This window comes from Gavia stellata, chromosome 2 (genome assembly GCF_030936135.1).
Source record: "Gavia stellata isolate bGavSte3 chromosome 2, bGavSte3.hap2, whole genome shotgun sequence".
Lineage (NCBI taxonomy): Eukaryota > Metazoa > Chordata > Aves > Gaviiformes > Gaviidae > Gavia > Gavia stellata.
The window spans coordinates 29,715,148-29,968,979 of NC_082595.1; the positions used below are offsets into that span (position 1 = coordinate 29,715,148).

General features: G+C 42.8%; 1 protein-coding gene across 1 annotated transcript; it reads right to left on the reverse strand.

The window, feature by feature from the left end:
- Window positions 1-4,828: 4,828 nt before the first annotated feature.
- Window positions 4,829-194,591, reverse strand: SLC35F3 (solute carrier family 35 member F3). The gene is made up of 8 exons (XM_059835593.1): window positions 194,539-194,591; window positions 194,019-194,248; window positions 56,432-56,756; window positions 16,644-16,863; window positions 10,343-10,468; window positions 7,898-8,090; window positions 6,249-6,338; window positions 4,829-5,073 (listed from the first exon to the last, which is right to left on the reverse strand). Exons 1-8 carry the CDS (start codon window positions 194,589-194,591, stop codon window positions 4,829-4,831), a joined length of 1,482 nt encoding a protein of 493 aa, XP_059691576.1.
- Window positions 194,592-253,832: the final 59,241 nt, after the last annotated feature.

Consider the following 253,832-nt stretch of genomic DNA (forward strand, 5'->3'; position numbering starts at 1 on the left):
AGGTGCAGGTTGTTATGGAAATGCCCTAGAACATGCCAGCTAAAGAAGAAAATCTAATTGCATCTCTTTTAATAACGATGAGCTAATTAAACTCATCCATTAAAATCCATTACTCCTGGCAGTTTGTGCAAAGACAGCTTGCACAAGGACTGGACTGTGAAAGAAGCTTCTCAGCCTTGGCCTTTGCCAAGGAGTAGCTCAGGTTTGGAGGCCTTGAAGGACTCTGTCCTTTCTGCAGTACAAATCAGGGACATGGAGCCAAACTCCCCATAGTTTATGACTTCACAGCATGTGCACATACCCCATTTCTTCAAACTGGTGTTGCAGCAAGGGGCAGGTGGGCATCTTCCCCTGGAAAGTGTTTCCCAAAAGGCATTTCTGTCCTGATCCCATCAGCAGCTCACCTGTGCTCCTGCTTCACGCCAGCTGCATTGTTTCTGGCTTCTGTTCTTTCCCCATTCTTTGAAGAAACCCCCAGTCCCAGCCTGCTTTCTGAGTCTGTGTAGCCCCCCAGAAGCCCCAGCCTGCTTTCTGAGTCTGTGTAGCCCCCCTAGTCCCAGCCTGTTTTCTGAGTCCACGTAGCCCAGGTGGGTGACACGTGCTATTCCTAGGGCTTGTGAAGTGCTGGAGACCTATGACATCCTTTTCAGTGAAGAGGAGGGGTCTTTCACATACGTGTTTCTGTTGTGCAGATTTGTGAGTTTATTGGGAATATGATGCGAGTCAATTTAGACTTCTGTATTCACTGCACAAGGAAACCTTCATTTTCCAGTGGGTTTGCAGCCCTGCAGGCACAGTAGCAGAAAGGTTTTTGGCCAGAAATGGTGTCAACCTGGTGATGTTACCTTCCCTATAGGTTGAAGATACTGTCTGTATTAACACTGACCAAATCAATATTGCACTAGTTTTGTTACAGAGCACTCTGGAGAGCTGGGGATGAGTGACTTGTCCCTGAGCTTACAGGAGACATTAATTTAGCCCCAGAACTTGGTGATCTACAGGTACTGCTAGTCTACCCTCAACCCCCAAAACAGTTAAGTTGTGTGTTGGTTTCAGTGTCTTCAGTTCATCTGTTGAGTATTGTGGTTGGATTTCTGCCTGTCATAGCTATTTTCTGAAGACTACTGATATAAATACAACCATCCTAGAGAGAAGAACTGGAGAAGCTTTTTAAAATAAGCCCAGCTCTGACTCATGTGCTGATGAAAGGCTCATGCAGTCACTGTGGAAAGATGCAATAAAAAATTACGATAAAGGTAGCAGCAGGAGACAGCTACAGACAACAGGCCCAGGAGAAAGACGTGCAAGGGAGGGGGAGAACTGCTGTTCCTTCCTCAGATTCCTCACTGCTGTATTGTGCGGCAGCAAAAGCCGGCAGCTGCAATGGGGCCTGGTGATGCTATTTACTTTCCTCAGATTTTTTTTGACTTGCTGTTTTAACAAGCCCACTGGATCATTACTGGTTTCCTCCTTTGCTGGAGGAGCCAAGACACCTTGTAAGGGCTAAGTTGGGGCAGAAAGCTGAGGATCCAGGTCAGCCCTTTAACAAGAGTGCACACTGGTGTCTGGCAGTGCTCTGTGAGGCCAGGAGCCATGCAGTGATGGTGTTGGAGACCAGCTTCAAAGACACCAGGCAGCAAGGCCTGATGCTGCGGGGACGTGCAGGTCTGCCTCAGGAGGAGATCTGAGGTGGCCAAGGGTGGGCTAAAAATTCTGGTTCTAGGCTTCTGTTGCTGTCTTCTGCAGAGCAGGTACAGCCCTGCAGAGCTGTGTGGGGTCCATACAGGCCAGCAGTGGGTCTGACTCGCAGGGTGCTGCAGACATTGCACACAGTGCTTTGGCCTATGAGGACAAGCAGGGGAACCTGCCACGAGTCAGCCCTCTTCTCCAAGACACTGAATTTGTCCTGGGAGTCCTTTAACAGTCCAAGATCAGGAGGGTTCCATCTTGCCCTCACCTGAAGGGTGGCCCAGTTACATTTAACACCTTCTCAGAAGGATTTGCTCTCTGCCTTGTCCTTCTGGTGGGAGCCAATGACTCCAGTTCCTTTCATTCCTCAGTTTCAGATCTGGGAAGCTCTGGCACTTACAGGTGCACGCATGTACCCATATGAACATGCTGCTTTCTTGCCATTCTCCTAGTCACATCCTGGGCTGCACTGTCTGGAAGGATTTGCTAAGCAGCTGCTTGCTGTCAAATCAGGTGTTCATCTGTAGGGCAAGGTGTTGCGGGGAGAAATATAGGTCACTTAATCCGATTAATTTGTCTATGTGTAGCTTAGAATTGCTTACCATGGGTAAATCTAGTTTACTCAGCTCCCACTCAGGAGAGAGATTGTAATAAAGTGCTGTTTGAATCCCAGCCTTTGCATGTGTTTAGCCTGTTCTCAGGAAGGATGAGCCAACAGAAGCAATGACAGTTGCATCCAGTAAATCACAGAGTTTTACTGATGCTGCTATCCATTCTGGTGCATAAATTACCCACGATCTGTACTGAATGTTAAAAAATCTGCTGCTGTTTTAGTAATAAACACATGTTAGTTGCAGTTTTTAAAGTAGCATTTAGAGCCTTTTGGATACCTACCAGACTGCATCAAACACACAGTAAAATGGAGTGCAGACATGACAGAAGATGCCACTGGTTGGGACTATGGAAAATGGAGGGACTGTTTGTACATTATTCTCTGGCCTTGCCTCAGACAGAGGGCTTGGAGAGGGGTGTGGGGTACTTCGAGGATGACAAAATGATATGCTTGAAGATGGAGTAATCTCTAAGTTGGGATCTTTGAGATCAGGTCTGTGTGTGTGCCCTTCAAACCAGTTCTTAGTGTTGTACCTGTGCGCCTGTCCTGTGCCTTACCCTCCCCTGCTTCCCAAAGAAATAGATTTAAAAATTCAGGTGTGTGACACTGAATGCGACAGTGGTTTCAAGCAGCTTCCCACAGCCTCAGATTTTTGCTTGTGTGTGTACTCTCTGTTAGCAAGTCTTTAGTGTCTATTTTGCCATGAGGAGATGTAGGGAACAACATACAGCCTGGACTAGGGCCTAATTATTAATGTGTAAACTCATGTCCCATCCATAGCCCCTAAATACCTATTAGCATATGCATTTATGGCTGCTCTCTGGTAGTTTCAAAGGAAGGTGAGCTTTTCCTTTGGTCTGCTTCTGCTGGACGTGTTTCCTGACTGATGCCTAATATCAGCTCTCCGGACAGATTTGTCCAGGAAGTCTAATGCTCCTCCTGTCGAGGACAGACTGGCAAGCAATGCATCAGTTGCAGCCTTGGTTGCTTTGATGATCTTGTCTGTCCCTTCTGATCGCTTTGGCCAAATACTACCCACAGTAAAACTGGAATAAAGGTGCAGTCAGGAGAAGGAAGCAGAGAGCATTGACAGAGGCTGAATTTAAAATCTTTTATTATTTAGCTTTTGCCAAACAGATAATGGAATCTGAAGTTGATTTGCTAAAATGTTTTGAAGTGGGTACCACCCCTGCCTGAGACGAAGAGCGCCTCGGTGGCAGCAGGGACCCTTAGGCTATGGCAGCAGTTCAAAAGAACACTTTTAATTTTGTATGCAACAATGTAAACTTCAAAAATAGTAAACTATAACCTTTCCCCCCCCTTTTTTACATAGCATGTGATCTATCACAGATAGAAATTTAATGGCGAACCAAAATCGCGTAAGTAAACATCCTGGTGCTTACAAGTTTCATAAAAAGTGTTACATTTGATGTAAATATTTTACATTTTTAACTCTTAACACTCACAATTATGGAGTAAAAGCAACTGGCGATTCACCCCCTTAGTCCGTGCTCTCAGACTGTACATCAGCAACCACGCTCTTGCCAGCCCCTTTGATCATTTTCGGTCGGATTGTCCCACACATGACCAAGATTTCCCCTTCTTCACACTGGTGTTAATCAAGCGCAGCTCCACACAGGGGTAAAACCTGTGCAAGTGAGGAGAGAACCATGTCTCCTGTGCGCAAACTTGCAGTCCCCTGGGCCCCGCGTTCCCACAGAACCCATGGCACATATGGGGGGGGCACATCCTGATGTTGGTGGGAATTTGGGGTCTCCCGGGGCTGCAAGCCTGAGCCCTGCCATGGCAAGTGCCTCACGTGGGACCTGGTCTGCATGGATAAAGACAAGAGTTCTGTAGAAGGCACTGGATTTCTCTTGCATGATTTTAAACGTGGACTACAGTCATGTGCAGAATAAGGAGATTTGGGCTCTATACTGCTTTCTCTCTAGTGCTTTAGTGCAAGCATTTTTAGCACTTGAATTTTGAGCATGTTGAGCAACATGCGCTCATCTCCATAGAATGATTTCCAAACCTTCTTCCTTCCACTCTTCCCCCCATCTTCCCATTCTCAAAAAGATTCCCTTTTGGTTCCTTGAAAACTTTCAGAGTACAGCTCTGGTCAAAAATAAATGTGTGATGTAGCATAGCATTTGTTTCTTTTAAATCACAGTGTGCAATGCATCATTCAGTACCTAATGTTCAAAATATCTGCCCTGCTTTTCATGAAAATCATTCTTTAAAATAACCTATGCAAATATATTTTGACTATATATTACATTCATTTAAAAAGAGAAGAGAGGTTCTTGGTTTGCAGGACTTTTTCAGTGTACTACTTAAGTGAAAGGGCTGATGTGAAAAAAGTACAAGCAAACTGGACATGCCAAGACTCGATGCCTTAGATGGTGATCATATCAAAACTGTACAGGTATGTACACCGTGTTTGATAGGTGTGCTTCTTCCCAAGAAAAGACCTTTGCATCATCATATATAAGGTTAACCACAAAGTTTTGGTAAAAAGAGCATTTAATGAGCAAAGGATGACATGGACGGGCGAGTTCTCCGGCTTTTGTTAGGCAGTCCTGAAGCAATGTCTCCATTCCCTTCGGGGATTTCTTCCTTCTTCCGGACTTTGAGACGTGTGAGGAGCTTTATTACCCAGACGTCCCATTCCTCTGGCAAGAGCAACAGGAGGAAGCCCAGCCCAATAATGATGATGGCGATTACTCGGACACTGTTGAAGACAATTTCACTCGTGTAGTGATCAACAACTGTGTGGGACATTGAACAGGTGTTATTACGTGGGACAAAGCATTAGGGCAGTATCCCTTTCCCTCCCCCTTGCCTCCCGAGTTCTGAAGGCTGGCTGGGGCGGGAGAACATGGCCATGGAGGAGATGATGGTGGCAGGGAGACTACCCTTCCTGCTGGTTTAGCACACAGCAGGGTACGGCCCCCTTCAGAGCAAGCAGAGCTGGCCTGTGGGCTCAAGGTGCAAAAGGGGACGTTGCCTGGAGCTGCACTGGTCTGCAGCAGCATCTCGTCCCTCGCTTGCCGACAGCACAGGAGCTCCTGCTGAGGTTTGGTACGCAGAGGAAGGGGCATTTCCCTTCCCGGGCACGGCAGCTCCTTTGTGCACGTTCTTCTTCTCAGCCTGACTGCCCTGCTGAATAAGAACCTCTGCACACCCTGAGACGCGCACACACTCTGGTGGGGATCACACCGTTCGGTATGAAAATCTGCCGGGGCAGCCAGCGGTGCCTGGCTTTGCGTGTGTGTAGTCAGCACAAAGCTGGGAGCTGCCGCCTGCACTATGGCACCAGTTCAACATGCTGGATTTCAGGAGCCTGGCTTGGGAGAGGTGGCTCTGGTTTGGGCCGGGGTTGCCTCTGCTCTCCCCTGCCTAGCCCTCTCAGGCTCTGCAGTCTCTTGGCTTTCGCTACATTTCAGAAAACTGTCACAGAAATGTACCAGGCCATGCCCAAAATGGAACTGTCCAGTGCTCTTGATAAACACCTGCAATGTTATTTACCACGGCAAGCAGAACTACTAGTACAAATTTGCTCTAAAATGTAAGCAAGTTTATTTGTTTCAATTTAATGTTAAGCCTGCCTTGAAGAAATCATTAAGAATTGATTTCTACTTCATCTATAAGTTTTCATCCCAGCCCAGAGACAGATGACTTCAAATCTACTTTGTTTTCCAGTATGCAGCCTTCTTTGGACAGTAACTTAAAAAGCAATTCTAGAGATTATGAATATTCATGTAATATTATACAATACATACTGAACACATGAAGTATATGTTTTTAATCAGTGTTGTCTCCATAAGTCTTTGAGAGAAGATACAAAACGTTTAATAAAGATATTTGCTTTTATCCCTGTTGTGTATTTGAAAGGCCACAGATTTAATGTATTCATTAAGATGCAAAAGGCAGAAATTCTTACCTGCATTCACTGGGACACTCAGTACAATTCCAAGAGAAATCAAGGTGGGGTATGTAATAGCAATCCCAAAATTTAGTAGAATATTGAATGCTGAAGAAGGAAAGAAAAACACCTTTTACTGCAGTGAAACTAGGCAGAGGGAATGTCACTTGAAACATCTATGCTTTATTACTCCTTCTGTATGTTGTTCAAATAGAAGGCGTATTAACTTCCGTTGTTACTCCCAGAAGATACCTGCGGACAGACGTCTGTCTGCTGCATATCCGTCTGCCTGAGACATTGCTCTTTCTGGGAAACTCTATATCCCATGGGAGTCCAGTGGCAGGATTAGGTGGATACAACCTGTCTCTCGGTGTAATGTGCAGTGATTCACACTCTCTATACTAACCCACTTTGCCCTGCTGAAAGACTAAACATTTTTCATCTGGGAGATTTCAGCCAAACAGTCACTTCTGCCTGGATACTTTTTTTGTAGAAAATCTGCCTCCAGCTGCAGGTGGAAGATGCTGTAAATCTAACCCTCTTCCAGACAGGGACTTGTTAAATATAATTTCATGCAATGAAATTATAATATCATTATAATATCATTACAACTGAAGTATTATAATATCACTCCATTGTAATACCATACACTCTTCATGGAGTGTCTCATGACAAATTCGTAATTGCTTTGGACCAAATTCACCCTTGTTTTACAATGATTAGCTTTAGAAAAGTCAGGAGAGCCTTGCCAATACTGAACTTGTCAGCAGCTGGGGCTCCGACTTCTAGTCTTCTAGTAGTACCTATACATTGCACACGCCAGTGATTGCTTGCCAAGTTCTGCACTACTTCCTTACAGAAACCTTCCATTGAGTCCACTGATAAGTAAACTGAAGGTACTTCCAGGGTCAAGCATTGTGACTGTTCAGGGTAAAAGGAGCTAGGACTCAGGATAAGGATGGAGAAGGGATATCTCCAGTAGAAATGAAAGGAACCTTTTAGGAGATGTGATGCTTTCATCCAGTTTAGGGACTAACTGTGGCAGCACAGTCAATACGTCTAGTTGAACAAGGAACAGCATCACATTTCTGATGACCATGAATCATTAAAGCTTAGATTTGGCACCCCTCCCAAGCTGGGTTCCCTTGGTGGCACAGCAGTGGCAGCAGAAGAGAGGAGTGCCACCTACCAAATTCCCATCAGCGCTATGCAACTCTACATTTTCAAAAGTTTCCTGCTCCTTAGGAATAGCAATTAGCTATTACTGAAGTCAGGAGAGGCACTGGAGGCTGGCCTTGACTCAGGGGATGCTGACGAGCCCAAGGTAATGCCCTGCCGGCAGGGCCGCTTCCCGTCACAGCCCGGGCCAGTGCCCCTTGTCCCTGTGAGGCAGAGTTCATGAGCAGGAGTTAGGATGAGCTTTACAGTTTAGTCCCACAGCACCTTCTAATGACGGCCACAATATTTTGGCTTGGTAATAACAGCAGGAGCGGGGGCTACCTTGCCATCTAGGAATGGGCCCTCTGCACGATTTCTCAAGCTAATAATTAGGTTGAGAAGAAGGGAAAACAGCTCCAGTATGTCAGAAGTCTACAGCTTCCCCCAGCAGCCACTTTCTGGCACCCTCCACCACCCCAAGCAGTGCAAGAGCCCCCCAGTCTACTCACTCAATAAGAGAATCGAAAATCCGCAGAGGCTTCCCCAAGGAACGATGTCAAAAGAGCTCCAGTACTCCACTTTGGTAAAATAAAGGATGACAGGAATAAAGGTAACGAAGAGGACGTTGAAGACAGCTAACACGGACAGGAATAAGGCAGCTTCTCCAAATTTAGCACTGCCCAAAAGAAGCTTGAATAAAACCTACAGGAGGAAAACACATGGGTTTAACTCTCTTGCACCGCTTCTCTGGAGGGCTGCTGTCCTGGCTCCAGTGGCTCCCGCCGTCCTGGCCCGCCAGCCAGTGCTTGGGGCCGAGGGGCTGGGTGCAGAGCGGTGTCAGTCAGCACCCATGCAGTGATGCTCGCCAGACACTTGAGGTGGCTGCTCGTGAAGCTGTGGAGAGCAGCTCTTGTGCCCCAGCCTTCTCCCTCCTGGCACCCCCCCGGAGCACAGACAGGGGCAGCTGCCAAATGAGCCCACGCGGGAAGGGGACTCAGCACCTTTGGCTGTGCACCTCCTGAAAGGGAAGGTTGATCACCCTCCTCTAGACCCTTCGGTCAGTTTTCTGCATGCTACCTGTGGGAAAACCTCAGAAAAATTTGACATTAAAACCAGAAGACTTGGTGGAGCAGGGGAGGGGGAGGAGAGGAAGCAATGTGTTGAGATTTCCCTGCATGAGACATCACTGATCCAGATCCCTCTCTGTCGGAGAGGAGGGGGCAGCTCCGAGGCTGTTCCCTCCCATCCTCATTCCCTTTGCTTTGACTGGCCCATCTCCCTGGGACTTTTTTTTTCTGTGGTGTGAATTTCTTCCTCCTCCTAGACACTGGATGGAGGAAGGCTGCCAAAATGGGGCACTGTCGTGGCCCAGGTGGGCTGCAGGGCGTCTGGGTGATGGGCTCATGGGTGCCGTGACCAGCACTGCCCCATGCAGCCCTGGAGAAACTACCCTCTGTGGGAGCTGAGGCTCCCTCTTACATTCCTGACTTGACCTCCCTGGTGGGGTTTTAAAAATTAGATTTGGTCAGTGGAAAGCAGTAAGCGGGGAAATTACAAATACTTAAAAAAAGAAAAAAACCCTTCCCCTTAAGAACCAGGTTCTCTTCTTGTAGATACCAACTTCAGCAGCTGCACACAGGAGCAGCTCCTTTCCTTTGCTGGACACTCACTTCCAGCGTATTTTTTAGGAAGGTAAATGAGATTTTATACCAATGCGTAGCACATCCATTTTCTCTGAAGGAGGGAGCAGCTTGCTGCCCTGCAGATTCAGGCATCGAGGACAGCAGTGTCTGTGCATGTCCCCAGGGTGCCAGCCCAGCCTGGGTCTGTCAGCGGCAGGACCAGCTCACCCCCAGAAGGCAGGCAGCGCAGCAGCAGCCCTGCAACCTAGAGCCCAGCTGCAGCCTGGCTAATGAGACTGTGGGGAGGGATTTAAAAACTTTGGTTTGTAGTGGGAGAAGGGATAAAGAGAGGAAATGAGGGGTGTGAGCAGCCCATCTGGGGAGCCCCCGTGGACTGGGCTGGCTGGGGTCTGCATCAGTTTTCCACTGCAGAACTGCAGAGGATCCAGTGGATCCCATGGGCTCTGAGTACAGCTTTCCCCTGCCATGGGCTGCAAACCAGGAAAGCTGATGGACTCTGACTTACTGGTTTGTGCTGGGATGGCAGGCCCCCTCGCCAGTCTGAGTTGCCTCTTCCCTTTGCCTAACTAGAGCCCTGCAGGCAGGACCAGATGGAGATGTCTACACCTCATCCCGGACTCCGTGTACGAGCCAGGGTGTGTGAACTGCACCCTACAACTGCTTATTCCTCCCTGTGGACTGCGACTCTGAGTGCCATGAGCAGCACAGAGGCAAATGCACATACGTGTGTCACACTAAGTGAAATGGCTCTCTGCCCAGCATAGAAGGCTGTATGTCATCTTACACATAGTGCAGCATGCCCAGCTGGTCAGGATGAGACTTTGATTCATAGGCATATGCTCTGGAATTTAAGCATGTGATTATTATTTCCATGATAAGCAATACTTTAAGCCCAGCGTAGGCTATGTATGCCACTGAAGGAGGACTGGCAAGGGGAATTAACACAGTGACTTGAAAAAGAAGCTAAATCTCTGCAGGGCACTTCCAGAGTGAGTAGTTAAATCCAGCACCTACGGAAAAGCAGCCTCATTTTTCAAGAAGGTGGGGCATCTGGAAGTCCTTCTGTGGGCACTGGAGAAGACTATTCCCAGGAAATAGGAGCTTTTATCCTAGGTGAGGGCAGATATCAAAGCAAATGAATACCTGCATACAGTGTTGCTGTTTTATGCTCTGCTGTTCATGGCAGAGCACCTCAAAGACAGGCAAGTGGCACTGAACTGCATGAAGGTTTGCAAGTAAGAGAGGAGCAGTTAAACTGAGTGACAGGGGTGATTGGCATCTTTCTGGGGGAGAAGACCCAGGTGTGCTTACCTTGTAGAGAGCAGACATTGACGCAGAGCCCACCACCAGGGCTATACCAATAACGGAGTGGCTGTGAAACCCATCAGCGTATGTCATCATAACTATCCCTGCAATAGCAAATATAGCAGCCACGATCTGGTTGGAGACAAAGAAAGAAAGCAAGTGTTACTGGACAACCCCCAACATGGAAAAACATCAGAGCAGCTATAAATGAGAGGGCAGTACTTCTGCATCATCTGCTTATGTAGAAAATGAGTAGCAAGCCCAGGCTGGTACCCGCAGAGCTGATGCTGCCTCCCTTCACATCTTCCCTGGCTGCAGAGAAGCTGCAGGCAGAGCTGCAAGGGAGCGGCTGCCTTGGGGTGGGGGGGTGTGTGGCAAACCAGACCACAGGGCCCAGTGTCTCGGACCAAGCTGAAGGGAGGATTTAATCTCTGTCACTGAGCCTCCCCATCAACGAGTCCCTACAGCCTGTGTATGACAGTAATACACAAGTAATAATTCCCTGGCTCTTGCAGGAAAGGCTTTGAGTCCTGTGGAGGTTTTGGAAGAAAAAGGTTTTTGAAATAAACAGGGCAATAAAACTCATGCAACTACTTTCCAGTACAGACGTGTCATTTCAGAGAGTAGAGGGAGGTTTAGTCAGCCAGCCAGGCTCACAGCAATGCCTGAGGGGAGTTGTCCAAAGGAAGGTAGCATTCATGAAGGCGGGGGACCGGCTGCCCCTGATTCAGCAGGGTCAGGAGGAGACACCTGGCTTCTCTGGGACTGTCCTGCCAGATGCCTCAAGCCTCTCCGGGTGGTAATTCTGGGGTGAAAAGGGCTTTCTGCATGCTTCATGCTTCCTGGCTCTGCAGTGGTGTGAGGGACACCGTGCTTAAACCACATGCCCTTCGGCTCCACAGTCATGGTGATGCTTCTAAGATGACTGGGATAAATGAGTTTATTTTGACCCATATCTGGGTCAGTGCCAGCCAACTGCACTCTCTCCTGGGGCCAGACCGGGATTTTAAGCCCCATCCAGAGGCTGCAGCTGCCTACACATCCAAGAGCAATGGCCTCCTCTCACCTCTCCTGTTCACCACCAGAGCTGCTGGGGCTGCTGTGAGGATGCACAGGGAAAGCCTGTGTGCCAAGCTCTGATGCCGCCTGATGAGCAAGCTGCAGTGGGGGAATCCCTTTACCAGCTGCAGGTGCCCATCCCAGCAGCACCAGCAGCCTCTTCCCTGGGTTGAGCTGGGGCTGGTGCCAGGGGACACCTATAAAGCTTCCACAGACAATCACCCAGCAGATCCCTGCTGCACGCTTGACATTAACACCTGCAATTTTCCCTAACAGAAAAGTGCCCCATTTTTGCAAACAGAAGGGGATCAATTTCTCCAAAGGTGTTGCCGTAGAATGGCAGGGTGGAGGAAGGGCAGAAAAAAGCCCAAATCAACAGAAGCTGACAGTGCCTGGAAAATACAGCTGCTAATAGCATCTCAACAAGAAGGGGCTTAAGTCTAGAAATCGCTGTACTGCTGTTCAAGATGCTGCATGAGCACAGCTTTGGCAGGCTATGGAGGGGCAGGGCTTCCCCCCACTGCTCAGCACCTTGCACGGCCCAGCCGAGGGGCAGCAGGTTCTGAAGATGCTGATTTATGACTTGATCAGAGCAGAGCCCGGTGCAAGCTATAAAGGCTGGGTGTGCACACTGCAAATTTGGGGAGGTTCGGATACGGTATCTTGGCTTACAGCCCTGCATCAGTTTGGCATCAGACCTCTCCATGCACAGCTGTGGGGCATCATTTCTAAAGCGAAGATTGGCAGTGGTGTAACTGGGCCCTACGGTCCTGGACATATTTCTTTTTAAGGCAAGGAGAGAAAAAAACCCGATGCATGGCTCTACAGAAATGTGGAGCTGTTTCAGATAGGTAGGACTGAAGGAACTCAGCAGCCCTCAGCAGTTCTCTCATGTCAGCATGCTGGTGCTTGTCAAATAAAAACTCAGACACTCTGTGTGGCTTCAGAGGCACAAGAGAAAAGGTCATTAAATGAGACTAGCATGGGGCAGGTGCAGAACAAACAAAAAGAGATTTGTCTTCACCCAAAATATAATTCAGCCAAGGAAAGCTTTGCTGTTGCACACTGTGGATGTGAAAAGTTTACAAGGATAAACTCATGGAAGAAAAAAATCCATCAAGGACTATTAACTCGAGGAACATTGCTTCCATCTCAGGAAGTCCTTGAGCCTCATATTGCTGCAGGCTGGAAAGTCTCATCAGGAAATATCATTATAGGCTTTTCCTGTTTAGATGATTTTTCTAGGTGTCCACTCCTGGCAGCTGCTGGAGCCAGTCTCCTGAGGCAGATGCACCTTTGCTCTGACTCAGTATGGCTCTTCGTAGAGCTGCATGCTACATGGCTCAGGCTTATCTGAAAGATAAGAGCAACTCCAGCCCTTCACATCCCCTATGCTACAGCCCAGGTGACAAAGAGTGGTAGATGCAGCACTTTCTGTAGCATCTGCTCCAGGCGTGGCTGTCTCCCATCTGAGATGCGTGGGGCTTGTCCAGCCTTGACTGGAGAACCGGGGGGAGACCACAGCCACACGCCAGGCTGTGGCAACCAGCCGGTACCTCCATGCATATCGGCGAAGGGAGCCTGCCTGAGCCCCCGCTGGCAGCAGCAGCTCTGCTGCAGTGGAAACTTGGAGTTAATGAACTGCAGAATAAAAAGCATCCAGTTTTGCTCTCAGTGTCAGGGGCTGGCTGACTTCAGAGCACCTCCCGGGAGGCTGGGTCTCTGCCCAGTTGGAAAGGAAGACTACGATTTGGGATTTGATAGTATATGTATTTCCAAGTCCCACTGGCAGGGGTGCTTGTCTATACACTACATATGCAGGAGGTACATGCAAGCGACGGCTCTCTCGAATCCTGTTTTATTTACTGTAGCATGGAGAAAACAACGAAGTCCAAGATCAAAGTAAATAAATGCAGTCTGCAAACAGTTTTGCTGGGGCAGAAGTCCTTGCCTGTTCTATCAAGCATGTTATGAGTCTCAGGTGAGTCTTGGCCTGGCCTGTTGACATGTCAGGTGTGTCACATACGCCTTCTCTGTAAGCCTTTCAGCCTGTCTATCAAGCACATCGTTAGTGTCAGTGACAGGTTGCTTGCACCGTGCCGCTGCTTGCACATCTACTGGCCTGCGGTTACTTGTAAATGCCTCAGCACTGGAGGGCTTGCAGAGACAATGCTGCAGGCGCTCACAGCTTCATTACATGTGTGTCTTCTCTGAAAGCAATGTGATAGCTCGCAGCCCAGTTGGACCGTTAGTGAAGGGACAGGGGGAGAAGTGCAACTTCATTACAGGAGATGTAGGCACTTACAAATGCCTGAGCGGCGAGGATGGGATTTTGTAGCTTGCTCTTACATTTAAATTCCAGCCAAATTGTGATTTAAGTGCTTGTAGAGCTACTAGTTGCACTTCTGAAGGCCAAACAGGATACTTGTATGTGCTTAAACCCCACTGAGATGCTGCCTTTCTCACCTAGTCTGTCCTGCAGCAGGTGTGTCAGAGCTTAGCAGCGGCACTATCCATCCTGCTGCGCTGCCGAGGGGATGGAGTGGGAGCGTGGGAGCGCTCCTGCTTGCCGCAGGGCAAGGCACCGTCCCCCCTGCAGCCTCGTCTGCCAAATACCCTCTGAAAGGGTGCTTCTAAAAGGGTCAGCAGCTCTGACACAGCGTGGCCCCAAGGGACCGTGAGCTTTGGGGCTGGGCTGTGTGCTGGCTCGCAGTCCGTAGGTCGCTCCCAGAGAAGCCCTAGGAGTTGTCCCTCCTCCTGGTTGCCAGTCCCAGGAAGATGGCTTTGTTTTGGGGTTCATGCTGAGACTATCCCCCAGCAAGCCACGCAGTGCCACCCTCCATGTCTGCTGTTTTTCACATGAGCTGTACCGAAAAGGGAGATAAGGGGGAAGAAAATGCATCTCACCAGGAGACTCCACACTACATCCCTCTGCAGATAGAAGCGTCCCCAGTGCTCCCACAGTGGCAAATGAAGCTGGGCGGCAGGACTGCTGTGCTGCTGCATGCCCTGCCACTCTCTAGGGACAAACATCTCTTCACTCACATTTTGTCACCGCTCAGGGTGCCACATCTGCCCAAGAGCGAATAGCCCAGTCCTCCTGCAAGCCCCTTCCTGCTGTGTCCAGGCCCCTTGCTGGCCTGTCACCGGGGTGAGAGATGGCCATGTTCCTCCTTGGGCATGGAGATGGCTTCTCAGGAAGCAATCACTGCCACTCCTTCCCAGTGCCAAGTGCCACGGTGAGGGGCTGGGACGGGTGGCAGGAGCATCACATGGCCTCCATTGCCCTGGCCCTGCTCTGCGTCTCTGCTTTGTTGCTGTTGGGTTTTGAGTGAGTCAGCCTTTCCCAAGGCAGTGCCGATAAGAAACGAAGGACAGCTGGACATAGCCGAGACCACCACTCTGGTCTGCTTCCCTGCTCCCTCCATTCCTTCTGCCCCTTTGGGAAGGGGGGGGATCCAGAGCAGCATTCGTCCCCCAGCGCATGTCACCTGCCACGGCACAAGACCTAGCCTGGCCAGGAAGCTACTGGAGAGGCCCTGACCTCCCTGGCTCTTCATGCATGGCCGTGCACCCGGGAGAGCATGAGAAGCATCTCTGCTCCAGCGTGTGCGTGCCAGTGTGGATATCCCTACATGCAGGTCAGCTTCTTTCCCCTCAGACCACAGCCATATCCAGTGGCGAGAGATGGCATGTGCAGACCAAGGAGCAAGCTGCACGCACAAGACAGCAGTGGTCAGCCCTCTACACACCTCGTCTCCTGGCGTCCCACCAGCACTACAGATGACAGTGCCACAAGAGAGCGGAAGACCACAAAAATATGCATTATTTTTTTTTACTTTTATCAAAATGGCCAGCATGTCCAGCTATGATAACAGCAACACTTCCCTGCCTCCAGGATCATTTCAGGATACCCTTGCTTCTGTACTCAAAAACCCCAGTTAATTTGTTTTCAGGGTACGGCTACCTGGGCAGGTGGGTGGGCAAGCACAGACACCAGCTGGCCAGGCCGGGCTTTTGGCAGGTACATTTTGCAACGATTCCCTGAGCAGCCTCTTGGCTGCCACCACCGCAAGGCTGGCCAAGCTCTCCTGCTGGAGAGGAAGGCTTCCCGAAAAGTTAACTCTCAATTGCTCCGTGCAGCAAGGGCTAACAACCTCTTTGAGCACTGAAAGCATTGCCTGGGTGGGTGCGCAGAGAGCTCCTCAAATGGTGGGCAGAAATTGGGTATCAGTACCGTTATTGCGGTTAATATGTGCCTGCTGGTGCAGTGAGGCAGGAGGGCACCACTGGTGCCTTTTCCTCGCGGTTACTCCCAGCCCTGGAAGAGCCCCCTTGGCCCTGGGGTGGTGGGTCCCTGGGGCAGATGCCAGGTGCCCATCCACCCGGTTCAGCTGCCACAGGACACTGCGTGCCAATGGCTGCCAAAACAGCAGCAGGGTCAGCAGGGAGCTGCGGGGGTTTCCTATAACAACCCCCACATGCCGCTCTGTTGCTGCTGTGGAGCAGGCGTTCACGCGGGGTGTAGGACTAAGGGTGTAAGCAAACATTTGGGATGCCACCAGGAGAGCTGCCCCAGGGGAGTGGGCCTGCCGCCCCGCTGCCTGCCGCACTGCCTGGACCCATGCCTGTACCTGCTGACCCGACACAAGTCCCCGCGTGCCAGTGTTATGCCAATCCTCCGCTAGCGACTCACACACACATGCTTTGGCTGTGCACAGGTGAGGGCAGCCCGGCTCTCCTCTCTACAGCTGCTGCTGACCGCAGCCCCAGAGCAGCGTGGGTCTGCTGTCACGCGTAAGAAAGGCAAGGGACCCAGTAAATTCACGGGCTGGGACCAGAAATGCATTGTGCACAGCCAAGGCTTGCAGGAATGTGCAGCTAGAAACAGCTACATCTGGTGCCACAACCTGGGAATTTTCACTCGGAAGGGGCAGGCAAAGGCTGATGCATGTCCATGACAACATGGAGATAGCAGCTACGCCTCGTGCCATGCTCTGCAGCCGGTTACCTCTTTTCTGAAGGAGAACACACAAAGGCACAAGGCTGGGGGAGACGGGGGGCTCCAGGAGCTCGTGTGCGCCTGGGCAGGCTGCAGGGAAGGACGTATCCCACCTCCGTGAGGATTTCTGTGCTGGCTTGGCCGTCTGCATTGGGTGCTGCTTGACTTGGCTGGTGGCAGGGAAGGGGAAAAGGAAAAGCAGAAGGGCGAAGGGAAGAAGAGAGACAGAGATAAGGAGTCACTTACCCTCACTCCCATGAACCTGTCCCTCAGAACGATCCATGAAAGCAAGAACACAAAAGCTTTGTTGCAGCAGAACAACACGGAGACATCCGTAGTGTTTATTTTCTTTATTGCATGTAAGTAAAGGTAGTTTGTGAGTGTCCAAAGGACACCAAAGGGTGCTGCCTTGGTAAAAAACACCTTCAAAGTCAAGCCATTTTCTCCAAAAAATCGGCAGCACTCCCTAAAACAAGGAGAGAAAAGCAGTGTTATTACACAAGCCAGTCATAGTCTGCAGCAAATATATGGGTTTCTTTTCCTTCTTGTTCCACTTCTTTTCCTTTGGGGAAAGAAGGGCACACACCTTAAAGAGGAGAAGAAAAACAAATTTCATCATCTGTTGCAACAGCTGTACGAACACATGGGGGCTGCAAACATGGGAGGGACAGCAATGAAAGAGTGAGGGGAGAGGGGAAGCCAGGAGGTGAAATCTCACCCTTGCCATGAACACCTTCACAGTGGACGTCTTGAAACAGCGCGAGGTCATCCTGCTCCTTTCACCCCTGTGGGCACCGGGGTGCTAAGTGGCCAGGGCTGGCAGCAAAGCCCCTTGCTCCCTGCTCCTGCTGCAGCCACAGGACCCTAGTGCTCATCTGTGATCTGCCACGCAGGGCTTGGAAGGAGCCTCATGGGATCCTGGTTTGGGGTTTTTCCACCCACCCAAGGGGTGGAACTTGGCTCAAGCTCCCTGGCAACAGCAGGGAGGAGGTGGCTGGCAGCTGCCTGCTGGGGCGAGAGCGTGTAGAGGGTGTGCAAAGGGTGGCACCTGGGGCTGTGCTGGGTCAGCTTGGGCAGCAGCTCAGGGCAGGGGAGTGGGGAGCTCACGTGTACAGCGAGGGCTGGGGATGCTGCAAATCCCCAAGTGGGAGGCAGCCAGAGCAGGTACGGCCCTGGTGCAGGAAGAGGAAACACCAGTGGTTTGTGTCCCGGAGGCGCTGGCGGGCAAAAGGGGACAGGAGGTGACGGGTGCAGCCTGGCCCTGCTGGCACAGCTCTGGGGAGGCGGTGGGTAGGGGCTGGTGTGGGGCTGCATGGGTCACCTCTGCAGAGGGGCTGCGAGGGGATGCCTGTGTGCAACCTGCTTCTGCCGGGCAGCAGAACTGGGAGCTGCCGGCTGTGCTGCCTGCATGGAAATTCAGTAACGCGAAGACGAAACGCAGCGGTCTGCGAGGCGGAGGGTGCAGCCTGCTGAAGTGTGCAGGTGGCAGTCAACGGTGGTGCCGTGGCCTGTGCCGGCTTTGCTTGCTTTCAAACCAGCAAAACTCCTGAGGCCCTAAAGCACTTTAATGAGGTGTTTTGACAAGATTTAAGCAAAATTAAATTTTCCTCTGACAATGAAGGCCAAATAGGTTTTTGGTGCTGCCTTGAAATTCAAGCTGTTTCCTGAGGCTGGGCATGTAAGGCTCAGTACTTGGAGTCCGATGAATGTGTGATTTTGATCCCCTTTCTCAGAAGATGGGGCTGTATCAGGTGATTGCCTAAAGAAACCCATCCACACTCTGAGCCTCTTCAGATTTCCCCCATAACTAAGTCTACGTCTGTCTATGCTCCCTCTGCTGCATCAGGTACCAGGCTGCAGGGTAGAGGAAATGCATTTCTTGTGTTTGTTGGCTTTTGTCGCCTGCCAGTCGCTCGTACTGAGTCATGGCTGTGCCGAACTTGCCCATCTCTGGATACGATGACCCTGGGTTTTGTCTGCCGTACAAGGACACTTGCATCTGAACCGCTAGTTCTGCATCATGTCACTTGGTGTCACAGCAAGCACATCAGTGTCCCTCGTCCTCTATGAAACCACCGGCTGGCAGCAGCCTACTCCCTGCCAAACTTGTTAACTGCCTCTCTGTATCAGTAAAAGAACTACCCCTCTGCACCAGAAACCGCGGCCTGACTTCCCACCTGCCGGCGCTGTGCAGGGCCGTTCAGGGATGCGTGCAGCACCGACAGATGCTGCCTGTGCTCAGCATGTGGCCTGGATACACTCCTCCCTTCCACAAAGACTATACCCACTTCAAGTCTGGCCTTCAGCCCTGCGAAACACTGTCTGTTCCAGCCACTTGCCACAGTGGACGCAGGGAGCGCACAGGGATGCAGAGAGACAATGAAAAACCCAGTCCTGAACTTCACTAGAGACTTAAAACCTGCTTCCTAAGACACCGGGGAGGGTTTGACTGCCAGGGTGTCACAGGCAGCCAGTCTAATGCTCTGAAGACAAAAAACGCAGGCACAGTTTACATTAAATAACATTAAGTAAAATTAGTATGACATGGACAGGAAGGCCATAGTCAAATTAAAGGACTAAAATGGAATTTATGCTGGGATTCATTCTGGGGAAAAAAAGCTCCTCCTGCCAAAAATCTGTTCCCCACATATAGAATTGGGTATCACCATTTCATATACAGTAGAAACATGTGCCTTTATTGTACTGTGGGCCTGATTCCTGTTTAGCAGATACCACTGGATCCATATGCAAGCACAGCCTGGCATGTGCTCCCATCCCGGAAGCACCCAATGTAGTGCTGTGATGCCCCAAAGCACAGCCTTGTCCTGGCACAGATCAGGACCCTGAGCTGCATTTCCCCCTTGGGAGTCTCATCTCACTGGCCTATACAATAAAGCCTCCTTTTAGCTCTTTTGGCTGTTTTCACCAAGTCTGAATTTCCTCATGTAGGCTGGCTCCAGCTTCCAAAGGAGACCTCCTTACGGCAGAGGTTTCCCCGTCCAGCATGGGGTTGTAAGGGAGCTTCTCCCCGAGAACACCCCAGGGCTGTGGAAGGTGCTACCAGACGTGCACAGCGAGGGCCATTGTCCAAAATGGGTGCACTGCTGAAATGCAGGCTCTTTGTGGGGGTAGCAGATGGGTTAGGCGGCTTTCTTGGACCTGGCATCTTCAGTGAAGTCTGAGGAGCATTAGGGGAAATGTGGTATGTTTCATGTGCCAGGATGACTATACATTGTACAATAAACCCCTTTAATTAATTGTCTTCCCAGGTTTGCTACTGCTTATTGGGAAAATGGATTCTTCCTTGGTGCCATAACACAGCTTGTGAAGCCCTACGAGGAAGCATTTGATGAAGAGAGTTGTCAGTGAGTAATGGTAGATAAATAGTTATGGGAAGCAAGACAGGACTGTGATATAACCTACACTGTAATCCCAAAACAGTCGGGGGACGAAATCATTCCAGAAAAAACAGTCTTCAAGTTCTAAATATTTTGACGGAACATTTTGGACACAGTTGCTCCTGCTGTCCAGTAATTTCAGTTTTGCCCACAAGGGTACACTGTACCCAGTGAGTACCCTGATGTTTTATGGATACTCTTTGGCAAAAACAGAGCTTGTGTCCTGTGGTGCTCCAGGCATGCCTGACTGTGCCAGGAGAGCCTGCCTATGAATATTTTAACAATCTCATCTGCTAACAAAAATGTTACTTTTTAAGAAAGACAAAAACCAACCTACCTGGAGGGCAGTCTGTAAGCATTCAGAATCCTTTGGAGCCCCACTCAGCACTGTGGACCCTTGTGCAAGATTGGACCCCAAGTCTCCCAAAACCACGGGACAGACGGGGAGCTGGGGTCATTTCCTTGAGGTTTTACAGGACAGACTCTTGCAGGTCTATCTGCCCAGGGCAGGACATGGAGGGAGCCCTCTACTCGCACCGGAGCAAGCTGGCTGCCTCTGAGCTGCTGGGGAGACAGCGTTGGGTGTCTCCTCCTGGGACAAGTGTGCAGTGGTGGTGGAAGAGCTGCTGGGGAAGTGCCCTGCTCCGGCAGGGAGACCACCAGCCTCCTCTGGCTTTGCCTGATGGGGCCAGCAGCCAAGCTATCTCATTTCCAGGATAAAATACGCTTTCTGCCTCAGTTTATCCAGGCTTCCGTGAGCTGGTCCTGCTGCTCAGCTAGCTCTAGCTCATCTAGGGTGAAGAGGGAGGGTTACCAGATAGCTGGAGGCTACAGACTCTTCTCTTTGTTGGGTTCGTCTCTGGGACTAAATCCCTGCTGTTTGCTAACGTGGGCAGAGGTGCCAGAGGCGTGCTTTGCAAAGAAAGCAAGCAGGGATCCTGTAAGGAGGTGCTCCTGGTGTTCACCCTTGCCCTGTGTGCTGGGCAGCCTGATGCTGTTGGCACACAGCAGGCATGGGCAGCCCACAGGCAGCCCAGCTGTGATGAGGTGCCGTGCCCAAGGGGAGCAGTGGTTTTTAGCAGTATGCAGTGTTTGCGAGTGGCTGGTATGGGCATACAGCATTTGCTAGGCGCAGCATCACTACAAATGCCTACAACTGCCGATGGGGAGCCCTGTGCCCAGGCACCGTGACACTGGAGTGGGTTTTCCAGCAAATGGAGTCGAGCAGGGCTGTCACGGTGTGTGCACAACCAGACCCTGCCGGCCACGGTCCTCCGCGGGCTCCCTCTCCCCGCTCACACAGAGCGTGCACTGCTGCTCATCATCCCTTAGACTCACTGCAAAGCTTTCAAAGATCTCCTGGGCCATACACCTATTGAGTGAGAGACCCTGGCCTATCTTAAATAAAGGCACAGTTAACAGCAAGCAACTTTATTTCCTTATAGCGTGTATGTTTTCCATGTACCTCCAAGACATCCAGCTGGAGGAAGCCATGAAGATGCTCTGGTAGTTCCCTGTGAGACGAATGTGTGTGCCTGTGGCTCTAATAACTTGGCAGAGCGCAGAGTCCCAGGGACACAGAGTGGTAGTGGGGAGTTTCTGCCCACTGACCTTTAGGTATGTACAAGCAACTTTTTATGTTTGAGCTGGGAGCCCAGGCTCTGTTCACAGTTGCTGGAGATGCACATCCTTGAGCTGCCTTTGCTGCCCACCTCAGGAGGCACTGAGTCCAGGAAGAAGCTACTTCTATTTCTCTCCTTCAGCTCTAAAAGGGACCCCAGGGTGAGGAGCACAGACATGGGCACCTCCAGCACATGTCTGGCAGGAGAAATCCCACTCCCTGTGTTAAAAGAGAAATTGTCATAAAAGATTGACCAAACCTACTCCTGCCTGCATTACCAGAAATCCTGCGCCTGCCAGTCTCACCTATCACCTCAACCTGAAAGTTGCCTTGCTGCTCGCTTGCTCATAGTTTCGTTTGGTGGGCTCACCCTGCTTTGCCTCTGGAGCAGTGGGACTTTCGGTGTGGACAACAGCCAGAGAGGCCATAGGGAAACACTGATGCAAAGCTCAGGCGTGCCTTGGTCCTGTGCATCCCCGGGTCACGCTGAGCATGGCTTCTCCTGGGCAGGGAAGCCGCCCTGCAGACGTCCTGCAGAGCCACCCTGCTGAGACAATCTTTCCTCAACTCTGTGTCACCCTCCAGCACGAGGAGTAAATTCCCACAGCTGCTGGGCTTTTTCCAGATAAGGTGGCAGCAGGCAGAAAGGAGCTTTGGTGTTGCGGGGCATAATACCGTATTTTTGAGATAAACTAGCTTCCTGCATTATTTTCCTCGATTCTGCTAGAGCTCCATTGTAATCACAGCAGTTGGTTTAAAAAATAAATGCAAGGCATTAGCCAAGGCAACAGCAAAGGCCTGTGTAAGACCGGAATGGAAATGTCAAAGGAAGGATACTGGAAGGGAAACATACTGGCTTAATCGCTGCAGCAGCAATAAAGAAAAGCTTGCTTGCACTCAGAAGTGTCATATCCATGTTCACAGACAATCTGAAGGCTCATGACTGAAATAAAAGGCAGGATTACACTGCTGGGAGGAGGTCTACATGTGGGCTGAGAGAATTGCAGCCTGATTACATGTGGCCCTTGGGAAGTGTTTCCAGAGAGATGTTACACAGCGGACGTGCTTGCTGCGGGGTGTTGCTGAGGGGGGTGCTGCAGCAGGCATCTTTGCTGTGTGTCGAGATAACGGGACGGTGCAGGTGAGAAGGAGGGGCACACACTTGGACTGATTGCTCCCCTCTTCCTCAGGATGCAAACCAGGATGATTGGCATAAAGCCCATAAAGCCCAGCCGGGAGCAGAAGCGGCTGTCTGGCTTTCAGAGCATCCTCTGCATGGGAAGACAGTGGTGGGGACAGATGGAAACCTGCTTGTAGGTATAAAATAAAGCAGGGAGCACCATATGGCACGACTCAACTCACCTTGCGGCTGCTGTGGCACAAGCCCCCGCAGTAACAGCCCCTGAGAAGGGGTTAGCAAGTCCCAAAGAGCACTGGCTGGGCTGGATGTACCAGCGGTCCCCTCTCCCAAATGGGGATTCTGATACCCCGCCGCTTGTCACAGGGTGCCCTAATGGAAATGTGTAATGTCACTCGGGAATGGCATGTAGCTGCTATGGCACTACAGGAACTACGCTGGGATGAAAGATACTACAGAAAAGCCTAAAGCACAGAAATCACAGAATCACAGAATCACTAAGGTTGGAAAAGACCTGTAAGATCATCAAGTCCAACCATCAACCCAACACCACCATGCCCACTAAACCATGACCTGTAATGCCACGTCCACACGCTCCTTGAACGCCTCCAGGGATGGTGACTCCACCACTTCCCTGGGCAGCTTATTCCAGTGTCTCACCACTCTCTCACTAAAGAATTTTTTCCTAATATCCAGCCTGAACCTCCCCTGGAGCAACTTGAGGCCATCTCCTCTTGTGCCTTGTCACTTGGGAGAAGAGACCAACACCCACCTCTCTGCAACCCCCTTTCAGGTAATTGTAGAGAGCGATAAGGTCTCCCCTCAGCCTCCTCTTCTCCAGACTGAACAACCCCAGTTCCCTCAGCCGCTCCTCATCAGACTTGTGCTCCAGACCCCTCACCAGCTTCGTCGCCCTTCTCTGGACACGCTCCAGCACCTCAATGTCCTTCTTGTAGTGAGGGGCCCAAAACTGAACACAGTATTCGAGGTGCGGCCTCACCAGAGCCGAGTACAGGGGCACGATCACCTCCCTACTCCTGCTGGCCACACTGTTTCTGATACAGGCCAGGATGCCATTGGCCTTCTTGGCCACCTGGGCACACTGCTGGCTCATCTTCAGCTGGCTGTCAATCAACACCCCCAGGTCCTTTTCTGCAGTGCAGCTCTCCAGCCACTCGTCCCCAAGCCTGTAGCGTTGCCTGGGGTTGTTGTGACCCAGGTGCAGGACCCGGCACTTGGCCTTGTTGAACCTCATACAATTGGCCTTGGCCCATTGATCCAGCCTGTCCAGATCCCTCTGCAGAGCCTTCCTACCCTCGAGCAGATCAATGCTCCTGCCCAACTTGGTGTCCTCTGCAAACTTACTGAGGGAGCACTTGATCCCCTCATCCAGATCATCAATAAAGATATTAAACAAGACCAGTCCCAAAACTGAGCCCTGGGGGACTCTGCTTGTGACCAACCGCCAACTGGATTTGACTCCATTCACCACAACTCTCTGGGCTCGGCCGTCCAGACAGTTTTTTACCCAGTGAAGAGTGCACCTGTCTGAGCCACGACTCGCCAGCTTCTCCAGGAGAATACTGTGGGCGACAGTGTCGAAGGCTTTGCTGAAGTCCAGGTAGACAATGTCAACAGCCTTTCCCTCACCCACTAGGCGGGTCACCTGGTCATAGAAGGAGATCAGGTTGGTCAAGCAGGACCTGCCCTTCATGAACCCGTGCTGGCTGGGCCCGATCCGTTGGTTGTCCTGCACGTGCCCTGTGAGCGCCCTCAGGATGAACCTCTCCATAATCTTCCCCAGCATCAAATTCAGGCTGACAGGCCTGTAGTTCCCCGGATCCTCCTTCTGGACCTTCTTGTAGATGGGCATCACATTGGCAAGCCTCCAGTCATTTGGGACCTCCCCTGTTAACCCTGTTAACTTACTGTTTGTATTTTTACTCTAAGTTCTTTGCTGGTTTCTTAATCTTTCATATACTAGTTCTTGTTTTTCCTCATAATCTTTTTAATGTGTATCTTCATTAACCCAGCAAATGGCAAATTAGCTCTGCCCCATTAGGCATGTCTCCAGCCAAACAAGACTAGCAAAATACCTCCGTCACTGGAACTGAGCATCCCCGCTGAAGTAAATCAGAAGTAGTTAGTGCTGAAATTGCATACTAAGTAAGAATTGATATTGAAAGCAGGTGTTGCAAGCAAATAAAAATTGCAAATAAAATATGACAGTAAAGCTCCATTTTTTTGCCACTGAGCTCACAATTATATGCTTAAAACTATTCACCTTCCACTGCCTGTTTTATTTTTAACCATTGCTAGGTAGTCTGGATGTTTCTCCACTGCTTTGAACGCAGTGTGTGTGAACGCAGTGCAAATGAACGTATAAAACTCTGCCAAGACTGGAAGGAATGCTTTTTGCTCCCGTTTTGCAAAAAAAACCCACCTATGAAGAGGAAAAGTAGAAAAGAACCAGAAAAAGCACATACAGTGCGTTCCCCCAGGCCGGGGGTTTGGTCTCTTGATACTTACTGCAGAACAAACCTATGCCAAAAAGGTTAATAAGCCACTGAAGCTGCCGTTACATCTTTGGGAAAGATGCAGCAAAGTAGAAAATATCTGGGAGGAATACACATCCTAAGGGAATACTTTGCAGAAGTCAGTTATTTCTCCTTTCCAGACTGTTAACTTCTGTTACAATTTTCTCATTGTCGCGGTGTTCATACTAGAGCCTTTTCCTCCGAAGCAGGTCTGGATCTGCTGTTGCTCCTAGCAGGTGATATTTTTTCTTTGTAGACTGCATTTCTTACTTTGACTTGCAAGGTCCATACTTGCAAATTGAATTTGGCTAAATTGCTCCTGATTTTCAGCAGAGTGACCATCGCGTCCCTGGAGCACAGCAAAGCCACCACTGCACCAGTGAATCTGGCCTCTTGATTAGAGATTGGCAGGCAAAACATGTTTTGCTAATCCCTGCACTGATTAGGCCTGCATGGATAAATAATCTGCAGATGCGCTGTTAACAGTTGTACATTTTCTCTTCAACGTACGAAAAAAGACTAAAATGTCATGCCATGTCTTTTGGGGGGACTTGCAAGCCGGTTGGAGTAAGCAAAAGCAAAGAAGACAGATGAGGTGCCCTGGCTGTTAAAAGGAGGGAAAAAACCTAAACCCAAGTTTAATTTCTCATAGTGAAAAAAAATTCCTGGGACATTTTTTCATAATTCATCTTGTTAGGGCCACAGCATCCCTCATTCATTACGCTCACAAGTAGAGGTAGGTAGAAGACTGTTGTGCACACAAGAGATGATAGAAGTTAAGCCAAAATATTCTTCAAAAATGCTCTCCAGGAACATACATGCTGTGTTTCCCAGAAAACAAGATCATACCTCTAGCTCTACTTCCTCACTCCTTGAGCCAGTGCTGATGTGAATGGCAGTCATGATAATACCAACCTCTTGGGTGGGCAGATTTCAAAGCAGTGTGAGCAAAGGGCAGGCTCATGAACCCCATTTTACAGATGTGCAAGCTGAGGCACAGAGAGGTGAAGTCCCTGGGCACTTGAAAGAGGCAGGATGAGGGCTGCCTGTAGGCTGAACCTTCAGAGGGCTAGGGATTTGCTTTTCCTGCATGTTTATTTTATAGCCAACTTCTGTTACTTATCAAGACAGCCCCCAAGTGCCTTCTTCCTGAGTCACCGCAGGTTCACATGCCAGCAGAACAGTTGCACGGAGGCTCCTGTGGTGTGTCCCAGATCATAAAACACTGCAAATAAATCCGCTAGCCTCAGCATTTTGCAGAGAGGTGCCCGGGATTCCTGCAGTGGGCTTTTGTTGCCGAGGCTCCTACAACAAAACCCATACACCCCTGCCTCCAGCTTTTCTCCCATGCACCCAGAGCAGCTCAGGAAAACTGCTTCCCAGTGCTGGGAGGGCACAAGCTCCTCCTCAGCTTCCACAGGACAGAGGTCCGAAACCTGCCCTGGGTGTGCCAGTGCCCCTCGCCCACACCACTGCCTGCACTGCCTGCTGAGGCATGCCGCAACCTGTGGCCATTAGCCAGAGGACAGGGCCAGGGGAGCAGCCGTGTCACTCCTCAAAGACACCCTGTACTTATCCAGTCCAGTCTGCCCGTGCTGGGTACTGAACTAGAGCCCTTTGGGCTCTTGTTATACCCTGCCTAACGGGAGACTGCAGCCCTGCAGCCGTCAGGTAACATCAGCCCTGGTGACAGCACTGGTTTCTGGACTGGAAGGCAAGGGGTGTCCCTTTTTTTCCTAGAAAATGCCCGGCCTGTTTCAAATGGCTGTTTAACTAATACTGCCCAAGGTAATGGCGGGTGATGGGGCATCATTAGGTTTTTTCATGTGTGATTCATCACAGTCAGGCATTTTTCCTTTACCAGATCTGTGCCTGAGAAAAGCTGAAGAAATGCTTGGCTACTGTCAGAAAATCTCAAGTTTGGAGCATCCTGTCCTCAGAAAGGACAAGAGAGCAAGTGCAGGCTGTCATAAAAGCACCATTTTTGCAGCTGGTTTCACAGGGAAAAGCTTCTTTAATTGATTGCTCCTGTCTTCAGGGTCAGGTCAATTTGAGACCATGTCTACAAATCTTACATGGCAGGAAATTCAAGCAGCAGGTCACTCACGGACCGTGCTGTGCTGTGCCACACCGGCGTGCTGCTCCCAGCCCAGCAATGAGCCGAGGCCCACGCCAAGCACATCTGCTCACAGCCACCACAGTGAGGATTTCACCCCTCCCTGGCATGCCCCAGCAGGGATCCCCCCTCCCGTGCTGTCCCTCCATGTGCCTGGGGCTCACGCTGGAGGGGGGTCCCCAGATGAAAATCAGAGTGGGTTGCAGGGCTGTGCTCTAGCCCCAAGCCCAGCTGTGGGAAGGTGGCAGAGGGGAGCTGCCCTGGGGTGTAGGTGCTGCTCGCACAGGAGGTTTAGGGCTGGATGTGGCCCCACAGCCACTGGCATTGGACCACCTGTGAGGGGGCAACACTGCTAGTGGGGCTTTCCCCCACAACTGGAAATGGCTTTTATGTTCCCTTCCTCTAGCAGAGTTCAGTGGCACAACATGGTTCTCCACCGTAATGTATAATTCAAAACATTTATTTCCAGCTTCATTTAAACTCAAGTGATGGTGCCGTGTCTCAGGGCTCTGCTGTCTGAGGTAACACAGGACCCAGGGACATTGGACCGTGGAGGAGAGAGGGAGATGGGGCAGCGCTGCCCACTTCCAGCTCCAAGTAACTGGGGGCTTCCTTCAGAGGGACTGTAGGGTGGCAGGTCCTGCCATGGCCCCCAACAGCTCGTCCCACCCCTGCTGAGACCTGTAAGCTGCAGCTGATGGTACCTGCGAGGAGCTCTGTGCCTCTTCTGACCTTCCAGCTCTGACTGGCAGCAACGCTGGGGAGGGACTTTTGAGGCTTGGGGTGGGGGCAAGCCTGCAAATCGCACGCCCTTCCCACCGCCTGTGCCCCCTGAGAGCCCCTTGCAGACCTCCCTCCTGAGGGAGGGAACAGAGGCAAACCACAACCCACAGCCCCTTCCCGAGCTTGCAGGGGGTAGAGGAGCAATGACCTGGCCAGGGAACACCAAACCTTGAAACTAAGAAAGGATGGAGAATTTCCTTGTGTCAGGTACCCCACGCCTGCTTTCCTCAGCTCTGGGGGTGAATTCGTGCAGAGTCAGTATATAGAAAAAGGCCTGAACTGAAGCTTAAAGCAACAGGTAGATCTGGGGCTTGTCACCAAATCTACCTGATTACATGAACTGAAAAATAACTGTTCAAGGGATTAAGCAGTTTCTCAGAAATGGACGTTACCTAAAATAGTCTAATGGCTTGTTAATGCCCATCACCCAGTGCATATTTTTCCGTAAGCATGTTATTAAATGCAAGAAATGACCATAGAAGTCAATCCAGCGTCCAGCTGCCACTTTTAAATGTCTGTGTATGATGTTGACCATTACTTGTTTCTACATATGATTTGAGGCTGATGTTCTGCCTATAAATTTTTATCTATTCCAGGAGTTTCCAGCTCATTTGCAGAAAACTCATTCTGACAGGCAATGAAATGAGAAAATTGTCTTCTCTTAAATGAAACAAAAAATCTCCAGGCTGATCTTTCTTCTCTGAACTAGAGAGACAGAAGCAATTGGTTTTGCTCAGCACTGTACACATGCCAAACCAGGCATTTGCACAATAAATGGTCCCAGGAAATGCTTAGCTATGGATTTACATAATACACCAGAATGGCTCCAAAAGAAGCAAATAATACAAATCTTACAAACCACCTGAATACACATTTCCAAGACAAGCCTTAGCACACACTCAGAAGCCTTAACGAGAGACTGTTTAAACTAACATTTAAAAAAAAAAGTTTAAAAGAACAAGACCAAACCACAGGGAAAATTCACGTACTGTAAACTGCCTTAGCAAAACACCAGGGTGGGAGTCTCAGGCTGCAGAAACACGGGGAAAAGTCTGCAGCTTTTCTCCCATCCATTGTGGGATGGTCCTCCATCCCACAATTTGCTGCATCCGAGGCACTAAACCTGTTCACTTTGTCTCCATCCATTTCCAGTGAAGAGCAGTAGGCCTAGGACACACTCTACAGCTTTTACATACAAGACTGCAGCAAAGGCTGCAGGAAGTGGATCGCATTAGGATGAATATTTAATTTAATTTTTGCACCCGAACATACTGCAGAATTTTGCATCTAGGTTGTCTGTTGCAGGAGCAGGATCACCAGCCACGCAGCTGATGGGACATGAGGGAAAGTGTTAAGAAGAAGGTAAAGTTGTGCAGCACCACTACTGCGCTGCTGATACTTTAGAGGAAGAGCACCGGCTCTAGCAGTGCAAGCAGACATTGCAACAGATTTTCCCACAGAGCACCAGAGTGAGCTGAGCTCACTCTGGGGTGTGTTATCGCAGAGACCAGATGGTCCCTCTGAAGTCCCCCTTCAGCTTACTGCATGGGGAAGGCTGGCATCTGTGGGTCTTCCATCAGGCCAGAGGGTATGTGCCATTTTGTCAAATGCAGCAAGCATTGCTGGCAAGAAGCAGCTTTTAATGTGACAACATTAAATTCTGATTCTGTGATTCTGTGTGAACACGCGCTCAGCAATCAGACAGCTGAAGTTAGCACATGGTGTATTTTCCAGCATTTTATGCCTTTATACCTTAGAGGTACCCAGAGCCTGCATTGCTTTATACCCTTCTAGATAATCGGCGTTACACAAATAAATGTAATACTGTTGCTATATGCAAGCTCCAAACACCCACAGGCCAGGTAGACATCACACTTGGACAAGGAGATGAGCTTTTTAGTTACACTCAAAGACTGCTTCATGGAGCAGCTGGTTACTAAGCCTGCGAGGAGACGCAACCCTTGACTTGGTCTGGTGTAGCATGCAGGATCGGCCTTAAATCTTAATCAGAACCCACCAGAGAAGTGTGCAGGAGGTACTCAGACTGGACATTTCCCCTCCGCAGCAGCAGTGGCTGAAGCTGGTGTTGTGGTTTAGTCCCAGCCGGCAACTAAGCACCACCCAGCCGCTCGCTCACTCCCCCCAGGTAGGATGTGGGAGAGAATCGGAAGAGTAGAAGTGAGAAAACTCGTGGGTTGAGATAAAGAGAGTTTAATAGGTAGAGCAAAAGCCACGCAAGGAAGCAAAGCAAAACAAGGAATTCATTCACCACTTCCCGTCGGCAGGCAGGTGTTCAGCCATCTCCAGGAAAGCAGGGCTCCATCACACGTAACGGTTACTCGGGAAGACAAAATGCCATAACTCCAAATGTCCCCCTCTTCCTTCTTCCTCCCCCAGCTTTATATGCTGAGCATGACATCATATGGTATGGAATATCCCTTTGGTCAGTCGGGTCAGCTGTCCCGGCTGTGTCCCCTCCCAACTTCCCGTGAACCCCCAGACTACTCTCTGGTGGGGTGGTGTGAGGAGCAGAAAAGGTCTTGACTTTGTGCAAGCCCTGATCAGCAGTAACTAAAACATCCCTGCTTTATCAACGTTGTTTCCAGCACAAATCCAAAACACAGCTCCATACTAGCTGCTATGAAGAAAGTTAACTCTATCCCAGCCAAACCCAGCACAGCTGGAAAGGGCACTGAGGGGAATGAAAGCTCCACAGGTGCCTGGGGATCACTGGCGTGCCCACAGCGCACTCAGAGGGCTGGTTCTTGCTGTGTTTGGGGCCGGGCTGAAGGACGAGCAAGAGGGAATCGGCCCATTTGCACAGCAGGGTGTGAGGGAGGGAGGTGACGTTGGGACCTGACATCATGCCCAAATAGACTAAAGAAAAAGGACCGTCAACTCCGACGGCGCCATGTAAAGCCACGTGCAGGCAGGCCAAGGCAGAGTCTGAAGAGCAGTTAGCGAGCTGTATTGAAGTTAATGACGATCCTTATGGAGTTATGGAACAAACTGACGAAATAAGCAGCAGCCAGTTGCCAAACACTATTTACTTAAGAGTTCAAAAAAGCCCAACAATGAAACAGGGAATTCCTAACAGGGATCTGTAACTTTGCCCTTAAAACTACCTTCCTGCCCAAAGCGAGTATCACATCGATTCTTTACATCTAATTAGCGTTGTGATTGTGGCTAGCCATCCGTTTTGAAGATGACTATTGCTGCTTAAAGACTGCACCGCATCCCCTCTTCCTCCTCCTGGGTTCATCAAGGATAGATGAGGACAGGGAAGGCCCCATTCCCGGAGTACGCTGACACAGCCGGGGGTTGCAAGTATCTTCAGCCCAGTGGACTGGCTGGTGAGCAGGTGCCCTTAAAGCTTGACTCCAGCAGGACTGTTCCTGCTTATACCACACACTTAATGACTGCCATCTTCAAAAACAAGGCACCAGCTGCTCGGAGCAACTGAGTGCTAATGAATTCAGACCTTCCTGAGGATCTCCTGCTGCATCAGTCAGGTAGAAGTGGCTGCGTCTCCAGAGGGACCGCTCCCCTGGGGGCTTTTGCTCCTCACTTTTATCATGTGCAGCTGCAATGAAAAAACCCCGCAGGGCTCAGTTCCGCAGCCGGGCATCCCAGCGGCACTGCCGCTCTGTGCTGCTGCTGCTGCTGCCGGGTGCCAGCGCACGCTGGCCTGAGGGAAAGCCTCTCGCCTTGCAGGCGCAGCTCTCCCCTGGGCAGGGAGCAGCGCAACGCAGCCCCGCTCCAGGCTGGGGGCTGCAGCACCCCAGTCTCCCCAGCCCCCTGGGGCCATCTGGGGGCCGCACCCCAGCTTTTGGAAAGGGCACCCCAGCTGTCAGAGGAGCTGCTTCAGGGCCCCTTTCCTCACCCAGCGCGGCTGGATGCTGTGCTGAGGAGCAGGGGCTGCGACCAGGGCGGCCCAGGAGATGCACCGGCACCGAAGTCACAGCTAACTTGTGTCCTGCATGGCCCAGGCTGTCACATGAATGTGTTTGCTAATGTTGGCCTTTAAAAGGTGAGTTAATCGAAACCTTTTGGAAAAAAAACCAAACCACAAACCCACATTGTTTTTCATGTTACCTAAGCAGATCAGGCAATTCTCTGCAGGTCCCGGCAGTTTGGAGAGGCACCTCAAGCAACGTTACAATACTTCATCTACTGAAAAGATGAAAAGTCTCCCAGGGAAAGCGCTGGAAGGGGCGTTGGGAGGCAGAATTGGAGGTCCATCCACGGTGAAGATCTATAACAAATTTCCCGTATGAGTGTGGCCGAGTCACCCGGACAGCCTGTCCCCCCTCGGCTCGGCAGCAGGGCGTGAAGGTACAGGCTCGCTGTTATTTTCCAGGGTTGTGTTGAGCTAACTGCGGGCAATCATTTGTGCAGCATTTGGTGTGTGGTGAGGGACAGCATAAACAAACTAAGGCAGAGAAAACCTAAACATTAGGCTCTCAAGGCTTTCACTGCTGGAGTCAACATCGTCACTGCTCTCCGTCATCACCCAAAATTTCCATTGACGTCAGTGGATGTTCTGGGTGTGAAAGGCCTGCAGAGTCTGAAACTGTGCAGCGATCACTTGCGGATATCTTAAGCTTGGCCCGATGTGATTTATATCTGGCTTGTAATCTTTGGCTGTGACCTGAACCACTTACTACTTTTAATAGTCAAAACGAAACTTTCAGGAGAAGCTGGCCAGCTGGCCTCTTGTGAATTGGATTTTTGTAGCGGTTGGTACAGGCAGACAAGAAACATGCAAGAATAAAATGCTTTTATAATAGCTGATGTCTTGGCTTCTGGAAATGGAGGGGTTTCGGATATGCTGATTTAGAAGCACAGTGTTGGCAGGAGGGGGAACAGTGCTACAGTGTCTTGGGAGAGGGAAGGAGCAAGACAAAGGGCAATACAAGGAGAGAAATGTCTCAGTGGTAACACTGGCTATGCAAACACCCTGAGACAGCTATTATTGAAACCCTTATATATGTATGTTGGAACATGTATATGTAGAATACACATACATACATACACTCAGATGCACGTTTACTTTGGACCTTTACGTCTGTGGATTGTCAGAAAGGCTCTGCATGGAGATATGGTTCCAGCTGGGCAAAGCCCTGCCAGCCCATGGCCCTTCTCACTGGCGGTGCCAGCTTTAAGATGTGTGCATGAACTATTGGCTCAGTAAATCCTGACTCCATAGCATCATGAAGCTGTAATACAGAAAACGAGGGAAATAAACAAACCTCACAGCCTAAGTACTGATTGTTCAGCACCGTGACAGGATACTGGGACAGCTGGGAACAGGAAGGCATGTAAGTCAGGAGATACCGAAAGAGACACCATCAACTTGGCAGCTAGTCAATGAAAAGAAATTAATTTATACAAAAAAGAAAGCCAAGAGCTTGCTGACATAACTGAGAAGCTGACATTTACGACGCACAAATTGCTCCTAGATGCATTAAATAAACAGGGATATAGAAAGGAAATAATCTTTTCTAAATACTTGTATTTGTGGTCATTTTTAGAGTACCCTGCATCAAGAACAGGTGAATCTTTTCTGCTTGAAGTTTGTTTGCCTTTTTAATTGCACTGCTGATGTCCATTTAACACAAAACCAGAGCACTCTGCCCTGTGCTCCCTTACTCTCTGTCCTTCAGCAATGGCATCACAATCCCGCAGACAGCAGTGCAGCAGAGAGAGGAGCAAGTCCTGAACTCCCCATGGAAGTGGAGTGAGGACGTCTCAAGACACTGTGATGGCATCTACCCCCATCCCAGAGCCTGATTTAACAGCACCCTTCAGAGCTTAGCATTCTTTGAAAAGCAGCGTGTGAGAGACTGAGAAACTTGGCAGTCTTACATCACATGAAGTGAAGGAGTACAGCTGATGAGTTTGGTGCCAAAAGGGTGGTGTTATGAAATACAATGTACAGCACTTCTGAGATTCATATTTCCAAACAGCTTTACTTGTTTTAACCTTTCTCCCAATAGGCTAGTCCTTCAGAAAACATGTTCTATGATATGTTGCTGTTGCTGGCTGCATTAATTTTGTGCAAGCCCTTAGTATAAATGGTAAAAACAGAGTGATATGTAACACAAATTGAATGGATTCTCTCTGTATTACTGGAACATTTAGGTCTCTCAAGTGGCATACAATAACTGAGGATGGCTTGGAAATCAATTACCTGTTGTCCAAGAGAAATAAGTAATTTTTGGCTCCCCATATAAGCGCTTTCTTGTTTGAACAGTAAACAGGCAAAGTCAAAAATACAGACACCCACTGTGTTTTTAAAGAAGGATTGGATAGCACAGAAACGGAGCCATAGCAGCTGAAACTCCAAGAGACTGTTCATGAAGAGTTAGGCAGATATAGCTCCAGTGAAGAGCTGTGGGAACGCGTGTGGTTTGGGTCTTTGAGGACATGTTCTAAAAATGTTGGTCAAAAAGTTGTAAATTTTTATTTTCATCCAATTTCCAGTGAAACAAAATGCTCATTCACTGAAACAGAAGCTTCTGAAGAAGGGTACAGGTTAAAAAAACTTACAAAAAATACTGAAAGAGGTTTTGAAATTGTTCCATTTGAACATTTTAAGTGAAACTGCCTTTTTAATTCAACATGAATATTCACTGAATCTATAGTGGAAAATAATGGAAGGGATCAAAATCAGCAGAAAATATTAAAAAAGAATAGGCAAGAACGTATTTTAGTTGAAAGGCGGTTTTATTTTCATTTCCCATCTGTGGATGCTCTTGGATTTCACCTTTTATCTATTTGGAATAAGATTTCTTTTGAAATTTCAAAACACCTCCTGGAAAAAGAAAATAGTTGCCTCCCCAGTCTATTAATGACCCTTGATATTATCCCTTAACAACTCTTCAATGTGACTCCATAAAAGGCACTGTTGACCCAAGCTTCATAGCCAAGAAAGAACTATGTCTTGAGGTAGGGGAGTTTTCCCTCCATAGCCTTAGAATATAGTTTATAGTTATCTTCATAAATAAGACCCACAAGAGGAAATATTAAAAGAAACCATAAACCTGACTCTGTTAGAGAGATCATGCACAGGCCAGTTCAGGAGCCTTGTCTCTAAGGAATTTTCTCCTCCCTACTTTTCAGAATTACAAAGAAGTCTGTAAAATTATGGGCAATAATACATGAGGATCCTATGCAAAAGCAAAACTTTCTCTGAAGACTCTTCTCAAGACACAGAGTAGAGAGCATCAACTTAATGTTCTTTCTGAGCACCAGAGGCAGGTCCAGAGGCTGGATGCAAGCCACATTTCTCTTTCAGTCTTCTTGCACTCTGAGGGGTCTACAACCTCGTAGTTCTTCTGTCAAGCTCTTATTATGCCTATGGATTGATGGGCCACTCACTCTTACTTGGTTCAGAAGCTGAATGTCAGTTTCATGCTCCATCATTCTGCAGGCCATGAGCTTTCCTCCTTTATACCCCCCTGAAGAAGCGAGAAGGACAAATGAGTTTCATCCTGGGTCTTTCCTCCGGAGAGGAAGCTGAGTTATCACAGAGCAGCTCTAGGAACACGCTTTGTCTCTTCTCTTGCAGCTCAGAAAATTTCCAGCTCCTTGCAACTTCCCAGACACTGCAGGTGGAAAGTCCTTGATGTTTCAGAATTCTGGAAGACGATGGTCCTTGCTTCTCCTCTGCTGAAGCCAGCAGCCTCCATTTCCAAAGGAGCTACGGCCCCTTCTCTCCCTGAAAGTTGTATCATTTGCATGGCAGAAAGTGCTGCCCATGGGCTGGATATGTAGACAGAGTAAAAAGGTAGCTCCAGAGATCTGCCACTAGCAGCCACATGGCCATACACATCTTCTCTGGGATGTGCCCAGTGAGAGAGGAAAGCTACGAAGCAGTCCATTAGACAGCAACAGATGCAGATGCCCCCATCCGTGCCCAGCTGTGGCAGGAATGATAAACTCCAGCAGAACGTTGCTTGTTGATGCTGATGTGAACTGGGGTCCAGAAGCAGGAGAAATAGCAAACAAACACCCCAGATTCAAAGAGCCGCAGTGACCCCATTATGCATATTGTTGTACTGGACAGATCAGGTCTTTAAAACAGGTGTCAGCTACAAGGCTATTAAATCTTATGCTCATCTGAATTCCAGAATGGTATAGCTTTATTTGCCTCCCCAGTTTCTATTGGAAGTGAGGAGTGGCACATATGTGGGTCACCCTTGTGCCCCCCCTGTTGGCTATTAGAGCAGCCATGTTTGGCATTGACTTTTCTTCCAGCTGCTGTGAATGTCCTACTCTGGACTTTTCAGCCAACATCCTCATTAGAGACAAAATAAGAACATAAATACATAATGGGGTTATTAGCCCTTGATTGCTTCATTCAGAATGAAGTAAAGCAAGTGTGATATTGAAAAGAACAGAGAAGAAATATAAGGGGAGACAGAACAGATAGAAATTGATGCATTCTACAAGTAAACAAAGAGATTATGGCACTGAGGTGATTACGCTGCTTAGCGTTTATAAGAAAATGAGATCTATTTGAAGTCCCTGGAAAGACCAGAAATGAGAACAGTGGTGAGGGATATGCAGGAATTTGAAGGAAGCAGAACTTACGGAGGTTTTAGATGTGCCCAATTTAAAAACCAGACTCAAAGTTGAGATGGTAGAGCAAAACGGCACTTGTGCTGTGAGCACCCCATTGAACGGGACGCTAACCATTATTATTTATGTGTTTGGATGGGATATGTAGCTGTTCTCCAGAGGCCAGGAAGAAATTTGCTTTGAATCTGAAGCCTTCCACAGATACTGTGCTTCAGAGTGCTGATCTGTGTGCTTTAAAAATGCTAAATTATTTATACGAAATATTTCATATTTTTAAGGTTTTTACTCTTACACAATAAGAGATGGTGGAGCATCAAAAGCCTCTGGCCAAAGTCTGGTGCCACAGAAGTGGGAAAATACAAAGCAGTAGGGTCTTGTCATTACTGTGCATGTGTGGGGGGAATGTCAGTGTGGTTTGGATCAGGCTGTTACAGCACACACTGCTCTCCTTCCTCGTGACATTTTTTATGGACTTGTTCTTTTTCTTTTCTATTTTTATTGCCTACTAAAGGATTTCTTTTGGCTCTGCTTTGTGTGATCCTCAGTGCAAAGAAAACAGTTCTGCTCAGAGAAGCACTTTGAAAACTGCCCTGATGAGGAGCAAGCTGATGCCTCGCTAGCATCTAATGTGCCATCCCAGTCATTCGGATTTCAACCCAGTCATCACTGAAGGTACTGATTTACTTTGTGAAAGATTGGAAACCAGAAAGGAGCCCTTATCTGCAACAGTAATAACACAGGAACTTTTTGGAACAAGATGCAGAACTCCTGAGTTAATGAATTGGAAACCCCGTCTGCTGGTCCAAATTTATGCTATACTCAGTCTTCAGCATCAAAATTACTGAAATAATAATACAGCGTAAGCCTTCCCCTCTGCCCGGTCTGTGTCAGTGAAGCATTCACCGAGAGGTGCCTGTGAAAGGATGGACCTGGACCACACAGGAATTACCAGCCTGGGTCCAGCCAAGCCCTGTCCTGTCTCCGGCAGCTGCTGGCAGTGGAGGCACTGGGGACACAGCACACATGAAGAAATCCTTCCCCTGGGACACCCTGCCACTTTCTTGTCTTTCTCTTCCTGCTCTTCCACTTCATCCACCACCTTGGATGCATTAGCCATGCACCCTCACTCAGCCTATAAGACAAGTGTAGCTCCCTGCAGTTCAGGAGCAGTGAGAATAAATTTCCGTTTCATTAATGAAAGCGTGAACTGCTTAGGTGTAAATGCAGAGCCAAAGTACAGCTCTGTTGTCCCTGACAGAATGATATGAAGCACTGTGATAAGCTCCTGATCATCTGCTCAGCTCAGCTTGCACTTTGCCAGCCTTGGGGAGCATGCTGTATGTGCCCGGTCTGCCAGCTGGCCCTGACAAGTTGGGGACCTCTTCCTGTGACAAGGAACCACCCATACTGGGTGCCATGATGGTGCTGAGATTCACTAAGACTACATCTCTGGCGAGAAAACAGTACAGCTACCTTCTGGGAATTAGCAGACAGAGGAAGAGTCAGGATTATCCAGGGTGGAGATACACTGCCTAGCAAGAGCACCTGAAAGACTTGCGAGAAGAGGCCTTTGATGTTTAAGTGGCAGAGACTGACTGCTGACAGTAAACTTCAGGTGACTCAGGAACATGGTATCTGGATTTGTCTCAGAAATGTGACTGTGACATTTGAAACTGCCAAATGAAAATGACAGCTTTTAACCTGGATTTCCCTTAATCGGACTAGAACGTGCACTTCATGCTAGAAATGTTCTGACCATTATCTGCTTCTGTGTTTATTACATTTTGATGTGCCTCTGCTAATGGCTTTAATAAAGTGTCTGGAATAGAGCCTGTTAAAGAGTTTTCTTACATTTAGATGCTCAGATACCATGTGATTGCCTGTAGCACAGATGAACATCCTTTTATGACAGAGGACTTCTAAAATAAAACTTAAGAACATCAGGAAAGACCCTCGCCTACGATAACCTGATTTACGGTCACAAAAGTAATTTCTGTTCTTTGACTATTTTTGACTATAGGAATCAAGCTCCTTTTAATCTACATCAGCAAAGCGTGCAGCACATCCATTTTTACAGCACTCACTTTTGGCTAAAATGAAATGCGCTGTGACATACAGCTGCAGTTTATGGCATCTTCCTGGATTTAATGGGTAGAGGAGTTACAGGGAGTGAGGAACTGTGATTTTCTGAGTGAGACGGTAAGGGCTGTGCAATGAACCTCCCTCCTGCTTGCTGGTTCTGAAAGCCGAGCTGCAGTGAGGAGAGCCAAGTATTTGCCAGATACGAAATTACCGGGTTCATTTATCTTCCACCTTCTACTCCTGTGACATGCTTATTCCTTCCTTCATTTTGGAAAATGACCTTGTGATCCTTACTTCCAGGATTACACTCTGCTTCCAGAGCAGCTGCACAGACAGCAGTGAAAAATCTGCTCCCTGCTATTACAGGGCAAATGCACTGTTAGGGCAAAAAGCATGGGCTGCCCTTGCAGCAGGAGTGAGCTCCTGCTGAAAACTTGCAGCTTGCCACCTAGGAGAGAAGTGGACTTTATCTAGCCATGATTAACGGCTGCCTTGTGGGCGTGACTGCTCTGTCTTTTTTTTTAATAATGGATTTATAAAGCCCGTAACTTAGACTGTAATTGTAAAATGGCTTTTCTGGCCCTCTCCCAGATCTGTGGCTCCAGAGGCCAATATCAGAATGTGCTACATAATTTGGATCGGATACCTTTTGGTTGCTGTTATGGTCAGTGCAATTGCAGCCATGTACAATGGATTGCCTGGGAAATGAAAATGGTTGGGTTTATAGCAGAAAGCACGCAAGGAGGAGGCACGGTGCTGTTCTGAGAGTGGTTAAAAGCAGAGGAGAGGAGCATAGTTAGTCAGCCTGTTTCGGTGTGCCTGCAAATCCTTACACATGCATAGCAGGGGGTGTTGAAAAATTTAACAGAATTACTGCTGGGGATGTATCACAGCCTACATATTCTGTAAGCACGTTCAGACATAGATTAATTTAACCAGGTAACTTGTTGGCATTATCTGGAAAAGCAGGTTTACATCTTTCTAAGACTCTAAGATTCGTTTCGGCTTGGATTTCAAAATGTCTTGGTTAAGTCAGCCCAGCCACACTGGGCTAAGTGCTGCAAGGTTTCTGGGGAGGCTTCGCAGTGAGACTTGTCATTTGCCTACTTCTCACATAGGGCTTCCTCTAACACTGCCATTAATAGGATCTGGACATCTTACATTATATTCTGACATGAACGGGGTGAGATTACAGCATTATGTTGGCAGAAAGCGGATCTCAGGCAGAAGAGGCACCAGGCCTTTTGAAAATCCTGGGTTTATCCTCATCTATAAGTGCATTTGTAATTATTAGCCTTCCTGTTCATCTGCCAGGTTGTGCTACTGCATCACACCCTGTGTTTCTTATGTTCATGGTGAGGTCTATGAAGGGGTGAGAAAAGCATCCCCCCAATGCCCTCATGCTTTTTGGCCTGACTTAACCCTCGGCAGGTACTGTGGGACCACAGCCCTCCTCCACAGGGCCCCAAACAGCATCCACAGAGGTCAGCACTCATCACCAGTTACATGAAAAATAGCAGATTTTAGCAGATACATGCCTCAACCTCAACTGCAAGCCCTGTGGCACAGGCACTGTGTTTGTTTCCCTGTTGGAAAAGGACCTAGCGCAAGTTGCTGGTGTGGATCAGGATTTGCTGGATGTTAATTTCATACAAATATTAAACAATAATGGTACTTACATGGCTGCATGAGCTAGCTAGGAGACACAGGCTTAGATAATGGAGATTTAATCTAGCATGCACGCTAGGAGAGGAAGGGAATTGGAAAAATACATGAATGAATAGTTCAGCAAGGAAAATGTGTATGGGCTTGAGTTAAGCCAATACCTGGGAGAAAGAATAAGACAAAGAAGAAGATCAAGATTAAGGCTAAGTCTCCTTATTGCTCATTTAATCACATGGCATCTGAGGAATACGTAAGATGATGGATGCATTAATTAGCTCACTGCATCTCAGTAGCTGAAATAGTTGGTAGGTGGGCTGAGCCATAAACCAAAATATTCCCAGCATGTCTGAGAGGCTGAACAGGCAGCTTCAAGATTATATGGGAGAAGGGAGTGAACAATGTCAGTTGCCCAACAGGAAAGCATGGAATAATACCTTAAAGATACAATGTGACAAAAAAATCTACCTAATAATTCTTGCTTCTTGATTTTGATGTGATTTTTATTTTATTGCTATGCTTGTTCAATAAAAAGATATTTAACTTTTTCCCTTCAGGATCAGTGGCACATGTAACAACAAGGATGAATATACCAAGTTATGGGTACACGGTCAATGCGTTCTTAAAACATAGTTTTCCCTAATTATAGAGTATAATTTGTGAAATAACAAATAAACTATTATTTTACTAACTGCCCATATCCATGTTTACTCATGTTCACTGCCAGAATGGGGTAATTGTGTTTTATATAGGCTGTTATTAAAACTTAGAGCATCCCCAGAGGTCTTTGAAAACTGAGGTTTACATGTGTTAGGAAGCAGCTTGCAATCACATTTAATGTATACATAAATCATCCTAGGAAGTAAACCAACAGAGACAAATGATTTGGTACTGATGAGATTAATTAAATTTCTCATGAAGATAATATAAAAAGAATTTGACAAATAATCCACAGACGGCACAAATGAGCAAGGAATTACTGGATTTCTCCACCTTCACACTGAAATCCTAAGAGGATCTTACTAAATTAAAAACATAAATTAATATGCAGGTACCTAAACACATTGACTTTTCCAGTGGGCTGAAGACTGTCACCACCCACTGATTTCAAAAGGAATTGTGGGTGATCAAATTTAGATTTTAAAATAGAGGTAGAAAGGTTAAGGCAGCTAAGCACGGCGTCTCTCGCACAGGGCATCTGCCACGGCAGGATTCCGGCCCGTGAGAGAGCTGAAGAACCTTTCTCAGGGGGAGCTTTGCCTTTTGGAAGTAGGGACAGTATCTCCATCTGGCTGTGGAGGAAGGAGCATGTACCAAAAGCTAAGGATTTTTTAAAATCTGTAGGTGCATGGAGAATGAAGAGGGCTGTCGAGGGCATTCATTTTACACTGAACATGGCTGGGATGGGAAGCGGTGTAAACGAGGTGAGAGCCCATCCTGCAGCCCAATGCCCCTGCACAGCCGGGGCTCTGCCTGGGGTGAGGGCAGCCCAGGGTGGCGGCGGGGGGCCGATGGCAAACCAGCCGGGGCAACCTGTGCTGTAGGCACCGACATGCTTGCAGGCAGGCAAGTGCTGGGGGTGCCTCGTCCCCCCCTCCCGGGGCTCCGGCTCTGTTTGTCCGGGGTGAAGGGATTTTCGGAGCAGCACCAGGCAGCGCTTGCAGGCAGATGCTTGAGAATAAGCAGCCTTCCTGCTGCGAGAAGGCAGGTGTCAGCTCCCTCAGCAAACAAGCTGGGGCCTGATCCTGGAGACTGTGCTTTCTCACTGAGATCCACAGGGAAAGGTACACGTTCTGCAAGGGGATTTTTCCCACCCCAGTCAAGGGCACGATCCCACATTTACTCTAAAGCTAGACAGCACAAAATCTGCAGCATCATTTTCCTTTCCTTTTCAACAGTTTGTATTTTACAGAAGAGCTCCCGATCTGCAGGACACTGTATGAAGACTGTCAAAAGTAAAACAGCCTGTTACCCCTCTGGGAAAGCCCTGCTCTTGAAGGGTAAAGGGGCTCAGCGTGTGTATTCAAATGGTGCCTATATTACACACGTATATACACATGCATATATGTACATACATACACACACAGACATATGCACACAACCATAAGGAGACATTTCCAACAGCTTTCACTACTGGTTCACCACTCCTTCCGAGTCATTACAGTTTCACCACAGTCTTCAGTAATAGTAGAGAATCCAGAAGCAGGACCTCAAAAATGCTACCCAAAATATCCTGACACCTTACCGAGTCTCAGTAACAGAGTCATTCAGAGCCACAGTGCCCTGCGATATCCTTATCCAACCCCCCCGATGTACACAACACAAAATCTGGCTCGTTTTACTGTAACTGCGCCCTGGGTAAACTGTGTTAAATTTGGCTCTGTCAATACCACACCTGCACAACTAGAATAAAGAGCTTCAGTGGTTGGGCCCAGCCCTTTCTTGAAACATAATGCTCTGTGATGAAACTAAGAGAGAGAGAGAGAGGTTACTCAAGAAGCTTAAGCCCTTGAGAGAGAGAAAAATGTACTGAACAGTAGTTCATATTGTTACTAATTTTAGTGTCGCGTCTGAATTTCTTTTCAGATTGTTTCCCAGGAAGACTGACAAGAGCAGCAATGTAGTTTCAGCCTCTGAGGTGAAACTATTTGTTCAGAAACCTGGCAAAGGCGATGCCTGTTTTGCTACCCTGCTTTCTTCTGGATCCCTAGCAGCGAGAGTGCTGCTCCTCCTGCAGAGCACTGTTAGTACAGTGAAGAGATCTGAAGAACCTCACCGATGCAGGTGTGCAAAGCACCTCCGAGGTGCTCAGGGCTCTGGGTGGCTGGGGATGCCGGCTCGGTTATCTCCTAGGGTTGCTGGCTACTTTCCCAGTGCTGGAGAGCTAGTCAGCTTTGCCATGCCTGTGCTGGGGCTACTCAAGAGGTACAGCCTCCTGAAATCTCACTACAGTGCCAAGGCTTTATGAGCTGAAGAACTGCAGGGCGAGCTGACTGTGGGGGAGGCAGGCGGCTCTTTTGCTGAAGGGGTCCCACAGCAGGAACAGCAGCTCCTCCGTTGATGCAGAAAGACCAGTGGCATGCAGTGGCAGAAAGCAGGTGATCCTGTCATCTAGCTGGAAACATTTTCCATCCGTGCTTGTTCATTTAGTAGTGCTGGGCTAGAATGAGCAGCTCTAGTCGCTGCACGCGAGCATGGGAGAGGCACGGGATGTGTTGGGAAGACTATAAGGCAGCTATTAGGAATCCGTCAGGCATACTGAGGATGATGGGGACATCAGCATGACTTGTATCAGGTCTAATGGAAAAATCAATTAATTCATTCTCAGAGAAGCGTTAAGATAACAAAGTTGCATCAACAAATCTTGACTGGTCAGTGCTGTTTTGCCTTTAATTGCCAGGAAAAGGGAGCACACCAGAACATGGGAGTGGTTGCAAACCGCATCCCTGTGGAGGAGGGATTGACCAGGTAAGCATGCACTTAAACCAGGACACGTCTTTCAGCTGTCTGCATTTTGTCAAGCATGGAGGGAGAGGGACTGTGTTCAAAGACTTGGGTGAGCTGAGTCCGTGCTAATGAGCTTATCTGCAGAAGCAGGTTAGATCAGCCATGATAAACCTAATCACGATGGGCTTGCATCTCACCTGCTGCTGCCAGTCCTGCTATATCCGCAGCTGAAGCATGGCTGAGACACATGCCCCTTTTGTGGATCTGACACCATGACAAGCCCTGCCCCTCAGGAAAGAGCGCCATCCAGCATCACTGAGAATCAGTATCGGCACCCCTAAACTCCAGTGATTTAGTCAAATTAATTATTAAAGATACACAAAATAACACTAGCAAGGAATCAGCGGGGTTTCCTGATTACTCTCTTTCAATTTTCTTCATAAATGTTGCTGGGGAGCTAATTTCAGGTGACTTACGCTAGTCCATATTCTCATCTTCACCAACCCCAGAGCTGCGCCGACATGAGATATTGTTGCTTTGAAAAGAGTGTAAATGAATTGAGAGTTTGGCTCGTGGGGTGAGGACTGGATAACATGATGACAGAAGGCTTTATAAACATTTATTATTCAAAATCTCTTCTGCAAACACGAATACGCCTAGGCAATTATCTCACTTTAGCTGCAGATGGGCAATTTTGATGCAATTATTATGCACCTTCAGTACTACAAAGCTTTCAGAGCTATTCCTTTTGAAAACGTCTGAATTAAACAGAATGACAAAACTAATGAACTATTGCATCTTTTTCCTGTCAGCTGCAAAAGATCTAGTAGGTGCCATCAGCATGCTTCATGCAGAGGAGCTGCGTGGTCACGGCTGTTAGCCCAAAGGCGTGCAAACACCAAATGCCTGCTGAAGGCAAACCCATCTGTAGCCTTCAGTTGCTGAGTTACTTGGGGAAGAATGATTTGTCATTGCACATTCGTATCATGACATTAGATTGATTCCAGGATGTTATTTGTCATCCCTCTTTCAAATTTCCCTAATGAGATGTTTCTACCTGTGCCTAAAATCCGTGGTTATTTACTGTTCTGTGCTAGACAAAGGCTTTTGGGGTAATGAGACTCCAGATACCAGCAGCATAATAGTGGAAAGTGTCTGAAGCCACACTGACAAAGAGAACAGTTTGTTTTTAGCACAATTGCTATGGAGGAAACACACTTGTCTCCAGTTTCTTGAAACTACTTGTCTCTGGCTTCTTGCAGCAAACATCCGGGAAGCCAGCTGTTATTTTTTTTTTTTCTTGAATCCTTAAAACAAAACGAAGTTCAAGAAATATAAAGCAGTGGACAACATTTTGCAACTTGTCAGCCAAAAGTAAGTTCCACAATTAACTATAGATAAAACTGGTAAGATTTTCAAAAGGAATGTCCTCATTATGATTCCTGTTTACCTAAAAATAAAGCCAATTCAATGCTCACTTTTGAAAAGATCCCAAGGAAATATCTTTAGCAGTTTGGTAGATTTTATTTGTACATTCATTCATGTTAAGAAACAAAACTGTTAACACATGAAATAGCTGTTGTTGGTATGATTAAATCCTCCCTAGATACTCCTGAGTGACTTGACTAGACCCCTATAACTTGGCTGGCTCTGTGGCTGCTGAGCTCTGGAATATCCCATGCTAAGATCCTGCAGCCAGCCACAGGACTCAACATATTAGCAATACTATGCTAAGCATGCTGTCCATTAAAATCATGTAGGATTTACTGATTTAGCTTAGCTCGTAGAAGAGCTAAAAGAACTATATCGTTCATGTGTGTTACGTTTTAGCAGAGCTCATGCAATCTGCTCCCACAATAGGCCGTATTTGCCCCACCATCTCCGGTTCCCAAGCGTGCACTGACCATTCTTTTGGGCTCTTCCTGTTTTTCAGACTCCTGACAGCTCAGTTGCACACTGTTAGAAAGCTGCTCCCTTGTTTCAAACACCTCACTCACTCTGTTTGATGCCACCTAGCTCTTTACTCACCTTCTCCAATCGATACATGATTTAGCTGACCTTTATCTTATCCCCTACAGTTATCCCTTTTACATAATGAGAAGTACATCTCTACTAAAAAAGCCATGTGGAACTTGGTAAGGCAGAAACTAACAGCATTATAGGAATTACCTGGAACTACAGAAGAGCACGGTTGCTTAAGTTGTTTGAAAAATCTATGAAATCGATAGAGCTCTTTGTTAAATGCTATAAGACTTTCAGAGGGTTGGCCTTAATTGCTAAAAATTTCATGAGCAAGTGCAGGTCTGCAGGTACATTAATGGAAGGCAGCTGATCATTTGGCTGTATGTCACTGTATCCTCTTCTGGGATACTATTTTTCAACATCAAGTTTTCCTACTTCAGTTCTCCAGAATCAAAAGACACTTTTTAAAAGATAACGTGGGGAAGTAGGGTGAATTTCAGCCTGGGCAAAGCCCAAGTTCCCCTCTGAAAGAAGGAAAGACGAAACACATCTAAATAGTTATTAACTTGATATTTTTAATATTCACTGAGCCAGACCCTTCTCTGATAGAAATCAGCATGCTGTAATGGGACCCAGTGGAGCTGTGCCAGCTAGTTTCAAGTGCTGACTGGACCCATCACATTTAATATAGAGAACTTCATGAAATACTGAAAATGCTAGGCGAAAATTTGTTTGATTATTAAAAATAAGTTAAAAAGAAACACTTTATAGTGGGTTAATACTTTTTTTTTAATTTTAAGGTTAATACAAAATAAATTAAATCCTCAGGGTTTGAATCAACATGTTCTTACCTGAGGACAGACAATATTTAAGGTGGCTCTGGCAAAAAGGGGCAAACAGCAGCAGAACAGGTACCATTCATGCCAAGGCATTCTGGTATGTGTAATGTTGGGGTATCTAGAGACAGCACATTAAAAGATGCAATGAAGTATACAGAAATTTAAATAATAATAGTTATGTCTCATTCAGTGCCTGCAGATCACTAACCATTAACAAAATAAAAAAGTAGATATGATGTGGCTCTGCACTGAGCAAGTTGATCTAGAGACCTCCCTCCCCAGGTCCCCAGCAGCCAGAATTACTCCGTGTTTCTGTGACCTGATGTTCAGGATCTCATGGTGAGATGGTCTAACAACAGCACCATTTGTTAGATGGTGAAAATATCAGACAGCATTACAGAGCTGTAGCTTCATTTTTATTCTAGGTACTATTAAGAGGTACTGAAAGTAGAGGTGCAATTCTCGCTATTTTCTAGTGTGCTATTTAATAGGAGAGCTTTTCATAGCTGAAAAATCATCTGTCTGTACTTGGAAATCTATATGTACTCCAGCTGAAAGCATAATAAGCCACACTAGTGAAGAAAGCTGTAGGTTCAGTGCAGAAAAAGCAGGATCCAATTTTCAGTTGGCCTGGCTGGCCTCTACAACAGATACAGTGAAGAGAATTAAGTTAAAAAAACCCAGTATTTTGGTGAAGCAAAACATTTTTTAGATGCAATGCAAGGGCAAATACCAGATGACATAGAGGAACGGAGTCCTCCTGTAGCAAATGGACCTGGACTCATACCATCCAAGGGCATCTCGTGTTTGCAACGTACTACATGAAGGTTAATACTGCTGTCACTGAAGGGACATTCTCGATGACTTGAGATCCCTGAGGTTTAAGATTTGCATCTGCTGAAAGAGATGGGGATGCCATCCTTCACATAAGGCTTCCAGAGGCCCATTCCCCGTGTCGGAGTCTCAACGTTTTACCAAGGTAGTGGAAGGTTTTCAAAGATACAAAGGAAACATTGCAGCAGTCTCTACGCGCTTGCGAAATAAGCATCTTCAGCAAACGAGTAAACAATCCCCTAGCTCCAAAGAGAAGGAATGCGATTTATAAATTAACAAACCATGAGCATATGAAACCAGCTCCACGTGGGGAAGCGCTCAGTTGGAGATATGGGGAACAGGGAACAGATGAGGCAGCCACAGTGGACTTGGTTAGTGTAGGCTTGCTGAGGACAAGAGACCTAAATGATGTAGCAATGACCATAAAGGCCATAAAGTAAATGAGGCTCTTTCCTTTAAACTGGCTGAGTTTTAGCCCTGACCCCAAGAACTGACAAACAGACCAACAGGAGGGTTGTTTCTTTTTCACAGCTACGCTGAAGAGAAGCGGTCTTCACTAACTGCCAGCCAAAGCAGGCGAATGAGGTTACAAAACCAGATTTTGTTTGTCTGCTCCATTTTGGATCAGCTTCTCTGGAGGGAAGCTACCATTGAGAAAGGCATTTTAGCACTGGAAACAGAGAAATGGTTGTACATGGGTGTGCGAGTACATATATGAACCTGTCTAGACATCAGCTCATGTCTTACCATGGTTTCACAGTATCACAGAATGAATCATGGAATACACAGAATGAATTTGGTTTCCCTCCAAAAAAATCTATGGATGTTCACAGACAACATTATTTAACTGCTCAACAGGGGTTTTCAATTTCTGCAGCCCTGTTCATGTACCTGTGCTGCTGCCAGCCTTCACCTTTGCCTATTTCTCCCTTTTTACCAGCTATAGCTTTGACTAACAAGCAAGGGTGGCCAGCTCCCGCAGACCTGGATTGAATAGGATCTTCAGCTAGGTACTTGTGTATTTATACGAGGCTGCCTTTTCATACAAACACAAACAATCCTGGGAAACCTGGACGTGGTCCACAACCACTAGGCAGCTGGACAAAAAGGTTTTTTCCACTTCTGTAGTACTGCCAGCCTCCAACACTTCTCACTGTATCATCCGTCTTTATTGAGAGCTGTTAATTATAGCTACAAAGTCCGTTACCATACAGACACTTTCCTTTTTTAAAGCAGCTTTAAAGGTAGCTGCCTTCAAGATATTTTGACACAGATCTGGGATGAAAAAAAATGCAGAATTCCTTATCACTCCCATCCTGAGTTTTGTTGTTTATGTTGCTGTTGTAAACAACATGGGAGAACCTCTCTAGGATAGTCCCCATTTAATGATTTTGTGCACTGGGTGTCAAGACACTTGATAGGATGACTGAGGTAAAACATGTCCTGCGAAAGGGCCAGCTGTGAACTCTGTCTTCTTTCATGTTATGATGACTTGAAAAACAGCATGCCCTTGCTCACCTCAGCTTTCTGCTTCTTTCCCCACACAGTAAACATGATCACACACTCTTTTCCCAATCCCTTTTTATCTCTGCAAGCCATAAAATGCAGTTACTTTTCTGTTTGTGCGTTCAGGTCATGCCTGGAGGCGGGGAAGGGAGGGGGCGACCCCTGAGCTCCCTTCAACCTGGCTTGCTTTGGTTCTGCAGTCTCAGTCAGTGCAGAGCGATCAGCATGGGTAGGGTCTATATAGGTGGATTTGCTCTTGAGGTTTCCTGGGAAAAGCCCTAGCATATGGAAGCTTGGCAGCTACTAACCAGGGGAAGAGCCAGTTAATGAAGTGCAGTTGAGCCAGTTAATGAAGTGCAGTTTAACTACGGACCAGAGATTGTTCAGTGCTACAAGACACGACATTTTTTCCAAGCAAAAGCTATTACATAAACATATTGTTTCACAGCACACGCCCTGTCTGCAGGTAAGAAGAACAATTACTTCTCTTTCTAGTCCTTCCCTCAAGCACCGTTACCTCATAGGAGGCATATAATGTAATTATTTTAGAGCATCTGTTCAAGCCACAGCAGAGAAGACAAAACTAATGGAACAACAAGACAAAATTATGGGCCACCACTTAATTCAATCATCCTTGGAATGATTTTGCAAACCAGGCTCAAGATTGAAGAACATGTGTTTCTCCTGATCAGGTAGTACCCAATTTTTATTCTTGATTAGCATTCCACAAAGGTCCAAAAGCCCAGAAGAGGTGATCCTCAACAGATGAAGGATCTTCAGATTAAGGGAGTTTTTTCACCGGGCACAAATGTTAAGCTCTTTTCAGAACATCATGGTCTGAAATACAGACGCAATCTCCAAGTATAAACTGGGAGGCTAAATTAGAAAGTACTGGTTTCCTAAAGAAGGAACCACAGCCATTTTCTCACAGAAGCTAAGACACGAGCTCTCAAAGGCAGTGTTAGCTGCCTGAATAGAAGGAATTAGCAAACCAATCAAATATAAGTTTAAAGAAATTCTCTTAAAGGTGTTTTCGGGCGATGTAAAAGCTGGGGTAGGTTTAGAAAGGGAGGTAAGCATACAAATGCCACCTTATGTGCCCGAGACCCACATGCAGGCTTTGCATTGTGAAAGCTACCTCCAGAGAAGTTAGGACTCAGGCATTAATTTCGGGGCATTCTGCCACCCACTCACATCATCAGCCCAGCGTAGATACCAAGCTCCCATCTGAGGAACAGGAAAACTGCCAGCTTGAACACGGATCTGGGAGCAGTTTTTCAAGCATTCCAATGGAGAACATCAAGAGGGAGTGCCACCTCAAGTCTAGTTAGGCGCTTAAGTCTGGGATGGTGGAGGGCTCCCACTAACACCTAAAGTTTGGCAAACGGAATTTCTCTCTCTCCTCAGCCTTCCCTGCTGTTTACCTTACATGTCTCACGTTTGTGTCTCCTCTGTAGGTGTTTGCTCTCCTCGTGCATTTTAGGAGGAAACCGGGCATTCAGCTCCAAGCTGGCAGCACTGGAATGTGCAATGTGGCACTGAGGAGCCAGCTGTGGCAAATTTCCTTGCTAATATAACCCCTGGTACTGTCTTCAGTGTGTAGAAAGGACTTACGTGAACAGGAGGCTACTCTAGAAATACTCCGGAGCTGGAGGACTACCTATTTTCTCAAGAACAGGCAGCCTGTAGAGCATATTTTTAACAGCTGACTGAGAAAATTTTGTTTCAGGAGCCACAAAGAGCAGGAAACCATGACACTAATCTTTAATCATCTCAGAAAACAAGTGTCCCCAAGGAAGCAGCTGAAATGACAACTTACGTGATAATCTGGCAATAATGCAGCATAGCTGTATTATGCCAAGGCAGCAGCGAGGAGCCACCTCCAGAACTCCCATGGGGTAATGCACCCCTAGCCCACGTCCCACAGGGACACACTTTCCTTTTCAAAAGGAAAGAGACAGCAGCTCCCACAGGTTTCATCAAGAAAAGGTAATTCTTTAACTTCAAGAAACAGAAGTTAACAGCATCACCCTGAGCTCTTATAGCTTGGGCTTCAGCTGAGCTAAGCCCAAATGAACGCTCCATGCCCTAGCTTGATGCTGTACGCACAGCAGGTTGGACATCGGACGGACACACTCTAGCACTGCCCCCACCACACACACCATGTTGTTCCAGCAGAAGGCTTCACTACTACTGCCACTTGTTGATAGTACAGTTTAGCCTTGTCTTCAGCTAGAACCCCTGGAAGAAAAGTGCAGATTCATTGAAAACAGTCTGAGAAGTTATACCATGGCCCATCAATAACATCACCAACAACAGTTCAGACATCTGCAGGAAAGCTATAGATGACCATGAGTATAATAAACCTCTTGCACAATATCCAGATCTCCTTTTAATTAATCGCTTCGATACCAAGCACAAAGGTAAGTCCTGACAGACTGCTGTAGAGATCAAACTGATTTAATTTGGAGTTACTCCTGGCTTGTATCTATCTAACTCAGGTAAGAATCAGACGCTCTATCTTTTAATTTCAAGGGTTCTTTTTGTTCTTTGGTTGTCGTTCTTTTCTTCCCAACAAGCTAATGGGAACTTGAATTGTAAAGTGATTTTATTTTGAGGAACACAAAGTAAATAGGTATTATTTTAAGGCTAATGTACTGAATTAGACAAATACAGTTTATAAACTGAGGTTTTTTGAAAGAAAACATGCTTCATTGGGTGACATTTGCTAAAAACACCTGCATTCATCATGTCTTGATGCCTTCGTAGCTTATTTATGACTCTGTTAATGCTGTCGGCTCTGGTGGTGAAGCTCCCACCTAAGTAGTAATATAAATCAGTAGGATGCCAAAAGTCAACCACACTGCAACATTTTAATGCTGCCGGGTAAGAGAGACTCATGAATACAAAATGCTGAAAATCAATAGTAAAAAAGCATCCAGTCATGCCAAATCAGGCTCTGACCTCTTCCCCCTTAGAGTTTCATTGTGGCCGTGGGGGTTTGTTACCAGCACTGCACGTCGGGTTCTCTGCCTGCCGCAGAAGAGGAGGCCAGTGCCCATGGTGCAGTGAGTTGCACTTTTGTATGAGTCAGGATCAAACTAAAGGACAGAACTCCTGGAATTACTGGGGATGCTGGGCTAGTGCCTTGTTCCCTCCGTGCTAGCAGAAATACATGTGAAACACATTTAGAAACTGGCCCACATTCTGCTGGACATCATGTGAAGCTATGGCACTGATAATTTCTGGCCACTGAAAAGCTAAGTCTTGATTCTGAGCTCATACACATATAAGGCAAAAGTGACTCTTGTCAAGTTAATATGCTGGTAAATGAGAGTAACTGAGATCTACTACGTTAGTCCTCTACCATTGTTTCCCCCAGCATTTTGGTTCAGTTTCAAAGAAATAACTATACTTTGGTGTTACCCGCAACTTTTTTCTTTCTTTTCAAAGAAAAATCTTCGTATTCTGAAAGATTAGTAGCAGTTAATTTGGGGGCAGTATAGAGACAAAACTCTGATTCAGTGAAAAAGAACATGTTAAAACACGTTCAAATATGGTTGTAGATCACTACAGGTATGTGCGATGATTCTTTCATTCACCCAACACATTAGTTCTAGTTGAGGTTACGGAAGAGATTTAGATTTAGCTTCTGGTGTTTTCTTTAGCTCTAATGCTTTATGAAATAAAAATCAAGATCTACATGATAAACAAATAAATAAATAATCACACAAACCATTCTGGAAAGTCCTGCCCTTTCCTTCTTAAAAAATCGTTAGATAAGACCATACCATCAAAATAGGCAAGCTTTCTGAGGTATTCTCCTGCTAAAATGTGAACACAATCCCCCGTTATTCCCCCAGCTGGCACACACAAAGTCAATCTTTATAAAAGGTGTGTTTTGTCCTGTCTAGAGATACACAAAGCTAAGCAATATCTTACGGAGATTTTAATTTAATCTTCCGTGTAGCCAGGGAGCTTTAAGCTCTAGTGCTTTTAATTTACGTTACCTCATAAATTAATAATGTAGGTATGACGGAGGGTAGCTCATCAGATTGAATGTGTCATTTTATAAAGCAGTTTGGAAGCAAAAAGTATGAAACCAAAATGAAGTAGTCTTAAATGATCCATTAGGCACATAAATCATTACATGTGTTATTTCTGGACTGGACAGTGGCTGAAATGAATGATAATTTAGTTACTGTAATTCTATTTTAAGCTAGTGAGCACTTGCACAAGAAGTAAGAGAGTGGTGCTGACCCGGGTGTGCTCTTCAGTGGCCTGCCAGAGCTCTCTGCGTCTCTCCCCATGCACGCAGTCCTGTGCCAAGTCCTGTGGCATCCTTGGTAGCAAGCGTGGGACAAGTTCTCCCTGAGCGGTCTACACTTGGGCACAATTCTGGCAATTGATGGAGCTGCACAGGGAGCCTAGAGCAGTTTAGACGTGAATGCAGAAGTTTTGGTTTGCATTGAAGAGTGACTCTCTCCCCATGCTGTGGACACAACCGATAGTCTACTTCAGCTTAAACAGAAAGTTCCTTACCGTGCAATATGGGTCAGTCAGAAATCCTTAATACTTAACATTATGGCCTAATACTCAAAATCTTATAAAGAAACTGAATAAACCTGCTCTTAAATTTAATGTGCTACTATAAAATTTTGGTGGCAAATTTATTATAATTATATTTGATATAAAATGGGAAAAAAATCTGTGCAGCTTTAAACTGGTTTGCATCCATGACAGGTATATTCTTTTGTGAGACTACAAAACATACAAGTTCCTATATTTACAGCATAGTATATATACATACTGGTACAATGCAACAGGAATTTAAAACCATAATAAACCATAAAATCTGTATAGGAGGGTCTGTATATCTATTCACTGTTCCTACATTTTATGATTCCCTTTTTGTATATTTTTTCCTAATAGTTGCTGTTCTTTACATACTCTTCAGCTGTGCAGCGGGGTACGCCAAAGCATGCCTGCTGGCTCAGGCTCCGCGAAGCCGCCCACCGAGGAAGGGGCGGTGTGAAGGCACTGCCTGTGTCGTGGTGAGGGGAGGCTGAGCTGCCCAGCCAGCTGAGGAGGAGGTGGCTGCGCAGGTGTCCTTAGGGAGCTTTGCTGCTGAAAAAATTAGGTGCTGTGGATTTTAGCAACCTGTGTAGGCAAGATCTGAGAATCCCTTCCTTTACTACCTCACTGCTAAGGCGACTTGGATGTCGTATTTCCATCTTCTCCCACTACCACCTTTTCATTTATCTCATTGCAAATTCCTGCCAGAGAGCTTAGATAGTATATAAAATATAAATGAAGGTGACGGATGAAAGAAGAAGCAAGTGATTAAACAAGTTGCTTGTTAGTCCCAGGTAAGAATTGTCTTATTTTAATTATCCAGAAGCCCATGCAATGCCTCCCTAACATGTCCAACTGTGCCTAGAATGCAAGCTTTCCTGAAGATGGTAATGCCTCATATAGAGCTGCAAAGTCTCTGTATGTATTTCTCTCTCTATATATGCATATATATATAATGTGCAAAAAGGGGGAATAATTAAGAGGGGATGCCGGAACTCAATGCTTGGGTTTTTAGATGTATGTGCATGCGACATCTCAGCCATGGTGGAGCAGGCAGATGAACAGTAATTCTTTTTACAGTAATTCTTAGTGCAGGACCACTGAAAGGTCTCAGTGTAGCTAGTGGACATGCTGAAGCAGACACTACATAAACACATGGTAAGGGACAGTCCTCCCTCTGAAGGACTGTGTCATCGAAACGAACAGAGTACAAGGAAATCAGAGGTCTGTAGTGACTTGCTCAAAGCCACAAAACAAATTTACAGCAAAGCTGGGAACCAAAGTCATATCTCCAAATGCCCAAGTCTACCCTGACACCAATAAAAAACTCTGCAAATTAACCCTATTCAGTCTGCTGGTCAGACACACAAATGCACGTATTTTACTAAGCCTGCTGCAAGCTTACTTGTAATGATGTACCCCTGCATCCCAAACAAGCTTCAGGGCTTGCACCTGCTCTTCAACTCAGCCATCATTTAATTAAATGGAAGACATAAAACTACCAACCATATCAATTAACTGCAGCAACAAAGAGTATAATGCTCTGTTTTTAACCCCAGGAATCTGGCAAACCACAACTGCTCACCCCAGAATTCAGCAGTATTTAAAACATTATCTGAGACCAGCTGCAAAGAAAAAGTCTTACAAACCAAAGAAACAAAAAGGTAGTTGTTTTGGGCTAGCATTTGTTACTGTTTTAGATTAAGCTGTTGCTTTCTTTGGCCTCCATGCTTCTCACATCTCTGAAGCAACCATGTTTGCTGTGGAGTAAACAACAAATACAAACTGAAGTGCAGGAAACATGGCATCTTACGAAAATGCCTTTAAAACTTCCGGATACTGCTCTAGCACCTGCAGTGAACAGTGAAATTCCTTTATTTGCAGCCCCTGAATGACTTAGAAGATGAAGAAACTCTAATGATGGCTAAACAGCACAATTTCAGCATTTATAATCTTAACCCTAGTCATCTGAGGTAGAGCATTGCCCGAGTACCCTAGCTGCTTAGATTTTTTTCCTGTAGTGAGTTTCCACCTCGCTGCTGCACAGCTGGAAGCTGAGAAATGTGTACTTCTTACTGTTTACTTTCTCAGCTACTTCATTAAAAGGCTGTGAGCCCCACTGTGTAACAGAAGGGGAAAATGTTGTTCACAACCTTCCATGTATCGGGGAAGCTCTCTGACACGGGACATCTTGATGGCTGAGTCATCCCATCTGTCCCAGAGACCTCTCAGGCCAAATTGAGATGAGATGAAGGAGCGCTCACCAAGAGGCCGGCAGTCCTTCAAGCAGCCAGAGCATCCTCAGCCCCTCACAGAGGACGGGCACTCAGGGTTTTCCATGAGCGCCTCAGGCTTTGTGGGTTTGGCTTGCTGTAAAGACAAGGTGTGCTGAAGACAAAGTGCTGCCTTTGGTTATGACTGCACTTCCTCCCGGAAATAAACAAAACAGCTCAAGTTTAACTGGGATCAGAGCTTGGCCTTTGATGTCAGGGGCACAATGCCAGGAAAATACTGCAATACTTTTGACTTGCTATTCAAGGCACTGCACTAGTCCTGAGTTTGGAACAGAAAAGCTTACTTAGCTTACTCAGAGATTGCCATAGAAGTCAGCTGTGGGCAGAGGAAGAAGATATTAATAAAAAAAATTATGTTCACAAGAGGTTTGAACAGAAAACTCTTGAGAAGCAATTGCAGAAAATGTGGACTTCATTACGCGACTTGTATGTATCAGAAATAAACCTGGATTTCTCACTGTTGGACTGAAATTATATTAAGAATAATAACATACCACCTAGAACAGGACACAGAATTAATTCAAAACATCCTTTAACAAACCTGAAGAGGAAAGCAAATGCAAGTTTGATTTAACTGGCTGATCTGAATAAAATGTCCGCTAGAGGTAGAGCAGCATGCAAGAGCCACAGGAGAAAAAACAAAAGCTCCCATACCTGTATCTTTGCTTTGGAGACTGCTTTTCAGCTGACTTAAAAACATGTCCAAGATAATACAAAGGAAAGAATAAAAAGTTCCAGTTTGTTGCAAACCACGTTAGAGTGAAGGGTGCATCGAATTTCTTAAAGGTCAGTTTTGCTAGCTGGGTTGAACCCGACCAGGAGGAGCAGACACCCAGGACCACGGCCACACCCCAGAAAATCTTCTTGAGTTGTGTCACGGAGCATTTCCAGCAACAGCGGTTCACCCTTCCACTGCCTTCCGCCCCGGCTTGCATCTGTGCTTCGGCTGGGGCTGGAGACTCCCGGGAGCGCTCATCCCCTGGGGAGAAGAAAACACAAGGATTACTAAGGAAATCCAGGCTGCATTTTAGTTTTCAAATCCTAGGCCCTTCTGAAGTCATGTGGAGCTTTACCATCAAAAAAACCCCACCAGATCTTGACACAAAATGTCCTTCATTTTTAGATCATTGCAAAGGCTCTGGTTCAATTGATGCATAATTACAATGCAAATAATAATTATCACCTCTAGATTTAGAAGCTACTGGGTAAAACAGAAATGAAAATTGCATGTTGCTCTGATGTACATAGAAAGGCTTAACACACCACTTAAACTGATGCTGTTAGGATGTGTAAATGAATGAAAAATACAGCATTGAGTTTAATAAAGCAGCAAAGGGGATTACAACAACACTTGGAATTGTTATTGTCTTGGAAAATGTGGAATTGAGCAGCTTACTGAATATGGTGTTTCTTAAAAGGAGAGAGGTGACAATGTATTTAATCTAGAAGCTAAGCACTATCACTGCAATGTAAGTAGCACCATTAATACCGAACTGGGATCACCAAGTATTTCGGTGATCCCTAGCAAAACTGCTCTCCTGAGGCTGTAACCAGATGGCAAAAATTAGACCAACCCATAGGCTGCCCTGAAGAGCATCTCAGATTAGGCAACCCTAACTTTTTTTAGCTCAAGTCCTGCACCAAATGCGATGCAGCACATGGACTGGAACTTTGCCCTGGCATAACTGAGCCTGGGATGCTGCTGGAAACCTTGGTTTCACACATGCCTTATTGCTGACCCCAGTGTCCAGAGTCCCAAACTAGAGGCGGCTCCTCAGCCACGCACCCAAGCACCAATCAGCCCAGTTACAGACACTATACAAACCAGGTGATAATTTTTAAAGACGGCATCCACTGTATGTCTGGTTTCAAATCAGCTGCATGACAACCATCAAAACTTCCTTCAGGCTTGTGTTTCCAAAATATTGTCTCTTTCACACATTAGAGCACTTGGTTTAATGAAAAGGTAATTTCTCTCCTAAAATACCTTGCCCCTTTACTTACGTTCTTAAACATTAATTGTTATAGCCCTGCTATAGTACCGCTATCAGCAGATACGGTATCCAGCTTGGGAATGAATGAGCGAAGTGAGGTTAGGTGGTTCAGTTCCTACAGAGACCAAAACATGCTGGTAGACCTCAGCAGCAGGCCACTGCCTTTAGGGCTTTCACCTGCCTTCCTTAAATTCACCACATTTAACATCTGCTAAAGCTGTCAGTCACCTGCATGCAATGCTAAGCAGTGATTTCTGTTCAAGGCTGACTTCAGTTTCGTTGGTCCATTCAGTTGAAGGAGGATGTAATAGTAATTCACGCTGAAAGCCAGGAACCTACAACTTCAAAAGTGTCCAGAGGTCACTGCATGCATTGAAAGGTGAAAAGAGAAGTATAAGTGCAGACAGGACAATGAGAGACTCTATTATTGCCAAACATTTATATATGTTCAAGGCAGACTAAGAGAGATCCACACACAAAAAATCTTTCCTTATCCTGGTGAGAATCAGTATTTGGAATGGAAAATCTCTTAAAGCCTCTTATTTCAGGTTAACCTAAATTTGTATTTATATGAGCTAACACATTATTAAAGAAAACATTTATTCCAATGGCGAGAACTATTTAATTATTTCTTTACAGATAAAAAAAGCATGATCTGAGCTAAGACTACCATTAGTTTGCCTAGTAAAGCTGTATTTTGGAACAGGAAAAACTGTGGCCTCTGTTTGATACCCTGAAATCTAAAAAGAGTGTACAGCAGCAAAGGTATAAACATCTAGTCTTTGTGAGCAGCTTTAAGAGAGACGGGGATGTTGCTGATCTCTCCACTTATTTCAGTTTTCAACAGAAGATTGTGTGGGCAGCTTCCCACGTAATGGGAGATGCACCAGCAGGCCAATGAATTACCTGAAGTTCATGTGGCTTTGTATCAAACATGTAAGGGAAAGGTTACAAGCTACCTGCTAAATGTTAGAATAAGGCAGAATGGAAAAAAAAAAAGGCTGCCTGTGAACCCTTAGCTGATTCAAAATAATTTAAATACCTTTTCTTTACATCATTGCTTGTAACTAATGCTTCTTGCCTCACTCGCCGCACAGACCGGTCAGGGTTCAGTTTACCGAACAACAGTACATTAATTTCTTTTAACTTCACCACGCAATGGGCAGCTGCCAGTGGTCTCTTTGCTGTCCACCACACAAGTCCCTCAATGATTACTGAATTTTTCCTTTCCTCTCAAGCTTTTCTACTGGGCGTTGTCACTGCAACACCAAACACTTCACACACCCTGACAAACTCCGGCATGCTTCCCACAGACCACAGGGAGAGCTGGGCACAGAAAAAACGAATCCAGGCAGCCAGGGTGCCAAGCGAGAGCTTAGAAGGGGTTTGTGCCACTGTGTCAATGCAGGGAAGAGCCTTCCTCCACTCACAGTTTGCATCCCCGCAACTACTTGGGGAGGAAGGCAAAAATGTTCCTCCTTCTAGAAGATAGCTATCAGGGTACCTGCCACCCCCGTCTTCTCTGCAGTTATTCCCCCAGGAAGCAGGAAACCAGGATTTAAACCTCTCCTGATGAAGATACGTAACACTAGGGAACATGCCTTAAGCCACTAGAGTATACGATAGCCCAAGATGAGTAGGTGCTCTGAATCACAACACTGAAGCTGTGTTATTTTTTCTAAAACAAGAATTAATCACTGAGACAGCAAGGTAATATATCTGGCCCTCTGGCCCAGTAGTCTTGACAATCACTGAAAAGGGGAAAAATCACAACTATACCATCTGATGCACCAGACACTCAACATAAAATAATGCAGTGTTTGCAGTGACCACAACAGACACTGGTGAGGATCTTCTCCCCACCAAGGGCTGCAGCTGCCTGCCCTGCTCCCCATTGCACTGTGCACATACACATGAGTCAGCAGTTCATTTGGACAGCTTGCATGAATATCACTGCTTTTTAACTGAATTCCATGGCAACTTTACTAATGCTTTCTCTACTCCACAGGCAAAATTACTTGTCCATGTACGTTTAATTTTGTGTTAATACACCAACAAAGACGTTCACTTTCAGCAAAAGATAATACTACATCTATCACTTCTAAAGAGATCTTGCAGCTCGAGGCTTACATTTCTAGGGGTGTTCATTCTTTGGATGCATTTACCTGCTGGATGCAGTAAAAACTTAACCGAGACATGACAGATTTACCCCATATTTTGGGGTAAAAATCACTGACCCAGTGATCAGCAGTTACAAGCTGAGACTTTTTAACTATCCATCAGTGAAACTGCATCGTGCCCTCATGATTTTCTGTACTGCTGGAGGGCTAGATGCCAAACAGGCACAGCCTTTTCCAGTGGATGCGGCACTGTCCTGGAGGATACCTGGGACGTAATCTGCTCCAAAAAAACAGACTGTCTTTGGAAATGGTGTATGCTACAGATGATGTACACCCCTGTGGTCTCATCCTCTTATTTACTGTGCTGGGGATTTGCCTGCCAGCTGGCATGCATAACACCCAGAGCTGTAGCTTTCCCTGCCCAGTCCCTGTATCCGCATGGGGACATTTTTCCTCACCCAAATCGCAGGTGCACAGATGGGGTGACATCAAACCCAGACATGGATGAGAAGCTCTTCACTCTCTTTCTAACGCTGCACAAGGGCCAGCTGGCAACAGAATACACATTAATTTAAAGACGGCAAAATGACTTTTCAGAATGGATGAGACAGGACATTAAAGAATTTTATTTCTGGACATCTCCTCCAGACTTTTATTGGGTTTCTTCCATTGCTCCTTGCAGCAGACTGCTCTGTATGCTACTGTATCCCCCAAAAGAACAAATCAAGTTGCTGAGATAGAGGAAAAATGACGATCTTGCTTTTACTAATTTTGGCTTTTCATCCTCTCTTTTGTTCATTCATTTTCCTGTTTCATAAATCCCAAATGGAATCACTCCCCCTCCCTGCCTTTCAGCCCAACCTCTCTCCCATGGCATTCAGAAGCAATGGAAGGAAATCACCTCCAGTGCTACTGCCAATGCCATTACCCACAAGGATCCCCAAGCCCAGAAAACAGCTGTCCTTCTGTTTCCTCCGTTATGGGCAAGACCCCGCTCAGCTGACTTCAGATACCTGTGGTAGGGATGTCTAAATCTGAGCTACTCACCCCACTCTCCTGGCTGAAGCCATGGAGGAAAACAGGCACTGGAAGGGACTACACACCCCACGTAAGGTAGATGCCTTAGACGATGTGCCCTTTCTTACTGACTACAGATGGTTGCACTGGGTTAGAGAAAATCCACCCCAGCACAGGTAACACCTTTAAATTGCCTGTCCAGACCACTTCAAAAGTGCTTTAAGGCTTAAGACTCTTGTGCACAGCTAGCCAGTTAAAGGCTTACCATAGGACCACACTGCACCTATGTTAAAAATGTGATGCTGATAAAAACCAAGGGTGGCATTCATCTTTCTCAGTTTGAGACATCTGCTGTGCAGACTTGTATATCTGAGACAGTCATTTACACTTTCTGCATAGTTAGTAGACAGAAAAGACATTTCCATAGCATGATTTATCTCCTCCTAAAGTAGATGATTAAAACAAGCCAGATGAATCACCCTCTCCAAGTGCTTGTTTCTCTCCACCAGCTCTAAACAGTCTGGAGCGACAAGCTCAGAAGTAGGTGTCTCTAGTGTAGGTGTCTGAAGCTGGGTGAGATGAGTCCCACCTCTCCACCGCTGCTGTCAGGAACAGAGAGTAAAGCCATCGCAGACAACGCTGCTAGGCTCAGAGCCGGGCCCTGCCACACAAACATTTAGCTGTCACCAATGAACTGCTTTAGTTGTTGCCATCTAGTCAGCAAATGAGTGAAAGCAGTATTACAAAAGCGCTGGGTGCCCTTGCCAACCCTTCAGAGTGAGAAAGTGAGCCTCACGGACTAAGGTCCTGCCTATTAGGGACTGAAACACGTGCCTAGTCATAATGCACAACTCCGCCAGCTTCTCCAGGCTACAAATATGCTTCAACGTAAGTATATTCTTAAACAGCTCTTTAAATCAGACTTCTGGAAAAAAAATCTGACAAAAGGAAGAACCCTCACAGGTCTCTGTGACAACTACAAATGAGCCATCTTCAGGGCATTTCCATTTTGCCAGCCTCTCAAACGTTTTGTAGCTGCTTGGGCATTGCACAGAACAAGTTTGTAAAGCTTGCAAAACTGTTGCATGCTTATCATAAATAGGGGAGAAGGAGCTGAGGCAAGTCCTGTAAGACAGCACCTGACCTTCAGCGTGGTTAGAGCTCTAGAAACCCATGACTTGCAGGGGGATTGTAGCTGGACACTACATAAGATATATTCTCACAACCTTGAATGCTGTGTGACTTCCTCTTCACCCAATAATTACTACACAGACTGATCAGTGGGAGACCATTAGTTCCAACACAATTACTTACCAGTTACAAACATACCCTAAGAACACACACGATGACTTCTGGTGGTGGTTTTCTGGACACACAATACTATTTGCCTCAGTAGCAGACTCCCAAACTCCTCAAAGTGTTTTTATCCCATTCCTGTCTACCACACTAGCTGTGCATTATTTAGCTGTCCAGGATTTTTGAGCTGAGCTGTTAAAAAACAGCTGAGGCATCATCCTGTGAAGAGAAGATGAAGTACCAAATCCACAAAGTTATTTACGTCTCTAATTGCCACTGTAGTTGTCTAAATCTGAAATTATGTTTATTCAGATATGTTGCCCAGGCACTTTCTTCACAGTTGGTCAGGTTGAACAGTGAGGTCTTAGGGACTCATCTAGCGCCTGGCAGATCACCCAGTAGCTACTGCAGCTTTCTCATGCCGTTGTCCACGACACTCTCTCCTTTCGCAGGCCATCCTGATGTTTTAAGGAACTGTTAATATTTCTTTTCTGAAGCCAGTAATCTCCATGTATCAACCTTTCCAAAAGCCTATGTCTCTGCTGCACAGAGCAGTAATGAGAGCACGCACAGCCTAACTTCTGCATCAAGGGACATTCCCTCCTGCTCCAAATTAGCTTTAGCTTTGCCAAGGCTGCTTGCACCAGCTGCATCCTCCTCCCAACCACACTAGAGTTCCTCAGATGCCAAAGAATCTATTCCTGAGCATGCCTAAGCACCATGACTCCTAAGCAGGTTTGTGCCTCTCTTACACCCAGACCCTGTCAGGATTCAAAGACACATTTGAGAGTTTCCATCTCTCATTTTAAGAGTCATCGCCAAGAAATATTTCCATTCTGTATTTGAAGTAGTCATTGGAAGAAAGCCTAGAGCCTCACTTTTTCTACTCTGGGCAAATGACCTCCTCATTTCACACTTTACCAATAAATAAGGATGTTTTCTATTCTAAGCAGACCAGCTTTGCTGATATCTGGGTTCTCCTGGCCTTGGAAGGCTTGTGGAATAGGGCACCCACTTGGGCAGACAGGATCCCTGCCCCTTCTAGCACAGGAGGTGGGAAGCTGCTCTACGCACTGAGCTACTGAAGAGGAGCACAGACTCCATCTCTACTTTTTGAAGGAAAGGGTTCAGCCACTTAGCTGCCAACTCAACGCTGAAACAGAGTGGTAAGTGCAATAGTGAGTGAGCAATAGTGAGGAATGGGCATCTTAGCATGGCATAAAGGACAGGACTCTGGTCGGCATTACCTACCAGGCAAGCTAGATCACAGAATCATTAAGGTTGGAAAAGACCTGTAAGATCATCAAGTCCAACCATCAACCCAACACCACCATGCCCACTAAACCATGTCCCGCTATGCCACGTCCACACGTTCCTTGAACACCTCCAGTGATGGTGACTCCACCACCTCCCTGGGCAGCCTGTTTCAATGCTTCACCACTCTTTCCATAAAGAAATGTTTCCTGATATCCAGCCTAAACCTCCCCTGGTGCAACTTGAGGCCATTTCCTCTTGTCCTGTCGCTAGTCACTTGGGAGAAGAGGCCAACACCCACCTCTCTGCAACCCCCTTTCAGGTAGTTGTAGAGAGCAATGAGGTCTCCCCTCAGCCTCCTCTTCTGCAGACTGAACAACCCCAGTTCCCTCAGCTGCTCCTCATAAGACTCGTGCTCCAGACCCCTCACCAGCTTCGTCGCCCTTCTCTGGACACGCTCCAGCACCTCAATGTCCTTCTTGTAGTGAGGGGCCCAAAACTGAACACAGTATTCGAGGTGCGGCCTCACCAGCACCGAGTACAGGGGCATGATCACCTCCCTACTCCTGCTGGCCACACTGTTTCTGATACAGGCCAGGATGCTGTTGGCCTTCTTGGCCACCTGGGCACACTGCTGGCTCATCTTCAGCCGGCTGTCAATCAACACCCCCAGGTCCTTTTCTGCAGGGCAGCTTTCCAGCCACTCGTCCCCAAGCCTGTAGCACTGCATGGGGTTCTTGTGACCCAACTGTAGGACTCAACACTTGGCCTTGTTGAACCTCATATAGTTGGCCTTGGCCCATTGATCCAGCCTGTCCAGATCCCTCTGCAGAGCCTTCTTACCCTCGAGCAGATCAATGCTCCTGCCCAACTTGGTGTTGTCTGCAAACTTACTGAGGGAGCACTTGATCCCCTCATCCAGATCATCAATAAAGATATTAAACAAGACCGGTCCCAAAACTGAGCCCTGGGGGACTCTGCTTGTGACCAACCGCCAACTGGATTTGACTCCATTCACCACAACTCTCTGGGTTGGTGATTCATCCCCACTTTGATGGGGGTCAACAGGCACATTGATAAAGGAGATGCATTTCCTCTTTCTAGGTTTTTAAGAGGCTTCTGACAAAATCCCACTCCAAAGGCCCTTACAGAAAACAAGCAAGATAGGGAAGGTGCTGTAATGGATAAAAGGCTCAGTACAAGATAGGAAATCAGTGAGGAGTAAATACAGCAATGAGGGAAGTAGCTGAACCTCTGCAGAGGTCTGCTGTGGGACCCTCATGCTTCACCATCACCGTAGGTAACGTGAACAAGGGGGCGAGCGGTGAGGTGACAAAGTTTCCTAATGACATGAAGTTAGGCAGGTGAGCAGGGGTAAGGGGCAGCTGCAAAGGATGATAGGCTATGTGACTGGGTCATAAATCGGCAGATGGAGAAGTGTGCCGATAAAGAGGTGGAGGCGGGAGTAAACAATTCACATTCTGCACACACAGCAATGGGCTTTGGCCATTGCCACCAGGGATCCTGAGCCCTTCACAGGCTGCTCGACAAAAAGGGTAACTCAGTGTTCAGGAGCAGCCAAAAAAGCAAAATAACTGCCAAAAATTACTAGGAACAAAGCAAAAAACAGAGAAAAAATTGTTTCCTACATCTGGGGAAACTGCAGCTGCCAGCACACCCACACTGCGAGAGATGCATCTCAGGCTAGAAAATACACTTTCCTGATGAATTCGAATGAGCTGGAGACAGGACCAGACGGACCTTTGGTCCATATGGTTGCTGTGCGTGTGATTTTTAAGGAAATTGCTCTTGGGTTCCTATGGGGAAGCTGTGAGTCCCCATGGGTGGCTGGCAGATGGGACTGCAACACTTAGTGCTGCAATGACTTTGGGTTTGTCTGTGCACATTTCCCCAACTTTCCAACCATGGCAGTGCTGAAGGTCTAACAGACCAGTATTATATTTTTTAATGAATACCAATTAATGTATCGTAATCAAAAAATGACAAAACCCCATAAACCTTTATTAAATCAGTTTTTAAATGAGAATATTTGGTCAAAATGGCATTGCACATGTGGATTTTTAGATGCTTTTTGGAAAAGTAAAAGTTTAAAGCACTTTCTTTAAATACTTTGCTTTTACAGGAACAGATAAAAATAATCTTACTTAATTTGATCATGGAATGGCATGACTAAATTAAGAATAAATCAATATAGTAGATAGTTTTAGAATCCACGGTAGAGGTTATTTTAAAGAACAAAAACAGGGTATTAACCTATTAGGTCAGAAGGTCTGAATTTGCCTGAGGCTACAGAATAAGGGATGTAGGTATCAGGAAACAGGGAAAACTGTATGAACACAGATTCAAAGCAAGGTGAACGCAGCGTGAGTTCAGACCCTCTTTTGCTATTGGAAGTCATAATATAAATTAACTAATTATACAAAATAAAGTGTTATGATAATCTATGCAGGATATTCAAACTTAACCGATCACCCCACCTTAATTTCAACATGGTAGAAAATAGATGTATTGGCTCACAGGCAATCAAAATGATTCTCCTGTCCTCTTGCCTGTGGAAATCTGTCCCGTATCACTGATACCACCAGGTCGTCCATATAGCTTAACTTGTACCAAATCAGCATAAGTTTCTCGTACTCCCAAATCCTAAAGTACTACTCACAGATATAGCATTTTCTATCACTATGGTTATCATACATTAATTTCTCTTTCATCCTGTGCTAAATAGTATACCTAAGCTTACTAAGAGTTGGAATTAAATAATCTGCACATATTTGTTGAAAATATGCTAAATTCTCTTCCTTAGCATACATATTTCTTTCTTCCTCTGTCAAATACTCCAACAAACTTCCTGCAAAACATATATTCTAATTCCTATTACTGATACAGAGAGAGCTGAAAAATTATCAACTCCATTCTGCAGCAATTTGGACTTTAATCCATTTAATTAATCTTCAGAGGTAACTGCTTAGGAATTCTATTAAAAGTGCTGCACATGAATGGGCCTCATTAAGATATGATATTCCATGTTGTGGGGTGGGGAGTTCCCCTAAATACTGTCCTTTTTATTATTAATCAGAATGCATGACTGGAGTCCAGAGTGAAAATGGAAGATACTGGGTGCTTATTACAGTATCAGCATTGTGGTACTGGAAAGTAACAGCCATAAAAGCACATAAAGAATAAACCTGATTATGAGATACATATTCTTGATAGTATGGAAAAAGAGATTTTTTTTTTCCCCTCGTTATTCTGCATTCACTTCTTGATTAAAAATTGGACTGAAGCTTACAGTGAGCTACCTGGTGAGGTCACTGGGAGTTTCACCATTGACTTTGAGGAGACCAGCATCTCTGTGGGAGCAGAACTTCCATTAGAACAAAAATAAGGTATGACCAAAACTATATTCTGGGCAAATTTTAATCACGGTCTGTGCAAATTTCACCCTGAACAAAGGTTTGAGAGATGATTGTCAGTTCTGGTGAAAAAACCAAACCGGATTCTCTGCAGGCAGTTTCTGTATTAATCAGCCAGGCGTTTGAGTGCCACAAGTCTTTCTTGAGTAATAGTTTTATCTCCAAGGAAATTCAGCTACTTATACTAATATAAATAGCACATTTATATCACTACATATATACAGGTATTATATTAAGAGGTAAGTGAATTCATGCTAGCTGTGGAGGCTATGCTGGCTGCATTTTATCAAAAACAAGACAATGTTCTTTCTCCCTTATGGAGCTTTCCAAAATTCAGAGCTGCTTGGCTTTCAAGTAAACACAGTTTTAGACAGAAGATTTTGCTATAGCCCATTGGTTTCTTGCATACTGAATGCTAACTCCAATTGATCGTTCTCTTAGAAGCTAAAGGTTTAACCTGCTATTGAACCTTAAACATAACGCTTTTTTTAGATCCTAACTTCAGGACAAGATAGTTGGAGCATCTGTTCTCTGTCAACCAATAACCAGATATTAGAGTGGACTTGACATGGACTTGAGTGTGCTCACAGTCGTTGGAGTAAGGTACATATATCCAGAGAAGTCCCCAAATGATTTGCTGCTCAAGTATCTACCAGAAGAAAGAAGAGGATGTCTCCTCACATCTCACCAGCAAGATCAGCAAAAGCTGGGTCTCCTTTGATAACAAAGCTAGGTTTGGCTAGACCCATGTTGGCACCAAGGCACTCAGTATAACTCAGAGAAAAAATACATTACGTGCAAAAATTCTAGTTTCTATCTTCTCTCTGATACTTGCCTTTTCCTCTTTTCAGTGAGAAAGGCTTTTGCAGCCTGCTATTCCTCACTTGTTTCAATCAGCCACAGAAGACAGACTCATGCCTTTTTCAGCCATAAATGCAGTACTATCCTTGCTGAGACTTGCACTAGGGAATTTGAGGTGATTGTGGAACACGCATTTCTAGATCATACTTCCTCACTTCTCTATTCTCCATGACTGAATTACAAAGCTTATGAAGCTCGCTTTTTTTTTATTTAAGGAGGTTTTTGGCCAAAAATAGTGATACTGAGCAAAATGTATACCTATTACTTCAAGAAGAGTCAACATATAACTTTTGTATAACCAAAGGGTGCTAGATCCCATGGTGAAATTCATGCCTTGAGTAGGACTCACAAAATTTCCAGGCTAGGTACCCCTGCATTATGTCCAGGTAGAGTGGATCCAAGTTCCTGGAACTGGGAAGTTAACATCAGAGGTGGTACCTGGCTCCTCCAATACATGGTGCCAACACAACTGGTGGGCAGCTCTGCTTAAAAGCAAGCCATCTCTGCAGTGCTAAAAACTCCTTGTTTCCTGTTGCCTTTGATCTTATGCTGCAGTGGCCGTCAGCAAAACTCAGTGAAGATTACAAAGTAAATCTACTTTTATTGGCCAAATTCCTGCTTCCACAGGATGCTATCCAGGACTGCAGTGGCATCTCAAGGTTTATAATCAACAAAGATTAACTGGGCTGGGGACTAAAGGTTGGCAATGGTACTCCAGCCAAGTGGAGGGAGCTGTTTCGTACATAAGTGAATGTGCTGTGCCGGGTATAATGTGCTAGGAAAGCTACAACATAAATAATGCTATATATGAGGCTTGTAACTGGGAAATTGCTGGGGAATACATGTTAAGCTATCATAGACTTTTACATTGAACTACTAGTCTTTTCTGAACTCTGGCTCTTATACTGAACTGCTTCTATGCTACAAATCCTACTGTCTACAATTGTCAGCCATTAGGAAAGAGGGGCAAAATTTTTGGCAGCCAAGAGGGCAAACTGCACCCGGGGGTGCATCAAACACAGTATAACCAGCTGGTCAAAAGAGGGGATTATCCTGCTGTATTCAGCGTTGCAATAGCCTCACCTTGAATACTGTGTGCAGTTCTGGGCCTCACAATTTAAGAAGGATGTGAAGGTCCTTGAATGTGTCCAGAGGAGGGCAACAAAGCTGGTGAAAGGGCTGGAAGGAATGTCCTGTGAGGAACGGCTGAGGACTTTGGGCTTGCCAAGTTTGGAGAAGAGGAGGCTGAGGGGCAACCTCATTGCTCCCTACAGCTTCCTGAGGAGGGAACGTGGAGAGGGAGGTGCTGATCCCTTCTCCCTGGTACCCGGTGATAGGATGTGTGGGAATGGTTCAAAGCTGCACCAGGGGATGTTTAGACTGGACATCAGGAAGCATTTCTTTACCGAGAGGGTGGTCAAACACTGGAACAGGCTTCCTAGAGAGGTGGTCGATGCCCCACGCCCTGTCAGTGTTTAAGAGGTATTTGGACAATGACCTTAGTAACATGCTTTAACTTTTGGTCAGCCCTGAAGTGGTCAGGCAGTTGGACAAGATGATCATTGTACGTCCCTTCCAACTGAAATAGCCTATGATCTATGATGATCTATTCTTTTACAAGAAATACAAAATGAAAATAGGAGACAATGAATGACGCATTCTGGTGACTTAATATTTATTTTTTACTAGTCCTTGTTCCAAATTCTCACGGGAGAAATCTGTAACTAAGTAGATGGATTAGAAATCTGCTTATTTTTTGAGAGGAAATGCCTAAATTGATTCAAGATGACTAGAAAAAGCACCTTCCTTCATTTAAGGATAAGTGGGTAAAATGCAATGGCCTGTGACCTACAGAAGGTCTAAGAAGATGATTCAATGGTTGCTGTTATTCTTAAATTCTGTCACTGTAAATGAAACTATTGTTTGTCCATAGTGTGTACATATTGGCTCATTTCAGCCACTAAAGTAAGGAAGCTTGGATGAATCTTTAATAACTTTAATATCCTTCTGCTTCGTGATGCATTAAAACTCCTGCTCTGGCATTAGTTTAGTAACGTCAAAATGCTCTCATTTTATTTTTATATCATTTGGGAAGGGGACATACGGTGCAGAAGTAATGAGTAACCTCCAAACCTATAGCTTATGAGTTTTCACAGGCGAGATGGTATGTGAAATAACCAGTGGGACACGATCAAAGATGAGCTGGTCAGAATCCCCAGTGACTAAGCCTAGCACAGCTAAGAGCAGCCCGTTTTGAGGCTGTTTAAAGCATAAGAAAGCACAGTGCCATTTGGGAAGGGAGCCAGGTGTTATGCAACAAGAAACTCCTCACGCCTTTGGAACAAGATCTTGGATAGCTGCTCAAATACGCTGTTGTGTTAACTGAAAATACCGCAAGGAATAGGAAAATTGGGCAAAAGTTGCCCTGGGGCAAAGCCAGAGTGTAATTACTGCCTATGTACACTGAACACTCAGTACCCACAGTAAACGTGGAAGAGGGTACCGCTTTTCCATCAGAGGAGTAAGTCACATTGACTTTGTGCTGTAGTAACAGAGAGCATGCTGGCAGGTACCATGGAGAAGCAGACACACAGCAAACTTACATCCCCATTCATTCTGGTAGCTGCATGCAAGCCTGTTACCATTACCTTCACCCCTAGATCATTCACTCCACCCCAGCTCCGGTCAGGAGCAAGCAAAAGCTGCTACCACAACTATGGAGAAAGCACAGGGTGAGTTTGATGGTCTCTGCCCTGATAGTGAATGTTTCCATCTAAGACTGTCTTCTGTGCAGGAAGACGGGCTGATCAAAAGCAAACATTCTGAAAACTACTCCCCGCAGAAGCCAGCACCCATTGCTCACAAAGGCCACTTCAGTGGGGAAGCACACACAAACCCACAGCCCTGGCTGAGCTGCTGAACCACCGGCCTCTCCTGCTCTCCAGCTGCTTCCGCTTTCCAGAACGCACAAGCACTCCACATTTCTATAATGTACAGCTCTCACATAAAAAAGACCAGTAGGCACAATTCTTGCTTCTACAAACGCTGACTCCTGGGTGAAATTTTCACAGGGTCTGTCCTAGTGCTCAGTCAAAGTATGAACAAGCGCTGCCTGACTGCCAAAACCTTTAGATGCCACCAGCAGAACACTGCTAAAAGTTACAGAGTATTTAACCGGAGATATATTTATGCAGCATTTCAGCTTATTTCCCAAAAAGGAAGCTTTAGTACGAATTCGAAGTCATTGACTTCAGGAAAAGAAGTCCTCTCACACCCCTATTGCATCCATTCGTGGCAGTGCCATCCCGTGGCCAGAAGACACGTGTGGGAAGTTTGAGGATCTAGTCATATCAACGCTAAGTCTTTTTTCGCCTGCACTGTGAAAAGATGTGCTGTGTTTTTAGACAAGTTGCTTCATTCTGCAGTTTCTTGGCTGCCCCATCTGCAAAATGAGGATAATAAGAATTGTATATCTTAAGGAACCAGACAGCCACTCATGAAAGTTTTTGCTGTGCTTGGGATCTTCAGTTTGTGCTTGCTAAAGAAGTGAAAAAGATTTATTATTAAAGTGATTACAGTGTTGATATGCTTGTGTTGAATTCCCTGCAGGCATGCAATATATTAAATGCCGGATTCATTTCTCATTTGCACTTGTACAAATTCCCTGCAACTCCAGTGATGCAAACAATGTTACTCCAGCTGAGCATGTGGCAGAATCTGGTTCCACAGCAACTCAGCTTAGATGTAAATATCTAAATGTGTAATAAGTGAAAGCAGAAAGGTATCATTTGCATTATAAGCAACTTTGAATATCACCAGAACAGTGCAGAGGAAACATGCTATATATATATGGGGAGGCTCCAGTACCGTTTCTTTGGTGCTGGAAGCCTGGGAATAAGTAGCACTAAGTAGGAGCTAATTAAGTGGAGGATGGGTTTTCTCTGGCAAGGTGATTGTCCTGCAGCTCCTCATGAAAGCTGATGTCAGCTATCTCTGGAAGATCCCAAGATGCAGAGCGGGGATGGAAATATTTACCTTCAAATGGAAGGGAAGTCAGTCCTCGAAGCACACTGTGCTTTCAGGTGCAAATAGGGTGAAACCAGCCAACTGGCTGGTCTGAGAGAAATGGGCATTGCAGCATGGATGGAAACTGGGGAGAAAAACAACATCAGAAAGACGGACAGGCACAAAGCAGGCACCAAGCCTACCTTTCTCAAAACATGAAGTGTATGCAATGGCACCAGGCACAGAAAACACATGGAATGGTTACTGCCTGCCTGAGTGATGCATGTAGATAGAGTTGTCTTGAAAAGCGCTGGTACAGCAGGCTCAGTGCATACCGATGATCCAATTTCTGAAATAATTTGAAATGGCAGTCACGCTTCTGAAGACGCATGAAGTCCTTATCTCCCTTTTAAAGCAAAGAAGCTACTGCACCGACAGGAAAATAGAGGGAATGCTGGAAGGCTTTACAGCAATGCATATCAATGAAAGGCTCCTCTTGGCTAACTATCCTAGAGTGAAACATATTCCTAGTGGTTCTGCCAAAGATCCTTGAAATGCTTTGATGGTGGTTGATGGGGAGAAAATAATCATAACTACAAAGCAGAGGAAAGTTTTTCTTGTCTTGCTCTTGCAGCATTGGCTATGCCTTTGCAAGGGACTTGGGCTACCAGAGAACTTCAGGAAGGCAAATCTTTGCCAGGGGTAAGGCAGATGGACCATGGGAAGCAAGCAGTCCACAGTATGCCCACTGCTTCACTTTATTTTTGCCTGTAACTACATCGTGGCTTTTTCATATGGCTCTAAACACCAGCTGGCAAAATTAGTCAATATTAGTCTGAAAGGAAATGTTGTCAATTGATTTGGAAAGAGAAGCTCTCAAACAAAGCCAGTCTGTTTCATTAAAAGGAAGCAAACAGCAAAGGAAACTCTTACCTGCCTCTGTACAACCTCTGGGCCCCATCATACACCATCAAGGCAATTTAGATTTTGCCATTGATGATAAAGGAAAAAAGAATCTGAAGTAAAGAAGGAAAAGTCCAACTAGGTCAACAAAGTCCCTGGTGGGCGGCGATAGGGTATCTGAGAGCTGGTATGCAGAGCGTTGATGGAAATGCTTGAAAGGATTCAATTTTATGGCACAGGGAAAGATTGTGCTGCTTCTGTTTCTATATAAGGTAGGTAATAAACTGTATTTGAACTGGTAGAAGAGGAATGAGATGACCCACATTTCAAAGCTGGAACCTGGTGGGTTATTATTATTTATGATTCATAAAGCATGTGCAGTGCACCAAAAGAAAGGGAGACGTGCTCCCTGCCCAGAGAAGCCTCCAACGTGAACCTTGAGAGAAACACTCTACTGTGCACGGGGCTAACTCCAAGGGCTTTTTTTAATTCTAATTATAGTGTAATGAAGATCAGGCCTGCTCTTCTTTTAGTCAGAAGACTGAGGTCCTTTTTCTTACCTCTACAGCAGGTGGTTTTTACGTTGGGGGAATGCAACAGCTGTATTCTCCATGAACTGAAATAACAACCTTCAGGTACGCCTGATTTTCTACTTTTACTTGCTGATTTTAGTTCCTTTGCCCCTCTTGGGCATTTCTGCATTTTCTCACTTTCTCTTCCACAGAGCTATTGCTACCATTTTTTTTTTTCCTTTCTTTGTTCCTCAGTTTCTCAATATTACTTTTTTTCTTCTTCATGAGCTTTCTATTGAGTCTCACGTTCATATTTTACCTCTTGCTGTTCAATCATTCCCTTTTTTTGAGTTGTTCTTCCTCTTTGCCTCATCTTGCTCATCCCTTTCTGCCTCTCCTCCCTCCATTCCTCTCAGCCAACCATTCTCCTCTCACCAACACCATTCTCTCAACCAACCACCACATCCTCCAGTGGATCCCCCAAACCAGTGACCTCCTCTTTGCCCTTCCTTCAGGAACTGAGCTCCATATCCATCCCTCTTCCTGACCTGCACCCTCCTTCTGTTCCTCCTGCCACCGTATCACCCCCCCCTCCACCTCACCAGCTCTGCCTCTCCAGGACATGGCCTACAGGTTTCTACCCATGACCACAGCTCCTCGCCCCAGACCTCTCCCCACCAGCTACGTCCAGAGCTTCAGAGCTCTCTGGGAGGCCCTCCGGAGCACTTCACTGCCCTTTTCAAGGTCCCCAGCCATGGTCCCTGAAAGTCCCCAGAGGTCCCCATGGCCCCTGAAGGTCTGCCAACTCCCTACTGCTGTTGGGCTCCTAATGTCCCTCCTGGCCACAGAGCCCCCAACCCCACCACTACCATGCAGCTGGACTGGCAACCAGAGGTGAGGGCAGACGGCTGGGACACGGCTGTGTCCCTCCATCTGGGGTCAAATCTCTCCAGTACCCCCCCTCCCTCCTGCCGGGGGTCTCACCGGGCAGGTACTTGCCAGGGGCCTGCAGGTCGCTCCGGGTCCCCGAGGGGAGCTCCAGAAGAGCTCTGTTTCTGGAGCGTGGGGGAGGAAAGAGCCGGAGCAGAGCGGGGCGGGGGATGGGGGTGGGCGCCGGCGCGATGCCCGGCGGCGGGGGAGCTGCGCGACCCGTGGGCGGGCGGCGGGAGTCCCCGCCGCCCGCCCACGGGTCGCGCAGCTCCCCCGCCGCCGGGCATCGCCCCGGCACCGCACCCGGTCGCCCCGGAGCATCCCCCGTCGCGGTACCCAGTTTCCCCGGAGCATCGCCCGTCGCAGTACCCGGTGACCGCGGAACATCCCCCTCGGCGGTACGCGGTCCCCTCGGGATACCCCCGTGGCGGTACCCCCGTCCCGCTCCCAGCGTCGTCGTTTACCTTCCACTTTGGTGAGGGTGAGGACGGGGCTGTTGCAGGCGCTGAGGGGGGCCACCCTGGCCGAGTGCTTCTTCATGGCGAGCCCGTCGCCGGCGGCAGCTCCCCGCCGCCCCGCGCCTACATCCTGGCGCCGCCGGAGCCCTCCTCGGCGGCGCTCCCCCGGTACGGCTCCCGGCCCGCCGCCCTCTGCCGCAGCACCGGGCGGCGGCGGGGGCTGGGGCTCGCCCGCCCGCCCGCTGCCGCTCGGGGCTGCTGCAAACCCGACGTCACCGGCACGGCCCCCCCCGCCCGCCCCCAGGGCTCCCGGGGCCGCCCCCCGGGTCGAGGCGGGTGGCGCCCGGGCACCGCGGCGAGGGGCGCTGCGGAGCCCCCGGGCGGCGCCGGCCCCGCGGTCCGGCCTCGGAGCGCCGGTCCGCGGCGTGCCTGCGCCGGGGCCGCGGGCGCCTTCCCGGGCACCGCTCCGGCGGAGCACGCAGGGAGCCCGGACCGTAATGCGGCTGCGGCCACCGCTCCTGCTCCCCGCTGGTGTGCCAGGGCTTCCCGGAGCGGGCCGGGCTCCCGGCCCCGGCGACTTCTGCTGGCGCTGGGCTACTGCACCGCACGAAAAGGGCTCCTGGCTTTTCCCGGTCTGCCTCGTGCCCTTCTTAGTGTCTTACTAAAGGGGTAATTTACACTCTCCAAACCAATTTTTTTATTTGCCCTTGTTATATCCCTCCTTTATTTTCCTTCAAGTCCAGTGACTATTCTGGGTCGATTTTCACCCATGCCTTTAGTAATTTCTACCATCCCTTCCGCAGCCTTTCTGTTCCTGCTGTGTCCTTTCTGAGAGGGAGATCAAAATTAGACACAGAATTCAAGATGAGGATACACCGTTGATTTATCGATAATATTCCAATACTTGCAGTAGCATACTCTACAGCTTTCTTAACACAGCTTACCAACTTCTTTTTGAGGCATGAAACAAAATAACCCCATACCTACACACAAGTTAGATAAAATGTGGTATTTTCACAACTGGATGCTGCTCGTATGTAGCAACTTTTTACGGTGGTTTTTTTTTCCCCACAAATAATTCTAAGACCCCCAGTCATGACATACCTACAATGCGTGGTAGATTTACCCTTCTGTCGATATGCAAAAGTCTAACCTGTATTAATTAACGAGACAATGCAAGTGGAGAGAACAGATTCTAATGAATGACTATGAAACATAGAAAAATGATTATATCGCTATAAGCAAAGAATCAGCTCTCACAAGATGCTGAGCACGGTGAGCTCAGCACCCTTTACTCCCAGTGATTTCTTCTGTGGATATGAAAATACTTGGCACAATTACCAGGTTCAAATACGAGATGCGTCAGCAGACAAAGATGCAAATACTCAACATTTCTTCAGATTTGGTCAAATTAAAACGAGTGTACTTTGCAAACAAGACTGGGCAGCCATCAATACTCCACAAACATTCCAAAGTATTTGTTAATTATATAAATACTAGCTATTGAAAAGCAGCCCCGACAGACTGTTTAGCAAACCGTGGGAAAACACCACCTTACTTGTGCTGTCTGGACAGCTCTTACATATTTAAGAGGCGAGCTTTCTTGGTGGGTCAGATCCGGACTGTTAGTTTGCACTGGTCTCATCTGGTGATCCGCAGTCTGATGAAGCTCAGGGTGGTTTGCATTTCCTATGCCTCTTCCATGTCAGCCTTTGGGATAAGCTTTATAAAAAAAATCATTAGGCTCCTTTCAAAGTGATCCTTCTTGAGAGTATATTCATGTGCTCAGTGCTAAGACCACAAAAGCTCGGCTTGGTCAAATAAAAAACCCCTGGCTTTCATGGTTATTCCCAGGCCTTCTCAGTAGAATTATCTGATCCATTCAGCCTCCTGTGATGTTACAGATCATAGGCATGTTGGGAACTGTGGGTTATCTTGTTTCACTGCGCTATTTCATCTCAGAGTCCAATTAGTTTCTGATCTTTGAAAGAAGTTACATAAAAAGAGGCAGGTCTCACCTCAGATGGTTCTGTCCATGAAATATTTTGCAATGTTGCAATGCCTTTTATCTGAGGATTTCAAAGCACGTTATAAAATATTAATTCATTTTACACTGTCTCTGTGAAGCAACTTCAGGCTCACTGGTGGGTAAAATACAGCCACAGAATGTAAGTGACTCCCTCAGATTCAGATGACCAAGTAACATCAGTGAGGAACAGAACCTGGATACCCCTCGCTGGCTTATGCTCTGAGGTAGGCTTCCGGGATCATCTGAGCCTCTGCTATGTAAGCAGGAAACTACTAAATCAGCATTTTACATCCAAATTTAACCTACTTTTCCTAGAGATAAATGGCTGTGCAAGACAGGACAATCAGACTCCTCTACTGGCTATATCTTGCAATCAATGGGACATTCGTAAGAATTAAAAGGATATTTATTAAAAAGTCTTTGTTGCTGGGAACGTATACTCTTTCCTTTCTGCAAGGTTTATGCTTTTTTATGTTTTAAAGGAAAGACACAGTAAGTACATTATTTTACTTGGAGGATGGTGCTGCTCACCTAGAGAATCACATTGAAAACAAGGCAATTTTTTTTTTTAATGGTATGTTATTTTAACTCTGCATTTAATATTGCAGGATTTGTAGAGTTGTTAACATGTTTCAGGCTTGAAATGTTTTATTTAAGCGCAGAACTCTGAAGGTCAAAGACTTGTATGGCAATAACTATCTCCTGCGGCTGGCTGGACCTCTGCTTGCCTAGACGAGGGTGGTGTTCAAGTGCACTGCTCAGCAGAGACTGGCGCACCTCTGCCAGCTGGTGCTGCGGGAGAGCTGGGAGGCACCTAAGCCTTCAAACCTCCTGTCCTCCTTCCTCCTCTGATGATGCCTTGCACGACCACAGCACTCAAGACTCCTCTCCTCAGTGTTCAGTTTAGTCACCCCAGACAAGCTTTCGAAGGCACCAAGGACAATTATTATCCAACTAAGACTGGTTTCAAGTTGGGGATAGGACATCCAACCACTTGCGGGCTTTTGGAAATCTTTTGCCCAATGCCTGTGTGAAATACAGCTAATTGGGGCTGATGCAGTCTGGTACGGCTCTGCTTGACTCCGATCCCAGAGCGTTTTAAATCCGTCAGTCTCCGATTTCTCTTGCTGCCCTTACAGGCGCACACACTTACATCAGAGATCCACACTAGGCCCCTGTCTTACACTGTGCATAAAAATATCAGCCACACATCACAATAACAAAAAGTTGTGTTTATTTAATGAAGACTAGAGTGCCTGAGGACTATATTCCAGTGAAAGCTGCATTTGGCAGCAGGCTTGTTACTTTCTGTAACTTGTATCACACTGCAGCCTCCCCACCTCCCTAAGCCTTAAGACATTTGCTGCTGGATTACATTTAATTTAATTTACAGTAAGAAGCTCACAGTATAAGTAATGCAAAACTGATGCACTCAGGGTAAAATTTCAAGTCAAATTTATGGCTTTTTTCCTTACAACACCACTCCCGTATTCAAGAGGCAACGGAGGAGAAGCTGGTGGATGTCTGGGCTGCAGACAGCTTACAAATGTGGAGAGGAAACTCTCAAAGCTTGAAAACTGAAGAAAAAAGACTTTCATTTCTGATCAAGAGCAAGGATGCCTCATGTGAAAAAGGCAAGGTTGGATTAAAAATCCAGATAGTTAGAGATAGAATTTTCCCAGTTTGAAGAATGTGTAGAATTTGTAGTTTGATGGAACTGGTTTTGTTACAGTCAGTTACCCTTCCTTCCTTTTAGATTAAGAAATTATAGTCGTTGGGTTGGGTTTTTTACACATAAACCTATATACGAGTGTGCTAACACCCAGCATCATACTGCTCATAAGCTCATGCATCATCACCACTTTTCTGAAAGATTTCTTATTGACATAGAAAGGTAAATTCAAGACCAAACTAAATTCTCATAGTTACGTGTGCTACAACCTTTGATTTTTATCCTATTAGCTAGTTTGTTTAACCAACATGAAACACGGGCCCAGTTGGTTACATGCACATTGGTATTTTTCCGGTTCAGACATTTTCGTGTTTAGTGTACTCATTAATAGGACATTTATTAATTTAAGGGCTTGCCTTACCACTGAGGGCAATAATTGTTGTGCTTAGCAACCCTAAAGGAAATGGAGTGTGGACTTTTACTTGTGTAGCCAATTTCCTAACAGGCTCCATCTCATGCCAGAATGAATTCATCTGCCAGGAGTCAAATACATGCATGAAACGTACACTGCCCACAATCTGTCAGGAAGAGATCATCCTTTCCTCTAGTTTATTTGAAGGTATTTGGTGAATATTCTCCACAAATAAGTATTAGTCTGTTTGTGAGGAGCTTGTTCTACTTGAATGTTGTGTTAGTTTTGTTTGGCTACTGTCTAATAACTTTCTAAACTGTTTTTATTTCCCAACTGAAATAAACATAGATGTCAAAAGCACATTTCCAACACAAATAATAGCTATTTTGGAAGTGATGTTTGCTGTCCTACAATCATTCTGAAATCTGCATTTAGATGGGCTGTCTGTTGACCATCCACCACTATTCTGTTTGCACGTCTCCTATACTCACAACCTCCACACAGAACAAATTCACATTTTTGTCAAATTTACATCCAGTCTTTCTCTGCAGTAATAGCCTAGCTGTAAGGATGATGTCTTTTCAATCTCCCCTATTCCAAAACTGTTCATTTACTTTCAGTATCATGTCTTGAATTCACAGAACAAGGCAGTGAAGGGAAGAGGAAGGATTAAAACCTGTCTGGCTAGAGGTCTTCACCAGACCGCACCGAACAGAGACTGCTATGGAATTACTGCTATACCTGAATGCCTTCTCTTCAAATTCGATCAGATATACAGTGCTACAGATAACAGTCAAATCTGAGGTGTCCATAAAGGCTGCTGATTGTGTATATGACCATACATCCAGCAGTTCCTAGACACGGATGCAAAATCCTGGTGAGAATACCTTCCTCACTTTTTTTTAACCTTCTGTTCATAACTGCTATAAGCATTACTGGAGGAGACAGCACTGATGAATTTTATTTCCAAATCTCATAAAATATTATCTGTTTCCAATATTTTCTGAGAAGCTCTCCTGGTTTTGCGCATAAAGAACAGCTGCATTTCGAATAATACTGGTGAATTCCACAAAATGTAAGCAAAAAAGCTAGTTTAAGTCTCAGAGTTTCAATACTGGACTACATAACTTCAATTTTCAGACTTGTGCTTTAGGATTTTGACAGGAAACATTCATGTCTTAACCATGTTTTGGAAGGGAAACATTTTGTTAATTTTTATGTTACTTTGAATTTTAAAGAAAAGTTAATTCAGTGCCCATGGGCAGGTATGGGATTGTGAAGTTTTGTGAACAAAGCCTTACATTTACAAGGGAATCAGATGTTTGCCAACCTGCTTCAAACCTGCCTGACACTGCCAGGGGTCAAGGGCATCCCAAAGCCACTCAGTCTCAGCCTTCATTGTCTTTGGCAATACAGGGGAAATGAGCACTGGTGTTAGCCCAGGGCAATATTTCCTCTAAAATAGACACGAAGGAGAAATATGACAGAGACTATTCATTTTCTGAAGGCCACTGGGTCTCCTACAACCGAGAGTAGATTGAGAACAGGTGTTTAAAGGTGAGCGGCCCATGAATACAATGCAAGTTCGCTTGGCTCTTGGACCATTACATGATGCCTACATAGGTCCTTCAGTGGACTGGCTATACACCTTTGCCTCTCAACAGGTACAGTTTAAGGGAAGTGCCCACTTTTGGACCAGGTGGCTCAGCGACAACCCATCATGTGGCTACTGTGATTGTTCAGTGAGGCCACCTGCAAGGTTTGCGTTGAGGAGCTGTGACCTGTAATGAAATACAGTGATCAGACTACCTAAACATATAGCATTTCTTGATATTAGTGGGGGGAACACAGGAGAAACTGAAAAGGAATAAACCAGTAAAACACTTAAGAAGCCCATTTGTCTTCCTGCAGTTTGTCATTCCCTGGGAACTCCAGCAGGCTCAACAGTTTTGCCTGGTAGAAGCTGCTCTTCGCCAGCTGCTCCTGACAACTCCACAAACCCTCCTTCTGTCTCTTGTCACTTTTTAGCCATTTCAAATGTCAATTCCTAAAGCTAGCAGTTCCCCGTGCAGTTGTGGCTGGAGATGAGAAAGTAGTGTTCTCACATCCTAACAGCCTGGCAATTTTTCTAATGACCCTCCTGGGCTTATCAGGCAATTACTCTTCCTTGCATATTTGCATATGGGCCGGTGTCTAACTAGGAGACCTTAATGACCCCAAATCATACAAAATACATCATTATGCCATGAATATCAACAATTCAGTAACAACTATTTCTTAACCCTCTCATTATCTAGGATACAGACAATATTAAAAATAACTGGGCATCACCTCTACATTCTTCACCACCAGCCCACTCCAGGCCAGTTGTCTTTGTAAAGCACTGGATGTGAAGTGCATTTAAATGTAGTTGTGCATGTTTTCCATCATCAGAAACAGCGTGTGAGCTGTGTTAAACCTCTACTGCTGTAACATCCCAGCTTAGGAGGACCTGACTCCTCTAGGAAAGATGCGAAGGCCAGGAGACCATGTTTGGCAGTAGCTCACACTTCTAGCACTGTAAAAAAACAGGTGAAAAAAATCTGAAGTTGGAATATGTGAAAACAGAATTAAAAAACCTAAAACCTAAAAACAGTATTAAAAAATGTATTGTTCAGACTCTGGCTCAGAAAGAAAAGAAGTTCAACCTGTGAGGCAAGCTTTTGTCCTCAAAGAAAAGGTTCTTTTGGAATTCACTGAGCAAATAAGCGTATGCTCCTGGCCTCAAACACATAAGCAGAGACCACAAAAACTGAACACAGAATCACTTTTTTTTTATCCTTCTCACCTGAATATTTACAGAACTCTGCACTGCCCTCCCAAGTAGTATGAGGCAGGAAAAGAGTAAAAAATGAGATGAAAAGGGGACATCCAAAGATCTTTCAGAAAATAACAGTAAAGACACTTCTGAGCAAATATATTCTGTATTTCAAGTCATCCTTTTTATGGACAGTGCTCTGGGATGAAAATCATGATGTCTGTCAAATTTAAGTTTTACTGCCAGCTTCTTGAACCAAAGATTAGGCAGGATGTAAGCACTCCCAGTGGCCTGTGGACTGGAGAGGGTTTCAGCCTACATAAATAACTTGCCAGACATTTGCCAGGAAGAAAATTGCTGCCTATCTAAAATCCAAAGATGCGCAAGAGTCAGCAGGTCCAGACCGATTCCTGCGTTGCCCTTTTACCAGGAAGACTGATTTTAAACACTTTAAATAATTACATTTTTCCTGTTCTCCTCTGTATACTCTGCACTTTGTCTTTCTTCTTACTTTTTATGTCAGTATTTCTTTTGTTCTTTTTTTCTTTGTGTTGTCTTTTCCTTTCTTCTTTCATGTCTTTCCTTTGTCAAATTTCTCCCAGTGCTAATACTAAAAAGCTTGCAATATGAACTGAATGCCACATCCACTTATAAAGTTACACAGACAAACAGAAAAAAACATTCACCTGTGGGTTCTTTTTTTTATTGTTCATGCCCATCACAACCCTTAGTAGCTAGTACTGGGATTTTTGGAGGTGTCTTAGACATCACAATTTACAGCATCAAAGTAAATTCACTGTAGCTGTCCAGAGGCTGTGTACCTCTCAAGCTCTCCTACCCCTTGCTCTGTGATTTTAAGTTTCTGTCTGCGCACACTGTCGGTGCTATGTCCAGAAGAATTCAAGATCAGGATGAAAAACAATGCCATAGGCAAAGCCTCTTCCCCAAATTTTCCAAGTCCGCCCTGCTTCCTTACAGGAGCTCCAAGCAAGGTCTGGCAGAGTAGGCTTCTGGGTTAATTCTCGGGAAGCAGCAAGTCAGATCCCTGGAAGCAACAGGTTAATTTTCCTGGGACCTCTCACTGAAATGCTTAAAGTAAGTAGCTGTGCTGATTGCCCTCAGAGAGACCATTCAGTTTGGCACACTGAGTTCCTCCTTCAACCTTAGATTGTATTTAAAAGGCATTATACAGGATGAACCTTTTAGCACCAAGTGCTTTGTAATTGTATCCTCCGTACCCTGCAATCCTAATCACTCCAGACTCCCACTCTTGGAGAGGCTAATTGCTTCTTCTTGAGACCACTGGATGCTTCTCTCTTTTTTAGGGGGCTTCTCCTCTTCCTTCTTTCAACTGCTATTAAGGGAGATATTAATACAGTTGGGCCCCAGCTATTTTATTATAATATGAGACAGCAATATAAGCCTGCTTCCTAAAAGAGTATCTGCCTTCAGACACTGGGAAAAGGAAATGGGAGAGAATGCTGGGGTGGGAATGACTGTTATAAAATCTAAAAGTACCTACTGGTGTGTGCTACGAGCAGTGGCAGTGCGACTCTCCCACTACATTTCAGGCTCTGCCATTACCGTGACACAGGGTGTGAGTTAAGTTTCTGCCAGAAGTTACTCATGAGTACCCAGGGACATAACTTAGCTACTTTCTTAATGTGCTTTTGAGATCCTATGCTGAAAAGCCCTGAGAACAGCCAAGCATTATTGTTATTAAACACTTGGAGTATATCTAACAGGCTTACTATTTATAATTTATCACCCTTTATTAAGAAAGAGGATGAATTTATTACTAGTGCAGAGGGTGAATGTATTGTTACTGCCGTTTGTCACTAGTGCAAGAATAATTAAAACCTTTGGGTCATACACTAAATCTGAGTTTTTGAAACGACAGTGAAACAGCATTTTGTAGACCGAGAGGTATCTCTCTTAATATTCTAGGTGTTCATAAATTGATTAATAATCTTATATATCTTTATAGAGTGAATGATTTTAACCTCACAAGTGCATTGCTGAACAATACAATGTCAGATGAATACCTACAGCAAAGGCATATTGCCTCATATTCAGGGGAAACACCATGGAGAAATTTTAAGTCCTTTGGGGTGCTTCAAAGCCATGGGAGTTCTGATTAGAGACCGGGCTTAAAGATGGGAAACGAGCTTGAGGTTGGGGCTGGAAAGTTAGGAGGGCTGCTCTGGCCCTTTGGAAAGGAGGTACTTTATATGAAGGATCATGGATACAGTCAGGAGATTCATAACAATGTAAAACTAGAATAACTCCACAGATTTCAGTGCAGCCATGTCAGATGAATGCACAGGCAGCAAAGAGTATCATCTACCCCAAATATCTTGCACTGAATTCAGTCTTTTACTTAAGTCTTAACATTATATTTGTAGTAGCCTAATATCTTCAGTCTTAACATTATATTTGTAGTAGCCTTCAAAAACAGTCATGAGACTGAGGAAAACTAGAAGCTTTTTCCAACAGAAACACTTAGAATAAACAAAGCAGGACTGTAACATTATGTTCTCTATTTGATGAATTTATTTAGTCTAAAATAAGCAAAAACCTGGTAGGGTCTTTTAATTTTTCAGATTGGAAATTCAGTGAATATCAGCTTAGCTCTAAAAAATTTCAAACATACTGACCAGATATTGATGAGATGGTCTAACAGATTGCCTTTGATTTCAGCAGATATAGAGGAACCACAGCCTAAGGGTCTGTGAAGGTCAGGAAAAGACCAGTGAGAAAGTGATGGTTTCTCTTAGTCACTCTCATGCTTCTCTATATTTTTAGCTCGGACTATACTATGGCACACAAATTTACTACAGATACCTTCTTTTCCCCCCACCACCTGGGCACAAGGTATGTGCGCTGTTTGTGGAGGTTCTGTACGATACACAACTTTTATCCTTTGTCAGCTTGATTCCTGCCAACTTTTAGGAGTTTGCAATTTACATATTGTTGCAAAAAGCAGAGATTTCTACAGTCTTCCCTTGGGATGTGAATGTCCATTGGTGGATCTTGTCTGGTTTTCTCTTGCAGTATGAGAAGAAAGCAGGTATAATGGGTTCTTGCTGTTTCTTGCTATCCAGTAATTGCTAAATCTGTACAGGTTCTGTTAAAATAGGCAGGACAATATTTTAAAATGCTGGAGTAGAAACTTCAAGTTCCGTGCTTACGTGACAATGGCTGTGAACATTGAAGATGTGTCATTCTATGCTATAAGCCCTGCATTTTACATAATAACAAGGCAGCTCTTTATAAAGACCTTTTGCTGCTATCATTAATCCCTCAACTTTTAGACTGAATTTGGTTAATGCTTTTGGGGAATGAATCTGGATCATTAATTAACAGTACCAGGGATATCTGTAATAAGATTATGCACATGGTTTTACATTCCCATGACTCAGTCGATTTTCTTTTGAACTAATGGGAACATTGCCATTGCACTCAATACACTCACCACTGGAACTGTCATTGCTGATAAAACAGTAATAATAAAACAGCTAAAAAGAAAACTAAACTTAAAGTAGACAAATTAAAAATATTAGCTTATAGAGTTGAAGGAGGGAGGGCCACAATAAGCTATGAATTCATAGGAAAGCTAGAAGAGGGCAAAGCATTAGGCAGAAATATCCAAGATAGAGAAGGAAAGAGGGGACCAGCAGACAGGATAAGCCAAAGACAGATGGACAATAGTTCAGGCAGGATTCAGAACACAACTACAAACCACACTTGGAAGCAGAAATAAGAAGAATGTTGGGTTAATTCAGAAAAACTGCATCACCTGCCTATTGTGAGGGAAGTCCATGTGTGCTTTGGACAGAGCGTGGGAATTCAGCAGATCCTGTTCCTTTCAGCTGGAGGAAAAAATAGGCTACTAAAAGCACAGATTTCTATTACAAGGAGGCTGCTTGTCCTAGAATGTGTTGTTTGGGGTTAACATGTAACCTGTGCAAAGAGACTTCCAACTTGTTCTTTAGTTGCAGCTTGATCCTTTCACCACAGCCACCAGAACAAAATCTTTGGAGAATCCAGCTGATTTGTATCCCTCCCATCACACAAAGCAAACCTGTCAGATACAGCCACAGGAGTGTCTGCTAGATGGCACATGGATATGAAGTAGGAGTAGCGGGGAGAAGACTGACACTTCATCTGAGGCTCCCCTGGCTGGTACCCTATGGTCTTAGCACAACCCTGGGCGAACATCAGCTTCTGGTGTCACTTACAGTAGGATGATCCATGCTCTGATCTTTGCTAGGAACTGGACAGATACCTGGATGATGGTAGGATAAGGGACCTAAGAGCAAGAGAGGGCCTATCCACCTCCCTCTCGACTGTACTGAACCTCCATTAGGCAGACTCCAGCCTCTGCACTGATGGCAGAATCATTCTCCCAAGAACTGGAACAATGAAACTTTCCCCCTGGGGTGGCTGTTTGTGCTCCTCTTCCCACTCCCAGCGGATGCAGGTCTGGATCTCAGGTTAAATTTCCACTGAACTGTGAAGCAGCAGGAAAGCAGATTTATATCCTGCATGTTATTTCCACCAGCGTTCCCCCAAGTGTATATAAAACATTACTATAATTCTGTCCTAGGGTTCTGTTGATATTAACAAATCACTTGAATTTTGCTCTAAGTAATTAAAATTACAAGTACCTTTTATTGCAGTTACAGGCAGGAGACAAACGTGGCTGGGACCTTATTATTCAGATATGTGTGGTAATTCAGACAGCAGCATATATTTCTTCAACTGCTTTTCTTTCATAGAACAGTCTAAAGCGTTCAGCAATGCAACACACAGTTCCTCAAAGCTTCAAAACATAAATCTGGGTCCCATACCACCTATTGCAAATAAATAGCACAAACGCCAAGCAATTTTTTTTCTGATTAACTATGTATAAAACACCTTGCAAATAACTTATAGCTGTTTCATGTAGTAACTCACTGAAAAGAAATAACTCTCTGCTGTCAATTTAAACCTAGCTTGGATATTAGCATTTCCAGTGCAAAATGTAAAACAAACGGAGTATTGCTCCTGGAGACCTAAAAAATAAAGCTTTAGACTGAGTTCAGGCTCTCTGGCTCTTTCAGACATTTCTAGGAATAAGCCAGCACTTCATCAGAAATAAATAAAAGACTTGCTGTTTCCTCAGTCTTTCCCCCAGTAATGGCATTTCTCCAGGACTGACTTTCTAGAGAGGATTAGAACAACAACAACAACAAACGCATAAAGAAAAGAAGGGCAAATCAGTAAGCAAATGCATTTATAGGAGACTGGAAGGTTATAAGGCCTCTCAGGCCCTATTCACCGAAGCCTTTAATCACCGTATAGGGCATAGCTAGTGCATTTAAAGGAACTTTAGAAACCCTAATTGAAAAACCATATATACTCCACAGGGCACAAGACTGTATGTGGGAATTGACAAGCTTTTTCTTGGTTTCTTTTTCCCATCAAAAAGCTTATCTTGTGCTCTTTTCCAGACTGTTCGGATGAACAAGGAAGGTTGCTAGTAGAGAAGCAGTATCATGCCTGGAAGGCTTGCATGAGATGGATGAAAGAATAAAAACACAGCTTTAAATCTACAAGGAGCTAAGACCACTGCATGACTAAGCTTGAGATAAGTTCTTGCCAGTCAAACAGGAGGAAAGATGCCTGGTTTTGTTAACCAGGAACTCAATAGTTTTTGTCATCCCAACATTTAAGAGCTACTCATATAATCACTGTGTAAAATAAGGTCATAGAAGGCGTATCTGTGGGAGACATTTTTTTGAATGATACTTTTGTGTCTGACAAAGCAAACAGGGCATCAGTTGAAGATAACAATCCAAAGGCAGAAGACAGGCAGAAGCGTACAGAACTTGTTAGTGCACTTAAGGCTACAGAAAGGGAGAACATGAAATACTAACAAGGCAAATGCTGCGAGTGTAAGTTGGCTTTGCTGAGATAAATGCAACAGAGCTCAGTCCAAAACAGCATCCAAACAGATATTCACAGATAGCCTGCATCCATTTCATTATTTTAGGAGTGTAAAGATTTACTTGAAAATTACTTTAAAAAATAAGAATGTTTTCGCTGTCTGGACGTGGATCCCTTAGGCCAACCTCTTTCCATTAACTGCAGAAGCACTCCAGAGAAATCCCCCAAACTACAACTCTAACTTTTAAAGGAATACATTTAGATGAAATGTGGTCCTTAATTTCTATGTTTCAGTGTACATAAACCAGGATTAATAACAATACTCACTGCTTCATCTAAGTTAATGCTATATATTTTGAAGAGCTCTGACCCTGCTCTCCCTCCTCTGGCAGTGTATAATATACATAAAGATAAGAAAATAAGCTCTTTGCACGTCAGTCAATCTATACTGCCTACATTAAGCTTCACCCAATTTAACTGCCAGTTAATGCCTTATTGCTGTTTAAATCCCTAAGCAGCAGGATTGGTTTAAGCCCTTTTGCTTAAAAAGCAGCCTTCTTTATCTTCTAGAGGATCATACAATCGCTCCAACAGATACTATTTCTCAATGAAGACAACACCTAGATAATGACATTCTATCTAATCATTGTAAGTACGTTAGCATTGAGCTAAGCAATATGTTTTTATCTCACCACATCTTTATCTCCCCTATATCTTATCAAACATAACTTTGTCATATTTCATTGCTCATCAGGGAGAATCTTAAACAATTCACCCTTAAACAGTAGCGTCAACTGTGCATCACATGCCCTAATCATTGAATACCACTAGAATTAGTGTTCAGCAGCCCCCATTCATTGAAAAAGCCTTTACCTGTGGTGTGGATATTCCATTTCCACCTATCATTCCCTTCCTCAGTCACTGCATGCAAAGTGAAAAACCCCTGTGTATTTTATTTCACAGCGATTTTTACTCCTACTACTATTAATTGTTGGGTTTGGTTTTGGGGTTTTTTTGACAGAAAAAGGGTCTTTAATTGAAGAGACACCACGTCCTATTGCATTACCAGCAAAATGACTGCATTTCAGTGTGCAGAGCTGCATAACAAGTTCAGCCAGTGTGGTCTCACTTCCAGACAGTTTGTAGTTAAAAAATTATTTTCTCTGCTTCAGGGGAAGTCACTCAAAGTCATGGAAGACCTTGCTGTAAATGTTAGTGTGATGTCACGATATACTGGCAACAGCCAGGGTCATTATGTTCTGCCTTTCCTATCTGTCTTTCATTCTTTTTACCCCATTCATCATGAGATTTATTAAAGTATTTTAATCTCCTGTGTTTTTCTGTGTTTCAAGTGGAGAAATTGTGCTTTCTTTTTTATTTCCAACCCAAAATACGTACAATGCATCTCATATGATGAAATTGGTACCCAGAATGACTGCCAATGACTGCCTGATCAGTGCCGAGGGTTTGGGGGTTTTGCTTTTTTTTAATATTTGGAGAACTTTGGGCTGAAAGACACTGAAGAGCAAAGAAAAATCATTATTGATACTCTTGTCACTTAGATACTAACATTTTGGTATTTTCCTGCCTGCTTGTATACTGCACACAAACATGAACAAACTATGTTTTAAAAAGAGAATAACAGGAAAGTGGTACCCATGAATGTACCAAATGGGGGAAGGCAGCTTCTTTGCAACTCCACCAGGTGCAGAATGCCAAATACTTAACAATTTGCCAGTAACAGAGGGGAATGTGAGACTATAGAACCATCTCAAAGAAGAAACAGATAATTTATAAAATGTTAAAGACTACAGAAATTCCATAATTAGAATCACTGCTACTTCTGCTGCAGATAATACAGATGGATGAAAGGGAACAGAGAAGATCCTCCAGGCTTGCAGCAAAAATTTTTGCTGTTCAGCACCAAGGAAGATTACAAGAATCCAAAGCCTAAGAGAGAAGCTGAATAAGAAGGAGTCAAAATACACCTGGATGTGAAAGGCAAAACAGCTGTGGATAATACATAAGATATAAGACTGTGTCAGAATGGTTTATTAGTAATCTCAACCAAGAGCCTAGTTTTTGTGGTTTTCATTTTTCTTTTCAGACTCTCCCTCCTCAGCATATATTTCAATGTGAAGGAGCCTCAGGGATTTGCCATGGATCCCAAGAATTACTTGAACTGAGCCTCAGATTCACAAGAAAGAAGGGAAGTGAGCATAGAACAAAAACATTTATATTATAATCACATAAATTAGCATATTGTAAGTCATCCACTTTTATCTCCCATGTCAGTAACGCGTTCTGATTCCTGATGATAATCATATATACTAGCAAGCTGGATGTTTCATCAGCTGAAGCCAGGGCAATGGCAATGGAAGGACTGCTTCCAAATGTTACGTCTTTTGATATATATGCATTATGGGTTTTTCTTCTGTATTGCATGGTTTATAATTTCACAGATAGTATGCTTGCTGCTGACATTACCCCTCAGCATGTTTCAATTCCAGGCCTCATACTATGAAAAAGTGGCCAGGCATATAATCAAAACACCAAATACTGAAGGTTCAACTGACTTGAGCACATCTTCAGAGCTCTGTATGTGCTTACAAAGTGATTTGCTGAGTGAGTTTAAGTAGATATTTAAAGTTAAGAATGTGCATCAGTGCTTTACTGATGCTGATTAGCCTCCCTCCCTCCATGTCATCTATTTGATTTAAGCCTAGAGCACATGTGTTACCCATTCTTTCAGTTGACGTTGTTGGGAATACAGTGTAACTCCACCCAAAAAGTCCCATCCTATCCTGAGTCCTATTGAACTTACAGTCTCAGTGTATTTTTCATTGCAGGAGTCCCAAAGGTTAGTTTTGCCCATGTGAAAAATACTACTCACACTTTCACAGCTGCTGCCTATCTGTTTTACTGGGTAAGTAATCAAGATCAATTCCCTTTTTTCTTGTTTTATGAGAAAATTCAAACAGGAGAAGTCTGAAACATAGTCCCTAAACTGTTTTTTATTCTGCATGTGCTCACCTTGCTCTCTCCTATTTAACACTTCTCTAAATGAAACAACTCTGTCTTTCCATCCTCTCTTCGTTCTGGAACTTCTCTATGACTCTGGTCTTTTCCCCATGTCATGTTTCTCCTATTTCTGCTGAAGCTGGTCTGTGAAAGGTTGGCCAAAATGGCTACAACAGCTAAATTTGATGTAATAAATTAAGTTTATATTTATGGGGAATTATGCTACTTCAGTATGAAACCCAGAAAGACTCTGTGAAAAGTGTGTTTTTTTCAATTTGGTGGTCTGACTAAATGTGATTAGTCCTGCCAATAACTCTGACAAAAGTCAGAGAAAGAAAAGAAGGAACTCAAAATACTAAGTCACATTTTAATGTTTTTAATGTTAAGAAAGATAGAGAGCTGGCTATGTGTCTGTCTTGTAAGCGTATTTATGAGACCAAAATGCTGTACAGGTAGTGCCTTTCATAATATGTAAATTGCATTTTCCTACAAAAAGAAGGAAATGTTCACATTACAAATCATTTTGTCTAGGACAGAAAGAGACTGCAATGTAATTAGCAGGAGGATATGGCTGTTGTAAAAAGTCACCTCTCCTATGATGAGAGGCTTTGCACAGTCCAACCTAGACAGACTTGAACAATATTACAAGCACATTCATTATATCCATTATAATGTCTCAAGCACATTTGCAGCCAACTCAGGCTGCAAATACAATAGATTTCCCTAAATGGATTAATAAGAAAGTGGAGGTCCTAGAATTGCTTTGACGTATCATTTGTACATATTGTCATCCTGACAAGTCTAAAGTATTAGAGAGACTCCAACACAGAGATTGTGTGTGGAGAGCCCACAATTTATTCTAGTCTACAATGCAGCATCCTGCATCTGTTGATTAGCCCTCAGCTATGACAGCTAAAAGATGTCTCAGAAAAAGTTTAGAAGACAGTGAGAATATTTCACATACGTCTTTGGTTTTATCTCATGTCTTCCTTTTTTAACATTCTTATTTATAACTATGCCTTCAGGTTTATGACCAAGAATGTAGCCTATTGCTTTGCCAGACAACACTTGTTTTCATTTACTTTATGCCTGTCCACCCTTTAAATCTCGTAAGACAGATACATTACTTTCTCAGAAGCAAAAGGTTCAAATAAAGCAGTACTACAATCAGACTCTGGATGCCTGCACACTAAGACATGGTTCAGACTTCCAAACAACAGCAGGTGAGGGAAGTGTGCACTGCTGGGGATGAACTGATACATGGAAAACCATGTGGAAATAAATTACAAAAAATCTGTATGGGCACCTGACACTGGCTTTAGAAAACCCATTTGTGACAGAACACAGGTGTCCCTCAGCTCCCCAGGCCACAAATGGCTACCTGGAGCAGGCACAAGCCCCTCACCGGCATTTGGGGAGTGAGGAGGGGAGGTGTGTGTGCTCAGGCACCTGGGAGCTCGGTAAGCACAAAGCCTTGCTCAGCCACGCCGGGTGAAAACCTCAAGACTCCTACAGCATTTGACAGTGATTTTAGGCAGAACTTGTGAGTGAGTACTTCTCTCTCTGCTGCTTCTGTGGATGTGTGCAAAGAATTTCAGTGAAGCAGAAAGGCTCCTTTCTCCCCATTGGAAGCTCAGTTTGATACTTGCATGAGGAGATGCCCTGACTTTCTGGAGCATATCTGCACAAGCCTACTGGGTGAACTATGTCTGTGGACCCTCAGGAGTAAGGTGTCTGCAGTCTGGTCTTCAGGGTGAGATCCAAATTCTACAGCAGCCAACAGAAAGGCTACTGCTGATATCTGTGGAAATACCGCTCCTGGCTTAAGCGACTTTGGGTAACTCACCAAATGCTCAGTTGGTCCGTTTCTACTGAAGTCCACGGAATTGTAGCAGAGGAGCAAATGCCCCAGAGCAGGAAGCATTCGATAAAGTCACTATTTTTCAGCAGCGAATTGGAATGCTGGGAGTGCTGGAAAGTGAAGAAGGTTTTCAGTGGAGGTTGAAAGAACCACACCAAGGGATTAAAGAGCCCAGGCTTGCCTCATCTGTGAACAGCTACCTGACATCTGATCTTCAGATAAAATAACGATATGGAAACTATATGAAAAAGGTGTAGGTATTCAGAACATCATATTTATAACCTGTACATATGACATCTTAAAATGTATTGTAAAAAAATCTTCACATAGGCTCATTATTGCCAGTGACCTACCGTATAGTGACTTATTTTGCACTATCTCAAATACTTTGGTTTGATCCTTACCATAAAGGCAATAGAAAATGCTGCTCTGCCTTTTATAAAATGTCTTTGTCAGAGCACTAGAACTGGACTCAAAGTCACCAAAATGTGTCAGACTTTCACACAAAGCATGATAGGGCTTTTCCTCCTCACTCAGCCATTTTGGCTGGTTGTTACAATCACTTTGAGATTGTTCTGATTTGGCTCCCTCAGTTACGCCTTTCAGAGCTCAGACAAGACATTCTGCTTGCAGTATTACTAGGTGTATTTGGCATTTGTTGCAGTCAAGCGTGGTTGTTGTTAGTGTGGAGCCACATCAGCAGAGACTCAGCACAGAAAGGGCTACGATGCTGTGATGGGAGTGAGTCCCTGAGGGAAAGTGGGGGGAGGACGGTGCATGGGAAGAGTACTGGTAAGAGCATCACCTGTATTGCTGTACATCATTGTGCTGTCTTTGAATAACCCAAACCAAACAGAAAGCTGAGAATTTGTTAGGATATGCGTACTGAATACTTCAGGTAGGTGATTTATAAATATGATCCAGTCCTGGAAAGGTAGTTATCATCAGTAATAAGCACAGTTATTATTTCACAAAATGCAGTAACCATTCAAACTTGAAGGAACGCGCTAATTAAGAAACACAGTAGGATTATAAAATAGAAAAGCCTGGGGAGAAAGAAAGGTCCCACTAGCTATATTTGCATTTTTTAATTTCAGAGCTTGGTGCCAGAGAAGAGGGTAAAAGGCTGCCTCACCACAGCCATTTCCCTCATAAGCACAAAATTTACCTGCTGGTGGGTGACAGATCAGAAGAGGAGAATCCATCCTAAAAAGAGGAACAGGGTAGATTCAAACTGTAGGAGAGCTCCCAAAGCAAATCAGAATGGCAAACTAAGTTGCCTATTCTGCTAAGTAGTTTTGGAGACTCACGCCATAGGCAGGGGATTGCTGCCAAAAGGACACCTTGGCTATCACTGCCAAGTCCACACTGAGAGCGCCAGCTGCCATGCAGATGGGGTACTTGGACATTGCAGGCTGCTGTTTTCTGCTTCTCTTTTTGGCTTTGTTGTTTCATCATCCAGTGCACCACCCTTCACTAGAATAAGCATGTTGTTTGTATTTTAGGCTAATATTTAAAACAAGCTAATGCCCCTTGGTTCTCTTACTTCCTGGGTAGTCAGGAATCCAAACCAAGAGGGGTGTGCAGAAATCCCCCCACGTCTCCAGCCTGCTATCTATGAAGGGACCTGGAGGCACTGGAGGTGCTTATTGCCAAGTGTTAGGGAGAAATCAGCCCTGCCGTATATTATCCACCGCCTCACAGGCAAAGGAGGAGATCATTTACCACCTTGGGTGACCCTCACGTTAACAAAAATATCTTTGCATGGAAAGATAGGTGTATTCCAGAAACCTAGAAAAGGGGACAAACTTGTAAGGCTGGAAGACAAATGAGTAATCTCTCCTTACAAGAGTACACAGAAGCAGAGTTTTGTTATTCCGAGCTGTTACAGGGTACATCAATTAGTTTGCAAGTAGGCTACATGGCAGCAAAGGGTAGAAACACTTCCATTACTGACAGTATTAAAAACAGATCAAAAGATCATACTACAAATTTTGTAAAATGGGATTTGAGTTTCAATTGTTCTGAAGAGCTGTTAGCAGAGGAAATTACCTCTCTGCTGTCTCCCAAGACAATCTCTTCATGGAGTGAGTATGATCCAAAACTAATTAGCATCAGTGGAAGAAACTCTTGGGTGAAAATTGTGTCTGCACTGAAGTGACAATGAAATGCTTTAGTTGTGGGGAAAAGGATTTCATCCAATGAATGTCGACTGAAAGGGTTACAACCAGTGAGCGCTTCAGACAGGAATAACACATCTCCCTTCTCCTTCCCACCTCTTCTCTTGGTTGTCTTTCAGACATCATCAGGAGCTTCTCCTGAAGATCTTGCCAATAAAGAGTTTTCTTAAGAGCAACAGTAGGTCGACACCTGCAGTATGGTTCTGGGAAGCTTCCTCTTACAGGTATAAACAATCCAGGCTTGAGTGAGCTATAGAACTGATAACATTTACATGAAGAAAACAATGTGAGGAAACGGTCTGAAAAGAGTAATATTGAATGTGCAGCCCCTCCTTCCACTCCTTAACCTAAGGACTAGTCATCCATCTTCATATTTTTTAAAATAAGGTATTTTTAGAAGCAATATGAAGCAAGAGTAATTTTAGCAGCACCATTCATAAGTTTGACACCTTTTATAAGGTAGGAAAAATAAGTAATGTGAAACAAATACATGGGATAGGAATAAAACCCCAAAACTGCCTAATGACCAGCTAAAAATATATTTTGACTCATACTTTTCAAGGCCTGAGAAAATCAGAAAGATTTCAAGAAGAAGGTATTTCAACTGGGCTATGACCTCTGTAGGATAAAAGCTATCAAATAGTGCACTGGGTTATATCTGTGATATTTTGAATACACTGTGTTATCCTTTTCTGTCATCATTTGCTTAATTCTATAGTCAGCCCCAAAAATGCACATGTTCGTAAGCCAAGTTCTGCTTTTAGGAGTGAGTGCACTTGACTTTTAATTTCAGTGCCACTTGCGTGCAAATACCTCAAACCCTCCACATTTAATAAGTGTCCTTCGTTTTGTTCTCCATCTCCAGGCCATGGTACAGGGCAGAGTCCAGAATTCAAGTGCATCTCTAATTTTCCTTACCCAGTATTACTGAGACACAACAAAATGATTATGAAAATACACATTCCTGCCCTATTTCTCATTCATTTCAGGTGAAAATGCCAACCTAAAATTCTATTTGTCTTAGCTCTACAGAGCTGGCACAGCTTTAAGGGCAGCCATTTGAGATTTTCTTCTGCCTTGTACAACATCAACAATCCTTTCCAGGTAAGTTCCACTTAAAAAAAATCTTTATAATGGGTAATTGTATTACAGGTAATTGTGTCAAAATCTTTCCTGCTTAAGATCCCCAGTGAATTTATAGTTCAGAAAGAAAACAACAACATATTTTTCTCGTAAACTGACTGAGTATGAACTTCTTAGTGAGTTTCTCTCTCATATGTGTTTTGGGCTGAAACCTCTGCAGACCTTGTGGGGAAGATGCATGGAGAGATTAACAGAAGCTGGCTCCCTTTTAGGCTTTCTATACTTCGGAGAGGAGGGGGAAGGGAAAACTTTCACTGAGAAAGTGAATCATTTGTCCTGACACATTCAAATTCGTGGAAACCCTAAAAAACCCGTTATCCTAAGTTAAAGCTTTGACCAACAGTTTTGATCCTGCTCTTATTTTAAAATATCCTTAAACCATTAACCTACACCAACCTGGATTTTTAAAGATTGCCAACAAATCCTCAGACAGAATCAAAGGTATGTCTCTTGGACATGCTGTACCATATTACCATGTACAGGATCTGAGCCAGTAGGTCTCTTTCTCTCATCCTGCAAGGATGATGCAAAAGTTGCCGTACTACCAAAGGAAGGAGTTTCTTTTCCAGATGAAGAAGCTCACACATGAGAAATGCTGCTACACATATCAGTCCTTCTGCTGCATAAGGATCCAACTTACTGAAATGTCACAAGACTCCCTGTCAAAAATACAAAGCTTATTTGCCAGCGATACCCTCCTACTCTGCTTCAGCCCACAAAATGCTTAAAATAACCAACCAAAGGTAAGCTTCAAAGCCTTCTGCCCTGAGTTTGAGTTTCAAACAAAGCAACTGAAATTTAAACAGAGGAAGTAAATGTTGTTCTGTTCATGATTTCACCCTTCAACCAGAAATAAATACAAATCCTCGTATTCCTTAACTATTTCATGAAACTGTGAATAGGATGAGTGTTCATAAAAGTGCAAAAGCATTGTTAAAAGTTACCACAGAGGTGTGATCTTCAGCATGAAAACATAGTGTGTTTGGATGATCCTGCCACCTTCGGTCACCTTGTAAGTATGGGAAAGGTGTCAGAAAGTTCTCCAATGCATCTCTGTATTTTCTCTGTAATACTACTAGGCAAGTACTTAATACTAGAGGCTGTAAAATCCTGAACATCTTCTACCATAAGCTGCTGCCTTCAGTTACAGTTGGCCTAGCAAGCTTTACCTTTGGATCCCTAGACTGAGTAAAGAGAGAGACAAGGAAGCGCCTACATAGCTGTCCATAACGTGTAACAGTGTCACACTGGCAGATTTATGTGTTGTGGTTCCCCGTGTCCTTTCTTTTGCCTGCCCTTTCTGGCTTCTATGCCTACTTTTTGATCCACGCGCAGTGGAAATGGAGCTCCTGCTTAACTTTCCTCTGGATTGTCCCATGCCAGGTCATGGTTTGTGCTAAGTGTCTGCTGGGTCACCTCTTTGTGCCTCAGCCTATGACAAACATGATTCTCCTTCCTTCCTGTCCCATTCTTCTATCACATCACTGTCCCTTAATTTTAAGTCAATGATTTTGCAGCTTGACCCTCTCCTCCTCCAATCCTTCCCAGGCTACAAGGGCTGAAAAGCCAAATTTCCTTATACCTGAGCTGTAAAGAGGCGCTGCTGAATGTGCCAGGAAGCACTCTGGGGTAACAGATGCTAAAACTGAGGTTCTTAAATATTCTGGATACGGAGCAGTGTGAATGAATTTAAAGAGATGAACTCCTAGCTGTTCTGTAAGCAACATGAGAAGAGTTAACTGCAGTTTGGGTAGCAGAAAGGAACAATTTCAAAGAAAGAAACCCTGAAATGTCAAAGAACAGAATTATCAAAACAGATCATTGTTAACAAATGGCTGTTTATTGCTAACACAAAGCAAGTGTACGATTTGAAGCTGGATTCCTTCTGTAAGTGTTTACTAGAGGAAGAGACAAAAAAAGACATTTGTATCCTATCAGTTATTCATAAAACTTACAACTGTTTCCATATGGCCCACTACTATACTGTTTTACTTCAGGATATAGAACTTCCAATTTATGGTCTTTAACAACGATCCGCTGAGTGAAACACTCTCTCAGTATTAGTGTAGGTACATCCTATTCCCAAGACTAAGTTTTTAGAGGAAAATGAATTTGAGATACTGACTGGAATAAGCCTGCCACACTTGAAGTTCTCAGACTATCATGCATGCCTAGACAAAATTTACCATATCATAGTTGACTTGTAAGTCTGTTGGTGGTTACATTGCTTAGTGTGGGTTTGTCACCTCAATTTTCCTGTGTAAGTTCATGTGAGTATCTATGTGTCTTTGGAAAAGCCTTGGCAACTCTTTTGTGCTAGAAGTTAATATACAATGCATGGTAGCAAAAACCACACTGCAAAACATGATCTCATGAAAGTGCCACAAAGAGGAGGGATTGAAGTTATTCAGTCAGTTCAAGGAAAATAACTCAAGACTGTTTTCAGGAAACATTCTCCAAGACAAGTTTCATCCATAACTAATTTCTGTTACCGTGGCTTTTTTCTGCATGTGTTCAAGCAGCTAAAAAATGGGCAACAAGCACACATGCCAGTTGAAAGCCTCATTCCTTTGCTTCTGTGCAATAAGAAGGAGGATCAGTTTAGTATTTCTGAGAGCTAGGCTGTCTGCTCCCCTCCGCCGAACAGTGGGAGAGTCAAAGATAGGAAGAAACCTTTGCTGCTTACCTCTGCTTTCACTTGGCAGTCATGCAGCTACAACATTATGATGCCAACAGCCACTAAGTGTCTTTATTGTAAATAACATCTTTTTTTCCTCTGGCAAGCAATCTCATCCCACTGGAAGTGCCACTAATGCATTAGCATGTAATTGAAATAACATTTGCAACGCCATCTGAGAACAGGCTTCAGCTTGAAATTTATTAACAACCTAAGGATGAAACAAAACACTTAAACTATAATTTGAGGGGTAGGTAAATATCTAGCAGTCTTTGATGGCAAAGCAGGTGCAAAGGAGCTTATCACCATTTGGCCCACTGTGTGAGAAAAGAGAAAGCAAAATAGAGTAACTCTGCCTGGCTACAGTGGAACGTGTAAGGAAAAAATCAGCTACCCAGGGCGACAGTGTGAGCTCGCAAATCTTTAAAATGCATGGACTCAGAAGTTACAAATCGCAGCATCGCACAGGCAGAGCAGAAGGCTGTTTTCCCTCCAGGCAGGGTGTTGAGGGCTTGCCAGCACCTCAGAGTAAGGCCAGGCTCGGCTGGTGCCGGGGACAGGTCAGCTGCGCTAGCTCAAGTAACCGTGGCAGGGAAGAGACAGCAGCGGTGGGTGCTTCTGCGCGAGCTAGCGATGGGAGCAGGAGCCTCTGGGGTTACCGGTACGCGGGTTGGTTGCTATTACGCACTAAAGTCCTCACAGCTAGTTGGAGCAAGCTGACAGAAAGGAGTTAATATCACACCTTCATTTTATGCACAGACAAGTCCCATGTTTCTTCCAGCCGAGACTGTGGCATCAGAAAAATCTGGAGCTTGTTCCTTCCCTTGCCTTCCAAAAGGAATGGGTAGCATTGCCTGCCTCTCCTCTTCAGGCCCCAGTGGAGCAGAGAGGCTGCTACTGCTGGGCACTGCCCCAGCGTCAGTGAGACCTGGTCTGCACACCAGAGGCTTCACTAGAACGATTCTACCAGTCAGGACTGTGAAAAACTATCTTGTCCATAAAGTACGCAACTTTACCAGAAAAAGGCCCAGAATAGCAGTCATACTGTCAGGAAAGAAACCCTTTTGCTGACCTACCTTACTTTGTTTCTGGATTAAGCTGTACGGGCAAAAAAACCCCTCCTGGTACAAAGTAAATTTAGGAGGGTTGCACTCTGCCAATGCAGCCACATCTGCGAAACCTTCTTTAGTAGAGACAAAGGCTGAGGAGTTCGCCAATGCTTGTAAAAGAAAGAGAGATCAAGACTGGTTTTAAATTCCAAGTAAAAGAAGTTCATTCAACCCACTAGTCACAGAACTGTGAACTGCCAAAGATGTAAATCTCCGAGAGCAGAGACAGTAGCAGGCATGGCTGCTGGGGGCCAGGATCTAGTCTCTGGATTATAGTAATAACTGAGGACTCCAGCTAGGATCCGTCTGACATGACAGTGAGGTGGGGGCAAATATATTGAAGCTGGTGTCAAGACAACAGGACAAAAGCTTTCTAAGGTGAAATGTTTTCTGTATCTCAATATTCCAGACGTTTCATGCAACCACAAACTAAACGCACTCAAAATTTGCAACTCGTATAGGAGTTTCAGAACTTGCTTCAGGTTGAAAAACCAGGGTTTGCAATGATTTCAGGCATTAGGGCCTCTTCTCAGCTGTTCTTTGAAAATTATGAGCACCAGGGAGAGCTAAACCCCATTACACAGCATGTGACATCAAATGTTTGAGATCTTATGCTGTTTTCCACATTATTAATTTTCTACCTGATGGCAGTGTGCTCCTATTATTTTTGCCTCCCACTCCTGTTCTGTGATGAAAACCCTGCAGTAAAAGTTCAGGTTAATTGCTTTTATTTTTCTCCCTCCTGCTGCTGTTCTGTCTGTTGGAGCTGCTGCAGGAAAGAAAAACTGTAGCAGAACAGCCTAGTAAAAACATTGCTCTACCCCTTGTGACACTAATACTGACAGAATTTCACAGCTCCCTGTCTCAGGCAGTAAAGAAAACAGCTCTTAATTTTCATGTTCCAACTATTATTTTCCCATCGTCACGGGGTAGCAGAAAATCAAAACCACCCACCACCTCCTGCACAAAAGCCACCCCCAGAGCTGAACAAAGAATGCTGTCATCTTCCAGTGGCTTCAGCAATCCAGTTTTCCTGACTTGGATTTTTTTTATTTTTGCTTTCTACATAGCTATTACTATCCAGTGCATGACTAAAGACAAAGTGAAATACCAGCTTCCACCTGCCCTGTAGCCAGAAGGGAAACGTGCAGTCACCTCTGTGCAAATTCTCCACTGCCTGATCTGGAAGCACAGCACAGAAGAGAATGGGGCCAGAACCAGCCGCAACATGAAAAGAACAAACAACTACGCGATCCCTTCTTTTTGCCTTGTCCAGACACAATAATGTTATTTAGTCATGTATTTTATAACATAGAACCAAGAGTGAGTGTCCTTTGTAGTTCACACCTGAGATTTGTATGATTAGCAATGGATGGATTGCTAACAGTTCAGCTAAGCACCTAAAAATGTCAATCGCTATTACAACCTTCAAGCTGCAAGCACTACTATTGCGATTCAGGGGACTATATTACTATATTGCCCTCTAGTGTCCACAAACAAGAGAGATGACATCTTGTTACTGCTTCATCTCGGCACTTCACTTTCAGCAGGGAAGTTTATGGCATTGCGTGCTGCTGAAAAGCATGCAAGGGGTTCACAGTATTATGTACTAGACATGCACTGCTCAGCCGTCACATACCCACAGCCTTTGCAACTGCTGCATCAAGGTTACACTTTCAGTTAATTCAAGTAAAAACTAACAGAAACACTGTTGGTTTAGATCAAGCTGGCAGACCTGGCTTACTCCCCTCTGTTCCCCTGCGCGGGGAGAACGGCTGAGCCCCCGCTGAAGCTGGCCAGGGCCATGTGGGTTGCTGAGACCTGGGGCTTTGCAGCACGGTCCCTTAGGAGTCTAAGCACGCCTCGTCGTCTGCATGGGGACCTACATGTGGATGTGAGAGCGTGCAATATGTACCTCAGAGTGGCCAGTCTGTCGGGAATGTCCAATACAAAACCACACAGCCCTGTAAGCTGCATTGCTTGTGTAACCTATTGAGATCAGGAACAGGTCACAAGCCATCCCTCCACATCCCCCTCCTGCACAGAGATGCCCTGGGGGCACATCAGGCTCAAGCAGGAGCCTTTAGGTGATGTGTCCTGGCTGACTGGCGTCTGGATGGAGAACCAAAAAGATGCCCCATGAGGTATTTCCTCACAGACCCTAAGCTTTGGGGTGAGGTGGAGGGAATGGGGTCCTGATCTGTCTGCATGCAGGGTGACACTCCTTGGAGGAAAGACATCTATAATAGTAAAGTTGAGCATATGTGAACTTGGAGGGGTTACTAACACTGACTCCACATGGAAAAAACCCACGCTCATCCTCCTAATATTCCCATTGCCTTGAAAGTGAAGATGCCCTCAGAAGAGAAGCGTAATGACCACAATAACAACACTTTGCAATGCTTTTATCTAAGCGTAGACATAATACCAGATATGCAGAAGCCCAGAGAGGTTAACCTGACTTGTTGAAGGTCACAGCACAAAGCAACAAATAGATCCAGACCTCCTGGCTCCCAGGCCTGTGCCTAAACCACAACAGAGAGCCTTCCCGCTCAGCAAATGTGCTGAGAAGTTGCACAACCTGAACCTACTGGTTAAGTTTCTTTCTGAAGTTCCTGACAGCAATCCATAACCTGATACTTCAAACTCAGCATTACAACTGTGATCTGCTGGTGGTGACACACGCACTGTCTTTGACTTTTGCAAATAAGTGTGATGTCGTATCAGGTCTCTTTTAGACAAAAATCCAATCAATGATTAACAGCTGAGGTGCACTGTATCCTCAGAGATCTTTAAGGATATACAGTGACTTTCAGTGTTATCCATAAGACTTAAAATGTGTTACTTCAAGATCATTTTATTGCCACAAATAGTTTAGGCTAGGTACTACTATTTATTGTAACTTCTGAGTTGAAAGAATCCTATTCACTTAACTACTTCTGGTTTTCATCTTAAAAGGTGACAGCCAAAGTTCCCTGGGTTTTTTTTGATGGGATCCTTCCTTTAATGCAGTCTGCTGAAGGAACGATTCTCCCTCCTCTTACTGATTTTTCATTCACTCCAATTTTACAGACACACCCAAGAACTGAGCTGCAGCAGCACTTCTTAGTTGTCACGAGAAGACTATTTTGAACCTTGAAATCTATTATTTAAAATTGCCTCTTACTCCAAGTTCTTTGTTTTTATTTCAGATAATTGTGTGAAAGTAATAATTCAAATTCCTTTTCTTTTCTTTATTTGTTTGGATTTGGGGGATACCACCTATGCCTTGGTTCTGGTCTACTGAAGTGCTGAAAGCAGCTTGTTGTTGAGTTAGTAATGGGAAATGACCAAACCCCAGCAGAGGAATGAAAGAAAGCAGGCTATAGATGAAAGGTGTAACCAAGCCACCACTAGACTTGGCTTCCAAAGTGATAGCAAGGACAGAGTTTTGGGGATAATTCCACAGAAATGAGTAACTGAATGAAATTCAGTTTTACAGTAGAAAACATAAAAATGTGTTTTACTTCTCAGCATACAAGTGTGCCACAGTATAAGCAGGGATGCTTTGCAGCTGCAGTGAAGAAGAGAGATGGAAGGCTATTAAAATTGCCTCTGCATGGCAAGCGCTGGGCTGAGGCATGCCAGCATGTGCTCTGTATAGAATACAAATGGTCTTTAGAAGGAAAATGTATTTCACCCTTTTTTCTTAATTTCTCCACCACTTATGCTGTCTTCTTTTCCCCTCACTTCAGCGGTTCTAACCTGTGAACCCTGATCACCCCCCCAGGCAGGCGCAGACAGCCTCCCAAGGACAGGAGATGCTTACACTGCAGTATGAACGTGTGTTCTTGCAATACCTTCACACCCGAGAGCCTGTTGTTCAGGGCAAGCATCCTTGTTGAACAGAAGTCAGCACTCTAGCATGTGGGACCGAGAAGGACATGCAGAGGAAAGTCTTAGGACTGGTGTCTTAGTATTTCACCTTCCCATTGGAAAATGCTGTAAGATCAAGTAATTGCAACCCTAATGCTGATCTTGCTGAAAAAAAAATTAGAATGGCTAAGTTCAAGGAACAAATTACAAAGGTTACTTAACTAAACATAAAGAACCTTGAGGGCCAGATATTTAAAAGTCAGAAACCTGAAGGTACTGGTATGTACAGATTAGGAACTTCAAAAGCTGGTAATATGCCCAATTTCCACTGAAATTAATGGAAATCAAAGAGACTTAGGTCCACAAAACTCTTTCAATAACAATAGGGGTGTCTCTGCATCTTCAGGTGCTTCACTAAATTTAAATGCCTGGCCTAAAATCCAACTTTCAGCAGTTAGTTCCATGTGTTAGATGGATCAGGCACACAAAAGCTTTTCCAAATATTTTTACAAAAATAATTCCAAAAATTACAAAGAAGCACATTGCCAAATGTTCCTTGACTAATTCAGGAGCCAAAGATTTTTTTTAAAGTAATCATAATTGAAGGGCAAGGTTTTAAAGGGTACGTAGGGATAGACATGCTGATTAGACTAATAGAACTGTTTTAAATCCTATTAAAAAGGGAAATATCAACAAAATTTGATTAATTTTATATAAATACACACACTCCTCAAGCAGAAGGGACTGTCGTAGTGCTAGTTATTCTTATAATATTTGCCAGCAATATTCCGCTTTTAAGCATTATGTAGACAAATAGCCCATTGCTTCAATACACTTGATATACCCGCTAAATGTTATTGCAGAACCAGTTTTATTAGACACTGGTAATAGTCTAAATATTGACTTTCATAATCCTCTTTAATAGTTGCTGCTTTCTGCACTTCAATTGACATTCATCTCAGAACAGAGTATACCAATGACTTTCCTGTTTAGAAATTATTTGGGTTATTTAAATCCTAGGATGTGTTACAAAAGATATAAAAACCGAAATGAAATGTAAAAGAGGAAACATTAAGTTTACTGGAAATATTTAGCTATGTGAAACATCCATAATTTATAAATATCCACATAGCTTCTCAGCTTCTTTCCCAATAAACATTTCAAATCAATAGTTTTACTTTTATGCTTCACATGTATTTAACTGACTTGCTATAGATCTGATGCACATTTCCATAGACTTAAAAAGCTTATTGCAAAATCATACTTAACTCATGAAAAAAGCCCCAAACACAGAAAATTTAAAACAAAAGAAACACAGAATTACTGAAGTAAAACCTGATTTCACCTTGTAAGTGGATTAAAAGTTAATTTTTATCTGAAAGCAACATGAAATTGCAACATGGGTGACATTCTCTGCTCTTCAACAAAGCAAGTATAGTAAAAGCAGTATGAATTTCTTACAGTATTCTCTACAAGACTGTGGTCCATACGCCCATGCGTTTCTCAGCATTGCCACTGCTTGCCAACATGGATGCCCCTGCCAGCCTGCGGAAGAGAGAAGCAGGAAAAGGAACAAACTGGGCTGGGAGGGGATGTTTCTGCTCACTCATCTCTGAACTGGAAGGCTTCTGGACAGACAGTAGGCAGCAACACATTTCTGGCCCATATCAACCTCCGCTATATGCAACTCGGTCACGTACTTTCTCATTTCAAACTGAAGGCATGAAGAAAGAGACAGAAACAAGCCCCACAGTGCCAGAGAAACCAGCTCTTGCCCTCTCCCCACGCAGCTACTAATGTAGTTCAGACAGTTCATGGTGCCGAACAGCCAGCTGGCTGTGGCCAAGGAGGGTGTCCGTCCTTCACGCTGGGCTCTGCTGGTGCAGGTCTGGTCACAACACAGCCTTTCATCTTCTATTTTGTTCATGGACTTCATTATGATGGCAACCTTTTTTAAAATCAAGAACTACTGTAGAAAACTTGTGTATCAAAACCTGTTCAAAGTAACAGGAACACATCAGTCAAATTCTGATTGTGGGTATTCTTTTAATATTAATTTTAAAACTCAAGTTTGTTCTTTGGACTCAGGCTTTTTCAGATCCATGAAGTTAATAATGTTCACCCATGTCAAGCTGAAATCTATTCAAAATAATTGGCTTAAAGAACCATGTTGTGCATCACCTTTGGAAAAACAGGTTTGCCTCATACCCCCAAGATGTGAAATTCTATTACGATTCACGTTTGTATTTTAAAAGTTTATCTCTTTTTTGCTTGTCACTTGTCGAGGATGGACTCTCATATCTCTAAAAGCTGAAAAGTAACTTTTAAATTACCAAAGTTATAACACCAACAAGAGCCTTACATCTTTTTTCTGTCAATCAGAAACTATTGTACAAATGGAGTTCTGACTGCTGACAGTGTTCCCTTTGGACCACTACAAAAAACCTCCACATCTTTAAGGTGAAGGTCACATGCATAGGTATTGCTGCTGAACTAGCATAAAAAACATAATTCTTTTGTTATAAATAATATCTTTTAAAAAGATATCTGCCCTTTAAAGTCAGGCAAACGTGTTTTCTAAGAAGAAATCCTCTTGGTTTATCTGGTTTCCAGGTAAAGCAAGTTTTCACAAATAACCATTTTTGAACTGTCTGTGCCAAAATGGTACAGGACAAAATGCCCTTGGTAATGTTGCTAGGTGGAATTATGGACAAACCGTGTCCTACCTTCTCTTCTACACATGCCAGCGGTGTGACTGTTGCATAAGCAGATCTTTATTTGCTCATTTCATTTTTGCACCTGGTGAGAGGTTACCTATTGAATTACTAAAGTAAAATTTACTTCAACTAATTCAACCACTGAGCTGAGGGATAAAGACTTACTTAGATGCTTGAATTCAAGCAGACAGGATCCCCCCCTGGAGCACTTTAGAGATTTCCATTCATTTGACAGGGAATGCAGGTACTTATTTTAGGAGGCTTTCTTCACTAGACATCTAAAATTCAGATCCAAGCTAGATAGTCAGATGCAGAGTTGCAATACCTACATGCAAGCTGGGTGGGCAGACTGGATCTTATCCCATGTGATTAACATTTTATGAAAGTAGGATGGCCTTAAAGCGGAATCTCTCTCCCAGTCATCTTTCTGCCTTCAAATATGGCCATTAAAATCCTGGACTGTTTTTAGCCTTTCTATATGATTTACTAAATTTTAAAAGTTTAAGTAGGTAAAGAAAATTACTGTGCATTGCTGTCAACCTGAAAAACAGCTTGATATAACAAGTTTTGGAGTCTGGAATTCAGAGCTATATTTGGATCATCACAAGCAAAGTAATAAGGCAACTTTATCCTAGAACTACAGACAGTAAAAGGAGGTCAAGAAGTATGAATGCCCAAGTGAATGAAGGAGCAGACACTCTGAAGCTCAGAGAAACAGAATGAAACAATGGCAAAACAAGAATTTTGAGCTGAAACTGAAAAGCAATTAAATGGTACAAACTTCAGATGAAACAGTCCCATCACTCAAGCACGAAATACCATGGCCGCAGTAAAAAATAAACTGAACTTAAAAGCTAAAATAGCAAAAATAAAGGAAACATTTCACCATTAGTAAAGCAATCCTTTTACTCAAGATAAAAGCACATATATTCTGCATGTTCCACAAAACGTTTTGATTTTGCAACAAGAAATTACTCTATCAGAGGTTTTCAGGTGACCAGCTGCTACAAAGATGGTGGCAGATGACTAGATTGCTGTCCAGACCCCTGTAATACCCCAGCTAGCCCTTGTCCTGCAGAAGTTCCTCACAGCATTGTTCTAACATGCCCCACAAATCACAGGAGACTGCACTTCCCACGTGTTCCCATTTCTCCTAGATCTTATGCTGAACACTTATGTTGAATTTATGCTCATGGAGTCACAGAAAGAAGGGCCATGCATCTTTAAAAAGGACAATGAAATGGTAGCATTGGTATCTGTATCTTATATAACTAAAAAGTCCTTAAGATTTCAAATAAAATGAAGCAATGGAGTGCCAAATCATCTTCCAAAACAATGGAAAGAAAGACTTGAAAATCTCATTAATAACAATTGATTACAATTTATCAGAGGTGTACAGTGCTTTGCAGACAGTTTTGTCAAGCAAAAGCTGCTATGCTGTGAATATATCTGAATATGCTTGGCACTTGGCCGTGAGTTTAATCATGATGAATTGTGGGAGATGTAAAAATACAGCTAATCACTCTGTGAATATGAAGCATTAGTCCTCAGAAATTAATGCATATTCTGGGAAGTAAATTAATTCCTGCTGTCCTTTCTGAAATACATATTATTAGACTTACCAATTTTGAAAGTGACTTTTCCAAGGTACAATATTCAAACATGTAAAGCATTTGCTAGTTATCTCTCATAAAAACAGATGAAACATTTAAATATGGCATAAATTGTATCACTGAAATAATCTCCTATTCTTGGTAAACTTTTAAAACTTAAACTACATGGGAAGGGCTTTCTAGAAAGCAATTAGTTTTGTGGAAGTAATGACAATCTAAATTTCAGATAGTTATTCTACATTCGTATGACATTTCCTTTGTTTTTACATCCTTTGGTTTGAAAGACGTTCTCCCCCACAACTGTACTTTTCAAGGACAGCACTTGCTCTGGAAGCTTCATTGGCTTCCTAACACTTCACACACATCTGGCAGCCCTTCACGTGTCCACAGTGGAGACTTTGCAGAACAAAAGTACAGACCTTGCCTTGGTTTTTGAGATGCTCCAGAGGTCCTCCACTTCTCTATCTCCTAACACGCCCTGACACAGCTGAAGCCCCACCAGCAAATGCCTGAGTAGCCCACAGCACTGAGGCTGTCAACAACACAAAATCACCACTAAGTACACAATAGGGTATAAAACCTGTCTTTGCACATGCGAACACATAAACCTACCTCGCTGAGGGCAGAACAGAGGGGTTGCACAAGATGCCCACTCTTAGTGGGGAAATGTTTGGCTACTGTAGCAGGTACCTAACTGAGTCTGCTTTGTGATACATCGAGGTGGCTTATCCCCCGGAGATCCTGATCCCTGGAGAACGAGCTCCTTAAGAGTTGTGAAAGACAGCTCCACTGGAGCCAGAAGTACAAGAATAACGAGAACAGTTCAACCTAAGACAAGCCTTCTAAATTTTATGTGATGTAGGGAAGGAAGTATCTGTATATTTCAGGGAATCAATATTAACAGAAGGATTTAAACAGTGAGAATTAAGTGATACAGAAAGAGTAATGACTCATAAGAACAAGAGCAGTACAGTGCCAAAAAGGTCAACGTTTTACATAATTTATGAAATAGCTTCTAAGGAAGATTGAGAAAGAAAAGAAAACAAATCTAAGAAACTCAAAGAATGAATTCTAGGGTAGGGAAATTCAAATATATCTTGCAAACCTCTTTAAAAGGCTTCTTAAGAGTTGCCATTTCAAATTCTTTTACTCTGCCACACCTCCTCTCAATATTTTGAAGATTAAGGCAAATATACCGGAACAAGTGCCAACAGGATCCTGCTCTTTAAAATGATCAACCAAAAAGCATATGTGGCACTCTAGCTCCTGAAGCTGCAGAGTTTTTGGCCTCTCTAATATTTTTTCCTTTCTCTCTTTTCTTTACTATTTTACCCTCTCAGTTGCCTGTCATGGGCCAATTCCTCAAAACAAATCTTCAGCTGCTAAATGTAATAGCTCCATGTCAATAAAAGTAAAGACATCCTAGTATTGCTCTCTGTGTACTTTGGAAAACCTGGATGGACTTACATGACAAGCACATTTAAAGAAATATTAGAATAGAATAGAATAGAATAGAATAGAATAGAATAGAATAGAATAGAATAATTTCAGTTGGAAGGGACGTACAATGATCATCTTGTCCAACTGCCTGACCACTTCAGGGCTGACCAAGTTAAAGCATGTTACTAAGGGCATTGTCCAAATGCCTCTTAAACACTGACAGAGCTTGGGGCATTGACCACCTCTCTAGGAAGCCTGTTGAGTGTTTGACCACCCTCTCGGTAAAGAAATGCTACCTAATGTCCAGTCTAAACATCCGCTGGCGCAGCTTTGAACCATTCCCACACATCCTATCACTGGTTAGCAGGGAGAAGAGATCAGCACCTCCCTTTCCCCTTCCCCTCCTCAGGAAGCTGTAGGGAGCAATGAGGTCGCCCCTCAGCCTCCTCTTCTCCAACCCTCCAGCCTTTTCACCAGCTTTGTTGCCCTCCTCTGGATGCATTCAAGGACCTTCACATCCTTCTTAAATTGTGGGGCCCAGAACTGCACACAGTACTGCAGCTGAGGCTGCACCAACACTGCATAAAGCGGGATAATCCCCTCTTTTGACCGGCTGGTTATACTGTGTTCGATGCACCCCAGGATGTGGTTTGCCCTCTTGGCTGCCAGGGCACACTGCCGACTCATACTGAGCCTGCTGTCAACCAGCACCCCCAGATCCCTTTCTGCAGGGCTGCTCTCCAGCCACCCCCCTCCCAGTTTATACTTGTGCCCAGTGTTACTCTGTCCCAGGTGCAGAATCTGGCATTTGGACTTGTTAAATTTAATCCCATTAATCACAGCCCAATGCTCCAATCTATCTAGATCCCTCTGTATAACATTCCTCCCTGCCAGCTGAGATGGAATAAACAGATCTGTGTACATGCTCCTCTTTCATTATAATTCAATTGGGCCTAGACAACTAGTATACAAATGCAGCAATTTCTGTGCTTATATCTGCATGAATGGTGAAAAAAATATATACTTGAAAGGGAAAATAAAGTAGGATGTCAATGTCTTGGGAGCAAAAATGAAGAGTTGGACAGTTACAGTATAATCTTATAACACAGGGATGCCAAAATGCCCTAAGTTTGCAAAATCTAACTCCTTAATAATGAAAGATTCTTGCATGCGAGCCACTACATTGGGGTCATCAATATCAAGAAAATGAAAAAGTTTCTAACTGTATCCACAGGTATTTCTTCTTTGGGCGACTAGAAAAAGAAGACATTGCCAGCATAAGTGAACAGCTGTCGAAGATTCATGAAGAGCTCTTTACTGTATTTACTAAACAAAAATAGATGTTTCTAATAGAATTTTGCCTGGCTCTGTTTCATCCTTGCTCATCCACCATACCCATTTGTGGCTGACCTTCCTGTGATGAGATGTTGTAGTTCGTAGGTTTTACTAGCCAGACAAGATAGATACCTATCTGACATACATACTTCAGTTGCCACTTTACTAATAAGCAAACATTTTCCTTGTGTAAACAGAGCTTGCTTAAAACCATGTTTCTGTTGTTGCTCATAAGATACACACAGTGTGACAGTTGCTACTGACGTTGGCTTCATAACACTATCAGCACCTGTATCATGTATGTTCTTCCAGCTGTTGAGAAAGAAGTTGAACGGGCATTGATAAACGATGACACTGTCAGAGCAGCAAAGTCAAAGGCTACTTGCTACCAAAAAATTATTAGTAAGCAGAAAACTAAGTTTCTAAGACCTTAGAAGGAAAAGGAAGAGATCTCTAGTGTCCACAGGGCACTGAATGGGAGCATTATTCTCTTCCTTTGGAAGAAATCTACTCTTGCTTTCCTGAGAGGTGAGTGACTAGGAAAGAAATAGGAAGAGATGATTCTCCTCACTGTTCAGAACCTGATGACTGTCTGACTAGTTCAAAACCAAATCAGCTGTAACATTACTATAGCTCTTCAGATGCGAGCAGTTTTTATAGCATTAATTTTTATGGATGACATAAATTTGCCGTAAAGGCCTACAGACTACCCAAACACTGAAGGCCCAATGATTTTCTATGAGGAAAGACTTCCCAAATGATTGTGGATTGAAGATGTACGGATTCAGTAGGCATCTCAGCAAAAATGGGCCAATGGTTAGTGCTCTAGGAGTTAGGTCTGAATACTCCCTTGTTTTGCTAAATAGTTCCTGCTTATGTCGTGAGATTCCTCCAGATAATTTATCTTGGTCTGCTCTCCCAGGGATAGAAACGCAGCTCTGGCTCACTCATTTTGCGCCGTTCCCCTTTTAAAGACCAATAAACATTTGCTAAGTTAATTCAAGAACTGACCCCATTTTACATCACAAATGCTGTACTTCACTGTGCTGCAGCAGGAAGGATCTGCACTGACAGGCAGCCTGAGACTTGGATACTGAGCCTCTCAGATCATAAGGCAAAGCAGAGTCCTTACTCTGTACTGCCACCCCTAAATAAGTGGTCTGCTTTTCAGCAGTGCTGGCTGTAACAAGTTCTTGGCTGGAATTCTGTTACTCTTTTCCTGAATTTTTGAGCAACAAGTCCATAAAAAGTTCAGATGACTGAATACAGTTCTAAGATGCCGGCTCTAGCCCACAGGGTTTGAAACATTTTGTTTCAATACAGGGAAAGGGTGGTACAGTGGCTGCAAATTGTATTGCTTTGGAGCTAGTCTCATGATTTTAAATTGGTGCTGTTAAAAAATACATGTACATCTTATTAATCCAAAACTTTCGAAGTCTCTGACACCAATTTACCTGAAAAAGTGTGAGCTCTGCCCCCCCAAACCATCTCCTTCATTTGCCTAAGCTGAGATTAACTTGGAGGTGGATGGGAGAGCTGGCCTAGAAGAGCTGACTGAGTGTATCTGGGGACTGTTTTACCTGTGGGCTGTTTTAACTAGCCATTGCGGGACATTTGACAACCAGACAAAGATGGATGATGTGGTTTGAATCTACAGGGCAGGACACTTGAAAAAAAAGTTGTGTGTGGCCACAGGGGTACCTCTGTCTCCTGTGTCCCAATGCATGCATGGTGTCCAGCTAATGCTGATGGGGTGAAAAGTTAAAAGCCTTTAGCCTTTTCCCTCTGTAAATTCACATTTGCCCCCTCTTTGGTTTGCAAGGGGCAAAAGTTACACAAACACTGATGGAAGCCAATAGTGTCAGTGATGATAACCAGAAGAGCTCCTACTAACGTGAATCAGTTTTTCAGGATTGTGAGTTCTGTCAATGTCTGCTTACATCAAATTGCTCACAAAATGGCCCTGTATTAGCTTCCTGGAAGATAATCTCCTACGAGACTTTTTAGATATATCTTGATTGCTCAGTCCCTTTTCTTTACCGTAACATTGTAAATGCTCAGAGACTTAATTAATAAGAAGCTCAATAAAAGATGGGAATATATTAGCAGGTTGTGATCATTTGTGTCATTCCAGTGAAAACAACTCTTTCAATATGAAAAACAACCCATAGTCTTTTCTTTATTGAGAAGTACAGAGTATTATGACCTTCTGTCTCATGTTAGAAGAGTGAAGCAGCAATACTGTATACCACTCAGCACAGGCATGGTGCTAATTAGAAATCACAACTGCAATGCTATTACTGAGAAACAACTGGGTTTTTTATCGTAATTGAAATAAAACCTCTTGAGAAAATTTGCAATAATTTAACTATCTAAAGTAGGAATCTCATCTGGTTTTATTTTAAATTCCATTTAAAGGCTTTCCACTTCAAACTTAAAATACAAATATGCCATGACTTTAGGAAGCTGCTTGGCAAAATGTTGTTTAAAAATTGTTACACATATTACTATTTGAACAATTTAAAAAAACCCACAAAACCAACAATCCCCAAACCAAGCATTTTGAACTTCTGTCTGCTGTTTTCCAGTGCAATGGAGAATAAACGGTATTCTGGCTCCATAAGAACATATCCTTTTTTTCTGAGGTCCAGAGGCAGAGCCCCAGGATTTGGGGTTGAGTTGGAAAGGCTCAATGCACACAACTCACTTTGTGCCTCAGTACAGTTTCCTGCACACCGGTGAGTTTCCCAACTGCATACCTGGTGGGAAATACCACCACGCACAGCAAAGTAGTAAGGACTGTTGGAGCTAAGCATCCTGCAAGACTGACTGAGCTGATGAGTGAGATCAGAGAGTCACATCTCTTAGTTGTGAGCAAATGTGATCAATTAAAGTGTGGACATTGCTGTCAGGCAGAGCAGTTTTTAGGGAAACGGGGACCTGTGTCCATGCTCTGCACATGAAAAACAGAAACAAGAAAACTAACGAAACTGTTTAATATGTATTGTGCATATGTGTGTGTCCATGTGTATGTGGTTTTGGGCACATACTTTGTGCACAGGAGCTTTGGGAAGGAGTAAAGGAGAGGGTGAATATACAACGGTATCTCTGGTATATGCTTCTGCCTTCCAGCAGTTTGCAGCCTAAGAGCTTTGTGAGACAGAGACTATCTTCCTCTCTTTATTTAGCAGCCTCTTTCCAGCTGTAAATTTGTAAAATTTTCTGTTAAATATATGAGAAATGGGGCTTTTTATATCACATATTTACACCATTTCAAGATAGGTGTTTTGACTTCTATTGTAACAACAAGAAGTACTTTCTAAGGGAAAAATCGAGTGAACAGTGACCCTGTTACCTTGATGTGAACTTCTCGGTCTTTCAGGACAAAGCTTCATGTGTTTTAAGAAAGTAATTTAGTAATTAGTAATTTATTATGTAATTTTAAAGTTCTTCCCCTGCCTTCCCTTTATTCTTTTTTTAGCGGCAGTGTGCACAAATGTTATGGGAAGAGCGTTAGGAGAAGCAAACCTTGCTCCATTCTTCTAGGGTACAGGAACCTGTGGCAGAGGGGTGGGGGCATCTCTGTGCCAGAACACAGAAATGCCCAAAAGGCAGCGAGCAGGAAACAGTATCCTTGAAACACAGGGATAGAGCTGCTGTACTTCAATTTAAGCATTGATGTCTAGACCCGGAAAAGCATCAACTTACATAGTTACACACAGTATGGAGGCATATGTTCAGGTTTAGGGGAGGACTTGGGAAAAGTCAGGCCATGGGTCCAACTCCAAGTCCTTTGACTGAGAAGACTCTATAGTGGCTGACATTCGGGCCAGTGCCAGCCCCCCAGGAAGGAGCTCAGGAGCTGTACAGCAGCACTACAACAGGCTTCAGAGGGAAGTCTCATCAGGGCCACTAAGGACATCGGTGGAGGTTCCTGACTACAAGAGGAATTTTGTCTCCTCTCATCAAAAAGCGACTGGCTTATTTCTTGAAACATGGAACTTCTAATTTACACTGCAGTTTTCATCTTTTGAAATAATGTACCATGAGCAGATAACTAGCACAGATCAGTTGAAATTACTACTTACGGGCTAGAGATCTACTTCTTCCAGATCAGCTCAAACCTTTCCACTTTCAGTGTCTTCAATTTGCCATGAACAAGGCAGAGGAAACCTATCATTCGGGAATGAGATTTGGGCTTATATTTGATCATTTTTCCCTTCACACAGATAGACTAACACAAAGAAACCTTTATATCATTGAGCATTTCAGAGAAGAGCTGACAGCATCTTCTTGTCTAAATCAACAGAGCGTCAGCGGACTTTATTCAATCTACAAAAAAATTGGACTGATCCAAAGTATGAACAAATAAAATCCTTCTCCCTCAGCTACTCAGTAAGAGCATTTGCAAGGCTTTCAAGAGGCAACTGTAAATACTTATTTTTAAGAGCCATCTTTCCTGTGAAATGCATTCATGCTACTGTTCTGTACCTGTATGAAAAAAAGCTGAGATTAAAAAATCTGAGATCCACCGAATTATCCTTAGCAAACTTCATACACTTTTGATTTTCATTAGTACATTTTTCTGTTACTGATAACTAGGAATGCTTCAGGTAAGAATCACTCCAGTGCAATCACAGGTACAAGGCTTGAGTAACACCTAAGTGTGAGGTTTATTCGAGATTAATGGACACACAGCTGTGCCCATGGAGGTACTGTGCATCCCCACCAGCCCAGTCACTACATCTGGCCTTCCGTGTATTCACCACCCACTCCAATTGGAAGACAAAATGCGTTAGCATTTGCAGTTGTGCACGTGGTAGTTATTTCAGCTCAGTTGATTGATGATGATTCATTAAGCCACAGTAATATGCCTCTCTTGTTGCCCACCCCCTAACATACCTGCTAGCCCAAACCAGGAAAAAAGGGAATTCACCCCTTTGTACTGACAGTCTTCTCTGTTGTTTTCTAGGCACTCTCATTATTTAAGAAGTTCTGATTGCTGGCATTTTACTTGTAATTTTAAAAAAGCCCTGTAAATTAAGCCTACCAATATCACCTTTCAAGTTTTATTACTTAATAACCAGCTGTCTCCTTACAAAGCAGAGAGGCTGCAGGCTAAAATGGATGCCACGTAAAACTCTTAGCTGCTTTAGATGGTATCAAAGAGTGAGCCGAACCTCGTATCTCCAAAACTGCCTTAAACTGACGATTGCTGCAATTAGCGTGGAAGACATGTTAATTTAACTTGGTGGTTACTAAGACCAATAAGAACATTAGACACTTGCCAACAACATAAAGAGGTTGGAATATGGGAATATGGGTTTGTTTGCTAAGTAAGAAAAATAACTTAGTAAATACATATGTTTGTTCCATTCTCAATATGATACTGTCAAAGACGGTCTCAACTCTCGATACTGTAAGAGACAAGATGATTCATTTCACTGGGGATTTCCTAGCTAAATATTTTAATAAATATACTTACATTTCTCCAGACATAATTTTCACATATTTGGAAATACTAAAATCCAACAAAATAAGGAATACAGTTTCTGAATTTATTTTTAGTTCTGCTGCTGTCACATTTCAAAGTAGTTTTAGAAAAAAGCCTGCAACTAATCAGTTATGAGTCACTCCCAACCCCATATTCTCCTTATAGAGTTTGTCCAAGCCTTCCCAGCATGTGCCACTGAGCTGACATCTGCTGGGCAAATGATTTCCTAGGCACTGAGGCCCAGATCATGAAAATAAAAAGAACAGAGAAGGTGCTTATACACCAATTTGGTACCACTACCACCTTCCAAACTGCTGCTTCACTGTCCCAGGACCTTGAGCTGAACACAAAGTGTCCTCAGGGCTAGCGCCACCTGAGAGCAAACTAGCCGCTCAGAGATCCAGCACGAGCTAAAACCCCAAAGCAGGGCTTGTCCAGGTAAGTGGTCTATCTCCAGCCTTGCCGGTGAGCCTGTCACTATACAAGATGCAGAATTCAACAGATGATGTAGGATGTGTGTTTCTTTAAGGATCAGAAGACTCATGAGTATCACACTCAAGCCCTTGCTCCAAAGCAGCTATCCACATTCAGTTGTCCCAAGGCCATCTGAGTGCAAGGGAAAACGTCTCTCAGTTTCTCCACTTTACATAAATACTAAGGTGCTTATTGGAAGAGGGATTTGACCCTGTTTCTGAAAAAAGTGCCCAAAACACTAGAAAATCAGAGTCCTTTTCTCTGACTGAATGAATAGTCTAGTTACTTATACAACACGGAATAGCTTCAACAGGAAAGACAGCCTTTCACCATATGCCAGAAGAAATACAAGCATATCTAGATAACATTTGTCTTTCCAGTACAATATGAACATATCAAAAGGGTCCGTTTTCTCCGGCAATTTGAGTCAGGAAAATGCTTAGTGTGAGGATACAGCTTCCCAGCACCCAAGATTATTCCTTGAGACAAGTTTCTCTGCTGCTTTCCAGCTGTGGGACATTCTTAGCATGCTGGTGGCTTTGCACCCAGACATGGAGAGACATGTAGACACCTACAAGTTTTGACTAGCCATAGCTGAGAAATGGCTTTGAGGGTCTCAGAGATTGCCTATGTGGTGGGCCCTGGTGGAAGCTTGGTTAAGCAGTGCACTAGGACTGAGTTGGGAGGTCTCAGCAGCTCCTTGTACAATGTCTCTCTTTCCAGATTATGAAACATTGTTCAAACTAGAGATGTTTTAAAAGAAGACAACAGTGAAGACCAAATGACCCCAAGCCTTCTGGATCAATGGTCAGCCTTCAAACTTCCTTGTGCAGTACGATACATCATTTTTATGCAAGCCTTTATTTGAAAATCATATAAAACTTGATGATAAGATTATCTGATATGGACTTACTGACATGTTTTGGAACCACTAACTAAAAGTTAAGAGGAAAGTCTTTAGCTTAGGTTAGTAGCCGGACTCTGATCTTTCTCAGTACTAACTGGAATGTGTTATTTCCTGGCAGGTATTGGCACCACATGACAAGAGGTGTTGCTTTTAGCCATTCTGCCAATACCAACGTTGTATGATACCATGATTGGCAGGCAGTGCAGAAAGTGGTGGGACTAAAAAACTATGGAGAATTAAAGTGCCCTCTAATTGTCTGAAGGCAATAATTCATAGCTAAAGCATCTTGTTAAAAAGATACAGAGAAACTCACAGCTCCACATTTTAGTGCCATGGCAGTTCCGTGAGTGAAATCTTGAACATCTGTTTCCAACAGTTATTATTTTATCACATGTTTTCTTCTGCTAAAGTTCCAGCTCTTGGATCAATTGATCAGATGAGGATTTCAGATTTTGCAACAAAAAGTTTATAGACCATAACACTGTGGAAAAAAAGGCTTCAAACCACCATCTAAGCCTAACTTTATGTCCTTAGAAACCAGGATGAAAAAACGTAGTCACAACATTTAGGCTCAGGACTGTACAAAGAAATAAGTATATTGTGTTTAGTGAGATAATGCCTTGACTGTGAAGGGCAATTCATGGCTTCTGAGTGCTTGTGGCTGGTGATAGGTTTCCAAGCTTTGTCAATCAGAGCAATATTTATGAAAACCTTGAGAAAAAATACTGGACACCCCCCTTCCTGCCCCCCCCCCCCCCCCCAAATGCTGCATGTGTATGGTACATTTTATGCTATGCAACAAGGAAAACAGTGACCAGATGTAAGTGTTTTCATAAGCATCACATGACACAGCGATGAAAGAACGAGAAGCTCTTCAGAAAATCAGCTGCAAAGTCAATAGAACATCTTGTTCCACTACATATGTAACCAAAGGAGATTTGAAATCATCAGACTCGAGTTGGCAATAAAGAAAGTTTGTCTTCAACTTATAAATTTTTAACTGGCTATCATGGACTTGCATATATATTGTCCTTGAGATAAATTTGTTGAGACTGGCAATAACAAAAAGCATGGGTTTTTTACTTGCAATTGATGTCTACTTTAATGGCTGCTAGAAGCCCTATCACATACTGGATAGCCTTGTGAGGTGCTATAAAAAGTGGAATAAAAATAATGCCCCTGGCCCAATGATCTTACATTTTATGTGTAGGGCAAAGCAAAACAGAGAACAGCAGAGGGATAATAAAGAACACAAAACCAAGCCTATCTTAGCAAGTCAGTAAGTTAGTTAACACCCTGGATGCTCCTTAGTCTCTGTATTTTCAAATTTTTGTAAACACCAAAGAAAGAGAGCTCTCAGGGTGGGGAAGGGGGTAGTATTTGCATTGTGTTTGTTCAGATTTTTCAGAGCAGAAGTTCCAGAGCCTGTGATCAGCTAAGCCATGCTGCTGTGGTTGATTCCTATTCATTTTACAGTAAATATGCCCATACCAATTCCTGAAAACATAGATGTAAAAGCAAAAATACTCTCTGTGGCCTACTAAGAGCACCACAAAGAGCATTAACTCAGAAAATGAATTAAACAGTATAAAATTAATTCCTGCAGTGCCACCTTGTGTTCTGATACAGTTCCTAATCCTAACAACCCCTCAACCTTTATTTGTGCCAATGAAACATTCCAGTCATAGAATCACAGAATAGTTTGGGCTGGAAGGGACCTTTAAAGGTCATCTAGTCCAACCCCGCCTACAATGAGTAAGGACATCTTCAACTAGATCAGGTTGCTCAGAGCCCCGTCCAACCTGACCATGTTTCCAGGGATGGGGCATCTACCACCTCTCTGGGCAACATGCTCCAGTGTTTCATCACCCCCGCTGTAAAAAATTTCTTCCTTATATCTAGACTAAATCTACCCTCTTTTAGTTTAAAACCATTACCCCTTGTCCTATCATAACAGGCCCTGCTAAAAAGTTTGTCCCCACCTTTCTTATAAGCCCACTTTAAGTACTGAAAGGTTGCAATAAGGTGTCCCCGGAGCCTTCTCTTCTCCAGGCTGAACAACCCCAACTCTCTCAGCCTTTCTTCACAGGAGAGGTGTTCCATCCTTCTGAACAATATTGTGGCCCTCCTCTGGACTCACTCCAACAGGTCCACGTCTTTCCTGTGCTGAGGACTCCAGAGCTGGACGCAGTACTCTGGGTGGGGTCTCATCAGAGCAGAGTAGAGGGGCAGAAACACCTCCCTCAACCTGCTGGCCATGCTTCTTTAGATGCAGCCCTGGATACAGTCGACCTTCTGGGCTGTGAGTGCACATTGCCGGCTCATGTCCAGCTTTTCATCCACCAGTACCCCCAAGTCCTTCTCCGCAGGGCTGCTCTCAATCCTTTCATCCCCCAGCCTATATTGATAGCAGGGGTTGCCCCGACCAGGTGCAGGCCCTTGCACTTGGCCTTGTTGAACATCCCTCAGCCATGTCAACCACACCACTCTGCTTGGTGTCGTCTGCAAACCTAATGAGGGTGCACTCGATCCCACTGTCTATATCATTGACGAAAATATGAAACAGTATTCGTCCCAGTATGGACCCCTGAGGGACACCACTTGTCACCGATCTCCTTTTGGACATTGAGCCATTGACCACTACCCTCTGGATGCGACCATCCAAACAACTCCTCATCAACCGAACAGTTCACCCATCAAATCCATATCTCTCCAATTTAGAGAGAAGGATGTTGTGGGGGACCGTGTCAAACGCCTTACAGAAGTCCAGATAGACAACGTCCCTAGCTCTTCCCTTGTCCACTGATGTAGTCACTCCATCATAGAAGGCCACTAGGTTGGTCAAGCAGGACTTGCCCTTGGTGAAGCCATGCTGGCTGTCTCGACTCACCCCCCTGTCCTTCATGTGCCTTAGCATAGCTTCTGTTCCATGATCTTCCTAGGCACAGAGGTGAGGCTGACAGGTTGGTAGTTCCCAGGGTCCTCCTTTCTACCCTTCTTAAAAATGTATGCAATGATTCCCTTTTTCCAGTCACCAGGGACCCCATCTAACGCCCATGACTTTTCAAACATCATGGAGAGTGGCTTGACAACTACATCAGCCAATTCCCTCAGGACTCTGCGATGCATCTCATCAGATCCCATAGACTTATGTATAGTCAAGTTCCTCAGGTGATCATGAACCTGATCTTCTCTTACAGTGGGAGGGACTTTGCTCCCCCAGTCCCTGTCTTGCGGTCCATCCACTTGAGAGGTGTGGGAGAAGAGGTGGCCAGTGAAGACTGAGGCAAAAAAGTTGTTGAGTACCTCAGCCTTCTCCTTGTCCATTGTTACCAGTTTGCCAGTCTTGTTCATTCAGGGGGTACGCTTTCTTTGACCTTCCTTTTCTGGCTGACATACTTGTAGAAGCTCTTCTTATTATTCTTTGCATCCCTTGCCAAGTTCAGCTTCAGCTGCACCTTCGCCTTCCTGACCCCATCCCTACACAACCAGGCAGCGTCCCTATACTCTTCCCAGGATACTTGTCCCTGCTTCCACTGCCTGTGCATCTCCTTTTTGCCCTTTAGTTTGACCAGCAAATCTCGACTCATCCATGCTGGTCTCTTGCCTTCCTTTCCTGGTTTCTTACACCTGGAGATCGAGAGCTCTTGTGCTCTATGGAAAGCATCCTTAAAGATCTGCCAGCTCTGTTCTGCTCCCTTGTCCCTGAGGGCACCTTCCCAGGGAGGCCTATTGACTAACTCCTTGAACAGCTGGAAGTTTGCTTTCTGAAAATTCAGAATCCTGACTTTACTCTTCACCTGACCCATATCCCTCAGGACTGCAAACAGTCCTGGAAACTGATTTACTCTAAGACTAGTTTAACAACTGAGCATCTCCTTGGATGTCAGAGAAGCTGCTTCTCACACGGTTTTAGCATTAAACTCCTTCCTGGAACTTCCTGGAGTCCACAATTCAGAGACTAGATTCTTCTAGAGCTGGGAAACACCTCAAGTTGCAGCAGTACCTGGCAGTCAGGGCACTCCATGATAAACTGGGAAACAGGAAAAGTTCCTGGAGAATGGATGAACTTGCCGATTTTGAAACTTTCAAGAAAAGAATGTTGCAAAAAACATTCAAGCAAATTACATTAATCTGATTATAATAGGTCACAAAGATCTATATACAAGTATAGATCCAGATTTAATCTGTCTTCACGCAGATGAGTGTGGGAATTTATAAGCAACTCATTTCTAACTGCAAAAACTCTGATAAGAAAAGGCAAGCAGTCACTCTCTATACACTACAACACTAAAGTAGGCCACTTTTAATCTATAGCAGAAATCTTTGCAGAATTCCAGGGCATCTCAGAGGGGAAAATGTATGAAATAATTATTTAAAAAAAACCCTGAAAATTATCCTGAAACTTGTAGCACAAGTGAGAAAATTCCACTGAAGTTGAGCATATTAGGGTCATTTCATCAATATCACAAGGAACTAGATGCCCTTCTCAAACCCAGAAAGCACCAGATTGATTTATTTATAAATTTATGTTATTTACTTTTAGATATATTTTTAAAAAGTTTAATAACCACAGCTCTGGGACTTCCTGACTGCATACGGTTTCCACAGACAGTACAGACACTAATGCTGCATAGAAACTGGAGCTTATGAGTAGGACATGCATCTACAAGGGGCTATGCAACCTCGGGAAGTTGGAGAGTATGCACAGGGGCTTAGCTGGACACGGGGCTCTGTTTCATTCCTTATAGTATGAATATCAAACATGCAGCACCACTTGCTACTACTAGGATTGGAGAAGCTTAAATGGTTCAGTTAACTGCTCTGCCACACTCTTCCTAATGAGCATCTCTAGGCAGTGCTCATTCCTGCAGTGTGTTGTGAGGCTGCTCCAGAGAAGGGACCTAACAAGAGTATCCCCTCCAGGGTGCCAAAGTCATACACGCATTGTCCTGAGGCAGAGATTTCTAAAACCCGTTTTTTACCCAACTCATGAGCCCCTCCCCTTCCAAAATACCACACACAGGAACACCTGGCATGGCCTGTTACCATCCTCACTGACATTGCTGATCTCTCTTACTGTGACATGCTGTGATACAGTGAGGATGAGGAAGGACAAGAAAGCCAGCAGGAGATCCAGGCAGCTTGAGGCAGGAGGAGTCATGGAATTGCTATCCCAGGAGATGGCAGCATGATGCAGGATCGTGAGCAACACCAACACCAACCATACCTTGGCTGTTACCAGGTGCATGAACAATGTTGCTGGACACTGCTAAGTGCTGACCTGCTGTGTCTCAGCACTTCTGGGCCCACATAATGTCCTCACTCCAGTGACAGTCTGTTGGATGCCATTTCCAGCCAGGAGGACTTGAGTTAGATCACTAATTCCAAGATGTGAAAGGCCACTTTCATCAAAGACTGACAGAAAGGCTGAGGTACGATGGGACATCTGGAGATCATCTAGTCCAACCCCTGCTCAAGCAGGGTCAGCTAGAGCCACTTGCCCAGGACCATATCCAAATGTCTTTTGAATATCTCCAAGGATGAAGGATCCACAACCTCTCTGAGCAACCTGTGCCAGCATTCAACCACCGTCACCATAAAGCCCCAGAGTGGCTCTTCAGGGCCCTTGCCACCTGTCAGAGGGATGGGAGCGTTCCCAGCCCAGGCAGCTGAGATAACACACAGCACTTGGCAGTCCTTGCTCCCCTCCACTCTAGAGTGCAACTTACTTTCTTAAGTTTTAAGAGGACTTCAAGTATTTGAAGGGTGAATGGGTGAGCCCTTCCTTCACCAAATAACACAGCTATTTTAAAGAACTGTGAGATTCAAAAAAAAGCAGTTCAAAAAGCAAAATGGGAAGAAGACTGAAGGTGAGATAAAACATTCAGAGCCTTCAGCCACTTTGAGCTTGCACTCTGAAAACTCCTGTTGCAACTGGTGGAATTCCATTAATATTTCCCTACCTGGATATGTTGAACGAAACTTCCATACACGGACTACTGCTTTGGCAGATCAAGCCAAACGGTAGCTAAGTCTTTGCAAGAAAGCTGCCTTCTTCTCTCTCCCTAACCTCGGACTGCGCCTGCAAAAAAAGCTTTATTCCTGAAGTATGAAAAGTCTCTTGACATGTGGACCCTCTCAACATTCAGTCATGCCAAAGATTTTGCTATCCTGGGCTTCGGGATCATGTTTTGACCTGTCATTGTCTGGCCATGGCCAGAAGAGGGAGCACAAATCCCTCTGCTTTTATTCTCAGGGCTCCATCACCAGTAGAAATGTTCTGTTTATTTGCTTTTATTTTTTTAACATGACACGTTCGGTTCTAAATAATTTATGGAAGCTGTTTGGAGACTCAGAACACTCCTCATCACACAATGCATGAAATCTGAAGATAAATGGATGATGATTTGGGGCCTGAGAAATAAGAGATCAAAATCTGGCAGGATTTATGGTTGCTTCAGAAACACAAAAAACCAAACCTAGAGTTATGGCTTTCAATCCTTGAGCAAAATAAAACCTGGAGTACTAGATACTTAGTGTGTAAATATATGTGTGTGTGTAAATATATATTGCATATATATGTATGTATGCATGCATATGTATGTTTTCCCCCATCTAAAAGGAGAGTGAATGTTTGCAGCCCTTTACAAAGAAGGATGAAAGTCTCCCTTTTGCAGGTGGGGAGACTCAGACACCAAAGACGCAGCAGTGATCTCGGGCCACACGGCACCAGTGATCGAGCTGGCAGGAGAATCTCAGAGCTTGTGCTCAAGGCTGGGTGCAGACCACTGTGAATCTTCTGAAGGGCTCAGCTCAGCTGAACATGGCTACAGTTTACAGACTGAACCACCTTCCAATTGCTAGGCTTCAAGCCCAGGCAGAGCAGCTATATGGCTGTTTGAACTGCTCTAGGCTGCTATAATCTGGAAGGCTTGAGGTTGGACTTGACGATCTTAAAGGTCTTTTCCAACCTAAACGATTTTATGATTCTATATCGTCACAGCCTCAAAACCATATTGTCTCAGTGATGAGAAGGCATTAAACTGTCTTGTGTGGTTAGGAAGTAGACATGCAGGGTGTATTGCAGCAAGAAGATTATCCTATGGAGATGCTCTCGCTTACAATATGTGGGGGCATGTGAGGTGTACCTTTGGAAATCTCAGATTTTTAAGACAAAATTGAAAGAAAACAACTACCCAATAGCTAGTTTACAAAGGAGAGGGAAGTATCAATGCATCTATGGGTATTGCGACACAGTACCAAAAAAGAAGCATGTGCTTTTAGCTGCAAAAAAATCCCAGTGCAGCAATAAACACAATGAAATCTTTGTGCAAAGAATTGTATCAGTTTCACTAAGCTCAGACTTCAAGGGAAATCTATAGCATTGTCATTTCTCCCAATTTCATGGTCATTCTCAAGACACCTCCTAGTCTACTTCCACCACAATTGCGGATGTGTCCCTGTGAGAATCTGAAACCCCTTTAAAAACGTTCCTAGCACTGTTGGTTAGGGGGAAGGGTTGAAAACTTCATGCGCATGCACTCTCGGATTCAGCCATAAGATGACAAAATGAATAGACAAAACAGAGAGCTATAAAAAGCTATTTTATTATTACATCTACTGATTTTTCAAGCCCTCCCTTGTATTGGATTTCTGTCTGGCAGCTCTGGAAAGCTTAGTGAAGAAGAAACTAGCAGATGCAGGTACCGAATTTACTAGGGCAGTATAAAGTGAAATGGTGGCCAAAAATCTGGGCTTGGAGAAACAGCTGGTTAGAAAGGCTTCTGCCCTCCAACAGAGAGAAGGAGTAAAGGAAACAAAAAATCTACATCTCTTTTTCACCATGAGACCAAAGAGGGGAGAGCTTCAAGTTCCTCAGAGAACCAGTTAGCCAGAAATGGAAATGAAAGACAGATCCTCCAAGCAGCACGCAGGCCTTCTCATTAGTGGCATTCCCAGCATTCAAGCTAGTAAATACCAAGAAATGGCAACGGCAGGATAGCAAGGTTTTGCACTAAGTCTCAGACTTCAAGATGATGCTAAGAAATCCCACTCCTCCTCACTCCCCCATTAATTTTTCATCTCTCATCCTAGTCAGCTCATTCAGTCTTACAGCTAGAAGTTACCTGGAAAATAATTGCAAATCCTGCATCACCACGTGCATAAGTCTCACAATATATGTACTAGCCCACTCTTCATTTACTTTGACTGGGAAGGTGATTATTGACAGAAACCATGCAACAATCCCACCGCAAGAAGTGTTGGGGACTTAGGGAGCATGCTGTCACAGGGCAGCACCAACAGCCAGTTTTCTCAGAATGAAAGAAAGGATTTGGGGTTTGGAAAGGCATAATATTTTGGTCCTGTATTGCTCAGTAATGCTTGCCAGTATTCGGTGCTGCTGTCCTCAGATTGAAAGGAAAAATCTCTTTTTCCCCCAGCTGGTGTCCAGGAACAGAAACAGGAACCTACAGAGTCAGTGTCAGGTTACACATGGCTCATTTGGCTGCCAGCTTTAGGTATTCAGAAACATACTTGATCCTGAGTCACACTGAGTTCATTTCCAATTGCTCTGGTAGGGTGAAAAAGTATAACAATGAACAAGAACAATGTTTTCATCAATTTTAAGGAGTTCTTGAAACTGCCAGGATGCTGTAAAGTCATCTCAGCATAAATCTCAATGGGCTCTATCAAACTAATTTTCCTGGGATTGCTGAATCTTAGATTTACCTACCTTTCAACATTAAAGCAACAAACTCAATACTGAGTAACAGAAATGTGCTGAAAAATTTACTGTTATTTCCTCTTAAGCACAGTCTTCAAGCCTCCTCATGTTGGCTTCTCCCACTTACCCCCTCCTTTTGCTACTTCTCTGTCCTTCCTGCCACTGCCTCTCACAGCCTCGCCCCAGCAGTTTGGCACGCTGGTCTGCAGCAGTGGCCTCCTTCCAGCCCCTGCAGCTGCCTTACCAGCTTTCAAAGCCTTTACAGGAAACATGCAATTAGAAGACTTGAAAACAGAAGCAAGTTTTTGCTCAACGCTGCCGCTGCTGCCTCTTTGGAGCACACAGCTTGAGCTCCCAACTAATCTTTAGCATGGGAGAGTCTAGTAAGTTGGTACTAGTGCTCTACATTAGTCTATGAAGTCTTCTGCTCACAAAAGCTTGAACCATTTCTCCACTGAAAGTCTTAAGTACATTCATGTCAGCTCCCTTCACCCCTTTATATTTCTCTGGGTATAAACTACATGTAAAAATATCTTCTGCACATTGCTAGAATTACAGAAAGAGGTTTTAATGCAAATGAGAACAACACTCGGGCTGCCTAAAATACATTATATGTGCCTTTTGATAGGACATAATACACTTTGTTCTGAATTCTTACCTTCCATACCACCATCACATACCAGCAACACCACTCGTTTTGAGAACACTACTGTGAGATTACATAGTAAAACGGAAATTACAGATCAAAGAGATATGACACAAATCCTATGAATTTCAATATAGTCTTCAAAGTATTGTAACCCTGTACTCTTGTCACCTGGCCCCTGCTTATCTTCCAAGTTATCTACTAGTAGATTGTGTGCACTACTTCCCTGTGAATACTGCATGGGAAGTCAAAAGAAGGTCTTTGGTGAACTTAATGTGGGACATAACACATGATAACAGACCACCCATTATGCACTGTTTTGCTGTGTGGGTGACAAAGGACCGACTTGAAAACTCTCTGTGGGTATATCTCAACAGACTGCTGAGCACTGTTTTGGGAATACCTGCGCGGGCCAGTAACTCTACACAAATGACAGGGACTTCTGCACAGGTATCTGGTGAAACCAAAGAGTACCTACCGCGTCAATAGGCTGATTATCAGCTCCATCTGCCCATGGGGTCACATAGGCCAAGCCCAGCACTGTGCTGAAATTATTTCAGAGCTCGTGACTCTGCAGCAGACTCATTCAGGGCTACTGTGCAGCCCTCTGCACGGTACTGGATTGCCCTGCACTGACTTCCCCTGTGTGCTTCAAGGTAGTGGGGTACACCTTCCCAAACTTTTATTCCTTTGCTCTCTTGTTGATCAAGTGTTATCAAGACCCAGATATATTAAAACTGTTTTATTTTCAGATTGGATGTAATATTCCTAACCTTAAGATCAGGCCCAGTCACCTCAGTAAGTGTTAAATGGCAAAAGAAAAAGGGAAGAAAATTCAAAACAGACTTCTAGGAAAGCTGCCAATGTCATGGATTTCTGTGAAGATAGCAGAAAAAGCAATTCAGAATTGGGTCATGGTGGAAAAATTGTTACCATGAGCTGACATCAAAAGGCAGGTTTGAGATTTAATATAGTATGAAAATCCCAGAGCAAATGTCATTAATAGAACTGCTAGGAGAGAAAGTAATGCTTTTCACCTGTGAAACGGTTGCACTTAGTAGGAAAGTCTCTACTATTAATTTGGATAATGACAATGTTTCTCAGCAGTCCTCAGGAAGTACAGAATATTCATCTCCAGATAAAAGATAAAAGAGCCATCCTTGCAAGAGAACATTATTTCATTTCAGGTCCACCAAATGTATTGCCTCCCATGCATTGTGGCTAGGAACGTGTGCTTAGAGAGGATGTAGGACTCCACAGTGGGCGAATACTTCATAATCATTGACCCTGCTAGTCTATATCTGCAATTAAAATCTCCAACCAGGCAGGGGAAGTGGTAATTAAACATAACATGTAACCTGCTGGCCTCAGAAAGCAGCAGTTATTAACAAATCTGAACAACTTCCTTCTCATGCAAATGCCATTACTAAATCCATTCGCTACCAGGAAGGAAAACAAAAACCATCTAATACTCTTGAGGAAAAGGAAAAATTTGAACAAAACATATTACTTAGCAGCTCATGTGATACTTCATCACGACAGAAAACTTTCAACTCAGAAGTACTCATTGGTTTGCAGATATATGCCCACATGAAGCAGCAAGAAGAAATGAAAAATCCTAAGATCATCTTAACAAAAAATACTAAATATACAGTTTTGTCTCACAAAACCTAGACAAGAGTTGAGAGAATTTCTACTCTGCATGATGAAGTTTAGTGGATACATACGAACTAATTCTTAATTAGCTAAACTGGTTCCTGCACATGGTATTGGCACTTTAATATATAGCACCTAAGCCAAATAGCCTGTCTGAGAGGCAGGGTAAATTAGCCTAGATAGAGCACTCTGTAAACATAGCTGTAGGGCTTCCAGAGCCTACACTAAACTGGGCACATATACAGAATTTGTTTAAAGCTGAATAGATATAATCTGACTCATGGACACCAGGAAATCTGATGTGCGTGCCAGCGTGCCAACAGCAGTGACCTGAGACCTTGGAAAACAAGTTATGTCACCTGATGATGGGGTAAGACTTATGTCAGATAATCCTTCTGCTTGAAACTAAAAAGCGAAGAAAGCACAGTTAAAAGTTGTAATTGCTGTAGTTCACTGAGTGTTCCCTGGGGCACTGTATTCTGAAGCCTGGAATAAAAGCTATCAGCATCCTGAATGGAGCTGTCAAGCCACACTTGTTAGCAAAATTGGTTGAGAAGATGAAAAATCCCTTTTCACTTGCAATTGATAGAGCAAATAATTCAGGCTTGCCAGAAGAAGCCTCTAACAGTGATGACATCTGAGGCAATTTGAAACCATCCAGAACTCCTTGATGGGTTTCTGTGAATTTGGCTCCCAAGGGAGGCTCAGAGATAAGCAGAGCCTTGTATAAAAATCTTGCCATGGACGAACGTTTATATAGCACAGAAAACAGTATTTCCTTGATGACAGGTATTCCCTAGAAACGCAAAGAAGTTGGATGTGGAAGACCTTGATGGTCAACCCTCATCTGGTTGCCCAAAGTCCCAAGTTTATATAGTTTTTTTTTTCAATGTGTGTTGGGATGATTCCCCAAAAAATATTTGAGCAGCCAGTTTGGAACAAATCAGGGAATTCAGGATGTACACAGCTACAAAAAGCTTCTTACCACCCAATGCAAGGCAACAAAGATTAAAATTAAGGCTTCGCTCTGTTAGGAAGAGGTTTTCCTGCTGTTGTTTCTGACTAGATGTTAAAAGGTCCCGGCAGAGGCATTTACATCCACTGGATGTACAGCAGTGTTAAATGTATTTCTGTAGACAGAGAAATGCATTTTTACCTGTTCATGTCACGAATGTAAAAGTTCCTAAGAAACCTCTTAAAGGAGCTTGGGGAACTTACAGTGGTTGTTCAGTAAGCCACAGATAAGTAACCTCTGATCTGATCTCTAACCCATGAAGAATCTCTCTTCTTGATGACAGGCTACTCATGGTATGTATCAACATCACAGGATGCAGATGCCACTTGCAAAGATTTACACATGTTCTAATGGTGTTGCTGCTTTTCTTGCGGAAGCTGACAGTTCTGCTTGTGAGCTGTCACTGCTACAGAACCCAGTTCTACACCATTTAGTCTACAGACAGGACTTGAAGACCAGGAAACATTCAAAGCACATAAATATGGAACAATTCATAGCTTTTCTCAAAGGATGGAGACTCAAGATATTCTTAAGAGAAGCCAAAGTACCTGAAATGCTCAAGGGCAGAATAATTGCAGGACGTTTCATGTTACACATTTATTATTGTCAAAGGTTGTTGATCCATGCATTGGACACAACCTGTTTGTCTCAAGGCTGATAGTGGCTACAAGGCTTATTCACACGTATTCCTCCTGCAACACAAGCACAGAGACAATTTTTGTTAGAAGTGTTTTAAGAAACACAGAAAAATGATGAATCATACTAAGAAAGTGAATGCACCCTCTGCTCGTCATGCGAACAACCACAAACAACATTGCCGGAAAGCTCTCCTGAAGTCAGCCCCAAAAGAGTTCACAGAATCTGAAAGTTGACCTGAATCTCCACTTATCAGTAATGCATCTAGTCAACAGTTATCTTGAGTCCCTGCAAATAATGAAAGCTTTGCTGGGTTCAGTCCAGATTAAGATCTAGGTATGAGGCAAGAAGTGACAGAAGGTTATGGATAAAGCTGGCAGTGTGTATGCTGTAACTTACTGTTGGTCAGCAAGACAGGCAGTAGCTACACAAACTAGCCACCGATGACTTTTTCAGACATGACAAAAAAAGAAAGCATAAAGGATGATGAGAGTGAAAATAATGAGGCAGTTTGCACCTCTCAAGCATGGGAAAAAGAACAATGTGCTTGTCTGAAAGATGTAAGCAGTGGGCAGATGGCTCACGTCCGCAGCTGACTCGGGGCAGGAACAGCCACTCAATACTAAGAAGCACTTGGGAGTCTGTTTCACCACCACTGCTATTCTTCCTTAATGTATAAACTTACAGAGATGCCCCATTGTCAGGAGAGTCCCGCCAATGTTTTGACTATGGATATTACAATAAATATATTTGTATTTTTTCTTGCATTCATTAATAGTGTGGGGGTTTCTTTTATTATCTCACAATAAAAAACTATGCAGAGCTAATAGATAGCTCATATCTCTGTTCAAGTGCTAAGCAAATCTCCCACGAGCCTGGGGCTGAAACTGGGCGGCTCTGCGGTACATGGTTTTGCAGGAATTCTGGGAAGAGGCGTTTGCTAAACATAGCCAATTCAGATACCAGCTTTTCTTTCATTTAAGGGAAACTGGCATCTGGAAGAGTCATATTTTAAGGAAGACAGCCTAAGGCAATTCATTTTCTTAAAAGAAGCCCAATCCAACACATGAAGCAGCTGGGTTTCGGTGCAAAATTAGATCTCAAATGTCACAATTGAGCCTTCAGGCGTAAGAAGAGATGTACTCAAGTCGGAGAACTACTCTGTCTAGAGAGGCCCTTGACCTTGCTGAGACCCTTGAAATCTGCTAAGCTGAGAGATAATAAATCTTTTTAAGCCTCCTCCTCTTGGGTGAGCCTCAACATCACAGGGTCATCAATGAGGTTTCTGAGCCCTGATGCAGGTTTTTCTTTACTGACTGACATAATTTGAGGTGTGGTTTCTAGAAAAATATCCATGACTTCACCGCCAGAGCAGCTGTTCTGAAACCTGGCTGATAAACCTGCAGCTATTATGACCAAACTCTGACAATGAATTGAAGGTACAAATTTCTTTTCCCCATAGACCTTTCATATTATCAGATTCACCACAGATTCTCCTTTCTAATGATGAGAAACTAATCTCCATCTTTCAGAAAGATCAACTCTTTAGTTAGAGATCAAGAATTTACACAAACCTGGCCATTTTCTCCAGCACCAGCTCCACCTGGGAGTTGAGTGCAATGTGTGGAAAGTGCAGACTAGTAAGTAAATTCTGAGTGTAAAACCCGCCTGTTCACTAACCTGAAGCACTGCATGTAATTCTTAATGTTTTTTTGCCTTGGGTCTCAGAAGCATCTACACATAATCTGAAAAGACAGATTCTAGCAAGTCTAATTTTAAGTCTACAGCAGCACGTTTTCTCAGTGGAATCCTGCTAAAATCAAGACCACATACAATTAGTTTCCTTCTTGCAATTTCAGTTACTGCCTCAGAAAGTAAACACGTATATAGTGCAGCCTTGAAATTTATACCTCCTGCATTGAAAACCTGCAGCCATTTGAATTTCTGTGGGTCTTCTGTGATGGCATTTTACCAGCATTCACTACCCCATTAATTGCCTGATGTGAAATCTTGCATATGATTTATAAGCTGTAAAATATCCTTTATGTACTCAAGAAATGAACACAACTTAACAAGACACCTCATTTTAACAGGTCTTTGGTCCACTTAGGTGATTGTAACATAACCCAAACAAGGAAAAAGTGCTCTTACTTCCCTCTTGGCTCAATTCTCAGCATTTCTTCTTGAATGGTTCCTCTTCAGGCTATTCATAACCTGGTTCTAAGCTGTCATTCAGCTATCTGGAACAACCTCCCCAGGGACATGGTGAGAAAAGTCCCCATTGCTAGAAGTTTTCAAGATGCAATTGGGCAGGGTGCTAGATCTTCTCATCTAGGCTCCCTTTCCCACAAAAGGTTGGGCAGGATGATCTATCGAGGTCCCTTCTAACCTGGGCTGTTCTGTGATTCTGTCTCACATCCATGAACACTCAGTGGTTTCATGAATCTGAAGAGTGTGAAGATTTTCAAATGTAATTGGCCAAGTCCTTTCTGTACATTTTAGTCCCTTTATTATAGAGAATTTGGTACACGTGATGGATTATGCATAGGGTATGGGTACAGAAGTGCAAAAGCACCACTAAAATTCTTCAGCTAAGTATACGTGAAATATATGCATTGGAATATTCATCAAAGGCAGATCACATTAGTATATTGCCAAATTTTACATAATCATTTTTCACTGCTTGAGCATTCAAAGGTTCAAATAAGAAAATAATCCTTCTGTTTTCCGAGTTATTCACATTGGAGGTTCCAGACAAAGACTGATAGTTCTCCACACTGTATAACAATGCAATTTTCCAAATAGGGGCCTGCAAGCGATGAGACCCACTGCTTTTACTACTTCCACAGTAGACTTAAGCTCTCCGAGAGTGCAGAAGACCTCGTAAAGGACTGTGATTTACAGATTCATGGTCTTTTGAGCAGAGCAGAAGATGAGATACACAGAAGGAGCTGATGCATGAAAAAAAGCAAGGATAAATTCAGGGCAATTTACAGAAGGACTTGGCTTCAAACAGAGGTGGTGCTTTCAAATGTTTTCAAATCCCAGTGGTGCTTCCCTGGCACTAAATGGATTTGAGTACCTTTTGCAAATACAGCCCAACTTTCACAAAAGATTGAAAATGTATAGCCCTCATTGTTAGCTGAAAAATGTTTTTGGCATTATCTGACAGAAGTGGCCAGGATCCTTTTATCTAGCAATGAGTTTTAGCAAACTACATGATGTAAAAGCCCAAAACATATCATACAAGACACTTGCATGGAGGTGTCACAGGCTATGCCCTTGGATTTGTTGCCATGTCTCTGTTGTCTGGCGTCCTGCTCGTATGCAACCTGCAATTCTGCTTTAGCTGTGGAGCTGCCCGATGCAGGGTATTTCGTATCGCCAAAGAGTTTGTTTCTTGCTCACATCCAGGATTATATACAGATATGTGATAAAAAAATATTGCACATTGTGGAACATTTATCCTCATTATTTCAGACAGTTATCTACAGATAGATGAAAAGAAATAGAGAAATAAAATATAGCTATAAAAATTGGTAAAATAAACCCACAAATTAGGGTAATGCCAGGAAGGAAACAAGCTATCGTTATGCCTTTTCTTTAAAAAAAAACAAACCAAACAACCCCAAACCTAGTATTTTTGAATGTATGACTTTGGACAATGTTCTTTAAAATTAATTTACCATTCCCATGTCACATCTCAGTCTTCCCTGATTGAAGCCTGTATGAAAATTCCTGTAGCTCTGTGAGTAATTACTACTTGGGCTAGCTCTCCTATCAATTTATTTGTTTCCTCATGTCAGCAATGACTGCTTTCCTGTTTCCTTCCCTCCTCTTTCTCCTTTCTGTTCTTTCTCCCGAATGCCCTTTATCATATCACAAAAGTTACTTTTTATCTTTTAAAATTGCTGCCAGAATGACCCTGTATGAAACACTGCCTTAAAGCTTTCCTGTCAATGTATTAAAACTGCTATGTATGCTTCAGATACTCTAGAGATAAGCACCAAATATATTAGGGAAAAAAAAAATCGATAAAATAATTTACTTTATAGGTGTGACATCATGAGTGTGATATGGTGGAGCAGTAAGTCACAGCATGTCAGACCTTTCAATCAAAAGAATGTGAGAAGAATGGTCTCTGAAATGGTGACAACCAACGACTTGTCAGACCCTGATTAACAAGAAATGAATGCACAGTGTAAGGGTTAGGAATTTGAGGAATCCCTGAAGATAAAGACATGTCACATACAGTTAAGTGAATGTAGCATGGTCACATTCAGAAAAGACTTTCTGTTTTTAAAGATATTTCTGGCTCCAGCATTATTCCTGAGAGGGAGTCTCCTTCAACATGGAATCACCTTTATCTAAGTGCATACTTTGCTAATTGTTTCCACAATAGTTTTCAGATTTCTAAGTTCTGATTCTTGAGGCCTTTGTGCTTATACCACTGAAAGCAGTTTATACCCACCTTGAAAAGTGAATTTAACATTCATGGCATATTCTCCATTCCCTTACACTCTTTTTGCACAGATGTGTAAAGTAGGTAAGGTGCAGTTTCTTTCTGTGTGCACACAGTGTAGAAAGATGGTAGCATCCTTTATGTTTAAGAGAGAAGATAGGAAGAGAAGAAAACTAGGGTAGGATCCTCCTATCCACATTCCCTACTAGACTCAAAATATGTTCTCCCACCAGTTCAGGGAGCACAAAAGGGACTTGCAACATGCAGTTGAAAAAAGATCAGTACCTCCCAAGTATCTCACAATCAATAAAATATTGTTGTTGTTGTTTACATTGAAAAGACTGAAGCAAATCCTTTCCCTCGCACATCCTCCCTGCTAGGGAAGGAGAAAGCCAGCTACGAACTTGTCTGCTCAGGTGGGTCGTCTTTGCAGTCAGTGCAGATGCAGTAGCTAATGTGAATTAGACAATAAGCTGCAGCCATGTCCAACCAGCCAGCTGGCTCACACGCTGGTATGACTCAGTTTCCACAGGGCTTTCCTTTTCACTAAGTTTGCAGCTCATTATGGGGGCTTTCATATTGTCTCTGGGTCTCATATTGTGAACTAAAGAGGGTAAGCGGTCTGGAGACACTTGAAGTTCAAGTGACCAGAATCTAATAAAGTATGCAAGGTCCAGGATTCAAATCCTGAAAACAAGGGTGTGGCATCTATGCATATGATTATTTCTAAAAAACCTTTTTCTTTTACTTAAAGTCTTGCAAAACACAACATGAGCATAAATCTTCACACCAGTGTCAACAAACACAGCAGTGCCTGGGCATATGGACCATGCCTCACAGTGATTGAGGTGACTGGGTTCAGTGACCTGCTGTCTCCTAACCCACATACATATGCATGTTTCCTTGTAGGGCAAACTGGGTTCAGTGACGAGCTGTATCCTAAATACACATGCAGGCTGTCTTGTGGGGCATATGCCCAGGCAGGAGTTTGTGACACATTTATAATGCCTATCAAAGGCAGCCAAACACAAGGATACACTATGTCTCAGAAAGTCCCTGAGCCACAAACCGTGGGAGCCAGGGAGAATATTCTGGGGAGCTACAGCTGCATGCCTGCCATCTCTGCAACTCTGCCCTGACAGTCAGCCGCGGGCACCACTTGAGATAAGATACTGGGCTGGACAGACCTCTGGTCCAAACTGGCACATCCATTCTTGCGTCCTAGTTCTCTGTTGACAGCTTCATATGTTCCACGCTCACTAATCCATTTTGACAAGGACTTGTTCTAACACTTCAAACTTCAAAACAGACATTTTTTTAAAAAGATGTTTTAAGCCAGCGAAATATTCCTCTTCCCAGCTCTGGCTGGTTTTAGCACTGACATTTTTGGAAAAGAGACCACATTTTAAAAATTTATTTCCATCTCCTGACCAATGACCCAGTTTCATGCAGCGGATGGCAAGTTAAAAACCAAAAACAGGTAGAAAAAGGCAGAAACGGGGTTTTGGAAGTTTAGTCCTACACCATGAACATTTCAGAAAGGAGAGTTTATAGGGGCACTGCCTAGGTCAGCCGAACCACAGGTGTCAGTAATGCTCCATCCACAGCAGGGCAGATGAAGATTAACTCAGCCCTCCCCTTCCCATCCTAACTTCAAAGCAGCACACACACACACACACACACACACACACGCACAGGCACACACCATCCCCAAAAGCAAAGAAGTACAGTGCTGAAGCTGGAGCAAGGGTCATAGACTTGTACACCACAAACCACTATTACTGCCGCTGCAAAGGTCAGATGCTCCTGTGCCACATGGCAACTAAAGAAACCATATTTTTGAGCTCCCGGTGATTAAGACACCCACTAAATCATCAGCCTGAGAAAAAAAAAAAAAAACTTCAGTTTTTCATTCAAAAGGTACAGTGAAATTTCTACTGCTTTTGCTCATTACCCACAGCCTAGAGGTATCACCTCAGTACCTTTCAGGTTAGGATGTAGCCAGCTCCTCCTCACCTAAACTCTGGTTGAAAACCTACCCAAACGGCAAGACTAAGCAAGATGTAGTTGTTCTATGCATTAGAAAGACGTCTTCCTTATTTTCATAACTAACAACTGGATAAAGGTTGGGACATACATGGAAACATTTATTCAGGTTGATTAGACTCCCAGCCCCCTAATACTGCAAAATGTACACTCATTACAAAGTCCATGAACATACTCCGGCCAGCTTATGACTCAAAAACTGGTACAATATACAAGAAAGAACACTGTTTTGGAAGAACAGAGAAAAATGTTTAAATATAGACTAGTTTTAAAGGAAGGGTGAATTTTAAATCTTACTAATATTTTTAGAAAAAAAAAAAAAGAGCTACAATTTAAGTCTAATTCCTCCAGGTAGTACCTTCAGTTGTACTATTTATTTCCTCATTTTCGCCCTCTTCCCCATTTCTTTTGTAAAAATCTCTCATAAATCAGAACGGAAAATTATTGAATGCACACGGTAACCTTCTTATAAACCATATACACAAAGTGAGCATATTCTGAATAAAAGATATGTTTATTTTCTCCTTCACTACCTTTGATTACAAATTACCTTCATCGTTAGTTGAACTTGTAACACTAGCAGATTGAAAAAAACATGACAAACTGGGACTGCTAAGTTGTATATCTACTTCTAGGTCTCATTTTGATTTAAACAAGTTTAAGAAATCACTACATGTAGGAAAATATTTTAGCCAGAAATACGGTTTTTAAACTGACATAATTTCTCCAAAATAGGGCCAGATGAAAGTAAAATTAATCAAAAGAGGTCTTGTTTTGTTTTGTTTTTTTAATTTAATCTAGAACAGGTCAATTTTTATAGAAAGGCTTATAAAGTACACAGATTCTCTAAAAAATTAACTTGAATTACTTTTTTTTTTTCTTAATTCACTATGACTTGAAGTAAATTAACTTATATTCTATACTTCAGCACTTGCAGCCCAGAAAGCCAGCCATATTCTGGGCTGCATCTAAAGAAGCGTGACCAGCAGGTCAAGGGAGGTGATTCTCCTCCTCTGCTCTGCTCTTGTGAGACCCCACCTGGAGTACTGTGTTCAGCTCTGGGGCCCCCAACATAAGAAGGACATGGACCTGTTGGAGTGAGTCCAGAGAAGGGCCACCAAGATGACCAGAGGGCTGGAGCACCTCTCCTGTGAAGACAGGCTGAGAGAGTTGGGGTTGTTCAGCCTGGAGAAGAGAAGGCTCTGGGGAGACCTTATAGCAGCCTTCCAGTACCTGAAGGGATCCTGCAAGAAAGCTGAAGAGGGACTTTTTACAAGGGCGTGTAGTGATAGGACAAGCGGTAATGGCTTTAAACTGAAAGAGGGTAGATTTAGATTAGATATTAGGAAGAAATGCTTCACCATGAGGGTGGTGAGGCACTGGAACAGGTTGCCCAGAGAAGCTGTGGATGCCCCCACCCTGAAAGTGTTCAAGGCCAGGCTGGATGGGGCTGTGAGCAACCTTGTCTAGTGGAAGGTGTCCCTTCCCATGGCAGGGGGGTTGCAACTAGATGTTCTTTAAGGTCCTTTCCAACCCAAACCATTCTATGATTCTATGAAAACCTTGCTTTATATCCACCAGATATCTTAATAGATTATTTTCTAAACATCAGGAAGTAAAGTCTAAGATAAAGCAAGATCAAAAATTAACTTTCACCAAAGTTGTCTTGCAATGCAAATTGGAATAAGGACATTAACCTCCAAGTAAAATTACAAATCCACATACTAACAACTATCACTAACAATTCAATAATGTCCAGCAAAACATTTCAGTATTTTCAAGCTAGTTTCCAAATATTTTGTTTGAACAGGCAAAAAAGTGTGTGCGTGCAGAGAAAATATTTTAAGAAAAGTTTTAAAACACAGTGAAGTATTTAGCATTTTTTTATAGCTTTGAGCAGCTGAACACTCTGATACTACATTTTCATGCAGAATAACTTTTCTGATGGCCCAAGAAAAATTCAAATTATCAAAATGAGGAGCATTTCTGGCAACTGCTGTTGTTTCATTTTCTAATAAAAATTAAAAACCCAGTTACACAACTGCTTATTCTAAGACATATGATTTATGCACACACAGAGTTCCAACAGGCTTGAAGTGGCTGACTGTACATACATCCATTTGGATGCTGACAGCTTAACTATTCATACGGCTTAGAGAAATTATTCTGTTTGATATTAAGCCAACTCACTTGCAGATTGTACCTCCTGGACTCACGTGTCAGAACACTAATTTCACTAATAAATTAATTTTAACATAAACTTGATATGAATATCTGTTGAATAACATTGTAAGTCAAGAGATGGTTCTTTGCTACTTCAGTGTGTTATGAAATAAGGCTTTTGGAGGCTGTTTGACACAGAAGTTAATGAAACAGACCCTCAGCTACTACACATTGTCACAGATATGTCGAGGAAAAGAGTGCAGGGGAGACAGGGTCATTATTTCTCCACAATTCCACCTTGAACTTCATTTTTGCACTACGATGTTGAGCTACTAACCTTTTTGGGGTACTCAGGTGCAGCTCATAAGGAATCTCCTAACACGGATAGCACTCACAGGTAAACCACACATCAATATATTAAGTAAGCTTATACATACAATCATAGATTTGAACTATCATTGATTTAAGGTTCAGGAGATTGGTGATAAAATAGCCATCAGGGTAAGTTTAAGGGATTTGAAATCTGACCTAAATCAAGAAAACTACATGGTTATAAGGTCATTCATGTTAAAAAGAGGGAATTTTTTCCTGTCAAAACACTGTTAAAAGCTACATTATCATGCAGAATGGGTAGAGGAGTGTTACTTCATGGATGTCATTTCACCTTACGAGTGGAATAGCTTTGGCCATCTGGCTGAATATGAAATTCTTAGATGAAACTAACTTTGGTAAGAAACTTCCCCTGACATAGTTCAGGTACAAAACGGACACAGATAAATCACGTGGTCCCACCTGATCCATTAATGAAGATCTCACTTTTCTGTAATCTCGAAGTTGAAATTTAGTGAGCAATAGCTGAAGCAAACTTCTCCCAACCTCAAGAATCCACTCCTGGGTAGGAGATTAAAGGGTACTTACTCTTGTGCTGAGGGCACTTGGCCACTTCTGCACATGTAAAAGCTACTGATTTCTTCCAAGGGAAGAAAAGGAGTGAGCAGATTTTTTGGTTAAGAATCATGCCGTGCAGAGTCAGATCACCAAATGCCAACTGTATCCCCCCTCAGTATGTTTAAATCAACATTTAAAATGCCAAAATACAGGACAAAGGCCAAAAATCTTCCCCTAATGTGTTTATAATAATGAAAGCATATAAAATAAAACCAAGATCTGGCACTTAGATCAGCAGAGAATTACAAACTTCTACCTTCTCCCATCTGATAAGAAACAGGTTAGTATCAATATCAGTGTATCCTCAGACAGAGACACTGTTGACACAAAAAGCTGGCAGAGCGGGCAAGGAAATTACCTTGAACCATACAACATAAATGAGGAGAAAAAATAAAAATCAAGATTTTTTTTGCTTTTATCATTTCCAGTCATGTTTCATTCTGAACCAAAGGACTGAGAATAAAGATGAGGAAGGTCACTGGATTATGCTATCACTGGCAGCTGAAACAGCAGCAGAAACATGAAGACACATTCCTGATCGCTAACAAGAAACTATGATAACTCAACGAAAAGATGAATGTCACTGAGAGGTAGACTCCAGCAAGTTCTAACTTGGGGTTTGTGTTTTTTTTTAATCCCCATGCTACTTTTCAAATTTACTAAAAATTCCAGTAATAGCATGAAGGTCAGTACCGAGAGGATATACAGGACCTACATCAACCATTACATAGCTGTTGTCTTAACTGCTGCAATTTAAAAGATCACACTCAAGAGGAAGCCCATCAGATGTTTTCTGTGCTTCTCTGCAGCATTGCAGGGAAAACACACAGATGATAATCCAGTGAAGAAGCTTCTCTACGAAAATGATCCTGAAACCAGCATTGTCTAGCTAAGTACTAGGAGCATGCTGAGGAATAGCTTTATAAACAGCACAGAGGTAGGATCTTCTGAATTATAATGCCATGAGTGACTTGCTCTAAAAAAGGGGATGAGTCCAGTAAAGTAAGATGTGCACTGTGATTTAACTTATGTGGTTAAGGAGAGATAGTTACCCCTTTGTTATAAATCATAATTATCAAGGCAACTCTAATGAAAGGTACATATTTCTTTCAATTATTCTTAGTGATTAAAATCCAGTTGTCTGTAGAAGATAGTTTTTCATTGTAAAATGACATTGAAACTTACAGTACTATATGTTTACATCATTTTGAGTGTAGTTAAAATGATGCTATTGTGGATGAAACCTCTGTTTTCATACTGTTCATGGCATTCAGGATTAAGAGGATTACGCAGGTATCTGACTGCAGACAATACAGTCTTGGCTGTACTTTGTTAACATATCTAAAGTAAATTGATATATGTATAACATTTGGAATCAAATCTTAGAGATTCCTGAGTTGTGAATCTAAAAACACAAAGGAAATCAGATAGCCTCTATGTGTATAGAACAACTGTTTCAGCTTTATGGCACTGTCAGAAGTGACTCATGTTTCACTGTCTTCTTTCACTGAGGATGACAGCCCAGGGCAGACAAACTGTTCTGTAGATGTAAATGGAGGAAGCAATGAACCCAGGCTTAGTAAGAACTTTACTGTATCAGCTAGGAAGGAGTACGGTCATATGATAGATAAAGTTACATGTGGAACAGGTTCTTGCTGTTATTAGTCTGATGTAACCATGTATTTTGTGTGGAAATGACACTAAGAGAATTTTGTATAGAAACTGAAGCAGCATCTCCCAAGGCCTGTACTTCCTTGGGAGGGAAATCTGTGGCTGGGGTGGGCACTAAAGGGGTCCGTAACCGCACACAACGTGGTTTCTCCCGTTTTGACTAAACTCTCTAACCACACGTCTAAATACAAATTGTCCAGATTTTTTTTAAAAATTGTGCTGCCTAGGATATGTAAAGCTACCTAGTTATAATCACAGCTTAATTTTTGTTGGTTTCACCTGTACTGAAATACCCTTTGGTGCTATGCTTCCAGAGACACAGGATGGCATGCAACCCAGAAATTGGGGACTAAGTGGCTTGAGGACCCTTTGGGGCCTTTTTAATGCTCATAAAGGGCCACAAAAAACCACTGAAATAATTGATAGGGGTGGAAGCCTAAAATTTGAGCCAGGGATGTCATGACCAGAATCTCTGTAATACAGCTCAGAAATCTCAACAGGGCTCCATGCTGCCCTCTGTTCTGGGGAAGATGTCCTCAAAAGCCTCCATTTCATTCCTCCTACTAGATACAAGCATGCTTGAGACGAGAAGCTCAGCTCACATCAGTACACAATACCATAATCCAGCCATTAGTTCACTATCTTTTCAAAGACCACACTGTATTCTCGCCCCAACTGGAAATACCTTGGTGCAAACAAGTATTTGTCCACTTTGCTGCCCGTGCAGCTGACACAGTGCTTATGATTTGGAGGCCCACATTACGTATTGTTTCAAATGATAAACACATCCACTTCACCCCTAGAGTAGCAGCACTCCCTCAGGAAAAACAGTACAACAGAGAAGACAGTCAAATGGGTGAGAAATTGATGCTTACTAATTTTTGTTCAAGCATAATGAAAAGGCTTCTCCTTATTTTTGATTCCTGGGAATTTGAATTAATGAGTTGTCTGAAGCTTTTTTAGCTCCTTTATTGTCTACAAGGATGAGACACATTCTGTGCCAGCAGAGTTCACATCTCATCCCTAAGAATTACAAAAAAATAAATCTGTGATCAATCTGTAGAATACAGATTGTCCATTATTAGCTATTTGACTGATTCATGAGTTACCATAAGTTGGTACAAATACTCTTGCTTAACGACAACCACGTAAGTTTGACATTACAAGGAGGCTTTAAAATGTCTTTAACCTGCATTTCTCTGCTTTCAGATCTTTTTCAGTTAGGGTTTGCTTCACAAAAGGATGCTTGATAGGATGATGCTGGGCTTTCAGAGTAGAATCCAACCCACGTCCATAGAGAGGGGGAGGAGTGACAGAATGGGGAGCACAGATTAGCACCGGCCGTGAAATTAGGTAGTTAAGCAACTGAAAGGGTGAAGAGGACACAGCAGGAGCTGGTGTTGGCTCCCAGTGGCTCAGTCATTACTGCACTTAGCACAGCCAGAGTGAGTTAGCTTCCCAGTGCACAACCCAGAAGAGTGCCCTGACTTTGGCTTACAGACAGTTCTGGAATTGAGGTGAGAGTTTTCCATTCCTGCTTTCCACATTTTGTGGAAAACAGAGCCATGTATCCTTGAGACACAGAAAAAGGAGCATAGGCTAGAGAAGCCAATGCAGTCATATAGGAGGGACAGATACATGGATTCCAGAAACTATTCAGATTCACTTTTTTGTTCTTCTTTCCAAATATATCAAACATTCCAAATGAAGCTGGACTATTTACTATAAAAAATGTAAGCAGCCCTGGAAGCAGAGGCGCGTAACTTTACTTTGATGATTAGTCCTAAGGAAACGAGGAAGATGCAAGGGCATACTTATGTGCCTACAGGCTTGGGCATAACAGGACTAATGCTCTACAGTCTCTTGTTTTGTTTCTTTTCAGCAGAAAGGGTTAATACATTTTCTTCATCCTTTTTTTGTTTTAAGGCAAACTTCATTATAAAAGACAACCCAGCTGTTCATCAAATAACACCATCACTTTTTTTTTGTTTGAATGGATGTCATGCACCAATTTAACAAAAATAAAATCAGTATGGCAAATCTGAATGCAACTAATAAATGAAAAGATCCAGGACAGTTCAAAAGCTTGAAAATTACTTGCAGATGTGGCCAGGTACTTCACAGTAATGGACACTTGTATCTGTAGATACATCAAAACAAAGACTGGGAAAGTGAAACAGTCTGTGCTAAAATATATTCAAAGGGGAAGAAAATTTTTATGCTCAGTTTGTGTCATTGCTAATGAGACATCCAACAAAAGAGTATACACTAGACAAATGAATAGCAGTACTTCTTTTCTTTTATGGTAATGCAAACTTCATTTAGAAATGGCCTCAGATTGTGCTTAAGAATACAATTATACTTTGTGCTTTTTGTTTTTCAGCTATGGATAAAATAATATTCTTTATTTTTATGCTCAAAATAAGGACTCTGATTATCACTTATACCAAAAGCATTTTAAACAATAATGGTAGAAAAATGGGCTTTAAATTACATTTATGCTTATTTTAAGCCTTCATTACACTGGCTGAGTGGTGCAACATGGATTTTGAATAAATGAGAATTAAGGTCAAAGTCTATTTAAAAAATGTAAAAAACCAAGAGGTAGTTCATTTTCTCAATTGAATCTGAAATTATTGCAATGAAATACCTAATCTGTGGTACACTCCACAGCAACCAATGGAGACTTAAAAAAGATGCTCAGACAATAGATCTGTCAAGATGCAGACAAGTAGCTCAGAACAGGTCAGTGTTAGCTAACTTGTTTTCCCCACTAGCGATGACCTGAGCTTGATCTTCTTCCTCATGCAGATGCAGGTTAGTACCTTTTTCCTGCCCAGCTGAGGCACATATTTTGGAGAATCTCCAGTAGATCCTAACTACTTAGTTAAAAGTATTCATTTTTCACTCTCCTAAGGTGATGGGTAAAAAGAGATAAAATGTACAAGCCAACTCCAAACTCATCTTGACTTATTTCAGTAGTCTAGACAAATCCACGGGACACCTACAGGGGACTCCACTTTCAACAGCTCATGTATATTCATGTACATAAGTGATGCATATGCCAAAAAACAATCCTAGCTTCTCACATAAAATGAGAGACTCTGTGCTGATCATTATCAGCCAGAAGTGAGATCCTGAGGTCACGATAAATCATGAAAACAGCTCAATGCTGAGCAACAGGCAAAAAAGGCAATCCAATATTTGGAATTATTAGCAAGGGAATAGAGGAACACATCGCTATGCCACTATGTAAATTTGTGGTTGCTGCACCGTGAATACTGCATGCAGTTTTCATGCCTTCATCTGAGAAAGGAAATGGTAGAGCTGGAAAAGGTTCAGAGAAGGGCAAAAGGGATATCAAAGCTATGGAATGGCTTCTATAGAAGGAATAAATGTCTAAGCTACAACTCTTCAGCCAGGAATAGAAATGATTTTGGGGAATGTGAAAAGGGTCTACCCAAACCATAAATGTCATGAAAAAACTGGACAGGGATTGATGTCCACTGCCTCCTCCTGTGCAAGAACTAGTAGGAATCAAATGAAGCTAGTAGGAACTAGGTTCACAACAAACAAAAGGAAGTGGTTTGTCACACACTGTGTAGTAGATTTGCAGAAATCCTTGCCAAAGGATATTGTGGGATGCACAAATCTTACGAGAATTCAAGGGGAAATCGGGCAAGCTCATAGAGAAGCTTCCACTGAAGGTTATTAGGTATAGTAAACAACATCTTGCCCAGGAAGTCACTGAGATGCAGATACTGGATGCTGGCAGAGTATTAGAAAGAGGTATCAGTACGGGCTTGTCCTGATCTTACTCCTCCTTAGGAAATTGTTTACAGTCATTGATGGAGTGAAGATACTGAAGGACATGGACCTTTGATATGACCTAGTATAGCTCTTCTTGTACACAAAATACATACTCAGGGAGGATTATACTACACATTGCATGCACACGCTTTCACTCCCTTGGATCTAGGCAGAAATAGGACCACCAAACATTTTAAAAAAAAAAAGAATGTACACGGCAACATTTAAAGAAGTGAGTCTTTTGTGAAGTACTGTACATTCAGACATCCTATACAATGAAATAGTGAATGTTTTTATGCTTTTCCCTTAAGTTAATTTTTGGGTTACTTTGGTTTATCCCTTTGTATACATTTAATATCCAGCAGCACTTACATTTAATATCTACCAGCATTTGAGAGACTATTTCCTGATGAGATGTAACTAATCCTGTACAGCTACAATACAAAGAGCAGCAATTATTTATTTTCAAGACATCAGTTAGGCTTTTGCCTTTGGCTAAAGATGTGGAAGCTATAGCACATAAGGAGTACTCAAGATGAGAAATTATGCAAGAAAAAGAACAAATTTATTTTAAAATCCAATGTTCTAAAAAGAATGCATAGACATTTTTTGCCTTAAATTTGACCTATTTAACGATCACTGCCTGGTTGAAAACGTATTCCCAAGACTAAGTACCTACTAAAGAGATATGAAGGTAAGAAATATTGACCACTCTGTTGCCAGGAAACAGTAAAATAAAATCTGAAGCAAACGGACACCCTTTAAGTTATAGCTACAATATGTGGACTTCCATTTCTGAAAATCTTTGCAGTGAGAGAAGGAAGCATAAGTTAAACCATACTCTCAGAGCTGTGTGGACATTGTTAGCTGCATCAATTACTATGTTAAGGCTTTAGGAAGGAAAGAACTACAAAACTGGCTGAAGTTTTGGCTCCACTGGAAGCATCAGAACAAATCAATGGCAAGAGAAATGTGACAGTGTGAAGAATGCCATTTGGAAGTTTCTAAGGAATCATTTCAAGCAACGGGGAAAAAAAACACCTCACAATGAGGTGTATCAAAAAATACTGTCTGTGTCGTGTGGGTAGGGCACTACCTATTGTTACAGAAAAGTAATTGTGCTTTATGTGTGGATAGGAGAAAAGTAATTGTGCTTTATGTTTGGATAGGTCTATGAAGAAAATGTGACTGTGACTGTAAAATGTGTTAGTACGCTTGTGGTATCTTGCATGGGCAACAATGGAATCCCTGTTAGTGTGTGCTCAGGTTGTCTTCGCCCTGTCATGACTGTGCTAGCACAGCTGCTGAGCCTCACCTGTGAACCACATCAAGCACAGGAGGTGTCCGAGCAGGGAAAAGCCACAGCACTCAACAGTCTGTGGGGCTGACCTATACTCAAAGGGGTTCTGCTATCACAGTGTTTTACCCAGCAGCTGCTGTTCACAGCCATTTCTCCCTTTTCACACCATCAGGCTGCTTCCCTTCTTCCCATTGATGTGACATGAGGTACTGGTGTACTCTTCTTCTTCACTGCAAAACCCCAAGACCATAAGCAAATGTCTTCCAAGAGCAGGGGAGTCATTCCCTGCCAGGAAATCCCTATTTTATATGTGTCCTGTTCTTACCTTGTTCTCAAAACATCTGATAATGGCCACTCCGAGAAACAACACGCTTGGTTAGATGGATCTGTGATCTGGCATTTCCTACAATGTTCATACATTGGGTCAGAAAAAATTTTACAGGTTTGCACAGACTACAACATTCCCCTCTGTACTGCTCTAGAGACATAATTTCAGAGTTATGGCAAATGGTTGAACAAAGATTGACAAAGCATCCTGACAGGTCAGTTTTCAAAAGAAAACTCTCAAAAGACATTGTATACACTAGATTATTAGAAAGTTTAAGGAATTTTATACAGGTACCTGAGAAAAATTATCAGGAAGAAGCCAGACCTCTACTGAAAAATACAGTTGTTCTTGACAAATTTATCATTCATCTATGCTCACATTTACAGATTATCTATCGCTGTCAGGTCTTGAAAGAAACTCATTTACTTAGGCTTATCAGAAAACTGAACAATTACATATAGTAGCATGCAAAAAGACTGAAGCCATCCATAATGCCATAATGCTAGAATTCTTCAGTTATTCAAATGAATAGTATTTTACATTCTAACACCTTAAGATTTCAGTGAAATATTAAAATCAACTATCATACTAAAAATGAAAATACACACCAAAAAAAGATAATCTATAAACACTTTTTCCCCTGTTAAGCAAACAGAGAAGTAGACTTTATCTGCATAGAGACGGCTGTTTTCCCTTGCAGAAGACGTCACTAAAAACACATTAAAACAAATTCAGAGATTTCTGGCCCTTTTAAACTTACTTTAAGTCACCCTAGAGTACCTTAGGAGACCTCTCTGAAACATCAGTGAATTAATGGCCATCATTATAGTAGCTATCACAAGTCAGTCTAACTGTAATCATAAATATAATATCAAAAACTTGGGGTTTTCCCCACAATTTTATTGGAATATCACAAAATGCTTTTTAGAATGCATTCAACCACCAGTCATAAACACAGAAAGATGCCTGATGTGAGAGATGTCTTCTTTCATTTAATTTTAACATAGAGTTTGTGTTCATTAATCCCTGCCCTTTGCATAGAAGATTTACTTCTAAAACGTGAGGCAAGCTGGGAGAACAGACATCTCATTAAGCTCAGTGGTGACTGCCAGTTAAGAATCATACTAATATATTACTCCTGACAGAAACATGTTACTTAGACCTCAGCTTTACAGACACATTACTCACTGAGAAATGTCTATGGCGCTTCATGGAGATGGAGGAGAAATAAACGTTTAGAGAGGTATTGAGCTTAAACATAATGAAAACATCAATCCAAGAGATAAAACATTGTTTGCTCTGATGAATAAATAACATTCAAAAGAATCCTATCAAAGGTCTAATCTGAATTAATCTCTGAGACATTTTACTCCATCTATCAGAGAATCCAGAGCTCATTAAGACGACCCTTGGGGTCATTAATGCAGAGCTCAGACTTTGCCTCCCTGCCACAGTCTCTCTGCCCTCCATCACTAGGTGATCACATGTACTCGACCACTACAGCCTGATGCTCTTTAGTGGGGATAGTTTGGCTGCGTTGTGTGCCGCTGCTGCTGAGCCAAACTGCACACAGCAACTACTGACTCCAGCGCACGGGCTGCCTTTACACCATGCTGTTTGCCTGTGCTACTGGTAGGCTCTCAGGCACAGTAAGAGACTCTCAGGCACGTTTGTCCTGCGCTCGAGTTACCCTGGAGTGTAACACCTGCTGCACAATGACTTGTGCGCCCACCTCCCGCTGCTGACATGTCCATAGTGCCTGCTTAAGCAGGCTGGATAGCTTCTCTGTACGGGGACACATGGATAAAGTGAGATAGTAAACCTACCCTATGCTGGTATTCATCACTGCAGCACCCACCAAAAGTAAGATTACTAACCCAACATGCTGTCTGCCAAAGACAGCTGATTGAACTATAATGCTTAAAATCACTGATCTAATCTTATTCTTTGAATAAACTTTGATGTGCCTGCCTTGTCCATGAACTTCCCCAAGATCTGTGATTCCGCCCTTAATATGCAAGTCCACCATCTTTAGGTTAACAATTCACAAAGCTTTTGCATTTCTGTTGCTGTCTAAGCCAAACTCTTACTTTGAAGACCAAACCATCTTCCTGCTGTTTCCTCAGGGATTTCAAACTATCAACCAAAACTGAAGTGTGGCTGGATTAAGGTCATGACCTGAATTCAAATAGTTTCTTCTGCATTCTTCTCCTTCATTAATTTCCTCTTAATTCTTCCACTGATTCTACAGCTTCCACTGAATTGAATGATTTTATTTTTCTTATTCTCAAAGCTCTCTAGGTGGTTGGGGTGCTGCTTTTCCAATATATTTTCTGGGCTCAGCTCCTGCCACATTTCCATCAAGGATAAAGGCTCTGTTGGTATCACAGAGACTGAGAGCAAGGAAAGATAATATGGGAGTAAAAAGAAGAATACCCAGAAAAAAATTCTCCATTCCCAGCCTCCTCTGCTATCCAACTGAAATTTAGGTAAACAAGACCTCTTTACTGCATTTTTAACTCAACAACTTTTCTGTTGCACTGCCATGCATCTATCTAGTTCTTATCCTCCCATTTCCCCTTAGTGTTCACTTCTAACCACAACTTTCCATTCATATATACTTTCACCTATTGTACCTCTCACTAAAATGCTCTGCTTATGCTTTCATTCAATTCCTTTTACCATCCCGCAAGCTTATCCTCTAACAAGCACAGTAAACACACATGCAGATCCACCATGTACATTTTTCAGTTATTTTGACAGTAAGACTCAGCATGGCTGGTAGTTTAGTGGACTGATTTGAAAAAGGAGGAGATGGGAAGATTTGGAAATAAAATACTGAAGGCAGAAAGTGTTTCGAGTAAGGGCAATGTTAAAGCAAATACTGTCAAGGTGTCTTTAAGGTCACTTCCTCTCAAGCTTCTCTAAAACCTCCTTTTTACCATAGTCAGTTTAGAAAAAAAGGATTCTTTCTTCTATCTGCAACATTTCAACATCCTAAACAATCATTGTGGCCATATTCTTCCTCCTTTAACCAACATTTGCTCTCTTCAGTCTTTCTAGCAGAGGTGACAGTGATGTCCACAACTGAAATGATGCTTCCTTATATGCGCCAATTGTTGGAAAAATCAGGTTATAAACACTTCATACAAGTCAGAGGCAAATGGACAACACCAAGATGGGACAAAATTTTGAGGGTTTGTGGGTTTTTTGGCTTTGTTTTTTTTTAAAGTTGTGCTTCCAAATTCTGGATGCTAATTTGAGGAAAACACTGAAAAGCAAAATATCATCCACCATTCTCTCAGATTGCAAGTCAAGACCTATAACACTGAAGCCAAGCAGGATTAAGTGGGAAGTTCTTCATTTATTTTAAAGCTGGTTTATATAAAGTATTTGTCTTGCTGATCTTGTGACAAAATACACCCTTTGAAGGAAAAAAAAAAAATTTCTTCCTACATATATCCAAGCAGTCAGAATAAAATGGATTCTTTGCAAGCATCTCTAATGGCATTTAAAGATGACAGTCTGGTCAGTCACATAACACATTCCTCTATAGGGTCCTATTCAAAGCTTTTTATGAAAATAATTTAGCAAACACTAAAAAAGATCTTAAACATTTTTTCTAAATTAAAGCTAACAAGTTGCTGTCCTGTACAGCAATGAAGGCTACTTGGTTTGCTAATGAAAAGCAACTTCCAGATGCTAACATCCAAAGCTCAGCCCGGACCAAAAGAATTGGGTGTCTAATTCCGTAAGGTATGTTTAGTGTCCTAGTTTCTGAACTCCTGGGATAAAACTGAAATCTCCGATTCTCCTTTGAAATTATGTTTCTAGTCTGACTGGCTGCATGGTGTGGTTTGCTTTGAGCCATGCATGCCTACATACAGTTGCAGAGTGCGAGATACGAGAGCTCCAAGGTGTGTACACAACCTCTCCTCATCCTAGCTCAGACAGACACACTCTTGCAGTCTGGAAAAGAAGAGAGTGGTGGCAGGGAGCATTCCGTGTCTCTGCCCCCCTTCCAAGGTTCTGCTGGCAAAGTCTGAGCCACACTGAAATTGTACAATCTCCTTGTCATTACCTCATGTGGTTTAAAGGGGTTTGTGAGCCACCAACTGGAGTTCGGGGGGAGGTTTTATAAAAGAAAAGGAAAGGGAAACGTGTTGATGACAACAACGGACAGAATGCATACCTGCTCTATTGTGTGTAGACTCTGCAAGGCAAACAGGAGTAACAAAAATGAAGAACATGCTTTCCCTTCTAGGAATACACCCATGGCTGTACCTATCTGAGCCACATACTCATTTTTCAGAGTAGGACTACACTGAAAGCCTTGGGTTTTTTCAAGCATGAATGTGGCAGTAATTCAAGTTCCTGAGCTGAAAAAAACCCACAGATGGCTTTAAGGAGCTGACAGAAAGTTATCTGACAAACAAATGCAAAGTATAAACATGGATTTCCAGGCTTTGTTCTGCCTTAGCTAGTTAGAGATGAGATGAACACCAAGGGCCAAATCCTAGTTCCGCTCAAGTCAGTTGGAGTTTTGCCATTGACTGTAGCTGAGCTGTGTTTGCCCCTGAAGTCAGAATTCATCATTCTCTTTGCAGGAAGAAGGCTGTCATACTTGCCTGATATTTACACTAAATACAGGTTTCACTGGAGGGTGAGATGAGATGCACAATATACATCTCTTACTCTTTTTAAAAATATTTTGTTGGAGAATCTTGTAAGCAGGGATGTTTATGAAAGCAAGTACAAGAGCAGAGTTAGACCCAGTGTGGGTGGGGTGCTGTGTAAACAGAGGTTTCATGCTGGAACCAGAACCCCCAGCTCCTTCACAGTGCTGTCTGTGACGGTCAAGCAGTGGATCTAAAATCTGGTTTTGTTCTTGGAGCTTTCCAGAGGACAGCTGCAAACAGAGCAGAAATGTATTGCAGTCTGTACTGCCTTTGTAAAAAGCAGAGAGGTTTAGGGAATGCTAATATTACAGCACCAAACTCTCCTTAGTTGTGATTTACTCCAGACTGAACCCCAGGCAAGAAAAAGAGAGAATCTGGAGCATAAACTCTTGCTATTTACAGCAAGCCAGTGTGTCTGCACTCATATTATCACTCACACATATTTAAAAAAAATGATGGTAATAATTTCCTCATAAAACATCAAAATACCTGTAATCTAGAAAAATATTCTTAATACTTTCCTTGTCCAAAGAGGTCATAAAAGCTTCTGATTAATGCAACATATTTGCAGGTGTGCTCATGAGAATACTCCTTAATCTCTTCTGATAAACTAGAGCTTCCACCTCACTCATTTTCAAATTCCTCATTGTATTAGCCTGCATTTTTCAAAGAGGATTTTGTTTTTCCACTGCTATCCACTTGTCTCTCCTTGTAATAACTCATAGCTCCATCACCTATAAGCTCCACACACCCAGTATTTACTCTTTTCTTATTCAGCAAGATATTAAAGTTTTACCTCTTTAAAAAGTCCTCAATTTCTGTATTATTTTCGTTTGACATTTCTTCTGTGACAAGAAAACCTAAGAAATTTGTCTGCAAAGTTGCAAAAGAGGGACAAGTTTCTTGGAATTTTTTTGTTCTCATTTATTATATATCCCTGAAAAAGTAATTATTCAGCATATGGTAAGTTAAGAAGTGCATTTATTTTTTCTTTAAATACAAAACCATATGCCATTGTGAATTCAGTTACTTTTTCAGTGACAGCCTCAGATCTCAGAAATGGAAAATTGTTCCGACTGTTACTCAACTATTACAATTCTAGAATAATTACTACTTTGCCAATCATAAGTCAGGAAGAAAACTCAGTTTAAAAAGTTTTCTGAGGAACTGCACCTTCATGTCTGCAAATATGACTGTTCACACACATTTCTTGACTTTTACACAATGGCTCATTACTTTTCTATTCCTGACAGGGTCATATGGAGTATCAGAAGGATTTCTGAATTCCAGCTGTGGTCTTAAACAAACAAGTTGGATTTAAAACCATCTCTAACCACAAAATCATTTCCTTTGACTTGTATTAAACCTAGTCAGATTTAGAAAACCTCTAGTCTGACTGTGCAAAAGATAACAAAGCAACACAGAAAGTTCTAAAATTGCCTGCCAAAGGAGAATTAAAAATCTGAATGACCAATATTTGGTTCATATGCAAGATACCAATATTATCATGAACATATGAGACTACTTAAAGCTGCAAAGTGGCATTACACAAAAAACTATGTAAATAAGAAAGCACGTTGCTATGTATAAGCATGTCTATTTATAAAGAAGGCATGTAATTATGGATAAAAAAAATTACACAGCACCCGATACAGGGATGTAAGCAAGCTGCAAGACATGCCACATAAGGAATGCTGAGACTTGGCTTTTTTCTTTTTTCATTGCTTTCATGCTGTTGCAGTCAGGCCCACACTTCTCCAGCAGCGCCTGCTTAGCCTTCTATCAAATCTGATGGTCAGGACCCTGCCTGTAGTACCCAGCCCAGCATGTGCCTTCTAAACAAATTCTCCATTTAGTTTACCTTCATAAATACATGCTCAAAACTCCATTTTGCTACAATGACTCTGCAGCAACAGCTCTGTCTGTACCATATAAACAGGAGAAGTATATAAAGCAGAAGGCAGAAGGGTGCTGCTGCAAGCCTGCAGTATCAGCTCCTCCCACAGCCCACAGTTGTAGAAGGACCTTGGGAGAGAGGTATGAATCTGCATCCATCACTGTATAAATGCCCTGAGCTGCCTTCTTCTGAATACAGGCATGCAGGCTCTACAGAGCTACTCAGCTTTCTATCCTGCAGGTAGCTGAGTGGGTGGTGAGAAAATCTAGCACCTCTTCAATAAGTATAATGACATTGTTGTACTAGCTTCCTGGAGCAGAGGCAATGGTGCCTGCAGCTTATTCCTGTCCTGGAGCAATGGACAGAGGTAACAAACAACCGTGGTAGATGCAGGTAGAGTCCTGCTCAGATTGTTATGGGAGAACTGCAACGTTTTTGCAGATGGCTGCCATTTGTTTGTATATTTATGTTGCCTTCAACAGTTCTCCGAGTTTCTTCTAGTGACCTGATAGTTTTCCTCTTGTCAAGTCTAACACGGTTCTCTCCCATTTCCTCTGAGATTGGCTATAGACAGAAACAAGTATCTAGCTGGGTATAGCATGGGCATTCCCAGCGACATTTGAATCTCTCATGTGCCTGACTGATGTGTCTTCTCACATGTCACACACTGGGTCCAGAGTATCAAGACTGTTTTCTCCCTCCTCGGTGGTATGGTCTAGGGGAAATTTAACTAAAAAATTTTCAGCAACTGCAGGACTTAAACTATGAGCAGTCTTTTTCCATCTCTTATGTTGTGTTCTCCTGGCATGTTTTATCTGCGTTTCTTGGTCCTTTTCAATAGGTCTAAAGTTTATTGGAGGGTAATTACAGGATGAAAAGTATTTTATGGCCAGTGATGAGTAAAAGCACATGGAGAAGATGTAAGGTGCACTCTTTCGACCTGTCTACTGACTGGCCACCTGAGGCTGCAGTGGCCTGAATTCACAGACCTTGATGACTCCACCTATACATACTGGGTCACATCCAGGTTGTACAGGCAACCAGAATTCTGGCACTTGCAAATTACTCCACTTTTCTATCTCAGTGATTTCAATTTAAATGAGCATTTCTTTGTATTTTGGTACTTCTAAAGTGAAAAAAAAAAAAATTAATCTCTCAGCATCTTACTGAAACCTCACTCATCAAGCCAGGTGAAATCTTTCTGGATGCACTATCTTTCTGTTACTTGAACTAGTGGAAGAACTGACACCAGATACGTGATTAGCACAGGCAGGGCATGCGGCACACACGGGTTTTCATAGTTATTTGGTAACTTTGAGGAATGATGAGATCCATAAATCCTGGACCACATTTACAGCTCTAAAAGGGAGAATATTTTACCAGAACCAGACTTTTCTGCTATTTTTTCCGAGGATTGCTTTCAGGTCTGACTTTCCATAGTCTGGGCCATTCATAATTGTCTCGTGATCCTTGACTGTGCTATCTCAGTCACAGTTCTGCTAGCTCAATTTCTGAATCCTAGTCTTTCCTTTTTCTCCTAAAAGCAGTAAGTGAAATGATTATAAAGTAAGTTCCTAAGTCCATCTCCCATCAAAATCAATAGAATTAGTAGGAATCAAGGGATTTTTTTCCTCTCAGATTATTTAAAAGAGAAATTCAGCTGGTAAATAGAGGCAAAGATTTAACAGCATATCTAATTTTAAACATTTAGTTACTGAGAATAGCCAAGAATTTTTAACAATAAAAAGATAAAGGTGAACAGCAGAATCAGAGAAAATGAAATAACACAGTACTGAGGTAGTCATTCTGGGCTGATCATCTGAGTTTCTGTAAAAATTGTTGATAAGAAAAAGTGTTAAAAACAAATGCAAAACACTTCAGACAACTTTTCCCAAAACTGATGTTGATCATGCCAGTTATGCAGAGGGGGAACACAGAGTCCATGTCACTGATCCATCCTAACAAATCCAGAAGCAATCACAAGAAAGACCAGGAGATCAATTTGACCCAGTTAAATACAAATCTGTTATTTGTCAGAATCCATACAGACAGTTGTCCTTGGGTTGTTCCTATTGCATTGCTAAGAGTTTTTCTTTAGAAAAGTTTATAATGCATCACAGAGATACAATGTTCCTGAAACACTTTTTTTTTTCCAATACACTTTGTTAATAAATGCTTCTATTACCCAGATATTGTTACTGCTATTAATATTAATAATATTTTTACTATGTCTGAAGAGGAATAGAAGTATGTAGTGAATAGAAGTAGTATCTTTGCCCATAGGTGATGCCTCCAATATCCGTTACTGATGAAAACACCTTTGGTTGGTTGTGTTAGCAACTGCTCCTATCACCTACTGAAAATAATTAGGATTACCTATTGAAAAGCTGATCCTACTGGAGCATCTGTGTGCATCCCATTTCCAGTTCTATATATTCAGGAGCAGCACAACAATGCATTCCACAGAGTTACAGCCTGCATAGCAATAAATTATTCCTTTAAAAGCTATGAAATATTTTGTGGTTCCCAATGTTTTCTCCTTGAAGAAGAGGAGGAAACAAGAAGGATCCTTCAAAGTGCTGGGATTATGAATTCTCAGCTCACAAATCCACTTCTCGCCCCGCCCCCAAATGGTATCAGAAACTGTTTTTAAACAAACACATTTTAACAAGACTTAGTTTTATAGCCCTTTGTGAGCATAGCAGGCAAATTACAATTAACACAATAATTTGAGTTTAAGCAAAATTATTCAGCATCATCCTTGAATTTGGCATTATGCCACTATCTGAAGATCAGGATTACTTATTTTTGTTGTTTGGTCACATGCAGTTTCCCCATTATCTACCCCACATCAGCTTTTCCTTTCCCAATGAGTGTAGTCAATTCAGATTATAAACAGTAACAATTTAAGATAACAGAGTTCACTTTGGATAAAAGCTGTTGCAAACTGTTGCTAATTTTCTGCTTTGGCACATGTTCTGCAAGCTTTCGTGGAGGCTTTAAGCTTAAATCTCTTCTATAAGCTCTGTAAAGCTTTAATTGACTTTTTGACCATAAAAAAACCCACCCTTTTTTTTCTTCTGGCATGCTGGATTTGCTGGCTTTTAAGTCTAATTCAAGCCGCATTCTGCATTTTGTATGATTGCTGCTTTTATGCACAGGGGACTAGTCCACAGTTACCTTTGTATTCAAATATATAAATCAGTACAGCTTTTCCATACCAGCCAAAGAATTGCTAAAACTTCCTTGTATTAGTTCTTGCAAGGTGGCTACCTCTGCAAAGCACCCCCGATCCCCTCTGGACAAATGGCCCTTGTTCAGTATTTCCTGCAGCAAAGGTCAGGTCTGCAGGAATCATCAAGTCACACCAGCTGGAGACAAATCGGATGGCAATCCTGCTTGAATTACCTTGCCAATAGGCAATGCCTGACCAATTTTGTTGAATCAAAATGTTTTAAGCCACCAAGACTTTGTGCATCCCCTGTTGCAGACAGCTTCAATATTACTGCCATTATTAACACTAAATCTGAAAGCAAAGGCACAGCAAGAGGGAGCTAACCTGAATAAATAGCTATCTTCAGGATGCTAGGAAAATGCTTTCACTTCATCTCACGGACCCTCCTGATGGCTCATCTCCTGGTGAGAGGCCCTTGGACCGCTTGGTGGAAAGACAGTAGACACTGCAGCATGACTCACGCAGGAGAGGAGCACCTTGCACGGCTCCTCGTGCCCTTGCAGCCGCGCTCCCCAGCTGCACGGCTTCGCCCGGCCTTCCTCTTCCTCACACTTAACAGAACCACTCTGGCCTGGAGGGCAGCGACAGGTCCTGGGCAACATCTGGTATCTGACAGGTAACGGATTACCCTGACCTATGTCACCTGCTTTCTCTCTGAGCCAAGGCAAAGGGGCTGCGCTGGGAGACAGTGCAGCTTCTGTTCTGTGCAGGTCTACTTCTTCACCTTGAATTCCCCGTGAGCTTTCTGGCAACATTATTAAAATTACCAAGGAAACTGCTCTGACTGAAAATTAGCAGCAGCACCCCAGGTATGTCTGCACTAGTGTGGATGTGAACTGATTATTTCTGCTGCTGGAATATACTTCCACTGTTGGGAAAAGCACAATTAATTACAATTGCTATTCAACATACAAGATCACCTATTAAAAACCACCTATGAATAATCTCATTAACCAACACAGTTTTGCTTATCCCTGAATCACCTTCCTGAGAGCAGATGCCAGACACTTTATAAAAGAGTTTACGAGCCTACAGACTGAAGTCTAGAGGGAAAATCCTGCTGACCAGTCATAAGAGATAACACGCCACAGTTGCTGAGCAGCATGTCCTTAAAATATTTGCCAGCCCTCGATGCTGAAGGACAATGGGGCCTCCGACAGGTCCCATACTTTCAAATCAAAACTGCAGCAGACAGGTACTGCTTTTGCAGTGCAGTTTGTTTAAGCAAATCAAAGCAGCTGGCAATGCTGCATCAGCCAGCAACAGAACAGTAAAACCAAGATAAGAAAGAATACAGCAAGTGGGGAACGGGTGGACAAGGAAAAAGATGGACAGCAGGGAACTGAACAGCAAACAAAGCAAAGGCAGAGGAGGAGGGAAATGACTGAAAAAACCCCAAAAAGCACTGATTGCACCTAGTCAGCTCCAATATCTGTTTTGAAATTACTTCAGTTTTAAAAAATAATTTATCTAATTTTTTTCAAAGCCTTAAATTATCTGAACAATTGTACAGCTCCAATTCTAGATAAACTTCTATAATGAAGGAAATGGAAGAGACTGTGTTTCTTAAATGTTGCTATTGCTGGATAATGTTACTTCAATTTACAAAAAAACCCAAAACCAAACCAAACCCTGTGGGCAAAACAGACACTACTGAAATGTTACCCACATAGTTATTCCCAGTCTTCCACAAACTGCTTCTGTACTTAACATTAAGCACATGTATAATTACTGCAGCATCAGGAGCTAAGTTTTTTATTTTGACAAGATTTAGTTCCATCACCACAGAACAGCACAGCCTTAAGAAAGAAAAGTAATCTTGATTTTCAACCTTTTAGCAGAGTTACTGTGAACTTCTGCAATACAGACAGAACAGATTTGTTTAAGAGCCTTTGAGAGGCTCCTGAATTCACACTCAGACATGTCGAAAATTTCCAAAAGCACTTAAGTAAGTGACATGAAAGCACAAGCCCCAAAGGTCTCACCTGCAGATCTTGCTGGAGAGCTGTAAATCATCAGCTTCCCTGACACGCAGAAGTGCAGGATAGTGCATAGCTATAGTGGTTACAAATACTACTCGCACCATCTACTTCTCAGCTTTGTCTGCACTGTTTCTGTGATACAGACACTAATGAAGCTCTGGAACTGTATTTTGTAGCTTAGACAAGCATTTTAAACTAAAAATGTTAGTAGGGAAAAACCCTCTACACAGTCTGAAGCTTTAGAAAGCTCTATAGAATCTGAGGCTTTCACAATTAGAAAAGTTAATATACATTATACATTATACATTTCAGTTTATAAAACACAGAAAACAATGAGCCTGCAAGATTCTCGTTTCTAATCACAGTTTTATCCAGCCTGTGAAAGCATGTGCAAGGAATTCACTGGGAAAATATAAAGGCCAATTACGAAGTACAGACTTATGAGAATGACTGCACTGTGGGGCCAGGGACAAGTACCACTTGAGAGGCTGGTTGTTAAGTACCAGCCAGAATATTAGGAAAGCTTTATTGCCCCTGTATATTTCTCCTTCTTACCAGCAAAAGAAGTCTCCCAAGGAAAAAAACAATTATATGCTTTTTGTCTTACTCTACCATGAAAAAAGTAAAAATAAACTCAGATTTTTAAAAGTGAAGAAGGAAGGGTTGATGGCAGCATCAAATAGAAAGTATATTACTTGACTAAAGTCTTTTGTGTGCACATTGCAGAGCTACAGACCACCCTGATGCAATTACAGCAGATGTACTCGGCATCAAGCAGGCAAAAACCATATTTTCAATACAGAATTTCCCTACATACTGAAAATCTCGTTTTAATTTCTTTAGTATGAGAATAATTTTTTAAATCTCCATTATTTTTCATCATTTCAACACTCAAACTGCGCCTTGGGATTAAAGCCAGAGCAGAGGAATCTGGCATTACTCCTCTGAATCACTAGGGACCTGTTACAGTTCACTCTCTCCCCTTCTCTATGCAGTGGCATAATTTCCCTGCATGATTATGTACTTCTCTTTCCTGGTTCACTTGGTACCCAATATACAATTTCTACACTAGGGAAGGAAGAAACAGCTGTCCAAACACCAGCTCCATTTGTGCCATCTCACCAACCCCTTAATGGAAGGCTGGATGCTGTTCAACAAGCGTAAGTGCAAGGTCCTGACCGCTGGTGGGAAAACCCAGTAACACTAGTATGAAATAAGTGGTATTTCTGCAGAAGAGGGGTCCACTGTGGATAGTGAGAACAGAAGTCATCAAAGCCATGCTATTGTCTGGGATGTATAAAGAGAAGGACAGTGACGAAATAGAGACCTGAAGACATACTGGGTACATCTAGCACCAGTATGCTCAGAGTGCTTTCCCCCGTGGTGAGGCTATGGCTGGGAGGGTGCCCCCAGGCACATGGAGTGACCCACCCGCAGTGTCCTCCAGCACCTAGAGCTCTACACGTGAGGTGTGAGCCGAGGCACAGCAACCAGCACGCGCTTTGCTGCTAGTTAAGGTGCCACATGGGCATGCAGTCCTGCAACTGAGCAGACTGCAGCAGGTCCCTCTTTGCCCTGCAGCAGTTGGGAAAGTAGCTGCACACATTCAGCACAGGTAGGGTCATAGCTGGAGTAGCTATCAACAACAAGGCAGACCATCTGGACAGAATCCAGAAGAAAACACTGAGAATGATCAGAAGTCCAGCAATGGTGAGCTACAAAGAGAAGTCAAAGGGATGCAAAAAACATGGAGAGTTTGCCAAAACATGAAAAGCTGCTGCAAGGTGGAAGGGAATAATGGTCTGCAATCCATGAGGGGAAGGATAAAAAGAAGTGAGCTTCAGACACAGGCAGATAGATTGAGATTTGATATTTGTGATGAACTATTCATCACCTTGACACGTGGCTATGTGACAACAGTGAGCATGGGTATAGCCCAGTTAAATGCTTAGAGGCACCAACAGTCCTCGAAGTCCAATGAACTTTCGGGAGAGACGACTCCCTTTCCATGCCTTCTCCTTAGAAAGGCTGGCTACAAAACTAGCAATTTGTGCAAGAGCTTCTACGGCCAATTGATCTTTTAGCTAATGATGCCTGCCTTCTGTGAAGGTCAACAAGTCCAGAAGGAGGTAGATGTGTTCATCTGAGCAGAAACCTAGATTAGTAGAAGGGGTCTTCCATTTCAGACTACTGCCGTGACAGTGAAGCGCCGGTGCTCCCCACAAGTGAAGAGCAGCATTCTCTGTTTGCTTTTTCTCCCCTGGTTGCTGGGCAACCACAGAATCTTTTACATCTGTAAATGCAGCAACTATCTTATTTTGAGCCATTTTAATATTCAGCCTGGTGAAGAGCTGATTCATCGGCACTTTTCTTCAGATGGGTATAATTAAGCACGGTAGTATAAGCCTCTGGAGTTGGTAGTAGGTTGAAATTACAGTAGATGAAACAACAGTAGGAAAAAACACAGCTTGAGCATCATTTGAAAGGGGACTGAAACATTGCTCATTCTTCATCCTCACATGGACCAGGCCTGTATCACAATGGCACTTCACAGAATGGGACTTTTTTGCATGCTAAAGTTACTCTATTTCTATCTGGAAAACATGTACAAGAGATGAAGAAACATAAAAGGTACATGACTGATGTAACAGTCATGACTAAATTTATTTGCAGTGCAGGGCATGCATAATTTCAATCATGTTTAGTATCTCTGAACATCTCCTGAAAAAAAAAAGCCCAATTAATAAGCATGTGGACATATACTTCTACCACTACATGTCACCAATTATATGATCAATTGCAGTGTTTTGCACTATCAATAATCTCATCTACAATACAGTAAATAATCCAGCTCCTCCACAACTCGTCCTGAAAGTACTAGCAGATGTTCTGTGGCAATCTTGCTGTGGTGGTGTAAGATTTCACTGTTTCCAGTTCTTTGTTCCACTGTGCTGCCTGCCCTACCACACAGCAGTAGAAGAGATTGCACACTTACGGCTCACTCACTCCCATGCAAAGCTTTGGTTTTAAGCATCCAAGACGAAACTGCCAGTGGCACTGGGTTTGAGCAAATAAGTGCACGGCAAATGGGACCGTGCTGAGGGGCTAACCGCTCTTGCCAAGTCTGCCATAGGGTAGGAGGCTATGGGTGGCAACATCTAAAACTTCTGCACAAAACATGTCTAAGATGTGCTGTAAACCTCTCACAACTGCTCAGGAAAGTTACAACAGTCACCGGTTTGAAAAGGTGAATGGAAGACAGAGAAGTACTGGGTTAGTTTGTTTGTTTAAAAAAAACCTTTAAGCCATCACCACTTCCCTCAGGGGTACTTAGCTGATCAATTTGTGCTTATTTAGTGCTTTTGAAAAGCCCTTTCTGCACACTCAAAGTTCTCGGTACTAGCTGCTCTGCAAACCATGGGAATTCTACCACTGACGTTTATGGGAACAAAACTAGATCAAGGCAAGAAGCTGTAAGAAACATTATTTTTCCTTTTATTTTTAAGTCTTCCAAGATGATGCAGGACACCAAAGTTTCTTGACATTTTTCCTGTGGTGTTGTGTAGTGTATGTCAGGCCTTCTTCATACAAGTGCTTTTATTAAATGAAGCCCACTTTAATGCACGATTAAGTCAGATTCAGACAATCCACAGAAAAATCAAGAAAAAGCAAATGTTTCAAAACATCTCATATAAGGAAAAAGAGAAAAAAAGCTATTTATTTAAGATTTCAGGTTGTGATCTCATTAACCTACATGAAGCATTACTACACCAAAAACTCACCAAAGGAAGATTTATGCTGCTGACCTCAGGATAAAGAGAAACAAATGGAGTAAGATACAAGCAAAATATTCCTTAAAATTATTTCCAAATAGATTTTAAAAATATAAAATCTAACTTCCCCAACAAATAGCAAGATAAAAAATAGACACATGTAATGACTGTACTAAAAAGCAGGAGTTTTATAAGTGATCCCAGTTGGTTAATCTAAGAACTTTCCACTACTGTATTCCATTCTCATGACAACCATCCAGAACAGATTCTCCTTTAAATCAAAGCTGACTTTTTAAAACATAATGCAATTTCAAAGCTGAACTTGTAGCTAAAAACTAAAGCCATTGTTTAGAAACAGATTTCAGCTAAAAACTGAACATTTTACTTTATTCTTCTTCAGAAAGGAGAAAGTCTACTAGAAACAGAGATTGCCTCAAAAAACCAAACACAAATGTTTTTGACCACATAGTTAATTTTTCTAAGTGATGATTTCTGATGAAACTCACAAGCTCAAAGGTTATGACCTTTTCCATAGAAAATTTCCATGTCTTAGAGTAACTGGACTGCCTAGCAAACACAGCACTACCCTTCTCTTTGTCCCTTGTTGTATCAATTTCTAAAATAAAATATCAATAATGTTATTATAGAATGATGATATAAGCAACTCATGTTGATAGTTGTGAGAAAAAAAAAAGAAAATTAAGATAAACACTCAGGCACACAAGCTCTGTAGATCTCAAATAAAAGCAACAACATCAAGCTTAATGCAGATTAACTGTTATGAGTTACTAGTCTAGGTTAACTGGATATATATATTGGTTGGTGCCAGTGGAGCAGAGGACAGTGTTCACAGATGAGGCTGCTGTAGATATCAATCCTTCTAGGGGACACAGGAGACAGGGACAATCACTGTTGCTAGAGTCTAGTGTACTAAGAGGCTAGTCGGGGCAGTTTGAGGTGAAGCCCAGTGGAAGAGACAAGGATTTGTTTGAGCTCAGGGAAGAGACAAAGATTTATGTCCCAGACTTGTCTTCTGAAGGTATTTAAATGTCTCTAGTCCACTCTTCTCCTGTCCTTCACAGGAATCCTTTGTATCATTCTGTAAATGGCAAAGAGGCAGATATAAAATACAAGCAACGTCAAACAAAAACTGATCCCTTGGAGCTTTTGTTTTTCATGCCCCTAGCTGCAGAGAGAGATGAAAGCAACAGAAAGAAGAGCTCCTACTACTCCTGGAATAGCATCACATTTTTCAGGTCCTCATGACAACACTATGCTTTTCCAAGTCTTTCCCTCTCACAGTGCTAGACAGGAAAGCACCTTTTGGCGTGTGGGTCGCAACTCAGACACAACTGGCAGAAGGGAGGTCTCTTGGTTTTTATAAGGATAGTTATCCAGGTCCTGCCCCACATGGCAGAAATCAGGGAATATACTATACCACTCTTCTTCCCTGATCCTTGAAAGAAGGGTCACTGAAATAAAACACAGAAGTCAGATACGCCATCTCTAGGTCTACCACAGTTCCTTTTACATGTTTTCCACGGCATGGAAACTGGGTCTTTGCACAGCAGAGACTTCAGCATATTATACAGCAACATTTACAGACCTCATTTACTGCAAAAATTACTTGACTATTAGCTAGGAAGTGAACTAAAGTAATAGGAAACCTCTGCAAGGTCACAGTAAGAGTAACATTTTCTGGTCTCAACCTCAGGACAAAGAGGTATGCCATCAGTCATGATTATGGGTAAAAAGTCATTATTTGTTAAATTAAATGGCCTGGAAAACAAAGCAGGCTTGGCTATTTGCAGCAAATGTCTAGGGAGGCTCACTCTTTCCTTGAGTTGCTCAGGCTTTCAATGTCCTTGATCCATTTGCTTTGTGTCAGCCCATGCCACCTGGATATAAATCTCTTCTAGCTTCTACTCCTTACGCTGCCTTTTAATAACTTATAAGACCCCGCAGAAAGGCACAACTTATTTATATGCCTGCAAACAGTGCAGGATCTATTTTTTAAACATGCCATTGGTAGTACACATCAACTCCTCCTCAAGGTAGTTTCCTGCACAATATAAGGCTCAGTAGCTGCATTACAAACGATGTGATGACTGCCAGCAGACCAAAGATGTACAATTCCAGCAAGACCTCCTGAAGCATTTCCTTCCAATAGGCGTGATGCTTCACACGCAGAAAAGCACATCAAACGTGCTCTTGAACGTGCTTCTCTCAGGCAACAGTGATTCTGGTAATCTATATGGAAAACAGCAGAATCACAGTCCCTTTACTACTTCCAGAGATGTGAATGCTAAGCTAAGAGAGCACCAGTGTTATATTTCTGTCCTTTCTTCCCTTATTTCTTAATCAAGCTAAATAATGTTTAAACAAATATTCATTTCTGCTAGTTTTCACTTACAAGCTGTTCCCTCCAGCCACCTAACACAAATATGTTTTTTCCCTTGGGCTCACTCAAGTTTGACAGTATACCAAAGAAACGGTGTCCAGAACCAAAATAAGTGTATATTCAGTTCAATCCCATCATTGCACCAATTGCCTTTTTCCCAGGATGGGCTGATGATGCATGAACAGTCACATTTTTCCCCACCAGTATATCCCATTTTAAATTGCTGTCTACAGTATTTTTCCTACTCTCAGATCACTCTCAGTACTGCTGTGTCTCAGACTTTTCCTTTTTCTACCAAATATCTGTGTTGAAAAATCACTTTTCTGAAGCTGTATCAAGTAAAACTCTCATGGGTGTGCATGTAACCTAGCAGTTTTCCAAATTCAGCAATTTTTTTTCTGCCCATATTTCTAAATGTTTTCAGTCCTGTTATATTACTTCACTGTCCCTGATGGTGTTCTGTAGAATTAGTGTTAAATGTGTAACTGTATCAGCAATGTATTACTTGCTTCAATGATTCTATTCACCATTTAATCAAAGATGCTGTGGTAATTTCAGTTTGATGAAAAGATACTATTCCTTTTAAGTCAGTATTTCCTATCTTTTGATAACATGTCAACCAGAGAACAACTAAAGCACTTTTGCAGACAGTGCTCTTTTAAAATCTTGGATGTTACAGCATTAATTGTTTTCTGTTACCTAATTAGGAGACCACCTTCACAAGTACCAATGACTGTGTAATAAGATTTAAAAAAAACCCCAACCAACCAACCAAACCATCACACAAATTCCAGCAGAGCCCAATTTGGCAACAACATAATCTGACTGCACCACAGAACTACATCTTCCACATCCCCTTGACCTGTTCATAATAAAAGAATACATTAAGTTATGAAAAACAAACAATTCCTTTACACTATTTGCAAGTAGAAGATTTCATCAGTTCTAAAACTTAATTACAGAAGTTCTACACAATAGTTTGGGTTGGCATCTGATAAATACTCAATTAAGCAATGATATTAAAACCTGAGATTACTTGTAAAGAATAGCACTGCTGGGAAACCATAATGGTACCAACACTCCTATGTGGCAAAGAAGTAATTTAGAATCTAGCACTTGACATGCAGGTCAGACCTTCTGGTTGCATTAATAGCACAGGTGAATTAAGACTGAAGATTAACAACAACATCCCCAAGTCAGACGCAGTTTCTGAAGAAAAGCCTGTAAGACAGAAGCGGGAAGACTGCAATAGAAGAGTGGCCATAATGCATAAGATCCACTAGTATCAAGAGGACAAGTACATTTCAAATAGTGTGGCCAGCAGGAGTAGGGAAGTGATTGTGCCCCTGGTGAGGGGAGCATTGGTGAGGCCGCACCTCAAATACTGTGTTCAGTTTTGGGCCCCTCACTACAAGAAGGTCATTGAGGTGCTGGAGCGTGTCCAGAGAAGGGCGACAAAGCTGGTGAGGGGTCTGGAGCACGTCTTGGGAGGAGCAGCTGAGGGAACTGGGGTTGTTCAGCCTGGAGAAGAGGAGGCTGAGGGGAGACCTCATCGCTCTCTACAACTACCTGAAAGGGGGTTGCAGAGAGGTGGGTGTTGGTCTCTTCTCCCAAGTGACTAGTGATAGAATGAGAGGAAATGGCCTCAAGTTGTGCCAGGGGAGGTTTGGACTGGATATTAGGAAAAATTTCTTTATGGAGAGAGTGGTGAAGCTTTGGAACAGGCTGCCCAGGGAGGTGGTGGAGTCACCATCACTGGAGGTGTTCAAGGAACTTGTGGATATGGCATTGCAGGACATGGTTTAGTGGGCATGGTGGTGTTGGGTTGATGGTTGGACTTGATGTTCTTAAAAGTCTTTTCCAACCTTAATGATTCTGTGATTCTGTATGTGGCTTTCTGCTAATGGACAGATTTAGGTGCATGCTTCCACATGAAAATTGCTCTATGCATGTAACATAACTTTGCCTGATGAATAAAAATCAAAAAAGAACAAAAAAAACTCCACCAAAAAAAAACCCCAAAACTGATCCAGTAGGCCCTAAGTTTTAAGAAATTAAAGGAAACAAATAAGGAAGAACTAAGATTAGTCTAAGAGAAAAAGAAGGAAAGCAATTGATAGGAACCTCCAGGTAAAAGTCTAAATTAAAGTTTATTTTATTTTTGTCTCAGTAATTCAACAGATCACCTAAAAAGTCTGTTAAAGTTAGAGATGATCCTGTCTTTCCCCTGTTAATTTAGAAGAGACCTTACATCCTAGGTCCCCCATGTGCCAAATTACCGATGCTTTACATAAGATGGAAACATGCAGAGACAGACAAACAGAAGGTGCTAGGAAAAATACAAAATATAGCAACAGAGCAGAAATATTAAAAAAGGAAAGAGGAACAAAACCTATGTCAGCTAAACAATATACTCACAGTCAGTTTATTGTAGTAACCAAGGGAACAAAAGGCAAAGAATTTAATGAGAAACTACAGCAGTTAACTATATACACTATTCTATTGTATTTTTTCTATTCTTATTAAATCAATGTCACAGTTTATATTTGAGCAGTATGGAAAAACTGAAGATGAGCCAAATGGTTAAATATATTTAAGCAGTCGCCAGAAATGTTGATAATTTTATCAAAACTGTAACACTCCTTTCAGCAGAAACCAAACTTTTCTCACTGTTCACAAAGCATTGCAGTGATGTATCCAAATAATGGTCATCTCTGAGTTTGCTGCTTTAGCCAACAAACAAAATGAGTAGGGTCTCAAAATCCTAAACAAAGCCAGAATGAAATAAGGTATTTCACCTGCAAGTTAGCATTGAAATCTATCTGCACTTACCTTTAGAACTATTCTTACCAAAGCGGGGGGGAATCACCTGCACAACTTAGCCTGAAAGGGAAACATTTTCAGGTAGTGACAAACAGAAACTGGACAAGAGGTGATTAACATGGCAGAAAGCAAACACAAAAAGATGCTGATGTCTTTTATTCCTTCTTTACAAAGAATGAAGGATGCTTAGAAGGAGGTCTTAAATAAAAGGTCATGAAGGGTGTTCCTCCTCACTTACATTAAACATAGCTCTAGATTCCTCATGTTTTGCTGGACAACTAAAAAATAACGAGACCATGAAATCATGACAGAATAAAGCACAGTGGCTTCTAACTTGTGCAGCTTCTCATTAAAGAGAAAGGATGTTAAGTCAGGTTATTTAAAATTCTTTGTTTACTTTTCATTTCTGCTTAAACCTGTTTAATACAAACTCGTGACAACAGATGAGATAATCTCTTGCTGTGAACAAATTTTTGCAGTACTTCAGAGGGTCCTTCAACCAAAACAATCAGCCTTGGTCTTCCTGACGATTCTTAGGAAGAGAGCAAGTCAAAAACAAACAACAACAAAAAGACAACAAGGAAAAGTTAATCCTGAACTGATTTCTTTCTGAGATGGAGAGGTTCTGAAGCTTGGAAGGTATATAAGCAAAACCTGGTTTTCCTTGAACTTCACTGTTAACTCTCAAATCCAGTAATTTTCACCCATGGAAGATCAGGCATGGGTGTATGCCATATATAAGGATCAGTAATCAGGAGAAAGGAAATAACTTTAAGTGATTGAAGAACTCCATTTTAAACAGGAGGCAGAAGACTTTATGGCTTAAACATTCAAGGCTGCCACAAGGGGTGAGTCCAGAAGCTGACAGGGCATCCCACCCACAGCATTCCCCACCGCTCGCTCCAAGAGACAAGTGCTGCCCTGAATCTGGCAATTGCCTTCTCTATCTCATGACCCCGCAGACAGGCAAAGTCTCCTCAACCGTTATCACACCTAGCCCTAGCAGCAACATCTACCTCTGCCCTGCAAGTCTGCCTGGACATCACCCACACTCCTCCTCACTGCATCACGTGAACTCCGGGCAGCTCCCTCTGAATGGCTCTTTGGAAATACCTCCGTGTGGCTGAGCTCTGCTCACACCATTTCCTTTTTCTTCTGTGCTGTCCAGACATAAACTGATGTCTCTGAGCTGGGAGGCGGCCCACGTGGCACTGGCGTGGGCCAGTACACACCCTGAGCGAACTCCACAGCCACGGGGGACAGGAACTGCAGAGTCCCTCCATGGGCAGTCGCCCTGACATGTTCACAGCTCAGGTGATGGGAGGTCCGAGAGCAGCCAAAGGGAGCCCCTGGTGCACAGGTACTTCAAACACACCAGGCTGCAGCCTCTCTGCCAGCCCCTCCACAATCTCTCCACATACCAGTTGCGCTCCTCTCCTTCCATTTTTGCCCTTACCCTTTTATAAATCCCCTCCCCATCCGAGCTCCCATCACACTGTGGGACTATCCAGGAGGAGAACTGCTGAAGGAGGAAGAATTGAATTCCTCTATTTTGTCATGTCCATGGACAGAGCACTACAGGGCAACATTTAGACAGATCCTCTGATGCCTCCAGGGAGCAGTGGGGGTGCTCTGTCCAAATATCTGTCCATCCTTCCCCTCACTTTCCCAGCTCCCTCTTTTCACAGTTTTTTAATTAATCTTCAAGCTTCCTCTTTTCATTTTTGTTAATAAAGCACAAAGAGGGAGAGGAAGGGGATTTGTTTGCTAAGGTACAGCTGGCATCTGAACCAATAGGGAAAAACAGTATGATCAGTGCCCAACAGACGCCTGTTGAAAAGTATAGGGAACAGCGTGAGCCAGCACAGTGTGACTACTCCCCTCACATATGTTTCAGCAAACAGACTTCTGTGGATTCGACAAGTTAGAGGCTGCATCTAGACCAAGACCAGCAACACAGCCGTTCCCTGTAAATGTCTTGTTCCTTCTCCAACATGTCCTGTTCCTTTTTGGCATCCATATATCCTGGGTCAGTGAGGTCCATAATCTCATGACAAGGGTGCAGAAAAGAAACAAACTGAAACACCCAAACAATCTTTTCATGCGCTCCTTGAAAATTGCTGCCTGATCATTTCATTTAGTATCTAATGAATAATCCTTTCTCTGTGTGAAAGGTCAGATAACTTATCTTCTTTATAGGCTTCTAATATTACTCCATTTTTCTCATGTTGTGTTATCTTCATCTAATTAGTGTTTCCTCAGATGATAGCTGCATTATAGTTCTGATCATGCGTGGTTTTTCTTAAATTACTTTAAAAAAAAAAGACCTAAGATGGCCTTTACACTATATTTGCCATGTTTTTAAGAAGTTATAGTGTACAAGTATATATAGTCATTTAAACAGTGATGGAAGTTACTCAGATTCTTAATTAGTAATAGAGTTGCTGCTTGATGTTAATGGTGATTAACCTTTTATATATGACAGTTTTATCATGATGGTTTTGGATGAAAACAACAACTTGATATAGACACTGCAAAACCAGCACAAAATTTTGTTTTTACTTTTAATTAAACTGCCATAAGAGAAGTGGATTCTTTGGGGCAAAAAGCTAATTTACTGTAACATATCTTGAATTTCAAAACAGTTCACTCTGCACAGAAATTAATTTCTTGTAATAAACTGAATCATGATAATGGTCTGTGTCCAGTTGCTGTCTCATTCAAGAGTCTGGAGTTAGTACCTCCTTTTTAAAAGAAAAAAAAAAATATCACAAAACCAAAACACACACTGCATCTTCATTCACGGACCAGAAAAGAAACTTCTTTTGGTAATCTGATCTTCAGCTTCTAAGCTTACTCATTTGATTTATTCAATAAAGAGAAAATTCTTTCCACTCCCCCAGAAAAGACTACAAATACCAAAAGTGGGGTCAGCCATTCAAAATAATGCAGTCCTGGTTAAACAGCCAAGGACTTCCACCTCTTTCATGATTGACGTTTCTTAAAACTTCAGCAGCAAACAAAGCTGTTACACTGACGTGTTTTAAAAACTCACTTAGAATTATCTGAACAGATTATAATGCATTTACTTAGGCATAAATAAAGTCCCATAAATTTTCATGATGAGACTTTACTTAAGGGATTTTTTCATAGCACTTTAAATAATGAAAGTAATATATTTATTTACTTATATAAAGACAAGAAAATTTACTGCAGTTTACCATGTCCATCACTAACAGTCCTAAGATTCAGGCAAGAACCCACTGTACTGAAGCTGGAGTTGAGGAATCATTCAATTTCATGTAAGAAAGTGAGGCAATTCAATAAACTTCCAAAGGCACAAGCAAGATGTGTAACACACAGTCCCCTAAAAAACAACGGGAAATGTCAGGACTGCTTTAGGCTTTTGCAGCTATCATCCTTGTTGTAAGAGGAGGAAAATGCTATGCAGTGCTGCTAATCAAACAAGTCTGTTCGCTTTGTCCAGACCACCGGAATCTCCCACCCTCAGTTGTTAGGTCAGAATGCTTCTGAACTGAAGCGCAATTTCCTCACTGCAAAGCTCTTTTTAAAATTGCCTCAGCAGGAATGTCCCTACCCTAAAAAGACCAAAATCCTGGAACAAGCAGTGAGAAGTATCTGTTTCAACCATATCATACAGTTGATAGTTAAGCCTGACACAGAACAAGAGACATCTTCCTTGCAGATGCCATCATATTGCAGAAGCATGAACACCACAGAATCAAAGAATCACAGAATCACTAAGGTTGGAAAAGACCTGTAAGATCATGAAGTCCAACCATCAACTAACACCACCATGCCCATTAAACCATGTCCCACAATGACTCGTCCACACGTTCCTTGAACACCTCCAGTGAGGGTGACTCCACCACCTCCCTGGGCAGCTTATTCCGGTGTCTCACCACTCTCTCACTAAAGAAGCCTGAACCTCTTCTGGTGCAACTTGAGGCCATTCCCTCTTGTCCTATCACTAGTGACTTGGGAGAAGAGACCAACACCCACCTCTCTGCAACCCCCTTTCAGGTAGTTGTAGAGAGCGATGAGGTCTCCCCTCGGCCTCCTCTTCTCCAGACTGAACAACCCCAGTTCCCTCAGCCGCTCCTCATCAGACTTGTGCTCCAGACCCCTCACCAGCTTTGTCGCCCTTCTCTGGACACGCTCCAGCACCTCAATGTCCTTCTTGTAGTGAGGGGCCCAAAACTGAACACAGTATTCGAGGTGCGGCCTCACCAGCGCCGAGTACAGGGGCACGATCACCTCCCTACTCCTGCTGGCCACACTGTTTCTGATACAGGCCAGGATGCTGTGATACAGGCCACCAAGAAAAGATTCTCCCAGAAGTTCATTTCTGGTGCAGTGTGCTCCCTTCCCTATGCAATGCATAAAATAATTGAATCATGGGTAAAATCACACAGCAGGGAGACATCATCAGCAATAACCAGAGGTGGAAAAGGCCATCACTCAAGCTGTTTACTTCCCTCATTGGTTTGCCACTCTTTCCTGCACATACCTGTTCACAGGCCAACTGACCAGGTGTTAAGAAAAAACACTGCCAGGAACAGCACTGGAAAACAGCCATGAAAAGTTCCCTTCCTCTTGAACTTACATTCATGGAGAATGCAGAGACGGCTTTAGTTTGCTTATAAAAAAAAGAAGACTCTTGTCTATCCTGTCAGTAGCCACTTCATATCTCAGAGTCTGTACTGCACAAGGTTTGACGCTATTGATTTACGTTCCTGCACTTCACACTTCCACCCTGGGAAAGAACACAGCTTGTCAAATACTTCTTGTTAATTAACATGATATAATCTTTCTGAATGCATCAGCCACCTTGGAATCAGAGAAACAAAATAAAAAAATCTGTGAAAGATCCAAGTTGCAGAGCAGCACGCAGGGGAAAGATCCAGGCTGCACCCCAGTTTGAGATCACTCACGTCACTGTGTGAGCATCACATCTCCCCCAGGCTGGCATGTAAAGGTCCAAAACTACCCCGCAGGACACAGATGAAAAGAGAACAGTGTTCTTCTGCTAGTAATTCTCTAACAAACTTCTACAGCAAATCCAAACACCCCGTCTCATATTTATAGATGTTATAAACAGGAAAGTTCTCTCGAGTGCCTTTTTCTGTTAAAGAAAAAAGAAACATTTACGCAACTACTACAGATGTCTTTTTTCCAGCAAAACCAGGAGAATCCAAATGCTTTGTCTGACTCTGTGAGCTAGTGCCCATTAAATATTAAACCACACAGAGTCCCTCCTTCCCAGCCTGCCACAACGTATGTCATTTGACTGGTTTGCAGGTGTGCAGCCCCCGCCATGTCAGCCGAGAACCACAACGACCCTTGGCAGTACAAGCAGTGGGCACAAGTTATTAATATTTATATCGTGGTAATGTTCAGATTCCAGCCAAACTGGGATCGTCAGTATTACATACTGTAAAAGCATTATTATTTAGAGCACTTTCCCCCAACAGCATACAAGCTGAACAGAATAAAAAAAGGGTATAACAACAGGACAAACAGAACAGGACTGGGGAGGAAACACAGTGGCAAAAATAATAGAATATACCCAATTCCTGGCCAAGCTGGGAGCAATATTCAAAATCCATTCCTGTTATCAGGTTATAGTATTTTTCTAGATAGCCTGGAAGAGAAATTTTGAAGAGGTGCTTTCAGTATGTGAAAAAAATAGCATGGGAGAAAGGATTTAGGTATAACATGATGCAAATACATTTGAAAACATAACAGTAACAAGGGTTTAAGCTATACAATTCAATTTAAAAAGAAAATTCAGCAACACACATTCACAGTACACAAATTCACAAATACATATAAAACCAATGCAATTCTAGGTTGCCTTAATAAAACCCTGAGTAAGAGAAATGCTAGAGAACTCCATAGATGCTAGAATTATTAGACCCTTCTTGTCTTTTCATCACACAACTCTTCAACTCTTCCTGTAGTGGGAAATTTATTGAGGTAAAGGCTTTTATTTAGACTCCCTCATTTAATCTGCTTTAAGAAATCTTTACCACACATGCCCAACACACGTCTGAACTGGTAACATTACTTGTAAGTCAACTTACCTGCAACTTCAGCAAAGAATTTCAAACTACTAACATATTATAGACATGATAAACACAAGTGTCCCTGCTTTACTAACCACACTTGCTATTTACATGTCATTTTCTATTGATACTTTTATTCCACCAAGTAGCAACAAGTGCACATGGCTTCGTGTCAGTCTCAATTAATAGTCTCTCAGAAGTTAGTTCTTATTTATTTCCTTATTTTGGTTGCTACAGTCTTGAAGCATGCCATCAGTCTATTAAATTCGTTAAATCTGTCTAAACAATTTATTGAGTTCCTGCATTGAAAATACCATTAAGACTAAAGTGAGTCAATTCACTTTTGACCTCATCATCAGATATGGAAACTTTGTTTTTAAGCAGCTGCCACATTTCACTTCTTCAAAACCCTAAAACACCACATGTCACTGGTTAGGAACAATCCTGTAAGACAGTGGAGCTCAAGCACACTTAGAGATAATTGAAAATCTGAACTCCATTAAAGATATCAAGACAAACTTGTAAAACAATGATATTATGAAAGAGAGTAAGTAAATTTTCGCTTACATTTTACATTCAACAATCTAACTGCACTTTTCAACAGTTTAAGTATGTGACCAGTTTGGTTTTTGCTTAATGGGGATGAATACCCAAATAAATCTTCATGCAGTTGGACTACACACTTTTGTACAGGCCTCCCAGTTTCAGAAAAAAACATACAATTTTTTATTTAATTTGAGAATAAGATCAAGACCAAAATAAATCTATCTTCTGTTGATATTTTTGAAAATTAAAAATTGCCTTCTTCACCTTCCTGTCCCTCATCAAAACTATACGGGATGTCTAGGTATCACTATAGTCACTTTTTACATTTTCAAGATACAGAAATACTTTAGGTTAAACTCCTTTACCTGGATCACCTGTTTGTGTTCCTATTTCAGACAAGTTTGTTTCCTAAGGTGTAAGACATAAGGGGGGATGATACCATGTTCTGATATTCATTCACTGTTACTCACTTTGGTAGCTAAGCTTTGCTCTCTGCTTAGCAAAACATCATTTCAGGATCAACTTGCTGTCATCATCTAATCCTGTTCTATCCTTTCAGTCATTTGAGAATTCTGAAGTAAATCAATTACAATCTTACCAATATAAATCCAGTTATTTGCATGGCCAAAGAGAATTATTCCATATCATTACTCATAAGTGGCACAGTATTTTTTATCTTGCAGCTTAAATACACATAGCCAAGCTGTTGGATTATTTTAAGGCTATATCTGAACCTGTAAGACACCAGCTGCCGAAACATTCAAAAAAAGAATTTAAATATGTTAACTCCTTTTTTTACTAGCTAACTCTTAGAGATCAGAAAAAAAAAAACCCAAAACCACCTTTCTGGAGAGGTTCTCTCACAACACCTTCTCAGAGTCACCTAACCTTGCTTTCTCTTGAAGGCCAGATAACAATTAGATGGACCACAACTCATACCAATATAGCAATTCCTATGTTTCTGTCCACAAGTAACACCACTGCAATGAGTGCTCTAAAGTGGTAATGGGCTATGCCTCTGTGTTAGAAAGTCTAGATTTGCAGGAGTACCAGCCCAGAATAAGCACGTCTCATTTGGGGTTTTGCTTACATGCTAGTTGAAACAGTGCCTTTTAGTTACGAGTATCCTGTCTGTGGATCCCAGAGCTTACTGAGTAAGTAGTCATATAAAAACTCAAACTTCCTCATTACAAGTGTATTGCCACATTATTTCAAACTATACTGGGTCTATTCATCACCTGCTCAACATTATGCATCATGAATGTCACAAAAACTTCTGCAGTATTTTGAAATAATTTTTTCAATGTACGTTCCAATTCCTGCATTAAAAAAATCTGCCTCTGAATTCTACTGAGTACCAAAGCAAGTGATCTTTCTGCCATTTTAAATACATTGTGGGTGCTTACAGACTTCTTAGCACAGCAGCTAAAACAGACTAAGGTTTAGTCATAGGAAAATAGCACAAGTTTCTTTTCTGATGCCTTCCCTCTATTTTTTCCCTAGACAGGTTTACCTTATTTCTTCTGCCCAGGTAAAAAGCATAGTACACAGAATTTTCTATCAAACTCCCTTACTCATTTTTCCATTTCTCTATGAACACCACTCAAGGAGTGCCGTATGCAGTTTGAAATAACTGGTTGTCAAACTACGATATTCATTGCTGCAACCGTAGAAAAGGCTAAATTAAGATTTCTGTAAAATGCCTTAGATGAACAAATCCATAGCTGTGATACAGACAATAAATTCAGTGCAAAACTAATGGGCTTTATACAAGCAAATGAATTAAATTATTAGAAAGGGAGGGGGAAAATGAGCTGTAAGAACAATCCATCAATGTAAAGAAACCATCCAAACATGTCAGTGCGGATCATTACATAACGTTCTCTCAGGGTACTTGTTATGAGCAAACTTAACTGTTTCCGTTCATGGGGACAGTTTTCACCAAGGTAACACTGTTCAATCCCAACAGCGTTGGCTAGCACTGCACGCACATGGATTTGGTTTGCGTGTGTTTGAATCATGTGGTTATATTTAAAACAGTGAAAAAGTACAGAGCACTGTAACATCAGGATCACAATCTCGATTTGGGTATGTGTGATTTTGCACACATAAAGGCTCAGCCACTTGGCAAAGGAAGGAGAGAGGGCTGTGGATTCTGGTGTTACCTTGCAAAGAACAGTTTATCTGGAGAGGAGGGGTGCGGGGGAAGGGTACCTTTCTGAGCCAAATTCCCAGTACATAACACATCTGGAGATGGCACGAACCACATCAGTATGTTACTCCATCCTCTCCACTCCTGTGGTCCTGGACTGATACAGGACTGGGCTACTCTAAACAATGTCAGTAGAAAATAACGTGTAGGGAATTGCTGCTTGTACAAAGATCATCCAAGTGTATCTCATTTTCCTGTCTCTAAAATCTACTTTCCATGGAGGAGCTGTCTCTTCTCTATCCCTTATCAGGAACAGCTAAGTTTGCTGGCCAACGAATCTCCAAGTCAGGGAAATACTCAAACAACAATTTAAAACCCTCTACTATTAGGTGAGCAAAAAGCTTAATCAAGATCTGGCCATTATCTTTGTTCATTATAGATGCTTAGGATATAGTATAGAGAGGGAAATGTTTAGTTTAATGGAATCTTCTTGACAACATTCTTTAGCACTTATATGGCTATAAGCAAAGGTAATTTCTGACTGATACTAGGCTGTCTGGTTTTTTGGTTTGGTTATTTCAGATCAAGTTGCTTTCTTTCTCCTCTCTGCCTACCTACAAAACAAAACAATGTAATTGCAACATAGGCCAGCTAGCACTCACCTCTTAGCAAAACATTGGGGTACAGTCAGTTCATGTGTTAATGTTTGAGCTCATAATCTATTTAAATCAGAGTATGAGAAATGTATAAAGATACCATAGACCCTGACACTTCTTAAATTTTCAACAGAAGAGAAGCCTAGTTTTCTTCCTAGTTCTAGCTCTTCAGACCTATTTGAAGCTTTCATGACCTCTCCTATGTCTTTGCTCCTCTTCAGTGTCTTTCTCATACTATTTATTTCCTTACAAGTTTTCACAGAACTCACATCAGATGAGAATTTGGCTGCCTTCAATCCAATGCTCCATATGGCATTCTCACCCACGTACTCTTACACTCCACAACAATCTTTTTTAGTTAGTGTTTTATTTTGCTTTGTATTTTTTATTTACTAAATTGATTCAGAATGTTTTCCTTATATTTCCATATTTTACTCCTGTCATTCTGTTGCTGCCAAAACACACATGCATAGGGCTAGTCCAGCACATGGTAACTACCAAAACCAGAACTTAGTTGAGTTATGTGACATTTGCTTTGCAAAATCACCTTTCTCATTTCACCTGCAGGAGCGCTAAGGGAAGGCCAAACAGCTTTCTTCAGTAAATGCTGGCTTAAAGGAGGCAGGGGGCTTCAATATAATTTACTAACATTTCATTCTTAGAGATGACTGACTGCACACAAACAGATTGGGAAATACATTCCTCTGCAGGACAGATACTACTTTATATTCATAATATTTGTATTGGTGCCCAGGAGTTGTACAGATCCTGTCCTAAAGCATAAAACCAAATCTGACTTTAAGCTTGATAGTAATTTGAAACACCCTTTTGTCATTCACAAATCTATCTTCACTCCTTTTAAATGTTAACGTTAACTGGTATAACTCATGATTTCGCAGCCTCCCTGCTTGCCATTTTAGCCAAACTGCATTGAGAACCATCTTTCTGGCACTCGCCACCTTGTCTCTCTGGGCTTCCTATAGAAAATTCAGAACATGTTCACAGTTTTTCTTTTTAGCATAACAGTGCCCAGGGTGTTGTTAGTTTTTCTGGATCTCTTCTCCTTTTAGGTCTGATCTTTATCTATCCATGACTGCAGCTAGTAGTGCAGCTGGCTATCAGAAGAAAGAGAGAGACCTAACGGTGACAGATGAGAAATCTAAACAGATGGGGGAAAAAATTCATCGACAGTTGTGAGAGAAGACAGCTGAAGTGGTTAATGGGGTAGAGATAACAGAAATTAAGTAAATTGGAGGACATGGGATGAAAGAATAACCTACAGGCTAGGGATCAAATGTGGTGCCAAGTCGGGCAACAAAGTCCCTCTCAGAGAAGAATGACATGCAGGTAGTCACAGATCCCAGGCTACATCTTAGAGAAACTCCACTAACAAGAAAATGAAGACCAAGGCAGTAGGATGACTCTAAGGTGCAAACCCTTATATTTGAGCATCTAACTCTCACTGAAGTTGAACTTAGACTCACCAAAACTTTCGGGGATCTCAGTCTTCTGCCCAACCATGCAGAACTAGAAAATTAGTCTAGATAATAGAAGCTGAACTATTTCTAGCTTTCCAGGCTGCTGCTGGCTGGCACTTATTATCTGAAACACTGATAAATTGATGTGTTTGATCTAAGAATAAAAACTGGTACCCTTCCTTTTCTTGCTTTTGTCAATTTCCTCTCCTTGCCAAAGTCTACACCAGGAAGGCCATTAGATGGCTACCCAAGCCACAGTGCAGCACAATTGAATTAGGAAGACTGATTGTTATTTACCTGCCGTTGTATATGACAATCAGCTAACATATCCACAGGGGACTTGCAACTGTACATCACATTAATGGAGCGACTTGTCTTTTAGGAAGGAAAAAGAAAAAAGAAAATTGTATAGAGTATTTTGTCCTGATGTTCATGGGAGTCATTGTCCAAACTTTTGCATCATTTTCATCACAGAACCCTCCCTTGCTGTTCACTTCCCCTGCAAAGTGGATAAATCTAGCACCCAAGCAAAAAGAACAGTGCTTGGAGAACAGAAAGCAACAGTACAAATTCCCACATGACTCACCTCCCAGTAGCTAAGATTAATTTTTCTACTCTCCTCTAATTCCACTTGTTCAAATCACAGATAATTGCTTGCAAATAAAGCATGGTTAATAGTGGCTCCTTAAAGATGACAGTCCCTTAGGTGAGGATTATATAGAACATGAAGACTTGTGTTCTATATAACAGACTATAAGCCTCTTACGGTCTACAAGTCTATATAAGACTTGTGTGTGCCAAAATGTTTCCTTTTTCCAAAAACCTGACACAGAGTTAAATTTGATCACAAAAAACTCGGTAACTAGTTTCTTGTCACATGCCACATTTGGGATCCAGGACATCTGAATTATTATTTTTTTCAGCTAGATATTTGAAAATTTAATGCTGTTTCCCCCAAACTCTACAACTGATAATTGTCGTTATTTGTCTTTTTCAGGCTGCTTATTTTAAGCTGGATTCTACAAGCTTGTGCTGCTTAAGTAGTACTTTACTCCACTGAAATCAACAGAGAACGAATTTAAACAAAATGAACGATGTACTTGGTTTGAAGAGGGTTTTATGCTTAAGGAAATGGTGCTTCTTGCAAACAAGGTATCAAAGACTTAATTTCACAACATAGTGCTATAATGTTTAATTGCTCACTCAGAAATATTACCAGGAGAAATATATTTTTCTCAAATAAATCGAACATCCATCAAAACACTAATTTATACAGTTTTTAGTTTGCATTAAATAAACTGCAAAGAAACCCTGTCACAAGGATTTTTCCTTATAGACAGATAGTTATGTCAAATTTAATTGCTCAGCACACGTGAATTACTTTGGATGCTATTACATGCTGGAAAAGTGACAAGATCAGATTGATGAAAAAATTAAAACACATATCAATGATTATGTTGGAAAGGACAAAATGATTTAGAGAACTGAAGCATTTTGGCACTGAATAGAATTATTTCTGTTTGCACAGAAAAAATATTTGGTTTATTCACACATAAATTGGCTTACAATGTATATATAATAGCAATGATGAAATCTTCTAGATCGCTATAATTAGCATAGACAAACCAAAATGGTACTTTATGTTGTGAAGAATATTAAATTAGTATTTTCAAAAAAAATTTACAGTCACAGTCAGTAGAAACCAGCTATTTGGGGAAATACAAATAATTAACATCCTAAAAGTTAATATATACAAATGAATAATTTTAGTTCACAGCTGCTGCACAGCTTAAGTTACTCATATATAATTTTGCAGGCTTGAAACTAGTGTATCAAATAGTGGCAGAGACATTTCCTTGGAACTCAGTAGCTCCAAGGAAATACAGCTCCCTCGTTATTTAACTGAATCAAAACCACTTATGACCTATCTTTCAAATATAAACAGATGCATGACCCTGTACTTACACCCATGGATATTTTCAGTTATTAGTTTGGTTACTGGATAAGGTCCTTAATATTTTAATGCTGTAACATTAACATAATACAAATTATAAGAGAGATGAAAAGTAGAATAGAATAGAATAGTTTCAGTTGGAAGGGACTTACAATGACCATCTAGTCCAACTGCCAGACCAAAATTTAAAGCATATTAAGGGCATTGTCCAAACGCCTCTTCAACACTGACAGGCATGGGGCACTCCCTTACAATAACTACTATAAGGTTTAAACTTCATTCATTAGTTCATTCCAAAAGCTTATAAATGCAAAATTATTTGAGAAATACTATTTAAAGTAGGCAATGGTTGAGAATTGCTCTCATTTTAACTCTAAAAAAAAATAAAAATCTAATGAAATCAACCTTATGAGATGACCAAGTAATTCAGACTATTAGAAATAAATCAATAGCAACAAAACAGCAAGAAAGATCAGGACTTGCAAGGTTGGTTACTGTCAGAGAAATTCTCCAGCTTCAACACTGACCTCAGATTTATATAATCAATTCTCTTTTAGTAAGATTAGCTGCTGTTGCACAAAACAGATTACAGTGCAACTGGTTTAACCTTGTACCAGCGGAGAGCTATACATCTCGAGTGAAAGAAGCCTTTCTGCAATGCGTTGATGCTTTTGTACCTTCCAGTTATTCTTCAATGCACAGTAATTCAGCAACAGCAGTTAAACATCCAAGGTATTAACTAGTATTAAATCTCTTGATCTAGATCTCTCTTATTCAACCGGTACAATTCCTAGAGTTGGGCATGCAACTTTGGCTAAGGTTCTACAGCCCTCTCTCCAAAAAAGTGTTTCAAGATCCAAATTGTCTCAACATTTGAGATTGTTTTACCTCTTCCTGTTTTCAACCGCTCCAGATAGAAAGGCAGTTTCATTGCTCTCATGCTGTCCTCACCTGACATAAATAAGAAGGATCATTTTCATATAAATACTTGGAGGATTACAAATACCTACTACCTAATTGCCTTCTGCATGGAAACAAAGTGAAGAAAACAAAGGAATTCACTAGACGTTTACAAGGGGAATGCTCTGAGCTGGAAGTGAATTTACTATATGTGTTTACATCAACAGATAGCTACAACAGGAATGTTCTCAGCTGGAAGCTGGGACCAGATCCAGCCACTCTGCACTTCCATTGGAAAAGTGCAGAATGCATTAGAATAGGAAAAGAGACTCTGGCCTTGTGATAGTATGCTGTGTTTGTAAAAATACTTTGGCTAGTTTACTCCTGGGACTCTCTGGAGGTTTATGAGTGTCCAAGCCTGCCAAACTGCACAGCTTTCACAGACCCATTACAACCACAGTTAGACCAGAACCCTCACTTCCCACCAGGACCACAGTATTCCTTCACACCATTAGTTGCTGGCTTTAGTCAGGCAAAATTCTTCTTAGTTTCTATCGGAGTTTAACCAATGTGAAGACTGGATGATTTTGGTCTTTGAAAATAAAGAGATAAGAGGTTAATGCACTAACCCAATCAACCAGCTCCTTTAGATGGATTTTAAACTTTACCTAGGAGTTCCGCCAAGCTGCATGCTATATATTATTCATATGTTTTTGTGGTGGAGCGGTTTAACAATAACCAAAAAAACTAAGCTGCACGTACAACATTTTGTTATCTTTAGCATTCCAAATTTCTCCAGGAACATTGTAATTCTATCCCACTGCACCCTTTGCTTTGACTACATTTGCAAACAGGCCTGGTTTTATAAGCTGTGACTCCTCAGCTGACTGAGTTAAGGCTATCAAAGCCTAACTTGCTTCCAAGTTACAGTTTATACAAATGATGAACTAGAATGCCTTTCTGTTTTGTTTTAAAAGGCTCCTGCCTCAGACCCATTCACTGTCCCCCACGCTAGCATAGCAGGATTCTTTGTCCTCATCTGAAGTGGAAAGACATGAACAATGATTTATCATTTAACATAAACAAAGGGGTAGGGGCTTAGGGAAATAGGAATTTTCTGTTGGTAACAGACCTGTTTGAGGATCATCTTCTCCTCTCCTAGGGCCTCTATAGCATGCCCTGTTAGAGGCCTCAATCCTTAACTCCTAACCTAAAACCACAAATGACTGTGTATATGTTCTTTCTCCTTTCAGCACTTAGGCTCTGGCTAGTCAGCTTTCTAGGCAATGGGAAGAAAGAATGGTCTCTTCTCAATTGCTGTAGATGCTTTCCACCCATGTTGGGACAAGCTATTAAGTACTGATTAAATACCAAGTTCAAGATGAAAGAAAATTAAAACTGCACATCTATTAAAAGAAATGATTATTCTATAATTTAAACAGAGCTCCTCAATAGTGCTCAGGAACATTTAATACAGACCGTGTATGGGTAGTTATAATTGTATGCAGTTGCCTTAGGAACAGATGTTCAGCATATAAAGCAGGAAGCCTGCTTAAAAGGCAAACTCGAAGACTTAAGCCTGGTGGGTGAAACCTGGCTTGACTGAAGTTACTGACAAAAGTGCCACGGACTTGGTTGGAGTCAGGGATTCATCCCAACAGCTTTTCTAATTCTTTCATATCTGCAGAGCTGAATAATACATTACTTTGAGCCAGAAGTGCTCTACTGGAGGTGCATTTTCCAGTTTCCTTTGTGTAACAATTTCATGAAGAAATGAAAAGTACCTAAGGAGTCATAAAAAGTCCATGTTTACACTCTGGAGGTTCTGATATCATTCCCACTTCCAATGTATTTTTATGATGTAGACAAGATATTATTGTGCTTTTAAAGAAGTGTTATTGTAGGATGTAAAAGAATTTGACATGCAGAAAGAAAACACCGTCTGGTATGAGAGTGTGATTTTAAAGTAATATTAATAGCAAAGATTCCTATAAAGATGCCATCCAAAAATCTTCTCATTTTCTGAGTTTTCTAGGAATAAATACAGAATGCCTAATACTGTTTCCAGAACGATTTCCAGTGAGATTCAACTTCTACTATGCACATACCAGAAACAGAAGGTCCAAAGCATTGCTTCCAGTACCAGATTCAAGACCTGTTTCTTGTCCATGCTTTTCTCTACAAAGAATATACTCATTCATGCTTCTATGATTTACTGCCCATTTTTGTTTCCATTTGGAGAAATATTATAAAACACAAAACTAATTCTCACCCTGTATGAAGTCAGAACACACACAGAGCTCTCTACCTGTTGACTTCACTATTTGCAAAAGACAAAGAATTTCCTACAGATACTGAACTACACATTACTAAGATGTAAAGTTTGAAATAGCAAAGGATACTATATTTTCTTTCCATCTTTGATAAAAAAAAAAAAGCCGCAAATAAAGAAGTTGTGTATTAAAGAAACTGTTTATTAAATAATACTTCCCAAAGACTGGGAAGGAATTTTATGAGCAGGAACCAGAAAGTAAATTCTATGCTGCACCCTCTAAGAGGATCTTCATAAGTCTTACAAGCCAGCTGTGGGAATGTGGTGATTTAAGATGTCTTTGTGCACTCCTCAAACATTCCTCTCAGGATAACCTGGCAAGCTGGAGAAACCATCCAGGAGTCAGATAGCCTCCTGAAATCCCTGAAGTTGTGCATAGAGTAGCTAGCTCTATTCCTCCATATGATTCTAGTTTTCATTCCAACTTGCATATTTTCCCAGACTGAAAAAGATAATAGTTTGAAAAAGGGCTTTATTCCATATATATTGGGAGAAAGTTCATGTGACTGGATGCAGGAGTCCCATGATATACCTACTATACTAACTAAATGCAGGCTTATATTCATTTTCATGTCAAGACCTCCCTGCCGTTCCCATGACTACAGAGACAGCTTCAATTGTTTTTGAACTCCCGATGCACCATAATTCACTTCGTCTGGGCATAATGTCCGGCTTGCATGAAACCTGAGCGCCCAAATTCAGGCCCACAGAATACACTTGCAATGTATGTTAAGAATTAGCTGAAACGGAAGTCCTGAACAACAGAGGCTCCTCCTAGACACAGCACATGATGTAGAAGCATCAGGAAGTCAAATCTGTAGAAAAAAAGCCTTTTCTGTCCTTTTTTCACTCCTCTTACTCAATTTGAAAGTGATCCAAGTGCCTAACTTCGATTACAGACATTTTCCATAGCTCTACTGATTTTTAGGGTTTTTTGCTTGCCTGCCTTTTTCTACTTTTACATTATTTTGTAATTTCTTCTCTTTAACTAGCCTCTGAAAATCAAACCTAAACATATTTCTTTACTTTATAAATGTCTTGTTTCTGGAATGAAGAAAGATCCACAACTGAGAATTTACCAGGCCACTGGGACACTGTAAAACTAAATGCTATACAGCAAAAAATAATTTCAGCACAAGGAACAGTATGTTTTCTGTTATTAATTACTATTCCATGGAAAGAGCTAGCTGAAAACATAAGCAGTAGCTAGTGTCTAAGCTGAAAACTTAAACATGATTACCATAAGACTATTACCATGTTAGCTTGCCCAAACAAATACTGGTATAAATGGCTGCATGTTTTACTAAATCAGTCTCAAAGCTTTCAAAAGACATTGCATAAAGTGAGCAGGAGAGCCAACAGAATTATAAAGCCATGAAGATATATTTCCTGTTTTATGGTGCAAACACTGGATGGTTGATCTTAATCCTGGCACTGAGTATTTCAGCTAGGGCAAAAACTTGCAAGCAGATAATCCCTACTGAATACTCGACAAACCACACTGTCTGGATACAAGTTACTGTTTGAAAAAGGAAAGCCAGCTCCAGGCTTTCAGGACACGACTGTGAAGACATCATCATCACCCTCACACAAGCACGACATCTCTGAAGGGGCAGGTCCTCAGTTCACTTGTCATCTGAGCACGAGCCTGTGCTCTGTTCTCACAACTGCATGGATCTGCAAAGCCAAAGCAAGATACCCTGGACGAGGCAGAGCCCCCAGACTGCCACAGGGCTCACAAACAGCACAACTACCAACGAGTGTAAGAGTCAAATGGCTTGGCCTGCTCTAGCATACGTGGACAGCGGACAACAAGTTCAACTTTCATGCTGCTTTGGTACCTTAGCTGATGTGAAGAAAAGGTAGTGAGGAAAAACATCAGATCTGTGCTATTTCCAGTGTCAAAGTCAAAAAAGAAAAGATAAAACCCTTTGGGTTATCACTATCGGATCAGCTCTACTAGTTACTATTTATATTGCAGTGGGACTGGTAGGACTTTGTACCATGGTTCAAAACTGAAAATCTGGTTGCTCCCTTTAGACACTAAGGCGCCTTTGCATGAACTATTGCACAGAGACCAGTTATGGCAAAGCAAAAAGACTATTTAAATGCAAGATCAAGGCCTTATTAGGAAGCACGCAACTGTTTCACTAGCAGCCAGTTATATTCCCTTGCCCTAGAGGAGCTCAGAGATCTGAATTCCATTGCCTCCTATGACTACCTTGCTGAGTAAGTATTTCCTGTTGGCTATGTGAGGTTGTCCTTATTTTTCTCAATGTTAGGCCACCTAAATTCCTACACTACTGGAATACCTTTCCAGCTCTTCTGAAAGCTTTCCAGCTCTCGGAAAAAGCCTGATTCTTACGTTGCCCAGAAACAAAATGACAGGAAGCAAACTAAGGCAGCTTTGGCACAAAAATGAACCTCATGAGGCCCTCAAGTTCAAGTGAAAATAGAGGTGTCTGAAACCACTTAAATTACCTTTTTTTATAAGCAGAGCTGGCCAAGTGCAGCACAAGCTTGCCAAAGTTTAAAGAAAATGAAATCAGGGAATACCACCCCTGCATTCCTCCTATCTATGACATGTTTCATGGAGTGGTTCATAAAGCAAATAGTTCTCTATGGCCTTACATGCAATCACAGCATCTTTTTTTCTCACACAGATGTGCTGAGGAATGAAATAATGTATGCTGAGAGAAGATAATCAGAGAATCAAAAATGCTCAGGGAAGCGTGTTCTACAAGGTATATTGCTTGAAGGCTAGCTGCTCCCTAGGTAGGAAGCATGATCTGCAGATAAATTTTTCCAGGAATAAATGCTCATTGTATTACTGTTCTCACAGTAGTCATCATTCACTAGCAATAGTGGAAAGTCTATGGCTTCAGCTTCCAAAACAAAGAGAGGGCTAGAACTACACCCTCAGATGCTCCAGAGAAGGGCACTTTGCCAAAGGGGTAAAGTTGCTTTTCTGTAACTTTTCCATCCCTCTCTTTATCCTGAGGCTTATTTGACCTCAAGTAAATGGCAGCAATTATCAGCAGCTTCTGATTTACACCAGGAATATAAAACACAAACACATTACATTAAAGAGAGATTAGGGCACAAAAATTACCCTTGAAGACAGTCCTGATGTAAGCCAGAATCTGGTAAAATTAGCTATAAGGCTAATGAGCATTGCTAGTGATGCACTAAGCAATTTCAAGAGGGACAAACGTCTGGGACCAAGAGTCTCTGTCCTTTTGTGGCTTTGTGTTTCAGTGACATTCAAGTTACACAACAGTATCTGATATTACGGTAGACCAGCACAGACTTTGCAGCCAGATTCCAATGCCATTATCATACACAATTAATTGTTTTTATTAAACAAATCATTGACTTAAGTTGCAAATATACACCACACAGTACACTCCAGAACTATTACAGAAATTTCCCCTGATGAAGGAAGGGCCTGCAATAAAGATAATTCCACAAATAAACATTTGTTCATAATTCTTGATAGTCTCCAAATTCTTTTTGAACAAATTAGCTTGCTCCCTCATTATTCCATATCAATACAGAGTAGTTTGTGGTTTTAGCAACAATCCATTATAATGGATTCAACACATTGATTAGTGAACATGTTCACATTTCTATTTAAAAAAAATACAGTTCACCGGTAAAAGGAGTCTCAAATGCCAGATAACACTCTTCTTCAAAACTGCTAACATGGGCTCTAACTTTACAAAGACATATAATTAGCTTTAGTAGTAGCTTTTCGTGATGGAGACTTCAGTGCTATATTCTACCGAAATAACAACATTCATAGATAACATTTGTTAAAGTTATAAAATGAATGCTGGAAGCCAACAGACCCCTAATTGCTGTCCCACAGACTGCTTTGCATAAATGCCATACTGCAGATGACATGTAATTAAAGCTGTACTGAAAAAAAAAGTTGAAAGCAACCAATTAATTTGTTTAAACAACAAACAAACAAAGCCATTTTGTAGGTGGTAATTTTTAGTTTCTTCACTGTTAAAACTAGATACAAAATATAAAATATTTATCCAGCCGCCTAGTTAAAAGTGGTAAGTGGTGGTTACTTAACACTACACAATTAAAATTGTTTAGTAAACAAGTTACTAAATGTTTGCTAAACATTTACCATTTACTAAATGTTTACTAAACAAAGTGTTTAGTAAACCAGTTTAAATTACAACTTGCTTGGCTTGCCAGCAAGCAATTTAAAACTTAAATGTTGTGATTAATGAAGCTCTATATTGTAACAGGAACTGGTTTTCTGCTTAGCATTGGCCAAAAAATACTTTTCTTACCACCTGAAAAAAGCCAAAGGACCCTCAATGTCTCTTCTCCATTGGAATTGTCTTGACAAAGAAACGTCTGAAAGGCTGGCTATATTTCAATCTCCCTTTTCCTTAAAATATTCATGTGGTATCTCTGCAGCTGCTCAGTCTTCACCTGTACTCCTCTGCCCTGTCCAACACAGCCAGATTGTGCTATTCCATACTCAGTCTCAGTTGCGCGACCACCCAAAGAGTTAAAGCCCTTGGGGGCCAGCTGGTTCCCTTCCCAAAGAGAAACATCTCCTGTAATATTCTGGCCATCCACTGCAGACTTATGGTTAGGTGTCTGAAATATTTTAAGAGACTGTCTCTGGGGACAGTTATGCTCAATTACAATGAGTACTATACATATGGGGAAATGGTTTTAGGAGCTTTTGTGTGAGCTGTCATGTGGATATAAATCAGTAATATCCCTGGTTTGTGTATAACCACATGTAGGTTTAGCTTGCAGCAGACAGCTATAGCTGACATTTGAAACAACAACTGTACAGTACTTTTGCAATTGCAATGCAATTCATTACCATTGCTTTCTTTCACCTGTAGGAGTTACCATGTTTGCTTAGCTTTTCTTGCTAGCATAACAATTAGTTATGTTAGTATTGCCAGTGAAGTGCATTAGAAAAAATGAATCGGGCCTCAGACACCGTAAGCCTGGCTTAAAAAAAAAAAAAAAATAAAGCACGTATTTTTACTTGTCTTGTAAGCCTCGGGGCAGGCAGGGTTGGCCTATAGATTGACCCTGGGGCAGCTATCCAACTTTCTCTCCCAGAGCAAGACAGCTAGAGGTTACTAGTGTTTTCACCTGAAAAGCTCAATTCTTACATAAACATTTGACCTCAGGAATAGCAACGTGAATGATGCTACCAAGTCTTGCACTAGTTGTAAGAGCATTACATTCCGTATTTATGTATTGGAAAGCAAGTAATTAGCTTTAAATGAATCGTTTACATCTGGCCTGAAAACGGCTTTCCGCAGAGAAAACAATACTCTTCAACTTCTGTCTTTGAACTTCTGGAGATTCCTGTATATCACCTCAAAAAATAAGTTAAATTCTTGCTCAGATGCAAATACACGAAAACAGTATTTGCACAAATTTCAAGCATTAATATTTTTATCCTGATTCATATCCCCGCTGGATTTCCTTTTAGCGAGTGTGAGAGTTACAGCATTCAATGGCACACGAAAAGCAGATCACAAGGAGGAACACTGGGGATCAGCTAGAAACACTGGTCTTAGCTGTATAACTGATACTCCAGTATTTATAAGGGTACAATGCTCATACTTTTAGTTAGCCAAAACCAACACTAAACTGCTACCTTGAAAGGCTATCAAAGTTCAGTAACTGGGGCATTTTCACACTCAGACAATTATGCTTTCTGGGCAATGTTCAGGATATTTGTAAGCCAATGTGTTCCAATATGTTACTTACATTGGGGATAGCACTTAAATTGCATGTCCAGGTCAAGACCTACTGTGCTACATTCTGGATGAGTACTACACTGAAATTCTGGGCATTAAAACTCTATGGTGTATTTTGTTATTGTTGAAATATCTATGAAGAAACATTAAAAATAGGAAACTATTATTTAAAGTAGCAGGGAAGAGCATAGCCAGAGAACTTCAGTTACTGGACACAATCTTTCCCTTCCACCTGAAAAACAGCATGCCACTTAAAAGTAGTCACTGGAACAACCTGGAATTATTCACAAGGTCAAAGTCTCACAGAAATGTATGTTCACAAGCCATGAACCACAGACTGCGGTCAATTCCTACTAAATAGAACTGAGAGGAGCTAAAAGTACATACTGTTCTCTTAATATTCTTTCTGCAGGTAGAGTAACACCTGTAAGCACACGAAGAAGGTAAGTGAATAAAAGTGGGAGGCCATGTGGTCTCTTGGGCATCTAAAAGGAGTGAGGTACCCATATCATCCTGATTTGTCCATAACAAGTCTGTATTTAGGAACACACACTAAGGATATTTGAAAGTCCCTGCTTTGGAATAAAGACCCTGATCTTAAACAAGGAGTAGAAGTGGGTGATATGTAGGAAGAGGCAAAGACTGCAAAATAGGGATAGCTGGCTTAAGCCCACATGAATGTATTTAAAATACTAATCACATAATGACAGACTGTGACATTGAATCACCACAAAATAGACCTAGTTAACGTAGAGAAAAATGAATGCTTGGCAAAGGTGCAAGCTGTGCACATTTCAGGTGGAAACAAGCCCGCCAATTGCTACAAAAATTAAAATAGATGAGTCTTCCATACAGATCAGCAAGACAGTTCAAGAGTTTAGTGACACCTGTATTTCTCAAGCACAGAAAAGCTCCTAGGGACTATACTTCTAAAAATATTTAGAAACCTAACTCCTATTGATAATGGTGCGAAATGGAAACTTAAAATATGGCTGTTCACCTCCAAACTTGTCTCTGCCATTAAACTGAAGTCACAGGCTTTTGGAGGCAGAAATCACGGTAATTTACTTAACCTTCATGGAAGAGAACAGCATTGCTAATACAGCCCTAACACTGGTTTGATCTCCATACAACAAAAAGGCTGTCACTGGGATCTACAGATTTTGTGGTGTTTTGGAGGGTTTTTTTAATTAAATTCTTTGATCCCTATGTGTTAATTAAAAAAATTTAAAAGTCAATTAACATACCTCTTGTTGATAACCAGGATTTCACAAACATTGAGCTCTGTTACTGATGTAGCTGCATCAGAGTATGATTCTACAGTCTGACTGCATCTTACACGTGTTTCTTCCCCTCTGCCTTTGCATTTGAGAAATCAAATCAGATGCTGCAAAATAGTCCCCATGGGACAAATACGTATATTTGATTTAGACTGGAGAGCCGTTATTCACATAATTAGTTACCCTGAAAATCAACAGTGAGAATTTCAGAAAAATAAGAACTGCCAGATTGGATCAGGACACACTCCTATCCTCTTTCTGAAGTTGGGCAGATGCTACGGAGGAAAGCACAAGAAACCCTCAAGAAGCAGCCCCCTCCCAGCCTAAGAGGGGCTAATTTCAATTCTGAATAATGAAGTTTAATATTCCCTCCAGTATTTTTCCCAGCTTATTACAATTCTAGATCTTGTCACTGCTATCAATTACAGGCCCTTGATCCCAAGAACAAATTAAGTGCTTTCTTAAAAATTATTTCTTTTTCTATGAGTTTTTAATTGATGGCTTTTCAGCTTCATTGGCTGTCCACTTGTTTTTCTCTTCTGAAACAATAAAAAGAAAAATGCTCTATTTGCCTGAGCAATATGTGCCAGTACTTTCCACGCTTCTATTTCAACCTCTTTAAGGTAAACAGCCAAAACTCTTGAGACTCTTTACAGATCATCTGTACTCTTTCTCCTTACTCATCTCAGCGCCTTCTGTATTCCTTTTTGAGAGGAGATAACCAATATTACACAGTATTTCACTAGGCTGTACCACTAAATTCTCCGAAGGCATCATAACGTAGAAGGATGTTACATTACTCCAGTTCCTAAAATCTGTTTTGCAAATGCAGTCAAACAGCAGAGGTCTTCCCTGAGCTGTGTACAGTCCCAAACTATTCCCTCTCAGCAGCTGATGTAATGATGTGAAATTTTGCAGGTAATTTTAGCATTTTCAGGAGAAAAGAGGCTCCTATTTGCGATAACTGAATGTCATTTGTTGACATTTGGGCTATTCACCTGGCTGGGTCAGGTCTCCCTAGAGTAATGAGTCCTTTCTCGTTCTGTCCAATCCATATCAGTTTGCATCTTCAGCAGATTTTCACTTTTTCCTGCCCTCTTTCCATCTAATTTGTTAGTATATTAAATACTAGAGTTGGTACATAACCTTGAGTTATCCCAGTATGTTTTAAATGGTCAGTTTTTTACCACAACAAAACTAGTCTCCAAGCAAGTTTTGGGGTCATGCCAACACTATCTCCGATTATCCCTGGTAGTTTCCCTTGCAGAGTTTTGTTAAAAAAACTAGCAAAAGCTTTCTGAATGTCTCAAACAATTTTACACATACATACATATATATTATATATATATATAAAAACAGTCTAAATGAAGCGTGAGAGGAAAACACTCCAGTGTGAAAAAAACGGATCTGGCCCTACAGGTGATTTAGTTACAATAAAAAGAATGTCACTGAGAGAGATAGGCCAAATCTAGATCAGACTAGATTATGGGCTTATTTTCCAGAAAGCAGGTCCATTACTAATGCACTCCATAATTATAGTGCCAAGAGCACCTAAATGTCTACAAGCATGCACAATAAGATGCCTAGAAGTACCAATTTGAACTTAATAAAAATTGTTTGTTCCCAGTTCTTGGGCCAATCAGACCTTCTAACTGGGAAGTCACAAGGAAAGTCCATATCCCAAAACTGGGCATAAGCCCAGCTTGAAGGAGTATTCAGAGAGGTTTCCCACTTGTTGACTTCCCACTTTTTATGATCTACTCCATTTACATGCATTCAGCCAGCTACTCAGCTGACGCAGATCAACACAGCGGTGCTTCAGCCATGCCATATTATACCATCCACAGAGATGGGTCTTTTCTTCTGTGTGTTCTTCTACTCAGATTTTAAATTGGCAACGACTTCACATAACCTATTATTTTTAGACATATATTTATGAAACTCAGACACTTTGTATATTTATCCCCCACCGTTACGACTCAAGTATGTAATTTTGTTATTCAGTACGAGTTACAAGAGAAAATAGAACTAGAATAGCAGGGTTAGGCTTGCAATTAACTTTTTCAGACACAGTTATAAATTTCAACAAATAGGTTATAATTGAGGAGCCAGCATGACCTTTATTATTTCAGAAGGTTCAGCCATAGCAGCTCAGTGCGACTTCAGCCTGACTATTAGTCACTCTGTCAGATAGAAGCACTAACATCCAACTCAGTCTGGCATCAGCATATGATCTGATCCTGAAAACTGACCTGAATAAGCTTTACTCGCCAGAATGGTCCCAATCCAGGCAATGGAATTGCTCTTAGAGAAATCCCATACTCCCTGTGAGTAAAGTAGCAAATATCAGATATTTCTGTCATAATGGCAATCAAGAAAAATGAAAGGCTCTTTCAGAAGAAGTCTCAGAATATTTATTAGTAAAGTCCTATTATCGGGCAATCAGAAGTGGCTCTTCCTCACAGAAAAACTGAACTAGTACTGTGAGCCACACAGTTCTTGTATCATTCCCTTCCATTATTAAGCCCACTGCCAAACAGATAATCCATGAGTAAACATATCAGAACGTTTATGCTTAATACTTAGGAAAGTACAACATGAAAACAATTACTTTATCAGAGCCAGTCTTCCCAGCAAAGCAATAGTTTGTTACGGCAGAATCCTTTTTACAACAAAAACCCCTGTGATGTTAAAAACTACATTAAGACAACCAAAACATTTTTATGACTTCAGTTAACTGGTAAATTATTCTTAGAACTTGTTAATTCATGCAATTGCCATCATGGTGATGAAAGATGGACAAGGAAAAGAGTGTTACATGCAAAAACACTAGTTGATATATTAGGACGACTCAAGGTATCCTTTCCTGTGTAAATTACATATGTGGAGGAATACAGCCATGTCTCTCTTCGTATTGATATCATAGTAAGTTTCTTTCTCAAGTGCAGGTATATGGAAGAAACAGTTCCACCTGATGTAGGAAAATGCATAACATTCAGATCAAGTGCTGTGAAAATCTGACAGACCCCCAAAACAACAGAAAGATGCACTGATACTGTTTTCACAAGTAACACGTTATGTGCAGGAACGTGCTGGGGCTTTTACACGGCTGTCACAAACATGGTAATCAGCATCACTAAGTCTGTCTGCAACATTAAGACAAATATTTGACCTATTTTCTTAGCAGAATTTAGCTGTCGTGATTCTTAGCACTACGCTCTGTGAGCCAGCAACTGCCCAAGGACTAATGCAACACGGGCACAGAATTCTTTGCAGAGAGCGAGACCGCTTCCACGGGGCATGTTTTTTCCACGGGTGAAGTGATCAGTCCCGTGAACCCTCACTCCTCAGCCGGCTCTGGGCCGTGGTGGCCCTCACGCAAAGCCCCGGCGCTTGTCCCCCTCCTCGCTGCCCCCCACGCCCCGCCGTGCCGGGGACTCACGTTTGTAGCTGGCGGCCCAGGGCTGGTAGCCGTAGTAGCCGGTGATGCGGAGGATCCGTTCCTCGATGGAGGTGAGCCCCACGGAAGCGCTGGTGAGGTCCTCCACGGAGCGGGACCACTTCAAGTCCTCCTTGATGGCCTCGTCCACCACCAGGTACTTCAGCTGCCGCAGCTGCGGGCTGATGTCGGACAGCCGCCGGGGACTGACATCGGGGGAGCGCCGCATGCCGCTGGGGGCCGGGAGAGGGGCGTCAGCGCGGGGGGCCGCGGCTGGCAGCGCCGCCGCGGGGGCCGCCGGCCTCCGCCGGCCCCAGGCGAAGTTGGCGGCGGGCGGCGGTCCCTCCGCCGGCAGGTGAGCGGCCCCGGCGCCCGCGGCGGCGGCGCCGCAAACTTTCCTCGCCGCCCTCCGCCGGAGCGACCCCCGGGGGCGGGCGGCGCCGCCAGCGGAGGTTACGGTGAGGTGCGGTGCCCCCGTCCCTCCCAGCCCGCCCGCCCGGCCCGGCCCCGCAGCGGTACTCACAGGGTGGCGGCTTTGCCCCGCGCGGAGCCGTTGGGGAACTCCCGGATCCCCATGGGGAGCAGCAGCGATGGCTGGGGGGCGCCCAGACTTCACAGCGGGGCGACCCGGCGGCGCTCACCGGCCGGGTAAGAGGCGCGAAGGAAGGAGGGGAGGGAGGGAGCGGGGAGGCGACGGCCCCCGCGGCAGAGGGTCCCCGGGCTGGCGCTGGCCTCCGGCGGGAGAGGCAGGCGGAGAGACGGGCGGACCGCCGCTGTCGCCTGCGAGGCGCTGCCGCCTGCGGAGCGCGGAGCGCCGGCAGCGGGGGCCGGGCAGGGCAGGGCGCGCTCCGCGCCCCCCACCCCGCGCGTTGCCGCCGGCCGCCAGCAGGGGGAGCCCCGTGGCCCCGCCGCTGCCACCCGCTCGTGCTGCTCGCCCCCTGACGGGCGGCCGTGAGGCGGGGCGGGGCGGTGGCCGTGAGGCGGGGCGGGGCGGGGGCCGTGAGGCGGGGCGGGGCGGGGGCCGTCTCGCCTCGCCTCGCTTCCCCGGGGCAGGCTCACCCGCTCCCTACTCAGTCGAGGAGCTGAGCGAGGAGCGGTCGGGCAGCGCCCGGCGCCCGCTCCCGTGCTCGTCTCGCACCGCCGGCGGGGCGGGCTCCGGACGGGTGCCTTGGGCGCGGCCCCGGCGCTGAGAGAGCCGAGCCGGCGTGCGAGGCGGGGGCGGTCGCCGCCCGGAGGGAGTGCGGCTCTGGCAAGAGCCGGGTCGTGCGTCGCGGCGTTTCCTCGTCCGGCGTCCGTTAGGAAGGAGTGATGGAACAACGGTGCGAGGGAGCCGGGGCACGGGTGGGCCGTGCCCCCGCGGCGAGGGCTGGCGGCGGGCGGAGCGGGTTTGCGGGGGGGGTTGCTGGGTACCCCGGCAGAACGGGCGCCCGCGCGTGGGGTGACCGGCCGCAGCCCCGGGCCGGAGGGGTTTCGCTCTTCACTAAGAGCGAGCTGGGGCTGACGCGGGGTGTGTGTGACAACCCTAGCAGTGACGGCCTGAAGTGGCCCTGGGCCCGATCTGACGGGAGCACCCTCCCCATTTCCCCATAACGCGGCTGAACCTGTACCACGGACACCCGGCCTTCTGTCAAGCAACATTTTTTAATTATTTTTTTAAATACATCACCTTACTTAAGTGGAAAAGATACAGTTAAGCTTAAATAAATGGGTTAGCATAGATGTGTGCCTTATACAAACACTTTATTCACAAACAAAAAATTTCAAATCCGATAATAGACAAAATTTATCACCTACAAGTAGAGATAGTTGAAGTTAAAGAACTTTTTGTGTATATGTATGTGTCTCATAGGAAAAAGAAAAATGAAGTCCAAGGAGAAAAGGTTGTTCCCTTTCACCACTACACAAGCTCAGTTTACCTAGAATCTTAAAACACCAAGGTATTGAATGTGGAAGCGGACTGGTGTCAGTCAAATGCAACCTTTCGCTGTCACTGAAGGTAACATTAAAGGATCACTGCACCATTATCAGAAAGAGAAAGTAAAAAACCTCCAGCAGATTAAAGCCAAACTAATTATAATCTTAAATACACATGTACTAAATAATGCAGTAAATTTATTTTATTTCCTATACAACCCTTATTTTGAGCCTGTGAAAGTGAAAATGTTTGTTGTTGTGGAGGTCAGCTGCAAAATGCAATACAGGTGAACAGCAGTGGTCCAGCAGTACAAGCAGAGAGTGACTGTGCAGGTGCTTGATGCTGCCTACCTGCAAAGTGACAGAGCTCCTTGTGAGGTACACAAACCAATGCAGAAGGATGATTTAGGTTAAGATGAGAGGATGAAAACGCAATGCTCACTAAATCTACAGATACTGATTACTGGCTTGATTTAAGTCTCCTTAGGGCATTCAGGGCAGGAGAAATGATAACAGGCACGAATGGGAGTAAACTTTTCACTCCAAAGTCCAACATCGTTCCTATGCAGAGCCCGTGCTCTCTCTGGCTTTAAGTGATGGACAAGGATAGGATTTCATCTGAGAATTGCCTGTAATACTGCATGTATCTAGTGTCAAATTCCTCCATTATTATAGGTACAAGATTCTCAAAATGTACTAAAAAATAACACAATGCATGTCCAGAAATGTAAGTCTGGGCTGGCTGTGCTCAGTTTGAGACAAATTCACATGGGCAAACAGTCAGTATAGAGTTCTAAGTCTCAGAGCAGGCAAAGGTTCCAACAACAAAGCAAGAGACAGAGACATTATTGACCAGCCAAGTACTGACACCTGCTGACCACTCACCTACCTCTCGGCATGGGCTGGTGCAGAGTAGCAGAGGCTTGGTCAGCCCTGCTATAATTTTTGCCAACATCACTGAAGTATTTAGCTGCCCATTTTCTGCAGCCCCAGAGAGGAGCCGTGGAAGTCAGAGGCCCTATTACACACATCTCTACTTTAATATGCCAGAACCATCTCATTCCTCTGTCCCATAAAGATTGTTTTTCTGCTGGTTTATTCTTTCCCAGCTGCTGTCATTTCCAGGTGTAAATTAAATGATGGATGGGTGTTAATACTTTCTCCTGTCATGCGGACAAGTGACCTTGGACAGCTTGGGTGCTGCCAAACTTGAAGTGAGCATGCATCTTGTGAGAGAAAAAAAAATGCATGGGAGTGAAAATTTTAAAGTTCACTGAAGTGTTTAATAAAGACAACATTTCAAAATTGTAGTAAGAGGCAACATCAACATAGCTATCAAATCTTATCAAGCCTTGCCATAAGTGATGTTTCTTCTTAAAAATAGCAGCTGCTGAAGTCATGCAAGTAAAAATTCTTGTGTATATTATTTTAATTATGGTTAAGAATTGTAGCTAAAACTGAAACATAACAATATGGCATTGTACATTAAAAGATAAAGTATGGGATCCCACATGATTTGGAATTTGTAGATTTATGGAGCTACTTAAGATTTTTAATATAAGGAGAGAAAAAGTATTGTAGTATAATAGCAATGCTACCAAGCGTAAGGAACAAGTTAAAAAGAAAATATTTCCCAAACAGTATATACTTATTTAAGGAACAGTGGGCAAAACGGAGCAGGATTTGACTCTGTTTAGGTTGGAGCCACCTAGCATGGTATGCAACAGCAAGCTGGAGACACTATGAATGGCTTTTCTGAACCTCTTACCAGTGCATTACTTTAATAAAACACCTACAAATCATCCCAGCACAGAATAGTTAGGGAACAGTGTATTTTTTTAAAATGGCAGAGCCCTATAGCAAGGGAACAATTAGCATTTATTCCAGAATGTAGTGACTTATTCTGTTCTGTTAGATACATCTTTTTATTTTTTTCCAGACAACATGAAATTATATGCTTGACTGATAGTCAGCTCTTAAAAGGCACAGCCATTAAGATATATTAGCATTATGTTGCCTACAATGTGATACCATGCTAGAGGAAAATATAATTTAAACTGTATTTATTTTCACCTCCCATCAATAGTAGCTTGTCAAAAACTTCTCTGGGATGGAAGTTTACACTTAGCAAATTATTACTCATTTGGTGAGAAAGGTAAGTGAATTTTTTATTTCTTCCACCCCCCCAAGATACGAATTTTACATTTAAAGGATACAGTGACATTGGTAGGATAAGATAGCAAAGATATTTCATTGGGCAACAAAATAATCAAAACTGCAGAAGTTAAAGCATGAAGTTAACATGTTCCCTCTTTTCCAGTTCATAATCAACCCTAGGAACTCAGTCTTTAGAAGACAACCCAACTCCCTCCTTAAGCAAATACTCAAACTGAATCTTCTGTAGCTGATGTATGTTTCTGCTTCTTAGTATTTTTATGCTCAGCACCGAAGGTGTGTATGAAAGCCGTTAATCAGATGTTCCCACCCCAAGGGTTTTTGGGTGTTAGACAGAAATACAATATACATTCTAAAAGTCCTATAGAATATATAGAAATGTTTGTATGGCAAAACTATAATTTTCTCTAGCTGGGGTCAAATTTGACATCCACAAGAATATAATGCTACTGTATATCCAAAGTTGCTCCAGCTGAATCAGTGGGACTAATTTTAGTATGCCATTCAGACTGGAACATACTCTATTTCACACACAAAATATTTTGAATCAGCAGCAAAAAAAAAAATACACAGCTAGAAACTTTCTAGTCTATGCTGCATAATCTTGCTTGCATTCATATTTTAAAATACTTGGTACCACCTTTAAATGGTTTAAATAAACCCAGAGAACCAAGAAAAACTGATAGAGCAGAGAAAGGCCAAATGCAAGACTGACTAACAAGCAAAAATCAGCCTGACCGCCTTTAACAGACACACACTTGCTCTCTCAAGTAGAGAGACAGAGACTGTGCTTGAGAGAGCAGTCAGATGAATTTGAGACAAGTAGCAGCACATTTTTCATGTGAGCTCCCACATTGCTCTGAGACCCCTGCAATGCACAGGCAAAACCAAACAAGCATCAGAATTTCTGACATGACTCCTTGCTGAAAGCAACTGGAAAGCTATGGGCATTACGATGTAGCTGCTTGTTGTAGTCAGGAAGGGACATACAGGGTCAGTGTCCCGGTTCCTGGGAGGTATGCTGCTTTATAGAAAGCTGATTTTAATCTGCTTCTTTGAAGCGGTTGAATATAAACTATTCAGTTTCTTCTTTGCTAGACACAGTGGAAAATAGAAGTCCCTTATATTTGGAACTGAAAATAGTCCTATTGGTTGTTTTGCTACCCATTGTTAGATGAGAAGTACAGAAAAAAATAATTTAGGACATCTCATCATGTCTTGGTGGTGTATGAGCCCTGCCATTGCCTCTCTTCCCAGTTCAAATCGAAAACCGAAATGCAAATGGTAGAAAAATCATAACATTTCCTTCCTCCAGCAAGAGGCCCCAAAGTGACTACAGGAGATGTCAATGACAGAAAATACAGAACAGCAGACCTCTTCAATATCCCATATTTTGAGAAATGCCAGGGGCTTGAATCTCAGAGTCAACCTCTGTTCTACGTGGCCTTGGTATCCCTTCATATTCTGCCTTTTCAAGTAATTTGTACCAGAAGTAATGGGCTACAAAACAGAGCTTAAGGGAAGACTAGATACTGGTCTTGCAAATTTTATGTATTTATCCATGTATCCTTCCTAGTTTGTCTTTTTAACATGAGTAGGGCTGAGAAACAAGCCAAACAACCAGGGAATAAGGAAGAGGGGAAAATCATAGCAACAGCTATCTACCCTGGCTCGCCCATGAAAACCCACAGGAGGGAAGAAAGAAAAAAAAAAACCCAACAATAGCCACAAAGATATAGGGGAGAGAATGAAGGACTCTGGAGACAACTTGAAAGAAAACTTTTAATGGATTTGTGCTCAGAGAAGGCAGTTGCTTTAGTGAATTAGAGCACAATATTCATATTATGTTTGAAGTTACTTATTTGGAAGGTGTGCTAGCCCCAAGAAAAATCTGATAATTCCCACCCTTCAGATAAACTTTTGTTTTTCTAGTTTTGAAGGTGGTTTTTAAAGTTGACAATTTTTTGATGCAGAAGATCTGTCGCTAGCCTTGGACTGTGCAGCTTTCTCAGCAGGAGAGATTTCTGGAGAGAAAGGAACACTTGCGAGACTGATGTCACAGGCAATTTTTACTGTATGAAATTAATGGCAGCTGTTTGAAGCTGCTCAAGTTTCTGAAACATTAAAAATCCCACAGCTGAATTTTTGATCTGGGAGCATAGATGATCAAGGAGCATTACACTTTTGCCACATGGTTCTATAGCCTGGGGCATAGCCACTCGCTTCCATGTATACATTTTGAATCCTAGTTGTAAGTTAACCACACTTATTTTTCCAGATCTTCTGGAAATAATTTTGGAAGCTACTACAAATATTCTGCTACACCAACCCATACCCCACTTCTCTCCACAATATACAAAAAGGTGTCCTTTCTTTGCCTTTTGTCACCTACAATGGATATATTTCATCATATCATAGATAAAGACAGTATCTCACTGCACTTTTTCAGCTGTTTTTTGAAATAAAAAAAAAAATCTGTTAACAGTATAAATTTTTAAGTGAGTAACAGTAGGAACCATGGGCAGACAATTTGCAGAACTGCTATGCAGGTCCCTCCTGTAGACAGCAACACCCCTATATACTGTATACCCTCATAGAGGCAGATGTTAGCACTACTGTGAGCCTCAAGGCCACACTGTTTCTTAGTATAAAATGATATAGCATTAAAAAAACATGTTCTTTCATCTTGGATTTCTTTATTAGATTATTTTATTGTGGTGATAAATTTGGAACAATGAGATTATTTGATTAAACTTTCTCAGTCACTGCTGAATGGACTGCCCTGCTTGTAGAATTAATAAAAAGGCCAAGACACCTCATCAACATGCTTGGTATTGAGCTGGATTGGCAGTGGTGCAGTTTAATCCTGCCAAAGGGCATTTGCTGAGGAAAGTCAGAAAGCTTTTAAATCATATTCTTAAAGGTTGTGTCAGGAGAAGATGACCTTGCAAAAGCTGTAGTCCTGAACTGTCCAGACTTCCCCCCCATCCCCATTCATGTTAGAGCTGCTTACTGCACAGAACAGTATGTTAAATAATATGGCTTCTCCTCGTGTAACTCAATGCATCAAGCTTGATTTTGCTGGGTGTGCTGGTTGGGAAGCTAGATACAAAAACTTAGTTTGGAAAAAGCTGCATGCGCTAGCATCCTCTAGCATTTTTTTAGTAGCTGAAAGTACACTAGCATCACCTGATGGTCTAAAGGTAAACTTTCATTTACGGTAATTGATACAGACCCACCACACCACTTTCACCAATGCTTCACGTTCTATATAAGCAATTACAGCTCAGAAAGACATGGAGAAAGTGGATGAAAAGCACCAGTTGTGCATAATCACGCCCATCAAGACATCGAACAAAATACCACAAAGATCAAGATTAATGTCATAATTTCTGTTTAAAATCGTGCATCTATGGCACATATAACTACAGAAACTTATATCTTCAAGTAAATTGCATTATAATTCTCATACACAACAGCCTATAAAACAGATCTCAAATTTCTGTTTTGGAAACACTGGTTAGATTATTTACTTAGACATGTAGAGTTAACATCTCAGGTAATTAAAACATTCTTTACCACTGGTTGTCCAGATGGAAATAGGTTTTTTTTGTATGTAGACACAAGCAGCTGCATTTCTCTCAGAAATGAGAAGTGCTCAAGAAAACTAGTTTCAAGTCAATTTAAGGCAAAGTTATCCACCAAGCTCAATTAATCTAATTTATTTTATGCTGGTGAAACTTCATCAGCTTAATAGAGTTGCCTCCAATGTATAGCATCTTAATTCACAGGTAAGCTCTCATTTTGAAGAGTGGCATGATTTTTGTGATCAATCACTATCACATTTTCAAAAGAAATGTGACTGCAAGAAAATTTTATTGCAAGTATCTTAACTTCTAATTTTGCTCAAGCTAAGCATATAAAAACTTCTTAAAGATCAGTAGGTCCTTGCGTTTCTTTGTTAGTAATGTTTCTTTTAGAGTGCATTTTTATATTCCTTTTTCTAACCTACCTTTATTGGTTTTGAGCTAAAGGTTTTCCTTTATATATGTGGTGGGTTGACCGCAGCTGGATGCCAGGTGTCCACCAAAGCCGCTCTGTCACTCCCCTCCTCAGCTGGACAGGGGAGAGAAAATACAACAAAAGGCTCATGGGTTGAGATAAGAACAGGGAGATATCATTCACCAATTACTGTCACAGGCAAAACCGGACTTGACTCAGGGAAATTAGTTTAATTTATTACCAATCAAATCAGAGTAGGATAACGAGAAATAAAAACTAAACTTTAAAACACCTTCCCCCCACCCTCCCTTCTTCCCAGGCTCAACTTTACTCCCAAATTCTCTACCTTCTCCCCGCCAGCAGCGCAGGGGGACAGGAATGGGGGTTGTGGTCAGTTCATCACACATGCCGCAACTTCCTCCTCAGGGGGAGGACTCCTCACACTCTTCCCCTGCTCCAGCGTAGGTCCCTCCCACGGGAGACATTCTCCCATGAACTTCTTCAGTGTGAGTCCTTCCCATGGGCTACAGGTCTTCACTAACTGCTCCAGCGTGGTCCCTTCCACAGGGTGCAGTCCTTTAGGAACAGACGGCTCCAGCATGGATCCCCCACAGGGTCACAAGTCCTGCCAGCAAACCTGCTCCAGCGTGGGCTCCTCTCTCCACGGGTCCACAGGTCCTGCCAGGAGCCTGCTCCAGCGCAAGCTTCCCACAGGGTCACAGCCTCCTTCAGGCATCCACCTGCTCCGCCGTGGGGTCCTCCACGCGCTGCAGGTGGATATCTGCTCTGCCGTGGACCTCCATGGGCTGCAGGGGCACAGCCTGCCTCACCGTGGTCTTCCCCATGGGCTGCTGGGGAATCTCTGTTCAGCACCTGCAGCACCTCCTCCCCCTCCTTCTTCACTGACCTTGGTGTCTGCAGAGCTGTTTCTCTCACGTATTCTCACTCCGGCTGCAATTGCTGGTATTGTGCAGTTTCGCGCCCCCCTTAAATCTGTTATCCCACAGGTGCTGCCACAGTTGCTGATGGGCTCGTCCTTGGCCAGTGGCGGGTCTGTCTTGGAGCCGGCTGCATTGGCTCTATCGGACACAGGAGAAGCTTCTAGCAGCTTCTCATAGAAGCCACCCCTGTAGCCCACCCGCTACCAAAACCTTGCCACGCAAACTCAACACAATATATAAGTTTTCCTTTGTTGGCCAATACAAAATTCCTATTCAAGTAGAAGTAGAGGAATGCAAGAAAATCCAGCAAAGAAATTAAGCCATATTAGCAATGTGATAAACATGAGGCAGTATATGGAAGGCAAACTAAAAACGGTATACAGATGTAAGGAGATCACATTATGCTTAGATATCTTCATTAGGAAAGGGACACTCACCTTGACTGTCTTGAAATACAAATATTGTCCTTGAAATAGTAATCCAGAGACAAAAATTACAACAAAGCTATAGAACTCCGTGGCACTTCAGGAAACGACAGTGCTGTGTGAGACTGAGGACCTGTGAGAAAGAGTGGAGGAGAGAAACATTCTTCAGGTTGCTGTGGGGGTTTTTTGAGTATTTGGCTATAAAGATAAGCAAAAATGCTAGCCTTGATATTCTTTTGTTAGAATCTGTAGTAAATAGGAAAACCAAGGATATTGCAAACTTACCTAATAGGATTTTTTTTAATGCCTGCCAGAAATAACAATTTTAGTTGTATCACATAACTAAAGAAAGAAAAATTAGAATAATTAATATTTTATTTTTTCTCCTGCTACACAACATAAGGATGAAGCAGTTGAGATTTCACACATTAAAAAGTTGAAAACGGGCAACATTTTATGCTTTACTGTGCAGTGAAGAGGTAATTTGTGCCCTTTCTATCCCACATGGGATTTTTATATTGCCTTCAAACTGTTTTTTGTAAACATTGAAAGGGAATTAAAATAGCCCCTGTAAAACACAGCCATTATTACTGCCTGAACACTGAGCTGTAGATAGTGTTTTGCCATCCTCCAGTAGTCACATGCATATATACCAAGAGTTTTAGCTCTCAGCTACTACCAAAATTAACGTCTCGTAACCTTAAATACGGTGTTTCTCTACTAAAACAAAATAAATCCTCATCACAACAGATTTTAGCCTGTCTTTTCACATCAGTTCTAGACCAAGATGGTATTCATTCCTTTTGTTGCCATAAATAAAAGGTCCTTTTTTGTGGCTTCTCCTCCCACCTGCTCTGTTGTCAGTTACTATGAGACCATTCAAGACAAAATCCCTCTCAGACCTTGCAGTTACTGAGGTGGCCATGTCATTCCCCACCCTTCAAGTTCACTTTGTGCTGCATTAGTCCACAGAACACTACCTTGTCCTTGCAGAGGTGAGCAAGATCTCCCTTCTCTCTCTCCTCCAGTAGTTGTGGACATTCTCCATTTTATCAGATAAAACACTCCTTAATATTATACACAAACAGAGATATTGTAGTGTACAGAAGCCATTTCCTTTTTAAGCCTAATCTTAAGAGTCAAATTAAAAAAACCTCAACAGAAATATTCACCTCTGCTCGTGAAGTTGAGGAGATATATAATAAACATGCAAGTTATTAACAGCAATTTTTCTGACACTGTAATAATCCATGGGCTAGCAGACTAATTCTAGCCTCTGGTCTATCTCTCACTAAACATTAAATATTCATCTTTCTTCTGTGATCCGTAGTTTTTGCAGCACATGCTTATATTATTTTAGCATTGAGGTATTTTGTGATAGTAGGACAAGTAAAAAAAAATTCTACAAAATAACGTATGAAAAGTTTCCATTGATCGAAACAGGATCTTTAGATTAAGCTGATGAACAGTATTTGTGCTTATTTATCAATTATGCCAGTTAGTAAATCTGAGTGGTGACTTTATTAGACCATTCTACAATTAGTGACTAGACTTTGCAAAATGGAAAAACAACACAAACAAGAACACCTGCAGTAGAAGAAAATACGCAAAAATCCTAGCTGCCTCCCAGTTCTTCCAGAGTGCACTTAAGCTCCGAAGAGAAAATCTCCATGGCATTAAGGGAACCTCCATCTATCATGACAGCACATCCACCAGATTATATGCAAAGGTTTATGAAAAAAACCGCACACACTCCCCCATGAGGCAGCCTAGGGATGAAAGCTATTTTTCAGGCTTGTGCATCAGCAGTGTGAACAAAGGTTCACCATTTAAGGAGATACTTACTGCTTTATGAAAGGAGGAGGAAAAAAAAAAGGGTGGGGGGAATTGTTTTCGCTTTCTTACCTATTTTATTCCCACAGGGCCATAGGACTGCACAGGGTAACATCTCTTTTACTTAAGTTAGCAGAGCAGATTTTAAACAGACTGGATGTGGCAAGATGCCATCTTTAGAGTTTCACTGTGCTGTAGTTTTTAGACTGGCGGTAGGGTGAAGACTAATACGAATCTGTTAAGCCATTGTTATGAGAAAGAGACAATACATTCATTTTTCTGTTTGCCTGGGACAGGAGAAGGGGCTTACATCTCAGCAAAAAACTTACAGTTTAGATACTGAGAAAAATTTTATTTTGGTAAGGATAGTTACCAACATAGAAGTGCCTCACTTAGGAGGTTTGCTGGAGCCTCCATCACTGGTTTGTAAGTAGCTAGACACATATCTGTCAAGGGATGAATCCTGCCTTGTCCATCTCTGTTCTCCACAGTGGAGTCCTCAATCTGCATTGCTTACTGGCAGCAGCCATTTCATGTGCCAGGCCAAAATCATGCCAGAAAAAACACAGATTCAATATTAGATTTCTAGAGAAGTGTGGCTGCAGTTGCTCCTATTATTCCATTTAATGTTTTGTATTGCATTAGTCAACAGCTACCTCATTATTTGCAGCCTCCTTGGTTTTTCCATTTTATTACATTTCAGTTGTCAAACAAGACTGAAAAGAAATAAATCCTTGAGCTTGGGTAATGACTTGTTTTCCCTTTTCTGAATGCTCATTCTCTGGTTAAGAATGAAGCCTTTTTCCACCCCCCTCCAGAGTTAAGCTATCATTTCATCTGATAAAATTAAGTTACTCCTGATTCTCATGCCTTACCCATGGATGCTCATCAGCTCTATCGTGTATGAGCCAGCTCAGAGCTCCAGAGAGTATTATCTGTGTCATGCCTTTCAGAAATGCAGTTTGTAGCACTAACTTTCGAAAAGGTTCTTTGGTGACATTTTGTAAAGATACAAATGAAGCACAAAAGAGATTTCCCTGCAGCCCGCAATGCAGGGGGGTGCGACAGGGAACGCTGCTTGCCTGCTTCACTGGCTCTGATTTCACCACATGCAAGAGGCAGTCATCAAAACAACAAAACAGAAACAGCCAAATCACAAAGGAAATGTAGAAAGTACCAAGAAAAACACAGAACCTCCTCCCGCTACTCAGAAGTGGGAAAGGAAGCTTTGGGGAGAGAAAAACCCTGAACATCCTTAAGAAGTCTCATTACCATGGAATCTAAATTGCTGAGCGTCAGACAAGAAGTGCTATAGCTGTCTACCAGTGGTAACAGTTATTATCAACATGCTATTTTCTTCCAAAGTTCAGTCTGCCCTCTGTTACCTTGCTCTGGAACAGGCAAGACGATTGCAGAGCACCCACTCATCACCTCGTGGTCCAGCTGACTACAGGGGTTCTCATCTAGTGCCGCCTGTGTTGTGGTATTGCTTGACACAGACCAACAAGACAAGCACATATACAGTGGAGAGGCCAGCGAGAGACCAACTAAACTGATGTACAGAAAGTGCATGTGATATAAAGGAGGGAAGTAAAACCTCTCATACAGCTGTGACCATTTTTTACTGGGGATAAAAAGGGAATATGCAATTACAGTGTTCACCTACACTAAGCATATCAATTATATTTTTAACTTGAGTTTAAGAAAGATCACCCCCCCTTCCTTTCTATATTTTTCCTAAGCAGTTGGTTTTATTTATTTCTAAGGTATTTACTTACACAGACACAATTGCTGCCAGCGTTAAGCAAAGGGCAGTAAGAGCTGAAGAGAGGAATAGGAAAACATCCCTGAGAGTGAACTGTGCAATTCTGGGGTGTGAAACTGCCTAGTGCCAGCTTATATGTGTTCTTACCCTCTGTTAGTGCCTTGGAGCTGGTGCGGGAGCGTGTCCAGAGAAGGGCGACGAAGCTGGTGAGGGGTCTGGAGCACAAGTCTTATGAGGAGGGGCTGAGGGAACTGGGATTGTTCAGTCTGGAGAAGAGGAGGCTGAGGGGAGACCTCATCGTTCTCTACAATTACCTGAAAGGGGGTTGCAGAGAGGTGGGTGTTGGTCTCTTCTCCCAAGTGACAAGCGACAGGACAAGAAGCAATGGCCTCAAGTTGCGCCAGGGGAGGTTTAGGCTGGATATTGGGAAAAATTTCTTTACTGAGAGAGTGGTGAAACACTGGAATAAGCTGCCCAAGGAAGCGGTGGAGTGATCATCACCGGAGGTGTTCAAGGAATGTGTGGACGAGGCATCGTGGGACAGGGTTTAGTGGGCATGGTGGTGTTGGGTCGATGGTTGGACTTTATGTTCTTAAAGGTCTTTTCCAACCATAGTGATTCTATGATTCCCAACAAGGTGCGTGTGTCTGCACACACACATTTAGCTCCAGACCATGGCACTGATCAGCACATTCTCCAAGCTGCTGTACCAGCTGTGGGCCTTGCTGGAGGCTGCTCACATGGGGCTAGGGCATTTTTGCTATCTTCTGCAGGAAGATAACCAGGCCCTAAATAAGCAAAGGATCTAGTTGTAGAGGTGTATAAAGAGACTTATCTACCCTCCCTTACTCTACCTGGGATCAAACACAAGCATTAAAAATTTAATGGAATGATAGTTTTGTAGTCTCTCTCCTGTTTGATGATCTAAGAGGTTTTAAAAAACAACCCATTGGCCCCCTTCCTTTTGAAGCTGTACACAGCAGGATCGTTAGTGGTAGATAAGCAGACAGATGTAGTGCTCAGTGTTAGATTTCCACTGTCACCATAACAACATTTAATAGGGATGCTGAGCTACCACCATTTGAAACAAGACCGACAAGTGCTGCAGAGGTGTGGGTGTGTGACACAGCTTGCATTTTAAGGCTGTTCTCTCCAGCAGCAAGCAGAGAATCTGGAGAAGGACCTGTATCTTCTGGACAAGAGGCCAGGGAGTCTCTGTGCTTCATAGAACAACTGGGAACTTTCAGCTCTGCTTGTCTTGTGAGAAGAGATGAAGTTTTGCAGGCTTTGGTAATTCATTCTGCAGCTTCTAGTTCTGGCTAGTTTGCAGCTCATGCTCTAATTGTCAAGCTATAGAGATGCTTCCAGAAATGGTTGCCTTCTCCCCCCTCTCTCCTCCACCACCCCAACTCTATGGACCATCATTAGATGCCAATTTAATAAGCTCAGTTCAAAATTTGAGAGTCATTTACGTATAAACACTCCTGTTAGATTTTCTTTTTCTAAACATAGTATTGGTAGAAGGTGGTGGCTGAATAATGTAAGAAAAGTTTCCTTTTTCTCCAGAAACCAGATGTTTAAACTGTGTTTAAATAATTTCTCGGCAATTACAAGCATTATCCACATGAATTAACAGTCCTAGCTTATCTGCAACAAGGTAACACCTTGGGGGCTCATTAAAATTATAAATCCATCCCAGGGGCAGCTCCTTCACTGTGAAGTGCAATGATCTCCTTTCATATTGGTTGCTTAGTTCTAGATTGGCAAGCAATGCGCATGGGTAATTAAGAACCTGGTTAAAACCGCAAAAGAGTTGTTTGGAATGTATGTTTTAAGGTGAGCTAAAAGTGATTCCTAAATTTCTATCCCATTTGAAGACAAACAATAAGAGATCCCTGACATGCCACACTGGATGCTTCATATCAGAAGGTGGTTGGAATTGGCATCAACCTGCATTTCACCCTTAGTTCTATGATACTTTCTATTCAAGAATCATTTCTATGAAAACATTTCTCTGTGCTATAGGTAGTTTCAACTCCATCTTTTAAGTGGTGAGAGTACAGCATAAGAGAGAGATTTAATTAATATCACCAAAACTTTGTGGTATACACAGAAACGAAAGCCCAGTTCCTAGTTCTGGCACCTAACCCATGACACCCAATAGTGAAGCTCCATGCATGCACTTTTCCCTGGAGCTGACACTAATCCTGTACACTTTGCTATAGGATCACCTTGTGTCATTTGTCCAAACCAAAAAGCCTCCACCCAAAACCCCATAAGTAACAGTCTCCTCAACAGAGCTTACCTAATGTCGAAGACTTGGAGGTAAGAATAATTTGACATTCAAAGAATAGCACAAGAGCTTGCTGTCAGGAAGAACAGAGAGGAAATAGAAGATGACCTTAATTTAGGACTTGCTTAGCATAGTAGTGTTGGCAACATTGTGCCGAGTTTCTGTAAAGCATCATTTCTAGTGACAATGGCACAGGCAGCAAAAAAGAATCCCAGTGGAATGAGGTTTGGTGCTAAATAGCAGCAAGTCTACTGAGACAGCCTAGTGACAAGTGAAAAACCATGTTCCTCTCAGTTTGGAGAGGTTAGTTTCAGAGAAGCCTACAGCCTCCAGGTGGTGCAAAAGCAAGGCTTTGAACAGGTGAATTTAGCACAAAGCTCCATGCAGAAGGTTCTGCTGCGGCTGCCACACTGTGCCACATTAAATTACTAGAACTTTTAGCTGTTTCCCCTGGTGGCTCTACCATTCATCCTCTTTTCCCTTCCTCACAACAATTTCTTGTTGTTTATGCAAGCTTCCAGATGAGATAGATTACAATGTTTTTGTGCAAATATATTTCTCCTTGCCTGTATAATGAACTCTATTCATTTGTTTATAATGTTATAATATTAGCTTAGTTAAACATACCTACAAATACCAGTATTAGAATGAAAATGAACAATACTACACTAACACAAACCTCTTCACTCTATCAGGTACATGTTCGTTAAAAGAATACTAACTTTGTTTTCCATTGTTCATGCATCTATAGTTTTCCACTGCTTTGCAGATTATAATGAGTGTATTGATTTTCTCATGTGCACACATACAAAACTGCAAAAGAGCTCTGCAGTGAAAAAAGTGCATACTAATATTCTAGCTGGTATGTCAAGGGGCTGCTTGTGGGCGCTAATCTCTACTTAGAGCTAAAGGAAATTGAGCCTTCATTTTAGAGGAAATTAGAAACATGACAGAGACTAATAGATCAAATACAAAGATTTAGATCAAATAACTATCAACTGTAAAAGGCAGCGGTCTGTGTATACACCAAAGCAGACTCTGAGCTCACTAATTGAGCAATTTCTACCTCTACTACTATGAAAATTTGTAGGAAGCATGAGCCTCAGAACAAGAACTTTGGAGCAGAATGACAAAACAGTGTACTTGTGCATCCCATTATACAACTTTTCATCAGAATCATCTCCTGAAACAGCAAAATCTTTTGGCGCAATGGCCTACACAGTGCAGTACTGTAAATGCCAGTGCCCCTAAGTATAACAGTTGTTTGTAACTTTAATCACATGGATATCATCTGCTTTCGTTAGTGCTTTTTTTAGGCTGCATCCTACCACACGACTTGGAAACTTCTGAAAAAGGAAATAATGGTACATGCTGGCCTTTGATTTGGTGAATGTGAAAGTTAAATGCGGTGCCACAGCAAGGACGGAAGATGTAGTGCAGAAGGAAGGCAATGCAACTAGAGGGAGAGGCTATTTGCCAGGTTAATTAGATGACTTAGCTCATATTATAGAAGGTAACATCATACCACTCTTAATCTACCATAGCAAAAGGAAAGACAAAGACAGAAACAGAAGTTGAGACTGCTTTTATCCTTGCAAATACTAAAGTGGCATTTATTGGCCTGGGTCCACACACTTTTGTACTTCATTGAATATGAAATCTGTACTTTGGGGCCTTTTGATAACTAATTGCAGAGAGTTCAGTACAAGCATTATTGTTTGAGGGCAAAACAGTTCAAAGAGGACAGATAAAGGTAAATTCCAAACATAAAAACAAAGAACCAGTACAAAGGTGACAGATAAAAGACCTAAGAAAGGAAGGCAAAGATTGCAGAAGACAGACAAAACTCTGGGATTCCCAGGCTGGCTGGGACTGTCATGTGGCTTTCATCATGGTGGCAGCAGTCTTCAACTAGTACCTCCAGCACTGCTAGGAAAAAGTCCATCAGATCTTTCTTATGGACATGATGGTGTAAACAATTAGATCTGTTTCTTGAGTGCTTGTGGAAGAGGCAGTTTTACGTTAGCACTCCCTACCCAAAGTGATGAAAAACCCATAATAGAGCAGAAGACTTCACACCTCCATTGACATGAAGACAGTGCTTTTAAAACATGTACTGAATATGCCTTTAATCAGTGCTTTGCTTTCTTGTATCATAGCAGTGAGCTATATTTAGCCCCTTTTCTCATGACCCTATCTGTAGCTTTCCCCAGGACTTTTTCAACATTTCACACTTAATAACAAGACACAACTGTCCATTCACTGGAGGGTAGCCTAATCACTAATGAGACAGTCTAGAATTTCAGGATTATCTGTCCTCCTTTCACTTCTCTCCCACAATGGCTCACTGACTGAATAAAAGAACCTAATAGGCTTGCTTGGATGAGCTTTGCTCTTCCCAAGTATCTCAGACATGGCTATAGCACTGTCAGGGCAGGGCGGGGGAGGTAGAAAAAAAAAAAAAGAAGAGATTGAACATCCTCCAGCAGACACTGGATATGAAAACAGACCTCCCACTTGCACTGCTTTTATCACATCATCATCTCGGTCTTTTTAAAATCAGTGGCCAGACTTGCATTTTCTGGAGGGACTAGAGTCTGCTACCCGGGTTCTGAAAATGTAACTACTGGCCCCCTTGGAAGACCAATATTGCTTCTGGATTCCGAGGAGACTTTGATGTGAGCTAGAAGCAGAGTTGCAGACCTGAGATTTATGACCAAAGGAACATGTGCCAGCTCAATAAAGGCAGTTTCTAGAATATTGGAGTTCAGTGTCTGTTTTTCTTGCATATTCAAGACTTCAGTCATCATCTTTATCCATCGCAGAAATTCAGTAAAAGCTTCAGAACTGATCCTTGATCAGATTATATGGCTAAAGTCGATGTGAGCTGTAATCCATTTTCTGTGGCCGGTGAACTTGCACTTGTTTATTTCAGGGCCTACTATGGGCAGACATTTGAAAACACTGTAGTATTATTTTCCCCAGCACTTGCAATCCTGCTTTAAGCAGTTTAATAATCTGATCTTAGCTTTCCAACACTATGAAGCAATGTTTAAGGATCACCTGGTTGATTAATATTGTATTAAAAATAAATTCCAGATGTCTTTAAATACAGTAAAGGATAAAGTCCCTGAACCTGTAGTAGACAAGTACCAAAGGATTTTACATGTAAGTGAACATTAAAAGATAACTCTTACCTTTGCATACTTAACTGTATGATTCTGAGTTCATGCATTTGTAGCATCATATTTAGGAGCTTTTACAATTGGCTTAAGAAATAGAAGCAGCACCATGCCTAGTAGTAAAGAAATTAGAGGTGAAAGTCTTGTTCTGTCATGATTGCTTTCTCTCTGAAGTTCATGTACCCTCACTTATAGCACAAAACAGTCTTGTGAGAAGTGCTTGCACAAACCCTTCCAGTCCTTCAGTGATTTCTGAAGGACCCAAGTCTGATGTCTCTCTCAGCTTTTACTTCTATGTCTCTTTGTTGACTGTCTCAGTGAAATCAGAATAAAGTTTTAAGGATGAGTCTTCAGCAGAGCACAGAGCAGGAAAAACACATCACTGGTGTGAACTGCTGCCCCCCAGTATATAGAAGGTGCAAGCACAGGGGTTCCTCCCAGCTCTCGGTTCATTTGCGTGGTGCACTCCGAGTCATCTCCTGTTGGTATCTGTGTGCTCTGTATTTACAGGCAGAGCTACGTGCACTGCTTCCACAAAAAAAAAAAAAAAAGAAAAAAAAACCTGTCAACTCATCTGATCTTATGTGTCCTGTTAGAGTTCAAGCTTTATCTCAAAGCTAAATGGGTGCACTTGTCTGCTCAGCTATCAACACAGAAGAATTTCAGTATTGAAGAGTATTGAGCTACCTGACTGCTAAGAATTGTTTTGCTTGATATAATGTCAAGGCCGACACTGGCACATGCATACTCTTTTCATTAACAGGGAGAAAACGCATTTGAACAGCGGGGAAAGCAGATCTGACTTTGCAATACGTTCCAAAATACCATCCACTTGTCTAAGCTAAGTGAGGTTTTATTGAGATCTTAAGAGAAATTAACAGCATTTCTCTCTTTTCTTGCATGCTTTGATCAGCTGTGAGGCAATTAAAAACGCCATCGCTGTTTGGCTTTAGCACTAAAATCCTATTGAGATGAATGGTGCAATTAACACCTCTGAAAGCATTTGCTTGGCTGTTCATACAGCCCAGAATATCATCTTTCTCAAAGTAAGTTTTTTTTATAGTTGGCATTTATAAATGTCAAAAAATGTCAGAGACATTAAGTTGAAAAATTGTTCTAATGTACAAAATGCAACCTATAGAGAATTTATTTTCCTGACAGGACCACGTAGCTTTTCACTATCTAGGCCTGAACTGAAATGTCAGATATCGTCACTCTGGGGCTAGAAAGATTGCACCCACATTTTGCTTTTCAAAACACTTTAGCTTAAAAATAGATTAAAAAATCCGAAATTTTTTAATAACTCCTAGCTGTTCAATTGCTAATTTTTTAATTAAAAAGCCTTGTTGGAGTACAGTAGAATCAAACCGTATTCCAGTATTAAAGTATTTGTCTACTCTTTATATTAAACAGAAGATGCATAACTATGGAGGATAATATAGGCAGGTACTGCAGTTATGTAAGAGTTACTATTTGAGCTCGTTTAGGTCTTAACTAGTTTTTGGAAAAGCTCAATCAGTTACAACAAAGGGTGCTTGCCCAAATCTTTCAGAAATAATGCATTTATAGATATCTAATATATCTTCTCCCAAGATAGCAAGTTCAGAAAATATAGTCAGCTGCTTTTTTGTGTGTGTACATCTACTACTGCCTATTTAGGACAACTTTAGAAGATGAACTACTGTATTCAGCACTAGTCACCTACTGCAGTTCGTCATTCAGAAAGGGACATAGGGAAGAGTTCAGTACTCCGTCATCATGCTTTGGATACTATCTGGGGTCCTGAGCTGGCTGAGGGGGTTGCAGCCCCCCGTAAGCATACCCAGTGACAGATAGAGAGAATCGCTGGGATTTGAAGTCAGGCATATCCTCTGAGGTCTTTGAGGAGATCATTCAGCTCTGACTCATTCAACAGGCTTTCAGAATACTTTTCAATAGAGTATCTGTCTTCAGGAGTGAGAAAAAAAATTAAAGCAACATCAAGGAGGTCTGGCAATTTTACCTCCCTTCTTTTCTTGAAGCACAGGAAGAGAGGGCAATCTGAGAAACCAGTGGGCACAGGAAAATAAAAGCAGACTGCTTAGAGAGGTTCCCTTTACTGAGTTTTTTTGAAAGCTTTCATAGCTCCACAAGACAGATCTCTTAATTTTACAGTTCCATCAGATCAGCATTCACTAGTCAGCGAGATCTCGCTGACTTTATACTGTGGCTTGTAAGACACAGCAACAATGCGTAGTCTCCAACCAAACTAAAGGTCAAACATAGATTACCCAAACAGACAGTTTGAAATAGGATGGGTTAGAGCTCAAATGGTTCCCTCAACAGTGATAACAGAAACCTAGAGCATCTGCAGTCAGCGTAGAGCACATAAAAAGGCTTGCTCTGGCACGCGATCTAACAGCCTTATGTTACTCTTCTGCCTCACTTCAGACAGGAGTAAAGGCTCCAGCAATAACCTGCCAGTGTTAGCGAGATATACATCCCTCTCTCAGTCCCACTTTTCCCCATGAATATCAAGTCCTTTTATGCAAAGGGGAAACTAGCAGGACTTCGGAGTAAGCAAGAGCTTGTCTCCACTGACGAGACCCTGCAGTCTGTTCTCATTTGCAATACAGTTTGAGACAGATTATGCAATTTCTATTTTTAGATTAAACATCTATACTTCAATATTCAGTATTCTGTATTACAATAAAGACATATTCTACTTCTTGTTAACACAATATTTGTATTCCAGTAGTGACAAGTTACAGGTTCTATGAACATAAAATAAAAAATAGCATATTTATATTTCTTGTTAAGAGAGTTAAAAAAATTGTTCTATTTTCCTCCTATTAAACCAGGTAGACAATAACACTAGCAGCAGTGTAACACAGAACGTACCTGTTAAGAGATCACTGCTTCAAAAGCTTTTATAGCTCATTTATGCATTATGTATGTGATAAGTGACTTCCCCCCTTCCAGCTTAATCAAGATTAAGTGTTTGGACCACAAATACCCTCTATTCTCATATTACTGAAAACAATTATACAAGTACAAAGAAATTTTGTATAAAAATTATGTAACTGAAAATAGGAATTAGCATTGATCCACTTAAACATTAAATACTGCAGTTCTGTAGTAGAAACCAGTTAATATTCAGTGGTCATGTAAAACATCTTCCAGAGAGCTAGAAGTGTGCCCAAAGTGCATCAGCTTCTGAGGAGAGAGGTCAGTAATAGTATCTCTTCATAAGGGCTGCTTTAAAATGAAGGCTTAGGGGTTGTGGTTTTGCTAGCAGTTAACTGCCTTTCTGTACTTTCTATGAGAAAGCCCTGTCCTAGATTCATTATCAGTATTTCTCAGTATATCCCTAACAGAGCTTTGGCACAAGATCCCCAGCATAGCCCAGATGCAGACATTTTCAGGGAACAGTTCCTCTGGCAGCCCAGCCTTTCCTTCAGCAGCCCCTTTCCAGCTCCGTGCAGGCTGGAGCTCCAGCCTCTCTCAACCCTCACCAGCAAAGACCTTGTTCCATTTGTTCCCTCTATCTTCCCACCTCTGTTCACAGTTAGACGATCACAAAGGTAACCATGGATTACTTCAACTGAAGCAGAATTCCTAGTGAGAGTGTTCAGACACAGCTCTTTCTACTCTGAAGATCATATCCTTTGATAGTAAGTGTTCATAGAGATGCAATAAATTACCGTACCTAGGTAATTGTACTGTAGGTATAATTCTTATTAAATGTGTTATCTCCAAAATAAAAACTAATGCCTTACTCATTAAGTATCCATTTGGTTTTCTTTTAGCCTGATTCTTTCTATAAATTATTTCATTAAAAAGGGTTATACAAAACTGGTATCATCATGTCCTCTTGGTATCAGTACTGTATTTTGTAAACCACACTTTCATAATTATTCAGCAGCAGGGAAGGTTCAACACATTCAGCCCCTGTGGCTTACAATTTGATGTCTTGAGATGATGGTTGGTGTGGTACAGGGAGGGTTGTGGAGTTTGTACTTTCCCCTCTAACATGTATATCTTACAGCATGATCGCACCTCAGAACAGGGCAGATACCAAAACTAGTTTAAAACGGTCTATCTGTGTTGAGGGGTGCTTTACTGTGATTAAAATATGTGCTTATGTCCCAAAAGACCTTACATTTGAATGAGGGAGCTGAGGTACCGCGGGGCATTGCCCTGTTGCTCACAAGCACAGGAGCTGGATACCCCTGCTTGCTCTGTGCTATGATGCACTCTTCAGAAGTCTCTAAATTACCACTTTATCACTGGATTCTCACCAGAAGTCTTTGTAGAGTTACATGGAAGTGAGGATGGGCCAAGGTCACGTTTGTTGACAGTATACCTAGAAAAAAGAAAGGTCTGAATTCCAATTTCACTGCTCTGATTTTATATTGTCCCATAATTGAAGAGCTTCATTTCCTGCCTATAAATTGAAAAGCTCATTTCAATACATTTTTGCAAGCTTGATCGCATACCCATGTAATTCAATCCTTACTGTATTTTATACTGTGCATAAGAAAACAAACTTGTTAGTTGTTAACACATTTAGGGAATTAAATCAAGCTTAAAACCATTGCTGAAGCATTTGACACAAATCTCAAAGGCAAATCTCAAAACAAATCTCTATTACATACCCTGTACTGTAGTGCCTTATTACCTCTTTGGGTAGGAGAGGGAGTGCATACCACTTTACTTGCACTGACAACAGCTTCTAATAGAGTTGTGCACCCCTTATAAATAAGGTCTTGCATGCACCTTAGTAAATGTGTGTGGGGTGGGAGAGCTGTGAGGGGGGCGGCAGATAGAAACCTATTCTCCAGGGAATCACGTGAGTGCAATTCCAAGGATGGCTTTGTCTTCATTTCGCCCCAGAACAGCGGGGACCAATCGAGGTACTCTGCACATCCAGAATCCTCATCCGCAGGTGTTCTGGCTCTGCAGACTGTGCAACTTAAGACCTTGAAATTCTAGTCACCTCTTGTCTAACTTTCAAAAGAAGAACATTCTGTCTGTGGTCTGGCAGACTGTTCAAAAAAATGCCCGACTAGCGAAACAGCTTAATGAAGTGAAGGAATGTGGAAATCATACATACAGAATGAAGGCAAAGCCTTGAATACACAGCTTGAATACAGCTTCAACATATGATTAATTATGTATACTACCCACACCCCTCCACCAGCAGCACCTGTCTCAGCCATGATCTTTGTTTCCTCTGAAACATACACTCAGGCAAGAATATTTATTCCTTGCTGCTCCAGGACATGCAGTTGTCTCCCTTGAACTGCATCAGACCAATTCTTCTATTCACACCATTTGAAAATTCCACTCCATTTCTTCCTGCTATGCAAGGGAGGTGTAGCCACTAGAAGAGGCGCCTGAACCTCTGGATCTTACACAGTCCATCCAGGTACAACTTAGTTCTTCCCTTTCCAGTTCCCTCACAGTTTTTGGCTTATTGTCTTCTCTTGGTCTGAGTGAGTTTATAGACCCATTCTTCACTGGCAGACACATCTCCGTTTTTACCTCTGGTATCACTAACATAAAATGGTAGAGTACTAACAAACTTAGCAAGAGTGGCTGGCATTCTCCAAGCTGGCCAATGGGAAGACACTTTGCTTAAATCAATTTGTACAATACTCAGAAAATATTAGGTGGAGAGGGTAGGGAAGTAAGAAAGATGTCAGTTATCTTGATGCTATTTGCTTCTCCATCACGAGATAATCAATTATGTCTTTGTTCCTAGACCTGCACAATTCTTTGTAACCTGGACCATTATTAGAGCTTTATGAAAGACAAAAGAAAAAAGCAAACCATAATGCTTTATGCAACATAAGCCATAACCCAACAGATGAGTTTAGATCTCTCTGGGATCCATACAAACGCTTTCTACAAATTTCACAGCCTAACACTGCCAGAAGCACAATTGTCTTTCTGACAAAAAACCACTCTCCTGGGTGAAAACAAGACTTCATTCAATGATATTTTTTTAACCTCCTTATAAAAAAAAAGAAAATCTATAAAAAAATAATGTAATATTTCTTTTAAATGCAGTTTGAGAAATTGTTTATTCTGATTATTTTAAAATTTAATATCTTTAAGTTGCAATTACAATTAGTGCAGGAACCTTGCAATAATAAGATTGCATAGAAAACAGGGATTCATAACAAAGCATTAGTTTCAACTGAAAATTGCTGGAAGTCATTTCTTTTCACATCCAACTTTTCACCATTGTCTTTCTAACATCCAAAACCCTGAGAAGCTACATTTATTTCATACATTTTAAATAGACAATCTAGGGCAAGAAAACCACAGTCGTCCCCCACGCTGAACCACAATGTGCCAGTCAGCAAGTTTTGGGAGGAGATGGGGTAGGGAGCTGCTCTGGACTACTAGACCAAACCAAATCATGTGCAAGAGCCAGCTGAAGGACCCACGCAAGTAATTCATTAATCTATATCCAGCAGTTGTCACTAGGTTAACAACTGGCAGCTTCCCGAATCATGATTCTGCTCATTACACCGCTTCTGAGGAGGGGCTCGGAGCTGAAGCCTCCCACCTGTGGTCCCCCTGCACCTCCTCCAGGAGCCTCCACCTGCTGTGCTACCCAGCGCAAGCACAGGCATCTCGCTTTTCCCATAGCCACTTGCAGAAACCCCAAACAAGGGCTTTTCGGGGCTCAATCCCCCCCAGGTTGTCTGGGCCACAGAAAACCATCATCCCACTACCTAGCCCTAAATAAGAAGCCACAAGTTAGCACCACAAGACACCGGCAGATACCAGAGCAAGAGTGCATGGAAATTCCACTGCAGCCTTTAGCTCTGTTGGGTTTGGCAGTCCCAGGAGAGCCCCACGGGTCCTGTGAGCCCCATAACTCCATCCCAAAACATTTACATGGATCAAGAACCTCCTCGCTACCTTTCAAAGAGCCTAAAAGCAAGTTTAGGCAGGCAAACTGCTGCCAGAGAACAGGAGTCTCAAGAGATGCAGTCAGTTCACTCTGCCATCTTCATGCCACCTGGCTGAAGCACTGGACCTCCTTTTTGTTGATGAGGCACACGGAGAGCTGATTTTATACGTCCCAGCCTTGAGACTCCAACTCACAGTATCAGATATGCACATCAATATCCTTATACCACTGAGAACAACAACAAAGTACCTTGCTGTGGCCCAGGACCGTTGATCTCCCAAGCATAGGTGAGAGACAAGAAAGACAAAAGACTGTATGGCCTGCATCCCTTGTCCTCCACGTTACACACCATTACTCCTGGCCACGCTCTCTCTGCTTACGGTATATAGGTGTGAAAACATAAGCAATACATACATATACATATGGGTGCAGCAAAATCAGTTTTGCTTAAAGATGAGATCCTGCAATGGGTGCAGATCTCTCACAAACCCTTCTCTTTTTTCACCCTTCTCCAAGACTGCTTTCCTACCTTCCACATGCAGCAGCCTTCCCTCAGTGCTCTCCAAGCAGCCTCTCTCCACACCGCTCACTGGGACCTCTCCAGGACAACCTCCAGCACACCCACCTGCCGCTCACCGGTGCCTTGAGAGCTGGCTTTTAGAGCAGTTGTGCCTGGTTGGCAATTTAGGCAAGAGGAGGAAGCAGATGCCTTTTAACCCTTTCCAGGATCCTACAGAGGCAAGAAAAGGGTGCTCGTACCTCTGCATGGATTACTACATGCCAAACTTGAGCTGTTACTGTAATTGCATTGCTAAGTGGGCTGGCATGACTGCTGGGATAAAGCACGCAGAAGGCAGGAGAACTTCTCTGTGGGCTGGTGAGGCTGATACAGCAATATAGCATTCAGCTCCACTACTCCCATTTTTTTAAAGAATGTTGCAAAATCAAATGAGTGCAAAGAACTGTTGTGAAGTGATTCAAGGGCTGGAGGAAATTCCTCACAGAGAAAGACTTTAAGAGGTAGTTTATTTATTTTGTCAACAAAGGGCCTGAGAGGAACACTGACTACAGTACATAGCTGTCTGCATGGAAACCAAACAAAAAAAATGCTCTCTGTAATCCAGAAGTATAAAAAGATTCAAATGAGAAGGCTCATCATTTTAACTTTGCAAGAAATGTAATTTTCAAGAAACCATCCACAAAGCAAATGAATGTATTCCTTTTATCAGTTTTCATCTTCATTATTTCAGATGTTATAGCTCAGTAGCACTTTCTTTGTTTTATTCATATAAAAATCAATATACCTCTGTGCCATCAATAAAAATTATTATCTTACAATTATAATTATTAGAATATTTATATGGTAAAATTTTATTAAACACAGAAAAATGAGGCAAGTATGTGAGCCTAGTTACTTGACTATTGATTATGACTTTGGCAGCAGCCTAATTTTGAATATCTTTTCTAGAAAGGACCGTGAGTTTCTAAAGAGATTTTAGGACTAAGAGATTGGGGAGAGCTAGAAATAAGGTCCTTCTCAGAGGAAATAGAGGCAAAGTCATGTGCTTTCCGGTTTGGATGTTAATCAATTCATGGGAGATTCCTAGAGAGTCTGATAAAAAAGTTAATGGGTTTTCTCCTTGACAGATCTCCTTAGAAAGTCTACTGAATATCCATGGGGAACTTAAATCATCCTTCCAACTGTATTTTTAAATTGGTGTTCTTGAAATAGCTCAATAGAGAAGGTATTCTGTATTAACTTCTGTAGTTATGACAATAATTTCTCAAGCAGTCTACCGGTTTAATCTTTATTAAACCCTGTAGAGATTTTTCCAAGAGAGCTTAACTATGGTTGAAATCATGTCAGCTTTTGCATAGTTTTACATAATTTTACCTTCTTCACGATGTGCGGAGAGGAGTCAGCAGCTCAGTTTGACTCCCTCTGGAATGGTGCGCTGTCCGTCATTGTGCAAGTGACACCAGGGCTGGTGATGTGCCTCGACTGAGCGGGTCTGTGGTGAGCCCTGGCCTCCTGCACAGCCAGGCTGAGGACACGGCTGGATGGAGCGCAGTGCAGAGGTCTTCCAGGCCACATGTCGATGTGTTTGTATCTTTGAAGTCTTGAGTGTGGGGAGGTGGCTGGATATAGGCCTGGGTGGTTGGAAGAGCTGGGAGATCCCCAGGTTAGAAATGGCCATTGCAAGTGCCCTCTCTTTTCTAACTCAGTCCCAAGGATCGGTACCAAAAGATCCTTTCTTGCTTTCACATAAGATTTTCTGAGTTACTTCACAGGCAGTATGTAAAAAGTTTAATGGGGAATTCAACCGGCACGTTTTTGGGTGCTCCCAGCTCCTCCCTGACTTCTAAATCCAATAAACTCTGGCCAAGTGAATGCACTTGCCAGAGAGCACAGCTGCCACCTCAGCAAGCCAGCCTTTGCTCCCAGCAAGGGATGCCATGGGTGCCAACGCTGTTGATGTTCATCTTGGCGTGGCCCTGCTTCTGGAAGCTGCTCTGGAGAAACAGAAGCAAAACCACTGCAGGTCCATGCCACCCTGGGCACATCCTTGATCTGCCTTTCTGTGCTCTGTTTGGCCAACAACCTGTCTCATACCCTGCTGTTTTCAAACAAAATCACTGAAATGGTACCTAAGGGAAATAATGGACCAGCTCTGCCTCTTGGAGGTGTTTTGGCCTTTGTAGAGGACTGCCTTTGACATCTCTTGGGAAAACAACAGGCAAGGTGGAAGCATATGCTCATTGCTGTCATTGCAGTGAGCCCCTGCAGCAGCGCAATCCACCAATTAACGAAAACCTGCATAAAGGAGCATTGAATATAAAAATTGCCCCTTTCGGACTGAGGATGCAAGAAGGCAGGGCTATTCCAGCATTGCAGGTTCACAAGAGGTTCAGGCTGACATTTTGAATCTTGAAGCAGTAACTACAAAGCTGTAGCTGTCTTTTGGTGGAAGGTGAGTAAGACTGTTTTTGGTGTCGGTTTCTGTAACACACAAGCTGGTGGCTGAAGGAAAGGCGCCCTCAACCCCAGCTCTGAAGAACAGCTTGCATCTCTGTTGGTCTGTTTTTTCTGGAGAGAGCAGGAGATGCTTTTGTACCTCTATGCCTCTCTGCGGTGTGGTTACCAGGGCCCCCATCGACCAAGTAGTGACAGGAGAGTAAAAATTATTTATGAAGGAATTTGTCCCTTTTTACCTCACCATGAAGTTCCAGATTTAGGCATGTTTCTGTAGTGACAATAATGTCTTCAGAAGAATTTGTTGGTTTATCTTCTGGATTAATTATATGGAGTCTTACAATATTTGGAATTTAAAGCATCTTTCTGCGCCACAGAAAGCAGATTGTTGTTTCCCTCATAAAAACCAACGAAAATTAAAGAACGTTTTTTTCTGATATTTAGTATTACTAAAATAGGATGTTTTTACAATTCTGAAATGCCAACAAACACCCCAAACCAGTCCTCTCCACCCCAAAATAACTAAGCAGAGAGGAATATCTCTGAAACATGCCTATAAGAATGCAGGGAGGGATTGGCCTTTTTCATTTGGTAGAGTATGGCAATGTCTCATGAAAAGAAAAAAAGAAAAAGTGTTTTTTCTAAAAAACAATCACTTTAGTTCATAATTAAACCATTCTATGCATTCCAAAATACCATACAGTATCTCTTTCATAGGATGCAGGTTTTGACAGTCACTTTTCTTGTTTGCAGGTGCATTCATACAGATGTTTAGGAGCATGTGCTTTTATGTCAACGTGATCTACAGACTGCTTGAATTTCCAGAAACGCTTTGACATTCTTTTGCATTGCCCTGACAACACAAAATCACACAATGCAGTTCCATCACACTGACTGTTTTCAAGGGGTCCTCCATGCTTTCAGAAAGGATGAATGTCTTTCAGAGTCAGTCTCTTCATTGTGCTGAAATTACTTTGTGGAGTGGATGTTTAATTCTTTCAATTTCTTTTATTATATTTTAAAAGAAAAAAGATTTATTTTTCTAAATATGAGCTCCATGCCTTTTCTCCCTGTCTTCAGAGATCCTTAGGGCCAAAGGTGCACTAAACCGTCCTACTTTTAGGTGGGTCGTCCCTCCAGTACTTTGGCTGTGAATATCAAGGGTCAGTGCAGTTTACCTACCCACGTTGTAGGAGTTTGATCTATGCAACACCCTGTGCCCCTGCAGGGCAAGTTCTGGTACATGTCTGGGACCTCTGGACTGGCTTTGAGAATACTAGTAGGATAGGCTCCCTAAAATGTGCAGCATTTTGAAGTGTTCTAGCCGTGAAAATTAAAAAAAAAAAAAAAGCTATTCTAAAAGATGTTGGAGACTATTCTGACCTTTATCTTAAAAACTTTACCAAATCTGGACATGATCCTGGGCATGACCTAGCTGACCTTGGTTGAACAGGGAGGCTGAACTAGTTGATCTCCAGAGGTGCCTTCCAGCCTCAACTATTCTGTGATCTGAGGGTTTTATTTTCTGCCTTGTCTGCTGCTTCCTGCAGCAGTGTTCCCACACATCTTAAAGCTGTAAGACCAGGCCAAGACTTCTTGTTATACATGCTCAGTTTGGGCAGTGCTGGCCACAGGGGACAGAAGCTTGTCAGCTAGTGGGGGGCAAGGAGAGACACATAAAGACATTACAGAGGATGTGCAGAAGTCACCTGGGAAAATGCAATTCTTCTAATTGCCTGGGAGGAGGTAACACCCTGCATGCTGCAAGGTGAGCAACAGAGCTCTGGCAGATGTGCTGTGTGCTGCCGTGGGACCTCATGCCCGCTTTCCAGGTGGCCCTGGGGCTGTTGTGCCATCTTCTGCTACTGCAGGGATCTGAAACAGATAGAGGAAAGGCTGAGGTGGCTCACCAGGGGGGTTTAGGAGGTCTACCAGTGAGATGCAGAATCCTCTGATATCCTAGATCCCCCTAAAACACTATTGAGCTCTTCTCCATCTCCAGTTTTCAGTATCACATAGCTGTTGGTTGATACACCTAAACAGATATATACACGGATAAACACACACATTTTACCAACTTAAAAGAAAATATGGTCAAACTGATGCATAAAACCTAGGAATAAGCATTACTGTGTATTAAAATTGCAAAGAAACACAAAGCAGTCAGAAAGGTGTAGTTTCTGAACACAGCAAGCCATAATGCCTGAACACAGAGAGATCCTGAACTGTGTGAAAGAAGCCACTACAAGCGCAGTACTGCAATTTACTCTATGATTTTCTGCATTTTGTACTCTGTAAATACTTTCACTTACAATCTGGCAATAGCGTCAATGTGGGCAAGAAAAATGAGAGGGCAATCTGGGCAAGTCACAATGAGTGTTAAGAAACTAGTAACCTGGGAAAGTGAAAAAAACCTAGTTGTCCGCATGGGAGCACCTGTGGATATGACAGATGTCAATGACATGGCTCATACACGTGGAGCCAAATATCTTTGCAGGGGTGATTTTGCAGCCATACAAACTTGGGAATAACTCTATTTAAGAGAACTTGGAACTATTTGTACTAAATTTGTCCTGGGTTTAAGTATTTTTCTCCGTAGAGAGTAAAACCAGTGCTCTCCAAATGGGTGGGTTGTGATTAGGTGTGCAAACCAAGACAAAGTGCTAATAATAGCTGTTAAAATGTCTCTACACATTTCTATGGGATGAATCAGAACTGATGTGGGCAGTAAGAATCTTGTTATGCAGTGTCCCCACTTCTGCTTAGACCAAATGCTGGCTGCTTCAGCCAGGAGAGTCCTGCTTTTCAGCACTTCTCTTCTACAGGGCCATTTGCAATTTTGTGAAAAGTTATGTTTTTTTCTCCCTCAAGACTATCCTAGCTGAGTGCTGGGTCAAGCAAATGCTTTGGAAAGGCATCCCAGCTGCTCTCCAAATAGTGAACATCCCAACGCGCTTTCTCCTGAAATCTGTTGGGATCTGGATGTGAGTTTGGCTCAATCTAGCTGAATTCTCACCAGCCTCTGAGGGAGCAGTAAGCTAAGTTATCCTGTCTATTTTAAGGCATCAGAAAGCAAAACACTGGGATTTTTAAGCCATGAAGCAAACCAGCCCCAAAGTATATGACCAGCTCAACGGTTTCGAACTGCCAACATCACACTCAAAATAAAGGACTATGCTGCCTTTCTGTTACCGGTGTCATTTTAATATAACTCTTCCTTGTCACAAGATTTTCATGAAAACAACCCTTTATTCAAATAGCATTATCGGAGGGAGGATGAAGTTAAAGAGCTATGACAGACTGAAGTAAAAAAAAAAAGATGTCATTATCAAAAGGAGTCTTGTGTGACTCATTCAGTTATTTCATGCCTGTATAAGCCCATACTTTCATCACATGTATTCATTGATTTTCATCATATAAAAATAATACTTAATTTTTAGTGTAATCTGTTCTGTATAAAGACAGAAATATATTTAAAAGTATAATGGTAATCATCTGCCTATAGCACAGAATATTATACCTGGATGCATTTTATTGCCTTTCTTCATGGTACTCTCTGAAGCAGCAGCAGGAATTTGGAGACACAATAAATCCTTCAAGCAAGAAATAGAATAGATGAAGCAGTTGACTGGCATATCCTACACAGTGCAGGTTTCATTTTTTGATTAAGCACAATTTAATTCATTTTTGAACTACTTAGGTGGCAGTGACTGTTCGGTATGGAAAGGTGAGACATTGCACTTAAAATTAATATACAGAGAGTGTGTAAGAATAGAGGATTGCAAAGGAAAGCGTTTGGAAATCACGACGTGGGAGAATTAATGTTGCCCTTGCAGCCTTATCATGGTGTGCTTATATACACGCTTTATTGTGGGCTGTAGCATTGGCAGCACTCTGCACAGGACCTTTCTCTTCAGATCACAGGATGGAGTCACTCACAGAGTGAATCAAGGCTGTGCAAGGAAAAGAACTAAAAACAACTCCTATGCATGTTGTAGGAACTGGAAAGCACACAGTAGATGAGTCAGAAAGGATGAGCTCATGGTTAATGCAGATTAATGCTGCCCAGGATACAATTTTTCTATCACTGCCTCAGCCACAGACGACTCTGTGAAGTGCCACAAGTCACCCAGTGTAACTCTTTGCACACGCTAATAAGCTGCGCTTGATGTGATCCAGTGGTTGATTTGTCCAAGGGCTGAGCTGCAAATGGTGTTAGCACCCACAGTGCCAAGTGCTCTTGAAAAGCCAGGCTAGTCATACTGACCTAGACACTCTTAACACCACTGGAAAAAAAAAAAAGTGTGTAGTAATGTGCAGAGGTCCCTCTATATTCAAGATTGCCCTTCCACATGTTTCATTGGACTAATATTACAAATATGAAGACCACAGAGCTTATGGATTAGAGCTCTCTAATGCCACAAAAATATGAATTTCCACTTTGAACGCACTGATGTGAGTGGTGTGGAGGAGCTGCTATAGCAGCCGGCTATTTTGTTTTGCCCAAACAACACTTGGTGTCTTTCTAATCTAGCCTGGGACCAGCCCATAGTTAATTTTCTTCAGGTGTTTTCCAGCATCAGTAGCCTCTGTGCTGCTAGAAAAATGCGTTCAGAGAGTGTTACTTGGGTAAGCCAAACACCAACATATAGAAAGCCTTGGCCTTGTGATAGGTAGTGAAACTGTAATACTGTCATGTTGCCTATGGATGCCTTAATATAGTCTTTATTTTTAAATAATACTTTAAATGATACTTTGGGGGGAGATACGGGGGCTGTGCAATAACAAATTGCACACAGACTTTCAAGATACAAGATCTATCCTGCTCACCTGGGAAACTCAGGCCAGACACCGCTTTTTCTTCCACGGTCCCCTGATCCGTACAAGCTCTGCTCCAACCTCCACCAACTTGGCTTTAACTCATATTGCAGAGGGTGAGTACGGCAGGTTTGTATAAACTGTAAGACAAACTAATATTTAGATAAAGACAAATTACACTTAAATCTTCTTGATTAGCCTTAATCTGAATCAGAAAGGAAAGATTATGCCTTCATATGTAGCTTTTCCTAGCACCGCTTTCTCATAAACCTTTTTGAGACTGTGCGTTCTCCAGCTTTCCCAGGTGCAGTCCTTCACATTTCCAAGACCAGTGAGTCTTTTAAGCTAATGGCAGGCAATGATCTTATTTTAAGGACAAGAAAACGGAAGAAGATATGAAAGCTGACTAAAAACCTGGTTAGGCAGACAGGTTAGAGGTCACAGTTCTTTACTTATTTCTTTGGACTCAAGTACTTAATGTGAACATTGTCATTCTGCTTTAATTCAGAACAGAATTAATATAAATAAAAAAATGAACTGTTAGATACAAGCAACAAAAAAAAATTAAGAGTCCAAGCTGACACTACTGGTAATATAGTTTTTGTAATAATCACAATATATTTAGGAAATAAAGTGTTTTTGTTGTAGCAGAACAATCCTATCTGTTTCAACAGTTTCAGGCCAGACTAACTTTACTAATTTACTGCTGTTGAAACTAAGTTGACTGTCCAAAGTCTGTGCTGTTGAAGCATGCACTAGCAAAGAGACAGGGCTTTAAAACCCACGTACATTGCAGCCTACGACTTGTGAAAGAGGTATCAATAATATTCTTTCATGGGAAGAGTGGAAATCTAAGCTACGTCATTGGTTTCACTTCAGTATGTTCACAAAAGCTAGAAAGTCTATTTTGATTTTGAAGTTATTCTCAATTGCAAACACTTTCATTTGATAAACTATTTTTTAATGTTATTTATCCTTGCAGAATATTATATGTGTAGTATTAATAGAAGTCTTGACAGCCATTTAGCTAACTTTCAATAAGCTTTTGTTTTGGAGGGTACAGATTCACCAGCCAACCAGGTCCTGTGTGTTGCAGACAATTAATGCTCCTGGTAATTCATGTGCTATGTAAGTTGTTACTTCTTCAAGCTCATGCAGTGCCTTGGTTGTTTGTTCAGTGTATGTTTGATAATCCTGCAAGAAAAGAGCTGCAGTATAACCAGACAAAGAGCAACAGCAAAGCTTTTTCAGACTCTTAAAATATATACAGTAGTACAAAGAGTTCTCTAATGTGAGTTTTATTACAAAACACTTTTCCCTTCTTGTATAGATCCTAAGATGATAAACCACAGAATTTTTTTTAGTGTTTGCGTTGAACCTACCAACCACTCAAAGCTATGCCCAGTGCTCTCTTTGGCATTTTTAAAGCAGCAAATGGGATTGAAAATGCTGGTCAGAGCGTTGTCTGGCACACAGAGCTGAGACCGGAGCCTGGTGCGCTCAGAGCACTGCATCTGGCAGCAGGAGATAAGACAGCCCGTGGGGAATTAGCAGCTCTTTACACCCAGGTATCAGAAGAGTCCTTCCACGTTGAAACTGGTCTTTTTCCCTAGTCGAGGTTCTGAAAGGCAAGCAGAGATTAAGCCTCAACCAAATGCTGTCACCATGTCCCATAGTGCCCACCAGAGCAAAAGTTCTCACTGCATCAACAGTTCTGCTTCTCTGGATGTCCTGGTGCCGGTGCCACCTGCCTATCTGGACCACCCCACGTTTCTATGGGGTGACCCCCCATGTTACCTACATTGCAGGAAGGGATGTACCTGTTGTCATATGTTCCCATCAATATAATGTTTGGACCCTACTGCAGCAAATTTACATACAAGACTGTACAGTGCAGCTGTCATTATGACTTAAGGGGGCAGATCTTTCCAGATACATCCATCGCATTACCAGCACACCTGGAATTTGATCTACCAAACAGAAAATGCCCTTTGCTAACAGTTTGTAGCTAATCTGGGCTGGCAGGCAAAGGATCATAGTCACTGCAAAGAGAGCATGTAGATGGCTATTGCAACAGTGCCATGGCAAGCTCTGCAGGGAGTATGAGAAGAGCAATTTTGACCTTCCTGAAGGTGTTGGCCGAAAAAAATAACCATTCCAGAAGACATACAGAGCAGCAACCATCATAACACTGCGTGTTTGACCACTGCATCAAAATATTAGTGCAACTCACTAGGGGAGAAATATTTCAGTTGTAGCACAACGGCACTGTATTTGCAGCTCAGGAAACAACTGCAGCATAACATTTACCAGAGACACACTAAGCCCGAGGCAAAGCTAAAGTATAGAGATGTCAGTTTGCCAGGCATTGATAGGGTGAAAAAATACAGCAAAGCTGGGCTTGCCAGAAGGTTTTGATCAAGTGTATCAGTGACTGTGTTGACTGAATAACCTCGCTAGGTTTTTGATTACTCCCTGGTCCCCAGTTTGGGGTCCTGAAGTGTAAGGTCTAACATGATGACAAGACTTCACAGGGCTTCCCGGCAGGTGGATTTCACTCAGCTAGTAAGGTTTTTCTACAAGACATCACAGAGCCATGTTGAATTACTTTGTGTGTGGCCTGAGCTCTTCTGCAAAAGTGTTCAAGACTCACATGTGCAGGTGGGCTTAGATTAATACTTTTTACTCTCCCACAGCTGTTTATAGCTGCTGAGGTTAGAGGCAGGAACAGGACAAAGGAGACTGCAGATCTGAAATACGGTAGGCAACCACGACTGCCTCTGGTGGGGGTTAGAGCCAATTTGTACAGAAACGCTCTATCTGAACAGTATTTATTTGTGCACTGTGGGTGTTAATACAACCTGGAGCCATCTTGACAAGCTGCATGAAAGTCTTTGCAGACAGGTACTCTTAGGAAGCTGTTACTATCTCAAAGGAACTCCCATTAGTTTCAATAGGAGATCCAAGCTGATACCATGGGAGGTCACAGACCATTAAAATTTGCAAATGAAAACCATAGCTTCCCATGAATGAAATAATTCTACAGTGATGCCCAGCAAATTCAGACAATGCTTACTGTATTCAAGCCTTCTCTGAGATCACAGGAAGTGAGAATAGTCACCATTTTAAAATCAATCGTATCTTTCATGAGCTAGGTGCAATTTTCAGAGCGATCACGTCAATTCTGCAGATAACCATTATGTAGGTTAAGAATATAAACTGTATTATATAAAAGAAAGAAAGAGAAAAAGCCAATTCCTTTGAGTTCACATAATTGCAAATGAAAGACAGCAAGAAACATCAGGGAGTCACTTTTCACAGAACCACAGATAGCAGGGGCTTAATTAGCATCGGATCATATGTATCAGACTGAAAATGTGTAATGAATAGCTATCACTTTCACAGGAGACAAGGCTGATAATCTGCTCTATTCTTTCAGCAAACATTTACGTATGTAGAGAAATGATCTTGGCCACAAATAATCACGCTGACTGCTGTAGGCTTGCTAAAAGGATAAATTTGAGCCTAAACCGCATAAAAATGAGCCTTAAAAATGTATATTCAATGAAGCTGTAGTTTGTATATGGCAGAAAAGAGAACTTTCTGCCAGACTCAGCCACAGAAGAGAAGTACACTTTACCTTTAATGAAAACAACCTACAGCAATCTTTTGAGTTGCTTGGATTTATTTTCCTTGCATCTGACTAAGATGAAGTATGTGTCATGTTTAGGATCTATACTGGTACATTTTGGGGACAATTTTGCAGAGCTGTATTAACTGCTATAGGCTTTAAAGTTACTTGAATTTTCGCACCAAGATCACTGAAAAGAGAGTGAATTATAGGTAGCTGGTGATGTCAGGGAGAGTTAAATGTATATAAATAATCCCATTTCCAGACAAATGAGACACCGGTTGGGGAACACTTTAGCATTACTTCATCATCCAGATGTTACAGAATTTACCACCTTGTCTCTAGCGCCTTCTCTTCAGCCTCCAGCCTGCAGGCCTGGCCACAGGAACCAATCTTTAATAACCATTCCCTCTCGAGTTAATTACTGCTTTCAAGTTTCTCCCACTTTTCCTCAGAAAAGTCTTCCACTTGCAGATTCCTGCTAATTACTGCTCTGGTGATAATATTTTACGAGGACGCAGCTATCCCCCTCTCCTCCAAGCTGTCTCTGCAGATCTGCTCTGCAGAGCGAGCCCAGTGCTGAGCAGGTATACGTTTACAGTAAATAATAAAAATTTGAGGCCTCCTTAACTCGAAGGCTCTTGCTCTTCTTTCAGAGCACTGCTGAGTTACCTGATCTGCTCTGTCATGGTTTCAGTATTTGCCAGAAGAGTATTTCCTACAATGCCTCCCCCTTCCTTGCTTTCCCCATGTTGTTGTGGTTCCTGCTGCACAGCCAGGACAACCAGGGCTCAGCCAAATCTGTCACTGGTCATCCAGTTTGCTCTCAGATCAATCTGCTATTTTTTCACTATCATCATTTTTCCAACCTTAGTGATTCTGTGATCATGGGAAATACTCCTTCATTTACCAGTACACTTCTTCACACAGCACAGCAGAGTGTAGCTCTGAACACTACTTCTTCTTTCCATGGTCCTGTAAGAGCTTATTTAAAGAATTAGACAGAAAATAGTAGCACAGTGTTTAAAAAAGAGTGTTTCCTATTATTATGCTTTTCTTACTTTACCCTAATTTCTTTCTTTGTTCCACACTGCAAACATTGATTCTACAGGGAGCAAGACTCAATAGTTCACCATAGAAGAGGACAATAAAAAAATTCAGATTTTCATCTGCATGTTTTTCATTTTCCTACACAACTCCAAAACAGACTTGAAACAAGATCTCTCAGTCACCCAAAGACATTTCTGAAAAATCCTACTTGTTGTTGGAGCTTACAAATTTACTTGCACCTTTTCTATACTAGCATTTCCCCTACCTCAGATAGTTCTCATAAATCCCTGAAACAGAGCATCTAAGAGTAGAGGTAAATGCTTCAGCCAGGGGGATGACAGCTTAGCTTTGCCTGCAACTGAACCTGATTTATGATTTTTGAACAAAACCAAGAATTAAGGCACGGTCTTTGGAGACTGCTCTAAACTGGACAGATAAATCATTTTTATTCTTGGATGCTTCTGTTTACCTAATTCATGATGTCTTTAGTTTAACAGCTTAATATTTCTTTAAACAATCATGAGAGAAGAGCATTTCAGAACTGCTTCACATCTGTATTAGTAGATTACGGGCTAAGCTGCAGAAGTTCTCTGAATTCAAACTGATCAGGAAATACAGAGATGTGATAGTTTATCATTAAAGCACCAAAGAGTTCTTTTTTTGTGCTTTTCTCCCTAAACATTCAAATCCCTCTCTTATTCACATACATGTGGACCATGATCAAGTCACTTCTTAACCTTCAATTGCAGTAAGCAAATAGATTAAATTTTCTATCCTTTTCCTCCTGTTTTAAAATCGTTCTTGGATCCTTTTACACAAAGCATGCTAAAAAAGAGTATTAGCCCTAGAGCGGCTCGTTACATTCCTGCAGTGGTGGTATTATTAACCTGCACAGAAACAACGTACTCTTTCTGCTCATGTGATGTTCCCCTGCTGATGTATCCTTTGACACACTGCCAGGCAGATTCTTTATTGTCAAAAGTAGGTATTTGAATAGTGCTACAGTGCACGTCAGAGCAGCGTACTGTGTTATTCCCGTTTGCTCAGGAAGCAAAATACAAATCCATTAATTAATCAGCTTTCAATCCCTCTCTTTGTCTTTAATATTGATTGACCATAGACTGTTGTTGGCATTTTTAAATTAAGTACTGTTTACAGAATACGAGACAGGTCCATACCTGTACCTGTCAGTTTAATATCTTGACTAAATATTGCCTCTGTTCATTCCTCCATTATGCAAATATCTTTAAAACGGAAGTAAAAAATAACAATGATGACATATATATTCATACACATATATAAAATACATATGTTAATAGGTATACTAATATATGTTAAATATGTACTTGTAGGCATAACATCAATCTGAAAGAATTACACTTCTTAGGTATCAAAAGAGTTATTTTAAAAATCTTTATCAACATAGATATTTTGTGACATTACCCATTATAATGCAGATGCTTTCTGCATATGAAGGAGCTGCTTCTCTAGGTCCTTCCCCTGATTTGGGAACCCTTGCAGACTCCCTGGTAGCAAGTCCTATCACTGAAGGAGGAGTGCTCTACGCCTCCCCTTTCAATTTGTCAATAATTACAGCAGAGAACATCACACACTGTGCAAAGTGCCAATCCCTTCTGCTTTTCACCAGTCAGTGGTTCACTGGAGGCCCATTTTTTTCCTTTTTAGCTTGGAGAGTGTATATCATAAAAAAAGAAATTCCAACACATTAATAGATCCAGATTTAGGTCAAACTGAAGATGATATTCCAGCATGTTATGATTTTATGGAAACTATTTGCATGCAATTTTTACTGGATTTTCTTTTCTACATCAGTAGAAGGGAGACTTATAAAAGCCTTTCCACATACTATTATAGAGAACAACTTGTTTATCAGAGTTTGTTATTCAGAATCTTCATTAGGCACTCAACAGCTAATTTAGACTTCTGAAAACCACAAGTGGTCTGCAGCTTTTGAACCTCAGGCTACTTTCTCACTTGAGGCACTTCAAAAGTTGTATATGTGATATATATAATGAAGTGTGCAATGGAAACTGCAATCCCAGAAGATATTCCTTTCAAGAGCTAATGGGATTTAGAAATCCTATTTTCACAGGCCACTTTTATACACTAGATACGCATGAGCACAGTTTCTGGCTATTTATATCCTGCTTTTTACATCAGCTGTATGTTTTCACCTCCATTTTTTTTTTTCCCCATGAGAGAACTTCTCCGTGCTTGTTAAGTAGATGCACCTCATCTATGAGTATAAAGTAAGGCAGAAAATAAGTAGAGATAATATATGACTTCCACTTGTCTCCACCAAATCTAGTGCCTTAAAGTGCTTCCATATTCCACAGACTTTGAGCCACGCTCTTCTGGAAAAAGAAAATGAAGAAGGCTGCTCAGCCTATCTATAAGCAACAGGTGGTGGTGGTGGGTTTGTGTGTGTGCCGGAAAGCCTCAACCGGGGAAGGAGAGTCTCTTAGCTGTGACTGAAGGATGGAAATATCTGCTAGCAGGTCAAACTGAATACAAGATCCTGTTAAAACTGAAAAGGAGCACTAAGATACATGACCTGAACAGCAGAAGGGTAGGGGGCCTGTGATGGTGAAACAGGACAGAGCTGGCCAGGGGATGATCTTCCAGTGATTTTCAGGGCAATTAATGAGCAGACAACCATCATTTCAACAAGAATCAACCTTATGAAGTTTAAACTAAAAGGGAACACACTTGACTGGTGAAGAGCAACAGGATAAGAGCATCTGAAAACTTCAGCCTATCAATTACTTGAAGAGAAAACACGTTTATGTAGGAAAATGTAGGAATGTAGGAAATGTAGTTATGTAGGAAAACACTTTTATGTCTCTTCTCCCAAGTGACTAGTGACAGGACTAGAGGAAATGGCCTCAAGTTGCGCCAGGGGAGGTTCAGGCTGGATATTAGGAAAAAGTTCTTTACTGAGAGAGTAGTGAAACATTGGAATAGGCTGCCCAGGGAGGTGGTAGAGTCACCCTCCCTGGAGGTATTCAAGGAGCGTGTGGATGTGGCATTGTGGGATGTAGCTTGATGGACACGGTGCTGTGTGGTGTTGGGTGGGTTGTGGCTTGTTGTTGTTGTGTGGTGGGTTTTTGGTGTGGGGTGGTTTTGGTTTGTTTTTTTTTTTTTTTTCTTCTCCAGGTTGGACTTGATGATCTTACAGGTCTTTTCCAACCATAGTGATTCTGTGATTCTGTGAAAATGTGCACAATATTTGGGCTAAGTAAAGGTGGACACACATCTTCTCTCCAAAGTGATGAGGACAGCATAACTATTTTTTTTCATAAGTAAAAACCTCTGCCTGAGAAGAAAGTTATGACATCATGTATGCTCAATTAATTGAGAAAAGTCAAGGTGTGAAGGCACTGGTCCCACACTAGTACTGAGGACCTGCTGGAGAATGAAAGCATTCAGGTAAGATGCAGAAATAAGTCTCTACCACTGCATATGTCACCTTTTGAGGATAAGGGCAGGGAACAGCAAAGAGCCCAAAGTGATCAGGTGAGCCACTGATGATATCTGCTAACATTAGTGCAGTGGAAAGGTGGAAGAAGAAATGAGAATGGTGACACCACCCTCTCTCAGGAGCATGGCCATGCCCGATTAATGTGCTTCCTTGCTCCTATTGCAAAGATGGGAAAAGAAATCTCTGTATCCAGGGAAGAGGCACTCGTATTAATTTTTTGAGTCAGATGGGCTAGTAGTGTAGGAACGGAGGCTGCAGCTGCTATTTGATATCTCCCATATCCCTCCCAGCGTTCAAAGAAGCTCCAGGAGGTCTTAATCTATGAATTTTGGTCAAATTAAGTGGCTAGTTTTAAACACATTGAAAAAAACATAAATGGGATTAAGAACATGATTTTGTTTCAGAAATGGTTACTTTGTAAATGTGTATGGTTTTGAAAAACCTTCAATTAATTTTAAAAGATCAAATTTATAACTGTCCTAATATGTGATAACATTCAATAAAGAGAAAGGTGATTAAGAGCTCCCCCTCACAGCAGGATTACTTTTCATACCGAACAGTCTTGTCAAGAACCCACAATCTTGAATGTTTCTTTTCAGATTCAAGTACTTTTTCTTTTTTTTTGTTCAGTCATCAAACCAGGAGGAAGAACCCCAATCCATTACCAATTCCACCCAGACGGTAGGCAGCAGATGATGACCTGTTGTATGAGGGATTCTGCCTTGTGTGATACTGACTGTACAGAGGAGGTGAGTGATGAATAGACAAACCAGTCCCACATCCTACTCTTCCATGCCTCTTCCCCTACCCCTTACGTCGATCAGGTCCTGTCATTCAAATGATATGCTTTCCCACACCAAAAGCAGTTTCCAAAATGCTGTTTTAGCTGTTGCTTCAGGCATATCACTTTTATTTACAGCCTTCCTTTTAACCATCATGCCAAATACGTAGCATACTGCACCGCATTGGCAGTGTAGATGCTATTTCGTCCTACAGTCCTAGGAGGAGTGGCATAAATTTAAGACAGGCCGTCTCCTGGCATGCCAGCCATTTACCTTTGTAGAGAATTTCTACCAAACACACTTGTGACAAATCTCTTTTCTCCTTCCCTTTTCCTGGATTATGAGTATAAAACACACCCTATGACATTAATGGTCTTGTAATATTGGTTGAACTATTCGGATGCTAGGAGACACTGCAACTGAGGTCATTTGTTCAAACAAATGGATTACAGGATCCTTTTTGCTTTTTGTTTTGCTTTTCTCTTCAGGACCCATTTGTACACCAAGCAAAGTGGGAGCTCGCTTAATACAGCTATTCAGTGTTTTATCTCACTTTCATTGTCTTGTCTAACCACACGGTATTTCTGTTCTTTCGTGACAGGAGAATTGTCATTTCTCCTGCACTCTCCTGCGCACTTACACTATAACGGCTGAATACATAATAAATAGGTGTACATTTACTGTCACAGCAATCTAGTGTTGGAGGAGTTTCACTTTCTCTCCCTTTTTACAGGTGGAGGATCAAGAGAAATTGAAATGTCAGACCATTCATTCATTGCCTGGTCAACTTCAGACAGGTAGGATTTCTCATTTTAGAGCACTTGTATTATGCAAATTTGTAATACGTGATAATGATATAGTTCTATAACAACAGATGTGCTGGGGACATGGTGACACTTAAACTAATTCAGATATTCTAGGCAAACTAGTTGTGCTGGGAGAGCCACAAAGGACTGCAGTATTTGTGGTATGCAAGTGAGCACCATTGCTCTCATAGCCCAGTGCCACATCATCTAGGCATGGCCTCTAGCTTTGAAGCCCAGTTCCTAGCTATCTAGAAGTGGTGTGTTTGAGTGTTAAGTGCTTTTTTAAGTCTTACATCAGAAAATAGCGGGTATAAATGAAAGGATTTGGTTGGACTTGATGATCTTACAGGTCTTTTCCAACCATAGTGATTCTGTGATTTGTTTGCACAGCAAAATGATGTGTGTCACCTTTTCATAAACAATCTAGTACAGCTAATGCCATGGATGAAGGAGACTCAAGTAGGCTTTGCAATATGTCAACTGGGGAAGGACCCAGGTGACTGTGGATGCTCACTAGTTACGGCCCATGCATGAAGGCAAAGCTTTGTATTTATGGTTCTGTTTATGGCTCGCAGGAGCAAATACACCACATTTACTAAGTGATTATGCATGGTAATTCTAAAATGAGGCCCCTCTTTGTCAGTTCCTAAGAGCAGGCACAGTCTCAAAGCAGTGATTCAGGTGGGAGCTCAGTGTCTGGAGGCAGCTGCTTGTCTGATGTCAGTGTTTCATTGCCAGAGAGCTCCCTCTCACAGAGGCTTGGAACATGTGTTTTGCAAGATTTCCCCCTCTGAACTGCATCTTCCCTCTAAGAAAAGCAACTTGATTTATGGACTTTTCTTCCAGAAGCTGTCACTGGCAACAGTAAATTGTGGAGGACGAAAGTCTTTCTCTCCCTATCAGTTACAAAAGGTCAAATAAATGCCCCTTCTCTACGTGTCTTGCTTCTCCCTTGTGGCCCCTTTTGGCATGGTCCCTGTCTCTAGTCTTTCTTCCCTTGGTGCCTCATCCTGTCCTATCCTTTTCCTCTCCTGCTTTCCTCGGCCGTATACTCAGCGTTTGAAGGTTCCTGCTCTGCTGGATGCTCCCGCAGGACCTCACCCCTGCTCTGCCAACATTTCGTGCAAAACGTGCCCAATCACACTAGAAAGTAAATCAACATTTCACATTGCTAAAGACTTGGGCAGAAAGTCAAGAGAGAGTGGTTTCTCTCTTACTGTCTCCAAAATCAAAAATCGAAACACTTGATTCTGCTGCGAACAGCGCCTGAGAGCCCCAGCGATCTCCCTGATAAGGCGAGGTACAATTAGTCCCACAGCAAACACAGGGCACAGAGAGCAAGTGAGGCCACACAGGGCACAAAAAGCAAATAGCCCAAATGCTGACGTGATGACATCTTACAGTTGATAGTGCCTGGAACAGCCTTACTTCTTCTGATGAACACCAAATATTTACTATGAAGTCTGATCTGGGTTTGAAGGCAAGTATTTTTTAGCCAAAAGTATTATGAATGTGTGAAACCTTGAAGCTGGGTGTACTGTTCATGCCAGCTGAACAGCTTGGGAGAGACTGGCATTATACACATGAAATTCAGAGAATTCAGATCAGTGTTTCTTTGCCTTTTTTCCTTTAGAATAGAATAGACTATTTCAGTTGGAAGGGACCTACAACAATCATCTAGTCCAACTGCCTGACCAATTCAGGGCTGACCAAAAGTTAAAGCGTGTTACTAAGGGCATTGTCCAAATGCCTCTTAAACACTGACAGGCTTGGGGCATCGACCACCTCTCTAGGAAGCCTGTTCCAGTGTTTGACCACCCTCTCGGTAAAGAAATGCTTCCTGATGTCCAGTCTAAACATCCCCCGGTGCAGCTTTGAACCATTCCCACGCATCCTATCACTGGGTACCAGAGAGAAGGGATCAGCACCTCCCTCTCCCCTTCCCCTCCTCAGGAAGCTGTAGGGAGCAATGAGGTCGCCCCTCAGCCTCCTCTTCTCCAAACTAGACAAGCCCGAAGTCCTCAGCCATTCCTCATAGGACATTCCTTCCAGCCCTTTCACCAGCTTTGTTGCCCTCCTCTGGAAGCATTCTTTCATTCAGCCTGACTTTCTGGTAGAACAGAGAATGGAAAACATCATTTTTGAAAGCAAAAAACCTGAATACAACCATAAAGGGTTTATACCCTTCAGTCTTTAGAAGGAAGTATCGGGGGTTAAGGTCTGCATACAGGTGGCCAGGCCTAAGGCTGAACTAGTGAGAAAACAATGTGGAAGAGAGCCAAGCATTGCAGTGGGTGGAAGGAGAAAGCAGCTGGCCAGCCACACCTGGGACTGCACTAATCAAACAGGAACTGGAAAAAACTACCAGGCATTTCAGAGAGTGAAATAGGAGCATTGGGAACTCCCTTTAGGTGAAGCCTCAAGAGATAGGGAGATGCTAGTTTATTGGCTGTCACTGAGGCCAAATCAGCAAAGCTGGGGCCCATGGAGAAAGAATAAATAAAGGCAGGTCACTTATCTGGGAAAGGAAAAGGTGTGAAAAGGGATTGCTAGGTAAAACAACTCATGTAATTGGGGCTCTGTGGGTTACCTGTCAAAAAGCCATGCAACTGATCAACACAGCCTGGAGCAGAACAAACCTGTTTTTATAACCATACCATGTGCGTCGGGGCCTGCTTCCCTTGTCAGAGGGGTCCAGAGGGTGTCAGGGTGGAAGGGGATGGAAGATGGACTGAACACCACTTTAACTTTAGTGGTCCTAATCAATCTTCCTAACATACACCTGGCTTCATGAAAATAAAAAAATAAAATAAAGATTTAGTGCAAGAAGTGATGTTTACAAGTAGCTCATGTTATTGCAGACTTCTGTTTACACTCTTCTGACTCATTGTCCTTGTAGCAGCCCTTTGCTGAGCATAGACATGAGGGCGATGTCCATGCTCCAGTGACACCCTGGTGTTCTGGCTGTACCCTGTCCCACTTGTTTTCCTTCATCACTATACGGCTCAGGGAAGGTTGAGGGACTTGCCAAAACTGGGCACTTCCTGGAGTTGTTTCCCCTCAATAACGCAGTACACAGAAGCTTACTTCAGCCTGCTTGTATCTGTGCCCTTTCCACATTCAGGTGCTCCTCTCCACGTTATTCCCTGTCAAATAGTTTCCCTACTTAGCATACCAGAAATGAAACTTCAGCAGTACAGAGACCTCCTGGGGTGCAGGCAACGATCAGTCTCCACTTAGGCCAGTGGATCACTCTGTTAATTCACCCATGAAGAAAGTTTGGGAGAGAAAAAAAATCTACTAGATGGAAAAAAAAAATACTGATGCATTTGTAGCTGACAACCAGCTAAGGATAAACCCAGAAGCAAAAGCTCTGGCACGTTGCAGCCATGCAGTGCGATCCTTTCCCAGTCGTCACATGAAGGATGGTTTGACAAATCAAACACACAAAAGCTGCAATTCTGCATGTCTTGGGCAATTCCCTCAGTGAAGTTTGGCCTAATAGTAAAAAAAGCAATTACCCCCCCGGACTCCTCTGCTGGGCTTGCTTAGTGCGAGGTGCCACCCAGGGCATCCTGGCCTTGTGGGCAGAGAGGAGAGCCTAGCTTATGCCATGGCTTCCTTCAAGCCTTAGCTGCCCTCAGCTGAGGCCACGTGAGATGTAGGCAGGGCGTGAGCCCCCCTTAAGGAAAACATACCAAAGAGAAGGGCTACAGGCAGGTTCAGGCCTGTAATTGCAACTACTGGTCCCCAAACCCTACTCCCGTACAGGGCACCTCCAAAAAGGCTCAAGCCCCTATTCCAAGTGGACTTCCCATTGTGCCCAGGAGCAGCACCAGAGCCTGGCCTTGGCACTTTCCCTTGAGAGGACATCCTCAGTCAGGATGCTCTGATAGACCAAGCGCCTTGGGCCAAGAGACATACGCTTTCTCCAGGAAACAAGAGAATGGTCCTGTCCAAAGCTCATGCTTATCTGGTGTGCTCAGGTCCCCCGCCCCCTCCACAGCTATAGCTCCTGCATGGCTGTGGGGTCAAGCAGAGCCTCAGCACACATTCCCACACTCCACAAGCCACTGTGCTGGCGAGGTTTTCATACCAGCTCAGACTCAACTTGGCCGGGTTGTCTGCTCTTTTGTACGCTCCTATGCCTCATCCATAAACAATCACCTTCTCCTCACAGGCTCTGCACACGTATCCTGGTTTCTCCTGTCCTACTTTTATGGGTTAGCACCAAGCAGAAAGTGCATTTTAATTGTTGCATGCAGGAAATACATTTGCTATGCAAGATTTAACTCGACCTAAATCGAGCCAAGCACTGGCCTTATGAGGAAATAAAATGGAGGTCATATCATGGAGGTGTGTTTTAGGGCATCAACATATACCTCCACCTCCCCGCAGGCTTGAGGCGATGTTCCCATGCAAAAATCTCTTCCAAATAAGCATAGTAGGGTCATACCAGACTTCCAGTCTCTGACAGTCTACATTTTACTGAAGGTTGCCTCATTTTTTGGAACTTCATCAGTATTCATCCCTAACCTCTGACACCCACAGCAGTCAGCTGTGTGGCATTCGATTGGAATCACGATGGGGCGATTCCTTCCCCTGAGAAGCGTCCTGAGCTGCTGGGTTTCTGAAGGTGCCAGAGGCTCACCACTAAGACACTTTTGCATACCAATGGGTTTTAAAGCAGCCATTCACTTGGTGAACCGAGCAAGGAGAGAGGAAACAAGAGCCCAGGGGTCACCAGGAGGGAATGGTGCAGCAGGAGGTGGTCAGAGGAGAGGAACAGTCAGGGGTGAAGGAATGAACGGGAGAAGAAAGAAGTGGGCAATCAAGTGGAAAGTAAGGAGGACTTACGGCAGTTATGGACTTACGACAGTGATATGGGTGACAGCTGCAATTTTATGAAGCATATGAAAGCAACACGCTTTTTAGGCATTTTGAGTCTTTTCGGTTGCTGTGTGATAAGGGAAATGCAGCTGCAAGAAGGCATATGGCTCAGATAAGAGGAGGCTAATAAACATATGGATGAGGTTTAAACCCAGCCAGATCAAAGGAATATATTTGGCTATTCTCGTAACAAGGATTTTATCCTTGCCTTGCTATTTCCCCTCAGATAGGAAACTCATCCTTTAGTCCCAGGGCAGTTCAGCCTTTTTCTCTAGGTCTCCAAACAGCACTTGTGAGAGTCTAAAAAGAAAACTGACATCCTGAGTTCCACTTGCCCCTCAGCATAGCCCTCTGATTTCTCTCTAGTCTCAGCTTCTTGCTCCCCAGCATCACCCTCAGTCCTTACAGCTGCACCCACTCCAAGCAGCGGTTACACCCCACCACCAGCCCCTGCACCCCCAGATCAGTCCAGGATGCTCCACAGCTCTGGCCCTGGGCTGGGGAAAGGTGCAGTGAGCAGGAGACGCACGCTTGAGTCTTACCTTTCTCTGGGAGTGAGGCCAAAGGCGTTGCACATAGATGGATGCACTGACCTAGATAGGCTGCCTGCAAGGCTGCTAGCACCTCCTGCACCCGCCAGCACCGATAAAAGCCATCATCACTCTCTGCTGCAAGTCCTCACTCCATAGCTAAAGCTGCCAGGACTTGTTTTGCCAGGTTTCCTGTGCACATTGCTTAGATTTTTGTGATATCCCTTTTTAGCTAGCCTGACCCGCTGCAGAGGAGAAACTCTTGCCCTTCAAAGCAGAGACCTTGCCCAGCCCAGCCACTGATTGCTGTTACTACCGCAGCTGCAGGGCCTTGGTTAAAGGGAGAGCTGCCTGAACCCCAGAGGATACGCTTTTCCCTTTAAGGAGCTCAGCAGATCACTCTGTGCATGTTCACTCGCATTTAATCCACGAAAGTTAGCAAACATGTTTAGCTAAAAGAAAATGATGATATCTTAAAGATAGCATTGAGTGTGATTTGGAAGCAGGATTTAGTCCACTGAGGAATAATAACTCCCCCTTTAAGGTAATATCTATTTTATCTGTTGCAAAAAAAATACAGCTATATTCACTCTTTATTGGTATTTGTCCAACAAACAACATTGTCTGGTTTTGAGAACACATCAGGCCACACAAAAGAGCTGCCAGATTCTTACTGAGCTGATGTAAGAGCTCCTTTTGTATCCTCATTTTCCTTACCTTGGGAGAAAGGCTGTAATCTTTAATTCTTTTTAAATGAACTGCTGCATCTTCTCTCTTTCAGAATATTTTATTGTCTGTTCACTCTTATATCTCTTCCTTATTCACAATATTAAAAGGAAAGAATTGTGATGATGCTTCTTGATTATTAGTGTTTTAGCTCATTGTTTCTTAAAGAGGGGAAACTTTAAAAAAACCCAATTTATATTCAGGTTTCCTGTTCCGGTTCTCTGGTGTGAGTGTCCTGCCCAGCTGCTCAGCTCTTTCCAGCAGACCTCTCTTGTATGCTGAAACCCAACATCCTCCAGTTTGCCTGGAATGTATCAGCTACAGGACGTTGGAGAAAAGTCTCCTAGAGACTAGAATAGGTGATACAAGAGCCCACCTGCTCTGTCTGCTTTACTCCACTTCTGCCGCATTAAGCATGGGTCTATCGTGACCACTGTACCCCTCCCTGCCAGCCCAAACACCATGGCCCTTTCCACCCTGCTTGACACTGTTAATTTTGTTAATAACTGCTATCTGTCTAGGCGCAATAAATTTGTGCATGGAATTTGCAGTATCCAGGCTGTACTTTATCCCAAAGAAATACAGTATTTGCTCAGGTGCACCCTGCTCTGCAAGAAAGCGTGAATATGCCTAGCAGTGTATGCGCATACCCATCAGTGTACGTCACTGTCACAGGGCTTGGACATGGTCTGGGGAGTTGGGACAAACACCAAAGGGAGTGGCATTTAGGATAAAATTTTAAGAACTCCTGCTGTGAGTGGCATGAAGGGACTGAGGATCTTTTTTAGATGTTTAGTAAGTGTGAGTAATAGAAGCCTTCCTAGCCCCTTGGCATCTGAATATTCTTAGATCATCAGGGCTTTCACCTACTGTCCCCATCTGTGACAGGGTGGGTCCCATGTGGTCGCTGCCTTATGGCCACCCAGCATCAGCAGCCACTCGCTCCTCGCAATTGCAGCCTGGGAGAGCAGAAAGCTCCTGCACCTCGTGGGGCTCTGTGGGGTTTGAGGGCCATTTTCAAAGGTGACTTTTGCATGTAGGTGCTTCTTTAGAAAACAGTCAGGTGATCTAAAAAGGTGACTGACAGGGCTCTGAGTGGCAGAGAAGGAATCACAACATGTAGAAACCAGCCTTTCGTCATGTTCATTTTCATTGTGGCCTCTTATTGACAAAAATCAAAGCCTGGTCTACACAATTTAGTCCCACCATAGTATGGACAATATGTAGATAAATGGCTAGGCAGCTACTTTTCATTACCTGTTCAGCACAACACATGCTTCTAGTGATCAATAAAATACAAATTTGGAAAAGCAGGGATTGAGTGAAATAGGTTTTTAGCATTTGGATTATCACAGGCAGAATGTAATGAAGTAGCTCTATGCCAAAACACTCAAACCAGCATCTTATAATGTATGAGTGTGTCTGTCAGGAGCCATTTATTTAATATTTAATCATATTAGGCTTAAAATTAAGAAATATTCTGTGTAGAATTACAATCATCATATGAACCTGCAAATACAAGAGGGAAGGTAAAAGCCAGGACATGTAAATACAGAGTAGAAGTGAACCAAGTATATGGATTAGTAAGAAGCGAGGATGTGACACTGGGCAACAAGCTGCACTGATACAGACGTGGAAATAATTAGAAAAGGCCCAAAGAGTGGTGTACAGCACCCAGCAAAGCAATCAGAGCTCCACACCAGAGAGCAGAACAGTAACCGGCATTAGAGCAGAAGCTGAAATGAAAGCTGACAGTGGAACAAATGTTGGTCGGTAAAACACAGGCTGATTATATACCAGTTAGCATTGATTCGGATGCCAAGAATAACAGCAGGCGTTGGAACAGAGTGGGGGAGTGCAAGGCACTGAGAAAGGGCTCGGCACAACAGAGCAGGTGATGATCAAACAAACAAACAAACAACACCCCACCCCAAGGAGCAAATGATTAAAGTGGCACGAACACGGAGCTGCAGCCGCCTTCTGTGGGAAGCAAATTCTGCGGTGAGCTGGGAGACCTGGAAAGCCAGCAAACGGCAGCTTTAAATTACTGGGGGGAAATGAATCAGTGTTAGCTGTTAGCCAGCATATGTTGGACCTTTGTGAGAAAACTGGCATAAATGCTTTTATTAATGACCACGGCAGGGAGATGGGCCGGTGTGGATGGAGGTTTGAGTTCCGGACCATCTGCAATCCTTCCTGCCAAGCAACGGTAAGGCAGGCGGCCACCAGCCAGCCCTGCCCCAGGACAGCGTCCCATCTCATGGGCGAGGGAAGGTGAGACCTGCTCATCCACACTTCTCTTATGCAGGGGGTCTCATTTAACTCTTGAGCACTGGCGTTTGGATTTGGGGGCCTGTTGGAAGTTGTTGTGCGAACAAAAGGCACTGTTTGCCCGGGGAGCGGCACGTCCAGGCTCTGTGTGGCCACCTCTTACCGGGAGAAAGGGGAGGATAACAAGAAGAAACACTCAATAGGTTAAACCATGTCAGATGGTGTATTTCATGATACATAAAGCCAGTATTTCTGTACTCATCAAGCCATTTCCTTTTTCTTTCAAGCACTCATGGCAAGTATTTTTCATCTCCTTTGTTACGTTTTATCAATGAGCAGGTGTAAAGTTAGGCAGATAACAAAAACCATCATGTTCACCGAAAAGAATTAGAAAATGCGATCACAGAAATAGCTGGTTATTATGTACAAAGGCATACAGATGGAGAGTGCTGCGAAAAAGGTTATTCCAGTAAAAGCATAGATTGGTTGGCCTCATCTCTACAGAAGAATTTGGTACAGTGACTTACAAGGACTTGTTTGTAAAGCTGGGATGTACTGTAAGAATTATAAACAGCATAAGGACTTGGGTGAAGAGGACAGTATAAGAAGATTAATTGGTAGGGGTGTTACCAGCACACAGAGGTATCTCAAATCGCAAATTAGCCCCTTTCCATTCATGCCTATGGTGCAAGACAAGGCCTGTGTTTATAATGGATGACTGGATTATTTCGTAGCAAGAAGTAGGTAGCCCCGGGGCTAGTAAAAGTATGAAATGTGATGGAAAAAAGTGTGGCATAATTCAGCTGGGGTCATAGAGGAAGGTCTACTGCTGCGTGCTGAGATGTTTTTGAGGGGTGCTGGGGAGGAGGGTGATTTGGGTGCAGTGCAAAACAATCTGCTGCTGCTGCTTAGCCCCCTGCGCTCAGCAGCCGGGAAGACATGACAGCAGATCCAGGAGGTATGAGGTGAAATGTTTTCCGCAGTGGCAGGGAAGGCCGTGGCGCTTGCTAAGGCGCCGCAACAGCCTCATTGAGCTGTCAGCGCGCACTTCTCATCACCTGCCTTTCAAAAAGATGATTTTAAACAGACAAACGGGAAAAGGGCTACTCAGAAACAAGAGGTGATTCTCTTGTTTTTTAAGGGTAGATTAATAGCCTGTCCTGTGTAGCTGTGTTAACAGAAGACTGAGAGAGGGTTGAGTTACATTTGAGCAATAAATACAGGAAGGGAGAGGAATTATTTCCGTTTAGATAAAAGCTGCTACAAGATCAACCAGATGTACGCTGACCCTGAAAGAATTTGGGTTGGAAAGAAGAAGAAGATATTTAACTTTAAGAAATAAAGCGCCGGAGCAGCCTTTGAACAGGGATGCTGGGAGAAGGTGTCTGACTGTTACAAGATAATGTCGGATTAGGTTACAGAAGAGATTGTGTGAACACAGGGACGGTTCTCAGTTTTGAAAATGATGGTGTAAGATAGAGGGTTTCAGTTCCTTTAGTATTATTCAGAGTTCCAGCTGAAATGAGACTTAGTCACGTGCGTTTGTGACACTATATTTAGCCATTCAATCCCATGCTGGGCCTGTTTCCTGCTTATCCCCAGGCTCCAGGGCAGATTTTCTCTTTCTTGCTTGATGCTGTTCATTTTGATTTTGATTTTTACTCTTCTTTAGGGCACTACAGCTGTTGCAGGCACCAATGGGGTGTTGGTCCGCGTGCGTGGATGCCTCAGTGGCACAGAGACCGCTTTTAGGCACCTCACCAGTTTGTGTCCCCCCTGACTCCGGAGTGGTCCAGGTCATCCGAGACAATTTTGCTCGCTCTTTTCCATGAAATGTTAAGTTGCATTAGCTACAATGGGAGAAGACTCTCATGTTTGGCAGTTGACAGAGCATGAAACTGAAGGAAAGAATACGATGAAGAAAGGCATTGCCATCTGGAATTGAGAAGTCCTTGCAACTGATGGACTTTTTCCTCTGACCTGGACTGAGTCCAGTACTGCAAACATTTCCACACATTCGTACATCTGGCTTGGGAGAGACCCTCTGATTTTGGGGGAAATTTACCTACAGAAACCAGGAGTATTTGTAAAGTGGGGCTTTCAGCCTGTACCCTTCCCAAGCTGAATGCTTGTCCAGGCTTTCTTGTTTTATTAGAACAGGAGAACCAAATCCTATTAAGTGACAACAAATAGAAAACATTGCATAGAAATACCCCAAGAGGTAACAACCCATTTAAACATAACCAAAGGCACTGTTATTTAAAGTGCATATTTTTCACCCAGGAATATTTCCCAGCTGCTAATCTGCAGTGTAAATGGGCAAGAAGTCTTTTTTCCTCAGCAGTACTCTATTTGACAGCAGCATCTCTCAGAAGATCGATAACTGAGTAAGACTTAAGCCTCTTGAAAACATATACAGCTCTGCCATGGGTTTAATACATACCTACAGCAGATATGAAGCCTAAGTCTCTATTTGTTTTGAGTTTGTCCCTCTAGATGATAAATATTTATCCATCACCTCCCAGCCTGTCACAAATATTTTCCTGTAATCCATTTAGCTGGGCTTCAGATAAAACATATACAAGAAGAGCTGTTAATGCTATGGCTTGTGCATGGCATTAAAGTTTGGACGCGAACTAGGCCAAATTTATGTTAAAATTGCTAAGCTCCCATGGGAGCGTGTACCGTGGCTGCTGTGTGGGGGCGAGAATATGAATTGAATTTAAGCAAGAGAGGAACAGAAATTCACATCCCAGCTGAATGCCTGTTCTCCTTCCTCACAGTCCTTCAGAGACCAGTTTGTCATTAAGGAGCTGAATTTGGGCTCTTTGGATTGAGGGAGAAGTCCCAGGTCTTGTACATGCTTCTGATTCTCGGATAAACTCTGTGTGTCAATACATTCATCTCTGGTAAAGTAGTAGCACAAATATGAAGGGGACAGAATCTGGCTGCATTTCTAGACCATGATAGAGCCATGATCTATCAGCAGCAGGGTTTATAAAATCAATAAACGAGATAAACTTGGTTCCTTTTGAGAGATGTGCAAAACTGCTGGCTGAAACTGGAGCAGTAATTCCTTGTATTATTCGACACATGGGTTTTCTCCTGTTGTTATATCTCACCCCTCCCGAGATGCAAGGGGTTATTAAAATGCCAGATCGACCACGTGGCCTCAGGGAATGCCTCACAGAGCTGCCAACATGATGGCATTAGGACACCATCATGCTGCTGATGCAATGCCTCTAAAAATAATTTCAAAATAAGCTTGGATTGCATGCAAGAAGGCTGGTACCCCCTGGATTACAGGATGATTGCAAAGTGTAACGGCAATAAAAAGGTAGAAAAATAGCAGAAGCAAATGGTTGCATTAGCTATCTTGCTAGGTCAGTTTGGTGCATACACATCCTCTTGGTTCTTGGGATGCAGCGAAATGACCTTCCTGCGGTCTTGCTGAACTGGAGTTGTGTGCTTTCCATTTATTCCTGCTTCTCTGCTCCAGCTATCATCTCTGGGAGTTTCCCGCAGGCTCAGATTTTGCAGCTGGGGAAGAAAGTCCTGGGTAACTATTTGCTCAGTGGATCTATTTTTGTTCAACCATTCAGTGTCAGTCTCCTGTCTATGTACAGATCAATACATCATTGTGTTAAGTCACCAAACTCACATTTAAGGGCATTCAGGACTAAAACCTTTGGAAAAATTATTGACGTTTTGAGATTAGTTTTTGTTTCAATGCATAACATGCAAAGATAAAACCATAAATCTTATTAGCTTCCTTTGTGAGAAGATGAGATAGCAATACTTGCACCATCAAAATTATCAGTAACTGGGCAGATACTCACAGGTTTCTGGATTGTTTAGAGGTGGATCCTTGGTGCCTGACTTCAGGACGTTGCCTTACCCACCTCGGTATCCTGGAGTTAGCACCCTTGCCTCATCTCTAAAAGGAAATTGCAGCCTCAGCTGCATTTTAATCAAAGCCAGACCTCACTAAGGGGGTCACAGCACAAGTGTGCCCAATGCGCATCACAGGGGCACTGTCTGTCACAGGGAGACGGTACAGCCCTAGAGCAGCTCCAGTGAATGCAACAGATTATTTTTTTGAGCTGTACCCTGAAGTTCATAAAAATACATCTCCCCTCTCTCTGCAATGCCCTCCCTGCAAGGTGCTTCACTCCTGACCAAGGGTGCATTTGTACTCTTAGACATGTGCTCAGCACCTTGCTGATGCCCTGAGGTGCTGCTAGGAGGACAGGAGGATTGATGAGTTATTCCTATTGCCTAAAATTAGTGCTCTGAGACTGCCTGAAATAAAAGTGTAATCCTCCCTTCCTGCGGGTCGGTGGCACAGGTCCTTCCCCAGGGGCTGGAGCAGGCTGTCTGCCCCTGTCCCCTCCAAGTCCCACCGTGTCCCCTCCTTTACTGTCCATCTTTGCTATTTACCTTTGGCCTCAGAGCAGCTGTGGTCTCTCCTCTTGCATCCCAGGGAGGCTGCTCTCCCCTCACTGCTCCCGCCGGCTGCCCCATCTCCTCAAGGCTGGGGATGTCGCTTGCAAGCCTTCCTGGGGCAAAGACTGCCTGCCTCCGTTCTCTGCATGGGCCTGGACAGCCAGGGGGTTTTCTCAGCTTTGGGCATGGTTCAGCAGTACCAGGTCAATCTCTCTGGGAGGTGGGGTATGAAATAAGGTCATCTTCTTCTTTCGTATTGTTTTTTTCTTTTCTCTGAACATGCAGTAGGAATTGGAGTTAAATGGAGTGTGGATTTTAATTTTTGTATAATAAATTTCAAACAAGGCCTTATCACCCCATGCAAATAGAATTAATCTGCAAAAGCAGCTAACTAAACATTTGGGGGACTTAATCCCAAAGGTGATATTGTACTTTATTACTGGACATCAATACTTCTTGCATAAAAAGATATAGCATGTTTAGAAAGCATGCCTCAAATCACAGCTGCCAATCGCTAAACAAATTTAACAGATCTTTGCCCATAATCAAGAAACCAGTCCAGGAATGCAGAATTAGGATTTGCTAATTCCCATTTAAACTGATATTGCAGTTTACTGTCTTCTGTTTATCCAAGCATGCTAATTAATTTTTGCCCATGCATGGCTGAGACAGAAGCTTTACAGTTGTAGGATAACGTGGCATTGCAGGCCAGAATGAAATTAGAGTCTGAATAAAATTAGAGTCTAAGTAACGCCCAGAAGCACAGCAACGAGGCTCTTAAAAAGAAAAATAAAATCATTTAATTCTTCTAGATGAGCTATTAGTTTTTTATAGTCATTATGTTACTAGCAGCATGAACTTTGGCTGATGTACAGAGAGCGCAGCTGCGTGAATCGTACAGTCCTTATATGCCAGACGTTGGAACAAGTTTTAGATATAAACTGGTAGACCTAGTGGTGGCTGCAGCTGAAGTTAACATATACCCCTGGGCCTGGATGAGGCTTTCCCACAGACTACCTGTCCCCTCACCTATTCCCATCACCACTCCTCCTTAGGGCAGATGGTATACGAGTCCCTTCTGTTCTCTTAATCTCACCTCGCCGCCTGCTGAAGTGGCCCAGCAATGTACCGGTGAGCACTAAGGGATGGTCAGTGAATATTGTGAGTGACATTCTTAAATGGGGAAGATAAATTTAGAAGGTTGAGTGGGTTGACCAGTCTCAAAAAATTAGGCATAGAGAAACCGAGTCACAGTTCTACATGATACTCTGGATACTTGCACATATATACTATATGCTCAAGACTACGAGACCTCTGGGATTAGCACAAAACAGGTTTGGGGAGCTTTGAGCCTCCCAGGGGAGTGGGTTTCTCACTTTTTGAGGTAGAGGGCTCACTTTTATCTTTCCAGACAGCCTGGACTCTAGAAAGGGAGGCAGCCCCAGGGCTGGGCAGTGCCCTGAGCCACACTTGCCCCTGGAAAGTTTCAGCAGGGATGCTGACTTACACTCCTGCTCGTGGGTCTGAATACTCAGAGCACTTAATACAGGAAAACTTGTGATGATAACAAGCATAACTTGCTTCAGGGAGCACAGGGACCACCTACACCAGTGAAATGCCAAACCATTTTCCTGATTTGTAGTATCTACAGTGCAACTGGAGTAACAGAGAGCCGCAGACTACAGACAAATTGTGAAAAAGCTAATTCCATTGAACATCATTTCAGATGACTTTTGGCAATGTCCTTCCTCCTTCCTTCCTCTGGAAGCATTTTCCTCTTAACTCCTAGAGACAGGCAACAAAGCCTGGTGAAAACTATGTGGTCACTTAGCAGTCTGCCAGGATGATTTTGTCCTGATGTTGGCTGTCAGCCCATGCACCTGCTCCCAGACACACTGTCCCTCCTCATTACCTAAATCTATCATTTGGCCCCAGCTGCCACACATGAGGTAGTCTCGTCATCTAAGGCAACGGCTCTGACAAACCCGCATCAGCACCAGCAAAATAACTGCATCAGAGCACTCATAATCAGTGGCAACATGATGACCTTTGAAGATAATTGGGATAAGAAATCCACGGTAAAAACCAAGTAGAATGGTAACTTAGGAAGTCATGAGACTAACACTGTAGGCATTAAAAATGACACACAAGTACCCAATATGCATTAGTGAGCACGTGAATTTGCAGATCTAGTCACCGTGATGTCAAAAATTACTGTTCCTGTTTGATACAAGCAACATGAAGATATACACTTTTTTTGGCTATCTAGGAGCTTCTTGATACACACTACAATAATGACAGTTACTAGTGCAGAGAAGAGAAATCCCATTCTTTTGTGCACATCTGGAATAACACTGCTTCCAGTTATGGTAACTTTATTTTGCTTCAGTAGAAAGGAGAATCTAGAAGAATGAATAATAATGGAGTAACATTAGGGCAGTAATGTTTTTAGCAACTTATGGTTCATCTCAGTACATTTCTGACTACTATTCGCAAAGCAAATGGTAACGTGGAGTTGCAAGATTTAGCATCAGCAGACAGGTTCTGTGTACATTCCTATCCACCCAGAGGATAGCAATGCCCAAGAAACAGCGTGTAAAAGGCCTCCCCCTGCCTTTCTTTCCTTTTTCATCATCCCATGCAGTCACAGTGTTAGCACTACCCCACCTGGTTACTGCAAAGCACTTAACTTGAAACTGCTTTGTGGGAAAGTAAGAGGTAATCTTCATTTGATCCTGCGCGGGACAGTCTCTTACTGACAAAAACAGAGAGCACGCACATCAGTGTAGCACGTCTTCTACACAGCATACCTACACTGACTTTCCATACCTCCTCAATACTATCACAGATCCAGAGCTGCACATTGCTGGGAGCTAGGAGAATATTCTGGGGAACTGTTGCCACATGCTTGCCCTCTCCTTACACAAGTTCACACGTCTGCTCTTGGCCATTGCCGGAGACAAAATACTGGGCTACACAAACATCTAGTGTACTGCAGAACTGCTGCTCTTGTGCAATGACTCTGACATAAGCACCTAACTAGGTAACTTTTGTAGTGCTGACATTAAAGCTGCAAACTACCCAAGTCTCTGAAGCTACTTACTTAGAAAATTACTCATTCCAACATTCAGCAAGTCTGTGTTCACCTGCACTAGGTGTGATCGGTGAACCTTTGGAAGAAACTCTGAGGGAAGAGGACATGTTCTCAAAGGGACAAATGTGGCTGTTGCTCAGTTGCAAGATCAAAACCCTAGTGGGTTCTTCCATCTTCTTTCCCCCGACACAACTGAATGGCCTGCCAGTTCTTTCTCTTGAAATAATAATAAAACACATTTACATTTAATGACTGAAAGACAAAGAGAAGATGGCAAATGTCAGCCGTAGCATGGGAATAAAGCTATTATTGGGATATACGCCTGTATCAACTGAAGACAGGAGAGTGAGACCCAGGTACTTCTCTTCTGCATACAAGTCATTTGCTCACATTTCTAACTCTCTCTTACAACTTGTGTTTCAGCACCGTTGTTTTATGACCCATGCTCTCCCTTCAAGTTTACATGCACCTACTTCACAGTTTGCCTCTGGGAAAGGTATGCACTTTATACTAAGATTCTTGCACAATAAACTTTCTCCTTCTAATCTGGATTCCAGTTCTAACTATTCTGGTCTTGTGTGTTGGCTTCACATGAAGATGTAAAAGCTGAAGGAAACGAAGGCCATTATTTTCATCTGTGGTACTGATAACCTGCAATGTCAGTTTTTCAGATTTCCTCAAGTATTGGAGTAGTTAGGTTATAAAGACAAGATAAATGTTATGCCACTATTTTTTATTTGCTATAATCAGTCAGCATCTGAAACAAAACCAAACACACTTCGGAATGCTTTTTTTCTATAGGAATATTCAACACAATACTAAGCTACAATTAATATCACGCTTAGGTAACACACTCT

Bases quoted from the DNA above. Each gene is read 5' to 3' on its own strand.
- SLC35F3 (XM_059835593.1), bottom strand. From the start codon at position 194,591: ATGGGGATCCGGGAGTTCCCCAACGGCTCCGCGCGGGGCAAAGCCGCC. The intron at 56,757-194,018 runs GTGAGTCCCCGG...TCTTCTCCCCAG, and splicing joins CTGGGCCGCCAGCTACAAAC to GGGATGAGCGCTCCCGGGAG. The intron at 5,074-6,248 runs GTAAGAATTTCT...TGTCCCACACAG, and splicing joins GAGTGTCCCAGTGAATGCAG to TTGTTGATCACTACACGAGT.